At 39.7% G+C, this 271,443-nt stretch overlaps 16 protein-coding genes, 2 long non-coding RNA genes and 1 other non-coding gene across 41 annotated transcripts; 10 read left to right on the top strand and 9 right to left on the bottom strand.

The window, feature by feature from the left end:
- Positions 1 to 2,206: 2,206 nt before the first annotated feature.
- arhgef7b (Rho guanine nucleotide exchange factor (GEF) 7b) lies at positions 2,207 to 20,889 on the bottom strand. 4 transcript variants are annotated; one of them, XR_004896635.1, is made up of 22 exons: positions 20,551 to 20,889; positions 19,388 to 19,471; positions 15,557 to 15,641; positions 15,101 to 15,225; positions 14,785 to 14,989; positions 13,136 to 13,227; positions 11,605 to 11,699; positions 11,072 to 11,167; positions 9,673 to 9,795; positions 9,387 to 9,525; positions 9,103 to 9,162; positions 8,494 to 8,640; positions 8,256 to 8,342; positions 8,041 to 8,119; positions 7,495 to 7,631; positions 7,156 to 7,380; positions 5,882 to 5,975; positions 5,209 to 5,298; positions 4,635 to 4,793; positions 4,220 to 4,336; positions 3,714 to 3,768; positions 2,207 to 2,735 (listed from the first exon to the last, which is right to left on the bottom strand). XR_004896635.1 is itself a non-coding variant. In XM_031292134.2 (22 exons), exons 1-22 carry the CDS (start codon positions 20,713 to 20,715, stop codon positions 2,613 to 2,615), a joined length of 2,562 nt encoding a protein of 853 aa, XP_031147994.1. In that variant the 5' UTR covers positions 20,716 to 20,888; the 3' UTR covers positions 2,207 to 2,612. The 4 variants fall into 4 exon arrangements, 2 of the variants coding, with proteins under 2 accessions (XP_031147994.1, XP_035854617.1); XM_031292134.2 differs by having other exon boundaries at positions 4,240 to 4,336; positions 20,551 to 20,888; XR_004896636.1 differs by lacking the exon at positions 4,635 to 4,793.
- A 9,757-nt stretch (positions 20,890 to 30,646) lies between these two features.
- LOC116044716 (protein-tyrosine kinase 2-beta-like) lies at positions 30,647 to 43,588 on the top strand. 2 transcript variants are annotated; one of them, XM_035998747.1, is made up of 31 exons: positions 30,651 to 31,547; positions 31,664 to 31,791; positions 31,890 to 32,103; positions 33,362 to 33,540; positions 33,658 to 33,745; positions 33,936 to 34,015; positions 34,222 to 34,284; positions 34,493 to 34,547; positions 34,639 to 34,779; positions 34,882 to 34,953; positions 35,267 to 35,368; positions 35,709 to 35,826; positions 36,050 to 36,089; positions 36,276 to 36,307; positions 36,415 to 36,468; positions 36,640 to 36,734; positions 37,189 to 37,270; positions 37,885 to 37,985; positions 38,235 to 38,350; positions 38,958 to 39,058; positions 39,272 to 39,361; positions 39,635 to 39,839; positions 40,282 to 40,381; positions 40,597 to 40,644; positions 41,000 to 41,125; positions 41,282 to 41,314; positions 41,776 to 41,800; positions 42,229 to 42,269; positions 42,413 to 42,547; positions 42,717 to 42,797; positions 43,346 to 43,588. In XM_035998747.1, exons 3-31 carry the CDS (start codon positions 31,900 to 31,902, stop codon positions 43,586 to 43,588), a joined length of 2,850 nt encoding a protein of 949 aa, XP_035854640.1. In that variant the 5' UTR covers positions 30,651 to 31,547; positions 31,664 to 31,791; positions 31,890 to 31,899. The 2 variants fall into 2 exon arrangements, with proteins under 2 accessions (XP_035854641.1, XP_035854640.1); XM_035998748.1 differs by lacking the exons at positions 41,282 to 41,314; positions 41,776 to 41,800; positions 42,229 to 42,269; ... (1 more) ...; positions 42,717 to 42,797; positions 43,346 to 43,588 and having other exon boundaries at positions 30,647 to 31,547; positions 31,664 to 31,686; positions 31,717 to 32,103; positions 40,597 to 40,634; positions 40,996 to 41,126.
- Positions 42,582 to 43,448, bottom strand: LOC116044737. The gene is made up of 2 exons (XR_004103741.1): positions 43,315 to 43,448; positions 42,582 to 42,822 (listed from the first exon to the last, which is right to left on the bottom strand). It is a non-coding gene; the product is annotated as an uncharacterized LOC116044737 (long non-coding RNA).
- Positions 43,589 to 49,783: 6,195 nt separating the features above from the next.
- On the bottom strand, positions 49,784 to 53,972 carry unc50 (unc-50 homolog (C. elegans)). Of its 2 annotated transcripts, none has more exons than XM_031292161.2 (6): positions 53,840 to 53,972; positions 52,660 to 52,931; positions 52,453 to 52,573; positions 52,185 to 52,324; positions 51,454 to 51,561; positions 49,784 to 50,486 (listed from the first exon to the last, which is right to left on the bottom strand). In XM_031292161.2, the coding sequence occupies exons 2-6, from the start codon at positions 52,925 to 52,927 to the stop codon at positions 50,350 to 50,352; spliced, it is 774 nt and encodes a 257-aa protein (XP_031148021.1). In that variant the 5' UTR covers positions 52,928 to 52,931; positions 53,840 to 53,972; the 3' UTR covers positions 49,784 to 50,349. The 2 variants fall into 2 exon arrangements, with proteins under 2 accessions (XP_031148021.1, XP_035854639.1); XM_035998746.1 differs by having other exon boundaries at positions 52,660 to 52,934; positions 53,844 to 53,966.
- A 212-nt stretch (positions 53,973 to 54,184) lies between these two features.
- LOC116044722 (NADH-ubiquinone oxidoreductase 75 kDa subunit, mitochondrial-like) lies at positions 54,185 to 60,789 on the top strand. The gene is made up of 19 exons (XM_031292143.2): positions 54,185 to 54,318; positions 55,160 to 55,236; positions 55,680 to 55,771; positions 55,977 to 56,084; positions 56,306 to 56,382; positions 56,513 to 56,594; positions 56,740 to 56,870; positions 57,001 to 57,186; positions 57,378 to 57,512; positions 57,716 to 57,830; positions 58,004 to 58,149; positions 58,231 to 58,359; positions 58,578 to 58,707; positions 58,849 to 59,009; positions 59,568 to 59,722; positions 59,828 to 60,003; positions 60,089 to 60,223; positions 60,329 to 60,401; positions 60,500 to 60,789. The coding sequence occupies exons 2-19, from the start codon at positions 55,164 to 55,166 to the stop codon at positions 60,589 to 60,591; spliced, it is 2,196 nt and encodes a 731-aa protein (XP_031148003.1). The 5' UTR covers positions 54,185 to 54,318; positions 55,160 to 55,163; the 3' UTR covers positions 60,592 to 60,789.
- A 1,221-nt stretch (positions 60,790 to 62,010) lies between these two features.
- zgc:110699 (uncharacterized protein LOC325371 homolog) lies at positions 62,011 to 66,105 on the top strand. 3 transcript variants are annotated; one of them, XM_031292164.2, is made up of 8 exons: positions 62,011 to 62,095; positions 62,332 to 62,433; positions 63,732 to 63,788; positions 63,893 to 63,966; positions 64,096 to 64,234; positions 64,708 to 64,801; positions 65,055 to 65,126; positions 65,278 to 66,105. In XM_031292164.2, exons 2-8 carry the CDS (start codon positions 62,382 to 62,384, stop codon positions 65,384 to 65,386), a joined length of 597 nt encoding a protein of 198 aa, XP_031148024.1. In that variant the 5' UTR covers positions 62,011 to 62,095; positions 62,332 to 62,381; the 3' UTR covers positions 65,387 to 66,105. The 3 variants fall into 3 exon arrangements, with proteins under 3 accessions (XP_031148024.1, XP_031148022.1, XP_031148023.1); XM_031292162.2 differs by having other exon boundaries at positions 62,017 to 62,148; XM_031292163.1 differs by having other exon boundaries at positions 62,017 to 62,148; positions 65,297 to 65,385.
- A 4,622-nt stretch (positions 66,106 to 70,727) lies between these two features.
- On the top strand, positions 70,728 to 96,536 carry creb3l1 (cAMP responsive element binding protein 3-like 1). 2 transcript variants are annotated; one of them, XM_031292152.2, is made up of 13 exons: positions 70,728 to 71,151; positions 81,069 to 81,204; positions 82,176 to 82,262; positions 88,743 to 88,897; positions 89,025 to 89,106; positions 89,322 to 89,521; positions 90,009 to 90,155; positions 90,521 to 90,579; positions 92,359 to 92,427; positions 94,499 to 94,601; positions 94,777 to 94,939; positions 95,633 to 95,789; positions 95,879 to 96,536. In XM_031292152.2, exons 1-13 carry the CDS (start codon positions 71,041 to 71,043, stop codon positions 95,913 to 95,915), a joined length of 1,506 nt encoding a protein of 501 aa, XP_031148012.2. In that variant the 5' UTR covers positions 70,728 to 71,040; the 3' UTR covers positions 95,916 to 96,536. The 2 variants fall into 2 exon arrangements, with proteins under 2 accessions (XP_031148012.2, XP_035854679.1); XM_035998786.1 differs by lacking the exon at positions 82,176 to 82,262.
- A 1,963-nt stretch (positions 96,537 to 98,499) lies between these two features.
- Positions 98,500 to 101,870, bottom strand: harbi1 (harbinger transposase derived 1). The gene is made up of 7 exons (XM_031292157.2): positions 101,683 to 101,870; positions 100,863 to 101,028; positions 100,569 to 100,771; positions 100,308 to 100,395; positions 100,013 to 100,220; positions 99,754 to 99,929; positions 98,500 to 99,636 (listed from the first exon to the last, which is right to left on the bottom strand). Exons 2-7 carry the CDS (start codon positions 101,025 to 101,027, stop codon positions 99,436 to 99,438), a joined length of 1,041 nt encoding a protein of 346 aa, XP_031148017.1. The 5' UTR covers position 101,028; positions 101,683 to 101,870; the 3' UTR covers positions 98,500 to 99,435.
- atg13 (ATG13 autophagy related 13 homolog (S. cerevisiae)) lies at positions 101,833 to 110,745 on the top strand. Of its 3 annotated transcripts, none has more exons than XM_031292149.2 (18): positions 101,833 to 102,093; positions 102,906 to 102,986; positions 103,391 to 103,471; positions 103,637 to 103,756; positions 103,924 to 103,970; positions 104,608 to 104,748; positions 104,893 to 104,933; positions 105,452 to 105,548; positions 106,306 to 106,410; positions 106,810 to 106,897; positions 107,073 to 107,171; positions 108,432 to 108,509; positions 108,712 to 108,821; positions 108,983 to 109,121; positions 109,248 to 109,325; positions 109,430 to 109,537; positions 110,098 to 110,226; positions 110,343 to 110,745. In XM_031292149.2, the coding sequence occupies exons 2-18, from the start codon at positions 102,918 to 102,920 to the stop codon at positions 110,418 to 110,420; spliced, it is 1,608 nt and encodes a 535-aa protein (XP_031148009.1). In that variant the 5' UTR covers positions 101,833 to 102,093; positions 102,906 to 102,917; the 3' UTR covers positions 110,421 to 110,745. The 3 variants fall into 3 exon arrangements, with proteins under 3 accessions (XP_031148009.1, XP_031148011.1, XP_035854522.1); XM_035998629.1 differs by lacking the exon at positions 101,833 to 102,093 and adding an exon at positions 102,233 to 102,251; XM_031292151.2 differs by lacking the exon at positions 107,073 to 107,171 and having other exon boundaries at positions 101,834 to 102,093.
- A 1,762-nt stretch (positions 110,746 to 112,507) lies between these two features.
- On the bottom strand, positions 112,508 to 124,421 carry kpnb3 (karyopherin (importin) beta 3). The gene is made up of 26 exons (XM_031292130.2): positions 124,153 to 124,421; positions 121,419 to 121,499; positions 120,312 to 120,504; positions 120,055 to 120,157; positions 119,841 to 119,937; positions 119,646 to 119,750; positions 118,904 to 119,026; positions 118,567 to 118,687; positions 118,356 to 118,443; positions 118,112 to 118,218; positions 117,907 to 118,031; positions 117,584 to 117,673; positions 117,276 to 117,449; positions 116,924 to 117,142; positions 116,750 to 116,833; positions 116,514 to 116,646; positions 116,265 to 116,386; positions 115,605 to 115,701; positions 115,317 to 115,489; positions 115,094 to 115,205; positions 114,907 to 114,962; positions 114,685 to 114,807; positions 114,259 to 114,478; positions 113,939 to 114,167; positions 113,692 to 113,833; positions 112,508 to 113,546 (listed from the first exon to the last, which is right to left on the bottom strand). The coding sequence occupies exons 1-26, from the start codon at positions 124,231 to 124,233 to the stop codon at positions 113,460 to 113,462; spliced, it is 3,285 nt and encodes a 1,094-aa protein (XP_031147990.1). The 5' UTR covers positions 124,234 to 124,421; the 3' UTR covers positions 112,508 to 113,459.
- A 1,708-nt stretch (positions 124,422 to 126,129) lies between these two features.
- LOC116044715 (semaphorin-5B-like) lies at positions 126,130 to 159,701 on the top strand. Its single transcript, XM_031292131.2, has 23 exons — positions 126,130 to 126,382; positions 131,828 to 131,877; positions 140,139 to 140,327; positions 142,514 to 142,613; positions 142,788 to 142,833; positions 143,438 to 143,500; positions 143,616 to 143,714; positions 144,190 to 144,403; positions 144,501 to 144,786; positions 146,191 to 146,326; positions 147,089 to 147,296; positions 147,399 to 147,606; positions 148,445 to 148,562; positions 148,952 to 149,136; positions 149,512 to 149,655; positions 149,777 to 149,924; positions 151,892 to 152,117; positions 153,376 to 153,597; positions 153,683 to 153,853; positions 155,261 to 155,410; positions 155,773 to 155,808; positions 156,578 to 156,789; positions 156,966 to 159,701. Exons 3-23 carry the CDS (start codon positions 140,183 to 140,185, stop codon positions 157,125 to 157,127), a joined length of 3,279 nt encoding a protein of 1,092 aa, XP_031147991.1. The 5' UTR covers positions 126,130 to 126,382; positions 131,828 to 131,877; positions 140,139 to 140,182; the 3' UTR covers positions 157,128 to 159,701.
- A 3,820-nt stretch (positions 159,702 to 163,521) lies between these two features.
- On the top strand, positions 163,522 to 189,930 carry LOC116044723 (voltage-dependent L-type calcium channel subunit beta-4-like). 5 transcript variants are annotated; one of them, XM_031292145.2, is made up of 14 exons: positions 163,522 to 163,823; positions 165,744 to 165,827; positions 173,267 to 173,437; positions 174,360 to 174,482; positions 174,636 to 174,763; positions 177,538 to 177,614; positions 178,074 to 178,093; positions 180,007 to 180,087; positions 182,982 to 183,040; positions 183,745 to 183,854; positions 184,177 to 184,328; positions 185,526 to 185,621; positions 186,186 to 186,371; positions 186,876 to 189,930. In XM_031292145.2, exons 1-14 carry the CDS (start codon positions 163,761 to 163,763, stop codon positions 187,134 to 187,136), a joined length of 1,611 nt encoding a protein of 536 aa, XP_031148005.1. In that variant the 5' UTR covers positions 163,522 to 163,760; the 3' UTR covers positions 187,137 to 189,930. The 5 variants fall into 5 exon arrangements, with proteins under 5 accessions (XP_031148005.1, XP_031148004.1, XP_031148006.1 ...); XM_031292144.2 differs by having other exon boundaries at positions 163,524 to 163,823; positions 186,873 to 189,930; XM_031292146.2 differs by lacking the exon at positions 177,538 to 177,614 and having other exon boundaries at positions 163,524 to 163,823; positions 178,075 to 178,093; positions 186,873 to 189,930.
- A 4,095-nt stretch (positions 189,931 to 194,025) lies between these two features.
- Positions 194,026 to 196,762, top strand: LOC118494462. The gene is made up of 2 exons (XR_004896599.1): positions 194,026 to 194,630; positions 196,033 to 196,762. It is a non-coding gene; the product is annotated as an uncharacterized LOC118494462 (long non-coding RNA).
- Positions 196,763 to 203,435: 6,673 nt separating this feature from the next.
- Positions 203,436 to 206,848, bottom strand: LOC116044733 (small integral membrane protein 11A-like). 2 transcript variants are annotated; one of them, XM_031292171.2, is made up of 3 exons: positions 206,709 to 206,848; positions 204,855 to 205,070; positions 203,436 to 203,962 (listed from the first exon to the last, which is right to left on the bottom strand). In XM_031292171.2, exons 1-2 carry the CDS (start codon positions 206,721 to 206,723, stop codon positions 204,882 to 204,884), a joined length of 204 nt encoding a protein of 67 aa, XP_031148031.1. In that variant the 5' UTR covers positions 206,724 to 206,848; the 3' UTR covers positions 203,436 to 203,962; positions 204,855 to 204,881. The 2 variants fall into 2 exon arrangements, with proteins under 2 accessions (XP_031148031.1, XP_031148030.1); XM_031292170.2 differs by lacking the exon at positions 206,709 to 206,848 and adding an exon at positions 206,097 to 206,222.
- Positions 206,849 to 207,899: 1,051 nt separating this feature from the next.
- Positions 207,900 to 207,981, top strand: trnas-cga. Its single transcript has one exon. It is a non-coding gene; the product is annotated as a tRNA-Ser (tRNA).
- Positions 207,982 to 208,826: 845 nt separating this feature from the next.
- On the bottom strand, positions 208,827 to 217,696 carry gpr180 (G protein-coupled receptor 180). Its single transcript, XM_031292153.2, has 10 exons — positions 217,407 to 217,696; positions 216,185 to 216,328; positions 215,956 to 216,050; positions 215,525 to 215,630; positions 213,094 to 213,274; positions 212,797 to 212,846; positions 212,474 to 212,631; positions 211,697 to 211,894; positions 211,536 to 211,613; positions 208,827 to 211,063 (listed from the first exon to the last, which is right to left on the bottom strand). Exons 1-10 carry the CDS (start codon positions 217,543 to 217,545, stop codon positions 210,908 to 210,910), a joined length of 1,305 nt encoding a protein of 434 aa, XP_031148013.1. The 5' UTR covers positions 217,546 to 217,696; the 3' UTR covers positions 208,827 to 210,907.
- Positions 217,697 to 218,183: 487 nt separating this feature from the next.
- Positions 218,184 to 224,752, top strand: LOC116044729 (dTDP-D-glucose 4,6-dehydratase). Of its 2 annotated transcripts, none has more exons than XM_031292159.2 (12): positions 218,184 to 218,411; positions 219,452 to 219,518; positions 219,656 to 219,724; positions 219,871 to 219,961; positions 220,066 to 220,214; positions 220,308 to 220,406; positions 221,345 to 221,404; positions 221,694 to 221,737; positions 221,874 to 222,039; positions 222,127 to 222,182; positions 222,452 to 222,549; positions 223,331 to 224,752. In XM_031292159.2, the coding sequence occupies exons 1-12, from the start codon at positions 218,365 to 218,367 to the stop codon at positions 223,417 to 223,419; spliced, it is 1,035 nt and encodes a 344-aa protein (XP_031148019.1). In that variant the 5' UTR covers positions 218,184 to 218,364; the 3' UTR covers positions 223,420 to 224,752. The 2 variants fall into 2 exon arrangements, with proteins under 2 accessions (XP_031148019.1, XP_031148020.1); XM_031292160.2 differs by having other exon boundaries at positions 222,414 to 222,549.
- Positions 224,753 to 227,722: 2,970 nt separating this feature from the next.
- Positions 227,723 to 247,986, bottom strand: ddx3xb (DEAD-box helicase 3 X-linked b). 7 transcript variants are annotated; one of them, XM_031292135.2, is made up of 20 exons: positions 247,662 to 247,986; positions 245,842 to 245,893; positions 243,363 to 243,407; positions 242,804 to 242,863; positions 242,004 to 242,204; positions 241,251 to 241,353; positions 240,692 to 240,811; positions 239,909 to 240,008; positions 239,660 to 239,795; positions 239,413 to 239,510; positions 238,768 to 238,866; positions 238,461 to 238,621; positions 238,159 to 238,303; positions 237,352 to 237,496; positions 235,915 to 235,965; positions 234,276 to 234,457; positions 234,045 to 234,162; positions 233,764 to 233,917; positions 233,101 to 233,225; positions 227,723 to 232,514 (listed from the first exon to the last, which is right to left on the bottom strand). In XM_031292135.2, exons 1-20 carry the CDS (start codon positions 247,704 to 247,706, stop codon positions 232,435 to 232,437), a joined length of 2,220 nt encoding a protein of 739 aa, XP_031147995.1. In that variant the 5' UTR covers positions 247,707 to 247,986; the 3' UTR covers positions 227,723 to 232,434. The 7 variants fall into 7 exon arrangements, with proteins under 7 accessions (XP_031147995.1, XP_031147996.1, XP_035854645.1 ...); XM_031292136.2 differs by having other exon boundaries at positions 242,804 to 242,860; XM_035998752.1 differs by lacking the exon at positions 247,662 to 247,986 and adding an exon at positions 247,161 to 247,211.
- Positions 247,987 to 254,881: 6,895 nt separating this feature from the next.
- Positions 254,882 to 262,094, bottom strand: slc5a3a (solute carrier family 5 member 3a). Its single transcript, XM_031292142.2, has 5 exons — positions 261,994 to 262,094; positions 257,199 to 258,249; positions 256,884 to 257,079; positions 256,253 to 256,380; positions 254,882 to 256,160 (listed from the first exon to the last, which is right to left on the bottom strand). Exons 2-5 carry the CDS (start codon positions 257,830 to 257,832, stop codon positions 254,899 to 254,901), a joined length of 2,220 nt encoding a protein of 739 aa, XP_031148002.1. The 5' UTR covers positions 257,833 to 258,249; positions 261,994 to 262,094; the 3' UTR covers positions 254,882 to 254,898.
- Positions 262,095 to 271,443: the final 9,349 nt, after the last annotated feature.

Below are 271,443 nucleotides of genomic sequence, written 5' to 3'. Positions count from 1 at the left end.
TTTGCTACTTAACTATTCAGATTTCGGCAAGAGTGTAATATCCTATTTTGACCACTAACACAGGGGCGCTGTTTCACTCATTTGAGGGAACTCTGTAAAAGATGGGGACAGGTTAATAAGAGACAAAGAAAAGTAAAGAAAATACAGTTTTCCATATTGAGGGACACTAAAGTTGAATTGTATTCTATATTTAAATAACGCAATGTATTCTCTTAAATCCTCAACTGTTTCAGCACCTTTCATACATTTCACTGAACATTGGTGTAACTATATTGCTTTTTAGCTGCAGATAGATATAGAGACATGAGATTCAACTGTTTGATTCAACATTTTATTCACAGACAAATGGGTGAAATAAATAGAGGGGGGTTGATTGTTGTCATACTAACAACTACTGTAATCACCTTCATCACCATACCATTTGAATCTGCAATACATTTACATCAGTCACTCTCAGTTAAATTACATAAGTTAGAGTCAATAATTGGCATGTATTACATTAGTGTGGTTTCTAATTTCAACAATATTTCAGTTGTAGGTGAAGTTTTTATGCTTAATAACTTTAGCAAAGGAAATGTTCTTTCCAAGGCACGTCTCCTGACGTTCATGAGAAATATGCTGCTTTTCTGTACAAATCATCTTTAGTGTGATTAAAACAGGTCAAGTAGAAAATAAGTAGTGTTATAAATCAAAACCAGTTGATAAAAACACAATCACAAATATAAAAATAAGAAATCATTCTACAGCAAGTTGCATATTGACATCATAAAAATCATAATAAAAAAACATTTTCCAGTGTTGTATTGCTTGGACTTTGGTCTTGAAACAGAAAGAGCAGCAAGCCGACTCCCTGTGTATATTTTCCCTAACTTTTATGGTATCTGTGTTACACTGAACTATTTCCCCATGCAAATCAATGCCTCAGTATCATTTCAGTGCAGTATATGATTGTATCTCATTAAACAGTTATAGTTTATCCTTCTAACCATGTTACTATTGACAGCTGGAGCAAAAAAGTTTCGAAAAAGTTAAACATATACTATATAAAACTCAACGTCCCGACTTCTGTGTTTAAGTGTTTAACAATGCCAGGACTACTACAGGTGAAACATGTACATATAGCTGGCTTTTTCACAATTAAACCTCCTTATTCCAAGTGACAAAGAAAAAGGATATTTGTAGGCAGTGTGAAATTTAGCATTTTCAAATATAAAGTTCATGCCTCTGCTGCCTTTACGTATGCCATGTTTGCATATAGCCATAGTAGCCTGGATTTGTGGTGTGGGGCTTTGAGGTCATTTGCATTTATTTCCAGGTTTTTGTCTGGACTTCAAATGCTTTGCACAGTACATCACATACATAAACATTTGAAAACACAATTCTAAATCAAGTTTCCTAAACTGTCTATCTGCAAGAATATTCAATTTCAAAAATATGAGTGAATCTGGAGCTGAAAGCTAATACTCCCGGATGGACGAGTTCATTCTTGAGAAAATCTTCCTCCAGCTTCCCTTTGACAATTACAACATGGTTTTCCAGCAACAACACATTTTTAAGATGTGTTGTTTTTAATTTAATGAGCTCACATTCTTTAATATGCCCTTCAGTTAATTAAAGCAGATCATTGTCAAAAGTCAATTTATCTTTAGGCTTTAGCCTCCAAACAATCTTTTGTATGCAAAAGTAAAAGAACAGTTAGAGCAGAACCAAGTTTCTCTGTTTCTGTCCATGTCTCTGGTACAACTCACTTGTAGTTTATCCATCTGGGTTTAAAAACGTAGTCAAATACAAAAAAATATCATATTCTTAAAACTAATCAAAATAATCTTGGCAGAAATTTGCATATTCCATGAAGCAATGAAGTGGATCCATAAAATAATATGGTGGTCTGTTGCAAAATGTTAAACTAGATTAGTTCCTGCAGTAATCTTTACACCACACAAAGAAATGTAATCTCATCCTGTCACTTATACAGTAAGTGCTGGTAAAAGGTTTACTTTAAAATGTAATGACTGAGTGCCCTACTACACTTTGCATTTCATATTACAAATAAACCAGCTTTATTTTTTAGTTTGTTAGAATCAATAAAATTGCTGCCAATAAAATGAAGAGTGTGGTAAAAAAAAGTTTCAGTCTATCTGAAAGGTATAAACCCACGTAGCATGCTTATTCATGCACTAGGCTAGTCAATAAAATACTGTGCTGGCAATGGTTACATTTTAAATGTCATACTTAATGCAAAAAAAGCACAAAGAGGAATGAAAGATAATTACAAAAGTAGATGAGAAAAGTGATTTGTTTGTCAGTGTTTCAAAGAAGGCTGTTTGAAAAAGTAAAGGAGAGTGACAGGAAGTGATGTCATCATGCCTACCAGCAAATGTGGCTTCACAGCTTTACGGTCAGTTGGGATGGCTTTGCTGATGGCTGGCAGACATTTTCTCTTGGTCCACAGTTTGGTACACTGGTCAAAGCAAGTAAAAATGGTGACGACATGTTGAATGAAGTATTGGCAGCTTTTGTCCACACACAGGTTGAACAACAGTTCATAGTTCATTTGGTCACTTTAAAGTCAGAAATTGGTCTCGTCCATGATGATCACACATATATTGATCTCAGAGGTTGGTCTCATCCCAGGTTGGGTCGTTCATGTTCTTCAGAACTCTCCTGACAATCCTCTCCAGCTCTTTCCTCGCCCGCTGCTCCTCCTCCAGTGTCCTCTTCATCCTCTTGTTGTCCTGGAGATGTGAGACAAAAAAAGATGGGAGGAAAAGAGAGGAGAGAACAATGGAAGGAAGGAAGAAAAACAAGTGGAAAAGTGGAGGGGTGATTAAGATCATGTTTTGTTTGGACTAAATTAAACAAGTATCTAGCTTGTGCAGTGACAGTGATTGTGGCTAAAAAAAACTAAACTCTTTGTTGATAATCTTTTATTGTTTATATTTTGTTTTATTTGCACTCTTTCCACTTTGTACTGCAACTGCTGCACAACAATTTCCCTCGGGATAAATAAAGTTTGATCTTATTTATTGTATCCACTTAACCACATGAATCTAGGTATAAACAAACACAAGAAAAATAAACAAAAGAGATGCAACCATATGGAATTTTAGGGCTGATAACTAATATGAATCCCAATACCATTAGTCTTGCTAATGTTTAAGGGATTCAGGCTGACTTCTGCCTTTATGTCCTTAAGAATTCAACACATTTTAAGATATGTGGTTTAACATTTACATACAGCTAGCTTTCGTTTTTAGCATAAAAATCCACTTTTAGCCATATGAGCTTTGTAAGGCTGTGTAAAGTAGTTGACTGTGGGCATAGCAATTGATAGCATCATGTATCTGCAAATTTACGTTGTGTTTGTTTAACAGGCGTTTTGTTAAATTACTTGGCTGCGTCTCTTACTTGTGGGTTTTGTTGCACTTATGGCAATGAGCAATGTCATTGTCGACTATTTGCAGAAATGCCATTACTAGTACAACAATAACAACAATATCTATCAGAGAATAATATATCAGCCACCAATATATTTTGCATCCCTAACTGATAATGCAGATATGTATTTGATCACATTAATAGCAACTTCCTGGGGACCCTCTGGAAACCCCTTCAATACCTCTATGGGTTGTTGGACCTACGTTTTAACTCTATAAAGTGGGACATAGGACAGTCTGGGTTAGTAATAAAAAAAATTTAAACTGAAGACTTACCTGTTTGAGTCCCTGGACCTCATCTTTCAGACTGTACACAGTGTCCACCAGACTCCTGCAGGAACAGAACAGCTCTACTGTAACACACACTGACTGAGAGTGATATACCACTGACTGAATCATCCTCGCTTCTCATGTTCACATCGTGGTTTGGGTCTCTGTGACTTCTTTGAAATTTCGTATATAGTATGTTTTTATCTTGTTTAGCTCATGGTAAACTGATGTAATATGTTTATTTCACTGTGACACTCAGCCACCCCTGCATACATGCTGTGAATGCCTACAGGTTTTCATTTGATATTTGGTAAGTTTCCACTTACTGTGTGCTGTTTTATTGTGTGTTCAGTAGCCACCATTTTCTATATTTGTATTGTATCTTTTGATCCTTCTATTTACTGCTGCAGCAAGTCTTTGTCCCCAATATCACTATCACTATTTGGGACCACTATCAAAGCCTAACTTATCTGCCTTAGTGCACATTAAGTATGCTGTACATAAAGACACACCTTCATCTCTCCTCTCTCACCTCTCCTCCACTACTGTTTGTCCATTGCTCCTGGTCTCCTCCACTATAATCTTCTCCTCCTCTGGGAACAACATCTGTACGTCCTTCCTGCTGGAGCCTGATTGAACCGGGACAACAGTGTAAGTTATTAACCCTGCGTGATGCATAAACACATGACATGTGCACAAAAACATACATTTTAACATCAAAACAAACACACATCCAGCCATTAAATATACTGTACTATGGGGTATATGATTACTGAAGCTATACTCATGGGGACGCCCACAGGCTCATTCACAAAGACACACAGCAGGTGAAAGGTTTGGGAAGATATATAAATATATACGTCTATCCCTAGTTGAAAGCTAGCTGGTTCACTGGCATGCCAGTGGTTCGCAACACCGATATCTTACGAGAAAATGAGGCAGTCCTGTAACTATGGGCGGTCCAGAGACTGTCATAATCCGAGTCCTCTGACTGGTCAGAACAAGGCAGGTTGCTGGGGAAACCAGCGACGGTGAGGCTGGTGTCAGCGAGTACATGGTTGTGCATGAGGTCAGTTCCTTGCCAGGCTGTACAATAAAGTAACCAGCAATAGATGGGGTTTCAACAAACCAAATTGAATGTTGGGGGGGATGATATAAACCATAATGGATAAAGGATGAGGGTTTGGGAAAAAACATATTGTAGTTGTAAACAGTAATTTAAAAAATCAAAAACAAATATGAGATTTGAACCAAATGCAACCAGAAATAAAATGTTAGATTTAAGGAAACAAAGGTAAGACACCATTCAGAATAAAAGGAGGATGAATGAAGTAGTTAATGAACAGTGTTTGGAGGATGAGGAAAGCAGAGCAGTGGATGGAAGACATAAAAAGAGAAGAGAGAGAAAAATATTGTTAGATCTGATAGTAGAGTACAAACTGGTGGTTATCAGTAAGACAGCTAGCAGTGAATGAGTATACCAATTTGTGTGTGTACTCACTGGAGTTGAGCGTCTGTCGTGTCTTAGCGCTGGTACAGTAGGCCTCAATCACTTTCAGTATCTGAGCGTCCTCCTCTAGAGCTGCTGTACCTGAGACACAAGGTCAGGGCAGAAGGACAGGTGAGATGGTGGAGATACGAAAGTGTTCATTCTGTGCCTAGAATGGACCAGTTGCTGTGAAATTTAAAGCAAACTTTACAAGTTTAATTAAAGTTTATTATAACCGATAATGTTGAATAAATCAAATGCAGATAATTTGTGCTTGGCTTAGCTTTGCTAATGAACCAATGTAATTGCAGCATACATTGCAGTTATTTCAGAATCAGAATCAGCTCCAACACACCGTGTCGCCATTCTGCGGCGCCATCTTGTCATATTTGAGTTTGAGTAGCAGTGTTTGGTTCTTGACAGCAGACAGATTAACCGGCATATTATTAATATTATTTACCATTACCTAACATAATTGGTAAGTTGTAAATTGAGCCCTTATGTTTTTGATAATTTAAAGTAACAAAAGCCTGTGTAGAGCCAATAGAGATACCTGTTTATTATGTTGCACCAAGGCATTTAAAGAACATTTCCAACAGCGTTTTTAACAGTTTATGGGCACATTTTCCCTTCACCGTCGAAGTGGGGTGTCTCAGTTGCTGAGTTTGCTGAGTTGGATACTTACTTTTTCTGACAGTAAAGTCCTCTTCTGAAGGTTTCCTCTCTGGCTTCCTCTTAGGGAGCAGCTTCTTCATGTTCTTAGGACTCTTACTCATATCCTACAAACAAAGACACAGACATATGTAAAGTAGGAATGTAGCTCCAATTTCAATTTACCAGGAATAAGAAAACTATAAATGCTTGGGATAAGGTCAAGGGAAAGAATTTGGAGAAAAAAAATCTAACTGTTCCCTGTCTTCCTAAAAACATCCCTTAACACTAGAAAAGCCCACGGTTAAAAATGTACCCGTCTGGCATTTTTAAATGCATGTAACTCTGTTATTATAAAACCCCTTCATCTCTCAGTCCAAGCCTTTTCCTGAAATGGGTTTATTAATCATCTAGTGAGTTATGGGGGGTGTGGTATAAAAAGAAAATAAAAATATGATCATTTATTCTTAAAACCGCCAGCGGGTCATTTTTACCCACACTGTATATTGCTGCGCTCAGCATTCACAACATGGCCAGTCGCCTAGCAACGCGTATTGTTTACATGTCTTTTAACAAGGCGGCTGCCATATGACAAGCGAGAACAAGCTAGACTTGGACATGAGTGAAAGAGAATCAGATCGGACAGATCAATGACCCGTCATTTTCATCAGATGAGGAATCTTCGTTTGAGGACGAGGAGCGCCCAGCTTGCCGGTATCATCGCAGCACAGCAGCAGCCCTCAGACGCTGATGGGACCTCAGTTACAGTCAAGCAATAACGTTACACATCCTAGTTAGACGTAACTCGTGTAGCAGTTTCTAATGTTAGCTTACTGCACTAGCTAAAGTAATTATAAATATTCATATTCTTTAGTGTCAGCTCAACCAATACGAGACGGAAGTGTCTACAACCGGGAGCACAGGCAGTCACAGCCTGTGTGCGTGTGTGTCTGTGTCTGTGTGTGTGTGTGTGTGTGTGTGTGTGTGTGTGTGTGTGTGTGTGTGTGTGTGTGTGTGTGTGTGTGTTTGATCTGTGATGAAAGAGCCTAAAGGCCATAAACTGACTTTTAAATAGTTACTTTGTCAAGTCGTACTTATTGTTTAAAAAATAAAGATAAAAATGAACAACTTAACTGCTTCAAGAAATGCCATATTTTCGAGTGCTGATGCTGTTTTGGCAGCAGGTAAATATTACCCGCTCTGCAGTTTTAGGAGTAAATGGAATGCTGGCCTTTCTAGTGTTAAGAACCCTGTAGGTCCCCAGATCCCACTTTCAGCAACGCATTTTATAATGCCAGTGTGCAGCACCTCCTTGAAGCAGAGCGCAGCCGAGGGCCGGAGTGGAGGTGCAGGGCGAAGGCAGCTAAGGCTCCAGGGTTTAGGGGTACTCGGTGGCTCCAGGGGCCCCCACATCGGGCTGCTGCTGAGGGCCGTCCCATATGAAGAGGGATGAGGAAGGGTGTGGTAAGTGTTTCCAATGCTCCCTCCACGAGACTCTGAGTGTCTGGAGGGAGTGGCGGGTTGAGAGGGCAACTAGGAAAGCAGAGGAGACGTTATAGATAACAGAAAAGGAAAGAGAGACGGATACTGTACGAGGGCAGTGAAGTAGATGAAGATCAACTGACTAACTGATTAATTGTGACTTACTGTGTGACACACGGACTGAGGCTTGTGCAAGTGTGTGTGCGCAGCCGAAGTGTGTGTGTGTTTGGTGAGAAGGTCCAGCCAGTCCTGTAGATCTTGCTGACTATTACATGCCACCTGCATCCGATCACACTGGCCACCTGAAAAACACACACAAAAAAGGTTTAAATGTACAGATAAACAGGCAGAGGTCACACAGACACACAGTTGTTTCATATCTATATAACAGCAAGCTTTCACACAAACATTTTCTTCTTCTATTAAACTCCATTCTTGACTTTGGGTGAAATGTCTTGACGTAGTGTCATTTTTTAGTGTCTTTTTAACAGTATTCAGGAGTTTTCTTACTTGAGTGATACTGTTGCTTGTAAAATACGCTATAGACTCCATTATATAGGAGTGCAAATGTAAGCACAGTCGATAGGAACCAAATTCCACTTTTTACCCTTCAGGTATCCAGTGTAAAGATGCTCAAATCAGGCTGATGTGATCTTGTCATTAACAATTAAAATGGAAAGGTCCACTAGCTAAATTATAGAAAGGGCTGACCGGATATTTCAAAAGCATTCTTCAGGTTTTCTCCGTCTTCTATTCTGGAGATGAGCATTCCTGACAGTGGCATCCTTCCCTATAGAGACACACAGAATCACACAATGTGTAAATCAGTGGACAAAAGACCAAACCACATTTGTATGCTGCCGAGAATGATAGTATGAGTGCTTTTAAAAGTAATTTTAGTTAAATCTAATGTACTGTAAACATACCTGGAAGATGAATCCACTCATTCTCAGGCTGGCAGAGAGCATGAGCAGAGTGTGAGGGAAGAGGACGAGGTAGCGTTCATTTGACTCCTGAAAAATGAACAAAAAATACCTTTTACATACTCTTTTGTGGTCGCTTTAAATGAACAGTCTTGTGTCTTCATTTGGGTCTGAACGCAACCTCAGTGTACGATCACATGACACCTGTTTAGTTCAATTGTTTGGAGGTTCTGATGAGTACCTGACAGTTCTGCGTGTGGACTGTGGCCTGGGACATTTGGAGAACAGGGCCGAGAGTTCTGATGTCATCCCCCTCCCAGTTTCTGATTGGCTCTGTTAAAATCTGCAACTCCAGGTCCTTCTTCTTCCTCACCTCCTGGCACCGAGCCTGAACACACACAGACGCATTCAAAGGCACATAAACGCACAAACACTCTAATCAATACAGTTTCTCTGTTGTCTGTTAGTTGGTATGATTACACATAAATGTCAGGAAACTGATTAACTTAAACACAAACTACTGCAAGTAATCCTTCAGCAAAATAACAAATAAAGGCATGTCTGTCAAACTGTTTAAGAATGATTTTATTCAGGTTCACATCATATCCCTCATTTCTATACTACATTGGCAGTTACCAGCAAAAGTTCTTGATTTGGCTGTTTTAAGAATACATTCTGATGGTTTATAAATGTTAAATATGTGCTGCGATAGGTGCTAGTGACTGTGAAACTGAAAATACTTTCAAAGCAAAGCATGTTTAAGACAGCTTGAAGTGTGATCAGCCACAAGTAAGTACTTATACTTAATCAATCTAACTCATTTACATGTGTATGTCTATTTGTATCTTACTGCAAAGCTTTTAAAGTCCATCATTGAAGCAATGAGATCAGCTCTGTCAGGGTGTTGGTCCTAAGACAAAGACAAAGGGAAAACAAAAACAAACGTGAATCCAATATAATGCATTGAGATTAACATCCTGGCAAGTTCTTGTTTAGAAGACAAATGACCAATGACACAGTTCATTGCTATGTTATTTAATATCTATCTTTATCTGTACATTTGAAAAGCAGAAAGCAAATGTCAATTGGCTTATTGGGTTTATTTGGATAACAGACAGGTAGGTTCAAGCTAACCTCCATATGTCTGTCCAGTTCTTTCAGCAGCGTCGGGTATCTCTCCAGTCTGGTGAAGGGTTTACTCAGACTAGTGGTCAGAGTGAGGATCCCAGGAGCGGACGCCCCTTTTGACTCCATGTACTCCCCCAGTTCCTCGCTGTGATGCACACACACACACACACACACACACACACACACACACACACACACACACACACAAAATATATATTAACATACATTTGGAACAAACACACAAGAAAAATACACGCACACGCCTGCAAACACAACATATCGCAGACTGTACCTGTGTTGCGTGAGTACATTGACTGCAAACGGGTGGTTGGAGCAGTAGGCCACATAGATGACCTTCATCTGGGGCATCAGATTCAGGAAGAACCCCCCGATCCTCTGCTGGTTCTCTGGGAGTCTACACACACAAATGACATGTTAGACATAACACCTGCCAGTGCCACTGTTGGCATTTATGTAATCAAACATAAAGATAATAGATGATAATTATGGGGCATCAGCTAGTCTTCAGGGATTTAAAATGGTGGTGGTGGAGGTGGTGATTGCGCAGTGGATTTGGTGTGGGAGATCTGGGTTTAATTCCCACTACGATACATCAACCAATGTGTCCCTGAGCAATACACTTAACCCCTAGTTGCTCCAGAGGCTTGCAACCTCTGATATATAGCAATTGTAAGTCTCTTTGGATAAAAGCGTCAGCTAAATGACATGTAATGTAAAACGTGTATAATGAATGTAATACAGAGGAAAAATCTAATAAATCATATACATTTGGAATCTCTACATTTACATCAAGGCTGCTTTTAAGAACATAAAGGTTCCTCTTCAGCATAACTGATAATTTGGTGACAAACATCAAATAGTTAACCGTACCAACCAAATACGTAATAGTCGGTCAGTTTTGTCTGTTTGTTGATGTGATTTTAAGATTTCAATTACACATTTTATAAACTTTAAAAAGACACCTGCTGTATCTCACTACAGCTACACAGGGCTCAGAGAAACAGACTTTTACCTTAGTCTACCACTAGATGTCTCTGTGGCTTTAATAACTGCCTACATTACTGTAAGCTCCAATAACAGGTCTGAGCTTCAGTTTGACTGCACCCCTCCTTTTTAAAGCAAAGCCCGAGGATGTATTGTAAGTTAAACAGGATGTTAGCATGAGCAGTTCATTGGGGTTTTGTGCAGGTTTCAGAGAGCCAAGTTAAAGACTCTATAAGAGCTTTTATTCCTACCTGGAAGTGAAATAAAAAACAATAAAAGTATTATACTGTAGTAGGGGTCAAACATTGTTCAGAAAACCTAACAGGGTGTATACAGTTCTTTTTTTTTCTCAACTAATTGATTTATTGTTTGGTCTGTAACCTGTCAGAAGATAATGAGAAATCAGTGTAATCCAAGGAGTAATCTTCAAATGTCTTGTTTTGTCTGACTTGTCTGATATGCACACACTTCAAAGAATTGAACCACAGAATGTTTGGTCAATTTGATTGAAAATAGTTAATTACAGTACAGTACAGTAATTTTCTTTTGATTACTGTCGATGGATTAATCATTTGAACTCTCCTTTTAACCATGATCTGTACAGAAGCCATTTAGGTGTGCCACATAGTGCAATTAAACCTGCCGGTTAATGTATCATGGTGAAAATACTATATTAGGGCACTGACTTTGTATGCTCCTCCAAAGACTGAACCAACATCTGCTGAAAGGTTGAGATCTCCTCCAGATTTCCCTGAATGTGACTGATGTCAACACTGCTGAGTCTGCAAAACAGAGGAGAGGAGACGAGAGGAGACATTCATATTTTAATATATAACATATCAAAAATAGCTAAATTAGGCTAGTCAATCCAAGAAGTATATGAATTCATACTTGCATGAAATCCAATCAAAATAGATCACTGACATTTTGAAGAAAAGGCTGGTATAAATACATCACTATACTTGCCAAGCTCCAATATATAGGGATAGTAATTCATGCATTTTTATTATGCATATAATATACAGTATATGCATGTTCTTATACTCTGTAAAATTTGAAGGATTATATTGGTATTGCAATATATATGCTAGTGTGTGTGTGTGTGTGTGTGTGTGTGTGTGTGTGTGTGTGTGTGTGTGTGTGTGTGTGTGTGTGTACCGCTACTTCTAAAATCTGACTCTGTTGAATAAAACAATAAAAAGTGTAAAAATAACTCTACTTGTCTGTGGGATGAAGTGAGCGCAGGTAGGAGCCCAGGAGACTCTGTAGCTCCCTCGAATATTCACTCTCTGCTTCCAGGATGTTTTGTAGGACCTGACAGAGACATGAACCAAAAAAACACAGGGACTTTTATATTAATTAAAGTAAGCAATATAAAGAATAAGTAATAAAAAAGGATGCATTTGCCCATACAAAATCCCTATTCCCATAACATATATCTTATAGATGAAAATATTTCCTGTGCACCAGGTATGCAAGGCTCGAAGCTACTTATCGTTTGCATTATTATCACAGTGGAATATATTCAGATTTTAGAGTAGTAAGTCCAACTTGGAAAATATAATGGGTAAATAGACTCTTCTTTTGTTGCTTTCTATAAAAATTTGCTAAATTGAACCATCCACAATGACTCTATAAGCTGTTTGCTTATTAGCAGGAGATGTAATTTTTAATAATGAATTGTTGCATTTTAGACACGTTGCTGTGTCTCCTCTCAGGTCTGGAGGTAGTAAAATGTTGAAGCAGCTCCAATTATTTATCTATAATATGAATATAATGTATTTATTTTTTATTTAAACAAAGAATGATATGTAAGAGGCCACAGTGAGGATGCCAGTGCAGGCATTCGCAACAAGAATGTGGTGCAAACGTTGATATTTTTCAAACTTGAAATACAAGCGTGGCCTTTGACAAACTACGGACAAAGAAAAAAGCCTAAAGCCTGAATCTTCTACTTATACAAGCTTCTGTACCGTCCATTAGAAGAAAGACAAAAACTTTTTTATTTATATCGTTTTGTTTTGCCTTTCTGTCTGGGAACAGCTTAGACTTCAGGCAGGGACGGTGAGTGCGTGTGTCAGGTACCCCAACCGAAGATGGACTATCTAGAGAGACTGCAAAGCTGGCTGCATTATTAAAAGACACACACTCACACACTCACCGGCAGAAGCCAACCCTGGGGCAAGGCTGCCCCAGAAACCACTGAGATGGAAGAAATAACCTACATTACATCTGCTGCACTCTGACACACATGCACACACACACACACACACACACACACACACACACACACACACATTTACTCACTCACACAGGGTCCACACATGATCAAATACACACGCACAAACACAGCTACAAAATCATTAATTGGATGTGCGGATGAAAAATAATTGATTGTACAAAAGCAGGCTCACATGTGAGAACTATCTGTTAATTCAATTCACTCCATCAGTCTAACCAGGAGAGATAGCATACACAAAGGAGATATTTATTACATTTCTGGGTAATGATATCTTCAGTATTTATTACCAAGAAGTCTAACATGTACCCTGAACTAAACCTAGAATGACCTAATTCAAATTCAAAATTGTAATTACAGTCCTAACCTTAAGCTATTCTGTTAGAAGTGAGAGCCAGTAGATTTCCTTCCTCTTTCCATGATTGTGACATTTGGTCATCATAAAAAAGCAGGGCATTTTTTAGTCACACATGCATACAGACACAGAGTTTCTTAAGAGAATGATGCTCACCACATTGTAGTAAGTCTTACTGATGATGGTGGTGTCAAAACCTTTGGGGGGGCTTTTCAGTGTCCCAGACTTTGGCTTGTCTGATGTCTTGTCTAAAAAGAGACAGAAGGAGAGAACAATTCAAAGACCAGATGGACACTATAACAAGGTTTAAGCAAGTTACATTAAATTACAGTAAAAAACGGCTCCTTTACTGTATGAAGTTCTAACTGCAGGGCAATGCTGTGTACATATAGTCTACAAAATGTAGGACAACCAATGATTGAATGCTTTACTTTACTGACTCCACAATGTAATTTCACGGTGCTGTTTCTTTTTTTTTTTACAACATTGTTTAGCCCATAACAGCGCATGCTGTCATATCCTTCAGTTCACTATTGTCCTTTGACGACATTGCAATGTAAAGCCAGAAGACTAACAAGCATTTTTTTTTTTTTTGATAATGGGAAGCTAAATGCACTTTTTAGACTTATCTCATTGACTAGAGGAAGTAAACTACAATCATGATGCTGTGAAAGATACAAGGAGGTATTCTTTGCTTAGCTTTTCTTTTGATGATAAGACTAATCTTGGTCTTGGAGCAGAAATAAAAGAAGGTACAAAGACTACTGTATAACCTATAGTTCTTTGCTTTTCATGTGTCCGTCTCAATTACAATGATTTATGTCAGTAAACCAAGATGACATGCACGTGCAGCCTCCTATCTCAGAGATCATACTCCCACTCCCACTGGCTATATGCATTTACTGCCATTCCTCAGTGCACCAATATCATGGTCATTGTTTTCTGCTGTAAGCTTTAATTTAGGAAGTTCCTTCCTATACAACAGCTCAGGCACTTCCTGTCTTTGTGTGCATGTGGAGCTTCCTTCCTTAGTTCCTGCCTTCCCTCCTTCAGAAAGCAACACAACCAACCAACACAATCAAACCATGAGGATATGGCTCTTACAAGCACAGGAGACTGTACAGCCTGTACAGTGACAAACTCATCAATCCTAAAAATGTAACAAATAAGACAAACACCCTACAGATAGTGCTCTACTTTAAGTCTGTACACCAAGTACAAACACAGCATTATCAGCAACATTACCTGGTGAAAAAAAAAAATGAAATAAGCTTAAAAGGCCTTCATCTTCTCTCAAGGTATCCACACACTTCTCGATATGAACTCCATGAAAGTAATGCCTTCAAACCTTAAATTATTAAAAGCCTTAATCCCTCTCCTCTATGCAGGACTTCACTTCTGTATTTTAAGAGTCGCCTCGTCAGTTTGTTTGAGTCACAGTGAGTCACGGCAATGCCGGTAAAGCCGTTGCAAGTGTGGGTACACTTTTCAAAACTATTCTTTTTACTATTTCTTTTTTGGTATTACAGAGGGAAAGTACTGCAAAAAGGTACCGTTGGGTAGTAATGTGAACGGTACCCAACCCTTCTCGCCTGGGCCACATCTCTACGCGCTATAGCGACCTCTCCAGCAGGCTGAGTAGGCTCCCTCCTTCCCCTGCCCAGGCCACATCGCTACCTGGATGTGTGATAGCTAGACAGAAAAAAAGGGGACACGCCGGATCTCTACATGAGCCACAGCTGAGCCGCGACTGATTGAACCGCGCTTGTAGTTATAGTTACGAAGAAAAAAAGAGCTGCACCCACCGCTTCCTTTCAGCTCCCGTACATAGTTACTGGGGAACCACCCAGAATTGCCGTTGAATGAGCCTTCCCACCAGCCCCCATCCTCCTGCCGGCTCACACTGATGATGTCGCCCTTGGAGAAAGAGAGTTCGTCCTCATTGGTCTGCTGGAAAGGAAAGCGCGCCTTGAACAGCACGTGGCCACACCCACTGCCCTCTGACATGTCCTGAGGAAGAGAAGAATAAGAGCTGACTGAATCTGTGAGTTTTCATAACAGACTAATATCAGTTTTGTATATCTAACCCTAGTCAGTGTTTGTCTACTGTCAGTAACTCACCAGGCTGCGGTACTGAGGCTGCAGGACTTTTGAGGAGCGACTCTGAGTGTTCAGAGAGTCAAATGACTTGATCCTCAAGTGTGAGGAGAGCGGCACACACACACTGTCTTCAGAAACACCTAAATCTGCACACAGCGTTTCAATTAATAGTAACTAAAATTCATTATAAACCCTGGTAAGATAATGAGACTAATACTAACAATAAACCTAGAGCATTTATCAAAATAATATTATAAAGTACAAAGTTGCATATAATACTAATACTTACACAATTAGAACTGCTTTTAATAATAATGTGCACAAAAATATAAATTTTAAACTCTAAAAGCTTATATTAGAGCACTAGCAATAAAAACTAAGTAAAATAATGGAAAAATGAAAAGACTGCAAACTTAAAAAAGTGTGCCTTAAAAAAAGAAACAAATTATTACTAACACATAAACACAATAATCCTACCTTCAGTAGCTTTGTTGAGGGCAACCAAGGAGTTTAGGACCTTGGAGAAGTTCAGTCCCTGCAGGAGGTCATTGACCTCAAAAGGCTAAAGCGGAGGAAACCAAATAAAGAATATAAAATCATTTTTAAAACACTAATAAAACAATGAGGAGTTTGAGACAGAGGAGAAGAGGAAAAGAAAAAATAATCTTGCATCAGTTCTCATTACAAATTTACATAATGAAAACATATGTCAGCCAAAAAATGAAGAAATGCTGAGTTTAGTGGGGGTTTACATCCCTGCTCCTACTGCAGTCTGGAGCAGGATTACTCAAAGTCTGAGCTTCCCCTTGTAATCTCCCCATCACACACACACACACACACACACACACACACACACACACACACACACACACACACACACACACACAGTCATAATCGAAATACCTCTGAAGCCCCTAATCTTGTGTATACTGTACACTGACTGACTTCTACATTTTCAAGGCGTGAAGGTAAGCAATGTGGGGCATGACAGTCATAGCTGAAACATTGTGATTTAAAAAATTTTGAGAGCAGCCAGAAATAGTTGAACATAAGATTTACTAAATCCTAAATCTGTTATTCTTACCGATTGGGTCTCTTTAATCTAATGATAAAACTACACGGTTCTTTAATGTAGTCCTCCTTGAACGCACTTGGCCTGATTTATATACACAGGCTGATTAGTAGTCAGGGCAGTATGGGCCCAACAGTTAACACACACTTTCATCTCTCCCACTGGCATTGGGCCAAGATACCATATGAGGCTTTCTATGCACTGCTGCATTAGAAATGTACCAGTGCTAAGGTTGCATTTGTACACATTTTAGGTATTTAGCTGCCGCGCTTCCACTACAATAATGTATCAGTGAAAATGATCAATACAGAAATCTGACACTAAGAACCACATGCAGCGTGCCAGCGACAAAGAGAGGCACTTGCAGACGGATCTCGTACCTCACTAATGGAGAAAACGTGCAGTAGATACTGAACTATTAGATAGATTGGTCCCCGAAAGAATTTGGTAGATTTTACGTTTGTCTTTGTTAATTATCATGAAGTAAACAAGGATCGCAACTGGCTCAATAAGACACAGGACATCTCTGCTGCTAATGTCTAATCAGAGTCCAGTATTATGAAGTGTTACATTCCTCTAATTCCACATAATGCATTATTTGTCATGAAGATTATTTGTTCATCTTTAGGAACAATTTAGATTTACTGCACTTGAAAATTTAATTTTAAAGAGAATTGTCTTTACTTTCACATTGTACTTAATAAAGTAAAACCTGCTTTGAATGTATACATCTTGGAATTAAAATTAAAATTGTTTTCATGAAATGAGTGTCTTCTTAAAGTTAATATAAACCCAATTTGACATAAATTAACAGTAAAGCTGCTAAAATTAGAAACCACATAAATGCAGTTCCATCTTGCAGGTTATAGTGAAAATCCTCTCTCATGCAGCTGTTAGAAGCACATAATCACAGCATGCTTAAAAAAACGCCTGTTATTGGTCAAACAGCTTACCTGATAACAGGGAGCGCTTGATTTAATGCGGCAGAGACGATACTCTAAATGCACAGAATCAATATTCCACACGATTAACTTTAATCAACAGCAGAAGCCAAATTTATGACCTGATTAACTGTTTAGCTGAGAACTCAACCACACTCATACTGGCACTTGCTGTCCACTCTGTAATCCTGCTCTATTGGACCGACCGTCCTCTGCTTGTCCAAAGAGTGTCTGGGAGAATTACTCTGCTGATGTCAGTCAGGCAGCTGGTAATGGAGGCCTTGGCTTCCAGCAACATGGCTGACATGCCTCTAATCAACGTGATTGGAATATCCACTGACTGCCTGACGTGTTGCATTGTGTCAGCCCACCCTTCTCTCCTCTATTTCATCTTTTCATACTCTTTACATTTCTCCTTTACCACAGATTCATGATTCTGCTTAAAGCCATCCCTCTCACTACGTACTGACTTGGCTTTAAAGGGACATCAAAATCATTTTCAAGTCTGGAGCAAAACCATGTTATATGTCTACAGCCCAGGACTCGTGTGTTGCATAATCTGCTCTTTTCCATTATGATTATATGGCTTTTTCCCTGAATAAGATCAATAGTGTGTGTGTGTGTGTGTGTGTGTGTGTGTGTGTGTGTGTGTGTGCGTGTGCGTGAGTGTGCGCGTGCGGTGTCAGTTTGTACCACACTACTCACTACCCCTTTCTACACACCCACTGTGGGGCAGGATATAACCTGGCTTGACCCACTGTTGTGCAAACACAGACACATGCACACACCCTACTATGTGTTTTTGAGCTCTGATAACAATACAGATATTCTTTTAAATAAACATGCCAACAGCCAAAGAGCATTTAAATGTGTATACTAACAAATAAATAAGTCTGCCTTTTTGCCCAAAGGCCAGCTCTCCCCTACTTATCAGCTCAACCAAATCACATTTTGTATGAACACGTGGCCTAATGGACAAAGTGTCTGACTTTGGATCAGAAGATTGAGGGTACACATCCCTTTGTGGTTAAAACCTCCAATATCATTTGAGGAATCATGGTGGTGGCCAGCAAATAAACACAAGAATGCAAGCAATCCTTACTGCTACATGTAACTTGATACAAAGTTTGAGATAGCAGAGAGTATTTTGCTCTGCAGAAATACACATAAGAATGTGGGAATCAATTCCACAACTCTCACATGTAAACCGAGCCATCTAATTCCCCTCCACAGAAGTTAACTTGGAAGGTAGTCACACCTGACTAAACATCCAAAACTGATCCAATTTAGTTTTTTCAGTCCCTGTAAACACACTGTAAAGCTTTAAATCATTATATTTTTTAACAGTAGGCTATACAGTAAATGGTGGGTTTATAAGTAAACAGCCAGGGTTGGAAATAAGCACCAGCCACCAGCCAAATGCTGGTAAAATATGCCAATGGCTGCTAGATTTGCTTCACTCACTAGCCAAAAAAAACCCTCTAGTATGGGAGGTGGTCCTACCTGACTGAAGATCGAAAACTGGTCCAATTTTGTTTTTTCTGTCCCTGATTAATTATGTTGGCTAGTTGGCAGGCTAGTTCTCTCAGCTGGTTAGAGTGTGGTGCTAACCTGGAATCCAGACACAAGCACACCTTACTACTTCCAGGCACACGCACACACCCTACTACTTGTTTCTGAACTCTGATGACAATACAGATATTGTTTTAGATAAACATGCCAACAACCAAACATGAAGAATTTGTACGTGATTTACTAGCAATTAAAGCCATCAGTTCCAACTTATAAAACCTTTATAAAGGGTGACTTATAAGAAGGTAGTACCAGAACAACTCCAATTTTGTAACACTGGCTTACATTAGTGTCTATTATGAATCACTCATTGGCTGTCACCTTTGTATACCACTATATTAATGTGGTGAGATGTTTGAATGGCTAAGAAATAAACATTTAATTAGTTTTAAAAAAAAAAAAAAAAAAATTAACTAGACTATACAGAGGCACAGTATTTGTAATGGTATTACTCATTTTCATTGAAAATCTGAAAAAGAAATTCCCACCACATTAAGCTCTATCCAGGTTGCTAGTGGGTAGGCTAACGTTACACCTGTTGCTCGTGCCATTAACAGGAGTAACGGCTGAGCAGTATAAAAGACGTCTGATAAACAGCAGGATATACGTTTTAAAAGATGGTATAAATAATAAATAGGTTTATATGAGGTAATCTGTTTTCTAGACTTCATAACGTTACTGTGTAAGTGCACCATTAAATACATTATTAATATGTTAACTCACCTCCACACCGAAAGCCCCGCAGCCTTTAATAAACTCGGTAATGTTCCTCTGACACTCGTTGTCGCCCCTCGGTTCCTGAAAAAACTACACACAAAAAGAGACTAAATACGCTTCAAATATACACACGAAATATTAATAAACTGCTAATGAATGTGTTAAAGGGTTTTTTTTAGCATGAAAATAATCGTATTTCAGGCGTTGCTAGTGCACTTGCAGCTTACCAATATCAAGCTCGCTAAAACAAAATTGATAAACTTCCGGTTTCAACTTTCAAACTAAGGCATTAATTGAGAGACGTTTTCATACGTTTTGTGTTTAAAAATGGACTTTCGATAAAAGTTACATTTACCATTATGCTATTGCATTTAGTAAGTAGATACCTATGTGTTGTGATCTAGGGTATCTTTATTTTTTCAATTACTTTTGAGTGATCAATTGAGTTTTTAATCTTGTCCTCCAATTTACATCATTTGTCATATCTGGCAAAAGCCATTAGGAAAAAACTCAGCTACAAAATATATAACTTAGAATGAAGTCTGATGCCGTCACTAAAGTGAACCAGCTATGGCAAAGCTATTCCTAGAGGAGGTAAAATAAACAGTAAGGGGTGCCCTTATTTTGAAAGAAGCAGTGCCTCACTCTGTGTTGAGTTGTAGTTAACAGAGGTAGACTACTTTGATAAAGATCTACAATATCATAGGGAAGTTGGATAAGTCAAAGGAGGATATGACGTTGACAGGTTGGTCCAGAGAGAGAGAGAGAGAGAGAGAGAGAGAGAGAGAGAGAGAGAGAGAGAGAGAGAGAGAGAGAGAGAGAGAGAGAAAGAAATGATTATAAATCATATTATATTGTTTTGACAACAAACTCTAAATTCTTGTGAATAATTGCAATTGGGATGTTGTAGGCTATTGCTTATTTTAAGGCCGTGATTTGTAAACACTAGGCTACACTAGAACTTTTAAAACATTTTACTGTGAACACAATTAATAGGCTACATTGATGAATAAATAGCCTCATCATAATTGGGGTTATTTATTCATTAAGGAAGCTAGCTAGGGGCTAACGTTTCTATGTTATATTGTTTTTCATGTTTTTATAAAGCAATCAATTCAATAATGGGTTGTTTTATTCTTCCATCGTCCTCTATCCCTCCATCCACTTACTTTGTCCACCGTCCCGACTCGGAGTCGCTCCAGCAGCCTGCACAGCACCGCTCCATCCTGCAGAGACGCCTGGAGGAAAGCCTCTGGATCCGAGATGCTTTTCTTGGGAGACTCTAGGACCCCCAGTGTTATGAGCCACGTTACCGTCTGTTCGGCCGAATTCATGACTTGATCATAAAACAACAGCAGCAGCAACAACAGCAGCAGCAGCAGTGTCCGCGATATCCTACTTGTGGTCAGTCCAAAATAAGACAGGAGGGTCAGCCCCGCCTTGTTTGAACATTACAGTCAACGCGCACTGGTTGGATCAGACAGGCTGTTGTTCCAAGACAGAAAAAAGTAAATGTAACCTTTAACAGCTTTGTATTGTCTCGCACTGCTCTCTCTCTCTCTCTCTCTCTCTCTCTCTCTCTCTCTCTCTCTCTCTCTCTCTCTCTCTCTCTCTCTCTCTCTCTCTCTCTCTCTCTCTCTCTCTCATCACCTTTGCTTGTGTGCACAACTGTGTGAGCAGAACCAGAGTCAAAAGACTGTGACACGACTTCCTTTGACGGTTTTCAAATTAAAAGCATAAACTTGAGCTTGTGGGGAGTTTGTTTGCAGATGACAGTCTTTTGCTTTGTCCACTATTTTTATTTTATATGTTTTGGCAACGCAAGTGTATTTACATGCAATGATAGCCTACAGTTGTAAGCATTGAAATTGAAATAAGAAAAATCGAATTCAAATAAACTCAACTAGAATGATTGTTGGAATACAATATCGCCAAAGCATTAGTTGCAGTGTAGGTATGTAGCCTACAGGAGGCTACAATAAAGGTCTATAATTTAATTACAAGAGGCATAAGAAGGCGAAAAAAAAGCAAATTGAGTGTATAGCCTACTATTGTTATCATACCATCCACAAAATCTTTGTAAAATAAATCATGGATCGTTCATGGTGCCATAGTGTGTGTTTATATGTATTGTGTCAATCAATGAATGTGAAAGTGATCATCTGAGTTTTTCTAAATCCCAAAATAAAATCTAAAAAAAAAAAACGTATTCAAGGGCCCTGATTCAATATCAAACAAGTCATTAATAATAATTGCGCTTACACAAAGGCATTAAATGTAATTGTCAACAGAATGGGTTTTGCAAAACCACTTTTTGTTTAGAAATATATATTAAAAAAAAATAATATGCCATCTGTAAATGTAAATGTATCTATGTCCTTTTCATGTGGCTATCATATCTCAATATCCATAAGGATCACAGATCATGGTCTGTTACTCAGGGCTGCAATATTAGAATGATCCAAACCCAACTGCTTCATTCTCTTTTCAGAACTTTAACACATTTTTTGTCAGTAATTTAAACTTTTACTTTGAAGACAAACCCGTCTTTCTTCCGTTTAAACACTTATGATGTTGTGATTGGTGAGTTTGACGCAGCACATCCCAGGACCGTCCCGTTGATGAACAGGCGAATTAAACCACAGAGACGATAGACTACGGGCTTCGTCTGATAAAGTCAGAGATTGAAATACACGATAACATTTCCAAATGCCTGTAAATTAAATGTATTTCTATATTCAGCAAGCCTGTCTATTTCCAGCAATACGTTGGGCAGATACATGCGGTACGCCGTACTCTATTAAAAAATCTGCACATTTAAAATATGGCTGATTTATGAACACGGTAATTTATGTAACTCATGCTTTAGTTACAGTTAGTCTCAATTATGTTTACCATTAAGTCTTAGTTTCGCCACGAGAGTAGCTCATTATTGTTCAGAAAAAGTCAGCAGTGGGGCTAAATTGTGCTAATGTGTAACTTGCGTTTTAAGCATAGACTGTTAAGGTTTTAAGTCGACTTGTGTCTGTGACTGCAGGCCAGGGCCATGACCATGACCATAGGCCATGACATTAATAATTCATTTACTGAAAGCCTTTTATCAATTGTTTCAAACTGGGCTGTGTCGCCCTCTGTTGGACAGTTTAGGTAAAAGGTTTTGCTGACAACAAATATTCCACTTTCGCGGCCGGTGTGCCAGTTTAGCTGGTGATCATGTTAACTGGTGATATTTGCATGAAATCAGTGAATATTCAACAAGGCCCTGCCTACTTTTTAAGAGCGTTCTGCTCTGCTCTGATATCACAATTTAACATGGGCAAATGCAAGCCTCGAAACATTAAAGTAGGTTCATCTTTGCCTCACATACCAAAACCTAACTGATGTACAACAAACTGGCATGACCCCACTTAACACTTTATTCCGTTTTGGGGGTAAAAATGAAACACGTCAATCATGTGCAAACATGATCATTTATCATTGTTGTTGTGGGCCATCTCATACGAAGAATGTATAGGTCTATCTCAGCACAAACAGTCTCTTTCAACCTGTGCCACGAGTCAACTGATTATAGTTGTGTTTAATTTCATTAAACCCACATTAGGAATCTGAAACAGCAACATCTGAATGTTATCAAACTCTCTCAGTACATCAAAGTTTTGTAATCATATACCATAATGACCATTTTGTGTCGTCAAAGTAGGCCAACAAATGATGTGTGGGATAAATAAAAGTCAAACTCTGAGAAAATAAGCTTCATATGTTCTTCACTTCAAATCACTAGACTTTTGCTGCAACTCACTTCATAACTTAACCGAGACTAAGATAACACTAAGTCGCCCGAGAGAAAACGAGGAACAGCACTTTGCTGCAAAACATTCAATGGCGGATGGTCATAACAATAGTGTATAGGCTACCATAAGACAAAAATTGCCATTGCCAAGCGATTCTGGGTCGACACAGACATACCCTAATATGGATCTAATGAAATTAAACACAACTATAATCAGTTGACTCGTGGCACAGGTTGAAAGAGACTGTTTGTGTTGAGATAGATAGAAGATAGTGCTTCACATTCTTCGTATGAGATGGCCCACAATATAAACAATGATAAATGATTACGTTTGTGCATGACTGACGTGTTTAATTTTTACCCCCAAAACAGAATAAAGTGTTAAGTGGGGTCATGCCAGTTTGTTGTACAGACACAGATGAACCTACTTTATTGTTTCGAGGCTTGCATTTGCCCATGTTAAATTGTGATATCACCAGTTAACATGGGCATATATTTCTCTCATGTTAACTTAGACTAAAAGTCCAATATATAGATATAAATCACAAAACCATTTCGCTGGTGTGTAGTGTAGTGGTATAGATGATGTAGAAGCTTGTCTGTCAACTTTTTTTATCCATGACATCCAAGGTTCGAATCCCAGTTAGATCTCTAGTGCCTTTTTTTCATTTAATTTTTTTCCGTTCATACAGTATGTGTCGTATTTGTGTGGATAATGCTTAAATGGACATATATTACACATCAACTGGTGATGTTTTCAGCGATATCCATTATTTTGTCTCACTTGCAAACACTTTGTGAAGATGTGAACCTCTGGCACTCGAGGGGCGGAGGCAGAGCGGAACGCTCTTAAAAAGTAGGCAGGGCCTTGTTGAATATTCACTGATTTCATGCAAATATCTCCAGTTAACATGATCATCAGCTGAACTGGCACACCGGGTTGGCTCAGTTGGTAGAGCAGGTGCACATGTACATAGAGGTTTATTCCTTGACGCAGAAGTCCAGTGTTCGAGTCTGGCCTCTCTCACACCTAGCTGTCCTGTCCGTTAAAGGAGGAAATGCCCCCCAAAAAAAATCATCGTTAAAAAAAATATTCCACTTTAAACAAATAATATTTTGCAAGTAACATACTACAACCTTTTACTCAAGTTAGATTCCTTACAGGGACACTGAAGAGTAATAAAGGATAGGTCAAAGCAAGAATAATATGGAGGTATAAGGAAATATAGATAAAAAGAAAAATTTATTGTATTGTAACTTTTGGTAAGACTCATTATAAACCCCTTAAACTATTGGAATTATCTAGTGATATTTAAAAGTAGCCTATAAGCTACATGCAAAACTGAAAATACTGTTTCAATATCATCATTTTTGTGACCTATTGTAGTCCTGAAATATGTTTTTATTTTTTGATGTTTGAGTTGTTCGCTGTTGTGTACATACAGTATAGTTTCCAACACATACTGTATACCTTCATTTCCACTGACAAGAAACAAAGATACAGAGAAGAAAAATTGCCCTCAGTACTTTTAAATCTAACCCTAAAAACAGGGTTAGAAGGTACTATCAGACTAGTGATCTGCAACCAATATGCAATTCTGCAACAGAACCCTGTTTTTAATTGATTTCAGGGAATGTAACTAACACAGCTACTAATTTATTGGTTCTAAGCTGCGCTAACACACAAAATCAGTCATTAATGCCCATCACCCACCATGGTGTCTGGGCTTTCTGCAACCCGTTTCTAGTCACCACACCTGTCAAATTAGCACTTGATAAATACAAGTTTGTGCTGTTTTCCGAAGTAAACTGGGTTGGGTTGTGAGTGTGAAAGATGTATACACTCTTCATAACAGGATGTCACACTAAGTTTTGAAGTGAAGAGCAGTGTCTCTTTAATGTGTGAAGACTGTCAGTAACACAGGAATAAGGTCCATGCACATTATGATATATTATTTACACCAAAGGTTTGAGAAATGGCTGCACATGTCAGGAAAGTGTTCGATCAGGCCCGAAGATAGAATACATTTGCACTGATTAGACACACAGATGGGTGAGTTCCACCTGCCGATCTATGTTGTCTGCATAATTCTACAAATAGTAGTATTATAGTATCACCATGCAAGTTAGACAGTTAAATAGTATGAAACTAATACACATTTGGAAAATAGTAACAAACCTCTGCTTTCTGAAAATGACAGAGGCCACACTTTTCCTGGCAGTGCTTACTGTTGTCAACGACAACGACTGTTGTAAACGACAGTGGGCACAACTGGAGTCACATGTGTAAAACTCTAACCACAGTCTGCACAGCAGCAGTTCATGTGGACCAAACTCTAGTTCGTTTTTCATTGCTTGAACACAGTTATTTACAGTTTTTTGCGATTGCTAAACGACAGTGGGCACAACTGAAGCCACATGTGCAAAACTCAAACCACAGTCTGCATTACTAACAGTCACCTGAGCTAAACAGTTCACATCAGCTGCAAAACTCATTCAAAGCAACACAACTCTTAACACACGTCTCAAAACAGGCTCAGTGCAGCCAAACACTATTCACAAGCCTCACTGAGATAACACACACTGTCACTCAGAACACACTGAGAGTAAAAACACTAGCATCAAACACCAATACAGAAATTACAAACTTTCTCATCTTTACAGTTTGAACAATTTTAGTGACTTGACACTACTCAATAGTTTATTTAAGGAAAATATATAGATTGTATATTATACCAATTTTTACGTAAGGTAAACAAGAAGGAATGAAAATCAGCAGTTTGCTTCAATATAGTATTTTGTCTCTAGTAATTTATGGAATTACTGGGGGAAAAAACTAAAGGTACATAAGTAACAGTAACAAAGAATAGTGTGAATAATCCTGCCTCTCTCCAGCATCATGCAGCAAGTTTTCTTCATCACATTGGATGTCTGCATCATCTCTAAATGCAAATGAATGTGGTGTTTCCATTGCTTTCACCTCCATTACCTTCTGAAAAACAGTAAGAACGCAGTTTTACTATTGTAAAGATATAGTGTTTTTCACTTTTGTTTTTATAGCTGTGTATATAACCTCAGACATCTTACCTGGACATATTGGTATCTTTGCTCTTTTACCTGTTTCTTTCAAATGGTACAGTGTATAATTGTTTCATTCTTATTTGGTGTTTGTATACAAAAAAAGGCTTTCTGAGCTTTCTCTGTATAAATACCATATGTGTTCACTAACTGACACCTGCTTAGGCTTTCAGCTAAAATTCCAATCAGCAGTGTTTGATAGACACCAGACTGAAATCTAGTCTGTTTTGAATGTGTGGTTAACAGTTTTGACAGCAGCGTGTTAGCATTTGAACAAAGTGTTGTAAATCTACAGTGTTGTGCACGTTGTGGTTAAAGCCATGGGATAAGTGTGTAGAGTTTTGAAAACTGTGTTCAAGCAATGAAAACCGAACTAGAGTTTGGTTCACATGAACTGCTGCTGTGCAGACTGTAGTTAGAGTTTTGTGACATGTGACTCCAGTTGTGCCCACTGTCGTTTAGCAAAGCCTAGCAGGTGTCTTGTTTTAGACTAGTTAGTGAACATATACGGTATATGAGAAAGCTCAGAAAACCTTTTTTTGTACACAAACACCAAATAAGAATGAAACAATTATACACTGTACTGTTTGAGAGAAACAGGTAAAAGAGCAAAGATACCAATATGTTCAGGTAAGATGTCTGAGGTTATATACACAGCTATGATTTTTTTTTTTGAAAAACACTATATCTTCACAATAGTAAAACTGCGTTCTTACTGTTTTTCAGAAAGTAATGGAGGTGAAAGCAATGGAAACACCACAATTATTTGTATTTAGAGATGATGCAGACATCCAATGTGATGAAGAAAACTTGCCGCATGATCCTGGAGAGAGGCAGGATTAGTCACACTATTCTTTGTTACAGTTTAGTTTTTTTCCATCCATCCATCCATCTTCGTCCGCTTATCCAGTCTCGGGTCACGGGGGTAGCAGCTCCAGCAGGGGACCCCAAACTTCCCTTTCCCGAGCCACATTAACCAGCTCCGACTGGGGGATCTCGAGGCATTCCCAGGCCAGGTTGGAGATATAATCCCTCCACCTAGTCCTGGGTCTTCCCCGAGGCCTCCTCCCAGCTGGACGTGCCTGGAACACCTCCCTAGGGAGGCACCCAGGGGGCATCCTTACCAGATGCCCGAACTACCTCAACTGGCTCCTTTCGACGCGAAGGAGCAGCGGCTCTACTCTGAGCTCCTCACGGATGACTGAGCTTCTCACCCTATCTCTAAGGGAGACGCCAGCCACCCTCCTGAGGAAACCCATTTCGGCCGCTTGTACCCTGGATCTCGTTCTTTCGGTCATGACCCAGCCTTCATGACCATAGGTGAGGGTAGGAACGAAAACTGACCGGTAGATCGAGAGCTTTGCCTTCTGGCTCAGCTCTCTTTTCGTCACAACGGTGCGATAAATTGAATGTAATAACGCACCCGCTGCGCCGATTCTCCGACCAATCTCCCGCTCCATTGTTCCCTCACTCGCGAACAAGACTCCAAGGTACTTGAACTCCTTCACTTGGGGTAAGGACTCATTCCCTACCTGGAGAAGGCACTCCATCGGTTTCCTGCTGAGAACCATGGCCTCAGATTTAGAGGTGCTGATCCTCATCCCAGCCGCTTCACACTCGGCTGCAAACCGATCCAGTGAGTGCTGAAGGTCACAGGCCGATGATGCCATCAGGACAACATCATCTGCAAAAAGCAGCAATGAGATCCCCAGCCCACCGAACTGCAACCCCTCTCCACCCCAACTACGCCTCGATATCCTGTCCATAAATACTACAAACAGGATTGGTGACAAAGCGCAGCCCTGGCGGAGGCCAACTCTCCCCTGAAACGAGTCCGACTTACTGCCGAGAACCCGGACACAGCTCTCGCTTTGGTTGTACAGAGATTGGATGGCCCTGAGAAGGGACCCCCTCACCCCATACTCCCACAGCACCTCCCACAGTATCTCCCGGGGGACCCGGTCATAGGCCTTCTCCAGATCCACAAAGCACATGTAGACCGATTGGGCATACTCCCAGGCTCCCTCCAGGATCCTTGCGAGAGTAAAGATCTTGTCCGTTGTTCCACGACCAGGACGGAATCCGCATTGTTCCTCTTCAACCCGAGGTTCGACTATCGACCGAACCCTCCTTTCCAACACCTTGGAGAAGACTTTACCGGGGAGGCTGAGAAGTGTGATACCCCTATAATTGGCACACACCCTCTGGTCCCCCTTTTTGAAAAGGGGAACCACCACCCCGGTCTGCCACTCCTTAGGCACCGTTCCAGACTTCCACGCAATGTTGAAGAGGCGTGTCAACCAAGACAACCCCTCCACACCCAGAGCTTTAAGCATTTCTGGACGGATCTCATCAATCCCTGGGGCTTTGCCACTGTGGAGTTGTTTAACTACCTCAGAAATTGACGACAATCCCCCATCATCCTCCAGCTCTGCCTCTACCATAGAGGGCGTATTAGTCGGATTCAGGAGTTCCTCAAAGTACTCCTTCCACCGCCCTATTACCTCCTCAGTTGAGGTCAACAGCGTCCCATCCTTACTGTACACAGCTTGGATGGTTCCCCGCTTCCCCCTCCTGAGGTGGCGAACGGTTTTCCAGAAGCACCTTGGTGCCGACCGAAAGTCCTTCTCCATGTCTTCTCCGAACTACTCCCACACCCGCTGCTTTGCCTCTTTCACGGCAGAGGCTGCAGCCCTTCGGGCCCTTCGGTACCTTGCCACTGCCTCCGGAGTCCTCTGGGATAACATATCCCGGAAAGACTCCTTCTTCAGTCGGACGGCTTCCCTGCCCACCGGTGTCCACCACGGTGTTCGTGGGTTACCGCCCCTTGAGGCACCTAAGACCCTAAGACCACAGCTCCTCACCGCAGCTTCAGCAATGGAAACTTTGAACATTGTCCACTCGGGTTCAATGCCCCCAGCCTCCACAGGGATGCACGAAAAGCTCCGCCGGAGGTGTGAGTTGAAAGTCTGTCGGACAGGGGCCTCCTCCAGACGTTCCCAATTTACCCGCACTACCCGTTTGGGCTTACCAGGTCTGTCCAGAGTCTTCCCCCACCCTCTGACCCAACTCACCACCAGATGGTGATCGGTTGACAGCTCTGCCCCTCTCTTCACCCGAGTGTCCAAAACATACAGCCTCAGATCAGATGAAACTATTATAAAATCGATCATTGACCTTTGGCCTAAGGTGCTCTGGTACCAAGTACACTTATGAGCATCCCTATGTTCGAACATGGTGTTCGTTATAGACAATCCATGACTAGCACAGAAGTCCAACAACAAACAACCACTCTGGTTTAGATCAGGGAGGCCGTTCCTCCCAATCACGCCTCTCCATGTGTCTCCATCATTGCCCACGTGTGCGTTGAAGTCCCCCAGCAGAACTATGGAGTCCCCCACTGGAGCCCCATACAGGACTCCACTCAAGGTCTCCAAGAAGGCCGAATACTCCGAACTCTTGTTTGGTGCATATGCACAAACAACAGTCAGAGTTTTCCCCCCCACAACCCGCAGGCGTAGGGAGGCAACCCTCTCGTCCACCGGGGTAAACTCCAACGTAGCGGCGCTCAGCCGGGGGCTTGTGAGTATCCCCACACCCGCCCGGCGCCTCACACCCTGGGCAACTCCGGAGAAGAAAAGAGTCCAACCCCTATCCAGGAGTATGGTTCCAGAACCGAGACTGTGCGTAGAGGTAAGCCCCACCATATCTAACCGGTAGCGCTCCACCTCCCGCACCAGTTCCAGCTCCTTCCCCCACAGAGAGGTGACATTCCACGTCCCCAGAGCCAGCATCTGCTGCCCGGGTCTGGTCCGTCGAGGCCCCCTGACCTTCACTGCCACCCATGTGGAAGTTTTTTTCCAGTAATTCCATAAATTACTAGAGACAAAATATTATATTGAAGCAAACTGCTGATTTTCATTCCTTCTTGGTTACTTTACTTAAAAATTGGTATATTACATACAATCTATATCTTTTCTTTAAAGAAACTATTGAGTAGTGTGAAGTCACTTCAATTGTTCAAACTGTAAAGATGAGAAAGTTTGTATTTTCTGTATTGGTGTTTGATGCTAGTGTTTTTACTCTCAGTGTTCTGAGTGACAGTGTGTGTTATCTCAGTGAGGCTTGTGCATAGTGCTTGGCTGCACTGAGCCTGTTTTGAGACGTGTGTTAAGAGTGGTGTTGCTTTGAAAGACTTTTGCAGGAGATGTAAACTGTTTAGCTGAGGAGACTGTTGGTAATGCAGACTGTGGTTTGAGTTTTGCACATGTGACTCCAGTTGTGCCCACTGTCGTTTAGCAATCGAAAAAAACTGTAAGAGTTTAGGAAAGTTGTTAAAACTATTGAAATAATTGTCATAGCGATCGGAAAAAAACTGTAACATCCGTGACCCAAATCACCCACACATGCTCAAAGAGAATCGTCTGACTCTGCTTCAGAGTCAACTAAGGCAGAACAAAACCACTAAGGTTGAATCTGAAAGAACAGAAATTATTTTCCATCAACAACCTCATGTTCACCACAGTGTACTTTACCACAACATATGAACTGGTTTAGTTACTGTCATGCTGCAGCTTTGCATAAATGCTTTTCTTCTTAGAGAAAGCATCCTGATGGGGACTTAGATATCTGTACCAAATGTCATGGCACTCTATCCAATAATTGTGGAGACATTTTACTCAAAACCAAACCTCATGGTGACACTGGAGAAAGAGCAAGGGGATTGCCAAAGTCAGTGGGATTCACCCTCTGAGGACCATGAATATGTGTACCAAATTTCAAGGCATAGTGTAGGTAAAACCATGTAAATTATCAGCTCATGTTGTGCTTGTTGTACTTGAAGGAGTTCATTAAGAAAGTGTATTAATCATTTCTTCAGGCCAAAATCGCCCAGTTTTCACCTGTTCTGTGCTTTTGCTCATCAAAACTTTTGGAAGAGGAAGTGAGCACGCTGTAGGCCATGCCCATTTTGCACAGTTGGGGGTGGGTTATGGTTTGGTGCTGGACTGTGCCATTACATGTGAGACAGGGGGTGACACAGCGATTTCATCAGTCCTGTCAGTTTTTCTGTTAGCTGCTCTTCAACTTCCTTATTTGCAAGTACCGTTTCCTCTTCTGCTTACTGATGCAGTTCGATATCAGGGCACAGCTTACAAGTCTGCTCTGTTAAACTGCCAAAGAAGATCAAATCTACACTTTACAAAGTAACATGAATGCAGTCTGTTGATACCACTGACTTGTTTTCACTTTGAGAGACAATACTATTTTCGGCTGGGCCGTTGAGCTTGTGCAAGACTGGTAAGTACAGAGAGATCGCAGCAGAAGTTGAATCGTTTACTCAGATACAAATGTTCTTCAAATCCAACAGCATGATCATATGATTATTGTTGTGTCCAACTCCTGTCTTTCTCTAGCTTCAATGGATCCCTTCATGTATGTGTTTTACGTGACTGTACGTGTATGAGAGAGAAGGAAGAAAGTGAAATGGTGTATGTGGGCACGACAGCAATGTATGTCTGTATGCAGTAGCATACACTGTGTGTGTGTGCGTGTGTGTGTGTGTGTGTGTGTGTGTGCGTGTGTGTGTGTGTGTGTGTGTGTGTGTGTGTGTGTGTGTGTGTGTGTGTGTGTGTGTGTGTTTGTGTGTGTGATGTCAGGAGACACCAGCACCCTGTCCTGGAGGAGCATGTCTCCCACCAGCCAGTCAGATTCCTCGGATATCTCTCCCTCGGCAATTGTGGCCAGGGACAGCATCTTCCCAGTGAAAATCATCAAAGTCTGTTTCCTTAGCAACAGCTCCAACCTGGGCAAGAACTTCAAACTGGTCCGCTGTGAGAAGGGATGGACTGTCAAGGTATAAACTACTGTTCTCTACTAGTTATTCTACTCTAGTGTACTCTGCTGCATTCTACTCTAGTGTACTATCCTTTGCTGTCCTCTACTCAGCTGTTCTTTACTGAACTGTCCTCTATTCCAGGGGTCTTCAACGTTTTGTTAGGCCAAGGTCCCCTAACCTGAAAGAGAGACAAGCAGGGACCCCCTACTACATATATTGTATAAAATTGAGTTGCATATTGAACTGGGCCTACAATAACGAGTAGGGTGGCCTAAAGCCTATACACATACATTTTTAAGGTGCCCTACAATACTATATAATATAGAAAAGTAACGCACACCAAGGGTTGTAGTGAAGTGCTGATCACTAGAGGTAGTCTTGAAAATAAGAAAAAAGTGGCACACACTCTGGCTCCAAATGCATATCTCTATTTCAGGCTGTTGATTTGAACAAGGCCTAAGCAGCAATCATACTACTACTACTACTACTACTCCTCGGAGTGAAGCTCAATGTTTCAACCATTTATCCATTACTTTTAGTTAAACATCTGAATTGTTTAGTCATTACTTTTAGCTTTTTATCTCTACCATTTATTCATTACTTTTATTCACCTCTTTACACTTGGGTGCACGCTTGCTAACTAGTTTTTCAACTTGATGTTAATATGTGGATATATTCTTTTAATCGAATCCACGTAATCTTTCCACGTAACCCCTGGCTGTGAATCCCTGGTTGGGAATCACAGCTCTAATGTAGTTTACCATCATCTACCATACATACTATACTGTTCGCTGTTTACCCAACTACTGTATTCTACTACACTGTACTCTAATGTACTTTACTGTTCGCTACTTTACTCTACTGTAGTACTTTATTGTACTTGTATGTGCTCTACAAGTCTTTCCTTTACGGCATTTTTCTGTAATTCCTTTTATTTGTCTGTATTAAACTGTAGTCAGCTGTACTCAATGCAACCATACTCTTCCGTTCTCAACTTTACATTATTGGACTGTATTCTGCTATTACTTGCTTTGAACTAAAAACTAAGACAAGAAAACAAGGAAGTCCCCTTTAGATTTTAGATGTTTTGTTTTTTTAGATAATGTTATCTGCAGGTTGGAAAAAATAGGACTTACACCATCCTTGTTGAGAAAAGTATGTATTTGGTTGATGAGACTTGTTGTGAGTTGTTTCTCTTAATATGATTTTTGTTCACATTCGCATTCTGAAAAGCCAATGTCCCAGAGACATAACTGTATATTGACTTCTATCCCAGGCTATCGTTAACCTGGTACTGTCCAGTGGCTGTGTGGGACCGGACATAATGTACAGCCAGTGCTATTGCCTCCTCCTCAAACACCTCAAGTCCTCAGAGATGCATTGGCTGCACCCAGACCTGGCTGTGTCTGAACTCACCCAGCGCTATGAACAGCAGCACCTAGAGGCTGAGTGGAGGTCAGTACTTCAGTCTTTGTCTAAATGTACAGTTTTACTTCAAGAAAGAAAACTAAAACTTTACATATGAATAGTAAAGTGACTTAGCAAAGCTAACTGTGACGTTTGTTTGTACAGATATGACCTGAGAATCAGATACATCCCTTCAGACTTCATGGAGAAATTCAAAGATGACAGTACCACTATGCTCTACTTTTACCAGCAGGTCAGTAATATGTGTGTTTGGGATGCTAACTCTTGGTAGTGAGGTTATTTTACTGTCTCTTACTTCCCTAAGGATTTTTACAGGGTTTGGAATAGAATCAGAATAAGGTTTAGATTACGCTAAAGGTTAGTTAAGGGTCAGTTATAATGGCTCTAGTCAATGGAAGGTGTGTCTGTGTGCTTATCCACAGGTACGAAGTGACTACATGCAGCAGTATGCCTCAAAAGTCAGTGATGGGATGGCTCTACAGCTCGGTTGTCTGGAAATTAGGTACTGTACAACTACCACCTCATGCACGTTCTTAAAAAAAAGACAAAATAGGACAACAAGTGGAAATAGTTTGAAGGTCTCCATATAATGCTCATTTTCAGGTCCTGCTTTATAATCCAAACAGATATGGAAATCTGACTTTTCACTATATGGGACCTTTAATAATCTTAATAAAAGATCATTGTGTTCGTTCATCATGTTTGCAGGAGATTCTACAAAGACATGAATCCAAACGGACTGGAGAAAAAGTCAAACTTTGAGCTTTTAGAGTAAGTCACGTGTGATTGTTGAATGTGTGCATCAACCTCCTGGAGCAATGGCAATTTTACATCAGGCTTTTTATGCCTAAATGGTACAGTACATACATTAGTGGCAATGGCAGCAAGAATGTCCCTGGTTTGAATTCTTTGAGGAGTTTGCATATCTGACTGCTTTGAAAAAAAAAATTCTGATCACGGTCTGATTTTACTCCTTTAGGAAGGACGTGGGACTGGACCTGTTCTTTCCCAGAGAGCTGATCAACAGCATGAAGGTAATGAGCTGAAACAACTACTAAATAGTACATAATGCAATGATATTACAACATTTTCATTTTTAGTGTTTGTCTGTGTGCTATATATCAGCCCAAGCAGTTACGTCGGCTGATCCAGCAGACGTTCCAGGGCTACTCCACCCTGAAGCAGGACCAGTGCATGACCAGGTTCTTCACCACTCTGGCTCAGTGCTACAGCTACACACAGGAGAGCTTCGCCTGCCAGCTAGTGGTGAGCTTTTAAACTTGACAGTTTAAAGGTTATTTCCTGTCATATCTCAAGCTAAATGTTTTTTTAAATGTTTGTGTGTGTATATGCCCTTTGTCTATATAGCATGGTTGGAATCTAACAATAGACCTAGTCATCGGCCCTGAAGGCATCAGTCAGCAAACTGAAAACTCCACAGTGAGCTCACACTCTTTTTCTCTCTCTCAGCTTTTGTTAAATGCTTCTCGTTATACAGTTGTGTTATTTACTCATCAGCTATTTGTAATATTTATACAACGTGAAAGATATGACAAGATATGACGATATAATGAAGGATGTGCTGTGTGTTGAAAGACTCTACAAACACAAATACACTCTATGCAACACTTGGAACGTGAGGAAAACAAAGATGTAACAAGGAGCCTTATTTGCAGAAGCAGATCTATCATAATGTGTATTTAGGACATCATTTATATACAGTAGCAATAAACAACTTTGTCTCTTTTTGCAGCCCGTCTGTTTGGCCACATTCTCTCAGGTGCGCAGTATCTCCTGCTCTGCTGAGAGTGATGGTCGTGCTCTGCTCACTGTACACATTGAAGGAGCCAAACAGGTAACCCTAAACCTCTTAAAGAAATAGTTCAACATTTTGGGAAATATGCTAATTTGCAGCCGATTAGCACAGCATTTGTTAAATCCGAACAAAAACTAAAGTGCATAAATGACAAGTTGAGTGTTTCTTTAGGGTAGGTAGGTGCTGGAACTATCGTCTTTGACAGGTGCGGTGACTTTCTGGAGAATTGTGGGGGATTTTCTTTACCCTTGGACAGGGCCAGGATAGCTATGTTTCTGGCCTCTAAGTTGACTTTTATATGAGTCAGTTGAGTTTAAGGTGCAAAGCAAGTTGAAGCAGTTCAACACAGACTGAATATCTTGTATCTTCAACCCTCCAGCCACTGTCAGTGAAAACCTCCTCCCTGGCTGTGGCAGAAAACATGGCCGACCTGATCGACGGCTACTGCCGGCTAGAAGGCAGCTCTGAGAGCTCGCTCATTATCTGGCCCAGCAAAGGTACACTTCACCTATGTGAATGTATCAACCTTTCATAAAGATGCTCCTCTTGATTAGTCAAAATATAATTAAACGATGTGTGTTATCAATGTTATCATAACCAAAAGGTATCAAAGTATGACCAGGTATAACCCCTGAAATGTTCCTTTAATTTTCTAAACCTTCTGAGATAAATCATGTTGGATTCACAACTACAACTAAACCAAATATCTGATTCTTTCAGGGAGAGACACAAAACTGAAATTACCTGACATCCCAAAACAGTGAGTCTGATGAATCATATTTTATTAGTGGTGGAAGCATACATTGGGGGAGTTTCCATTTTCACACCTTCCTCCTCCTTTAGATTCTGATCTTTCTGTCTGCTGGACTAAAAGGTCACATATGTTTAAGCACTGCTGTTTAAACAGAAGACATTTAAAACTAAAATGTCTCCATCTCTCTTCCAGTGGTGTTCCCAGTGGTTCTTTTAGAAGTTTGAGTAAGTCTTATGACTGATTCACGATTTTTCGGAGGCTTCTTCTGTTTGGTTGTGGCTGTATACGGAAGAACAAATGCAAAACAAACACCTGTAATTTGTTTCTTAAACTTCAGGTTCGGACATTTATGCTGAGATTCCAGAGGGTACAGCAGCCTGTGGTGGTGAGTCCTGTTTCACTGAAAACTTACCTTGATATCCCCCAGGGCATCCAACCAGGCAATCAGCTAAGAAATGTCACTGTTTATGTTATTTACTGTACAAACATTTGTATCCAGGTCTCCAGCAGAGCCGATTTCTTATATTTCCCAGCTGTGTAATTTGTGTGTGTTCAGAGAAGCACAGGATCTCCAGAGACGACGTTGTTGTGGGTCGGATCCTGGGTGAGGGATTCTTTGGAGAGGTTCATGATGGCGTTTATAAAAGCCCAGTAAGTTTGTCTATTGCCTGAGTATTATCACAGTTTGCTCAACACACTCAAGGATTAAAATAAAAAACAGATACACATACTGTAGCTTTAATTATCCCTGAAGGGTAATTCATTTTCTAAAATCCACTGAGACATATACATATATACATACATTCATACTGCCAGTCATCAATGACAGAGGGAGCACAATAAAAAGGCATATGGGAAAGAGATCCAAAAATATGCAAGAAGAAAATATTTGAAATAAGAACTCAATAAAGGAGATAAAAAGGAACAAGATAAAATAATAAAATCGATTGTATTGCACATAACAAATTACAATCTACCACCAAATCTGTTGGTCACGTTAACTGTAAGTTAGTGAGTGTTGCACTGGTGGATCGCAAAGTTAATTAAATACACCTTTGAATTCACTGTCATTGTGAAAGTAATGTATGCATGTGTGTGTCTGCAGACAGGAGAGAGGATCTGTGTGGCCATCAAAACATGCAAGGATTGTTCAGCTGAAGTAAAGGAAAAGTTTCTCAGTGAAGCTGGTAAGTATGTCGCAGTGATAAACTCTAGGATTGTGCGGAGATCTGTGGTGCAACTTCAACCTGGCAGACGTTCATAACAGGAAGTGTAAAACTTTTCCTTTTGGTAGTGGAAAATATGACTCATTATTGTTTTAATCGCAGTAAATGTAAAATAGAAGTACGCAATTTCAGAGTAAAATGTAATGACAGAAGAGAGTAGTATCTGATATTGGAACACAGGGTTTTGCATGTTTCATCAGTTAGAAAATTGCTGTAGTCGACTTCCTGTTGCCTGGTTGTGGGTTACAAACATAAGTAAAGACAACACAACAACACAAACCGCACTTGGTTACTAAAAGAATGACTGAAAAATGTATAAACTATTTCTAATGTCACTTTCGCAAACTCCAACACAAACACAGTGGTTTTTGGTAATGGTTTTCCTGGAGTCCTAATGGTTAAGAGACATCTACAGTGATGGCTGTTTCTCTGGCTTAGGACCTTTGTTGCATTTTATTCCCCTCTCTGCCCCCCACTCATGTCTTTTCTGTTCTTCTTTCAATAAAGGTTAAAACACCATTTTCTTTCTCTATAATGTGATATGTTATTGATACCAACTGCTCTGTCCGTTAAAGGCTTGATGAAAAATCTGGATCATCCCCACATTGTGAGACTAATCGGAGTCATTGAAGTCGATCCTGTCTGGATCGTCATGGAGCTGCTTGAACATGGAGAGGTGTGTATTGTTGTTGTGCTTGTATGCATCTGTTTGAATGGCTGATTGTGAAAAGCCCGTACGTTAATAAGGACATTTTGAATCAAAATTTGCTGCTCATTATCTGAATGATCACATTTGAGCTCACTTTTATTTTGTAAATTGTGAACATGTGTCTGTATGAAGCAAAAATAAGTAATATGAGATGAATGTGTAAATGCAAACTATACTGTATCTTGTAAAAAGTAGGTGTTTTTCGTCTCATGACAGCTGGGGAACTATCTCGTCGAGGAACAGTACATCCTGACCTCTGCAACGTTAATCCTGTACTGTCTACAAATCTGCAAAGCCTTGGCTTACCTGGAAGGACTCAACATGGTGCACAGGTAACACACAAGGGGGTAAGCATCCGGAAAGTGTACCTCCTATGGGGAGATTCTAAGGCTAGCAAGCCATCACCTTCCACTAGCATTCCATTGAGTCCCATTCATTTTGGCGTCACTTTGACAGTGAATAACTTTACATCTGAAGCGTTTAAAGACTCTATTTCTCCATTGTTTATTTCTAAAGAAACACGACAATGTATAAAAGGCTCCATTACCTTGTATCTCACGTTATGGCCCCGTTATGGATTGGAAATACTTCGGTATCTCTGCAAGTTTCGGAAAGAATTAGATTTCTCTTGGCACAGCTACCGGAAGACTTACAACTTTCAGACAGGTTGCTCACGTCACATCTATGTCGTCAAGCTCAGTTTGAGGCTGCGCAGCAGCTGCGCAGTACGCTCAGTCATCACCTGGAAAAGTGCTTCTAATTGACTTTACTGTTCTCCATCGAAGTCTATGGCATCGCTGTGTCCATTTATTTCACTGTCTATGGTAACACAGGTTCATGCATCATTGGAGGAAACCTAAAAACAGGCACTCTGCTGTTTTTAACACTGGTGCATTTCAAGTAAAATAATTTGGTTTCTGTTCTGCCTGTGTGCTGCAGAGATATAGCGGTGAGAAATGTCTTGGTGGCGTCTCCTGAATGCGTCAAGCTCGGCGACTTTGGCCTGTCTCGCTACGTTGACGAACAAGAGTATTATAAAGGTACACACACGTGCACTTACACACAGATGTCTGTGGTCAACATTTCAGAGAATCGCAGTGAAGGGGAAACTCATTCAAGTGTGTTAAAGCTCATCTCTTCTTGCCTTTTCAAAGAGTTAATGTTGCATATTATTTACCTCCAGCATTCATTCACACCATTTCAATCCTATATTTTTGTCCATTTCTCTTTAAATATTTCCCTTCTGTGCGCAGCCTCAGTTAGTCGATTACCGATCAAATGGATGGCGCCTGAGTCCATCAACTTCAGACGCTTCACCACAGCCAGTGATGTCTGGATGTTTGGTGAGAAATACTGTACAACTCAGACATGCTCTACATTTAGTTCTACAATTGTGAAAGCTGTTTGGTTTTCATTGAGAGTAAGAGTTGACTCAGCTCTGTTATAAAGGAAGATTACATCCCAGCCACCCCAGCCTGACTCAAGCCTTTTCTCTCATAGAAGTAAAACAAAACACAACTCTGCTATAATGTTTAGGCTAACATATACAATGCAAGAACAAAGGTGCTCCTTTATTTCCATGTCTCTAATAATAATGATCATGTTTGTTTAACCAGGGGTGTGTATGTGGGAGATCTTCTCCATGGCCCAGCAGCCGTTCTTCTGGCTAGAGAACGGGCAGGTGATCAACCAGCTGGAGTTGGGAATTCGACTTCCCAAGCCGCAGCAATGCCCGCCCACCGTCTACTCCCTGCTCACCCGCTGCTGGGCCTACGAGCCGCCCGGCCGGCCCAGCTTCGGCCAGCTCGTCTGCTCCCTGAGGTACACACTCATGTATTTCTTCTCCTCTATTACTGCTGCACCCAACACTTGACTTAATTGCAGTTTTCCTCACTTTGGATGCTTTGTCTCATCTTTCTATCCTTGCAAGGACATTTGCAGGTGATGAACATCCCAGTTCTGAAAGTCTTGAAAATGTTTTGAACTAGTTTAAAGTTTCTGAGCAATCCTTTTGCAGATTCAAATATGTACTTTCAGCTTTGCATGCTAGGATTTCAGGTCTAACAACTGAACAAAATAAGTTCAATATGTATATTCAACTAACAATGTTTTTTTTTATTGTCATGTCAATTAATACAGAAGTTCACCTTTAAGACCCCATGAAATCAAGATATACTTTTATGAACTGTAAATGTTTTTCCTCCTTACACATTTGACACAAGGACACCATTACACGCACTGTCTGTGCTTGTGTGTTTGATAGTGACATCCACAGGCTAGAGTTGGAGCAGGAGGGGAGGCGAGACAGAACTCGCTCCGTCACATTATTTGACCCTAAACACATCACAGAGCCTCCACCCAAGGTACGACTAGATGGCCACTGGAACTGTATTGAAGCGAATGGGAGAATCCTCTACTTTTGTTTAAAAAGTCAAAATATTTTTGTCTGTCCACTTTACATTTACTAGACAGTGATGGTTTGATGACCTAATTAGCTAGCAAGCAAGTTAACTAACCAATTTTTTCACCTGACAGATCTTTAATAAACCTTATGTCGTCTCTTTCTTTCTCTCACCAGCCATCCAGAATACAAGGCAACACCCTTCCTCGAGTCACCCACACACAGGTGTCCACACACAACCCACACACACACACACACACACACACACACACACACACACACACACACACACACACACATCTACACACTCACAGAGTAACATGCTACAGAGAGAGGCATTGTATTTCATATCTGACCAAATTTAGGTTTCCTGTAATGAGCTATTTCATTCCTTGCTGTGACTTCCTGTTCCCTTATATAGAGAAAGAATGCTGAATAAACCTGCAACCAAAACCAAATGTAAATTATATAGGGAAAATACTGGCACACGATCACTTTATGCAATATTTTGTGTGTGTGTGTGTGTGTGTGTGTGTGTGTGTGTGTGTGTGTGTGTGTGTGTGTGTGTGTGTGTGTGTAGAGAACAGACAGGGATACCAGGCCGGTGTGGGAGAGAGAGAAAGAGCAAGTGGAGAACACTTTACAAAGACAAAGAAAAGAGATGCTGATGGATAAACAGTGGCTGGAGCAGGAGGAGAGACAACTGGTGAGGGATCACACACACACACACACACACACACACACACACACACATTATTGTCAGAGCATGGAGCATCATGAAGCACAGGAAGTAGTTTGTGGCCCTTTGTGTTTCCTACAGCCATTGCTGCATTCAATAATATCTGCTTCTGTTTCTCTGTAGGATCCTGTTGTGCGAGTGGATTCCTACAGCAAGGTACATTATTTAGTTTTTTCCTCTCATACAAATTTGCATTACTGTAAGTACATTTTGACAATTGGGGGTAAAGACACACCTGTTAATGTACTGTAGGTCATACACAAGCTTTTTAGATGTAGTTTGGTCCACCAGCTCTTGTTTACACTTGTTTTTAAAGTTTAATCTTGTCAGTATGAGTCAAAATTGTAAGCACTGAAAACATGATTTCTTTGCTACAAAAGTTGTCCTGTCTAACTGAGACTAGTGTAGTATTCTTGCAGTAAAGAATAAAAACTTCACAGTGAGCCAGATGTGTTTTCCCAAACAGTAGCACCAATGATAACTAAACCTCTTCGTCATCTTCAATTAATAAAAAGACAATTTACAGTAATAACTTGACCTCTAATCTGACTTGAAGTTTGAAACTCAAATCCTTTAAAATGATAACTTCATGTCCTCTTTTCTTGCTTTTCCTGCAGCCTCCTGAAAAAAGGCCAGGAAATGGTGAGTCCCGATAAAGAGTTTTTCTAAATTAGCTTTACTGTTTCTAACCTCTTGTCCTCACAATGTTAATAATGCAGCAGCATAATACAGGAAAGAACACAGGCTATGCATGAACATAAACCAAGCAGAACTATTTAACCACTTCTTCATTTAAATCTGTATTTGAGTCCAGTTTTAAAATATTAATAACAGCATGTACCGTAGGTTGCATGCAATCAAACCTTCCAAGACCAAAAACAAATAAAATAACAAATAAAATTTAAGATAATACAAATGCATTATTTTTTTTTACCATTTATTTTATATAGAATATGCGAAATGTTATTGTGTTCACAATAGAAGTCCACAGCATCTCATGCATACGTATGTGCAGGAAATGTGTGGGTCCAGAAAATGTGCAGATAAGCAGCTCTTTCTTTCTCCGTCAGGTCCCCCAGACAAGCCACCAATGCCTTCCACAGTCTCACAGGTAAAAATAAAACACGCCTCTATTATTAATTTTGTTGAAATATACTTTGATTTTTTACTTTCCTTTCTGTTTGCATTTGTAGTACTGAAATTGAGCTATATGTTAAATTTGGTCATTAAAAAGTAAGTATTGTGTTGTTGTAGCCTCGGCCCACAGCTGAGATGGACCGATCAGGTGATCAGGTTTACACCTGCGTCATGGCGATGGTGAAACAGGTGGTTCAGCTGAAGAATGATGTCAACACGCTGCCTGCCTCTGAGTATCCAAATGCTGTCAGAGTAGGTCATCTTTTCACAACTCATTTAACAAGACTGTTCTCTGAGAAGCTGGGAAGTGTTTTTTTTCTGGGGCTGTTCAAATCTTAAACAAATACCACCTTAAAAATGTAGAGATATCCATCCCTCTTCCATCCCCCTGTCTTTGCCTCCCTCCCTCGTCCACCTTCAGGTGGTGGGCATCGCTCTTCGTAGCCTGATCCAAAGTGTTGATGATATCCTGCCCTCCCTGCACAGCTCTGTCACAACAGAGGTAGGCCTCACTTCATCAGTCTGTCCTATTGTTGTGACAGTGTGACAATGCATGTAGTCAGTGGTGGAATGTAACTGAGTACATTTACTCAAGTACTGTACTTAAGTATTTATTTTATGTGTTTTATTATAGATGACACTACCCAACAATATATACTGTAGGCCTACAAGTGCAGCTGAAATGATTAGCCGATTAAACACTGACAGAACTGTTTTAATCATTTCCAGTTTCTAAAATGGAAGCATTTTTCTGCATGAGTACTTTTACTTTTAATACTTTAACTACATTTTCCTGATGATACTTACATACTTTTACTTGAGTAACATTGCAGGACTTTTACTTGCAACAGAGTATTTTTACAGTGTGGTTTTAGTACTTTTACTTAAGTAAAGGATCTGAATATTTCTTCCACCACTGCATGTAGTCAATAGACATAGCTTGGTTATTTGATTGGCGAAGGTACATGCAGTACATTAAATCAGGACACAAAGAAAAGCTGAAAGGTCAACACTCATACATTTTACCATCTTCTTTCCTCTTCGTCTCAGATCGATGGCACTAAGAAACTGCTGAACAAGGATTTAGGGGAGCTGATCAATAAGATGCGCCTGGCACAGCAGAACTCCATAACGTCGTTAAAAGAGGAATGTCAGCGGCAGATGTTGACAGCTGCTCACACTCTGGCACTGGACTCCAAAAACCTGCTGGATGCTGTGGACCAGGCTCGAGTCAGGGCCAACCTGGCCCAGCCCAGACCTGACTCATGTGATGCAGAGGATTCTGGGGACTGAAGTCCCCTATTGATCTAACAGACTTTGGTGTAAAAAAGGTAGTACTTCCTGTACTCATGCTAATAAAAGATGTCATAATATATCTGCATTTTCTCCTTGAACAATAAAAGCTTGTGAAGTTAAACTGAGCATTTCTTGACCCTGAAGAAATCAAACTAAACCACAATCTATAAAGGCAATAAAAGTTATAGGCTACTGTTTTTTCTTTTCTTCTTTTTTTACTATTAAAGACAATGACATTCTGCACTTTCTGTGTTGTTGTTTTCCTGTGCCATTAGACAAAAACATGCTTTAAACTGATTATGATAGCTTTTTGTGCAAGCTGAATACAGCAAAGACAGGAAAAACACTGAATTACAGTCTCTTGTCAAAATGTTCTCCTGCACGACTGTGTGCACAGTATAAATCGGGTGTCCTGGCTGAACAGATGACAAGCCCACATGGAGCTCTACAGAAGGACACTGTTCTCCATTTTATGTCAAGCACTCCTGAAGATTTGAGGTCACCCACAGTAAGTTTGATTGCACGTTAGATTTCTGTTCTTGCACCTGCAACGACAAGCTTGAACATAAGAGAAAATACTTGCAACTAGCTACAAGAACATATTGGGGGAATTATGTCTAAAATAAGGCCCTAAGGCCTGTCAAATCTGACTCCAATTTATTAATTCCCGTGCCTGCTTTCATCGGATTTAAGTTTACCAGAAAACAAGGATCAATCTGAGATCCTTGTGTGACTCAGAGTCACTATATTCTTGTTTGTAACTTGAATCTTGTATCATATTGTCTTGCTCTTCTTAAATACAAAATACATAGTTGTTTAAATAAAGTAGTGCTGGTTGTTTTGCCCAGTTTCAAAGTACTGCTTTGTATTTATATGCTCTGTTATACCTTACATTTAGCTGACGCTTTTATCCAAAGTGACTTACAATTGCTATATATATGTCAGAGGTTGTGTGTCTTGCTCAGGGACACATTGGTTGATGTATCGCAGTGTCTCCCATACCAAAGGCATTGACCCGGAAATTACAATTACAATTTACACTCTGTTTGTTAGAAATCACGACACACAGGCCTGAAATACACACACATGCTCATGCACAAATGGAGAGATGTCCTGAGCAGCACCCTGAGCGGTTGGGGGGGGGGGCACAGTGCCTTGCTCAAGAGCACCTGGCAGTGCCCAGGAGTTGAACTGGCATCTCTCCAGCTACCAATCCACACTCTGTACTTTGGTCCGTACTGGGACTTGAACCAGCGACCCTCCGGTTCCCAACCCAAGTCCCTACGGACTGAGCTACTGCCACCCCTATTGCTTTAGGACAGCCATGAAATCCCTTGCTTTCAACACTTTCCTGTTACAGTTAAGTCTTGATGCAGCATTTTGTAATTACAAACTACATGGTCCTTCCTCTGTTTTATTGTCTGTTTCGCAATGCCAATAATATGTCCAACAACATGGAAATCACAGCTGGTACATTTCCGAGTCTTAAATAAAATATACCACGTATGGTTAATTCATGCACTTTGAAAGGAAGCAAAAAGCAACCATTTTAAAGGGTGTGTGCCTAACTTGTTGCCTCTGGTTTTTAAAATGAGGCTCTTCACTTCAGTCCACCTCTCCACTTTCAACACAGACATCAGCAGACATCCATCAGGATCCACTCACCAGGTGAGGATTTTACATTTTACTGTCATTCAGACCATTTTCGAAGCTCAGACATTCAAAGGTGTGTGGATTAGCATGAGACGAGCACTGTGAGATTTACCTTAAAAATATCATTCATAAAAACAACAGTGTTCACCTGCTATTTCTGTCATCTTCAAGCATTATGTCGAGATGTATAAAATGTTTAATTGGAACTTTTTAAACTATTTTGAATAGCCTAAAGGGGTTTGCATGAATTCTTTTGAGTGAGTGTGAAATAACTTCTTTAAATTTCTCAACCCTGCCACACCTAATGACATGTTGCTCATATTACATATGCCTACTTATGTTGCACAGACAAACATTGTTCAACACTTAGTACAGTAATTTTATTCACATTCTACACTTTGAATGCCAAACTTCTTACATATATATAATTTGTGTCTTGCTGACTGAGGGGAACATTTGTATCCAAAGATTGCACAACACATAACTAAAAGTAATCTCATGTAGTGTTGCAGGTATGAAAAAGGCCTTGAGACAAATACTTTACTTCCTGAATCAGGATCATGATTCAAGCAGACAGAGTAGATGTGTGTGTATGTTGTGAGGAATGAATTTTAGATCAAAGAGTAATTTACATTAGTCTGAGGATTCTAGTGAGACAGCAAGAGCAAAGTGAAATCTTATCATGTTTTCTCTACATACAAATGGTCAGGAGACATCGCACCAGGAGACCGTCTGCTTCCTACACAGCAAAGGGATGTGTAAAGTACATTAACATGACTTGTGATTTCAGGAAGAATCTACACGTGATAAACGATCTGATTCATTACTCTGGCTACTCTGTGATTTCTTAAGAGAACAAGACAGTTCTTTTACGTTGAATTTCAACGACAATGTGATATTATCATACAGTGCAGAAGATAAGATGGAGATCCGTGCACTATACACAACACAGCAAAGTATGTCTGCCTGTAGTCTTCAGATATTCTACTTCACCTTTCTAACAAGTCGTAATAAATAGCTTTATTAATGTGTTTTATCTTGTTAAAAAGCATTAACAATGATGCACAACTTGTCTAAATCTGTCTATTTGCATGTGTTTTATTCAACTGCAGTATCTTAAGTTCTCTCAGCCATCCTAAATAAGCCAATAAGAACAACTTTGGGGTTGCCAGGTTGTGAAAAAAGCCGTTGGCTGGTGTTTATCCCTCAGCATGACACTTGCTCTGGTCTCTTTACCTGTTGTAGGATGAAGAAGAAGTTGATCCTCGACGACACAGGGGTGGATGATGCTCAGGCCATCATGGTGGCCCTTGTGGCCCCCGATGCGGAGATTTTGGGGATCACCTGCTGCCATGGCAACACACTGCTGGAGAACGTCCTCAAGAACACACTGCGTGTCCTGAAAGTCTGCAACAGGCTGGGTGTAAGTTTGTGGCTGACTAACTTCAGACAGCAAGGGAGCCCTCGTACATGGGTGTGTCAACAGAAATTGGTGCCATGGGAAGTTTGGTGTTCTGACTGATTAAGGGGGTTTTAAGGGGTTAATATCATGGTAATGTATGCTATTTTTCCAGGTTTAACAAAAGCATTGGAGATATGATGATTCAAGCACAACACATATTTACTCCACAGATCCCAGTGTACCGCGGACGTTCAGGGCCACTGCTGGGTTGAACACGCCACGCTGGAGATTTCCATGGGAAGGATGGGCTGGGCGACGTCCCAGATCCAGATGCTCCAGGCCTGGAGCTGCTGCTGAAGAAACGAGCTGCAGAGGCCATCATCAAGATTGTCAACATAACACATTATCATGAAACTGTTTATCATGTTAAAAACATAAAAAATGACTAATTCACTGTATCATTTATGCACTGACCCTTATTTGATGTTTAATACTCAATGATATATAGATTTTTGTTTAGCCTATTTAATACTACAAATATGGACTGTTTTGAAAATAATTACTCAATCTGTTCCTTTTTACCATATGAAAGATTGGCTTTTGTTGTAAAGGCTAATATTAAATGTTCTTTTTCATATAAGATCCATTAATTACATATTTAGGAAGCTAGAATCATGAATACTATTAATACCAACTTCTGCCTTCTTATTAGACGCAACAGGCTCAATAACTCTTTTATAGGCTACATCAGTCTATCCTGTTGCTAAACCCAAATCAGTGTGCCGCCAATTAAGATCTGGATCCGAGGATATCATCAAACATGACTGTTGATGTGTTTTCATCTTTTCTACTATATATGTAATTGTTGTCTAACTTCTTTTTTTCTTTGAGTGGAGCTGCTCAGGAACGCAAAATGAATTTCAGTGTAAACTGATAATAAAGTTGTATTGTATCATAATGTACCACCTACTACAGCACACGGTGCATGATGGATAAGTAAAAAAAAAAAAAAGCTCTACTGTAAGGCAAGGCAATTTTATTTATATAGCACATTTGTAGGCAACTTATTGTTTTTCTTACTTGCAGGTGAGTTTGGTTGCCACAGCGCCCCTCACTAACCTGGCCGTCGCAGTACAACTAAACCCTACCTTCCCAAAGAAGCTGAAGGCGCTCTACAACATGGGAGAAAACACTGAATGTAAGTTATCTGTGTGTTAACATCAACTGTAAGTGTTAAACTCAATGTATTATATTGTGAAACTAGAGAGAAATATATTTGGTGTGTGTGTGTGTGTGTGTGTGTGTGTAGCCAGGGGTAACACCACAGCGTGTGGAGAGTTTAACTTCGTGGCTGACCCTGAAGCTGTCTACATTGTGTTGGACCACTACAGCTGTCCCACCTACATCGCCACCTGGGAGTTCAGCTGCAGGAGCAGCCTGCCGTGGGTCAGTAATTATTTTGTTATGAGACTTTAAATTGCAAGAATTAACGTAACTTTAAACTGACCCACCACTTGACTTACTTCGTGTCTGCTTCTCCCTTAGTCTTTCTGCGACACTTGGCTGTGTACCTGATATTTCCTTAAAAACAATTTTCATTATTTTTCATTAGAAGCAGACTGCCTGATCACTTACATGCAATATTAGACTGTTGACTCATTCATTACATTGTTTTTGCATATGTGTCCTCATTAGTAGACGTGATCTTCTGTATGATTTGTTTTTCTTTAACATTAAGAAGCTTAATTCCAGATGTGATAGCAGACTTGGGAGTTGAGGTCGTCTCCCATATTTAAAATTTTGTTTTTCTCTTACTTTACATTTCACATTCAGTCATTTCTATTTCTGGATTTGTATCCTATTCTATAGACCTTGAGATGCATTGTCTTATTTGTTTATCCATTATTGATGGTGTATTAGCTCAGGTGTTTTTGAAGTTTGGTAGGTTGTTGAAGCCTATAAGTCTAGCATAAAGAAAGATTTGAGTTACTGGGAATTCTTCTGGAAATCAACTTATAAAACTACCATGTAATGTGTCTTTCTAGTGTCTTAACATCTAATCACATAATGTCATAAACCATGTTTTAATCCAGAATTGAAGTGAAAAGGCCCCTGGGCCATATATTTTATTTCTGACCGCTAGATAATTCCAAAGCTAAAGGTGGCTCCGGATGCCTGACTCCCAGGTGAGATCTGATAATGAGGCTACTCTGGTAGAGGCCACTAAGCAAAAGCAAACATGAGGGTTTTTCATATTCGTTTCTTTTTTTTTTTTAAAGTCAAGGTTTTTGGAGGATCCTACATGATGTTACTGTACCTAACACCTTACATAAGATTGGTATGTAGTTAGATAGATGTAGGTTTAAAGTAAATGTACTGGTGGAACATAGTCAGCATTTTGGGAGATGGGGCGGGACAGAGTTAACTCCCCCAAAACGTTTTTGACCAGCATAAAAGAAAAACTCAGAAACCGAGTGTATTCGTGGGCCTTTCCCTGGAAAAACAGCCCTCACTCTTGCTGTATTTGTGCCAACAGTACAGTAAACTTATTATTGCAATGAACTCTACCGAATCCAGGGTTTATTGCAGATAATGCTTAAATTGAGTTGATAAGTAGAGCAGCAGACAGTGCAGAGTTTATCCGGCCCAGCTGACGTTTTTCCACTACAGTAACCTACTGGTTCTTTCTTAAAAACTCAAATAAATTAGTTGATACTTACAGTGTGTACTTGTCTCGACAAAATGTACTAGCAAAATTACTGCTTACTGCTACAGTATATAGTAAATATAAAGACAAAGGATCACACTAATTAGATTTTTTTTTTTTTTTTTTTAAATATTATAATAATGGCTTATAAAAAGGCCTTTTTTATAGATATGATTTCCCCCATGGATCTGCACAGTAATATCAGCAAAAAGCATCAATGAAGGAAAAGTGATTAATGTGCAACAATTACAACATCAACAGCGCCACTGTGAGACTTTTTACTACATAATCCTGCCTACTATTGGAAATATTTCCCAGAACATCAAAAACTTGTAAGGTAGGGCACACCCTGCTGGGAGCTTTAAACATGTCAGAGTGACCCAGCTATAGCAAGGCATTTATTCCTCCAGAAAGTAAAACTGAGGCAACCTAAGTTAATAAAACCTTTTATTGAAAGTGCTTTGGAATGTACACTTTAGGATAAAAAAAGAAAAGGGGAAAAAAGTGTCCATTCCATGTTCCTCCACTTTCCTTTTTTCTCTTCAATAAGCAGGATTTTTTTTTTTTTTTTTTAAAGAAAACTCAAAGAAACAAAGCAAATGTTTACTCTTCAGAAACAATCGTCTGGGTATATATTACAACCTGCCAGAATATTTACAAATCATACAAAAAGAACAATAAAAGCTGTAGTACATCTGCCCCCGTTTCTGCAACTAGTCCAAACACATCACTGTTTACTGACTTCAGAGCTCCAGCTCAACATAAGAGCCAAACAGAAAATCAACCGAGTCACTTCAGAGTCGAGCAACAGTCAACTCGTCTCAGCGCCAATAAAGCTGGTGTCCCCGTTTGATGAGAGTCAACCAGAGTTCTTCCCAAACAGATGTTGACTGACAGAAGCTGGAAATGGATTTGTTGTCAGCTAGACGTGAGTTGAAAAGAGATTTTGAGACGGCCTGGAGCCAACTAGTGTCCAACCTCAGAGACAAACTGGTCCTACTGGACGCGGTACTTGTAAAACCAGCAGAGACCCTTAGTGAAGTTCCAGCCCAGAGAGACGGAGAGGACGTAGATGAGGCCGAGCAGAGCGAAGGGGTAGAGCAGCACCACTGTGTTCTTCAGGAAGGGTAGAGCTGTGTGGATAACACAAGACGAATACATCAACACACTGACAGGCAGCAGATACTTTGACCAACATTACACATCTATAAAGTCACACTGAAATGTACACTATATTACTACTCCTTTATAGGAAACAGGGTGTGCTTAATGGTGACTGCTTTAACCCGAGATGGAAATAAATACAACAACCAATAAAATTACTTTTAAACAGTCCATCACAGACAATACTACCTCTTAAAAAGTTACCGTAAGAATTAAAGTGCTATGTGCAAAAAGTGCTGAGGTCTTTATTGCACTTTGCTCGGTTGTGCTACCATTTACGATTGGAGTTCAGCAGCTTGATAGAGGTTGGGATAAACGATAACTTAAGTTTACTTGTTTTACATCTCGACACACGGAATCTTCTACCTGATGGCAGAAGTTCATATTCAGGAAAGCAGGGTGTTGAGAGAAACACCCTGGAAACGCGTGTTCGTTCCTCTGGAGAGTTTTAACCCAAACCACAATCCTTTTCCTAAACTGAACTGTTGTCACATCCACATAAATTACCCCTCTCTGTTTTGTGTCCAACTTACTTTTTTTCAGGAAATACACCACAACGCCTTAATCGGACATTTTACAGTTATTATGACGATCAGTTACTCTGCTAATACAGAGAAGCTGGAATTTGCAAATATTTAACCAAAATAGTTGACAATTAACTATCAACTAATTGATTGATCAACTAATCATTACAGCTGTAAATAGATGTGTTAACACATTTTGAAAATGGAAATGTCTCCTTCTGCAGAATCAGTTCTGATTAAGGACAGAACTAAATATAATCAGAAGTTATTAATCCAAGCCGATCTGAAGTCATATTACACTGAGAAGGTGACGTAAATCCAGAAACGGTCCATTTACTGACATATTGGTACTTTTTAGTGAACATTTTGAGAACAATCTAACTCGGTGTATTTAAATGTGAATAGGACTTACCGTTGTACCCTAAAAACGTGATGTAGACATAATAACCAATGGCTATTAGCCACATGGTGTTACCGACAAAGTATCCCACGAACCAATCGGAGTTTATTACCACAATATCTGAAACACACAAAACAAACTGTAATTATGGTGATAAAGGATGTGGGTGTAAGGGTTTATTTCAACACCTGATGTTGATTCAGTTTTTCTGAACAAAAAACACACTAGTAGAAGTCACATATGATTATTAGAAGTATTCATTTTTAGTTGATGAAGTGTACTAAAGAGGCTCTCTGTCTTTGGTGTGTACAGTCACTACGGTTACTGGGGTTGTTTTTATCGCCAGATGGAACGGACTCAAATCACCTGTGCATACAACTGACTGTCCAAATAAAAATAGTCACACATTGTGTCATGTCGTTTTCCTTACAGTGGTGCATTTTCATTATATCAGTTGTTGTTTCTATTTTGTAATAGAAAAAATGTCTTTCAATTCAAAACAAAACTATATGTACATTAGTGTCGTTTGCTTTTATTATCAATGATGTCTTAATAAATATAAATTGTGATAGTTGGAATTATATTTTATAATACATACATACACAAAATAGAATAGTGCCCCTGGGTATTGTTGATCTGCATTCTACACATAAAATGCACATTTAACTGTACTAAAAACCATTTAAATTGGATGACCTAATTTCAGACACACTGATAGATAACACAGAGTCACGTCTACTCACGGTTGATGAAGAAGAGCTGCAGGAAATGCAGGATGACTAGAAGAGGGTAGAAGGCATTGAGGTGAACATCAAATGCGTAGCCCCACTCCACATCAAAATTTTTGCTGGGATGTTTCAGCAGGTACTTGTTGCTGATAACCCTGGAAAAGACAAAATGAACAAGATTTATTAAAAAAATACGTATGTACAAAAACATGCCGCAATTACAGTAACTGGAGGAAATGCCATTCAATACTTCCATCTAAACGAGGCAAAACCCACTACTCACCACATGAGGGTTGATATGAGAAGGCCAACTCCTATACAGTCAACAAAGACCACCCACAGCAGCAGCTTCAGAGTCTCCACTGCTCCCATGTCCAGCACCAGACCAAAGCCTACTGTGGACACTGCAGAGGAACAGAGGGAGTGTTCAGTCATCATAGTACAGTGACAACATCAGGTTTCCACTGGCTACATGTGAGTACAGACTTACCACATAGCCAGATGCTGAGCAGGACAAGAAAACCAGGGTCGTCCCTGGCCCACTGGTCCTTGGTCTGTTTCCTGTAGTGGAAGTTGCGGTAGACTCTCTGTGGTGACGTAAACAAGTAAAGCATCTGCCACAGGGCAAATTCAAAGTCCATCTGTTTAAAACGGAGCAGCCGTCGCAGGTACTTGTAGCGCTTGGCGCCTGCTGTATGACGTGCAGCGTCCCTAGCACCGAGGGCACCATTGCTGTCCGGCAAGATGGTTGGCAACATGGTGCTGGATATCAGATAAAAAAAGAGGGAGGTAAGGACAAGCGAAGAAAGAATGGAAGATGAGAAGAAAGACAAGGTGAATTTGCTGCACACATCCTGAGGAAGTTTAGCACTCTAACCTTGATGTTTTGTTTATTCTGTAAGTTATCTTGTACTCTGCAGATAAAGAGCAATCTAATCATCACAGTGACACACATAAAACCACATAAGTCGGGACAGCAAGACAATATTACTTTGCAAAACGTACATGCTATTTTTAAACTTTAAAGCAACTGATATGTTATGCATGATGTATTTGGGCTACATAAATGTACTGGGACATTTAGGATTAAGGCTTTCTAGGATCAAGTACAGCTTCTGTTGTGTCACTATATGAGGTATGTTATAAAAATAAGAATAAACCCATAGCAGGAGAGACTATCATTTTGTTGACATTATGCTTTTAAACTGTTTGACTAGCTAGACACTAGGTCATTATGACAGTTTTAAGAAAATACACACAATCCTTTATTTCAAATCTCTATAATATGCCCTGTAAATGTATATGTTCTATATCACTGAACAGCCTAAACTGCCTAAAAACAAATGACAACACAGAAACAGAGGATGCTATTCCACACCTATGCTACACATGGGCTAAGTTACATTAAAACTTAACTTAAAATGCTGCACATATATTCCTGTATAAACCAATTACACAATTTACATACTGCGCAGTAGCAAATATACCCCCAACAAGCACTGACATATTTAATTCCCTTGTTAGTTGACGCTGTTTGCTAGCATGTCATGTTAGCTTGTTGCTAATTTGTCTAATAAGATGGGAAGGCCTGGTCAGTGTTATTTGTAATATACCAGGTAAACGCAGCGGTAACTATTTGGTATTAACTAAACTTTTTTAATGTTATTTACCTGTTTTTGCTGTACTCCTTCGCAGGAGAAAGCACCAACTCGTTTCTGAATCTGTAGCTAGCTGTTTCGGTAGATGCTTTCTGAACTGTCGCGAAAATGAACACGTAGCTACTTCCGGTATCATCCGGTTCATCATGGGAAATGTAGTCGGAGGTGAAACCCAGGATCTCAGAGTATAAAACAGCTTTATTTATATAAACACCAAGCAAGTGTGAATAAGTGTGGTTTTATAATACATCCATTGTGTGAACACATACAAGAAAGAAAGAAAGAAAGAAAGAAAGAAATATTGCATTAGGTTAAGATCGTCGAAATATTTATATTTCTATGGTGAAGATTGTTACTTTTATTGTGAAATTTGAGACCTAATTTCAAACGGAAGTAAGACACCATGCTATTTCCGCTAACCCCATAGCTATTTGACTGGTAGTACAACTCAGATCATCGCTGTTCTGGTCAAGAAGGCCAAATAGCGAAAGGTAAGAATCAGAAACATTATGCACGTATAGGCTTTTACATCTATTTGTTATTTATTGCAAGACCAGTAGACAATTATGTGTTTGACCGTATTACTCACTGTAACCCTTTTATAACATTGCAATGCCCGTGTCCTTGAGTACTCTTAGCTAGCTAACACTATTAGCCAGCAAGCAAGCAGTCCTTATTGAAAGGTCCATGTTACTTATAAGCTTCCTCCCCATGTCTACATTGGTACATAAACTGTATATAACCGTGCCCAACATTTTGTTATGTCTATGTTTCGACCTTTCTGCTTTTCGTCTCTGTGCATTATCTCCTTGAAACGTGAAATACGTGGTTGAGTGACAACATCACTTGTTGTTGACAGTGGCAGCTATTAAGCTAGCTAACGTTAACTAACTAACTATTGTGGCTCAAATTCTTTTTGTAGTAACTGGATAAGAGGCAGCATTATTTATTTTGTCTCGAAAATGAAAGGCCTAACGTTAAACCTAAAGCCTAAATATTATAGATTCAACATAATGTTAAAGCTTTCTAAGTCTGCTATGCCTTGCATGAAATCTGAGCAGTGCAAAAATAATGTTGATTGTATATTGTGACATAATCTTGAAAAAAAAACGTATTGATAAAAAACAATTTCATGTTGAAACAAAAAAAAACATTATGGATCCCAGACATTTAGTATTAAAATAATGTTGTAGCTAAACATATTGTGCAAAGACCTCAAGAGATGTAAAACACCTTTTTAGAGCACTGTAGATTATTTGCAGTACAGCTGGACTATGTTCTCTTACTTATCAACAAACAAACACCATGTTTCTTTCTGTTTTCCTCTCACAGAGTCATGTTGCGACTGCCAACTGTCGGTCGGGCTCTAGCCGGAGCTGCCAAGAGCAGCCTGGCTCCCTCCAACACTGGTAATGTGTGTGTGTGTGTGTGTGTGTGTGTGTGTTTGTGTTTGTGTGTGTGACAAGGTAACTGTTATTCTCCTTAATCTAAATAAGCTGTTTACTGTTTTGGAGCCAATTAAATTCATGATTTGATTGTACGTATTATTACCATTTGTGTTTTTAATTCTTATTTTGAACATGGTTGTGTTTCAGTATATCAGGCAATTTATCCTAGTTTATATAATTTTCAGAAGCTTCCCATCAATAGTTCCTTTCTTTTCAGTGTGTTGTTCAGTATGTTTCATTAATTTCTGGGTAGAAAGTTATGCATTTACATCATTTAAAGATACACCTGTCCTATGCTTAATTCCCCTCTGATATCCATTTTTGTTTCACTTTTTGAGAAACAGAAAATAATTACAGGTTTCATTTAATTTCAGTAAATTTGACCTTTGTGTATCCACTTACAGTACGTACTTCAGTGCGTGCTGCCAGCAACATGGTGGAAGTGTTTGTAGATGGGAAACCACTGGAGGTGGAGCCTGGAACTACTGTGCTGCAGGTAAGAAATTTGATTATTTTACTGAAAACCAATAAAGATGTTTCATGTGATCCCTTCATATTGTATACTGTATTTTATTGTATATACAGTATGTTATCAATAGGCACTATTTTGTGGTAATTGTGTTGTCCTGACAATAATCTAGTCCATTTTGGATTCATTCAGAATTTCCCACCTTATCATGACTGTTTCCTTTCTCCATCAGGCCTGTGAGAAGGCAGGAATCCAGATTCCCAGGTTCTGTTACCACGAGCGCCTCTCAGTGGCGGGAAACTGTCGTATGTGTTTGGTGGAGATTGAGAGAGCTCCAAAGGTAACCAAGTGCATCTGATTGGTCAGCAGGCAGATTACTTTAGTAGCCAATAGGCTGGACGTGCATTCCATTGAACAATTAAAAACATTGGACGAGATGCCTTTGCACAGAAATTGCTGTAAGAGTGTGTGTGTGTGTGTGTGTGTGTGTGTGTGTGTGTGTGTGTGTGTGTGTGTGTGTGTGTGTGTGTGTGTGTGTGTGTGTGTGTGTGCGCTCCTCAGCCGGTAGCAGCCTGTGCCATGCCCGTCATGAAGGGCTGGAACATCCTCACCAACTCAGAGAAGACACGCAAAGCCAGGTATTAAATATTCAAACATGATTCAAAACTTTACGCAAAATTTTAAGTCACCAAAGTTAATAAACTTACTATATCGTTATTAATAAATATAAATAATATAATATAAAATAAAGTATCTATCTCTCATCAGAGAGGGAGTTATGGAGTTCCTGTTGGCCAACCACCCACTGGACTGTCCCATTTGTGACCAGGGAGGAGAGTGCGACCTACAGGTAACCGTGGACGAGTATATAACACCTTGGTTTAGAGCTTAACCTTCATCACCTTTAGGTTAATGGGCTAGTTTGTGTCAGTTACATTTGAAAACCAGTTTCACTATTGTATCTTGTGTTAACACTCCACCTGCTGTGTTCTCAGGACCAGTCCATGCAGTTTGGTTCAGACCGCAGTCGTTTCACAGAAGGGAAGAGAGCAGTGGAGGACAAGAACATTGGGCCGCTCATCAAAACCATCATGACCCGCTGCATCCAGTGCACACGCTGCGTCCGGTAAGTGCATGATAAACATCACATTTACATCCATCAGCAAAATGTTATAATCATATTGACCGCTATTGTCACTTCAAATGGTAAAAATATAGGAGATCCTCTAACAGCACATTAATGCATTCCTGTGTAGTTTTGCCAGTGAGATCGCAGGTGTTGAAGACCTGGGAACAACAGGAAGAGGAAACAACCTGCAGATCGGGACGTACGTGGAGAAGATGTTCATGTCAGAGCTGTCTGGTAACGTTATCGATGTCTGTCCTGTCGGAGCCCTCACCTCAAAACCCTACGCTTTCACCGCACGACCATGGGAGACCAGGTAGGACAGAATTTGATACTATCAACCTTAGAAAACAAGAGCAGACAGTTACTGTCGCTTACATTTAAAATTATGAGCCTTTGAAGCAAATTTTTTTCAGCAGTTTAAGGCATTTTGGTTAGTTCAGTTTGTGTCTGATTCTGTCATTATTATTATTTTTTTTTTTACTTCATCTTCTGCTGTCTTTGCAGGAAAACAGAGTCAATTGATGTGCTGGATGCTGTGGGCAGTAACATCGTGGTGAGCACAAGAGGAGGGGAGGTGATGAGGGTGATGCCCAGGCTGAACGAAGACATCAACGAAGAATGGATCTCTGACAAGACCAGGTAAAATACGAATCCCAAGCCAGAAAACATTAACATGTTTCCGACTGAATTGAAGAAGCGCAATCAGTCTCGCTGGATAATTAGTCCTTAAAATAAATGCTCAATGTAGTCACAAACATCCGATTTCACTCAATGCACTTAAAAAGTTGTTGTTGCCATAAAGCTTGACTAAGGAGAACAAAAATCCCTAAATGTGTCCTCAGGTTTGCATATGATGGTCTGAAGAGGCAGAGGTTGGCCCAACCAATGGTGAAGGATGATTCAGGTCAGCTGACCCCAACCACCTGGGAGGATGCTCTCACTCGTGTTGCTGGAGCAGTAAGTGTGTGTTCGCTTCGGTATTGGATCTGCCTGTTTATTCCTTTTTTATATATAGTTATTATATGCCGATAGGAGACAGGTGATATTTATTATTCCTTGATATTCATGCATCCCATTTTAGGTTGTATTATGATATTTGAGTCTGTATGTATAAATATCTGTGTGTGTAGCTGCAGAGCGTGCAGGGCAGCGAGGTAGCAGTCATTGCAGGGGGGATGGCTGACGCTGAAACTCTGGTCTCCCTCAAAGACCTCCTCAACAGACTCAACTCGGAAAACCTCTGCACTGAGGAGCTCTTCCCTATGGCGGGGGCAGGGTAAGAATGCGTATATAATGTACAGGGTTCCCACAGTATCTTTAGTTGTGCAGCGGACAACTTCTCTCTCTCTCTCTGCAGCACTGACCTGCGCTCCAACTACCTGTTGAACTCTCGCATCGCTGGCATCGAGGACTGTGACCTGCTGCTGCTCGTAGGAACCAACCCGCGCTACGAAGCCCCACTGTTCAACGCCCGAATCCGCAAGAGGTAAACTCATACATAACTCTTTGCATTAATTGTTTGGATTCTCCTCCTGAAGACAGTATTGTTGCAGCAAAACTAGATTTTACACAGCACTTATTCTACTATTTCTTCTGTAGTTGGTCTTTGCTTCTACCAGATAAATAATAAGATAAATCAAAGTTATATAATCAATGTCCCTTGCCTCCCTCTGTCTTTCTCATTTCCCCCTCTTCCTCTGTCAGTTGGCTCCATAATGAGCTGCGTGTTGCCATGGTGGGTCACGGTGTTGATCTGAGCTTCTCATACGACCATCTGGGAGAGGAGACTTCAGTACTGAAGGAACTGGCCAACGGCACACACCCCTTCTGCCAGGTAATGGATTCGCAGGCAATCTGACTCGAGGGAGCTTTGGTGCTGATTTATGAGACTTTTTTTTTTTCTTTTTTGGCAGCTCTCAGATGAATATCTGGCAACTTTTACTTGACATTTTCATTTCCTTTCCCCTGGCTCCAGGTCCTGTCAGCTGCTAAGCGTCCAGTAGTGGTCGTGGGAAGCAGTGCTCTGCAGAGAGAAGACGGAGCCGCCATCATGAGCGCCGTCTCCACCATCGCTCAGAACGCCAGAACCAGCAGTGGAGTGGAAGAGGGGTGGAAAGTCCTCAACGTCCTGCACAGGTACAACTTGGCAATCCTCATAAGTGTGGACTCATTTGAAGCTTTCAAGACAAATCAAATAACATTTTCTGCAGATTTGAATAGCGCTTTCGTTTTTTTAATTTTACAAATGAAGGTGATGGTAAAATCAGCCTCTATTAGTGAGGTACAGTAGCGCTTCCTGCTCTTACTTTGAGGGCTGCTCAGTTATGGAAGAAATCATGATTATTTTGGTCAATGTTGAAATTGCGATTATTTAACACGATTACTCATTGTCTTTTGGAAAGATGTTGCATTTATTGAACTTTAAAAACAGTGAAACAAATCAACAGTGAAAACACCTTGAACTGTGACATTTCCCTTAATACTTTTGCCATTTGAACTTTTTTTTTTTCATTCAGAACACAAGACAAAATAAGAGTTTACTTGCAAAACATAATGTGCAAAATAATCTTTTTTTTTTTTCTCCTTCCAATTCATCTGTATTTGTGATCATTAGGAGCCAAAACCCTAAATGCGATTACAGTTTTCATTAATTGCACAGCCCTACTTACTTTGTGTGTCTGTGTGTGTGAGCAGAGTGGCCAGTCAGGTGGCTGCGTTGGACCTGGGCTACAAGGCTGGTGTGGACGCCATCAGGGCAACTCCCCCCAAAGTCCTGTTCCTGCTGGGAGCTGATGCTGGCTGCGTCACCAGAGCCGACCTGCCTGAAGACAGCCTCATCATCTACCAGGGTACACACAGACACATGCCACCAAGCATACACACATTCAGTTGTCACCATGACAGTAAAAGTAAAAAGCACAAATATATTAGAACATCATTTTCAACCCCTCCAGGTCACCATGGTGACATAGGAGCACCAATGGCAGACATCATCCTACCTGGTGCTGCATACACAGAGAAAAACGCCACCTATGTCAACACTGAAGGAAGGAGTCAACAGACCCGGGTGGCTGTCACTGCTCCTGGAATGGCCAGAGAGGACTGGAAGATCATCAGGGCTGTATCTGAAGTAAGCAGGGAGTCATTCACATGGAGCATACTTATGTTCATACTGTTCATACGGTCGTTAAAGTAATGTCTTTGTGTGTTTGCAGCTGGCCGGCGTGACGCTGCCCTACGACTCTGTGGAGGGGGTCCGATCCAGACTAGCCGAGGTCTCTCCTAATCTCGTCCGTTACGACGACGTAGAAGAGGCAAACTATTTCAAACAGGCTAATGAACTCGCCCAGGTACACACACAAACATCCGTAGAGTCAGAATGTGGCGTCCCACAGACTGTCATATAAAGGAAGAAGAAGAAAATGATCTCTGATTCCTCACTCTGTTGTACGCAGGCTGTGAACCAGGACCTACTAGCAGCTCCTCTGGTGCCACCTCAATTAACAGCAAAGGACTTCTACATGACAGGTAAATGTGTTTTATAAATAGCAGATACAAAGGCAAAAATAGAAATATAGAAATTTTAAATAAACTTCTTCTACTACCCCTTCCCTTTCTGTGTTCAGATTCTATCAGCAGGGCTTCCCAGACGATGGCCAAATGCGTCAAAGCCGTGACAGAAGGAGCCGCCGCTGTCGACGAGCCGTCAGTTTGCTGAACCCCCGCGTGCAGTAACTCCTCTTGCTGAAACAACACACACTTCTCAGAACAAACTCAGTGTTGCTCCTTAATTTAAAGTTGTCCTTGATGCTTGTACTATACAGTTAAATCGTTTTCACTCCTGTGAACAAGCTTTGTTGAATAAAGCGTATTAAAAAAAACATGAAATATGAATAAAATCTTACAAATATCTTTACTCCATTTTGAGTGTTTTTCATTTCCTGTATTTGTGGTAGAAGATCTGCTCGTCACTTACGTTATTTGTCATTCCTCCACCTATTTCACTAATGTATTTAGGCTTTAAGACTTGCAGCGTGGTATGACTTCTTTTTTTAAAGATTATTTTTTGGCCATTTTCGGCCTTTATTTTGACAGGACAGCTGAAGACGTGAAAGGGGAAAGAGAGGGGGAATGACATGTAGCAAAGGGCCGCAGGTCGGAGTCGAACCCTGGCCCGCTGCGTCGAGGAGTAAACCTCTATATATGGGCGCCCGCTCCACCGACCGAGCTATCTGGGCACCCATATGACTTATTTTTGATATCTGTAAGTTGAAAACAAAAATCAAACTGTTTTACCTCAAACATTAAAACGTCAAATTGTTTAACTTTCCAGGAGTCATTTGGCAAATACACTCCTATGAAATATGCTCAAATATGGCTTCTTGCACAGGCCTGCTGTCTTGCAGGAGGCATGAAAGACGTCAGTCTTCGTAAAATCCAGAGTCAGGTCAAGGCCACTGTAGTGTAGTGAAGGAAATAAGACCTTAATGACCTGATTGCCTTGGACTGTGTTTGTTGTAGAGCTCTTTCATCAATAAGTTGGCTGACAGGACGGATCCCCATCATGCACACAAAAGTTATAGTTAGACATTTTGGGAAATATGCTTATTTGATTTCCTGATGAGAGTTAGAAAAGAAGATTGACACCACTCGAGCGAGTAGATGTATTTTCAATAGTGTTGAATGAGTCCTTTTAAACTTAAAAGTACTTAAACTAGGACCCTGGTGTCTTCAACTCCATGAAAAATACTTTCAAAACAAAAGACCGGAGCCACAAATGTACTCCCTGACTTTGTTAGGGCAAACAACAGCTCACTTGACATTTTGAAAGTGAACTGTGTGAACATTCAGAGAGTCTCCAAACCATTATAGTGAAGTGGTAGGAACAGTTTGAATGTCAGCAAGTTTATCTTTAGCTCAGGATTTGCTGCCATTCAGGAATCATTGTAAGTCATTGAAAATCCCTAAAAAAGAGTAAATATTGAATAGATCCAGACTGGGATACTGATTCCTAGAGTTGGACACAGTTCCTCCAGACAAATGGCTTTTGTCATATACTTTTCCCAGAGAGAGAGAGAGAGAGAGAGAGAGACCTTATAACCAAACAGAAGCAGAGAGGCACACACACACACACACACACACACACACACACACACAGAAAAAGAGAGAAGACAGTCCCATCTCTTCATTCCCTGTCTGCTCAGTGTCTGAGACTGAGCACAGTGAGTCCATTATTTTACTCCTCTCCATATCTGGAATTTATTCCTACTTAAAGGTCAGTATTATTGCAACCTATAGTGTAGTCAGTCTACTTAGTGTGTTTTCGGTTATACATTTGTGTTTTTACATGTAGCTATTCTTAGATGAAGTTTGTTTTGTGAGGCTGCAGGTAGTTGTTCTACTTTTAGTTTTGTATTGCAACTTAAAGTTGACCTGCCTCGTCTTTTCTTCTCTGTAGGGTTTTCATGCAGGGACAGACAGCAGGCTACTATTGGACCTAACAGGAAAATGGTTCCAGTTAAACTCCTCATTCTGGGAGCTCAGAACACTGGAAAAACAGGTAGAATACATGCTAAAGACAGAAATATTAATGCACAGAAACTGTATCAATATATTGATATCGTGATACAAGATCAGATAACAGCTTAGATTTTGGTAACGTTATATGGTGATGAAAATGTTGTCTTTTCCTGGTTTAAAAAGCTGCATTACAGTAAAGTGGTGTACATTTCTGAACTTACTAGACTGTTCTAGCTGTTCTATTTTTTGCCTTTACCCACTTATCCATTATATACACATTACTGATGATTATTTATCAAAAATCTCATTGTGTAAATATTTTGTGAAAGCACTAATAGTCAACCCTACAATATTGTTGCAATGTCGATATTTGGTCTAAAATATTATGATATTTGATTTTTTTTCCCCCCCTCCATATCACCCAGCTCTGGTGGAGAGACAGAATGGAATTGTGTGTGCACATTTTGGATTACAGTAACTTAGGTCAGACACTGTCACATGTTTAAGTAAATAAAAGAGGTTACATTTAGGGTTGGATTTTGGTCATGGTTTAAGAGGTTTTGCTATATATGGAAACCCTACACAGGTCTAAAACTGACCCTCTTCCCAAGCACTGAAGTGTAAATGTATCCAGCCAACTACTGCCTTATGGCTTTGGTCAAATCTTCTCATGGTGGGAAAACAGTTCAGTGTGAGAAATGACTTTGTTTTCATGCGTTTTGGGTTTTTCTTTCTAAACTGTTGTGCTCATTTTGGATAATTTAATAAGAGCAGACTGACTTAATTGGTAGTTTTTCTACCATAACGTTCTACCATAAGAACGAGTAAACTGAAGGTAAGAACATGACCCCTAACATCATGACTCAAAAGTTATATACTGGAGATTATTATTTTATTGACACAAAAGTAAATCTAATTCAGCATTCAAAAATAAATGCATTACGAGACACAGATGTGACAGAGGGGGACAACAAGCTTTAATTCCTGAAAATACACAAAAACAAAAAAGAAATGTAGCTGTAAAGATTCAAATAACAGCTTGAACATGCCTTACAAACCCTTTTAATGTGTCCTGCCAAAAGGAAATACAGTGAGCCCTCAAACATCCAGACTCCTTCCACCTGAACACAGAAAAAGCACTTCTGCGTTTCATTAAACAATGCCGGTAACATTACCAAGAGGATAATTCTCAAAGCAAGGATCACATAACATGACACACAGTAGGCTACATACAGTAGCCTGCAGATCACTTGCAAATGTGTGTGAATGCACAGTATGTAAGCAAATCATTAGTGTGTGTTTCTGGCTTTTCACTCCCTGTCTGTTTTTTGTCCCCAGCACTGTGTGTACGTTTCATAACCAAGCGCTTCATTGGGGAATACGATCATAAAAAGGGTACATATTTATTACAATAAACATGCTTGACATGAAAGTAATAGTTGGACCATGCATTACTTATGACTGACAATAAAATAAGTAAAATGTGTCTTTTACTACAGAGGTGACCTACAGATGCAGTCGGGTGGTGGATCAGGAAGCTGTTGATCTGGAGATTTTGGATATAGCTTGTAAGGTAAATTGTGGCTTCTATTAAGTGAGTGAATAAGACTGTTTTCCAAAATGTCAAACTATTTCCTTGTTTGTACCATTAAATCTTATGAAGTTTGACATTTTTGGTTTAGCTTTGTAATATCTCCTCCAGGAGAGCTCTGTGGCTTCTCTGGAGTCGTCCATCCGCTGGGCCGACGGCTTCCTGCTGCTCTACTCCATCACACAGCGCCTCAGCTTCCTGGAGGTCCCGCGACTCAAGGAGCTCATCGACCAAACCAAACAGAGTCTAGGTAGGGATCCAACATTATCATTATCTACTGCATGTGTGAAAAGTTTTGGCAGGTGGTGACGTCAGTACATTTATTTGATGACTTAGAGACATATCAAACAGAGCTTAGACAACTAACCAACACACCAGCTGTTGAACTACTGAACCATGTAGTATGATGTCCACAGGAACAGTCTGTCCACTATGTTTGCTCTTAAAAGTCCAGTAAGTCTCTGGTCTAACTCCGTCGGTCTATTGTCACCTTTACACATACACGCACACACACACACACACACACACACACACACACACACACACACACACACACACTAAGATGAAGCAGACATGTATTCCATATTTGGTAGGCCATCCTGTGATCTATGTGATAGCATCATCCTGCTGGTTTATTTATTTTAGTGTGTGTGTGTGTGTGTGTGTGTGTGTGTGTGTGTGTGTGTGTGTGTGTGTGTGTGTGTGTGTGTGTGTGTGTGTCAGTTGTTCCTACAGTGCTGGTAGCCAATAAGGACGACTTGGAAATTGGCAGGGAGGTGACAACAGAGGAAGGACAGAGACTGGCCACGGATTTGAGGTTGCAATTTTTCTTAATTACTCTTGTATATTCAATTTAAAATTGTACTTCATAATCAATATTTCCCTCCTGTTTATTTTTGGTAATTTTAAATATGAAATGTAAGATAAGTGTCTGTTTTTATTGCTACCAAATAGTTACACGGTAGTGAATATTGAGATGAATTAAATAGTGTGTGTTGTTACCTCTATTTTTGATGATGGCTACGTGTGTGTGTGTGTGTGTGTGTGTGTGTGTGTGTGTGCATGTGTAGGTGCAGTTTCAGGGAGCTGTCAGTGGCAGAAGTGGGTTTAGGTGTGGAAGCAGCTGTGTTTCAGCTCATCAGGTTTGGTATAGCTGTATTATTACTTCACACAGTTTGCAGTATATATAGGAACAACATGCTATGTTATCTGCAGTCTTGAGAAGGCGTACAGCTGTTGCATGTGTTGTTTAATGGCGGTTGGTGGTGATGTTTTGTTTCTTGTGTCTGATAGGCTGGTGTTGGATCAGCAGCGCCCTCTGCCTGACCGCCGCTCCTACATGCTGACTGTTCGCCACGCTCTGACCAGGAAACTGACCAGATCTAAGACCATGCAGTGGTGACCACAGCAAACAGGCAATTCTCCATTTATTCCAGTGGGACATTTAAGAAAACTGCTACTCTCATAACACTGCAGTTTTATGATATCAGCACTGTAAGAGTATTCCCTGGCTTTTGAAACTTAAAGATCTGTTGAATCACTCAGCATGTATGGAGGAAACATTTTAAACTTCAGGTCTGACAGTGTTCAAGGCATCTACTTTGGAGTTTTTATGTAACACTGATGACTTGGCTGTTTTCTAGCATAAGCCTGCAGCATCAGGTTGTCTGGATTCATGGTTTCCCAAAGGATTTTACCAAAGTGTAGGCTATAACACTAGCTACAACATCACAAACATAACCAAATGTTTTGCCACTCAAAGAAAATCACTCCAAAGAAAAAGAAAAATTGAGTGTGAGTTTGCCTGTTGTAGAGAGTTTCTGCTAAACTTTTTGCTAATATTACTGCACAATCCCAGCTCAGCCTGAGGTCATCTGGAAAGGACGTTGGATCCGGATCAATACAATATTAGAAGGCAAAATACGTGTCAGCATCTAGAGAGAGTTTGGATGAGCTTCAATAGAGGAGAAAACGTGCTAGTAAATATTAAGTGGCCCAAAATACACATTCGAGGCCAGATGGAGTCCCTTTTTCAGTTAGATTTTAGATAAACACCAAGTTATTTTAAAAGACAATAATATCTGTGCAGAAATACAGTAATCAATTAAATATTTTTCTCTAGTTAGTCTATTGCCTATATTTTTATTTATTAACAGGATTAAACAGCTGCACTCAGTTACATGCATTTCAACATTCACAGCAACGTGCACAGCAATTTATCTGTTTAAGTGTTTAAGCCATATACAGGAGTGTGTATATATAATAGAGAAACACCCAGCTGCTATTTAAATGACAGAAAATGACTTGAGATTTTTGTCAGAAAGCATCCACATGAGTTTTTATCGTAGTTTGTTATGTGTTTCATTCTCCAGTAGGGGGTGGTACAGTCATCTCATCTCATGCAAACTCACCACAGTCAAACAGTATGTCAAATACACTATTTGGCCAAAGGTATATGAATACCCCTGTACAGTTTGGTATGAAAGTAACTGAACCAGAATCAGTGAGATCCAAAATCTTGTGGAAAGCCTTCCCATAGAGTAGGCTACAGGCTGTTATACCAGCAGATTATAGCCCTTGGTTTCGGAATAAGATGATTAAGAATCGCATATGGGTGTAATTTGTGGGTGTCCACATAGTTTTGGCAAGGCCATCAACTTCACAGTTCATTTTTTTTTGAATTTATACAAGAATCTAACCAGTCGATGAACCAGTCAGTGAAGTTCATCAGTCGGTGAGTAAAACGGTTAAACTTGCCCTTGGCTGTAGGAGTGCGTAGATGACATAACAGTATGTAAAGAATGAGGCTGGCTTTGATTACAGCCTTGGTGTTATTTGACTCTGTGTTCCTCTCCATGTATCTCTCTCTCTATATCCTCATCACTCACTCTGAACTTCTGAACCTTTACGATCAGCGAGAGACATCTAAAAAAAGAGACACAGAAAATAAGAGAGACTATAACAGGGAAGAAAAACATTGGGCTTCTTTGGCATCGTATTTGTCTGCATGTAAAAGAAAGAAGAACTGCCAGTCTGACTGTCCTGTTGGTTTATACACACTGCTCTAGCTCCTGCCGCTTGTAAAGGCATTATGGGAAAATTGACTGTGCTTATTCTCCATCCCACCACTCTGTCCACCCCCACGACCATTTATAATATATCAACTACTCCACCCAACTACCACCAACCAACCACAGAACCCCACCGGGCTCCATGTACAAACACAGAAGATGACAAATGTGCAGATAGTTACAGATTTTGGATTTAAGTTAAGTTACAACCCTCAAGATTTTCATTATATCAGACCCCATTTTTGATACTATTTACAACAGACACTTGTTAAGCATTTTTCCATTCTATGTATTTGGATTCTGTGATTGCATCGCTAAATAGTAGTTTTTATTGTTACTGGCAGGAGTCTGAGAGTATTATTTAAACATGCCTGCTGTTACCACCAGTCTCCACAGGTGTCGCTAAATCAAATATCACTTAGTCCTTAAAGACTATAAAGTAAAATAGTATATTTGCAACAGATATTTAAAAAAAGGGGTGAAGAAATATATTCCTTAAATGTTTGTTATTGTCCTCCAGAACAACACAAGCACAACAAATATAACAGTAAAACGGTGAATCAGTTTTGAGTGTGAAGGTTTATTTTGAATCATTAAGACAATAGTTTGACAAAATAAACTTGACCCAATGTCCCCTTAATTAGCTTTTTTGCATGAGGTCCTTGAAGACATTGAGATGTGGTTGAAAGCTTTGGCAAACGCGAGTAAGGGTCTGTTTGTTGAACTGTATCTGTTTACATGCTGATTTATTTAGCTTCTCTGTAATCCTAATTTCACTAGATTTATTTCTGCTTGCAGACCCCAAAAAGTATTGTGCTGGGCTGGCCCTGACCACTGGTTCAATTTTAACAGACTTCTTGGAAACAGAAGTCATAAATATCAAAGTGTGAATTTATATTCACCAACATGAGTGGGTGCTACAGTGAATATGCTCAACCCTGTTAACAGGGTCAGCATAGGGAGTGAGAAGAAGAGATGATGTGAGGACTAATGTATTGTGTGATGAAGCGTGAACCTATCATGTGTATGCTGTGATGGTTGTTTGTGATGCCAACAAACCTGATTGGATTTGAGAGACGGACAGACAGACAGAAGAGGATGATGACGATAATGAATTTGTGTTTATGACATCACAGCAGTCACCGAGGAGACGGAACGTCAGAACCCAGAGTCACTTCACTGGCTCAGAATAGAAGATGAGTCATGCCTGCATCCTCACACCAGGAGCCAATCAGAGAGCTCTCGTCCACAAACTGCATCAACAGATTACCAACCAATCAGAGAGTTTAAGCTTTTGGATTCCTAAGTATGTACAAATAAATACATAAATCAAATGTATTGCTCTAATCTTAAATTAGCAGTTTATTTGCAAAGTAAGAACAGTTTTTTACCTTGTAACAATATATGAATGTTAAGTATGTAAAAATGTCCTGCTCTTATTTTGCATCCTGGACTGTGTGTTATGTCCAGGTGGAGTTGGACACACAAGCTGACTGCTGCTTAGATATTTTTCTATTGAACTTGTACAAAGACTTTTTGGAGAGTTTTGAAATGTGCTTTGTTTAAATTGGCTTATAGTCGCACATTACTACCCTCTGCACATGGCAGAATTGTGTATCGCATCATAAGTTATTCATACAAAATAGGGGTTGTCTCGTGAAAACATTGCTCCGCAGTGCCAACAGTGGTCAAAAACTCCACAGGGGACCTTTAAATTCAAATTAGGATTAGTTAGGTTTATTGTATGCAATATAAGGTCACCACAGTTATACAACACCAATGTGTGTGAGAGAAAAACAGAGACACTCTGTCCTTTGAGGTGGGACACCTCCGTAAACTGATATCTGGAAGGAGAAAGGAGACAGAGAAAAGAGGAGGGGTGGAGGCACTGATAGGATGAATGAGCGAAAGGGAAAAGCCAGCAAGGGAATAAGAAAAAAACTATGTGAAAAGAGGATGTAGAGTAACAGGAGATCATTACATAACAGGTAGTAATTATTGTTTGAATAGGAACATAAAACACACACAAATACCTGATGATAATCACTGTAGTCCAGTATGACAAAGGGATTCTGTCTCTTAACCTCTAACACACCTTGTCCAATGTTAAGGGATCACCAACGTCATTAGAATTCATCCTCTGGGTGCCGTGAATGACCAAATTACATGGCAATCAACAGTTCATTCAATTTCATTCTGTAAATAAATAACAATTTCTTAAGCCTCTTTCACTGAAATCTACCCAGATCATGTAACAGGTCAGAGCTGCAGCACACACACATATACACCCCTGATACCTACGCAACAATGGACAGGGTTCTAATCTCTCTGTCTCTGTATCTTATAGGAGAAGCAATCTGGGGTAGAAGGAGAGGTGAGGAATGAGATGAGCGAGCCTGCAATCATGGAAGAGAAAGAAATATCTATTCCATTCCCACTTTACAGAGTGTGTGTGTGTGTGTGTAGCTGCAGGCAGTATCTGGGCATGTCAAAACAGTCTTTACCTGTCTTTTCTTTCGCACACATTCTTCAACTCTTTTTGTGGTATTTCGATTGTCTTATTTCCATACTAATAGTATATAAATATATATTAAAATAACTTAAATCGCAAAGACTCCCTCTGACCTAAAGGGGGTAATATTACATCCCCTGCACTCTGGTAAAATCTCCAGTTCCTGCTGGAAGACCTTTCCATTAACAGGGGACTTCCATGGTTCCATTAAGTGTCCCGGGAAGTCATAGTGAGCAACTATGCATAAAACAAATGGACCAAACATGGCCTCTTAAACTTAGCCTGGTTGATTAGACCTCTGCTCAGGTCACCAAAGTCGCTGTACTAATAAGAATGATAAAGCTGTCATTTGTCTACCCAAGCTAACTGGAGAGTGAGGGAGATGTCAGTAAACCAATCTGTATACGTATATGTTAATGCAAAAATCATTCTCAAAATCCATACCTTAAAAACTCCTACAATGAAAATAAGACATATACAGAAAAACTGTTACTGTGAGAATGATGAAATGTTTCATAATAATAGGTTTTCATATTTTATTACTTGTTGATGTCATTCTGTATTTTTTCTTATATATATATATACATACTTTTTGCATGATCATATACAGTGGTGGAAGAAGTACTCAAATCCTTTAAGTAAAAGTACAACAATGAAAATGTATTCTCTTACATTGTATTCACACCTTTACGCAGTAAAAGTACAGAAATGTTATCCATAAAGTGGACATTTAGAAAGGTGAAAGTACTCAGTATGCAAAAACGTCACACTATTATTAATATTACATATTTGGATCGGTCGAGGTGCTGGATTTTAGTCATCATCATGATCAAAATCGTAATCTGTAAATTGATTAGTAACTATAGCTTTCAAATAAATGTAGTGGAGTATAAAGTACATATTTCTCTCTGAAGTGTATAGTAGAAGTATAAAGTTAAGGCCTACATAAAATGGAAATGATCAAGCAGAAGTACCTCGAAATTGTACTTAGTGACATACTACTACTTTTCACAACTGATTATACATTTGATGTTGTTGCAAAGATAGGATTTGACATGAAGTGAATATAATTATTATTTTTGTGTTTGGGGCGTGTTCGTTATTTGACGCCACGGGGCGGGGCTTCACTGAATATTCATTGGCGCGTGTGGGAGAGGCAGCGCACGCTAGGAGAGAAGCTGAGCCGCACGCACACAGCTGGATGGATAGCAACGTCTCCGCCACAGCAGTAGAAGGATGTGAATTTTCGATATTTATATTAACTTTGTCACTAAAAGAGAGCAGCAGCTGGATTCAGCTCGACTTACCTGGTTAACATACAGGTGGTGTAAATAACAGCTGGATAGCCTACCAACACAGCACGCGACAAAAAACAAACTGCTTCATTTTAATGAGTTGATTTTTAAGATTTGCGACCAGTCCAGATAGCTACTGAGCATCCGTCCAGTGAGCTGTAGACAGACACACACAGACATGATGGAGTCTATCTTAGACAGTTTAACAGCAGAGAAACTCTATCCGTCCGGCGGAACCAACCTGTTGGACCTGGAGGAACTCAGCGATGGAGATTTCCTCACTAATGTGGTGAGTTCTGCATTAGCCCGACTTTCTTTAGTGTGCACAGTTTATATATTCATGAGTATAAACTATCCAGACGTGCTATTTCTTCTTCTGGTGGAAGTCAGCTGTCAGTATTTAAAGTCTCTTAAATCAAACGCACCTCTGCTGCCTGTTCCGCCCGGAGCCGGACCTTAGGAGGGCGGTGTAGTTGTTGTATTTACTGAGATCCTGACCGATATCCGGGGCTCGTACCTTGTTATAGGCCCGTGTGTTTACTGTAATTGTGCAAACCAATCTGTGAGACTGGAAACACAGACACAGGCTGGCGAATTACTGGTTAACTTGTGTGTGTGTGTGTGTGTGTGTGTGTGTGTGTGTGTGTGTGTGTGTGTGTGTGTGTGTGTGTGTGTGTGTGTGTGTGAGAGAGAGAGACTTTTCATTGACTAGTGCACAGAAGAAACCTTAATTATTAAAATGAAGGCAGGTTTATAAATTCATAAAATTATAAATGCACTCATAGTTTAGACTAAAAATCAAAGGACAAGTATCTCTCCCCTCTCTAAATCACTGAGGCCTCTTTGAAACCAGCTGTTGTCACCCATGCTCTCTCCATATCTTCATCCAAAAACATCTGGCACCTGAGACATTCCACATGAAAAGGCAGAATCATGCTTGCTCATTAATGTAATAATCACTATGTTGGTTGAAGGAGCAAAAGCGGTGCAACACGAAATTTGAAATTAAGCTATTCTTACATGCATACAGTTTTGGCAGTTGTGCAGTACTGTTGCATGCCCAGTTGTAATGAGTATATTGGCACCAGCCCCTAATATATGACAATATATTCCTCCTTATCCCAACCTGTTTCCAAGTGTCCTGCATGTGTGCGGTGCAACTCCGGCCACAAAATGCCAAAAGTACACTGCCATGCCCTCTGTGCATGCCATGCTTGACCGAGCATTGCACTCTTAATTCGTGGAAAGAGACTGGGAGCCGTTTCACTGCTGCACACAGAGTTTAATGATAAATATCACACTATCAGCAGGAAGTGCTCTTTCTTATATTTCTGTTCTATCGCCAGTGTCTCTTTTTCCACTCTGTGTCATTCCGTCTTTTCTTTTTTTAAATGGCACAGTATTTTTTTAAGCAGAACTTTATTCTAGTCAGTGAGTCAGCCGAGCAGTCTGCTTGTGGTTTAAACCCCCCCGTCCCTGTTCTAAATAAAGTAGTCACTAGGCTGGGCTTTACCACTGAGGACATGGGAAAGGATGTCTAATTAGCTGTACTGCAGGATGGCATGTTTATACATCTCTTCTTAATCTATAATCTGCAGTTGTCCTGTATGGACAGGTGCTGATGATGAATCACAGCATCAGGGACCTGGTTCTGTCGCTGATGCCTGCGTACTGCAGCTAGAAGTGAAGGTGATGAGAGCAAAAGACTAACCCAAAACAGTCAAGTTCTGTGTCATAAAATCGAAACAAGGAGCAGAAAGACACTATACAACTCCAAAGAGCTAAGAGAAACTGCAGATTTTTTTTTAGCTATAATGTCTTTGTACTAAAAAAAACTGGAGGACTTCATAAATGGAGATACAGAGAGCTCAGCTCATTGGATTTTATTAAGGTGTGCTCCGTGGTGCGGTGCTGCAGGGATTCACACACTTCCTGCTCTGTATTTTGTTAACCTTTTCCAGTACACTGTGTGCCCTGTTGATAACCAGGAGGAAAGACCGATGTAGATAAGAAATAGGAGTGGGCATTACAGAGCTAACGGAGATTGCTTAAATAAAAAATAAAGTGAGTTGATCGTTATTAGTGGGGCTGTGGCTGCACATTACTCTATTTTCATAGAATTATCCTGGTATTAACAAAATGTAATCAAGCATCAGGGCAAACATGTGCTTTCATTGATTTATCATTTTTATTGTGAAGATATTCTAGTAAGCATCACTTTTCACGTATCACCAGGAAATTCACCTTTCAAAAGCTCCAAACACAAGCCCTATCTAAGCATTAACTAAGTTTTTCTGTAACTTCCAGTTCTGTGTAACGATGAAGAGGCGGGGGAAAGCCCGCCTAAGTTATCGTGGCACTGATCTACCTCTCCACCTGATGAAAAGGCATGATAGGATTCCATATTTATCATTCCTTGGCTACAGTTAGAATTGTGCATCATGTGCACTGAACCGTTTTACCACAACATCAAGAATCATGCATGGATATCATTTACCGCCTGCTGAGAACTGGTTAGAACAGCTCTGCATGCAGCTCTCTTAAATCCGGGAGGAGAAATGAGTAGGGCTGCAACAAATGATTATTCTCATTATGCACTAATCATGTATTTGGACTGGGATTCTTTAAATGTAAAGTCAGGCCAGACAAATGCAGGGGCGAATGCCATGGTAACCGCAACACACTGCATTGACCTTTTCCATTAACCGTCTGCCAGAGTTACTTTAGATCACATCTGAAGGCCAGTTTCAAAATATGTTGATAAAATTGTATGAATGGACCAAAAATCATACATATGAATATTGTACAGCCTACAAACTAGGTGTACTAAAGTACTGAAGCTGTTCTGGTTCCAGCTTCTCAAATGTGATGATTTCCTGCTTTTCTTGGGGGGGTTTTAAAATTGCTAATTGAATATATTTTGGTTTTGGACTGTTGGACAGACAAAACATGCAATTTGGGCTCTGTGAAATTGCAATTTTGCAAAAAGAACTTTTATATTTTGTATAGCTTATGATCAGCGGACATTTCTTTTGGGCATTTTTAGGCCTTTATTATAAAGGACAACTTAGACATGAAAAGGGAGAGAGAAGGGAATGACATGCAGCAAAGGGCCGCAGGTCAGAGTCAAACATGCGGCCACTGCGTCGAGGACTGATCCTCAGTACACAGGTGCAGTGCACGCTCTACCAGGTGAGCTACCCAGGTGCCCGGACAAACATACTTTTATACACATGTGCACAGTGAGGTCAAGCAAGGACAGTGCAGTGTATTCCAATTGATGGTTTTCTACTCTGTTCTAGTCTATGTTTGTAGAAAAACCTAAATGAGAGAAAATAAAATCTCTAGATCTAATAATAGATATTTGGACTTTCTGTTTTCTATCCATGTAATGTTTTTTCCCTACATTTATACTCTTTTCCCTTTGTTATTCTATTCTATTCTACTCTCCGTTCAGACCCTGTACTCCAGCTTTAAAAAGACACGCCCATCTCATTTGCATGCTTGTTGCCGATTGGCCGCTGAGCTGCCAGATGGAATGTGAGCAGGCATGCAGATGTGTGTGTGTGTGTGTGTGTGTGTATGTGTGAGAGAGAGAGAGAGAAAAATACTATTCTACTGTTATACTGAGAACTATAGTTGAGTTTACTTCTGTTTCAACACACAGTCACACACACACATACAGACACACACACACACACACACACACACACACACACACACACACACACACACACACACACACACACACACACACACACACACACACACACAGTAACCTCGGTCTCTCAGTTAAAGTGAAGCCAAACACTAGCCAACCCACTGCAGCCACACACACCACCACATGAAGCCAAATACAGTAGAGAACACTGCCATTTTCTTATCTGTGGCAGCCAGTGTTATAGGATAATGACATGATGTATTCAGGTCTCTCACAATTTCATTTTTACACTGCAAAAAATCTGTCTCAACCAGCCATGTAGTCTTCAATTGACTTTTAGTGTCTTATTCAAAACCTGTTATGTCTGCCAATGGCTTTTCCAGAAGAAAAAAGTTTATACCAGTGTTTTTGCATGTTTTAGCCTACTTTACTATGAAATCCTGAATACTTTACATTACCTTTGATCACTTTCCAATTATGCTGTAACATTTCAGATGATTGAATGTTAGGTCTGCAGGTAACACTTTTTTTTCGAATAATCGGTGTTGTCTATAAAATGTCAAATGAATCTGAAACATAATTTCCCACTGTCCGACCATCAGTCACATATAATCAAAATATTTGCCAATTCATTTTTCATTGATTGGTTACTGACTAATCGGTGCAGCTATTCTCTGATAATTTCCCAATTCATACTGTAACATTTTTGATGATTGAATTTATGGTGATCTTTTAGGAAGCAGAGTGAGTTCAAGTCTGCATTGATTGATTGCAATAGTGTGAAATTGATGCAAAGCTAAACATAGGCTAAGACCTGCAAAACACTTGTGTTATTTTATAAGTGTAACTAATATTGATATTCATGTATAGAACCCATTCCAAAGAAATTTGCCTTTTGGTCTGTTCCCTGCTAGTCCATATCTTTCACGTTCCACTTCTAGGATTGCTCCTTTTCCGTTTCCTTCCGCTTTCTTTGTATAGGAATTTTAAATTCGGTGGATTTATGAGGACTTTTGTTGACTGCTCCTCACATGGTAAATGCAGACAGCTAGCTAGACTATCTGTCCAATCTGAGTTTTCTCTCGCACGACTGTTATGCAGCGACTCTGTGCAGAGTTTAGCACCGCCCATGACGATTCTGATTGGTGTAAATTAAATGCTGTTAAACCAGAGCATGTTTTCCTCCCATCCCCAAATGCTGTGTGGACTAGCAAGACTAGTTCCCTGCAAACTTTGGACCTACAGTCTACATTGCGAAAAATGAAGCTATTGCTAGAAATTGTGGCTAAGAAGTAGTGATGAAGCAAAATGTATTCACATTGTGAGACTAAATACATGCAGAGAGGAAGTCTGTCTAACATGATGGAGCGTTTCCTGCAGCCTGGCATAAGATGCCTCAGGGTGTAGTCATAGTACCTACCTGCTAGTACATCTCCACTTACTGTCATTTATGACAATCACTGATTGTTTATGGCAGCATAAATCTGATGAAAAGTTTTTGCTCTCAACATGATTCTTAGTTGAGTAATGATTCAATTAGGAAAGACAAGTTAACATTAATGCAGAAGCTTTACCTTGACCCTGTTGATTAGATAGATGTATAGAGCCCTATAAATGGCAGCCAAACAAAAAGCTTCTTGATGCCAAGCATTGGAAGCCGAGATATATTAACAACTGGAATCAGAGCCACTACTGTTGGCTCTTGAAATCTGAATTTGAGACTACATGTTTTTTTTTTTCAGTGTATTTCCCTTTGGCTTTTACATGATGTTCTGAAGAGTTTACGATGGTTTCCACTGCGTGATTCATGCCATAATGACAATGTTTCTGGCCTGGCTCTCAGTCCAGTTTATCTCAGTGCTTTCCTTCATCACTGTATCAGGGAAAGTAAATATTCTTCACATGCAGACAACATGGATGATTTGGGCTTTTTCTGCACCTGAACCGATAAGGCATTCAGATGAAAGAGATATGTTGATACTCAACACTGTTAATTACAGGCATAACAAAGTCGCTCTCTGCTTTTATAATTACTTCTTGCGTCTGTCTTTCCCAGCTCTCTCCCTGTGTGGTTTACACATCAGCCCCATCCCCCCTAATGACACACCACCACGGACATAAGCTATACAAACTGTCAACTGCTTTTTAACACGGTTTTCCTGTGATTCTTTTCCCAGCAGAGAGGGTTCAGGTAATGAAAGGTCCAGACCTCTGTTGCTCTGTTCACACTGACTGCAGCTGTTCCTTTACAAGCCATCTAACACTGAACCACTCTGGACTCATTAAGCTTCCTGTCCTAATAACAACAATAACAGCTTCCATATATACAGTATATATATCGCCATTTATCTCTGCGTTTCAAAGCTGCGCTTTAGAATGCTTCACAAGACAAATAATGAAGCAAAAAGTAAAATACCGATTAGAAAATAAAATGAACTGTCACATTTGCCACTGCTGATTGTCAGGTGGTGCAGGTGTGATGCAGGTTAGCATCAGCGCTGAATTCAACAAAGGACAATGGTCCACTGAGGTTTGACCTTTTCATCAACCAATTCATTGTAAGGAGATAATAATATCTTATTATCTCGGTATTAGTATTAAGCTCAAATTCTCAGTCTGCCCTGATAAACACAGCAGCTGCCACAGTAACAATTTGATGTTGTAAATGCATGCAGTTCTATTTCAGTCCTTTTCTGTTTCCTGATTTTTCTTATTATATTATGCTATTTTGAATAGCTCCCCCTGTGGCTTAAATAAACAATTCACCCCAAAATCAAAAATACATATTCTTCCTCTTGCAATTTATCAATCTAGATTGTTTTGGTGTGAGTTGCCCGGTGTTGGAGATATTGGCTGTAGAGATGTCTGCCTTCCCTTTAATATAATGGAACTAGATGGCACTCGGCTTGTGGTGTGTAAAGCGCCATAAAAATACATTTGAAAAACTTAACAGCAGTGTCTTTTTCCAGAAATCATGACCCAGTTATTAAAGATAATCTACCAAAATACACCCGCCAACTGACGGAAGGGTTTTCATGAACAAGAGGCTCGTCCTTCTCGGCTAAGCTGTAACTGTAGCTAATGATACCACTTGAGGCCACTTTATTGCACAGGTTGTCCATAGTGGTGTCATAGACGAATGACTGCAGAGGAGGACTTTGCTGTTGTATTCATTTATAAGTTATGATGAATGTTGAGAGCTTATTCCTTCATCATTTTAATGATTTATTTTGGCTGCAGCATGACAGCACATGGTTTGATTCATGAAAAAGGAGTTAAGAGAAATCCCAAAACACAAACTGTAACGCTAATAACATAAAAAAAAACATGTATCAGTGTTTGAATGGGAGACACACTCCATCAACCATCCATTTCCCTGCAGCTTATTCAGAGCCTCCTATCTGAAATCCACCTCCAGCTTTTGTGCCTTCAGGATTTAGCCAAATGGATCAGTCTAAAAATTAGCAGAATGTCTAATTGCGTATTTGTCTTTGGCTTATTAAACTGAAACATAAGAGGGAGGGAGAGATCAATGAAACAGCCTGTACATGCCCAGTCCTGAGAGCAGGAGCCAGAACAGTTGAACATGTCTGGTGTGAGAAAAAGATCTACACTGCAATTGGTACATCATGGCCATGCCAGGTGATAGATAAGAAAAAGATTAGCCTCAAACAGGGCTGTGCTAGCCGTAGGTGAGAGCTGTATCACAGGCTCCAGGGGTGTTGGAAGTGAGAAAGTGGATAGCGATAACCTGACTAAGAGTCACTACTGTAATGTGGAGCTAAATACAAAACTGTAGTCAATTACTGCAAATGTAGCTGAATGTAAATTAAAGGGCCACTGACGGAACTACAAGGGTTAAATTCTATATAGTAAAATATCATCACTGATAGCAGAGAGCAACATAAAGCCTAACACATGTTGGTCTAATGCAGCTACTAAAGCTAATTTTAGCTCATACTCATACATGTTTTAATTGTGGACCTTGCTCTGCTTCTTCTCCCAGCATCATACCAGTTTCACCCACATTTCTTCATATAGGAAACTTGTCCCTGTTTATTTTTGAGTGGCGCAGTTTAAATGTGACCTATATTCCCTAATGGAGCAGAGTTTAAAGGGACAGTGTGAGGGTTATTTAAAGGGATATTGTTCCAGCATTTAGTGCAGCAGGAGAACAAGGGTGCTCTGTGAGTATTTTCTTTTTGTGGGTGTGTTTGTTCATGAATGAGTGAGTGTTCACTTGTGTGTGACAGAGCAAGTGACTGCAGGATTACCGAGTGTATGCACACACCTTGTTGAGCAGTGGCTGTCAGTTACTTTATCCTGCAGGGAGCTCTGTTGAGCCTCACGATTTTGTTCAAATACAAATATTGATAAATATTGATATGGTTCGTTGACTTCGTCAACGCTAATTTCTGTGACAAATGCTTTCTGTTTCCTGTGACTGCTTTAAAAATGAAAGCCACCCTGTGTTTAACACAGGTCACAGTTGAGTTACCTTGATCATCATCAGTTTTTCATGTCCCACGTGCTTCTGTTATTTTACCCACCATCTGTATCCCTACCCTATGTGTGTGTATGTGTGCTTACTCCACATAGTTTCATTAGACAGCTGCATGTGTCCCAGAGTTTCACCACAGACACACTTGACCTCCTAAACACACGGGCGCGTGCACACACACACACACACACACACACACACACACACACACACACACACACACACACACACACGCATGCACACACACGCACGCACACACTGAGACACACACCACACTGAGATGTATGTGTGACTTAAAGTTGACTTGTTTGAACAGTATTTAAAGAATATTGCACATTAACAGTGATTGTCATGACTCATACCTACAGTATAGTCCTGCACAAACCTTGGCCTGTTTACTTTCTACACCTCTCCTTCTCACCCTCACTCTCTACTCTGTGCATTTCAACTGCAGTGACGGACAATGCTACAAGCATTGAAGCTTTGTTGTATGTATATAATTAATTTAGGGAAAGAAAATCTCTCAAAAATGTTCAACTTCTTCGCTAGCTATCTACAGACAACTGGCTTCTGACTTCAGCACACATTGCTGACTTTTACCTATCAAAATTTGAACTACGCACTAAAATCAGCCACTTCTCCATTGTTGATGTTAAAAAAAAAAAGTCAGCTTTATATTTATTATGCCAGTCGTGTCTTTATTGTTGCTACTGGGCTGATTTTTGTGTGACACTTCTGGCAGTTTTGGGAGAATTTCTAGGAATAAAACTTCTATTTTTGTATTTGTTGGTAATTAAATCAAGTTATTTCTGTAGCTGTGTCTCGTCTGAGAAGCCTCCAAGCAGAGTATTCAATGTGTTCCCACCAATCCATCTATTTATGTGTGTGTTGCTTTTGTACTGCTTTGTGCATGTTTGCTCAAGACCAAGGTGACTCATATTGTGTGTGTATGTGTTTGTGTGTATAAAAAACAGTGAAATCAGAGCACCATGCTGTCCTAGGCTTCCAGAACATCATCTCTCAGCTCAGTGACTCATCTCATGCAGACTGAGGATGAATCTATCAATGCTGTTTCCCATTGACTGACTCTTCAACACAGTCACACAGGATGTCTGGTTTCTGACTCTGACAGATAGACTGTAGTACTGTAGAACTGAAAGAGAGAATGAGTTGAGTATTTGATTAATTGATCGACAGAAAATTAAACTTAAACTATTTTGATAGTCGAGTCATTTTTTTAAAAAAAAATTTTCAAAACTCTGTTTATTAGCATTAAGAACAACAATTTTAATTGCAATTGTGATTTGTGTATAGGACAAAAATAAAAATAAAAAATAAAAGTAATAATTGAAATAAAATAAAAAAGGGGACAATGAAGCATGTATAAGAGTAAGACGAGTCTAAGTATGTGCATGGCTACATATATACGCATACATACATCCACACACACACAGACCTAAATACACGCATATAGTCACTGCACTTATACAAAAATATTATTGTATAAAACAGATGGATATAACGAACATAACATGGTCTTCATCGTTTCTTATATAACAGGGATGACTACATTAGTGCCACAGTCCAGCTTGAGTCATTTTTAAGCAAAAAAGGCAAAGGAGAGATACAGAGTATCTATTTCCAGTTTTGAAGAAAGAATATAAACAGTCATCAATCTTGCAAAAACCTCAACGTTCCACTAACATTGACATATTATTATACCCACCAATGCTAATTGCATCACGTATTTCCAAAACAAAAGCTTTTCATTGGCTACGAGCCCTGTTGTCAGCTTTGTGACAATGCATTATTTTAGATAATCAAATGGTTTATTTAGCGTAAGAAGTAGGAGAATTGTCTCACACACAAAGGCAAAACTTACATTAATCCTTCAGTTTTTCTTTAAAAAGTCCAAATTACCAAACATGAAGACACTTGAAAAACACAGTATATGACTTTATTTGGAGTGGTAACTGTCCCATGGAAAAACTATTTTACTAAATAAAATACTGTCTTTCTCCATATTTCTCTCCATGTTTTCCAGCCTTTCTCAGGTGACCAGATGGATGACTTTAGCAGTGAATTGTTCAGCAGTTTCTTTGACGACCATCTATTAGAACGGCCCCTTCTGGCAGACAGACCTTCACCTTTACATATGGACATGGAGGACAGCAACCCAGGTCAGCTCCTCTTTTATTTTGAAAAGTGATCAGTTAAAGAATACACATGCCACTTTCCTCACAGCTCCTCGCAGTATTAAAATAAAAGAACACATTGTAAGAATTGTACCAGGGTTTGGATCACGGTGGTCGTTGCTTCCAATAACATTTCTCCAGCGTTCCTAGTTATTGCCAATGGAACGATAAAAATCTCACAGCAGGTAAATGGTGGTTGGTGGAACCCTTTCCAATGGCCAACCACTGTCTTGGAGATGTTTGCCTTGAAATGATTTTAGTTTAATAGTCACATTAGGATGACCTTGTTCCCCGGATAACCTCCAGAAGTGCAGCAGCCAGTTGTGAGTACAAAAGACCCCGCTCTCATTATTTGGTTGGATTCTCTGGCTTGGTCTTTCTGATCATCAAATTCCACCATATGAGAGCCAGTTTCTGTTGCCAAAGTGTAGGACTTCCAGAACTCCTGCTTTTTAGCCAGACGGAAACACACAAGACTTGTACCCCTCACCTAGCTGATTGTGAAGAGTGAGGCACCAAGTTGTTGGTTCAGGCTACAACTGACTGAGCTACTACTAGGCACTCACTTGCAAAATAAGCTGCACAAATATGCCTTGGTATCCCTGCTCAGAGTTATTGCACTGTAGGTTCTTTCAGTCTATGGAAGCTGTCAGATGGATCAGCTTGCAGCACTATGTCACACGCATCCCTTGAGACAAATCAGTGTCCCTGTCAGGCGTTGCCATGGGCACTAAGACTTCAACAAAATGATTGGATAAAGGGATGAAAAAACATTATCATTTTTATGTTTTCCGAGATAATAAATGTCATTTTCTAGCATCATTTCTAGGAGCCGTCAGGAACATTTACATAACATACACCTATGTCTGAATGACAAACAGCCATCACTTTAACAGATCGACGAAGACAGCAATGTTACGTTTTCCATGTCTGAAAAGGGCTTTTGAATCTCACAGATATTCAAGCAGAGCACAGCTACTCTTTAAGTGAAGACTCCGCCCCCCAGAGCCCAGCCCTGTCAATCAAAATGGACCATGAGTCTGGTAGGTCATCCTATTCATTAAAACTAACATTAGTTTGTGCTAAATGGAAACATGCACAGCCAACCAAAACTCTGCTGCTGATGTTTAGTCTGGTTCTTTATCATCCTGGCTCTCCCCCCCCCCTCCCCCCGGTTAAGTGTCTGTATGATGTAATACATAACATGCAGTTTGACCCTGTCTGCTGTCTGTCAAATAGTATACACTCTGATTGGCTGAAACCACTGTCTGTCATATAATATGTGTGATAATGGGCTTAATCTGTTATCTTTTATATTTTATGTAAGGGGTGTCTGTAGGAACAAGTGTCTGCTGCAGCGCAATATAAAAATACTGCATATTTCTGTCTTTCTTTCTGACTCATCTTCGTCATTATCTCGTCCTGTCTTTGCCCGTCTTCCTCTATCTCTGTCTGTACCTATCTTTCTCACTCTGTCTGTCTGTCTGTCTGTCTGTCTGTTCTCCGTTTGTCCTGGGGATCCTGCTGTCTGAGCAGCAGGATCCCAGTCTGAGCAGTTCTCCTCCAACTAAGCCCTGCCCACCTAACACACACACACACACACACACACACACACACACACACACACACACACACATGGACTCACACAACGCTATGACAAGCATATGGTTTTGAGTCTGCAGCTTTTTCCGAAGCCAGCGGAAACTCTCTTTCTCTCTTCTGTCAGGTTATCTCTCTCTCTCTTCTTCCTGTCTATATCTCTCCCTTCGCTCCCTTACTGTTCTGTTTTCTGTTTTTTTCTCCTCTTTCTCCCTTAATCCAATTAAATCCACTTTATTGGTATGAATATCAGATTACCTGCATTGCCAAAATACCACATTGAGCAGCAAAAAAAGGTCTAGCTCACATCTAAAAACAACTGTCTATGTTTTCAGTTCAATGCTGTGAACTAGAATATTAATTTTAGAAGTTACAATCACTCCAATCAAACCCAATGTATGCTGTAGTTAGAATGTAAATTTACACTCATGCCAAAGCAAACAGGATGTTATAAAAACTAAAATGACATATTAAACCACTAGCCATCAACATAATATATTACTTCATAAAACACAATATTTAGACAGCTTTGATTTCAAGATAGTTTATATATTTTTCTTGTTTATTGCTGCCTCCACACACACACACACACACACACACACACACACACACACACACACACACACACAATCTATTCCAGCCTATTTGATATTGAACTTAATCCAAAATGCATTTTACAACCTGCATCTGCTCCATAAAGCCTAACTAAAAACGATACTTACTTTCCACCAATGTTAGATCTCTACTTTAGTGCATCCACAGCACAAAAGGTCTCCTGTTGGCTTGAATTTTCCTGTGTATTAATTATTATTACTTCCTGGGAAGATATCACTATTTTCCCAAGATCTCTCGCCATCAATAACGTTTTTTAGATTAAGCTTTTAAACAAAGAACAGCAGATAATTAAAATTCAATCCAAAAATTGGGTTTATTCTCGTTTTTTAATGTTATTTCTTTCATATTTGTGTCAATATTTTTTTGTATCTTCTGCTCTTGATGCACCACCTGTTGAATGCTGATCTGCTCTCTAATTTGGGGATGTAGAACTCCACTTGTTGAACACCAAGTTTTAGATTTTGCACTCTGCTTTGTTCCCATTTCTTCTGAAACAGCTGGACTGTTAGCTGCCACTTTGGCATGGCAAGTATTTTGACAAGACTGCTACAGCTGAGAGGTTGATCCAGTCACACAGTAGCCCTATTGCTCTAACAATGGCATTTCAAGGATGGACTTGGAAGTATTTGAAGTATTTAGCTACAATAGTTGTGTTGCACTGTGAATGAGGTTTGCAGAAGGCTACTTTGTTTCAGTATACTATACAACATATGCTAAAACCCAGGCACACATGTGGAAAAGGCAGTAGGTTCTGGCAAGAATTGCTCATAAATACTGGGATCACAGCTCCAGGTATTCAACCGTAGTATCGTGCAGGTTTGAGGAGAACACCCTGGCAGAGCACCCTTTTCACAGACCTTCTCAGCATCCAGTGACACAATAGGAGCAGCTGCTTGTTTGTCTTGATGAGTCAGGTTAATTAGCCACCTGGGGATGTCAGAGGTTTTTGACCTTTCACAAAGCCAGTTTGGTCCGAATGGAGGAATTTGTGGATCATGCTTTGTTCACTTGGACAATAGAGAGCAATTAAAGGTCCTCCCCAAGTAGAATTATGATGGTTGATGTTAGGCAGTGGATTGTCTGATCTTATGCCAGTTACAGATCAAATTTGGTTGATTTGATGAGTCACTACATGTTTTTACAGATTCCCTTATTATTAATAACTTGACATTGAACTTTCCTGTCCTGTTTTTCCGCCTGTGGTCTTAGTTCTTGTTGCTCTTATTCATCCGTCAAAAAAGACGCTGAGTGTTTTACTGCAGCTCCCACTGCGCTGCTCCATCTATGGTTTTAATACTCCTGCTGTCCTACGGAGATCAAACACAGTCGCCACCTCTCCCCTGTTAACCCCCTGTGACGACTGCCAGGAGCCTTTGGTCATTAGACGTTACTCTATGATAGGATTTCTTACCTGGGTTTACTAGCAGACTGTCTTTTACTAACAGCATCCCATAAATCCCATAAAGAAGTAAGGGGAGAGGGTCAGGTTTTACTTTATTACTTTCATCCACAGCATCTTTTACATTTACCTAGCACAGGACAAAAATACAAGACACTATACAACCAAACGTTGTTGCCTTTCTGCTGAGCTCGTGTTTAAAACAGATTAAATCATTAAATTGCTCCAAATATACACTTGTGGCATATATGGACTGGCTCTCACTTCACTTCATTGTCCCTACAATTTTTTTTAAAAATGTCCTCTGACTGGCCAAGGCAAAGGTTAAAAACATTTTTTATGTAAATGTACACTATGTTTCCACTTTTTCCTTTTAAGTAGAAAATTATTCTTGTTGCACTTATGTTAGCCTATGCAAAAGTACTCTGTCAGCTACAGTCCATACAATGAAATTATACACCTTATATTATTATATTTATGAAGAGCCACTCAGGTAATATGAAGGAAAAGCAGAAGGAAAACCATCCACAATCATGTACTGTTTAAGAATGCAGAAAACAATCAAACATGTATTCTCCTTAAAACTGTCAAAAGAGTGTAATACTACCAGTGTAGCCATAAATGTACAGGACAACCTTCCTATGCACTGGCTAACAACGTCTGGTATTCATTAAACAATGGTGGTGGAGGGCTTCCAATCAAGCCCTGGCTTAACAAGGGCAGCAGGCTTAACGAGGCTCAGACTAGCAGCAGGACCGCTCTCATTAGGAGAGGCTTCTGAGGCTCTTAAGAGGATGTGGCAATAGGTAAATGGTGGATCCACCCCAAAACCGAATTCACATTTTTACTCCTAAACTCTAAACTAAACTAAAACCTTTAATATGTAATCAGTGATTTTCCTGAAATATTTCCGAGTCACCATCCAGATCAGTGACAAACGTCATATAGGAGGTAGCAGTGAGTGGAAGGCTGTAATTAGTGTAACTTAAATCATTCAGCGGTGAGGGCTAAAACTTTGGGAAGATTTGCACCAAAGTACCAAAATTGGGCCATTACAGAACTGATACTGATGAGCTGGTTGGAGTTAAGGCCACACTATTCACTGTATTTTAATTACGGTTAGTTTTGTAGTCAGTTGATTTTGAAACAAGACTAGATTAAAAAGGTGTATAGCCTGTCATGCTGTTAACCTGCTAATCAGTAAGTTGATTGACAGAAAATTAATTGTCAACTTTTTTGATAATCGATTAATCGCTCAAGTCAATTATCAAGCAAAAATGCTAAATTTTACTTAGTTGCAGCTTTTGAAATGTGAGGGTTTGCTGCTTCTCTCTGTTTTGTAAAGGTAATATATTTGAGTTGTGGACTGTTGACATTTTCCACTATTTTCTGACATTTCACAGACCAAACAAATCACCATACACTCATGTACTATCTACTGATCTAGGAACTGAGCTGAAACAAACACTACAAATAGTGATGATTTCCACATCTCTAAAAGTCCTGATCTAATGGGCTAATGGGCCGATTGCAATGAAGTTTACTGACACTGTGATATTGTGCTCTAGCTATTGGGTTAAAATAATGCAAAAATCTTATGGCCAGTGTTCATTCCTGTTATTGACAGAACATTGGCATTAGGTTTGTCTAAGACAGCAGAAAGAAGCCACATTTAGGTTTGTTTTTTAGGATGGACTCTCTGACTCGTGCTGTTTTCTGCTCCAGTGATGGACACAGGATAAAGCTCTCTGACGGGCACACACCTCCATCCCCCTCTGCTTCTACCTAGCACACTCAGCTTGTAAACTTCAGAGCATTTTACCAGCAGACATGTTGCTAGGAAACCAGGAGGTGATTAAAATGACATTTACTCTCAACACACACACACACACACACACACACACACACTAGCTGACATTAGTGTTGTCTTGCCGTTGTGTCTCTGAACCGACTCGGTTGTGTGTGTGTTGTGACAAACATCAAAGTGTCTGTCCTGGTGCTCATGTCTTATTCTAAACTGAAAAAAATGCTGACTCAAGACACTCCTCTGGCTACTTTTTTGTTACTATTTGTTACTATTTGCCTAGTTATGGTTTCTTTTCAATTTAAAATTGGATGTAAAGTTAGAAAACTTTAGAAGAAAGAAAGACTGTTGGTGGACTTTTGCCTAATGAGGTTCCCTTGGAGCAGTTCCTCATCAGCTCACCTTTGAAAAAGCTTTAATTGAAAGCATACATAGTTAACCTTCAACTCTGGTAGACCCACCAGTCGGTCTATCAGTAAACTCTTTCTGTGTGGACAAGCAATGTCAAAGTAAACAGATTTTTATTTTGAACAAAAGATCTTTGAGACAAAAGAGATTATAGAGTATTGCACTTCCATAAAGTTGGGGGACTTGCAAGAGACGGATTACTGTAAGAAAAAGAGTCGTTGAAACTGATTCAGTAGAGGCTGAGATATCTCATATTTAGTCTATGAGTCAAGCTAAAAAAAAAATAAAAAAATCATACAATTCCCATAATGCAACTCAATTGCATCTTTCCTTAGACCCAAACTCTCAAACGCTTGTGCAGGCTGTATTTTATGAACTAAAAGTCTCAAAACCAATCACCAGAGATTTTGTCAGCTTTAACAAAGTCTTCACAGGCGAAGTTGTACTTCTCACCACGAATAAACTGATCTGCATGTGTAAAATTGGTGGAATGTTGGCAGGACATTGATGTATACATATTTAGTTGGGCCAATTATATAGAGTTTGTTCCTTAAAATGTGATGATTTGATGGTGTTCATGTGATGTTCATCTATTGGTTGGCTGGTAGGAAAGGTTAATGAGTTTTAAGTTTTTAGCGACTCTTCTCGTTGATTGTCACTGATGAATTGTGATGATGTTTGCCCCACGAATCCCAGTGAGCTTTGGTTTGCCAGAGGTCATATGGCTGGTGCTGGCAGGGAGGACGAGACTCTTCATCATCCTGCCCACTACCACACCAAATATAGCAGGAGTGCTTGGGACTTGTTTTCCTGCAGCAGCACTTTTGTCCCTTAAAATACTTTCTGCAGCTCACAGTAGACTAAACAATGTAGTACCTGTGAGATGCTTTTAAATATCCTCATTGTGTTTTGGGGAACTTCCTTTAAAAATTGCACTCTGTCCTCATTGTTGGCTCACTTAATTATGCATATTTCCTGCAGTGTTTAAGGGCAGCAACCCTTTCTGTTCTCAGGAAGGACACTAAAGACGAGTTCTTGGTTCAGCCCATCTTTTATTTCAGGGTAGATACACACTTACTGAAGACAAATTATGCACCATGGTCGCCAGAGCGACGTCGTCCAGCAGTCTGTAATAACCAGTTTAACCAGGAAGTGCACAAATGTTTTGGGAAAGCTCTTTGAAAGTGTGATTTATAAGCTACCAGTCACTTCCACCATCCCTTCCTACCATTGGAAGACCTCCCTGAAGGTCCCTGAGGAGAAATATAGTTTACTTTTTTAAGTTGCTCCGAAAATTGAAGTTCATTCTGCTTTTTGAAAAGGGCAGGGAGCTTTCTAGGCTGGAATTAAGGTGTTTGATTGTTACCATTAACATGTGATATTTCATATATTTTATATCATCATGATTTTATTCCTGACATGGAAATAGTAGTTTGACAAAAAAGAACAAACATGGTCCGCTTTTCAACCATATCACACACATCCTACTTTCTACCATCAAACCTTCTGTCCACTGACAAAAAAGTGGACAAACTAGTAGGTTTAAGAGGTATTTTAAATAAAGTTATTCAGCGAGGACCTACAAAATACTACAGTTGCTGCCTAATAGACGCATTTAGGTTTGGTGTAGAACAAAAAAAAATTCTTTGTAAATGTTAATTTGATGTTGATTTTTATGGTATCTTGTTTTTCTCTTAGAATTTGAATGGAGCTTCAGTCAGGACCTTTCGGCCATCTTGGTGAAACAGGAGGAGCCTGATGGGGGCCAAAGGTTAGATCCTCAGCCTCTGGAAGGCCCACCTCTCATATTAAGCCCTGCCCCCCCACACAGAGGGTCGCCATGGAAACACACGGTTAGCATCCATCAGACAACGAGACGCTACAAATGATGTTGTTGTTGTTGTTGGTGTCAACATGTTAGTTCAAATTAGTTGTAGTAGTTAGTTCATTGACATTATTGTTGTTTATGTGTTTCTGTAGGAGCCCAGTCAAGACAGTGGGAAGCCAGTAGCCATAAAAGATGAACCCCGAGAGATTGGACAGTACCTCAGCCTGCCCAGCGGTACACAAACATATTTCTTTATCTGTACAATGTTTGAGATTTTAAAATGATTTAAAACATTTGGACCTATTAATGGACTTATTTTTAGCTAATACAGAACAACACCAACAAACATCTAAAGTGCAGCAAGTTGTTTCAGTTTCAGTTTCACAAGAAAAGGAGAATGTCTCAGTTAAAAGCAGTAGCACTCAATCATCACCCTCCTCTCCTTTCAGACGATGCTCTGCAGCTCCCGCCTACCCCTCCCAGCAGTAACCACGGCGACAGTGACGGCTCCCTCCCTCCCTCCTCTCCGCACCTCCCTCTACCACCGTCTTCCCCTCAACCACAACAGAGGCCAGGAGGTCGGGCCTCCTCCTCTTCCTCCTCCTCTTCCTCAGCCATCTCTTCTTCACCTCTCCTCACTGCGCCACATGTGAGTAAAAGAACACATCTTTCTGCTCCCCGTCTGAACTCTATTTTTCATTAATTTCCCATACTGATTCGACAATACAAATAGCTGAATGAACTAAGTGCAAATAATGTATAGTGGAGTATTTTTGGCGTGGAAACCAGCTGTCATCATTGGGTTAAATCAGTCCGATAATCTGCTGACAAAATGCCTATTCAATGAAATTCAATCAATTCAGTGTCTGGCCATTGTTTGTCTGATTCAGCATCTTTTCTCTGAACAAATGATTCACATTTGTACTAATGCCATAATGTAATGCCTTATGACCAAATGTTTATACAGAATTTGTTCAATGTCAGCAAAAATGTTTGATTTGGTAATGACACATCTGAACTGCAGTGCTGTAGTGGTATTGTTCAAAGGATAAGCTGCTGAGTCAGTTGCCTGCAGGCTTCATTTTAACATAAATGGTTGTTAATGTATTGATGAAGTGCTTTGTTTCATTGTGCAGAAGCTGCAGGGTTCAGGACCCCTCTTGCTGACAGAAGAAGAGAAGAGGACCCTGGTTGCTGAGGGTTACCCAGTACCTAACAAACTTCCTCTCACTAAGACTGAAGAGAAGGCACTGAAGAGGGTCCGACGGAAGATTAAAAATAAGGTGAACACCGCACCTTTCATTTTGTTTGTGCTCACAGCTGGACGGATCATCTGATTTATCAAAAAAACTCAGTTATTTACAGAGTCAGTGCCTCTGACTGACTTCTATTCTGAGAGTTAAGCAGAGCTTTTTCTGACATCAGTAAGCTCAGACAAGAAATCAAAATGATGCTAAAACAAAAGTATAATTGATGGACAAACAGGATTCAAAACTTTTACAAAGTCTGCAAATCCGCTCCATCTGAGCACATTTATTTAATTGCCTAACACAAAGAAAGGTTTGTAAAATAGAAATCTTTACTCAAACTTTGTAACTTAGAAAAACATCTTTGCATCTTGCTGATATTTTTTCTGTTTTCTACCCAGATCTCAGCTCAGGAGAGTCGGAGGAAGAAGAAAGAATATGTGGAATGTCTGGAGAAAAAGTAAGGCTTGGAAAAAAATCGTTGTCCCAATGTTTCTATTCGTTTTCCACTTGTCTTGGTTTACCTTTGTATCTGGCTGTCTTTTTGCGATTTCCAAACCCTTTTTTTCCCATTATCGTCCCCTCAAATAGTATTAAAGAAAATGTATTACAGTATATCAGTAGCCATTACTATTTAGAATAGTCCAGCCAATACTCTACAATGCTCTGACTTTACCCTGCTGTTATTGGCATAGTGACAAAAATATTAAAGGATAAGTTGGTGTTATTACACATTTTTCTTACAGTCAATTAATCCTATGAAAAGACAAAATGGATGTTTCTTATCAACATGCTCAGCAACCTCCAAAATCTGTTACGTACTCATAATTTACCTTCGACATTTTTCAGTGAAGCAGTATTTTTTTAAATGCAATTTCTCATTGAGTGAGAAATGAATCATGCAGTAACTGTTGTCCTGCTGAATTATTACTGTTATTTCAACCATGCCAGTCCAACTCTTGGAAATGCTTGAATAGACAGTTTCATAGCAATGTCTATGTAATGAGTGAATAACTTTTTTCTTCCACTTCTCTGAGCTGTCTAACAATGTATTTAAGAGTGTTGCATTTGGTTCAGAGAAGCAGCCATGTTGGCCAGTGAGGTTTCCCCTGAGTTGAATCTTACCGCAGGCCTTTTTATACATAATTGTGTGCTTTTTATGTGCATTGCTGGCACCGAAAAAAAGAAGAAAAAAAACATTAAAAATGCAACTGACAAAAGGGAGAAAAGATAGATTTGTGTAATGCATAGTGAACCTGGCAGTTGGAATGTATTTGAGAGGCAGTTTTTGTATGTAGAGGTTTTGTATTTAGAGCTAAGTGTGCTGAACAGACACACAAGCTCTGCAGTGGATTAAACTGGAGGCTCACAGCCCCGTATGGGCTCAGGTAAAAATGTCCAGATGAACACATAGTACTTACAGGATGTATTTCATCAACAAATGAGAACAGAAACTTCTTCCTTTCTACTTTCCTTTGATGTTCTGGCCATTCCTTGCTGTGTCAGGACTCCAGTAACCTGCTGAACACATGGGTCAGATTCCCTGACAGGCAGAGTGAAAGAGAGGTGAAAATGTGGGCTTGCTTTTACGACACTTTCATAGCAAAAAGTATCCAAAGTTCATACAGGTGGTAACAAAATGTCCTATTACTGTAATCCCATTAGAGTAGGGAGAGAGTTAAGTTCCTTTGACTGAATCAACACTTTCACAACAGAGAAGTAAGAGGAGGTGTGTAAAAACTGAAATCCATCTCTTTCTTTGTGTTTATGTGTCTTTTTTGGACATGAGGGCAGGATTAGTGGAGGATCGATGCACAAAGAGAACAGCAGGACGACTTGCTGAAAGGAATGTGTTTGAATGAGCCATATACCAACCATACATAAGAGGAGATCTAGAGGATTATGAGTAACACAGCACAAGATTAACAGCATGTTTAGTTGATAATAGATATCATCTACAGGATTAGCAGGAGATGACAGAGGGAGAGAAAAGGAAGAGGGATGAGGGGACAGTTAGGAAGAGGACATCTCTTATCCTGCAAATCCATTTGTGTGTTTTGTGCAAAAGGTATATATGGGAGAATTGTCAAATGTCAAACATGAATTTAGCCTTGATGAGTGATCTTATTCCTGATCAGAGTAAAATATCATTAAATCAATGTCATATGCTGTGCGTGTGATCTCAAAGTAAGACGTTGACAGAAATCAGTGTCCGTCTGTGTTTGTGTGTTTGTATTAGGGTGGAGAGCTACACGTCAGAAAACAGCGACCTGTGGAGAAAAGTAGAAAATCTGGAGACTGCCAACAGGTGAGACTCACAGACACACGCACACACACACACTAGCTGACATTAGTGTTGTCTTGCTGTTGTGTCTCTAAACAGACTAAAGCAGTTGTGAGCTGGCTCCGACACTAATAACCCAGACCAGACATTCTTTGACATTCGTAATGATGTTTGGATTATCGTCACTGAAAATAGCAACATGTTCGCAAAGAATGCAGCTTGATAAACTGAGAGTTGGATGATCTGTGCTACAGCAGGGCTCATTTTTTTTTAATCTTTCTTGAAAAGAAATAATGTTATATAAATATTATACCCGCAAGCAGGAAAGGTTTGACTGTGCTGCAGCCATGTAGTCTTCAAAGGACAGACACATTCTACTGTAGGTTAAACATACAGTACTAGTATTTAAGCTCTATATGTAAAAATCTTCTACAGTTTATATGCATGGAGAGAAGTATAGTAGGGGCTAAATAGAAATTTGTCTGCACCATAAGCAAAGTGTAGACTCACCCAGCTCCGTTTGTCTCCTCTGTTATTATAACAATATGAAACCAATCTGCTATTATCCTAGAGTGGGTGGGTGGGTGGGTGGGTGTGGTGGGGTAGAGGGTTGAGGGGGGGTCTGTCTCTGTCTGTCTGTGGCAGCCTAAGCCTGTCATTAAAGCTGCGAGTTAACAGTAGCTTTCATCATGGAAGGCAACCCCCTCCCTTCCCACCACACACACACACACACACACACACACACACACACACACACACACACACACACTGGTGAATATGTTAAACCACCACACAGAGGAACAATGAGTTGGCACAAACTGGGGAACATGAGTCAGCAAGCTCACACTCACATAAAGTCCAGAATATGTGCAGGTCTTAAAAAAAGGTTTTTAAAAGTATGAACTACATTTAAGCTCCTTTTTCCTAAAAATCTAAAAATGCCCCAAATGCAGTTATTAGTGGTTGTTTAGTTCACCATGCAATGGTTTCTCTTTCCTGCATGTCCACTTTGATTCATACAGAACTGGGTTAGTGGTGCTACTGGTTTATTAGTTGTACAAGAATAAACTTAACTCCTCCTTCATGAAGTAAAAAGTCTTGAATTAGCTTGACCAGACACTCAAACATGGACTTTTCAGAGATGTTTTTTGTTGCCTTAGCCAGAGTCAGACAATAATTGAATATGTGTGTCCAGTGCAGATAGAGGTTCACAATATATGTTTAGCCTAGCTTAGCACAAACACTGGAAGCAGGGGGAAGCTAGCTCCCCTAAAAGTACAAAAAAAACATTAATTTCATACATAAATTTAAATGTTCCATTTGTGTTCTGAATATTGTCACACACAATCATTCACCAAGTCATCAAATGGCATCTGGGAGTACTGTGTATTTAAAGTAGCAGTAACTTAAACAGTAAATCACTGTGGTTTTACATCAAAGTCCTGTGTGAGTGATGCTGCTCAGTATCAGCCCCTATACGTTTATTACAGCTGGCAACTCACAGCGTAATGCTACAGTCTGGTGCATGTGATAGACATCAGCATGGACATTTGAAACATTAGCTGTACCAACTGACTTACATGGTTCGCCACCAGAATATCTGATTGACCAGTGTATTGTCTGGTTTAGTTTCTAACTTATTAAACGATTAACTGACTTGCTGACGGCCGCTTGACACTGTGTTCAGCAGTAACTGGATCTCTGTCTCCACTTAGTGGTGAGAGTGGGTCTTCACAGCTCATACCATCAGAACCCTGCTCTCCAGATCACACTGATATACTATATTCCTCTGGTATTACTGGGATTCTCTGTCCAACTACTACTGTACTGTTTTACTCACTCTGGCTAATTGACAGTAAATCAGGTGGATAAAGCTGGATAAAGCCAATATTGAAATATTGAAATATGAGAATTGAACTGGTGTTAAGCACAGTCTGTGAGAGGCTGAGGCTTAATTCAAGGAAAGAAAAATCCTCAACCAAACAAGGTTCTTCCTTGAATCTTTTCTCTACCTGTGAAGTTATGTCCTCTTTTTCTTGCTCTTAAATTAGATTTTTAATTTTTTTTTTTATTTTATCTGTTTCTCTCTCTCTAGGTCTCTCCTGCAGCAGCTCCAGAAGCTTCAATCGTTGGTTTCAGGGAAAGTTGTCCCCCGTTCTTGTAAAATGGCCTCAACTCAAACAGGGACATGCCTCATGGTAAATATAGGTGTCGTTATTTTTAAAGCTCTTCACGTATGCATTTGGATATTATTGTTATTTAAGTGGCTTTACTTACCTCTGGAGAGTGTAGAATCAAACAATACATTTGAACTTTAACCGCTTGTTCATGATTCCTTACTAACGTGAGTGTTTTGCTCCTCTCTCTATGCAGATGGTGGCCGTGTGTTTTGTCCTGGTGTTGGGCTCCTTCTCTCCCTGCCTCTCTCCCCTCTCCTTCCTCACTCACACCTCCTCTATGTCCTCATCCTCCTCTTCCTCTAATCCCTCCTCCTCTCCTCCTCTTCCGCCAGCGGACCTCTACACCACTAGTCAGGGTAGGTCTTCTTATATACTCCTTTAGTTAACAGTGTAATACATTTCCCAGAGTGACTTTCAACAACCCTAATGAATGAATGAATGAGAATGAACTTGTGGAATGTAGTGCTTGTAGCTAGAGAGCAGGAGCAAAAACAAACTGAGAGACATCACATTTTAGAAAAGAAAGTTGAACTGAAAATACAACTGTGTGTTCGCGTATATTTGTAATATCGAATGGCAAAATGACCCCCCAAAAAAAGAAGTGAAGATGAAAAGTATGATCCCAAAATAAAAGCACATGAAGAAGGAAGATTGATAAAGATCCCAGAAGTGTAGTCTCGTAAAGAGGACACGAGTATCAACTTTCACTCTTCGCTGTATTCAACTTCCCTATAAATGAACTTCCTTTAACCACTTACCCTTGGGAAACCCCTTTTGAAACCAGAGGTTAGGCTGTCATCACGTTAAGTACCATTCTTTTCTGCCAGCAACCATCCTCTGAGTGGTAAGGGATAAAGTCTGCTAGACTGTACCATGGATGTATAATAAAACCAGACTGTACCCAACAGAGGCGGAAATGCTGCCCTGCTAGTGGCCCCTAGAGGCTACCATGTTTATTACAACCTAAAATACAACCGATAAAATACAATTGTTGGAAAATGACATAACTGACATGTGAATGAAAACCAGTGTGTGTTTGTGTGTTGCAGTCCGTTCCCGCAGCCTGCTCTTCTTTAATGAAGGGGCTCCATTGGAGGAGAGTTTAGTGACATCAGAAGGTCAGTCAGAAGGCCACATCCAGACGAGCCGATACACGGCTGACGCACACAGCAGCAACCAGACAACTGGGCCCGAGTTAGACCGGAGGTAGAAAAAAAACATACATTGTGATCTTTTTATGGCAAAGAACTTTTAATGTCCTCTCAATATTAACCAAGTGCCTTTCTTCTCTTTAGAGAAACGAAACCAGACGGAGTCTCCGAGTTTTTCTGACACAGCCTGACCCCTCCTCTCATGACTTCTAACCTCTGACCCCTAAAAAGCCCGAAACCTCCAGATTCCTGAACTCAACGGGCTTCATATCAACATCCAACTGGACCAAAATCTACAGTCAGTCAGTCCACCATCATCCCTTTTAGTGAACTTCAAGACAAGACTTCCTCCAATCCTTCACAGCCAGTTCACTGCCTTCACATGGTGCTTCACTTCTCTGCTTAAACAGACTCTGCTACACCTGAATATACTTGATTTTAAAGGGACCATCTTATCGAAATTTCTACTTTTATGCACTAAAATATAGTAGAACTTAAAAAAATCCAACTAATCTAATAATTAATATGTATACTTTAAACAATCATGACAAGTATTTTAGAGATAGTAAAAAAACATAGGGCCTTAATTAAAAAAAAACACTAGACAACAAAAAAAATGTATCACTACAAACTAGTCAGACCATTGCCAAGACAATATGAGCCACTTAAGCTGTGATCACGTGTGTTATCTTATCATGTCATGACAGACCTAAAACAGTTGTTAGTTTTTGCTTTCTTACTTTCTTTCCAAAACAAATGCAGTGTAGCGTTAGCATTTAGAGGAAAAGCAACCTCCTTTTTGCAAGAATAAGCAAAGAGCTTCATGTGAAATGTGGTCTTAATGTTGCAGGAAACATAGAATGATACACCTTTGCACCTTTAAGAACTCATAAATATATATATATATATTATATAATATATTATATATTATATATTATATATATTATATATATATATATATATATATATATATATGGTCTTAATGTTGCAGGAAACATAGAATGATACACCTTTATATAAGGTTATATATATATATATATATATATATATATATATATAATATGGATACTTGCTAGACCTCCACTGTGGGAGTTTATGTTAGCACATGGTATTTTACCTCCAAGCCACTCTAGATGCCCTACATCGGGTTAGTGCTTTCATTTTTAACCAATCACATACCGTATGTCGATAAAGGGCTGCAACTAACAATTTGTTTGATTATTTGTTAAATTGGTTATTTTTTTGATAAAACAATGAATCATCACATTAGAGAAGCTGGAACCAGAGTACTTTTTTTGTTAACTGACTTTTGTCATTAATCCATTATCAAAAATATAAAATTGTTGCTGATTAACTCTCTGTCAATCAACTAATCGTTTCAGCTCTATGTTAGTAACAGTACATAATGAATGCAACATGTACTGCTACTAACAACCCTTTAAAAGAAAGCTGTGTCATTTTAAAAGTGCCTTCCACTTACTTTAGTCAAATATGACCAACTTGGCCTTACACCTAAAGCCCACACACGCAGCTATAAACCTGGAAACGTAAATCTAACTAGATTACACACTGTTTGTTTAAATCAGGGCTGGCGTCTTGATGCTCATTTTGGCATATCTCTAGTTTTTTTTCTTTTAAGTAATCATAAACTGGATCAATGTTCAGGATTTATCTGGGGAAATATTTTATTTCACATGCCTGTGGATGTAAAGGCTTTTCAAATTCACCTTTGCCACCAGCCAGCCTTGGTTTGAATTGCTTACCAAACAGTTGTGTGATGTGTTTGCAGTCAAGAGTTACAACAAGTTTAGTTTTTCCGCTTTTTAACCGATCACTGCAGTTAAATTCCATTTTTCACGTCCAAATTCTGCATAATTTTGTGGGGGGGGGGACCATATTTTGATACCAACGGACCATTAAAGGGGTCCTGACAGAGGTTGGGAAACATGACATAAAAGTATTTTTATGGAATTTAAAATTGTATATGTAATATATTTGCAGCATCAAAAAAAGAGCATATTTAATTTATGCAACAAAAAAGAAATAATGAACATGATTTTAAGGTTAGTTTATGTTATGTAATTGTCTTGTTTTTGTGTTTTTTTTAAAAATAATGTTTACCAAAAAAAAATAACCAAAATACAACTTATAATATATTCTGAGCATCAAAAAATAGCATATTTATTTTATGCAAGAAAAAAAAAAAGAAATTGTATGTTGTGTTTTGGCATTTAGAATGATGACGTTTTACATGATGGTGTGTAGTTAACATGCCGTTACATGGAGAGTAAAACTTTGACGTGATCTGTTTGTGTTTGTTTAACTGTAATACAGTGTTTATGTTCACTGCTGTCGCATGAAAACCTACAAGGGTCTGATTAGTTCCCCCTCCTGATTTAAAAATGCCATTAGCTCATACAATTAAACCTTTAAAGGTCATTTTTACCCTCAAGTTTCTTGACCAAAGAGCCAAAGAAATTCATCACAAATCAACTGCAGAATTTTAAATAATTAAAACATTGACACTACTGCTTATGTTGATATGTTTCTGTCATAAATGTATCTCCAAAGATTCTCATAACCTCAAACCAAGCAAAATCTAAACATTGATGCAAAATGGGCTCATGCGACAGCAGCGTATATTGTATTTATTCCTGTTTGTAGAAAGTGTGTATATATTGATGAAGCTAATCAGGGGACTAATACATTCCAGGAAGTAAAACACCACTAGCTTTGTTTTCTCCATAATTTGAAGGAACATCCGAACATGTACAAAAACTCTTTTATTTCTTCACCACTATTCTGACAATGTGAGAATTTATTTTTTAAACAATTATTGTCTTGGTATTCCTTCAAATTAAAAGCTCTGAAAACAGACATTTCCCAGCCCAAATCCCTGAGGAAACTATTCAGAGTTATGAAATACTCACCAAAACATTACAATTTACACCGTTTTTTCTGATTCATTTCTGTATCTGTTTCATTTTGTGTCCCTCATACCGTGTGTGTACACAAAAATCTTCAAGTGACTGCAGCCCATTGCACAAACATCCTGTCATTCTCACCCATAACAGTCTTAATACATCAGTGTACATAAATAATGACAACCTAATGTGCAGTTGTTGTAAATAGGGGCCTTGTTTTTGTATTGTGACATAGTCCAGGATTTTGACCTGTGGAATCACGTGGGAAAGAAGAAAAAAATGGAGAAGATCATTGGATTCTTTCGGGAAGGAAGATGGTATGTGGGGAGGGATTAAAAACTAAAGGGAGGGTGACTTTTTCCACTTGTAAAGAAACCTTGATAACGCAGCAGCTGCACACAGTCCGAGTAGTTGTAAAACACCAGGGAGTGTTTGATTATTCTAACCTCTTCATGAATATGTTAAAGAGAGAATAATCAAGCACTTTTCAGAGACTCCAGCTATTTGAAATGTGTTTGGGTATAATGTTGTCTTGGTTTGTTGTATAGCGTCTTGCATGTTCCTCCATATACAAGTATATTATCTTAGTGTAGTCAGTAGAGTAGATACCAGCAAAATATAAAAAAACTGCATCAGCAACACTGTGTCTGTGGACTTTCTTGCTTTAAATGTGACTTTTATGTAATTTGTTAAAAAAAAAAAAAAAAAGAAGAGATAGCTTTGCTGTGGTCCCAGTCTTAATTTAGTCTTGATCTCTTTTTGACCTCGACCAGCAGTTTAGCTGAAGTGTTTGACTATGAGCTGTTTTCGGAGGTCCTCTGCCTGGCTGTCGCGGTCCTCGGGTCTCTGTTCGAGGCTCTCGGGCTGCTCCAGAGGGTCGGTTCTCTCCAGAGTCCAGGCGTCTAATCCAGACTGCAGGGAGGCATTATGGAGAACACAGCAGGCCAGCAGGATGGACGAACTCCTCTCTGGAGAATACTGTAGGAGAGGAGAGGAGAGGGGACAAGATAGTTGGATGACACTTCTGTCAGTACGATGCTGCTCTGTACTTCTTTTTTTCACAGGGAGAGGTTAACATAGCATAGAAAAAAATACCTGCAGGTATCCTTTGGTGCCGTCCAAACATTTGAATCTGGTCTGAATGGCTCTGAAGGTTCTGTCCACTATCTCATGTGTGGCAGTGTGGGCCAGATTATACTGAAACTCCGCAGGGGACTCTGGGCAGTCGACCGGGGTCATCAACCACTTCCTGAGAGGGTAACGACGGTCACCTGGAAAATCAGAAAAGGTCTTTAATCCCGGATCTTTTCAGACTATACGGAATGATGTAAGAAGTCTAAAATCCACGTCTCACCCAGCAGCCAGCCCTCCTCTGTGCCCTGCAGCTGTTTGTGGAGGGCAGATCTTTCTAGAACATCATTGTCTCGGAGTCCTCCTGGCCAGTTTGTTTCTGCGCTGAGTAACAATCCTCTGACATCACAAACCAGCTGACAGCCCACAGAGTGAAACCCCTTCTTGTTCACGTATGACGAGTCTTCGCTGTTTGGAGCTTTGATGGTGACCTGGAGATGAAGGGAAAAGAATATCAGTTAGGCTGTCACCTTCGTACAAAGTGTTCAAAAGTGTTAATACGGTATAATATAGTGAACCTGAACACAGTCCAGCACACCCAGAACTCCTGGGAATCCTGCCACCCTCTGAAACGCCTGGAAGGACTGCTCTATGCAGGAGGGATCTCTGTTTGGGAACATCAATATTGCTGTTATTGTAATTTTTTCCTCCTATTCTTAATGTTGTTAATATTTTGTTTGTGTTATCAAAAGGGCAGTACAGCTGCATGGTGATACTATTAGCATGATATAATAACAAAAGCCACATATGTAATCCAGCAGAATAGCATGGTATCATACCTGTTGAACGTGATGAACTGGGGAGCTTTCTCCACCAGGGCTCTGGTCACGTTAGACACACATCTTGACATTGACGCCTGGCTGATCCCTATGGTATCTCCCATAGATGTCTGGAATGAGCCAGATGTGTAGAAGCCTAAAGCAGCCAACACCTGGACTTCAGGACTGATGGCTCTGGACCGCTGGGTACGTCTACAGAGAGCCTGACACACACAAATACATCCACATAAACACATTTAAAGGACTAGTTGATTGGATGGGATGATTCAAAACTGAGGATCAGCACATACTCACCTCTCTGAGTATTTCCACCAGATACAGAATAAACTCTCTGGGGAAGCCAAATTGCGTGAGGAGGAAATCGTCTGAGACAGAGTCCAGGTCAAAGCGGTCCAGGGTCTTTTGGCCTCGACCGTGTAAGAGTAGATCACAGTCCAAGATGGCTATAGGGATCGCCATGCTGTGGGAATAATACATTAACATCAATAAATAGTTTTCACTCATTACAAGTTTTTTGTTATATTCTTATTTGACGTTTATAGTGTAATATTCTTCCACACTGTAAACATGCACAGAACGCAATAATTAATTTCCACAAACACTATGTTCTTTGCCTCAATAGGATATGCTTGTATGATTTTACCACCATATTAAGGCTGGAATCAACACACTTTGTACACACTACTTTAGAAAGTATTCTATTTTGTCATGTATGTTATAATATAATATAGAGATTATCACAGTTTTATTTTATTTATTTATTTTATCTTATCACAGTGTCAATATCAATATAGCCCTTGCTAGCTGAAAATTGTGGACGGTTATGGCTTTCCAGCATGGAAAAACTATGATCATGTTTTATAGCTAACATTGATTATAGTTAGTTATTATACTGAATCAAGTCAAACCAACGTGCTAACCATAGACTGTTAATATTTACAGTATATGGTGCTAACTACTAGCTACATCTAGCTAACTACCTAGCATTTGAGCTTTCCTAATTTCAGCTATACGTGCTAGTGGAGACAACTGTCCAAACACACAGCTGAATAGCTGTAAATGAAAATTAAAGCATAAATGATTTCCTTTGCATTGTCAAGGAAAGAGCTCTTACCTTTTGAGAAGTCATGCAGCATTTGTCAACCAAAACAAGGAACAGGAACACCCAATTTGCGACGCACATTAACAGATTCGACACAGGAAGAGGCATTTTATTATCGTTTTATTAAAAAACTAGAATGTTAACAAGACTGTGTTTTCTTGTTAATATTCTCACAATGTATGTGTGTGTTGTCTCGTGTTTTATTGACTGTACATTTTACAGACATTTGAAAAAATAAACGAAAGTGCCGTTGGGAAAGTACTGCTATCCAAACACGTCGACATGGAGAAGATAAACAGTCGCTGTTGACGTGTGTACATCTGAATTGGGCGTGTAAATGTCTGAGGAACACAGCTTTGCGTGCCATCTTTATTAAATTAATTTGTATTTTATTGAAGCTACATTCCTAAGGGAAAAGCTAATGTAAGTTTTGCTGTTTTGTGATGAAGTTAAGTGCGTGGTTTTCAGCTAACGTTAGCTAACATTAGCCACAGGCTAACGCTAGCTAGTTGGTCAGAGTCACCAATCCAGCGACTGTGCCTCCTCTTTGCGAACCTTATGTTATTGTCGATGTAATTAAGGTATTGCGGTTTATTTAATTTGCCAGGTGATGTAGTGAACCGTGTGAGGTGGTTATCGGTATTCTGTAATTTAACATCCAAATATTTGGCCAATTTCATGTCAACGTGGAGGCCTCACTTGCTAACTTGAAACATAAACAGATGCTATATGAGGGTTAGAAACAATTGTGATATACATTATTTTTCCTGTAAATACCGAAGGCAGCATTCTCATTGTATTATACATTGCTTTCAGTTAGTAATCGTTAAATTGCTAGTTAGCAAAGCACTGTATATGTGGTCAAAATGGCTTGTTTTGGTCCGAAATTGGCTTGGTTTTAACCTCTTTATATACAGTCTATGGTTTTAACTGAGCTGTATTATTGTTTAAGAAGCGTAAGGAATGTATTCTGTGGTTATTGTAGTTGACATGTATTCACATTTTCTCAGCAGTTATTTGTATTTTACAATTTAAATTAATAATTAAATATAATTTTGGATGCAGTGGCAAAATTAGTTGTTCGCAATGTTCAGGAATGGGATGATTGCTGAACTGGCCAGGAAACGTATTTCCTCTAATTACTTTAACTTAACTTACTTTTTTTTTTACAGCTTAAAGTGGATAACAATCACTGTGAGTGTTCATCTCTAATTGGTTGTCTTGTTTGATTGCAGGGTCCTGACAACATGGACAGTGGCCTGAGTCCCCAGGATAAAAAAGACTTGGACAAATTCATTAAGTTCTTTGCCTTGAAGGTAAGAAGCCAGTTTGATGCTCTTGTTTCCAACATAGGATGCATGTAGAATCTGTGATTGTAGGTCTCTAAAGGCCTGGGGTGTAGGAGTAGTAGTTTTGTTTCTCACACTTCTTTAAAGGGTTGGTTCTTAAAAAAAAAACATTTTCTCACTTATCTCCATTGGTTCTAGCCATGTGGGCAGTTTTGGTTTTATTTGTTTATAAGTTTTGAGAAACTTGCCACTGATATTTCTGCCTTCCCACCAAAACAAATGAGATGTATTTTATTTGTGGTGCTCACTGCTTTGAAAAAGGACATTTAAACATATTCAACAACAACACGTTCTTCCATAAACAATGTTGCTGTTACTCTGGATAGTCCTTCACTGCTGACTAGTAAAGTTTTCTTATGTCCTGTTTGTAGACCGTCCAGGTGATTGTCCAAGCTCGTCTCGGAGAGAAGATATGCACTCGCTCGTCCTCATCGCCTACTGGCTCTGATTGGGTAAAAATAATTTTGTTATTCTTTTACCTTTTTTCTATTGAAATTATTGATCGGATTTACAGTTCACTGTAGATCTTCAACTAGCTGGCTTGAACTGTTGGTCTTCTTCTGTAAAGATGTTTAAGTGTAAATTAAATTAATGTTGGTTGTTACTTTTTCTTCTAGTTTAATTTGGCCATCAAAGACATCCCAGAGGTGACTCATGAAGCCAAGAAGGCACTGGCTGGCCAACTTCCAGGCATCGGACGCTCCATGTGTGTCGAGATCTCCCTGAAGACATCAGAGGTAAAACGGGGCTCCAGTCTTATACATTTAGAACAGTAAACGGACTGCTCATTTACTCCTGTGTGTTTCAATTAAAATATATGTATATATGTGTATGTATGTATTTATTTTTAAGTCTACTTTAATGTTTCCATGTTAATCTTTCTGTGTCTCTCTGTCTCACTCAGGGTGACTCAATGGAGTTAGAGACCTGGTGCCTGGAGATGAATGAAAAGTGAGTAGATATTTTCCCACCTGTTTTTAGTGGCCAAATGTTTGTGTATATAAAAGTAAGACGTTTGTCAGTGCTGGCATATTTTCTGTGGCTCTATAAAGTTGTATAGTATGCACATGATTACCCGGGAGGACCACAGATCTGTATCTGATGTAATGGACCCCAGTACTGTGCTGTAATGGTCGCTTCATCATGTGCAGCACTCATGATGACTTCTCTCTGCCAAAATGTTGCTGTCTGACACATGTAATCAACAATCTATAGCTTTGTGAGTAAGAGAACAGTGGAGCAGTCCAAAAATAAAAACACAGCCAGCAGTTTCAGTAATGAAACTGACAGCGAGTGTCAGATGATTTAATTTATTTCATGGCAGAGACAAAGTAGTCTCTGTGTCCAGGACATTTTTTATTTAAATCACATCTCTGACGTGCTGCTGTTGTTTGAAAACTGCTCCCTGCTAGACTGTCACCAACAGATCCACACAACAACCCATGGGATTATACAAAACACTTTAGGAAAGCTGCGATTCTGGCTTTATTTTGAGCTGTTAGACATATTTATGTTGGACTCTACCCTATTATTAGGTTGACATTTATTTCAAATGCTGAAATCAATGTGTTGTCTGTCTCTACTGTAGGTGTGATAAGGACATCAAGGTTTCATATACAGTCTACAATCGTCTGTCTGTCCTTCTGAAGTCTCTGCTGGCCATCACCAGAGTAACACCTGCTTATAAACTGTCTAGAAAGCAAGGACACGACTATGTCATATTATACAGGTGAGTGGACTATTATACCTGTCTTGTTAAACAGCTGGTTTAAGGGCCTTACTGCCAAGCTACACCAGCTTTGATCTGTATCCTGTTACATTTAATTGATGTATGACATATATCACCATCTGTTTCTGCCTCTCTCATGTCTAGGATTTACTTCGGGGAAGTACAGCTGAGTGGATTAGGAGAAGGTAACCGTATACTCTGCTTCTTGACTGACATGTCGTAAATCACTGACAACAAGACTCTGGACTAACAGCCCCAAACCTACGTATTTAACAGTAGACCTTAAACAAAGAAGGTTTTACACTGTGGTGCACGTATATGTGTAAAACCTTACAGACTAAGAAGTTATAGGTATTTCAGTAAATCATTTTTTTGTCTTCTGGTGCTTACCACATAAAAAAAAATCCTGAACTGCCCAGGAACCAAATGAAATATTAATTATACACTGTTAATAGTCCTGAAAGTCATATAAAAGGACAGAGAATAAAACGCCAAATACCATGCCTGACCTTTAGAGTAGTTTTGTTATTAAAGGCATAATTTACTGTAATATGTGAGACCAACAACTTCATATTTAGGATAAATGAACTAGAAGTTACACTGAAAATGTCTCTAACGTGTAATACATTTATTTTTAAATATGGAATCAAATTCACTGCATTCCATTAGCTGATATGCTTGTTCACTGAAGTTTGATTTTAAGGTTTTCAGACGGTGCGTGTTGGTGTCGTTGGCACCCCTGTTGGCACAATCACACTTTCATGTGCTTATCGCATCAACCTGGCATTCATGTCCAACAGGTAACATATGTGAAACATCAGTGAGTATGTTTACATGCACACCAATATTCCACTATTATTCCGAATATGACAATATTCCGAATTCGAAACAGGTCATGTATACAGCATATTCCGTTGGGATATTCCGAATAAGGCCTTTTTTTTTTTTTTTTTTTAAGAATGTACCATTTTCTGATTAAGACGTGGGATATGCCGGTATTATTTGGGTTTTAGAGGCATTCTTTGGACATGTATTATACAGCGCATTCGGAATATGTGTCTTTACGGCCAAATTACAGCCTCTTGCCTTTTTATGTCTTATGGTCAGCCCTGTGCGTTGCTATAGTTGTTGTACACAAACGCACTAGCCAACCGTTTGTAGGGCTGTGGTAGAGGTGCATGCCCAAAAGAAAAGGAGGAGAAACACACCTACTTTTAAACATTATGAAAGACTTGGATATCAACAGGTTTACCTTTTCAAGAAGGTGGTCAAAGAAATTCAAGAGGGAGCCTGTGTTTGCACAGTCAAACAAGTCCGCCACTGGTGGAAAACTTTGACAAAAATCCTATTTTCCACCGCTGCATGTAAACAGGAATATTAGTGAAACATTCACTTTAGCCATGTAAACAGCTTAGTCGGACTATCGTCTTTTTTTCGGAATAAGGGCAAAACCCGGAATTATGTGCACGTAAACGTAGTCCGTCTTCTTACAAAGGATTTTTTTCAGAGACCAAAATGAGCATAACTAGTCAACTGTTGAAATGTCGTCTTCTGCAGACAGTTTGAGCGGTCAGCTCCAATCATGGGGATCATCGTGGATCACTTTGTGGATCCTCCCTGCAGCAGCCAGCGTGCAAACATGGGACATCCCTGCAACTACAGGTAGCTACAGAAAGCTGTGGAAATGAAAGCAACCATTCATTTAAAAATGAAAATCTGGACACAACTCCACTCAAAGTTTAATGACCACCAAACACACATAGATGCAGCTGCTGCAGTGGAGTCTCAGCAAACAATCAGGAAATTTTAGGTGACGTAATTCATCCTTTGGAGGTGACTAATGTGTGCGAGACTCTGATTTCATTTATGAGTCATCTGCATCAACAGAATATAACATTTTAGGTTGCCTGAAAAGTCTGAAAGTGTATGTATGCTTTAATGACGAAATAAGGTCAATTATCCATTGGTTTTATAACTATGCTTCCTTGTTGCTGGAGTTTTCAGCACCTAATAGGCTGTCAAAAACTTGAATCATCTAAATTATAATGTGTGTGTTTTCAGAGCTCCAGATGAGGAGGATGGATATGCAGGGGTTCAGGATTCACAGGAGGTCTGCACCACCTCCTTCTCCACCTCCCCCCCCTCACAGGTAAGAGGACACACTCCCTTGCTCCTCTTTACAGTCTCTTTATTTATCCTGTGACTTCTTCTCTCCATTTTCATACCTGCTTTTTTATTTCACTTTCTCTTTTCTCTCTTTGTCTGTTTCCTTTCCTGTTGTCTTTTTATTGTATGTTTATCTATGCGTGTCTGCACTATCTCAGTGTGTGTGTACACTGAGTCCTTCGCCCTCTAAACTGTCTAAGCCCCTCCCTCTGGACAGTCTGCCGCTTCCATTGGCTCCTGGACTTGTCACTCACACTGTGAGTCTATACTGGCCACTATGAGAGTGTAACTGTGTGTGATGTACCTTGAAACTGCACTGAAAAAAACACTGCTGATCACTCAGATTTCTCATCTGTCTTGGGGTGTGTGTTGCATCATTTTTTACCATCGTCCTTTTTGACTGTGTGACTAGTTCCGTCACTTCAGCGCAGAGCTTCAGCACTGTAGCTCCTGATTCATCATGATGCTTTATCATCTCTACAACATGTACCACTGTAGTAAATAGGGCTGGGTATCTCTAATCATTCCCAATTCGATTACATTTCCGATTCGATATCCGTTAGGTTAGGGAAATTTCAGTTTAATACCAATTTAGCTTGAATATAAGAGATTCTCAGAGTATGTATGCTGTAAATTGTACAAGCAAGAAGCAACCCTCAAATATTTTTTTATAATGCACCAGATTATTGTTTACATTAAAGGTCCAATGTGTAGGAATTTCTCCCATCTAGCGCTGAGATCATACATCGCAATCAACTCTCTCACGCCACGCAGTTCAAAGTACGTATTACAGCTACGGTAGCCTTCACGCTTCAAAAAGCCGGTCTCTTGCTCTTTTCAATATCCTTTTTCTGGGCGAAGAAGAAAGACTCCTGTTGCTGAAATTTGGATTTTGAATATGTGTGGTGCTCCATGTTTCCTTCTTCAAACTTTCCGGGGCCGGGGAAGCTACGATACCCATTAGCAGCATTAGCAGCACCTGTGAGTTTATCATGTGACAGCGAAAACCGTATTTCAAGATGGCACATGAATATGGAGCGTCTACCCCAGTTCAACGCAATGTGAACGCAAGTGTGAACGCAAATGTAAAATTTCAAGCCAAAAGGAATACTTGGAATTGATGGTAGTGGTGGTAAATATTCATGAAAAAGGACAAGTTTGTGAACGGGCAACACAGATTTTGATAATGGAACAACTAAACACGTTACACACTGGACCTTTTAAGAATTGACCCCCAAAACGTTTGTTTATAGTACTTTTTACTTATACATACATGGTGAAAAGGCATATATTAAAAGATTGGTTTCTGGATTTTATTAATCGATATATCACTCAAACAAAAATCAATTTTAATTGGTGAATTGATTATTTTAACCCAGCCCTAGTAGTAAACCCCGTTTATCTTTGACCCATCTCAAGAGCCTAACTCCGATGTTCTGACAACACCGTGTGTCTCCAACATTACACTGCCGTGTTTTGTGATTAATTTCCCCTCTTCTTTCTGTCTGTCTCTGTAGCTGTATGCTTCCAGGTTATCATATCATCATCCAGCTCAAGCAGGAGCTGCTGAGCTTTGTCACCCTGCTGCAAACCAGGTGATACACCAGTCCGTTGCCAAGCAATTCACTTTCAGATCCATATACACTGATATCAGATATACTGTATCTGTGACATGTCACCTGATAAGTTTGTGGTAATTTTAGTGTTTCTTATACATAGGAGTGGGCAATACGTCTAATTATAAATCACAGTTTTCTACTGAGTCTGCTATAACTCTGCTCTGTTCTTCCTCCTCAGGGTTTGCATGCTGGGAAGGAGCATGGTGGGGTTGTGTTGGTTCCCCAGCCTCCTCATGGAGCTGATGCCCATCTGACAGTAGAGCACGCCGCCAACACACCTGGCAGCAGGTAATGCTCTCCTGACATCACTTCACCTCAGCATCTGCATCGTGGTAAATCTGAACTGCCATTATGGAAATCCTGTAGTAATAAATATGTGGCTGCACAGTTGTCAGATATTGGATGGTTAATCAATATCTTAACAATAACTTGATCATTTCCCTTCCCAGTGGCGGCGATGACGGCCTGACGCACAGCGGAGAAAGGAGGAGGGACGAAGGGAGGAGCGTTTCTCCCTCTGACCCCGTGGAGTCTCTCAACGCGTTCACGCGGAAAATCGGAGCTTTTGTCAATAAATCCAACACACCGGTAAATCAAATATGATTTGAAACATATCAACTTTGTACTTCCTCCAGTAACTCTCCTACAATTGTTTTGTAGTGACAAAAATGTAATCGCCAAAGAGTGCACTCAATTTACCGTGCGTGTGTGTAGATAACAGCAGCCAGTCTGGACCTGCCATTCGCTGCATTTGCTCCTCGAGGCCTGGACTCAGAGGAGAATGATCCCATGGTAAATATTATGATAAAGATACACAAAAATGTCTGTCTCATACAGCAGGGTACTTTGGTTTGTCTTTACAGCCAAAGAACGTGTGTGTGTGTGTGTTTTCTCAGGTGCAGCCTCCAGACTCTCCTCCTTGCCCGTCCCCCCTGCAGGCCAGCCTCCATTCTCAGGGCTCAGACGGATCAGGGCAGCAGGATGACTTTGTCATGGTTGACTTTGTACGTAAATATTGCTCTATTCTGTTCTGCCTGCTCCCTACTGTAGTTACACCCCTTCTTAGTCTCGCATTGCCAGACCCTCCTCCGAGGAGTCCACACAGCATTCCAGGGTCGGAGAAAAACGTCCTCTGGTTTATTGGCATTTCTTTAAACCAGTCCCAATCGTCTTGGGTGGTGCTAAGCGCCGGATGGAGCAACGGTGCCTCTGCAAATAATTTGTTTTGGTAGCAGAAATTTCTTGCGGCACCTGAGCAATCCTCGATGTACAGTATCCCTTCTTTAAAGAATTATTTTTTGGGGCTTTTCCCTTTATTAAGTGACGGTGGATAGACATGAAAGGGGGAGAGAGATGGGGGAAGACACGCAGCAAAGGGCCGCAGGACTCAGCCAACATGGGGTGAACGCTCTAACTGGGTGAGCTAGAGGCCACCCCTAGAGTATCCCTTCTTTAATCTGTTATTTTTGCTGCAGGTTTTTTTTTTTTTTTTTTACATTAAAATAAATCTGACAATTTGTAAATGTTTGATTGTGAAATTTAAACTCTTTATCTTTGTGTGTAGCGTCCAGCCTTCTCTAAAGACGACTTGTTGCCGATGGATCTGGGCACTTTCTACAGAGAGTTTCAAAACCCTCCTCAACTAGCCAGCCTCTCACTACACATCAGCTCCCAGTCCATGGCCGATGACTTGGTAACGCGCTTCTTGTTTTTTACTCTGATTAGACATAAAAAATGTCACAAAGTTCGGAGCAAAACTTAATGTATGTTAGTCCTAACTGATTTGTATTTGTACTTTCTTGTTTGCAGGACTCACTGCCAGAGAAGCTGGCCGTTTATGAGAAAAACATTGATGAGTTTGATGCTTTTGTGGACATGCTCCAATAGAACAGTGAAGAAAGGAGGACTATATGTGAGAAAAGACTAAATGTATGGTGACAAATGAAACAGAAAAAGAATGAAAGGGAGGGAGAAGCAGACTGGAGGTTCTGTAGCTGTTTGTCCTGTGAGAATCACTGACTAAATCACCATATTTTAATGTGAAGCTCCTCATTTGACATTTTTCTCTTACCTTCCCGTCAGGCACGTTCACCTCGCTTACCAGCTTGTACAGATCACTGTAAATACTGTATTATCTCCTCTGACACTGGCATAAGCCCTGCTCTGATAATGTTAATTTAACTAAAAATCTTTATTTTCTATGTAGCACAAATCTGCTCTGTCATCGTGTTTAATCAGGATTTCAATCAATTGTCACTAAAGTGCTCATATTATGCTTTTCCCAATAGTGTTATCTTTTAGTGCACGTTATAGGTTTACAAAGTGAAAAAGGCCAAAGTCCACCCCAAAGGGACTTACCATCTCCAACAGAAAAACACTGTTCACAAACTGCTCCAAACAGCTCTATTGTAGTCCAGCCTTTACTTCCGTGACGACCGTGCGTCACTTTGTAACACACGTTATAATGCTCGCCTAGCTGCTAGCGTGGCACGCCCTCATACTCTGCTTCTGACTGGCTAGTAGTCCTTACCTAGCTACTGTGCATGTGCAACTCCCAACAAAGATGGAACAGAAGTGTGATGCCTCACTCTGTAGCTAAAACAGAGAGCTCAACACACAGGGTGAAAAGAGGAGCTGCAGCAATGTGCAGTACAACAAAAACATGGTGTTTTTTGAAAATCAAACCACAAAGCTATTCTGGTACAACCTCTAAATACAATTATGAGCCTGAAAATGAGCATAATATGAGCACTTAAAGGCAGCCATGCAATTCATGGGTAGACTACCGGCACTGAGTTTTTGTTAAACTAGCTCACTATTGTTGATTGACCCTCCCTCCCTGTTGAACACTACTAGCCTGTGAAGGTTTCCACTACATCATGGCCTTTCTGATCATATCTGAAGTAAAAAGGTGAAAGCTCAGTGATGTGACTCTAGAAATCAAACAGATACTGTGTGAAAGGCTTTTTCCTTCAAATAAATCACACTTACAGATACTAGGCCTTTGCAGAAGTCTTAGGAAGTGAATTAAGAAATGTTCTGCTTTACATTCTCACAATTGACTTCTTGTATCAGAAGCAGTTGAGGGTTGCTCAAAGGGAACTTTAAAAGCCTGTCATTTACCCTAGCCAGGTGTTCCCAGCTGGTCTGGGGATTTAAACTGCCAACTTCAATGTTACAAAAGCCCCAATGAAAGTTAATTAAATACTATCCTTACATGTACAGGTAAACACATTTTACCATGCCGAAGCTACTTGTTGTGGAACTACCCTCTTGCCAGTTTATAGTATTATACTGCATTAGTTTTAGCTACTTAATAGACTGGCAACTGAATGCATTTACTATAGGCTGTACAACATGCATATGTATATTTTGGGGGTTTTCTAAAAGTGCGATACACATTTCCAGCGGTCTACAGAAGGGGCCAGGGGTCACCATCCATGACTGAGTTTTGTTGAAAGCTTTAATTTAAACTTTTCTTTGGTCTAGATGTCCTAATAAAGCATGGCTGCTCTGTTGAAACAACCAATGTCTGTTAAATGCCTGGGTCCACATCAATTATGTGTATGCACAAAGAAAACATGCATACAAACTGGTATAAAATAGTGTGCACCTCACTCAATTTTTAGAGATCGCTGTGGGTGAATGATAGGTGGACAATGTAAAGGCACATTTATAAAACTTAATTTTAAAACACGTTAGCCATTAGCTGAGCTTAACAGACTGGAAACGGCTTAAAATTCCAGTGACTTCCAGGAGTCTGGTCATCGCCAGGCAACCAGCCCAGAATCCAGGAATCACTGCTGCACAAAAAAAATAGCCCGGCACATAACCCAATAAAATCAGTCTTACATTCTTGTTTTTGAACAGACAATATTAACATTTGAGCTTGCTATCCCCCCCTTACTAATCTTTAGTAAACTAACGGTCACTTGGTGGCTCTAGCTTCACACTTAGACAGAAATTACAAAAAATTTAATTTTCAGAATTCTCAAATGGAATTTTATTGTTGGTAGTTTCTGGAATTCCATCACATACCTGCAGGGCTGCAAAGGGTCAAAACCATAAAGAGTATGGTAGCACGTATTTAACAGATACTCTACAATTCATGCCATGTAGCTGTGACCAACTACAGATTATTGCTCTTTTCTGAGAGCCCCTTACTCTTACACTGCTACCTAAAGGGCTGAGAACCGTTAAGCAAACATTTCATCTTCCTGTGAACAGCTATGGAGGAAAGCTGCTTAAATCAACTCAGACAACGATGATGTGAATTTCCTAACTATGTCTTCTAAAGTTAGCCACTTAACATGCCATTACTTATAAACATACCCTCTGAGCAATGGCAGACAGAGGCCGTTTCCCCCCCAGGTAACAACACTGGGAACGCAAAAAAAAGAAAAATACAAAAAAGAAAGATTTCACAGGAGACAGGCAGTGATCGCCCAGTGTGCATTTCCAACTCATTCAATTGCTCAGTCCACGAGAATGTCCTGTCCCCATTTCCCCCACTGTGGCCCCCTCCGAGTCTGACTGTCCAATGATGTATGTGTTGGGCGACGTGGAGAATGAGTCCTTCTGGGTTGGAAACAAAAACGGCCAGAAAATAGAAGACTGATAAGATGGGGACTTACACTTTACTCTGGTTCCCACTTCCTTGGATTCAGGGTGAAAGTCTTTGAGGTGGATGGCCAATGTCCTCCATTGTCAAATATACCAACCTGCTCCCCCAGTCAGCTAAATGTAGGTGGAGTTGTGAAATAGCGGGGTCAGGGTGGTGATTGGGCGGGGGGGGGGGGGGGAAGGCAGCATCCATACACACTACAGATCAGAGCAGGAGCAAGAAGAGGGAGTTGTATGGAGGAGAACCAGGAGCTCAATTTTTCTTCATGGGCTTTTTAAAGAGCGGGGAGGTGACGGAGGGGCTCAGGCAGTATTCAGTAGGTCCTGTATGGCTTTCTGCTGCGTCTCGTTCAGTGTCGATACACACTGTGTCCATAACCCTGCCGACACCTGGACGACACAAGATAAAAAAGGGTCAACCTATAAACTGCTTCATACACCAAGATATTGATTTATGTCTGGTTTCTTAGCAGTCAACAGTTTTTGATCCTATGCACCTGTCAGTAAAACCTTATGGTGTGCGATAAAGGCTCACCTGTACTTGGCGGATGACGTTTGCCAGCCGTTTGCTGCATGCGTCTTCACTCTTGACCGACTCGTTTGCAACTCCGTCTGCGATGATGAGGAAGATTTTAGGAAGGTTGGCGTTGTCTGGTCCGAGGACAATGGGGTTGTTGCTTTGGAGAGAAGATGGGAGGGAAAAACATTTCAGAGAGTTTGTACATCCCCTGGTTTAAAAAACTAAACAATTTCAGAAGGTATTTCCACAGATGCTGCCCTACCTTTCAATGAGGTCGCACAGAAAGTCAAATGTGTGGACGGCCTCCTCTTTGTCCTCGTTGAGCGGTAGCCAGCTGAGCCAATGGGGAAGGATCTCGTTGACGTTTACACACTCCGGCCGAAACCTCATGACCTTTCCTACAGCAGAGATGCAGTTCTCTGTAGCGTTGACGTTCTCCTTGGAGCGCGAGTCGGCTGCCTGGATGACTCTGACCAGCAGGGGAATGGCCTCTGGATCACAGAAAATAGACAAAGACATCTAGTCAACTAAAAGCAGTAAGCTGCCAACAAACCACAAGTGAAGACCAGCGCTAGGCCATACCTGTACAGAACGGGCGGTAGTTCTCTCCTCCGTACTGAGCCATGACACCGACACCATAGGCGGCTGCCTGCCGAACCTCGGGGCTCGTGTCACACAGAGACTGCAACATCGGCCGCAGGAAATACTCTGCGTATTTGAAGGAGGCAGGGCTGCAGTGCTCCACCACGTCGTCAAAGATGCACAGACCCCACTGTCTGTCCGCCCACGGCCTGCTGGGACACTAAAGACAAGTTCAGTTAGTTACTGTTGAACTCAGTATGTGATAACCCTAACCCAACAGACTGACACCATCTGGTGGTAGTTTACACTTTCTTTTCCTCATGGAACTTTAAGTAAAGATAAGAGAACAAATACTAATGTGCATAATAGGACTGCAGACAGTGCTCACCGTTTGTACATGATGATCTGAAAACAGGAAGTACTTACTATTAGCTGGACGATGAGCTGCAGCAGCTGTTCAAACCAAGGCAGCACCTTCTCTTTGTAACTACTGAACACCGAGTGCAGGATGTCCGACACTTTGGTCAGGATGTACACGTCGTTCTCATCCTGTCACAGATGAAAAAGTAGGGCTCTTTCAATATATTTTTATCACGAGATTGTTTGACAATCTATTGGACAAAAATGTTTCAAGGTGAAAATAATTACCTCGTCTTGTAATGATTCCTCCACCTGCTCATCATAGTCTTCATCCTGTCTCTTAGCTGTAAAGGACAAATGTTCTGTGAGGATTATGCATAAACACAGTTTCTTGTATTGACTGAGATAAGGAGTTTTTGGGAAAAATGTTAAAAAAAAAAAAAAAGTGCCTCTATGGTTGTAATAAAAGTCTCACCCTGTCTGAGCTCCTGGTTCTTAAAATGCTCCTCCAGTTTTCCTTTCAAGATGCCGCCCAGCTCCTCAAAATGCTCGTTGTTCAGACAGCCATCTCCCATTAACTCAATGCACTTTAGAAAGAAAACAAACACTCCAATCAGTCAGGTCAGAAATCCTATCATAATAGAAATGGTACCAGGGAACATTTCAGAAGAACAAAAACAAAAAAAAACTAAAGTTACCTTGGCAAAAGAGTGCATTATCTCTGACAGGACGTCAGAGTCTGGCTCCGTCCCAATGGCCTTGATGAGAGCATCGCACATGAAGTGCCACATCTGGGTGAGGTAATCTGGTCCTCGAACCCGTGCACACTCCAGCAGCAGGGGCATGGACTCAGCTGCTGCCACCCGCACACGTGAGACAGTTAAGGAAACGCCCATCATCAAGCCCCTTACTCTTATAAACATATGCCACCATTTATAGTTCAAAAAAAAAAAAAAAAGGTCAGAAGTCCGTAATAAAAAGGATATCATCATGGAAGTAAAACTTGAGCAGAGGAACCATCAGCTTCACCACCTGCTCAGTGTACTCCACAAAGCCCTCCTTCAGCTCTTTGGCGTAACACACCTGGAAAAAAAACAACACCACAGAGGGTCTCACTAACAGGACTGAGCCATGGCCTTAGTATCTACAGAGAGATAAACAATGGCTTCACATCAATCTGCCTCAGACCCCCTTAGGATCCTGACAGGACATACATGAATCTTAGTGCTCCTGCTGTAGCGAACTGGACTACTCACTAGGGCCGAGTAGCCAAATCAATACTTTTAGGCACTGACCAAATTGCCTCTAAAGTATCGAGTATCAAAAAATGCCTCGTCATTCAATACCCAATTTAGATACCTATGGAGTAAATCTCATCAGTGAGCCAATAAGCATGCAGCAGGCTTCTACCAAGATCTAATAATGCTGGTGAATGGCTGTCTAACGTTACACGTCGTAAGGGCAGGCAGAAAAAAAAAAAAAAAAAAAAAAATCTACGTTACGCAGCTGAAAAATAAATGAAAGGATTTGTGCCATAATGTTGTAATTTCATTGGTTTTTTGAAATTTGTATCGTTTAGGAAGCGGTATCAAAGTCACAATATGGGTACCGAACATTTTTGAACGATACCCAGCCCTACTACTTACAAGCATCTGGCAGGCAGTGGCCTTCTCCTCCAGGCCGGCCGTCTTGATGCCGAAACTCTGCTGGTCTCCCAGGTTGACAAACTCCCAGCCGTCATCCTCCGATATGTTCTCCATGTCCTGGGCTACAAGACAGAGGCGGACATATTCAAATACTGCAACTTTCATTTGGTTTTGTTCGCAATGCCCACTGCTTTTTCATTGTAAAAGGGAAGTCCGTATACAGTTGAAAACCACTGTTGTGTTACTTACTGTCAAGCAGGGCCACCTCAGGCTTGATGGAGGCCGTCTTCATCAGGGGGCCCATCACTACAGGCAGGTACTGCTGAAACTCCTTCCCCAGGATCTTACACATCCTGGCCCAGGCTGAGATCATGTACGAGATCTAAACCCCGAGCAACAAACGCATGACGACAGGTTGACTATATTGCAACGGTAATAATCAAGAAAACTGGGAGGGTTCAAAGTAATGTTCCAAGTCTACCAACCTGAGGATCGTCATCCTCCAGGTCATTGAAGTCTGTCTGGGTTTTGAGGAGCAGCTGCATGACGGCCGAGGCATCTGGCATGAACTGGTGACAGAGCAGTAGGAGAAGGACAGATGTGAAGAAGGCAGCCGAAGATGTCAGTGGACAGTTTGATCGCACTCTGTGCAGACGTACCTTCTCCTTGCCGACAGCCAGGCCGATGAGGCTGATGCACTCTATGGTCTTGCCACGAAGCAGCCGCAGCTCCTTCTGCACGGCGTTTTCCACGATGTGTTTGAGCGAGGGCATGAACAGGTCGTAGTACGGCACAAACTTCTCCTCGGCCGTGTCAGCCACCGAGGCGATGGACGTCACCACTTGCTCCAGGACTAGTTTGGTGCCCTTCTGGATCAACTGGGAGGAGAGAAGAGGACACAGTTAAGACTCCCGACAGCCTGGCTGGATATAAACAGGAAATAACACTGAGTATAGTGTGTTAACAGGGGCTATGATCCTGACAGATTTATCAAAAAGTGTAAATTTGTACCTCTTGCAACTTGGCTACCATGATGACGTGAAGGTGCTGCACCAAGCTGTCCAGATATGGGATCAGCAGCGATTTAGGACAGTCCTCTGTGAAGTTGATGAGGGCGGCGGCAGCGTGCGCCTGCACCCGAGGGTTACTCTGATCCTCCATGGTCTGAAGCAGGGCTGAGATCACCTGGGAGGGAGGAGGATGCAGGGTCAGGGTCCTCTTAGTCCACAGTGGTAAACCTTTACTTTGTGAAACGTGAACCTGTATCCTATTTTTCTAATTGAATTTATTGCATTAGATTGAACGGATCGATTAGTTACCTTGTCATGGAATTTCTTTTGGAAGGTCGGGGCGAAGTCTGTGGCCATTTGTCCGATAGCGTTGCAGGCAGCATAGCGTACCCTTGGGTGCTGACGATTGAACAAGTAAGCAGAGATCATTAACACCATACAAGATGTACACAAGTCCTGAAACATTAGTAACCACAAAAAAGGTAAAAGATTTTGGTGAAGATCCATCCATCAGTGTGCTCTCTAACGTCACTACGAACCACAGAAAGCAAAGCCAAGTACCCTGAGCTGAAGTAACTACCATGTGCTGTATCGTCGTATTAAACAATCAAGTCCGTAGTTGTGTTTCTTACAGGATCGGAGCAGAAGAGGAGGACAAAGCTGACGATCTCTTGGAGGATGGCCTCCATCTGCTGGTGGCAGCCCTCACCGATGGCTGACAGCGCCATCAGCCCCGCATGTCGGTACTTCCAGTCGGCTAGCGACAAACACACTGGGTTGAATACATGTTCACGCTTAGCGATTTAATATTTTTAAGTCATCAGCAGGTTTACTTACGGTTCTGCAGCATCTGCATGATGTGCTGTTTGATCATGGGCAGAATTATCTTTCCTCCCAGACCACAGGCGATTCGGTCGAGAGCGCTCTCCCCAGCCACAGCATTACTGGTGGTGGGGACAAGAACCAAAATTACTCGACACACAAACAAGTGTATGGACACATTTCCAAACCTCTTTGAAGATACTTTATATATATATAAAGTGTGGATTTGTGTCTTGATGGCGATGGCACCAGGCCTTACCTGTCAAAGTCATCGTCCTCCAGCTCATCAGCCATGGCCCAGTCGTCATCGTCCTCGAGGTCCACCATCATCGCCAGCATCTGCGGCACTGAAGACACAACACGCAGGTATTGCAACCGTCTAGACTCTTCTGCCCAACTTTTTTGGGTGGCCAAAATGTATTAGGGAAATACTCAAGTGTTAGTTAATCAACGGTGAACCAAATCCTCACCGCTCTGAGCCACAATGGCCGTGTGTTTCCTCAGCATGGCTGCTGCGGTCTCCGATAAGGTGACGATGACCTCGAGTGCCAACTGCCTTTGCATGTTGGTCAGGTTGGTGTCGGCACACAGCTGAAGAGACAACGAAACATGTTGGTCACATAGAGCTTACAGTCAAACTATTAAATGTAAAAAAAAAAAAATTGTTGTGTTAAATGTTCTGTGTCAAATGCAAATTTGATGCGTTTCTTTGATGTTTCCATGCATAAATGAGCATGCATGAGTCATTCGGAAAAACAATATTTTTTTAAACGGACATATTTAGCATTGGTGTGCTCTCTGACTCACCTTTAGACAGAGCTGCAGAGTGGCCTCCAGGTTGGGTCTCAGGTATTTGGGTGCCGTGTCTGCAATTTCAACTAAGGACTTGAGCACAGAGTCGTCTGCCTGGTAGCACGACTCGTTCACTGCCTGATTAAGAACATCATGAGCGGGAGTTAGTGTTGCATAAACAGTTGTTCGGCAGTGGCATGCTGCTGTTGCTGAATTTACACTGTCACCACAATCTAAAGGCCTTAACCTGCCCCTACTATCATGAGACAGACATGAAAATTCTCACTAAACACTGTTGAAATAGAGCTTCTGTTTGCCAACAGAACTTCTTTCCTCAACTGAAACCGTGTCATCTCTACATAGCATGACAAGGAATAATAAGACTTGATACGCCTTTCAGAAAAAGCAAAAACACTGCAATAGTGTGTGCATAGTTACAGTAACATGACGCCTTTTCCTGTATGATCCAAGCTAGCATTAGCTAAAGTGTACATAGACTTCAGGACATGTAACAATTTAACTTAATGGGTCTCAAGAGGCTCATGTAGAAACTTTCACTGACTGCTTAAAAGCCATTACTGGTGCAAGGATTGCATACAGGCATCACACAAAATACTGCTCTGGATGACAAGTTGTCATCCTTGTAGGAAACAGATAGCATCCGTAATGAATGGGGAGTAAGCTGGGTCACATGATCAAAGTAATAAAGCAATTCAAACCGACTCAGGACCAAGACAGAGGGCCCCTGGTATCTTACCTGCAGGATGCCTGGCAGCAGGTCAGCGAAGTGCTTCAGCAATGCCGTGTTGCTTTCGTTTGACAGAACGAAGGACGCCGCTGCCCGAGCCGCCAGGGTGCGAATCTGCAGGGAAAAAAAATTTAAAAATAAAATGTACAGTTCCTATAAATCAGGGAGAGAAATGCCCAAAAATCACGCCTTGTAATATCTTACCTGTGGGTTTGCCTGGTCCTGCATGCACTGAACGAGCATGCGCTTGATAACCTCCATGTAGTGCTGCTGCTGGTTGCCGAAGATTCCTGGGAAGTTCCTGAGGAGGCCAAGACACACAGCTGTCAGCCACCAGTACGTCGGTCTCAACATATGAGCAGTACGACGTCATCGTGGCCTAAATAAAAGATTTGGGATGAAGCGAACTGGGTCTCACCAGAATATGTGCAGGGCAGATTCTCGAAGGTTGACACTGTCAGAGTTGACAGAGTCAAAGAGGAACTTGAGCACTTCTGGCCACTGGTTATTCCCATCATCATCTGGATGAAAGACATCACAACAGTTTTATAATGAATACCCCATATTTGACAATTTTGTCACAATAAAATCATATAGTGAGAGGATGGGAAATATTGGGTAAAAAACTTCCACATTTGACCAAAAAAAAAAAAAAAAGTTAAAGAGGAGCATTACCAATGAGGTTGCGGGTGAGCTCAGCTGCGATGTCGCACACCTTCTTGCGGATGTTTGGCGAGGTCTCGTGCTGGATGCTGGTGAGCAGCTCGGTCTTGATGACCGTCTGCATCTCCAGGGTCAGGCCTGGGTAGATCTCCTCGAAGGACGACGACAGCAGGCGCCGCAGCAGCACGGCTGCCATCTGTTTGACCTGAGCGGGCAAAATATTTGGTTTCAACATTATGTCATGCGTCTCGCAACGGTCCCAACATGAAACACCATTATTTTTAACAAACCAGTTCTGGTTTGGTCAGGCAGAGCGGCTATTCTTGTATTTGTTTGATCCCAATATGATTATAAACCAGTTTATACTACAGCTTTCATTTGGATCTATTTTAGGCAGTTTACCATCCAAACAGTGATTTAAAAACAGTACGACTACAGCTACCAAACATGTGCAGGAACATTTAGTGGAATACATTTTTAGATCAATGGTCACTCTAAAAAAAAAAAAATAAAACTTAATTTTTTTTTAAACCCACAACAACCACATTGACAAAACCGGCAGCATCTCAGAAAGGCAAAGTCACTCTCCCTGGGCCAAGCACCTCTCTAGCTGCTCCCATTTCAAGACTCTAAAAATACCAGCCTTGAGGTAAAGAAAAGGAGAGGAAGCATGAGGGACCAAGCAGCTGGTGGACTCAAGTAAACATAACCGTTCAAATGCCAAAACCGTGACTCATGGAGAGCCCTAGTGTCAGGTCATGGTGAGGGCACGTGTGACGGCCGGACTACATTCTTAACATGCCGTCAATGTGGCACCTTTTCAAAAGCAGAGATATTACTGTTATGCGGACAGGATTCTCATTGTGGACTTTCCAACACTGACAGTATAAATGCTTTCAAACTCAAATGTTCCTTCCTGATATGACAAGGCTTTATACAAAGGCCAGTGATAATATGCATTTCTAATTGGCTGGCAGGGGTCCGTTTTCAGTACTATGCATCCATGTAAAACGGAAGACAACCAAGCTGTGATTTCAAAACCCTTATGTTGTTTTGCTGCTTCTCCGAATCAGGCTGAAATAGCTTAGTAAACATAAGTAAGTGTTTCAGAGTACAAACCTCTTCTGCAGCAGATGCATCTCTGATTGCCTGCAGCAAGAATGTGATCTTGGTCTGGCCCAGGATAGTGTCATAGGTCTCCTGCATAGAAAATGAATGGACAGTGGTTAGAGTGAGACATCCATCTATAAATCGGGAACTCCCTGTGCGTCTGTCCCCACACATGTGCAGTACGAGCGAGCATATATGTCCCTCACTGCATGTTGACAGAGTGTGGTTACACTTATCAAAACTCCAAACGGACAGCGTTTGCTGCAATATGATGGCGAGCCAAAAGCGGCCACGGCGCAGTTACAGACAGGCAGGCATGACAGGGTTCTTAATGCCCTGGTGACTGACTGACAAGCTGGAGGTTGTAGGGCAAGGCAACTTTTTTTTTTTCTATAGCACATTTAAGCAACATGCAATTCAAAGTAGTTTACATACCATAAAAGAGCAGTTAGAAAGAAATAGATAAAAACAGGCTAAAAAAAGAATAAGATACAAATACAAGTGTAAGAAATGAATAATTATCTGATCTGATATGTTGTTGGGATGGGTTTGGGAGGGGAGGGGTTTTATTTTGTGTGGAGTGTTAAATGTTCTAAATGAATAAAATGTTGATAAAAACTTTATTGCATCTAGATTTGAAAACTTCTCCATTAGTGTTTAAATATAGCAAACAAGAATAGAAGCAGCCACAAAGTTCTACTGCAGTTTGGACACTTCAAATCTCCAACATCATGAGATATGAATCTCACTGGAGGCCAAGATTTAACATGGCTGGTTGTTCTGATGCACATCGCCTGCTGCACAACTGGTTTGGTCAACAGTGTTCTTAAGCTGCTTGATTAAATATGCAAAAGAAACGCAAATGTAAATGATGCTCTGAGGATACAGTGGAACCTTGGGTGTGTGCTCCAAGGAAAATATCAGATGATCATGTGCATGTGGTGCTAATGGTAAACAAAGAACTGCTTCCTTTATTACGTGAAAGGATATGAACCCAGTTTACGCAGGAAAAACATGATTATGTGACCATAAAACCCCTTAAATGGAATTTGAGTGTTTTTTTTGTTTGTTTTTTTATTATTAAGAGTACACATTCACATGATAAAGACAAAAGAGGGAGGAGCATTATTGTGGTAACAGTATGGTGGGAGAGAAACCTGATTACTGAACAAACATGTTTAAATAGAAACCTCATTTCCTCGCAATATACTGATTTCTTGGGCTCTTGGCTCCCAGTGGCTCGATATCATGATCAATCATTTTCTATTTGTCACATAAAATCGTACAAGGTACAATTCCAGTCAAATGTTACTTATGCATGATTCATCATAAAGCAGTTTGTGGCTGTCAGATTGTGCACACAAAAAGAGTAAGATGAATGTCACCGGCACTTCAGGATCCAGCCAGGTCTCTGCAAAAGGACACAGTCATCATATGTGGACAAAGTGCCATCTCCCATAAATAAGCTGAGCAGTAAAACGTGCCCACTAGCTATAGCAACCCCCCCCTCCCACTACTAAAGAGAGGAAACCCCCCCACAACATGAAGACAATGGCAACGCTTTCACTTTGGTCACTACTTTTAAAGACAATATTATACTTCATGACTTGCCATCCCTCTCATCATGTATTGCAGGGGGGGGGGGGGACTAGGGATGTGGACACCTACAACTGTTTAGTAGCTGTAGTCTTTAGCTGTTCATAGATGGGTTTAAAGTCCGCTACAGATGGATGAATTTCTATTGTGTGTGTAACACAGAAAGGGACTTTCTATAAAAGGATGAATTCCAATGAGCTTAGTAACGTGGCAGACAGTCAGTGGTTTATAAAGAAAAACGCTGACTGCCAGTGAGGGGAGAGTGATAAGATTCAACCACCTCATCCAAACGTCGGATGCTGAAGAGGTAAAGTGTGGTAACAATGCTTTGCCGCGACTAATCGTGGTGGGGAAAAGTGAATAGGCCAGCCAGACTCAGCCCAAACAAATCCTCCAGATAACTAATCCAGTGAGAGGGGATGAACGGAGACGAGCCTTGGCGTGACTGAAACTGAGATAATTCGCTTCACGAGTAACATTTGACTAAACGACGAAAACACGTTTTAAAACAGTTGTGTTGTTAAACCGACTTTCAGATAAAATGACTGAAGGCCATTGCATAAGCACTGCTAACACAGTTACCTCGCCCTCTAAAAGAACTGGCTCCCCAACGTTACCTCCTCCTACATCTGTAACGTAAACCACTGTTGTTATGGTGATCATTACACCTATAACGTGACATGTGTGTCGGTATTTCATTTCTGAATTCCCTTTCACTAATATTTTAGCAACCCATTCTGTTTAACGCCAGCTTGCTAGCTAATGAAACTAGCAACACTGTAGCAGATCTTTAGCTTCATGCTACTTCCTGTTACTCTACTAGCTAGAGGACTAACTTAGCTTCACTGTCAGCTGGAGAATGTGGGATTGGTCCCCAACAAACGGAACATTTCACTTTGAATCCAAACGACTGACACAAACACACACAAGAGTCACGGGTGGGTTAGTGTCAGCATGATCTGCATTGTGTCCACTTAGCTTCGCAACATGGTGGAGGTAGTTAGCGTTAGTTTCGGCTTCCCATTGCACGTGGGCTAACGAGCTTGACGTGAAAGCTAGGCGGTTAGCAAAAGCTAACCTGATCGCACTGATTTCCACAATCGCCAAACTTGTCACTCGTGAAATCAGCTACGTTTTGTTATCTCACCTCTGATTGCTTCCTGACGTTGTTGTCAGGGCTCATCAGGTTGCCCAGCAAGAGGTAGAACTGCTGCTGCTGTTCCGCCATTGCAGTGAGATCCAAAAAGACCAGCCGGGTGGAGAAGCGGCGAAATGAGCCCGGCAGAACCTGCTTCGGTCACACAATGCTGCTAACGTTCTATTGGCTTGCTTTAGCAACTCTACTTGCCATTCATTGGACCAAATACTTGTATCAAACGCACGCCATTGGCTTACACGGGTTCTCAGCGTCTATTGGATGGAATCGACACAGAAAAGCGAATGCGTTGTTCCTGTTAGCTAATAATGAATGACTAAAGCGCGGGAAATTAGTACATCACTGCATTGTTATTGTACATGTATATTAGCCGTGATGGAAAGTAACGTGAAATGTACTCAACGTTACTGTACTTACAAGTACATTAGTGCAATGTTGCTGTACTTGTACTTAAATTGAGTATTAAAATGTTATGCTTATGTTACTTTAGACGTCTATTCTACTTCGTTTCAGAGGGAAGTAACGTTTTTGTACTTTTTGTTCGTCTAACATTAGCTAGCGTTATATTATGACAGCTAACGTTATTGCTAGCTTGCTTGGTTACTTTTCAGATAAAGTCCCTCACAGTGGGGCTCTAACATTACAGAACAAGTATTCTGTTGCCACGAATACTTCTTCCACCACTGTAACGATCTATTGTTTATGACTTCATAAAAAAAAAACTATGGTTAGCTAAAATTACCTTTGAAGTGTAATTGTTGCCAGGATTTAAAACATACTAAATAGGCTATATACTCAATTATTTGGATTTTTCATATTTTATATTTTATATAAATCACTAAATGCTGTTTTAAAACCCTCTCAACACTGCCACAACATTTGGGTGGATAAATACAGAATTAAAAACAGCCTCACAAAAATGTAAAATATATGTTTGTGTTATTTCACATGTAAAATGTGATATGATAAAGTGTCAAAAAGGGTAAATATACTGTATTAACCATAGACTGTATAAAATAGGTAACGTTATTCACTCTAAAGTAAGCCACGCCTAGTAAAGATGTTCTCTGAAGAAATAGGCTATAAAAATGGTAGCTTTAAAATGAAAATGCCAAAATAGTAGTTCTGGATTTAACTCAAGATTCCTTATGACTGTTTTTTACATTAGGCCTATATTTTGAACTTACTTCTGATTGAGTTTTGAATGAGAAATGTGTGTTTCTTTTTGTTACTATCCCTAAAATAAAAGCTTAAGTAAAATGGGAGACATTTGTTAGAAATAATCCTATATATTATATCTGCTTGTTCAACACTATAGGCCTAATTGAATCTGCATCATGCTTACCTCACATATAATAATTACATATTACATAGTTGATTGGAAACTTTAGGATAGCATTCAAAACAAGAGCATTTATATATAAATATTATGAAATTGCCCGCATGATTTATATGATTAAAAAGTTGTTTACAGCTCAACCATACCAATAGAATGTGCAGGGTAATGTCCCAGTAGATGGCAGCCAAGCTTTTTTTTTGTGATTTTTGCAATGCATCTTTTGCCCCAATGAAGCCAGCAAACCTCTGCCAATGAAATCTGTATGTTTGCAGGTGAGATAGGCTATGTTAACAAGCTGCAACAGATTTGGAAGACATTTGGTGAACAGACAAGAAGACATTTGTCCTCCAGAGATAAAGTAAGTTGAGTAGATGATTTTTCTTCTTTTGTCTTATTTTCTTTGTTCTAATGTCATTGTTCTGTCTCAACATATAAAAAGAAAGTTAAACTAGGTTGTTTAGGAAATGTCTTGCTATGCATCAAAGGGTCTTTTATTTATTTTTTTAACATTGGCTAACGTAGATTTGTGTCAGAGGTATCAATAATTTTTTTGCACACTGATTGGTTTACATCACACACACAGACTCATGTGAACTCTTCGACTGTTAATGCTATCATTCTGCTTACTTTCCAGACATATGAGACTCAGTCCTGTTCGACAGATATTCCCGCAGAGTTTATCACACATTTGGTCCACTCTGGCTCTTGACAGCACCCCTACTGGTCTGAATTAAACCTGTGACTTGCTACTGTTCTCAGAGCCTCAGCAGAGTCTAGACCTCTGGATAGCGGGCTGCTGTGAGCCTGCACCATCTCTCTCTGAAACCTGACAACTTAAACCAGCAGCAGGAATCCCATGTCATGATGAATCGAACGTGAAAGGTAAGCTCTCGATTAATTTACATGCATTAACTTTATTTCATGTGTAAGCTTTTGGAAATAGCCCACTTATGATCGTTTTTTTTGTTTCAATTAGCCCCCGGCGTTGAAATAATTAACACCGAACTCCATTCAAAAATGAAGTCATTTGTGCCGCTATCCAAATCGGCGCAATTCATTTAGTAACATGTATTTATATATATGAATATACAAATCGTAACACGTGCTCTGCACTATAAAAACATACTTCCAATATTAAATGTCAAGCTCTTGTGGTAAATTCGGCATAGCATAGAAGTTGTAATCAACCATACAGTGCTTGAAATATCTACTTTTTTACCTGATATAGTTGCATTATGGTGGAGGAAGTGTGTGAGAACTACGTGTAAAGTGATTCTGCTGCTTTGTATATTGAGATGAAGAACATAGTTTATCATTATTCATTATTCATTCATAAACAAAAAGAACTTTTTATGGTTTATGCTGATAAACAAACATTAAACTGCCACATTTTAGTAGAGATTGACATATCTCTTCTAGTTTGGGTTTGCAGAGCTGCAGTATTAACAGTTTACAGTCAATTATTCATGACACGCTCAAGATTCATCATTTTTTGTACTATAATGTGAGAAGAGCGGATCCTGCTAAAGCTAATACAAAGATTTGCTCCAGTATTTTGCCTTCACATTTCAAATAGCTTAATGTGTTCATTCTCATACCCTGTCAATGTTGTGTGTAGTGATAGGACCCTTTTAAGTTGTCTGCTTAAACAGCATAACAGGCTGAGCAACAAAACTAGTGGAGCCTAAACCATCTTAGTTACTGTTTAGACAAACATAGTTTCACTAACACATTTGAAATTCTTACTGGTTTGGTTTATGTACTATTTACTTTGTTGGGTCATATTAACTTATTACATCTATTCTAAAGACCCCTACTGTGTCTTTGAAAATACATAATATACCATACTCAAATATGACAATTACTCTCTAATAGCTGGGGTCATGACAACTTTTGAGCTTAAAATGCAGATTACTCTGAGCTTTGATCAAATTGAATCCATCATGTTTCCTTTTTTTGTCAGCTATGCTTTTGTTCATAAATGAATGGAAGTCAAAGGCTGAAGGTGAAAAACATTCAGCTATGTAAAACTCTACAATAACCATTGAAAAGCAGTTAGCAAGCAGTCATAAGAAGACAAGGACCAACCATGTAGGAAATATCAGATGTATTTATTTATAGTTTATGGTTAAGGACATTAGTAGATTCATTCATTATTTTATTTTCCGCCACTTTTTAAACATCAGTTTACAACCTGAATGGAAACAGAGCTGCTAAGCCCTCACTACATACAAGGACTTACTGCAGCTAATATATAACCCCCTACATGGAAGTGGCATTAAATCGTTAAGCTGGACGCCTGAGTTACCCACAGACCTCCACAGTTTCACATGAGGTCAGGTTGAAGTGGAAAAGGAGAGAAAGATGGATTAGGAGAGAAATTGCGAGTTTAGTGCTGAGAGGCTGATGGACAGGCGGCTGGGTGTTAAGGTTTTCTCCACCCAGAATTCAGACTCTGAGACGGTGTGTGTGAGATTGCTTAAACTTTATTTATTCAGGGAAAGTTGTTATGTGTTTTTCTCGGAAAACTCTGTAGAAAGCCACAGTCTTCCAGCGTCAGTGTATGAGATTTTGCCGTTTAGCACTTTGCTTACAGGACCATGATAGTAGTTGCTGGGGAAAGGAGAGCACCCATTAAGGGATTTAAACCAACAACCTTTCAATCATAAGTGACAGTCTTGGTAAAGTTTTGAGATGCTACGTGAGATGCTGCTAACCCTAACCCTTGGTCAAGAAATAACTCAAAGGCTAACTGCTCCTAAAACCACCATTTTTCATTTTTACATTTCTATTTCTACACAAGTAAATAAACAAGATATGAATAGTAAATAAGACAGGTTTGGACGTTTTTTTTCACATAGGACGGCGCTAGGCTAGCAGCTTACCCCTGCCCCTATTTTATGTTACTGCAAGTAAGGCTGAGCACATCCTGGACCTACACTAAGCTAGGTGAATTTGATATCTCATATTTAGCACATTTCTCATGACTTTTTACATTAGCATATTTCCGCAGATGCATATCATCAAGTGTCCCGCCTGCGCTGCTTGTCTAACCTATAAACTGCACTTCTACGTGTGTGTGTGTGTGTGTGTGTGTAAACACAGTTTTGTTGCTCCAGTAGAAAGGTAAACCTCAGTGACTGCTGGGTTTTAAAAAAATCAACACAGCCAGGTTTGTTTAAAACGGAGCAAGCTGAATGTTTGAAGCATTAAAAGTCAATATTTCTTTGTGACACACAGACTTGTTTCACAGTGGAGCGCTATGTGCTGGACAAGGCATCCATTGAGCGCTGTGACGTGGGGTGGTGGGGGTCGAGTGCTGGTTTTGGGGGTTAAGAGTTGTTGGGTAACCACTGTAGGCCTCCTTCGCAGCTGGTCATGGATTAATGGAAATCATTGGAGATGACCTAATATAAACTTTTTTACATTCAGCTCTACAGATGGTGTTAGCGGTTTTCGGCGACCACTTTTTGCCTCAGTCTCACTGCTCTTATCAGTGTTTGCTCTAAAAGCCCACAGAGAAAAAAGCCTCATAGAAAAAAACAGTGGCCTCTTAGCAGAATTGTCTTGCCTTTAGCCCAAATGTTGGACTAGTTAAAGCTGTACAAATCAATATTTTCTTATGAATCAAAGGTGTAATGGGAAATTTGTTGCTGCCCCCAAGTGGCAGAAAAATCAGTGCAGGTTTAAAGTTGAAAAACCTAATTTAAAAGTATATTTCATATATTAATATTAATATTGAGCAAATCTCACTACATGTACTAACTTTTAACTAATTAAAAGTAGTTAAAGGGCAGATTTGCAGATACACTGATGTTTTTATACTGTTCTGAGACTAAACTGATTGCTACAAATGACAGGAAATCAAAAACGTACAATGCAGACGCTACTAAAATGTTCAAAGGTGCTCATAACAGCCACTTGATTTTAACCTAATGTGCTCGGAGGTGGACACAAAACAAATGATTTAGGCTTTTAAAAAGACGCTGGCAGTTAGAGGCAATCACAGGTGGCTGAATGTGCTCTAAACCAGCACTAATACATTTTCAGAATCATACAAGGTGATATAGAAGTCATATTCACTCGTTAAGTTGACAGCTTGGAGGCCATCTTTCAGCTCCCCTGAAGTTCGCTGTTCTCTATAATGTTCAAACCTGGCCAGCTTTCACTAATCCTGGTTTGGTTTTACTCAGCACCCCCCTGCTTCTCACTGTGCCTGTAATCATTCAGCCCCAGCAGTGACAGGAGGGCTGTAAAAACAGAGGTGGAGGAGGTCATCCTGAAGTTTGCACAGGAACGAGCCATTCATCCTCTCAGGGGGGTTTGGTACTCGGCTGTGGTGAGGCTGAGGCTGAGAGAGATGAATGTCCTGCTCTGTAAAGGTTGGGGATGAGGCCGGGAAATGTTATTTGTCTCATATGCTCTGCTGGGAACGCGGGAAGCTAAACCATCCTGTCATTTTTCAGTGGATATGATTTATTGGTGCCATTAATTTTTGAATGGGAGGTCATCCCTTCGCCTTCTCAGATTGGCACTTCTGTAGCCATGCCTGATTGGTGCTGCTGTCAACAGTAAAAAAAAAAAAAAACAAGTCATATTTCCTGCTTGTTGACACAGAGTATGTCCACACTAAGACAGTACATTTGTTGAAAATGACAGGTTTTTACGTTGTTCGCGTAAAGATCTTCGTCCCCGACCAGGCTCACCTCATCGATTTCCAAAAGCTCTCTTTTCCCCGTCCATGCTAAAAAGCCCAAGGCCTTATAATCAGATGCATCCACTCTGGGGGCCATTTTTGAAAAAAATTAATTTCATTTCATTTCATCCTCAACCTTGGGTACACGTACTGATTCTATGATAAAGTAGTCCAAAGTAAAGGTTCGCTTACTACTTGAGTTTAGACTATTTTACCACAGAGTTGAAAGTAATTGATGCTTTGAAGTGGGATTTGAATGAACCTCAAGGACCCAAGATTATGAAACTCAGTCAACAGATACAGGAAGTGGACGCTTTTTGTCACTGATGGCTCACATTAAATTAAACCCTGTTTGCCAGTAAACAAAATCGGACTTTCTGCCGGCCATCAGGTGACTCTGGAGGCCAGACTGGGTTCCTTTGTTTAGGCAAACAAAATGTTTGTCTGAGCTAATGGCATTTGCTATTGACTCTGCCTCCTCATTCATTTGCACATTGATGATACTGCAGCTGTGCTCGACCAACAGCAAGACTCATTTTGTATCCAAACGATTTAAGATTGACCTCAGATCACTTTATGTACATTGATTTAGATGCAAATAGTTAGAAGAAGTAAGCCAACAGCAGCGTAACTCAATGCATTTTACTTGTTATAAGAACACAATTAGCACTAGATTTTCAGGTTTTGCTTTTACTAAAAGAAACTGGGTTGGGCACCCAGATAGCTCAGTTGGTCGAGCGGGCACCCATATCTACAGGTTTACTCCTTGACGCAGCGGCCGCGTGTTCGACTCCAACCTGCGGCCCTTTGCTGCATGTCATTCCCCCCCTCTCTCTCCCCTTTCATGTCTTCAGCTGTCCTGTCAATAAAGGCCTGAAATGCCCAAAAAATTATCTTAAGAAAAAATAAACTGTGTACTTTATACTGCAGAGAAGTTGCATGCAAAACTTATTTCTGTATGAAAAAACACATAAATCCACCAGGAGAATATGTGCAAGTGCACATTTTGTGCAATGCAGTACATTTCCATCATAGTTAAAGGATACAAGTTGTCTGTGTGTCCAGTGCCAATAGGCTTCAATGAAACCGAATGAAAATGTCATTAATTAGCCTGAAGAGCAATTACAAAGAGTAAGACTGCCACTAAAGGCAAGGCCAGAATGTTTGGGACTTGTTTCTAATAGCAAAGTCCTATTAGTATGTTTGAAATCTTGAAATAGTGTCAGCAACTTGGAAGGTGCATCAGGAGTTGAATTCAGTGAAGATCTTTCATCAGTTGGTGGGGTTTCGTCGGATTCTTGAATGTTTCTTTTTTCTTTTGTCATTCTGAATCCAATTTAACAAGGATTGTTTTTGGCAGTTGTTTACAGTTTGGCTGATTACAACCTTAAACGGACCTAATTTCTTAGAAAAAAATCAAAGGATAACAATAAAGACACACACACTCACACAGGGCAGACATCCCTCTCTATTCAGAGAGTTAAGTTTGCTCTGCACAAACAGGAATGCTTTGCTCTCCCCCATCCCACACACCCCTTTACTCCCCCCCTGCACACACTCTGGTCAGCGTGCCACTGTGTGTCGATGTGTAACAAGTTCTCTCTCTCTTGTTTCTCTCTCACCATGTGAAGGATCTGTGCCACCCGTTTGTCCTCCAGAGCAGTTTGGTGATGGTGAACAAGTAAGTTTATTTTCCTGTATATCCCGGTGTGCAGTGTGTGTATTCATGCACGTATATATCCCATGTGGAGGTTGGCTGTTTCAGTGCAATTACTTATTCTTTTGTGTTGTTCTTTCCATCTTTGTGTCTAAGTCGCACACTTTTTGTGGCTATTTTTTCTGCCTGCCTGTCAGATAGTCTTTTTCCTCTCTGCAGGCTAATTTCTCCTATAATGATCTTTAACATGACCCACGACCTCTCCCTCCCCCCTTCTCATTCTCAGCCTCAGCTTATATCAATCAATCAGTCTCCCCTTGCGGAGACTACGTGTTGCATGGATAGACGTGTTAACATTGGAGGGGTTCAGGTAATGTGTAGTGGATAGTTCCTTTGTTCTGGCTAAAGCATGAGTGCTGAAATTGGCATGGGGATGGTTTAGGAGAGAAAAGCGCAGGGAGAAAGCCTGGAACAATAGCCTCAGTCTGGATTCTAAAATATTGTCTGAATGAGAATTTTTTTTTGAGCGTGATCATTCAATAGATGAACAATTGGCCTTTTGTCAAGCAAGAGCCACATATTGCACTGATTGTACCCTCTGGCAGTGTTCTCGGGATACTGATGAATATTTTTTGACTAAAAGCAGCACGTACCTGGCAATTTCTATGTAAAAATTACAATTATTATGTCCCTTTCTCCCCAAATAATTGCTGGGAACAGTGCTGGCACCCCTCATAGTTAGATGACTAATAGGATCAAGGCACATATCTTTAATTGGCCATTCTTTTTATGGTATTTTGATGGAGAGTGAGGTTTGAGCCGTTACTGTAAAATACTAGTCATACCTGGCATCACCGAGATAATAAACCCAAACGTATAATTTAACTTCCATTTACAAGACCTCCTCAAGGGGTGGACAATATTTTAGAAACACTGTTAAAATCATATTGAATCCAAAACAATGGCTTTGCATCATACTACCTTTGTGAAGGTTATTATGGTACATTGTTTAAAGATTGTCAGATGTTAAACTCATTAGCCTTGGTAACTATCTTGCACTTTCTTGCCTTTACTGGAGCTTTGAACCTCATCTCACGGTCTTCCTTAGTGGATGGAGTTTGCTCAGTTGTCATCACATGACCTAAACATGGAGCATCAGTCATGTGATAGGTGGTTGTACTGGACTGTATATGGTTTGGAAAAAGATGGCAAAGAGTATCTGTAATAATACTATTAATAAAACTGTTGGTGTGGATTGAATTGTATGATACATTTTTGAGGCTGCAGTTCTTAGTGTGATTGTGCTGTAAGTAATGTTTTTTTCTGTGTGCCTCTCAGTCCAATCATATGCATGAACTTATCTTGTTGACCTGCACTGGAGATAATGAGATGGTGGATGCACTTTTGCAAAAACTTGGCGTAGTTCCTGAGGATTTATTGCCTCTGCATAGCGCCTTATTGATTTATTACAACTATTGTCCATTTTAGGCAAATACATCCTTTCACTCTGAATTTGTCTTTGCACATTATGTCTTGTGATTAGTTAAAACTGCATTCATCTATTTTGACCACTTGGGGGCATCGCTTAAGCTAAACAAGCTAACTCTAACAAGCTAAGCTAATTGCAGGTCAATATTATTTATGTAGCCCAGATGTGCTTCCCCAACTGTGTCTTTCTGCTGTTTGGTGCTGAGCAGGTAGATGTAAGGAATGGTTGGACATACCTGTCATTTTTAGTCTAATGACTTTTCTTCAAAGTGGGAAAAGTCTTGATAGTGGAGCATTTTCAGAGAATGCATAAGGTATGCGTTTTATACGTGCTAGTTGTGTCTTTTTTCCAGAAATCAAAAGAAATGGAGTTCATGATAAGAGCGCAGAGGGAGACAGAGATGAGAGAGGGGAGATAGGAAGAGAGGGATCAGTGCAGCTGTGTGCCTCTTTAGGATTCCTGCTTTCTACCTCCTCTAGCCGGGGCCAAACCGGCATCATTAGGTTTGGCAAATTACCCGAGTAGCCATTGTGGCGCAGCCATGGCACGTTAGTGTGTCTTTTAACTGTGGCTAAACTCAGTCTATTCACTTGTAAAAGAGAGCAGCCATTGGCAGATAGTTGGCAGGTTGCACAGAGAGGCCATTCACCCCAGTAGGAAGGAGCTGAGAACACTGCCTCGGAAATGGTCCTCTCTGAATATTTTGATAAAGAGACTTTGGATGCCTTCTCAGTGTCTGTTTGCTCCAACTAAACTGACTTCATTGATAATTAATATTACTACTTTTATAGGTGGTCCTACTGTCGAGTAGGAGCTGCTACTCTAACAGTCAGAGAGATTTTTCCAGATTTGCTTTTGGTAGCAGCTGTTGTTTTGTGAGCCCTCCTTATTTAAGGAGGAATTTGGGGTTTGGAATCCCAGATTCTTTGGTGTAGGGAGGTGTGTGTGTGTGTGTGTCTGTTTCTTTTGATGATATTTGGATGAAGTCCAAATACAAGAGAGTTTAACAAGAGGCTGATATAAAAAGGTCAAATGCTGGACACCCTCCTTTTATTGTTTATGCCATGGAGGAACAAATGACGGGGATTTTGAATAAGGAAATAATTACTTGTAATTAATTTCCCTGTCATATATCACCTCAGTAAAGAGGATTTGTCAGTATTTTATTGAAACTCATTTAACGTTTACACCCAGCATGCTCATTTTTTAGCCTGTGTAATCCTGGTGGAAGTGTTATTAAGCATTTCAAGGTTTTTTTGTAGATCTTTTGTTGTCAGATCACAATATGATTCCCTATAATAGCTCTTTTGTTTTTTGAGGTTTTACTCATCCTTACAGAATAAGAAACAGCACCTTCACAGTGTCAGTATGGCGCATTCAAACTTAGTAAGCTTAGTGGTCACATTGCCACAGAAGAGTTTCATCCATGCTTTACTCCCCACTCCTTCGAATCAACTCATTCATATACAAGCATTGGGTCGAAGGTATCCAAGTGACACACACCGTGGGAGGGCCTCCTGAAAAGAAGACTGAAATGTTCTACTGCTTCAGTTTGTCTGAAGACAAAGCCAAGAGTGCTTGAATAGAAAGTTCTTTAAAAAAGAAGAGAGGCTCACAAAAAAATACTCAAGTTCCATGTTACTTTAATTTCGTAAGCACGCTTGAAAATCTTAAGCTCAGTCTCAAGCTTGCAGACAACCAGGAGATTAAAAAAAAATCTTTCTTCTAAGGTCCAATAACTGGCTACACATCAACTTCTAAAAGAAAAATGGAGAGTTTGCCAAAAACCTCTGCAGTGTTGTACAACTGTTATGAAGTGCTACAGGATCACTACTACGCTGTCCAAACACATGTGTCACAGCATTTTCACCGGAGACTCTGGAGGCTGCAGCTAGTTCTGCTAACCGTTGTAGCATTAGTGTATGGGTCGTGTGAGATGCATCGTGTGACAAGAGGTCACAAATAAACATGGTTTCTTTTTAAGGTGTTACAAGTCAAGATCAGTATCAGTTAGGTTATAGTCTGAATTGTGAGAAATGGCAATTTAATAAACCCTATATTGGTGGAGAGAGTGCTGATTAATAGATATGCATAGGTGAAATAGTTGAACCTTTTTACCATACAGGGCTTGCATATGTTTATAACTGAAGACACTGCAACAAATCAAGTGCTGGTAATAAATGTCAAAGTGAAATAAGAGGGCAGGTAAACTATCTATCTATGGGCATAGGTTTTTGAGAAGAAGTTAGCAGTGAGCTGTTTTTGTTGCAGTGTCTCCAGAAGTGATGGATAATAATAGACCCTTCTGCAGAGTAGGGACACATTTAATGACTTTAAGGCCAATTATAATCATTGCTTTGGTCAACACATCTCATGTTCAGTATCAGAGTGAGTTGGTTGGTTCTACAGTTTCTGGAAGACATTCAGAAGATCTGTAATCTGACGATTGTAACCACTGCTGCGGTTGTGTCGGTTCCCAAATTGTACCTGAGGCGGATGCATATTCCAGTATGGTGTGTGGTGCAATGTGGCATTTATATTTCATTTGCAATTAATTATACTATTAGTGTTGTGACTGCTGTGAAAGGCAGAGAAGCATGGTGTTAGCATCCTCTTTTAAATCCCCTTTTAAATAGGCCACTGTCTATTACCAATAACAATTACAAATAAATATATACCTTAAAAATAAAGAGCAAAGAGTACACATTTCAGGACCATATTGGAGATCATTGTGAAATTAATTTTATTCTCAGAGAGGAATAACAGGCAGATATAGAGCTGCAATAGATGCTAATAGATGTACACCAGTCATATGTTTTTTTTATTATATGTTTACGTTTATTCATGATTGATACAGTGAAGCCACATCTTAAACGTTATGCACGGTGGCTGTAAAAGGGTTAAATTCTTGGCAGTGTTCCTCTCTGTGTGGATCACATGTTCGCTCTGTGTTCCTGTGGTTTTCCTCCCACAGTCCAAACACACAGGTCACATGAATCGGAGACTGTATTTCTAATCTTCTCAAAGGTTGTTTAGGCTTTATGGTGTTTTTCCAACACCAATGCTCTGACACGCTCATGGCTTCAGAAAAAACAGGCATGAATGTTTGCCCGCCTTTACTTCCTTTTTGTCCAACACTGGCCCCTTGTGGTCATTGTAGTAATGGCTCTCCTCTCTCGTCATAAACAAAGGCAGACGCACCATAGCGCAGAACAAACTTCCAGGAAGACGATCGGGGTGGATGGTCGGGCGTACACCGCGTCCTCAGTGTCTGACTTTAACACAGTAGACTGCTGTTTGCATGCTGTCTCCTACAACAGTCAATGTTGGTTTCTTTTAACTAGGGATCGACCAATACTGGTTTTTCAAGGCTGATACCGATTATTAGTAGTTAGTGAAACCGATAACCGATATTTGGAACCAATATGCATTTACAGTGGAAATGAAAATCTTTTAGTCAAAATTAAGATTTTGGAATGTTACAAACTCCAACACAAAACCTTGTTTAAATGCTTTAAGCAATTATTTAATAAATTAGAAACTTTCAACATAATCCACAGTAAAAGATAGTCAGATCGTGTTGTGGGCGGGACATTAAGTCGGACTCAGTGGTGAGTGAAACCGAAGCAGAGGGACAGACACAGAGCTGTAGCGGAGCCAGTGTAGTGTAGCACACTTTTTAATACATTTTATTAATCGGTTACAGATAATCTGCAAATTGCCAAAAAACAGCCCGTTAATCGGACAGGGCTGATAATCGGTCTATCCCTACTTTTAATCGTGACTACGATCTTTCTCTAAGCTTAACAAAGTACTTTTAATTGAGCAAACCTTAACAGAGGTGGTGGATCTGAAGTTGCTGATATGGGTCGTTTGGAGAGCACTGACAAACAACCTTTTCTGTTATTTAGGTGTGAGGACTTATGAAAAATTAATAAGCATGCAGTCTTTTGCTAAGGCTGGTCAGAGTGTGAGAATCTGAATCCGAACATTTCCTACTGCCCCTGAAGAATCTGACTGACGTCTGCTGCTGCTCCCCCTCGTTGCACTGAATAGACAAGTCCCAGAACACTAGGCTTCTACTGGCCAGCCTTTGCACGGTGGAGGAGCATGGCCACATGCTTCATTAAGCAACAATGTCAGACCCAGCAGGTTAAAAAACCTCTGCCTCCACACACGTTCAGTCCCCCTGGTGAGCAGTAGACAGGCAGACATTCACTGCCTCCATTCTCCCGAGCACATAGCAGCTGCAATGAAGCTGGTCTAAGGGTTAAAGGAGAGTGGGAGAAGCTTAACAAATCTGATGAACTGTAGCTTAGAAGAACTTTAGTCTTTTTTGCAATAAATGTGAGTAAATGGTTGGAAGATTATGCCATTTTGAACTAGTTTATCCTTCAATTTGACAGACATCAGCTGACAGTTCAACTGCTTTCATGGCTTCGACTGATATGACCACTTTATTTATTAGTTCATTTGTCAGGGACAATGCAAAAAACAAAAAAACAAGTTTACTACCGCGGTACAGATGGTTGCATATAGGATTTTAGCCATGGACAATTTAAAATAGGATCAATATCGATGCAGCAGAATCAGATATCGTCTTTTTTATGCCGCGTATTCTTCTTCCTTGTCAAAACCTGGTGCCTAAATTACCCACAATGCAACTCGAGCGGCAACAGTTCGGTCAAAGATTCAGGTATGTTAACAGGGGCGTAGCACAAAATTCTGGGCCCTGTAGAAAGGCATTTTCTATGGGCCCCTCCCCGCATCCACAGCTATTCATTCTAGCATCTTTTTGGGCCCTCCTCACATGAGGGCCCTAGGTACTCAGTAGAGCTTAGATCGGGCCCAAAAAATCAAGCCCGACCCTACCCGAGCCCATGCACGTTGCGTCCAAGCCCGGCCCGGCCCAGCCCGGCCTGACACATTAACTGTAATTATGAGCCCGAGCCCGATTTAAACCCGATAATTTTTTAATACGTGTGCCGTTATAACTGACGTGCTCAACTACAATTCCGAGTTGTTTGAACTACAGAAATCTGTTTAGAATTATCTTAATGAATACAGGTAATGCAACAAGGACGAAGCATGTAAACTACGCTGTTTGTTTATTCAGAACGGAACGGATCGCAAATGGATCTGAATGAAGAAACGTAAAAAAAACTTGACCCTAGCTCCCTCAGCCGAATAGTGTGGGTAACAGATCAAAGCAGCAACATAATCAAAGCCCTGGAACCATATAGGAGACTTTCTTGCCTCGATCACCTAATTAATACTGTCCTTCGCCACGGTCTGCATGCTGACACACTGGCCGTGAACAGTGCTGCAGACGGGGGAGACACGATGTAGCACAGTTTACCTCACACTCAAGTCAGTGCAGGACATACACCCAGAGCGGGAGAAGCTGGAGAGGCATAGCTTTCTCCCCACTGAATAAGGCTAATAAAGTAATGATTAAAAAAACACAAATGCTTGATCAAGGACCCGGCCCGGCCCGGCCCGAGGATAGCGGCGGAAAATATCGGTCTGGTTTGGGCTCGGGCTTGGGCAGACGCCCCTGTGTGTTAAGATAGTAGCAACTAATGTAGCCACGACCCGCTAATCTCAATAAGAGTGCTACATAAGTCTGGTAAACTCACTTTCTAACTCTACACCCTCCCCCCATTTTCAAACTTGTAGTCTTCATCTCCAACACTGACTCAAGTGACATCACTTGAGTCTTTTTTTTACATATGCAGTACTCCCCAACACCTAAAAGTAAACAGACTTTAATCTTTGCAAAAGTTCCCCTTTAAACTTAAAACAGGAAATTTAATCTGCTTTAATATTTTGATGTCTGATTTGGTTTTAAAATGTAAAAATGTGTTTCTTTACACTTTCCACAAATCCAGCTGTGTGCATCTCATACTTAAAATAACTGTGAAGTTGGCATTGTCCTTTTGACCTGGATGTCCGTATGTTCACACAGTGCTGAGAAAAAAAAGCTCCATTTGCTGTATTTTACCTGTTGTCCTTATTTTTGGAGTTATTTGGCACCCCCGAGGGAAGTTTTCAGACTGCTTTCTTCACTGCAGGTTGTTTGACATCATGGCCAAATGTTGAGAAGTAAGTCGTACAAGTCCACAAAGGTCCACAGGTGCTGGCATTTGTGCACACATAGCATACAGCCTAAATGATCAGCTAATTCTTTTAGCATTTCTGTGCCATTTTGTGACACTCTATGTAAAAGGGCCTTTGCTATGACCCCTGGGCATCTGGTCAACATCATCAGATCATCATCTTTGAGCAGACTTGATGTACATAAATGGATTTTGATGTTGACACAAAGACCCTTCATGTGGCTCACAGTTAAAAGTTCACACCCCCTGTTTGGCGCTGGGCCCAGGCTCGTCTTTGAAAAGGTCTCCTCAGTCATAAAGATCTCTGTTGATGGCACCCTTGGTTTGAGAGTCGGCATTAGAGAGTTTGGCGGCTCTGGCCTTTTGAGATGAATTAGCCATGACCAAGTCCTGCCGACACTGAGGGGCTGGACACCCAGAGCAGACAGACAGAGCCAGCAGAAGGGCCGCTGGGCTGGGGGGGACTGGCAAAACTAATTTAGATGGATGGACAGGCACACACAGAGCAAGTCAGGGTGTGCAGAAGTGTCAAGTACTGTTTAATGTTTATGGATTTTCAAAATCTAATACAGAGAGAAAGTTTAGATTGTAAATATCGTTCACTAGACCGATTTGTTTTCGTCCTTGGTGTTTGATTCTTGCAGGTCATGTGCTTACATTTTCCTCCATTCCAACAGGTGTTTCCTGAGGACCTGATAGAAGACTGGATGTGGTTGTAACTATGGTTACGTCAGGGTTGGGGGCGTGGGCCCTCTCCGCCTGTGGCCTCATGCTGGTCATCTGTTCGTCTGTGTGTCTGTCCCAGCAGCCTCACATCAAACCAGCAGAGTGTCTTAGAAAGGAACATCCTGTTGTCTCTTACCAAGGTGAGCGCATCAGTACAAGCTTTACTTTCAGTTATTAGAGACATGTCCACATCTGTCTCTCAACTTCTGGTCACTAAGTCAAAAGTCTCATTCCTGATTGGTTCACACAGCCTACTATGGATTTATGAAAGGTGGGAACTCATGTCTACGTTTATAAGGCGTTAATGTGGCTTGACATCCACTGCAGTTATCGGATTAAAAGACAATCTTTGGTTATACCGTAATCTTCAACTAGCTTTGTGTTGGAGCAACAGATGCTGAAACTAGCTGATTCTTGCTTTGTTGGTCTGGAAGCTGATTTATCCTAACCCAACTGTACAATATGTATATATTTTAGTTGCAGCATCATTTGAAATAATCAGCTCGTTAAACAATGTCATGGAAAACAGGAGAGATCTTGTTTCTATCTGATTTATTGAACCTCATGCAGACATTTGTGATTTGAAGATAAAAATGAGCTCATGAAAGGTTTGATTGGATCATAAAAACTTTATGACAACTTCATATATATTGTATTGTTACGTATAGTATATACACATTAAAAACACCAGTCAACATAACCGGGAAAAGAACCAATTTAATTAGCGCTGCTACAAGTGCTGATAGCGTTTGATGTATGGAAGACTCCTGTAGATGAAAGTCTCTCATTATCTTCCAGCTCTCGCAGTCCTTAATGCTCTACGTTATGTTGTAAAACTGTTCAATATTTGCCAAAATGCAGGAACAATGTGGTTACAGGTAGATTTCCAATGAAGTGATGGTTTGTGTTCATGTTGTATTGTTACTCTCTGAACGCTGTTCAAAGTGGAACAGAGACCAGGCAAGAATTTTGGTTCACTTTTGTTTGAAATAACCATCTTGATAAAGTAGTTGCTTTCAAGATGTTGCTTCATGTTTTACATGAAATGAATAAAGAAGTATTGCAAAGCATGAGGCTGGAGTTTATTTGAGATATAATAAGAGTGTGGCAGTGTTAAAAGCTCTCAGGTGGTGTTTTAATCTGCATTAAAGAGTTAGTTGGGTTTATCTTGTGCTTTAAGGCTCAATATTGAAAGTTATAGTTGTTAATATTATGAAACTATTCTTGGACATTTTAACACAAAGGTTTATATGAAATGAATAAGTGTTTGAAATGTCTACAGTATGGCCTCATTAAATGTTCTTCTTCAGCTGTCTTAACAACCGTGAATGGCCTTTGATGATATTATTTTGACAGGATGTCAGCTTCCATTCAGCTCAAAGTGTCCGACTGGCAAACCAGGATGTTATTGTTTTGGATACATTTGTCCCAGAAGCTAGGCCATTCAATAAAAGGAACCAGCATTAATTTAGACACCAGCAATTTGCTCTGAAACACTGTGAGAAGGATTCATTTGTTGCACTCTATGTGGTTTGTTCACACTACTCACAGATGATGTAAAACAGCCAGTAGCTTGTTTATTGTTCAGGTTTGGTTAGCTGTCATCCTGCCTGGCTAGAGGTTTTAAATCAAGACCCATTTCATTCAATCTATTATAATAAGAAACCTTTTTTTTTTACTACGTGCTTCACAAGGTAAAAAGATTTCATTTCAACAGTGCAATTAAATAAAGCCAGGAAAATAAAAGTACAGATAATGAAACCAAATAAAATGTACCACAATAAAATAAGAGACTCAAACTAAGGGCATTGCTTTTACTAATATTACAATTAAAATTTTGAATTTGATTAAAATCAAATAAAAAAAAGTCATTCCAGCCTTCATTTTGTTTTTAGAACAAAGGGCTCATTAGGTAAGAGGAACTGCGACTGAACAAATATCAATATGTCTATTTACCCAGAAATTGTTGTAAATTGGGTTTGCCCGTCAGATGTTTTCAATTTTAATTATGTTCTGCCCCCCCCCCCTAATTTTTTTAATTCAAATCTGCATCCTTGGTTTGTAAAGTTTTGAAGCCTTGGCCTGAGCCTCCATTCTGGCGTCAGGTTGAAAGGCTCATGGGAGGTTGTGGAGCTGTCAGACTGCGGGATCAGTTGATTCACTGGAGAGAAATGTGACACATCAGTAAGAACACTGAGGGCTTATCTGAGGCTGGGAGCTAGGTACCATTTGGTGGAGAACGGTTCCCACGCACTTCATATAATGGCTCTGTGCTACTTTTTCCCTCTTACATGTCGCTTCATCCTGTTGTTCTTTCTCTCTCCAGCGTTGAGGCCAGGGATGTCAGAGTTCTCTCATCCAGGAGTGAAGGATTTCTCCCAGCTGGCACTAGACCTGAGCAGAAACCAGCTCATTGTGGGAGCAAGGTGACAAATAACTAACTCTCAAAGCAGACAACATTCAAACAGCATTAAGTCAACATACTGTATGTTGCCAATATACAATGTTGTAGGAATTAAATCATTACTAGCGTATTAAACCCTCTGCAGTGTGTGTGCTTCTGCTACTCTTCCTCTTAACATGAAAAATCTCTTTTATAGAAACTTTCTCTTCAGACTGACGTTAAGCAACGCCTCGCTCATACAGGTAATGACATTTTTAAAGTGAATGTACGATTGAAAAAGAAATCTGCTTTTACTTGTTTTTGTCTCCCATATAAATACATTAACATATTTTTAGCCTAAAGGAATAGGTCGGCATTTTGGGAAGTTTGCATATTTGCTGACTTGCTGAGAGTTAGATGGGAAGATCAATGTCTACATTAAATATGTAGCTGGAGCCAGCAGCTGGTTAGCTTAGCTTTGCATAAAGACTGGAAGCAGGGAGCCAAAGCTGCCTCATAATGAATGTTACATCCAAAGTGTAAGTGTGGTTTTGTGATGGGTTGTGTGCTAGACTGTTTTTTCGCTGGAAGCAGTGACTTCTTGCAGTTAACACTTTGTTTTTTACAGATTAAACACACTATTGGATGTTAATTAGTGTATTCTCATCTTACTCTCAGCAACAAAGCAAATAAGCTTTTTTTTCTCTATTTAACTATTCCTTTAAATTTTGCACAAATGTTCTATGTGTGTTTTCTGATTTACTGTTGCATGAAATGCAGCTACCTAAACTCCTGTCGGTGCTGAGATGCTGTTAATGTTAATTTAGTTGTAAAGAAACCAAAATATTTCTTTTTTGTGTTCGCCAGGCGACAGAATGGGCACCCGATGAAGACACAAAGCGCTCATGTCAGAGCAAGGGGAAGTCTGAGGTAGTGTGTCGCATCATAATACAGAAGTCTTTGTTCACTTTATGCATAATGTGATCAACTAAAATGACTGTTTACGTTTTATTAATGACCAACCAAACTGAGTGTTTGTCTGCAGGAGGAGTGTCAAAACTACATCCGGGTTTTGTTGATAAGTGGAACGACGCTCTTCACGTGCGGGACCAATGCTTTCACCCCAGTCTGCATAACCAGGCAGGTTGGTATATCATGAGATGTGATGAAGCAAGTTACCAGCTAGATCCGGTTTGAGCCATGGGGATTATCCACCATCAAAATGAATCAAAAGGAATACTACTTATAACCCAATCACCACAGAATCTCAAGAAAATTTGAAGCCTCTGCAAGTTAATTTGTGCAGCATTTGTGCTCGATAAATATCTTTATGTATTAATAACTTTCTGAAATAATTGATTAGTCGTCTCATCGTTTCAGCCCTAAAAAGGATGCTCATAAATAATTGGCTTTGTTGTCTTCATGATCCTGAAAAGTAGTAATATAAATAATCCACCCTTCACCATCACAAAAGTTAAGTTAATGAATGTCATTATTTGTTAAAAATGTAGTTTGCAACCCGCAGTGCAAACTGAATACTAAAACAGAAGCAGCAGATTCTCTGTTCATTATTTGTTGTGAATTCACTTGTGTTTACACCTGTTTACACTTCCTGTCAGATTGGTAACATCAGTCAGGTGTTGGACACAGTGAACGGTGTTGCCAGATGTCCCTATGACCCGCGCCACAACTCCACCGCCATGGTAACAGAGAGGGGCGAGTTGTATGCTGCTACGGTGATTGACTTCTCAGGACGTGACCCCGTCATCTACAGGAGCCTGGGCAACATGCTGCCACTGCGCACTGCCCAGTACAACTCCAAATGGCTCAACGGTGAGCAAAGCACCACACTGACTTGTCCTGTCGCATGTCTCTGTTTGTGGGTATCATATCTTCCATATCTTTTCTCTCCTCCTCATGTGTCTTTCAGAGCCTAATTTTGTGTCTGTTTATGAGATTGGTCGGTTTGCCTACTTCTTCCTGAGAGAAACCGCAGTTGAAAACGACTGTGGGAAGATAGTTTTCTCACGCGTGGCCCGGGTCTGTAAGAACGATATGGGTGGACGTTTCCTTTTGGAGGACACCTGGACCACCTTCATGAAGGCCCGACTCAACTGCTCACGCTCAGGAGAAATCCCCTTTTACTACAACGAGCTGCAGAGCACCTTTTACTTACCAGAGCAGGACCTGATCTATGGTATCTTTACCACTAATGTGTGAGTAATGTTCATTAATTACACTCTCTATGTAGACTGGAGTTTAAAGGCCCTGAACATCCACACAGGTGTTTTCAGTTAATGTGGCTGATTGGACCTCTTCCCAGGACTGTGTGGGTGTGTCTAGACTGATTGATTGACATCTCCCTGAGCCTCTTGTTAGCTTCGTTACACCTGTTAGGGCAGGACAAATGACAGCTTTATCATTGTTATTGGTAGAAAAGATTTGTGACCTAAAAAATCCCATCTAAGCACCACATTGGCTCATTCAACCCACATTCAGACCCACATTCAACCTGAGCAGAGATGTAATCAGCCAGAATAACTGAAATCACCTGTGTGGGTGTTACAGGTGTTTAAAGCTTATGCTGCTGATACGCTTTACTGAAGATACCGACAACCAGTATTATAACTGTGTTTCAAAAAAGTACTTTATTCATGCAAGGGGTGGCATCCTTGAAAAAATAATGGAAACTCTCCAGGCCCAGTGTAATAATACTACACTAATACATACATATCTGATCATTTTAGTGCTAGAACTTGCTTCTAGGACCAGTTCAGACTCCAAGTATCAATCTCATACAAGACTATATCAAACCATAAAAGAACTCTGGTCACTCCAAGTGGCGTGTGTCTAAATTTTCATTAGCTACAATAAATTAAAAGACAGTTATTGGAAATTCCTGAAGGTCTGCATGTAAATCTGTCTTTGTAAAGTAATTCTTTCATTTTGTTATCATTTCACAATTTCCCTTGGTTCTTGTTTTTTTTTTTAACCTGTAAGTCTGTTAACTTTCCATCAGTGTTCATTTATGTAAAAGCAGTAATACCATGTAAAAATCCTGGAGAAAGACCCACTTTCACAATATTACTTCAACATAATTATATAAGTAATTTGAACAAATACTTTGTATACAGAGTGGCCCATTTCAAAATGTTTAGTTATTATATGTTATTTAACTGGACTAGAATGCATGATGCATTCATGTGTAAGCAGCATTTTAATGTTTTAGCTGATTGAGACTGAGCTAATTCTAACTGCTTTATACAGCCTACTGTTGTGTAGTTTATTCTTTAACAAGGCGTCATATATCATCATATATTTATAAGTTGATCATGTGTTTTTTTATGTAGAACGTACAGTAATTAGTACAGTGTTTCCCTCTGAGATATTGTGGAGTGGAAGTATGGAGCAAAAGATAAAATACTCAAGTAAAGTACAAGTAAGTCGCAATCGCACTCAGGTTGTTTTTTATGTTTTGTATGTCAACGTGTATTTTATCTCCATCTTTGTTATACCCTATTGATAACTGAGATTATAAGCCATTCTCTTTCTTTCAATCTTGCTTTCTTTCTCACTGACTTCCTGAGTTCTGATAGTGATCACATCCTCCCCTTTTTTAGGAACAGTATATCAGCTTCTGCTGTCTGTGCCTACAATCTGAGCTCCATCACCCAGGCCTTCAATGGACCCTTTCGCTACCAGGAGAACCCCCGCACTGCCTGGCTTTCCACCCCAAACCCCATACCCAATTTTCAGGTAACTCACATATTTAAACAAACTGGATGGACATAGATGTTCTTTTTATGTGACAACATAGTGTTAAAAAATGTGAAAAACAGAAAGTTTTGTCCTTTCATAATTTTCCAGCCTTCCCTTCAAGGCATTTTTTAAAAGACTGGTACTCATTTCATCTTGGTGTGCTGAGGATAAAGATAGCTTATTGCAGTATAGCACAAAGAAAATTCTCGCTCAGCTCCCTCAAATATAATTCCAACAATAAGTGCTTGGCAAGTTTCCCAACACATACAAAATGCGAACCAAATTGAGCTGCAGGGACCTTGTAGTGACATTTCAGTTTATGTAATCTCTGCATTTCATATGTAATTGTTTTGTTATTTTTAAATTTCAAAATTTGCATTTATTTAACGTATATTTGTGCTGTCAGTAATGGCCTTCTGCAGCTCTTACTGATATTTCTCTTGGAAAAAACTTTGTCTTTCAGTAAAAAACAGAAAAGGACCTGAAACTATAAACATTCATGAAGGCTCTGTTGCAAAACAAAGGACCTCATACTGACACACCTTATTCGAATGTAACCATTAATGTTCTCAGTTACACCAGCGTTTGACAATTCAAATAACCACCATTACACAGGTCTGTTTCTAGCTCGTGCCCTCAGGTTGAAGACATACTAAAATTAGCAGCCGAGTGTTTTGTTGATAAGAAAAGACATCTGCTGCAGACTCAGAAACATCAGCCACCAACCTACGTTCTTAACACGCAACACTAATCCCTCAGTGTGGCACACTGGAGGAGGGAGGCCCCGGTGGGAACCTGACAGAGCGCAGCCTCCAGGATGCCCAGCGACTCGTCCTCATGAATGATGTGGTCCAGCCGATCACCATCAACCCTCTGCTCACCCAGGACAACCTGCGCTTCTCCAAGCTGGTGGTGGACATCGTGCAGGGCCGAGACACCCTCTACCATGTCATGTACATCGGCACCGGTGAGCGAGAGGGCAGAGAGCTGGGGCAACAACAAAAAAATTGTAGTGCTGTAGATCATTTTCATCCCAGAACCTCTCTCCTTGTTCATCTTGTCCAATCAGAATACGGCACCATCCTAAAGGCTCTCTCCACAACCAATAAAAGCCTTCAAGGCTGCTACCTGGAGGAGCTCAGGCTCCTCCCTCAAGGGCATATCGGACCAATCAAGAGCCTCCAAATCCTCCACAGTGACAGATCTTTGATTGTTGGGCTTGATGACAGGCTGGTGAAGATCCCATTGGAGCGCTGCTTCAGCCATCCAACTGAACGGTATGATCCAATAGACCATCAAAACTGCAGCATCAAATATGATGTCAGCTTCCAGAGCGTTTTTCTGAAAAATAAGTTGCTTTCAGATAATGAGAAGCTGATTTATAGACTTTTAGTCTCATTTGATAATTGATCAGAATAGAAGGAAACTAGTGACATAGGATTAACAAAAAATGGCAGATATAACAACATAGATATGATTTAATCAAAATATTTAAAGTATAAAACAAATGCAAATCCAGTGTCTGCAGTGGATCATTTAGTAAAAGTTGCAGTTGTTTAAATCTGGGAGCCGGCTCACTTTGTGGGTTCGTTGCTGCTACTGGTAGTGGCGAGTGTGTAAATGTACTAACTCAAGTTGAAAATACTTCAAAAGATTGATGAACTTCGTGCCATTAAAGAGACAAACGCGTGTGGGTGGCCAAGTCTGAAAGGCCTGCGATAAACGCTGACAAAGATGATTATGTTAAGAGCCCAGTTTACTTTCCTTGTAAAAAAAAACTGTCAGTCCATAATTTTGGCAGGATTTAGAGCAGACATTACATAAGCAGGTATTTAAGGACTTTGTTGACGCAACCAGAATATGTTGACAACCTTACAAAATATTGTATGATGTCTCAGTATCAGTCCCTCCAGCAGCTCTTGAAACACAATACAAGTCCTTTAATACAGAGAAAACAATTATTATCTTAAAACATCCTGCTGACTGTACACTGTGGAAATGTGCAGACTACTAGAGTTTTTTTTTTTTCATTTAGCAAACAAGACTGTATTGCAGAGAAACTTGATAATTCTGCAACTGAAACAATTACTGACTAGTTGTCTGCACTCATATTAGTCATTGCATGGAAGCTCGGGACCCTTACTGCGGCTGGGATCACAAACAGAAGCGCTGCACCACCATCGAGGAGAGCTCCAACATGAACCAGTGGACTCAAAACATTACTGAGTGCCCAGTAAGCCACACACACACACACACACACACACAGAGTTAGTCTGGTGTATTTATTTACTGTATATATTTATATATATATATATATATATATATATGTATATATAAGTTAATGAGAAATGTCTAAAAAGCATTTCTTCCTCTTTGATTTCCATGAGGTTATAGACAATGGTAAAACACTTTATTGTCAGCAGTCTTAGAATCTATAATGGATTTCACATTAAATTCATTATCATTTGTACACAGCTGTATATTAGGTAAATATATTATGGTAATATTTAACAATTACAGCACATTAAGCTGTAGGTTTAGACCAATTTGGTGCATTTTGCAAATGTGACTTATTCACGTGCATATGACGTGGACTTTAATCCCCTTAAATCCTCTCTGAAGGTGAGGAACCTGACACAGGATGGCGGTTTTGGTCCTTGGGCTCCATGGCAACCTTGTAACCACGATGACGGCGAGGGCTCCATCAGCAGCTGTGTGTGTAGGTCCCGCTCTTGTGACGGACCTTTAGCCCAATGTGGTGGGGTTGAATGTAAAGGCGCAACTATCCAGGTGGCAAACTGTTCCAGGTACAGTCTCTTTATGCAGATATTCTAACAACGAGTAATCTTCATTACTTTACAGATCAGTTCCACTCAACTGCTGTCTTCATAACAGGGCAAAGCTATCCTAATGCATCTGATAGTTAAATAGTTAAATCAATACAACTTTACTCCTCATCAGTTCATAATGGACTTATTAAGTGTTTAAAAGTGGACAAGTTGGAAAGACAGTGAAGCTCGTTGCGTTGCCTGTGATGTGAATGAGTTAATTGTTAAATAACGTGGCTCTTAATCTTGAGTTGTTGTTGCTAACAACTGCTGTTGGAACTGGAAACAAGATTTATGAGAGTGGAGCTTTTGTGTGGCATGAATCACAAATTAATTCCTGATTCTGTTCCTCAGGAATGGCGGCTGGACTCCCTGGTCTTCATGGGGCCAGTGCAGCAGCAGTTGTGGTATTGGATTTGAAGTGAGGCAGCGATCCTGCAACAACCCCTCGCCTCGCCACGGTGGTCGAATCTGTGTTGGCCAGGGTCGAGAGGAGAGGTGAGAAAGAATACGTTTGCTTCAGTTTCTGCACCAGGAGGTAGAAATGTTGTCATCTATGATAGGAACATACATATTATCACTTTGGATAGGAATGACTTTAGCGTCTCTGTGTTTCCAGGCTGTGCAATGAGAAAAAGCCCTGTCCCCTGCCTGTGTTGTGGACAGGGTGGGGCCCCTGGGCACACTGCAGTGCTGAATGTGGAGGGGGGGTCCACTCCAGGACCAGATCCTGTGAGAATGGCAATAGCTGTCCTGGATGTTCCATGGTATGTAGTGCTTGATTATTCAAGAAATTAGGTTAAGGTGTTTAGAACCACACTAAAAAGTAATTTACAAAAGTAGACGTTCTGGTGTTGGATTCTATATTAATTAAATGTTTCACCCCAAAATGTTTGGTATTTGCTTGTCTGGCCAAGAACATCAAACTGTGCTACATGCATCTCTTCTTTTTGGCTTAATCTCATTCTACTAAACCTGCACTGATATGGTTTACGGTTTACAGTGTATATACAGTAAATATTTCAGTATATTCTGTAAGATGACTATGGTTAAATATTCCCTGTTGTTTCTGATTGACCACAAAATCATACAGACTCCAAAAAGTCATAACAGGATAAAATAGTTTAGTCACTTTTATTTCACGCACACAGTTATGTTTTTCTGCAGATAATAAATTATTTAAGTTATATTTGGAATAATAGATGCTTAAGGCTTTACTTGCTAGAGCACGGATTATTGGGTTATTAAAATCAAAGATTAATCCCCTTGAGAGCATGACTGTGCTCAGTAATTTGTAACCAGCTAGATGTTAGAAGCTTATGTTTTTTTTCTTTCTGACTGTTTTCTCTTCCTAATTTTTATGACCAAGTCTTTTGTGCCATTTGTTGGCCTGTGGGGCAGCTGCTTCTTTTTACCTGCTGGTAAGAAGCTTCACAGAGAGGGGCTAACACACATAGAGGTTTGCATTGTCCCTTTCAATAATCCACCTCCTTCCTCACAGGAGGCCTGATCAACAAGTAGTAGTTTCTAGTGCTGCAAAAAGAACAGGATCCCTCACTGGCTTTCCGCCCATGAACAATGCCAAATGTGTTTCTTGGAACCCAATCCAGAAGAAGTCATTGTGTGTCTGCACCGAGGTGAAGCCTTTCATGCCTCTTCACAGCCACCAGAAGAGTTTAAGTAGTCCCATCAAACACGTTAATTAGCAGCATAGTAAAGTCCCTCCAAAAATAACTGAAATATTTGTGTTTTTAGCAGTATGTATTAAAGCAGCAGTGTGTCTCTGAAAGTTGTTTATAATGAATTACTGAAACAGTGGGATCCTCCTATATATATATATATATATATATATATATATATATATATATATATATATATATATATATATATATATAAAACCTGTAGTAGAACAGACAGAAGTAGCTAGATTTTATCTACTCAGTGAAATTAAATCATGGATGCAAACCAACTTCCTCAAACTTAACTGTGACAAATCAGACATCATCATCGGTCCCAAATCCCTCACCAAAACCACTCACAACATCTGCCCCACCATCGGTTACTCCACACATCCACCTAAAGAACATAGCTCGTCTCCACCCATCACTCTTCTTCTCTGCTGCCTAAACCTTGATCATTGCCTTCATCACATCCACAATTGACTACTGCAATAGCAGTCTTTGCGGTACATCATCTAAAGTACAATCAGAACTCTGCTGCTCTTCTGCTCACCGATTCACACTCCTGTGACAACATCACTCCTCTCCTCCAGAACCTCAACTGGCCTCCTATCCCACAACGGATACAGTTTAAAGTCCTTCTGCTCACTCAAAAAGCCCTACATAACCAGGCCCCCTCCTGTCTCACCGACCTGCTCCAGCACCACACTCCTTTCCGCAGCCTTCGCTCCTGGGATGCTAACCTCATGTCTCCACCACTCAGGACTAAGTGCCGGACCTGGGGTGACAGCGCCTTCTCCATAGATGCCCCCTCCCTCTGGAACTGTCTCCCCAAACACCCCGCGACTGCACCAGTCTGTCCATGTTCAAATCACAAGTCATAACTCACCATTTCAGAGCTGCTTTTAATGTTCGATTAATGTGTGTGGATTTTTAATGTATGATTTTTTTTCTTCTTTTTTTTCGTGTCTTTAAGTGTTGTAAAAAGCGCTATATAAATAAAATGAATTATTATTACATTAATGGTGATAAGCTTCCTCCATCCTGTTTTCCAGGAGTATAAGGCCTGTAATCTGGAGGCCTGCCCTGAAGTGCGGCGCAACACCCCCTGGACCCCCTGGATGCCAGTCAACGTCAGTCAAGATGGGTCAAGGCAAGAGCAGAGATTCAGGTACACCTGCCGGGCGCTTCTCCCCGACCCCCAGCAGCTCCAGCTGGGCAAGAAGAAGATGGAGACCCGGTTCTGTCCCAATGATGGGTCTGGAGCCTGCCAGACTGACTGTGAGTACTGGGAATGGACAGGGGACATGTAATGGAAACATCATCTCAACAATATTCACCCTCTCACTTCTTGCTCTGCAGTTTTATTCACAAATCACAAATGTGGCCATGTTTCCCTCTTTTTGTCAGTTGCCAGCAGGTGTTCTTGGAACATTCATGGAAACACAGCTGGTGTGGTCATTACCTGCTAGACTGCATAGCCAGATGCCACCTTAACCTGGGGATAAAATGGCACATTTTACGTTTAAATTAGTCTTTATATTTGGAATATACCAATCTAAAAAAAATGAAGCCTGGTCTAACTCTACAGATCATTCTAATACAGTATACTGTATCTGTAAAACCTGCTGAATAGAACTGCATCTGATTGGGCTTTAAAGAGTACTGCTGGTGGCGGAGCTCCCAGTTTGCCCCAGTAAACACAGCTGGTCTCATCAAAAGCAGGATGTGGCCAAACTGTATGCAGACACCAATCAGCAGATTGACAACATCACTGAACCATCATGGGGAAGCACGTCCATGGCTCTTCCTTTCTTTCCTTTCATGCAATCCTACAAAAGATATAAAATTGTGTCAGTTTAGTTATTTACTCCAAAATAGCTAAAGCTGACAAGGTGGAAATTTATCTCAGGTTTTGTCGCTGCTCTTGTCCTAAAATATTTCTGCTGTCCCCTATGAAAGCCTCAGGAAGTACTCCCCATTCATATGTAAATCATTTGATTGATTGTGATTGTGGATGCCTATGTGTGTGTGGCGGGTGTAACGGAAAAGTAGTTCATGTTTCATCATGGCCCAGATTACACCACACTAATTAATGTTTCATAACAGGCTGTCTGTCTGCTGAGTTTGGCAATAAAAAGATAAAATGTTTCGGTTCATGTTTGAACTCATTGAAAATTTAAAAGTTTAGATTTTCTGAACAATTCACTCATTCAGCAGGGTGGCTCAAAAGATGTTGGGATCAACTTCCACTCAATTGTTTGAGTGAAAGTTTTTTTTTATTTTTTTAATGAATGTTGTTTTAGTCTTTCTTTTCTCCTTCTTACTGCTCCAGTGCATTGCTTATCATGTCAAAAGGATTTAAAAAAATCACTATTTATGGTGCATTTAAAAAGCATTTGGATTCTATTATTTGCTGCGTGTCATCCATTCGCTTTCTTCCCTTTCCTTTTTATACTATCACTATCTAACAAAATAAAAAGCCCAAAATAATTATATATTAATATATAGATAAAAAAAGTGTTCTGTGTATTTCCAGCTCTGGTTGAAGACTTGGTGAAGACTAGTGGGCGAACTCTGTCCCAGCCCCAAGGTGTGCGCTGGGATTCGTGGGAAACATGGTCCAGCTGTTCTCAGCAGTGTTCCAGAGGCTTCCGAACCCGGAAACGTAGCTGCTCAACAGCAGAGGGTAGGACGAACCCCAACGCCTGCGTAGGATCCCCGGTGGAGTATCAGGATTGCAACACTCGACCGTGCCCAGGTAAAAGGGAGCTTCTGGCTGTCAGTGTAGTCACAATAGCAGAATACATTGCATAAATAAAGTTTATTATGTGTGCGTCTTTCAGTGAGTGGAGCCTGGTCTTGCTGGTCCTCCTGGTCCCAGTGCTCGGCCAGCTGTGGGGGCGGACACTACCAGCGGACTCGGACGTGCAGCAACCCACCCCCTGCCAGTGGAGGAGACATCTGTATAGGCCTGCACACTGAAGAGGCGCTCTGTAATACACATGCCTGTGAAGGTAAATCTGCGTATGGCTGTTAAAGGTGCCCTGCCACACGTATTTCATTACTTTGTGGTAATGTCTGAAGTTCTACCATGGACTTTTTTTGTTGAAAAAATGCCTTGGTTACCTTGTTTCAAGCCATTCTAGCGTGGTATAGAAACCCTGCAGGAAGACTCAGCTCGATTTGTGCCAGTTCTCATTAATATTCAACGAGCTAAGCTGCTTGACTCTGATTGGCTAACAGCTAGCCAATGAGAGCCTGGCTATCAGCATCCTTTACCCAGCGCAACTGGGCGAGCTCATGAATAGTAATGAGCTCAGACAACATGATGTCAGACCTTCTTCTTCTTCTTCTTCTTCTTCTTCTTCTTCTTCTATTACTATTGATAGTTGTGTGGACAACATGAATCATGATTTTGTATACTGGTTATTTTAATTGCCATTTCTTTTTTCATTTTCTGCTGTTTTGATTTGTACTTTGTTTCCAAAAGTGCTATGCAAGTTAATTGTCATTTATCATAATTGTTACACCGTAAATACACTCCCTAGATTCACCCTGTCTCCCTCGATTAAATAATGCTGTTTGTCTGGACACTGATATGTAATCTCTCCCACACAGCAAGTGGCGAATCAATATTTGAGTTGAGGTTGTTGGAGCCTATCCCAGCATGCATTGGATGAAAGTCAGAAAAAAAAACCTGTAGCCTCAAATTCTACCATTGGCATGTGCCTTTTATTCATTTCATCTTTCAAAAAAACAAAGTAGAGACATGGAAAGCAAATTGGTGTTACCAACTTCTCATCTATTTTAAGCTTTTGTTCAATAAACAAAGGAACCCCAGTAGGCGCACACGCACACTGAACTGTGACTGGCTCTTGATGATGATGACCATTGCAACATTGACTGCAACATTTCTCAACCTGCACACTTGGTGAATTTCCGTACAGTTTCTGTGGTCACTCAGTTCCACAGGAGATACAGTATATGGACTTCTAGTGACTACTAAATCTCAGTGTTCATTTCAAGATATTTCATGAACCACTTTTATGGAAGTTTGAAAAACCACCTACTGCAGTTCCTGAGTGCTTTCATAGACAGCAGACATGGTTACATTAAAAATGACATTCTAGTTAAATGCCTTTTTTTATTTGGGGGCTTTCTTTTGAATATATAATATATGCTGCATCTATATCACAGGAAATTAAACGAGAACATAAGGACGCAGAAGCAGATCCCAAAACATCAGCGTTTACTGCATGTTACATTTAACAACATGAAAACTTTTCTAACTCAGCCAAAAGCAATGGCAGATAACACAATATAATCAATATTTTTTTTTTCACAAGTGTAAACTAATTGTTCTTGTGCCCTTGTATTGTTTCAATCTCAAACTTGTATTATTTCTGTCCACTCTTCATCAGATTGGGGTGAATGGACAGATTGGGGGGACTGTGATGACGAGGGTCTGCAGCATCGCACTCGTCGCTGTGTTGAAGACCGGGAGGCTGAAGCCAGTCTCTGCCAGGGTAACGTCACCCAGTCCAGGCCTTGCCAGCCCCACGAGGTTCCAGGTAAGCACATGCTTTTGTTAATAAATTGCTGGAACAAATTTGATGCATACAGTATGCATACATTTGCTGTTGATTGTTGCTGATATAAGCTGGAAAAATCCAGTTTGTGTTATTCAAAAGTTTAATCAGACACAGTAAATGCTGACTTGTTCACTCTGTGTAGAAATTAAAAAGATGAATTAATGTAGATGTCAGCATTCTGCCTACCTCGAGAACAGTGAAGCCTTTGAGAGAAATTAACTACTCCTTGTCATTTTTGTTGTTTGATCTTCTGGAGCCGTCGTGATTTCACTTCACTACATTGATGTTCTTTTTTCCTTCTGTCTCTCCATTTTCATTTCTGTCTGTCCGACTCCCTCCAGTTATTTTACCCGGACAGGAGGACCAGAGCTGTGGAAGTGAGTGAAACAAGAGATGTCTCTCTATTCTGTCTCCCAAAATGACTATCCTTTGTTCCCAGCTCACACAAACCTCCTCCTCAATTTCCCACATAGGTTCTGCCGGGTTTTATGCCTTCACTCTCCTGTCGCATCCACAGTAAATCAATATCACTTTGGTTAAATTGCAGTCTTTGAATATGTAGCAGTTATTGTTGCAAAATTACATAGTTATTGGCTCTCTTCTTTTACTGATGTGTATCACACAGTTAGTAACACAATTACTTTTGTTTGTGGCTTTTTCCCAATGTGACATGGGATTTGGCAAAAGTTTGGGGTTGGTATTTGTCTTTTGATGAAGTTAGATAGAAGCCAGATAGTGACATCAAGTCCCAGTATGATGGATGTTCCTCCGTTCCTGCCCCACTGGCATTAGGGCCAATGACAGTATGTCCTTCATAGACTATAGTCCAAGGCAAGAAATCATCAATCAATCAAGAAATCAACTAATGTCCTAGGTTCCTAATAAAAGTCAGGAAACATTTTCCCTCGATTTGACACCTCTGAAAACTACAAGCCAGCCTACAAAGAAATTTGCTCTGGATATTCATGGTCCCCAGAGGATGAATTGCAATGTTTACCCACTTCTTGAAAGTACCATCGGTGCACAACTTCCACCTCCACTGTACACAAGTACAAGTATAAAGAAGTATACAAATCTTAAGGGAGGATTGGCATTTGTCTCATCCTCTCTCTTTGCCTTTTCCCCCTCCAACCCCTCTGTTCTCAGCCTTTACTTTGTTCCAGTTAGTAGCCGTGGGCTCAGCCAGTTTCTTTGCAGCAGCGTTACTGTCAGCACTGGCCTACACCTACTGCCATCAACTTAACCGACCGTCAGCGGAGTCAGCAGTTATCCACCCCAGCACACCCAACCACCTCACCTACAACAAGCAGGACAACGCCACGCCAAAGAATGAGAAGTACATCCCCATGGAGTTTAAGGTGGGCTGGTTCAATTGTGTCATTATATATACCTATACCTAAGTACTGCCACCTTTATTAGACAGTTAAAGAAGAGAATTTCAGAGAGTCCGTTTTAGAAAAGTGATTTGTTTTTTGTGCCTTTACAAATACTGTGCCTTTAGGACAAATTCTTTCTTTATGTCTCCACACTACAGACGCTAAACAAGAACAATCTCCATGTGAACGACGAGACGTGCAACCACTTCCCCTCCCCGCTGCCATCCAGCAATATGTTCACCACCACCTACTACCCTCCCAGCCTGAGCAAGTACGACTTCCATCCGGACTCCCCCTGCAGGACCTACATGCACAGCTGAGAGGCCAGGCCAGGCTCTTAAAACAAATCCGACCCTCTTTACTCACCCATACACCACCATGAAGTTTTGCCTAGTTCAAAAAATACAATAAGATTTGATCAACATTCTCATGTTCCAGTCAAATTTGTAGATCTGTCAATGAGATCTTACAGGCTGGCTTCACCCAAATTACACTTATCTTTTGTGATATCTTGGCAGATGTAGACAGTTTTTTTTTTTTTTTTTTTTTTTGCCCAGGTGTTGAGATATCTGAATTTAGTTTATGGTGCCAAAAGAGACTCGAAATTACACTTCAGTTCAGCAGCTCTTTCCAGAAACAGTGTTTCCTTTACATCATGCACAGTTATTACATTATGTGCAGATTTTCATGTATGAGTTGCTACTGCATGCATAGAAATTTAAGGTTAATAGCATACACCATGTGCACCGTATATAACGGTTATACTGTGTTCTTGCCCTTGCAGGATTTGTCATTGCATTTTATCAGTTACACAGGCTTAAATATTCATAAACTTTAGTGCTGATATGGCTGCACCTTGAGTGTCCTTTTTTGTTTTCCACATAGGAGTTTTTCAAATACCTGTATTTTCACAGCTGGCAGGCTTGTTGTTCTCCCAAATTGTGGGATGCATCTGTGTGCAAGCCACAATGACACAACTGCAGAGGCACATGCTTCGTTCTCTAAATCAAACCAGCACCTACAGTACAGCTGCTCCCTTCCTCTTACTTCACCCACCCTGAGGTGCTGTGTTTGTGCTCAGGGCAGTGTGAGAGCAGGGTAGGACCCAGAGCTCCAGGCATTGAGGTAGACTTCCTGGACAATGTATGTACCTGGATTTCTACCAGACTGAGAAGAGACTCATCTACTGGTTTTTATTTTGGGGGGATTTTCCCTTTCCTCATTTTCAGCAGGTGGGTTTAAAGGACTCAGTAATACTGTATAATATTTTTTGCTTGGACATATAAGTGTGGGTTGCCATCGGTAAAGACAAATGATGGGTTGTAAGAAACATCCCCACACGCCATCCTTCACTTTGTTTGAATGAAGCGAAGAAATTAAGAGACTTAAAGATTTCGAGCTTATTTGCTTTAATGTTAATGTTCAGCCGAATCCACAACTGAAAACAACACTGACGAGGACATTTCTGACACACCTCACTATGTACTGTACATTGTTAAAATTCTTGATTGACTTTTCTGTCAGCAGATTGTATGAATTATTTGAAGTGTATTCACAGGTGTTACTGTTTGTATTTTTATCTCCTGAAACAAAATGATTTGATTTTGTAAACATAGGGCATTTTTTTGTCAGTCACACTCATATTTTCCGGATGTTATTGCATTAAGGTTATTGTTCAAAAATCACCAGATATAAACCTGTATTTTTCAGAGCCTCTCACCAGAGCATGAACACACCATAAATGAGCCGCAAACTTCAGCTGCAGTGCCATGCAACAAAAAGGTAACTCAACAATGTGTATAACTGTGATGGATTAACTTGCTCAAGCATGTTTCAAGTCTCTACATTTTGTTTTTATAGTGTACTGAAATGAATAGGAAACAATGGCTGCCCAAAGGCAGGAAAAACATCTATAAGACTTTTGTATGTAGAAAATGTCCGGCAGCAATGTAATAAGTTAAAACTTTGAGATTTTCTTTTGATAAAATGCACTGTTTTTGTCAGTTAAGGAAAGCATGGTGGACTATAACTATTTGTATTCTTAAATTTCTAAATACAAATAATAATGTGCAAATTTGGAGAAAACATAATTTGGCTCTCACAGTCCAAAAACATGAAGGTTATTGTGAGTGTGGATGACTGCCTGGCTATATGTGTTGTGTATAAGGTAACATTACTGGTGCTTGTATAAATATGTTTTTTTTCCACATTTCTGTGGATTATGAAGGCATTATGCTTGCAAGTGTTTTTACATGCTCCCCTGATACAAATTCAGTAATGCCTTCTTTTAGGGGTCAGTCATTTCAGAAGAATTTCCAAGAAGTATCCTGGAAAAGAGCATTGTTATTTGGAACAAATTATAGGGAAATGTATTTGATTGACACGCTTCATTTAAAGCATGCGATGCCTTCTTTACAGGAAACTTCTTGGAAATGATTCTTAAGTTACTGACGTAAAATGAAACCGTTACGCAAGCTCTACTGCTGAAATAGTAGTAGGCTATACAGTATTTAAGTTAGTTCATGCTGTAAAATGTGTATTGCATATCTTATGTTTCTAAATTGTAAATACCAAGAAATGGATTCAGGTGTTTCTCACCAATAGCAGTGTGATGTAGCATGAAACAAACAGCCCTGATAATATGTGTTCACGTTTGGGTGCTTGCGTACATGTGGCTGCATGCACTGACACTCTTACATGAATATACATACTGTATAATGTACATGTTTGTGTAAATTGTACAAATATATGTATTTGGCCTAGACAATGGAAATATTCATTTTTAATGGAGCATCCTCATCTGTGCTGTGACAGAAAAGGTTTTGGATTTAACAACCATTGTCAACGGATACCTAAATGGATTTGACTTGCTCCCAAAATACACTTCTCCTGTTTTAATATGATTGATGTGTATTTGACTCAACACTGCCTTTTGGACACTGTGATCTTTTGGTACTCTATATTTTTGTATAATGTACACTGTAAAAAAAAAGAAAAGAAAAAAAAGATGAATAAATCAATTTTGGTGCCAATATTGTGGTTATCCATGCTAAAAGCTTAACCGCAATCTTTAAAAAATATTACAGTCCTTTTTTTTACATCCCAACCAGTCACTACCTTATCAATATAATATATGTTTGCATCATAGATTTTTGGATCTAGACTACTTATAGTGTATGAAAACATTATAATTATACTAAATTAGTTAAGCTTACCATACCTGTGATAGCACTTTCCAACAGCTATCAAAGATGTGGGGAAAAAACTGAAAATATTCCCAATTGAGAACCAACAAAGTGGGCACAAAGATGTAGAGTACATCACCAATAGCTTTTTTTGTCCAGTCAGACGTTTGAGGTGGACTTTTTTTGTTGTCTTTTAAGTGGTTTGACTGATGCACGAGAAGGAAGACAAGTGTTACAAGGTGCTCTTTTTAGTGACTTTACTCCCTCCGCCTCCATCATGTCTTTAATAATTGAAGTTGCTTGAGAGAACACATGCAGGTAAGTCATCAGGTTCACCATTTTGTCCTCTATCATGGTGATTATGTTTCTATTTTTCATGTAGGCAGGTCATGTAGGCAGGATGAATAATAGAAGCAATAGAAGGTGGAGGGAACGGCAGTTTGAACAGTCCTTAAATATAACCAGAAAAACAAAGTAACTTGTGCAGTTATTTATTTATTCATTTAGTTGTTGGGGCTTGGATTGGAGAGAATACTATCAAAAGCAATAACAATGAAGCTCATTTATCATTAAAATTTGCACACAAGCTCACAGCTATCCCATGTGGGGCCCTACCTTCAGCACGTCGCTATGACACAAGGGGCCTTAGGATGAGTGCCCACATGGACTCCACTTAGCTCTTATTGGCTTATAACCCGCCTTGGAGCCCACATAGACATACAAATTATGTGTTATAGATGTCTCCATATAGATGATTTCTGCGGGAGGTGATACAGATGTTGTATTAATGGTCCCAAACTAAGTGGGATTTCAGAGCTTTAAATTGTTGCTTATTCACTGTTAATTGACTGCAGTATTTTACTGCCAGTGAGATTAATTCTTCTGTGAGATAAAAGGCACCGCAAGGCTCAGTTCTTGGAAATCCTGCTTTCCGTGGTCGACTCGAGGCTGTAATCCTGTTTGTGTTTCTGTTTGACACTGGGCAGGTGGTTCAGCAGTGCAGCCTAATCACGACAAAAACAGTCACATTTTAATTTAAAAGAAACAGTGTCTACCTATCTACTGCCAAATATTTCAAACCAGTTAGTCCTCACAGCATTGCTCTGAACAGACTGCACTCCAGTGTTTATTGTTCATAGTCCAGTGAGCAGCACTGCTCTGGTATCTGAAAGTTTAATCTGCTGGTAAAACCACTGGGTCATTCGTGCACTATTTATTTATTCATCTGAATGGCTTATTTCCCTCCCATTTAGCAACTATAAAAAAATGGAGAAAAAGTCCATAAATATTAAACATAACATAGAAGATGCACTCAAGAAAATCCCTCAAAAGTTTGTTCCCCTTCACACTTGACTTGGGGGGGGGGCTGTACCATGCAGTACCAATATACATACACAGCTAAAAAGAGAGAAAAACGTAATCCTTCCACAGTCCTGCTTTAAACTTTGTTAATCCACCACGTCCACTCTTAGAAGATTTGTCTGATCAAAGTGTCTGTGAATATGTGAAGACATAAGTCTATGAAACAAAGTGGTTTAATTTGTTTGATGAACAATATATAAAAGTGCTCAGACACATATAGAGCTGTTACCATGACATTTGGAGCTTCTGGGACTCCGTATATCACATGCCCCTTTTGTACAAGCCACAAATAAAATTTCTGCTTATTTTTGTTATCGGTGCCTCTGGACCATGAGGTTAAAGGGATTCATCCACAGTCACAACAAAGTGGTTTATAGGTTAAAGAGGAGGAGATGGCTATTTAAAGCATAGTGACAAAGATATTTTGAGGCTTTCCATCTACCTGTAACTGCTTTGTCGGCCAGGTTAGTGCAGAGACACTCAGGTAACGTGCAGAAAAAGCAACCTGCGGATGTGGAGCACTCAACGTCCCACATGTCTGAATGAGTAGTGGAGATGGATGGAGGAACTCGCCTCAGTAAAGTGTTCTTGGTTATTCTTGTCCGCCGGAAGGGTAAAAAAAAAAAAAAAAAAAGCCAGGGCTACATTTGGCAGATGTAAAATGTGTCTGTAGCTGAATTCATGCAAGGTTGATGTCTTACACTTGTGTACAACATCTTTTGAAATATAACAACTGAAAGTAGAGAAACACACAATGGATTATGGACTTCCAAGTGTTGAAAGCAGTGAGCTCCAATTCAGTAACTGGCCTTCAATGCAGCCCATGAAGGAACAACATCCCCTTCTAGACTTGCAGCAGTGAACACACACACACACACACACACACACACACACACACACACACACACACACACACACACACACACACACACACACACACACACACACACACACACACACACACACACAGGCTCTCAAAACATCCTCAGTTGCTTTTATTTTGATACTGCTGCCATCTGCTGGGCAAAGGGAAAGAAACATGGAGTTTTCTGAGAGGAAAAACATGCTGCATTACTGTACTCTAACATTAACATTAGCTATTAAAATAAAGACATCTTTAAGTGCTTCTAAGATATAAAGGAGGGTTTTGCACAGTCCACTGTCCACAGCATACTCTGCATGAAAAGTGATAAAGTGCTGGGGACTTAACTATTTGGCAACTCTCAACAACAGTTTTACAAAGCTTTTAAATATAAAACGTATTGGCAACCATTAAGCATGGAGATGGATCTATTATGATTTGTGTGTCTGCCAGTGGTACAGGAAGAACTGCATAAAGGGGACGAACATATTGTGATATATACCCTGGGGAGGGGAAAGCACCAGTGAAATGTTTGGTAGGCTATACCAGGAAGAACAAGAACAAGATTCAAAACGTAGGCCTACCTAAAAATAAATTATGGACAACATTAGAGTAAGATTTTGCAGAGTTGTATAGATAACCTGTGTCAAGAGCTCAAAACATGTATGACCTAATTGCCTATGCCTACTAGACTACTTCTACTTCTACTACTCAGAGTAAAAGAGAGGGGGCAAGCATAATGCAAATTCAAACTGGCTTAAGGAAACTGATTTCTGCAGAAATGACTGGTGGTGCCCCATGGGTTTGCAATAAGGGGATGCAGGACAATGCAGCACAACAGCACACATGAGGAAAGCAAAAATAAGCATGGATACTATTGCTTTCTTGTGAATTAGCGACTAGATAATAAAACTCAGATAAATACTTCACTTTTTGGTTGACTTCTACAAAAAAATATGTAACCTCTTTTCCCCCTTCCATTTTAAGGGGTCATAACCATAGACTGTTAATATTAACAGTCTATGTTCATAACCATAATCAAGACACACCAACTGCAAAACATGCGCCTGACTTGTACCATTGTACCACATTAAATGGTAACGTTTTTATTGTTACACTAAACTGTAGCTAAAGTGTGTATCATTAATCACTCCATGTTGCTGGTTTCAGTCTAAAAAAAATCCCAAATCCTCACTGTGTCTAAATTAGTTACATTGTACCTCTTTAGGGCAGTTAACCCAATCCCAAGGCTAATTTGAGCCCCCCCCCCCAAGTTTACTAAAATAGTTCCGTCCATCACTCAGGCGCATCTGGTTGTGAGTGGCTCGAGCGGTAGCAGTAGTGTGCATGACCAACCTCCCAGCGCGCGCCAGCAAGAACAAGTGTTACACCTGTCTCGAGGTAGACAGGTGAGCTAACAGCGGCTCTCGAGCGCTCATGTTCTGCTGTGTAGCTTGAAGCTGGAGCACGCAGCCCGGAACCCGCCACCCCTCCGCTGGACTGGACCGGAGCAGCCAGCCCTCTGGACCGATGTCCTGGCCGAAATGTCCCGACACATTTACATACGGAACAAGATTGGCGAGGGCATCCAAGCGCCCATCTTTCAGGTAGGTTGTTCTAGCTACATAACCTAACCTTCTAGGCTAATTAGCCTACTTTAAAAATATATCAGTTTCCCTGCTTGTCGGCAGAAAATTACAAGAAAATACTTAAAGCCCCTTAAATGAACACTGTTTATCCGTGTATTTGACATATAGAGAAGTATTGGGTAGAATCTTTTACATTTGAACACAGGTCTTTTACTAAAAAGTTACTTGCCAGAAAAGACGCCATGTCTCACTGTGACAACTTCTCCTGACTGTTAGCTCGGGCTGGAGTTGGTTCATAAACCTTTTCACATTAAAAACAGAAATAAAGTCATAACTTCTATTGATAAATTGGTGTAAACCGTGCATTGTTGAGCAGAGAGGCAAATAGTCACTTTAACTAACTGAGAGGTCTACCTAATGATATAACAATACATAAATATTTTTAAAAACACCAAAAATGTAAAACAATTATTAAAGTGCACCGTTGAGGGAGTCTCCTCAGTTTTGTTAAAGTGCATGTATTTGCCTTATAGATACATATGTATTTAATGTTTTCATGTAGTTGTTGAAATGTGTAGGGTACAGTATTACATATCACTGGGATAGTGATACAAATTCTTTCTAAACTGTTTTATTGTCTCTGGTATTCTAGAGGAGCAAGATGATAAAAAGGAGGCATCAGATTTTCATTGTTTTTCCTTTTTAACATTCAGAAGGCCTCTTTAAATGTTCTGCATCTTGTTATTGTTTTGTCTTTCTATTTTTGAATGATGGAGCTTATTATGATTACTTTCAAGTGGTGTCATGTTATTAATTGAATAAATGACTAAAACGTACCCCGAAGTTTGATTTAGTCTACATTACACTTTCAGTTAGAACATATTTCTTATGTTCTAACTTTATCTTTAATCATACATTCATCTAGCTGAAATACGTTTACTTTAATTGTGTAGGTCTATATGAAAGCTCTTCAACCCCTGTAGCCAGCCCTGGGCTCCCCTTCCATGCAGCATTTATTTTAATAGGCAATAAACTGTTACAGTCACAGTCTCCTGCCTCTGATAAAGCACTATGGTGGGCTTCAGTGGCCAATAGTTTTACATTTTATTGAAATGAAATGCTGCTAGATGGACTACAGTTTATACCAATTATTATAGCAGATTAAATGAACATTTTCTTTAAAGATTTAAATGTTGTTTTAGGTGTATAAAGTGTTAAACTGTAAGAATGTGTGTCTTTTTACGTTTGATAACTGTTAACTCAGTTTTCTTCAGCTTAGTTGATCATTGGAGGCTACAGTCTGATATTAATAATAACAGAGTATTTTATAGTTCTAGCCAACTTTATCCTTCATATCTCTTCTTGGCTGTTGGCTTGAATTGAGAGAGACAGAAAAAAGATGGTGACCCAGATTAATGGCCCTGTTTTATAAATTCAGTGAAGTAGGTTTTCTTTTTAACAGTGACATTGTCATTGACCCTGGAGATTTAACCAGAAATGGGGCAAATCACTGGCAGATAATTAATTTAGCTCCCTGGAGATTAACTCTGCTGGTTATATTTGGACTTTTTGGAAGAGAAAAAGAAAGAAAGAGAGGTAGTCAGGAGGTAAGGAGAAAAGCAAGTAGGCAAGGCAAATATATAATGCAAAAACATCCAGTAAAGCCACATTTGGTCGTGTTACTGGGGCATTCAAACTTACATATTTTTTTGTAAAGTTGACCTTATTGGACTGTTGCATCAGCCAGATGTCTAAAGTGGATGTGCATGAATGTCACCTTGCGTCACGTATTAGCTTGATGAGGCTTTATTGAATGTTTCACTGACATAATAGCAAACATACAGATGTAACCGATGCCCATGAAGAAAACTTCAGAGACACATTTAGATAAAAAAAGTGTTAGGGTTAGTTGAGATCTTGTTTTTCTTTCCCATACAGGTAAATCGAGGGACTTATTCCAGGAGGAGCCGACTCAAGAGGTCTGATGGCAGCACCACCTCTACCAGTTTCATCCTCAGACAGGTACTGAAAAACAAAGAGAGACCTGGGATGTAAAATAGAAAACAGGGACTGTCACTGATTGTGAAATGTAAGGATTGTCATTGAAATGTGTGTATATTCCAGTTAAGGTAAGACAGATTCTGATACATTCATAGCTTAAATTTCAAGATGAATACATATTGTATATTGCATCACATGGTTTTTACTGGTAACAAGGTTTTTAAATATGTAAAAACAAATATATGACTTGTATTGATCACCACAGTAATGCTGGGAGACCTGAAAGTGTTTCCACAGTTTGGCTGGTAACTTCATTGAGGAGAGTGTATAACCTACCTAAAAACACAAGTGATAATCATGAGAGTATAATGATAAGGCCATGTTACCATAGTAAGTTTATCGACTCAGTCACTTACAGTATAGTTAACCACATGGTTAAAAGGCACTCTGTGGAATTTGTGGCAACTTGTAGCGCTGTGCAGCCATGTTTAGATCAGCATGTTTCAGAGCTGTATGCATTTTCCACCAGGACATGCATCAGAGTGCACATGCATGACACGATCACAGGGGTGACATGATGCGCATCGTTGTCGACTGCAGAGGGCGGTAATTTGCTGTCAGTAGAAGGTAGCAATGTGCAAGTTAAAGGAAACAAAGAAGACTGCAAGCCAAAAGATTTATCTTACACTAAGCATGGTTTTTCTTGATAAATAGGTAGGGCTGGGTATCTTTCAAAATGTCTTGATGCCAATACCAATACCATTACTACGATATAGATTCCTAAACAATACTTTTTTTTCGATACCAATTTTATAAAACAAAAAGAAATTACAACAATACACATTACGGCACAAATCTTTTTATTTATTTTTCACCTCCTACTATGTGATGCCCTGTGCATAACGTGGAGTTTTTCCTGTCTGTCTCTACGACATGTAACGTAAGACAGCCAATCACAAGCATTATTAGATCTTAGTAGAAGCATGCTGCATTTTGATTGGCTCACTGACGCTGATGAGATTGACTCCTTAGGTATTGAAATTGGGTATTGAATGATACTCGATACTTTAGAGGCAATTCGGTCGGTGCCTAAAAAGTATTGAATTTGGTACCCAGCCCAAGAACAAGAATTTCAAGAACAACACAACAAATTTAGTTAGAATTTCAACGTCTCACTAGAAAGTTCATATAGAGCTTTACATTATATCTTTTCATCATCAATTATGAAATATACCCTAAGTGTCAGCATAGATAGGTGTCAGTAAAAAATAAATAAGATTTTTAACTTATTTATATCATAAATTGTAATATTTTAATCCTCACTTGTCTTAGTATTTTTAGTGTGTTTTATTTCAAATGCCCAGCTCATATGCAGACTCTGTTTCCACCCCTCGCTCTGCAAGTGGCCACTGATGTGGCGTACAGTGCTTCATATCAAGTGATATATATTTACAGGTTTTAATGGCCATTTCTGACAGGTTTTGATAAGAATGTGTTAACAGAAGGTGAGTGCTGTTTTTTTTTTTTTTTTTAGTAGTGTGGTGTTAATGTTCATACTCTTGGCAGTTTTAGAGGGTTCCATTCTGTTTTAGTTCTTTTAACGAGTTTTACCGGGTACTAATGGACATTAGTGAGTTTTAGGATGGTCTTGAGCAGATATAAGTTGGTGCTGTGGTTGCCTGTTTGATGGTGCTGTATATTTGCCTAATATTTGCAATTGTGGTTAAATGCACAGAGGTTTGTCATTTAGTCAGACTCCAAACTTGGTCTCACTGTTGATTACGCTACATCTTGTGTATTGTTTTCTGCTGTGACATTATGGCTTGTGCTGCTGGGGTCAAGCAAACATGTTTTTCCCCTGGCTGCTAATAATGGCTTGAGTCGTACCATTATTTAAGCAATCATCCCTTAAATTGACACAAATGATTTATTAATCCCCAATGAAGAAATCTTCCCCCCACAATGACTGTATTCTGTTTTAGTCCTCCGATACCATACATAACAACAAAAACAACTGGCTATTTGAGATCTTATGCTGTGACAAATTATGATAACGTTTAACTTCTCATTCATTTGGATATAAGAAGCATAAAGATGAAATGTATTAGTCAATTGTCACAAAATAATCTTCAACAATTTTGAGGATATATTAAATATTTAAGTCCCTTACCAAGCAAAAATGCCAAACATTCGCTGATTCCTTTTCAAATGTGAGAATTTGATGATTTTCTATATTTATTATTATTGTAAATTGAATGTCTTCGAGTTCTGGACTGAAAAGAAGAAGCAATTTGAACATCACCTTGGTGGTCACGTGTTTGTTATTTTACAGGCTGATCCCACTATGTTTAGATATACTTAACTTGAATTGCCTTTAAGCCAACAAAATTTAAATTAATGAAGAACTAGCACTGATTAACAATATTTGTGCCTCTACAATACCTTATTTTTGGGTATTTCAACTTTTTTTTTTTTTTTTTAACCTTTTTTTCATTAAACAAAATCAAGTCAGTGTTAAAAGCAAAAAGGTTTGCCTAAATAAAATCTAGCCTAAAATTAGAAAGGTTTTGTGATTCAGATTAGCTTTTGATAGTTGATAATGTATCAAGGTTTGATACCCAGCACTATAAAGGATTCAGTATTTCTCTACCAGAATAGTTAACTGTATAAATGAAATATGATAAATCCAAATAATAAAACATTTAGGTGGGGTGCACTGGCGGTTAGGTCTTAGTATTTCTAAAGTTCTGGCTACGGCCCTGGACCAAAGTGTCCCATTTACTTATACAAACAAGTAAAAGTCCCTAAAACATAAATGCATGTGTACATATATTGGGACCAATGCATGTGATGCCAGTTCTTTTTAATTTTTTACTTTGGTAGTGTAGAAAGGTCACTCATGATTTGATTCTCAAATGGAAATTAACTGCAATTTAAAAAAAAAAAAAAAAAAAAAAATGTATATGGATCCAATGTAACAATTCTATAGACCTCCTTTTATGATCAGAACCAGATTGAATGTTTTTTTTGTGCTTGTTCTAGAGAATAACTAAGCAGAGTGAGGATGAGCTTTAACAGGGAAATGGAGGATGCTGCTCCCCTCTTTTACTCCTCTATCCCCCTCCCCCGATCCCTGCTACCTCCCCGCACTAAAAAAAAAAAAAGAATCAAGGAGAGCGCTCATCCAAGCTGAGTGGACAGCCAGCCAGCCAATCAGCTCCTTGCACATTGGCTCTGTCATCAGGCTTAGATATTGAGGAAGGATCCACTGCTCTGCTGCTGCCGCCTCTGCTGCTCGTTGTGTATATGTATATGTGTGTGTCTGTGTGTGTGCGTGTGCGTGGAAGCCTGATGAAATGAAATGCCAGGATTGGGCTACCTTCAGGGAGAGCCTCTCCATCCTATAATGTGAGCCGGCTAGCAGTACTGTAAGATCAGGGAGAAGCTGCATCCATCAAGCGACGGGCCTCCAGAGGACCAGGCGAGATCCAACTGGAGGGGAGATTTTTTTTATTTATTTATTATTATTCTTTGCTGTGGAGAAAAGGGATTGTCGTCATCCCCCCATCCATCCTTTTTTTTTTCTTTCTCTGTGGTGCCCCCTCCTTTCTCCTTCGCCTCCACTCTCATTTTTCCCCCTCATTCTTCTAGAGGCGCTCGTTGGAATATCAAACCTCCATGTATGACAATTTGTACCTGCATGGATTTGAAGACTCGGAGGCGGTGAGTGTTTGGATGTGTGTGTGAATCTGCTTTTGTGCTCTCTTGCTGTGTATTTATTGATTTAAGTAGCTCAGCTGTGTGTGTGCACACACACACACACACACACACACACACACACACACACATATATATATATAAGAGGCCTTTGATGGGTTAGCCAACGGTACAGCATAGCGTGATTGTGGGCTATGCTTGGTTGGAAGGGGGTTGGGTGGGTGGGTGTTGGTGATGTGTGTGAAGGGGGGTGAACATTAGGCAGATGGCTTCTGACGTGTGACATTCACACAATTATGTATATATGCCTCTGTATGTGCGTGTGATGTGTGGTTCTATATGTGCTGTATATGTGGCTGATATATGCCTATAAGCCTGTAAGAATGGACGTCAGGAGACCACCAGAGCCAGGAGGAGCCATTTAGTGTTCATCACACTCTGTACCTCTCAGAGATGGACCAAGCCGTGACTCAAAGAGAAAGATGGAATAATGTTAATTACCCATTTCTCCCCTAAGGCCCATTACATTTCCACATTACATGATAAAATCTATTGTGTCACATTTCTGAATTTATCACTTATAAAAAATGCAGCCGAGTATTTTTTATCTGACCCTGCGACTGCGTGATGTATAGACTCGGCCGAGGCTCGGCGAAACATGCATCGTGATGTCATTAAGTGGATTCTGATGTTGATGAGTCACATGCTGATGCTTCTCCATTGGATAAGAGCTCAGATGCTACAGTGTAACCTAAAAGCTTCCACACACATGCATGAAATTATGTTTATGACTTGTTAGTGTTGGATTGAAGGATTTAAAAGATTTCAAGTCAAAATGTTCTTGGGGAAAAATACATTTAACTATTGTAGGGTAATTGGAGGACAACACTTTTTATACTTGCATGTGTGTATATTATCACAAACAGGAATCTGTTGTATTTCGAAATATATGTGTGACTGTAAAGGTAGTAATCCAGAAATGTAGTGTTCCATTTCTATAAAGTTGATAGACCTGCGAGAGACGGATTTAAAAAAGACAGGGCATATTGAAAGCAGCAGAGGCCGAGATGTTTCACTTTAGTCTCTAATATGGGTTAAAACAAAGACATTGGATCCTACAATTCACATCATGCAACTCAGTATCATATTACATTATACCCTCCCTGCCTGGTAAATACCCACATCTTTGGAACTCCATATCCCCAGTTTGTTACGAAGGCTTTTTATTAAAAAAATCATCTCAAGCTTAGACAACCCTGATGACATCACTATGACATTATCAGGGGTTATGTTCTTGGACTTCAAAAAGCTCCTCCAGAGCCACAGAAGACATAATTCAACGATTTCCATAGCCTCTAGCAGTTACTTGTCATGACTGATCTTGATAGAGTAGTGTAGAATTGGTTAATAAAAATATCATAAATACTCCAGCAGAAACATTTGACTGTTTACCTATTAGAGTGATGAATATGTCACTCTGTTATCTGGTCATTCTTGGAAATCGATCCAGTAAGCTTAATATTTCCTAAAATTAAGTAACCATTTAAGTTCCCCAAATGTGCCTCTTTGTGATTGGATTCACACGATCCAGACGAGGAGTGTGCTGAAGTCAGACCTTACTGCTGCCAGCTTGTAAAAAACGAAAAGTGCTTAGCTGTGATGACTAGATTGATTGATCTTCTTGAGACGAATGGTCTTCCTTAATTGAATCATTACTGGCTGATTGTTTAGACTGACACAGCGGAGGGAAGCACTCGGCCCAGTCATGTCCCAGGAAAAAAAAATAAAAAGTTGCATTACTGGAATTCGCACTGTGTGGCAGGATGAACTACTGCAAGTCTAGCATGTCTCAAGGCACTAAAGTGATGAAAAAACCCTGAAAGTGTGCAAGAAAATGGACAGCAAGGAAACAAAACAAAAATTCAGACACAAAATACCATTTTTCATACTGTAAGGTGGCTCTCACCTCCATTGTTGGCCAAAAGGGTATAGGTTAATGCAGAGATCTGTAAGTGAATGATAAAAGTATCAAATATTTTACAGTTTTTGTCCTGCTATAAGGCTCCTATTATGTTGCTCATGCTAGAAGTCATTGACTTTTTTTGTGCCCTTTACTTTTATATGAATGTTTTTTTTAAGTTAATTAGATTACAGATTGCCATTATTTGCACTAATTTAGTTTTAAAACGCTTTCAAAGTCACTTGAAAGTAGTTAAACTTATGCCTTATGCCGATAAAGCCTATTTGCTTTTTTTGGTGTTGAATCTTACTGCTAATGATTCATAATAATGCTCTTGAAATAGGATGGCCATTTTCAGTTCTCCATGTTATTTGGTGTCATCAAACTCAAATGGCAGAGGACACATTTCAAATCCAACTTTCTGGCATCTAAAGCTGTTTCTGTGGTTTTACATGTCAGTGTACCTGAACATGGCAATAAGAGATTTCACCACAGTTTACATTTATTTACAGTATGTTTGATATGAACACTATCTTAACATACTGCCTACTCTCCTGCACCTACTCGTCAGCAGCCCAGGAATTACTGTCGGCTTTGGTTAGCAAAGGGTATCTAAAACTGACCAATTTTTGCTTAGGCATGCAATCAAATAAAAAAATTACTCAATTTAGACTCACGTCAGACAGTGAGATACCGGGTAAAATGTTTGACTTATTATGGCATGATTTTGCTTTACTATTTCCCAATTTTAAACTAAAGTAGTATATCTAAATTATGACGTGGTTCTTTATATGATACCTTTTGACTTACTATCTCACAATTTTGACTTGCATCTCATAATTTTGACTTGCCACACATAGTTTTATTTTTTATCATCCGTTTTTTTTTCCTTTTCCTGACGGAAATGGTCCTCCATATATAAATGGACTTACCAGGACGTTGATGTTGACATACACTTTAGTCTCAGTGGTTAGGTACAAGGGAATGTGTGGAAATGATGCACAAGGCGTGAATATAGTGCACTGTGTGTGTCAGTGTCACGTTTCATGTGCATATGGAATGATTGCTATGAAAAGTTCAAAATTAAAAATCTTGGATTGAAAGATGCAGAAATCAGTCTGGCTCTTTCTGGGAGCAGTGACCAGAGTCATCACTATCCAGAAATGTCTGGAAGTGTGAGATTGCCTGTGTTTGGTCATACAAACTGCTGACAGCACAGGAATAGAAATTCCACTTTGTGTGAGATGCTCCTGGCAGTCAGCTCTTTTCTGCATCATCCATTTCACCTTTTCTGCATTCAGAGAGCCAAGCCACCAGTCTGGACTTGGCACGTTAATGAACCCCAAAACTTAGTACAGTCAATGGTCCCATAAAGACATTTTTTCTTAAGTGGACCTCTTTGTGCTTTGCAGTTCTCTGGCTCTTCAGCTGTCACTGGGGTGAAGCTACAGTACATCCTTCTTTTATAATGTTAGAGCTTATGCGCTTTTGTCTTTTCAGACCTGTCCACACCTTTTTTGACTTTGAGTCTTTGATATTGGAACAGTGTCTCACTGAATCGACTCTATTAGGAGCAGAGTACTGCTTTTAGCAGGGATATAGTACTTGAGTCTGGTGGTTAGACATCCTGAGACAGACTTCGTTGGTGACCAAATGCTCCGAATACCACCCACAAGGTTTTAACATAATCAAGTCTATAGATTAACAGTTGCCAAAGATTGCAGCATGTATCCCAGCGACTGTATACAGTTCCAGTAACCTACTGTGTGATATTTGTTTGCAGGGCTCAGCTGATTCATATACTAGCAGACCATCAGACTCAGATGTCTCTCTGGAGGAGGAGCGGGAGGTGCAGGCCCAGGTCCAGAGCCAGAGCCCAAGCCAGAGCCAAGGACCGGGACAGAGCCGCCAAGAGAGGGAGCAGCAGGCCACCACTCAACTGGAGAGAGCCAAGGTGGCCCACCTGTGACAATACTTAGCCAAATGAATCTGCCGCTATGTCTATATACACATACACAGACTAGTTTTTCTGTTGACCATACTGGAGTTTTTTTGCAGTCCTTAAATTCTGGAAATATTAAAGTGCCCATATTATGAAAAAATCACTTTTTCTGGGATTTGGGGTGTTATGTTGTGTCTCTGGTGCTTCCACACACATACAAACTTTGAAAAAAATCCATCCATGCTGTTTAGAGTGAGATACGGTTTCTGAATGTGTCCTGCCTTCAGTCTCTGGGTGAGCTGTTCAAAATCAGCACGGCTTGTGACGTCACAAGCCGAAACGAGCAGGCTAACCGCAACCATTAGCTCGTAGCGTTAGCATGCTAACGCTATGGCTAACGCTAGCATGCTAACGCTAGCATGCTACCTCGTTCTCAATAGCAAAGCACTGCTACAACACACACAAGTTCACCATAATCTACAAAAGAACTACTTCCATGTGCGCCCTCATTTAGAAGTCTCCCAGCTAATCCTGCCTTGTAACTGACCAAAGTTGTAGAAACAGCCTTTCTTTTACTGTCTATGGAGCTAGCTAGCTGACATGATCTACATCTGAGCTACTGGGCATGTGCAGTGCAATCAAAGATAGTACAGAAGAAGAAGAAGAAGAAAAGAGGTCTCACTCTGTAGCTAAAACAGAGACCAGCTGAAAAGAGGATCTGCAGCAGTGAGAGAGAGCACTGCAGTACAACACAAATATGGTGTTTTTTGAAAATTAAACCATGTAAACCTATTCTGGTACAACCTTAAAATACAATTATGAACCTGAAAATGAGCATAATATGGCTGCTTTAAAGAGAGCTGGCTGATAGATATTCTAAGTAGGTGCATGTGTATTCTTTATCACTCACTGAGTGTGTGTTTCCGTCCTCCAGACTAAACCTGTGGCCTTTGCTGTAAGGACCAACGTCAGCTATTGTGGCGCACTGGATGAGGATGTTCCAGTACCAGCCACAGCCATCTCCTTTGACGCTAAGGATTTCCTCCATATAAAAGAGGTACATGTGTACTTCTTAATTAATCATGACACCTGCTGTATATACTACTATGTGAATGTTTCTTGATGCAGAAATCTGTGAACCGTGACCTTAGGGATTTAAAGGATTTCCCTTGTGTGTTTGTTCCTCCTTTATTTATTTGATGGTGTTCAGAAGTTCAACAATGACTGGTGGATCGGTCGGTTAGTGAAAGAGGGCTGTGAGATCGGCTTCATCCCCAGCCCTCTGAAGCTCGAGAACATCCGGCTCCAGCAGGAGCAAAAGAGAGGACGAGTCCAAGGGTAAGTAGCAGAAAAACACACGTCTCCTTGTTTGTCCCACATATGGTCACACAACCGTTAATGTTCACACACAAATATGAGTATTAGAGGTAATTGCTGCACGTTATTATTTAAAGTAATTGGGAATGTGATATACTGACAACTGTACAACAAACTATAAAAGGTACTTAAGCTATTTATGAGCTTTGATATTTCCCATGAAAAGGAATTGGTTAACAGTTTATTTTATATGTGAAAAACATCAATCATAGTTCAAATCACAGAAAGGAAGGAAATAAATTACCATAACAAAATTAGTTTTCTTTTCTATGAAAAAGACACATTTTTAGTTTGCTTGCTTGTAGGCAGCCCTTAAATAACAGCTCGCTGGCTGAACTAAAATATCCTCCAACCATTCCTTTCACTGCCTTTATTTTCATCTCCATGCTGAAGCTTAATGTATGTTCAAACAACTTCTGAATGCCAGCTTTGCTCGTTAATGCAGCTATTGGTAATACCACCACTTGATCTCATTATCAAAATCTATGATTCTGTTATTCAATCATCATGCGACTCCATGGGTGTTGGAGGTGTTTTGACTGTCTGATATTGGAAATAGTCAAACGTGCCACTTATTGGTTGATTTTGTTCAGGGCCTTAGCTACCATTGGGTGCACCGAGGTCATGCCCCCAGTATTGTTTTCTGAAAATTTGGGGGTTTACATTCTAAAGTTACACAGAAATAGCTGAAAAGCTGATTATTTGATATTCTGATATTTGTCAGACTCAATTTCTTTTTTTAATTTTGACCATTTTAAGCAACTTTTGAAAAAAGTTTTTAGACTATTATGGGAGGGATTCAGTTGACAAAAAATAACTTTAAACTAGATGTCAAACAATTAGTCGATCAACAGAAAATTAAAATAACTATTTTTTTTTAAATCAAATATTTTTTTCTGCCATTTTTCACCATTTTCTGCCATTTTATAGAACGATTGATCGATTAACCGAGTAAATAATCGAAAAGGAAAATCATTGAGTGTTGAAGCAGTGGTTTGAACAGGATTTGTACTGAGGGAATTTGGATTCATGACTTCAGTCATTTCTAAAAATCCTGGCTATGGCCCTGATTTTGTGTACGACTTGTTGCGTTTAAGAAATGATATGCCACTATGGTTCAAAGACAGAATGGCAGTTTTTGCCCTACATCCAAATTGTATTAATTTCTCAATTTTTATACATTTTGAAGCAGAACAAACACTATGGAGGCTGTTGATGTCTGTCAATACAGCTCCTGAGCAGACTTGGGTTGGACTACAGACAATAAAATTGATTTAATCCGATGCACTAGCATAGATTCTGTCCAGTACTGTATGTCCTTGGTAAAAGGGATTAGATTCAGATTCTGTAAATCTCTTTAAATTATTTTGAATTCTACTTTGACCCAGGTCTGCTCTTGACTCATGACTATTTACTCCATCACTTCTACTCATGCCGACCAGTGAAACCGTTATAATAGCTGTAATTAGCGGTCCTATCAGCCTCCTAGTTTCAATGTGTGTGTAATGTGTCTGGAAGGTTCTGTCATCCAGAGTTCATACTGTAACTCACATGCACTTCCTCAAGCCTTGTTGTTGAGTTTAATACTAATCTTACCAGACTGGAGGGCTTCAGCGTTTCCCTTACTAGCTTGACTTCTGTGACTTTGTGTCACCAAGCCTCGCAGACAAGAAGAGGCATTTGAGCCCCATTATCCAGGACTACATTTTCGCTGTAACTGAAAAACAGAAGCCCTACGTGAGGTATGCTGCTTCCAAAGATGATGGAAAATCTGAAATAAAAAATTAAATAAATGGAAAAGCCCCTTAAGATAAAATGTGGAGTTGCTGTTGAAAAAGTAAAATGGCAAATGGAAACGAGTAAATGCAAAAGGGAGTGGGGAAAACAAGACTATTATATTATTTGTCAGATTTTTTTTTTTTCCTTTTTGACATTTATTTATACCCTGGTTATCCACACTGTTGCATTATAATTATTATAACATTATAATGTTTTTGTGATGTTACATTTTTTTTAATAACTTGAAAAGCGCTCTATAAATAAAAATGTTTTCTTTTTTAATTTTCTTCTCCAGTTTTCTTTGTGTGAAATTTTTATGTTACCTGTCATAAAAGAACAATTCATCCAAATATAGTCAGACTCAGTATGGTTTGAGGAAACCACGTTTTCAGCTCATAGTTGAGCCCTAAACAGATTCACCCATTATCATATGTACCTACCTGTTACTGACTGCAAATGCAACTGTTTTCAAAGATGCAGGCCCCACCTCTGGTCTACTAGACTGATGTTTTAGCTTGAATTAGCATGCATAACCTGTGTGTTCAGCCTTACATACATTTGGCCTATTCACTGCATGCTGCTCACATTTTCTCATCCTGTTTTAAAGCCAGCCCGTCATAAATACACATGGACCATGCAAGATACTCCTTAATCACAAGCCGAAGGCCTTCATATGTTGTCCGTATTACTGTGAATATAACTTTACTTTTATGGCCATGGACTGCTGACAGTTGATTTGCTGCCTGTGTTGACAACCTTACAATTTGTGATGCCAAGTGGAAGATGTAATCATCCAAAAAATACTAATTACAATGAATTAGATGGGAACATTCCCATGTTTTGCACCTTAACTCTGCAGTAAATGATTAAGCCTTTATTTATTTTTATTTTTACGTTTTCCACATTAATGCCATGGTGTGTTTCTGTCTTTCTTTATCCCCTCTTGTCTTTTCCAGTAAGTCTGGAGGGAACTCTTCTTCCAGTGTAGAGGATGAGGTTTCTGCCTCTATCCGACCTCTCATATCCTCGGCAGGTGAGGACATCGGTCAGGGGGAGAGGGCTGTTAATAGCCAGCTGCCAGCTTAGATCCAAGCTTCCTGAACCACAACTACATAGAGAGAATAAGACTCTAAACCCTTCCCATGTCGCTGCATAGAGCATAAGTTCACTGCGTAGAGTTGTTGGTACATTTTCCCATGATCCTCCTCTTCCTCCAGTTGAGGACTGCAGGCGTTCTCAGACTGGGGCTTACCACAGTGTGAACCCAACGACAAGCCTATGAACCCCCCCTGAACTGCACTCATGTGACTTTGTGAATATGACCTTAGGACAATAGAAATACTTTTTTATATTTTATCATGCCGGTTGTCCTTGTTAGGTTTCATTTGCTAAGAATTATGATGAATTATGTGAAGCATGTTTGAACAAGATATTATGGTGACGCCTCCTCTAGCAGCAGCTACTGATGACAGTCTTCTCTCCCCTCCTACAGGAAAGCAGAAACAGAAAGTGGTAAGTTGGTGACGGTAAAACCCACTCATTTACCATCCACTAGACTCTTGTTGCTGCCATCCTAAAATGACAGGAACCAGTAGCGCTGGCAGGAAGTTACAACCTCATGTCACGTCCAAGGGAACATAATACCTCAGCCCTACTGAAGTATACAGTGTCATCACCATTCCTTTGATGCCAAAGAACTGTAGTGCCAAGGGTTATAACTGCAACTTCCTTTCCAAGTTCTGGGGAAAGCAGTAGATAGTTTACAATTTGTTTCACACATTCATTATATTAGAGGGTGTTTTTGGGGGTTTTCAGCCCAAATGTAGAGGATACCAGACTAAAATGCAATATTAAAGGAATAGTTTGACACTTTGGGATATTCACTTTCTTGCCAAGAGTGAGAGGAAAAGACCAATACCACTCTCTATACTGAGATGTTGGCTATTCTTTGAGCCTTGCCAGCAGTGAGAAAAAAATGTGTCCCGAGGATGGTGCTAGAAGAAAGGCCATAGAGTCAGAAGTTTTTCATGACAATGAAGATACCTTCAGCCACTATGGAAGCAAAGAAAGCAACTTGATAGCTAATTGTGAAATGCAGCCACTACTAAATACTTAATCTTGAACCTGAAATACCAGTAAATTTACAGAATAGAAATGTTTTACTTTGAAAAACATCTGAATTTATGTGGTTATAATTCACAGATTCAGATTGAAAATTCAGGTGTCCAATAATAATTATAATGATGATGATGATAAATATAAATAAATAAAATTGCTCATTCAGTTTGTCGTTTTTGGATCTAAACATTTAAGTCAAGACAAACAAAATCAAGTCAAACTTAATTGGTAAAATTCAAACCTGCACATGTTCTACCTAATTAGTTATTACCCTATACCTTAATTGATAGATGCAAAATTACTTTGAATCAAGCAACTTAGGCAAACCTATATTTGTCATGAAGATGGTTCAGAATATATTGTACACTGCACTGAGCTATCTCCATGACAACTGAGCACTGTGACCTAAAGCTAGTAAGTGGATCTTGAGTTAAGATGTTTGGGTTTTTGTTTTTTGGTTGGATTCCAAGGTCAAGAATTAAATTGTTCTCTCAAACTGAATATTTTCTATCTGAATATTGTGAACGCTAGAAAAGATGCGTAAAATCTAATGTTTTAAATTACATAACTAACCCACTCAAAGAGGAAAATTCAGATAAAGTAAAATGTTCCAGTGTTATAAGTTTAGTGGCATTCAACATTATTAGTTGTTAGTATTTCTACATTAAATATCCAGTAGTGATTGCATTTCACAATTAGGTATTCAGTTACTTATAAGTATACATAGTCTCCAGGGTGTAACTACATACCAGTAATATCTAGTATTACTACTTTGGCATGGTACAGTGTCGTTGTGCTACTTCTTATCGTGATACTTGGTCTGGTATTGTGTTAACTGGTTAGAGTGTAGTTTTGTGACTGTTTTACAACAGAGTAGCCATCATATCCTCCATCCATGTAGTAAATGAAAACAAAATGTATTCGTCTGTCAAAATGTAATAACATGTTCCTTTAAATATAACAATGTACTGTATGTTAATGAAGTCAATTATATTGTACGTATATAACAATGTGCTACATTATCAGGAAAAGCGTAACGATATCAGTCAAAATAGTCTGACATTTTGCAGGAACGAATAACATCAATATATATACATTTTTGCCATTTTGTTTTTATTACATTTTGACAATTTACATTTTAATTTGCTACATGCCTTAATGTGGCAATACACCATCTGATTGTAGTTCAAGGTCAGCTGACTCAGCAGTCCATTACAGCTGTCTGCTCTGAATATTTTGGTTTAATGTTATCTTGGTTGTTTGTGATGAATGCACTGCTGCTGGTTAACATATGTTTGCATTAACAGACGGAACACATCCCCCCATATGATGTGGTTCCCTCCATGAGACCTGTAGTGCTGGTGGGGCCCTCGCTCAAGGGTTATGAGGTAAGCTGCCGATCCTTATGGTTGGACAGAAAATCAAAAATATCCTTTTACTTTTGTCACTGATTTATGGGCCTTTGTTCAAGCACTATAAATAACACTGATTCAGCACCACTGAATGACACCCAACAGAGATGATTACGTGTGATTATGTGATGTTTACTAGTGCAAAAAGAACTTACTGAAAGGAGATGAGTCCTGGACATCTCTCCCCGAGTCCCCCAAAATAGCTTGCTGTTGGCGCTGTTAAATGTGAGTGTGTCAGCACCGACGTAACATCCAGATTGCAGCCAGCCTAACAAGGACTCTAAGAGGTCAGATGAAAATATGTTGTGTAATTGGCAGATTTGGTCTCATTGCTTCCACTACTGTTTATACATGTGTTGTGTACAAGGAATGCATAAGTATGAGGACCAATATCCAGTGGTATAATTGTCATGGTGTACACAGATGATGAGGGCATAAAACTGTTAGATTTAGGATTTCTAAACTTGGGAGACAATTAAGATGTGGAAGAGGGGCTTCAACTCAAGTTGTGGCCTGTAAAACCAAAACAATGATCTTAACGCTACAATGCTCCAGAGAGCTGAGGAGAACTGCACATTGGATTGATATTCACTGTTGGTTGCTTTATCATAAAATAAAAATATGATTAGCGGGGCACCCGGATAGCTGAGTTGGTAGAGTAGGCGCCCATATGTAGAGGTTTACTCCTCGACGCAGCAGGCCCGGGTTTGACTCCGACCTGCAGCCCTTTGCTGCATGTCAATCCCCCTCTCTCTCCCCTTTCATTTCATTCACAGCTGTCCTGTCAATTATATATATATATATATATATATATATATATATATATATATATATATATATATATATATATATATATAATTAGTGCAGCTTTAAAACATTTCTCTCATATTTCTAAATTGTAGTTTTAGAGAGAAGATGCTGCTGCTGCTGTTATGGATAAATTGGAGCTTTTACATTTGTAGTAGTGCCTAGTTAATTGAATGTGTCCTACTTGTACAGATTGAGATAAATAAAGTTGGTACATATATTACAACAGTAAATTTACTGGTCACATCCTATGTCAACTATTAAGTTGATGACCTCACATCCATCCTGTTTACTCATAAGACATCATACTGTATGTCATTATGTTTTTAGCAGCAGAAGAAATTCTATCTGTCTTGTTCTCCTGGATTGGCCTGATTGATGGGTGCTTATTATATTTAAGGCTGGAGCCTCTCTCAGCATGCATTAGGCAGGAGACTGGGATCTGTGGACCGATTATCAGTCTATCACATTCCTAATATAGACAAACACATTTATATTTCCACACCTGCCTATTGCACGACAGTATAAGTGTTCAATCCAACAATTCAATTTGGCTGCTACAAATGGCAAACGTTTTTCATGCTTCCGTGCCGGCGACAGCTGTAGCCAGAGGCATTGTGTTTTCAGGTTGTTCATCCGTCCCATTCTTGTGAACACATTATCTCAGGACCCCCTGAAGGGAATTTCTCATAATTTGGCAAAAATATCCACTTGGACTCAAGGATGAACTGAACTCACAAAATGCGTTTTTGGTCATAACTCAAGAATTCCTACGCTGATTATGACAACATTTCACACACATTTCTAATAGGATAAAATAATGAAGTGATTTTATATCCCAAAGGTTAACTTCAATGTGACATCATAATGTTTTGCAAAAACACTTTTCTGCCCATTATTCAACGCTATAACTCAGGAACAGAAGGGGAGACATTTAGTCGGATACTGAATTGGTGACACTACTCTTGAAACGGTGGTGATAGTTTAGATTTTCTGTGGTGTCGGGTTGAAGATGTGTGTGAATCATCCACGTTTTGCCAAATCACTTAATACCTTTTTATTAAATTGCTTCAAAGTCTTCACTACATATATCATATTATATTATATTATATTAGATGAGTCTGGACAGACATGGCCGTAAAATGCAACTTGACTGGTTTGCAGAGGCATACAGGCGGTAATTCTAGTTTTTAGCAATAACAATGATATGACAAACAACAATAAGACAGAATATGCCACAAAATCAGAATTAAACAGAAATGTGTAATAAAATCTTGAATAATATTTCTAATACAGTCATGTTAAAGATTTCATCCTTAAAGGGATACTTTGCCGATATTCAACCAACTTTGTATCATTATAATGTTGGTAGTATGTGTAAATGAACTTCGGTAATCTTCCGTCCATCTTACCAGTGCCCGGATCTCCCTACTCACAGGCCAGCAGAAAAAAACGCCAAGTGACTCATTTGACGCCAAACGCCTGTTTGAACTACAGTTTGTACTTCCGCATACAGACACAAAGAGTATAGAAGCATATTGAGAGAGAAAGAGAGCCGCCCCTCTCTCTCTTTCTCAAACTCCTAACAAACACAGGTTAAACTGTAAAACTAGACAGTGCTGAGCAAATATAAACCAAGATTCTAATACTGTATTGCCCAGTTAAGAAAGAAACATATTTCACCTTACCGTTTAACTGTTATACAAGATTGTTTGTTTGTTACCAGCCGGCCGCCATTCTGTGTCAATACGGACAAGCTGGATGCGCTTGCATTAAGTCACCCACCAGTAGGAGCGTTCTTTGGCCCCGGTGCAGCACAGTGTATTCTGGTAGTTGTAGGTTTTCTACGAAAGGGAATATCACAGCTTCTTTTCTCTGTTTTCTCTGGTCATGTAGAACCAATTTAAAAAATATTATCGCCATTCTACTGTATAGACAGCCCGGATGTAAAATATTTCTTTAAAACAACCCATAATCACATAAATAACAGCAAAAAAGACATTTAAAACAATACCTGCCTTTTTTACGTCATTTGCCAAACTCTCCTCTTTTTTTCTACGCAGGTAACAGACATGATGCAGAAAGCACTGTTTGACTTCCTCAAGCACAGATTTGATGGCAGGTAAGACAAATGTGTTAATTATGCCCTGTAATGATTGTGTGTGTGATAGTTTGGCAAATATATTGGTCATATTTGGAACACCAAAGTTGGCACAATCATGCGTCTCACCACTGCATTTCAGCAAGTTTAAATTACATTCACTGTTTTTCAGGAAGCGGAAAAAAAATGTTCAGGTCAAAATATCTTCTTTTGAATACAGCCAAAAGTGTCAATCAGTGAGGTTTCGAGAATTGTTGCTGTTGCAACTGTGCTGCATACACTGCATTTGTCATCTAAGCGCACATATCCTGCCGTATTTAAGTAAGATAAGCTTAGCGGCCTTAGAGGATTGTCCAGACAAATATTAAATAGCAGATATTTAGAAAAGAGCGAGTGACTACAATGTATTAATTTAACATGAAGATGAACGTTATGGTGGAAAAAAACATTTTATTATACGGCAATACTTCAAGAAATGTTAGACAAGATATTGGACAACTGCAAGGAAATCTTCAAGGCTAGGCTACTTGACAGCATGCATCACTGAATTAATCACTAATTTTAATAATAATTTTAATAATATTAATATATATTATATAATAATAATTTTGTTCATATCGTGGACAAAATACATTTTCTTTGCACACCACCGAGAATCGACTAATTCATGTTAGTTAATCTGTTTTTAGGTTTAAAAGCGTTTACTCTTTCTAACCATTTTACAGGATATCTATCACACGAGTCACAGCAGATATATCATTAGCCAAGAGGTCTGTTCTCAACAATCCCAGTAAGAGGGCCATCATTGAAAGATCCAACACTCGCTCCAGCTTAGGTAAGAAATCTCTGTGTTCAATTTAGTCTGTTTTTAAATGGAAAACTACTACTTTTTCATATAAATGGCACATGTGTAGAGACATAACAATGGCGCTAATTCAACCAACTTACCTCCTTTTGAAAAAACAATGACAATGATAATAGAAACAAAGAAACAAAAGAAAAAAGTATAGTCTTGAACAGTGAAGTTGAAAGAACTTTTAGAAAGCTTTAAGTATTTCAGAGGTGAGTACTGAATTAGTAGGTGAGTTATTTTCCATTCCAGAACTGTGCACATCTAAATGTGTATTGTGTATTTGAATTGTATCTTGTCTCATCAGCTGAGGTGCAAAGTGAGATTGAGAGGATCTTTGAGTTGGCCCGCTCCCTGCAGCTGGTGGTGCTGGACGCTGACACCATCAACCACCCAGCCCAGCTCCTCAAGACCTCCCTGGCCCCCATAATTGTTCATGTTAAAGTCTCCTCGCCAAAGGTACTGAGTGTTGGGAGGACATAGCCAAACACATAGAAAACACATCTCAGATCAGTTCAACTCTCGATGACGAGCTCAGGAGCACGTTTACCTGAAATGTATTTTTGATGGCAAATGCTGAAGGAACAGCTGGTTTTATTTACATAGACCAATCAGCCTAATCATTATGCCAAGACTGGACAAAACCAAACTCGGCATAAGAAATTAAAGCATGTGATATAATCTCCACAGCTACTGTCCCACAGAGTCATTCAGTTGGTGGAGACAAACAACAAGAACACCTAGACATGTTAAAGGTAATGGTCCTCATGTTAGGTTCATTTTTACCCTCCACTGGTGTAGCAGCTTAGCACAAGCACAATGTTCCTTACAACCAGCATGAAATACTGTACTTTAAAGCCACAGACTAAGATGCAAGGCTATTTCTAATTTAGCGTGTGGAGTCAGTGGTAATCTGCACCTTTGCATGAAAGAGTACGTCTGCTGCACTTCTTCCCTCTACACTGGGACTACAGCAATGACCAGACTACACAACAGAACCTCCCAAATAGTACCATCGATCAGTAAAGATGTGTCTTCAAAGTTTGATTGAAATGGTGCACTGGTTTAAATGCAGTCACATCCTGGTCAGGTGACTTACACACTTGTTTCACCACACCTCTCCTAGCATGCACATTTTTTTACTTTTAATATACAAATCTATTAAAAAAAATTAAAGAAAAGATACAACTGAAACTACTAGCTTTTTTTTCTCTCAAAAGCCATGTGGACATTTACCAATAATGGTGCTGAAACATTAGCATGCATAATGTCTGAACAGGCATAAATTATGTCAGCCTATTCAAACAAAAATGCAATATAGTAGGGAGTAAATGATTAAATGCATAATTCGGCAGTTCACTTTATTTCGGACCTATACCCATACAAATTAAAGAGACGATAAAAGATAATAGACATGAAAAAAAGGTTACTTATTTCTGCTGACAAACATTTGACTAGCACCATTAAATCTCTGCACACACAATGACATCCTCAGTTGTTTTATGTGTCACTTAGAAAAAATGTCTCTCATTGCTCATTATGAGCTAGAAATGATGAGGAGAGTACTCAGTGACCTGAAACAAGTGGACCCAAAGCTGCGATGCTTTTGGTTCAGTGTAACTGCAGCGTCTTGTACTTTCCTACCTCGTCATCCAGGTTCTGCAGAGGCTAGTCAAGTCCAGAGGGAAGTCCCAGAGCAAACACCTGAATGTCCAGCTTGTGGCAGCTGACAAATTGGCGCAGTGTCCTCCAGTAAGTGGCCATCCTTATATACTGGCTTGTAATGGCTTTTTGACCTCCTACTTTCTGTTTTTTTATGTTAAAAAAATCAAGTTACTGGTTCACAAACTAAGTTTCTGCTCTCAGAGACAAGGGCCCAAATGAGATTCAGACATATTTTACAAACCGGTTTGAATTGGTTGTTCCTTTCAGCAAGCTAGCCGAATCTATTCACAGTTTTTCGCTCACGAAATCTACTCCAGCCAATCATACTGTAAAACATAATTTGACTAAAGTTCACATTGTTTCAAACAATCACAGCAGGTGTCTGGTCATTCAGTCCAACCAATCAGCCCTTAATCCTTAATCTTACAGGACAGTATATAGTATGTTGTATTTTATTTTCTCTGTATTCGCATTATATGTTCACACTAACTCATTCATGTACAATAAAATACTGATGATATACTAGTCTTCACACAGTAACACAACAGGAACTCTCATTCAATGTCAGTGTGGAGATCATTGACGTTACATTTCATTTCCATCAGTAGCTTCATACCTGCCTTCCTCCCTCTGACCATCTGCTGCTAACAGGAAATGTTTGACATCATCCTGGACGAGAACCAGCTGGAGGACGCCTGTGAGCATCTCGCTGAATACCTCGAGGCCTACTGGAAAGCAACCCATACCTCGATGGCGACGCCTCTGAACCCCCTGCTGGGACGCAACCTGGGCCCCACCACCCTCACCCCCTACCCCACCAGCATCTCTGGACTGCAGGTACACATCCACTAGTATGGCAATGTTTTAGTTTGTTTTCGTTATCGCTGTCTCCACTGTCTGAGGAGATGATAAAGGTAAGAGAGAAACCCAGGATAACAGGAATCATTTTCCAATGCAATACATAAGTGTTTCTGCTTTGTTGCTAGGAATGTCATCAAATGTAAGGAACACAGTGGTTAGATTGACTGTGTTCAATTTCATGGGAATTTTATGAACTTTACTTTTTAAGGACACATTTGCTTTTGCTATAATTTCTGTCTCTGGTTACCGCTGTAATTTTATCTTGATAGAAAAGGTAACTGTGTTGCCTGTCTGCCTCAAGATGAGCAACACTACATTATATATAATTTAATCTGGGCAAATAAAATTAATTTACTTTGCCTGATAAGGGGGCAATGATATTAGGAGACATTAAAAAATGCATTGATTACAATGCATTGATGTCCAGTCCTTTGTCTCCCAGCCTCACCTGTGTCCTTGGTATGTTCATGTGATTAGCAGACCCAAAGAATACGACAGAGCAACCACACGGGAGACCACTCTACCCCGAACGAACGACGCAACCTGATGACATCAGACGAAAATTACCACAACGAGCGGGCGCACAAGGGACGAAACCGCATTTCTTCTGGCTCACAGCATAGCCGAGAGCAGCAGGACCCCTACCAGGACTACCAGGACCCCTATCAGGATGCATACAAGCCACATCGCAATCGCAGTTCGCCGGGCAGCTACAGCCATGACTCCCGGCACCGGCTCTGAGCCCACTTCTATCATCACCAGGGCCCAAATGGCCCAGATTCCAAAATAAACGCTGCAACGGAGCCAAGACGGTCCCAAATTGTACCTTTTTTTTTTGTTTCGGTTTGTGTTCATTTGTTTTGTCTACCTGGCTATTTTTCTCTTTAAAAGTCCAACAAAATCACATTCAGGTGTTTGTTTTTAATCAACAGCGTGAGAAGTCAAGAGGTTCATGATGCCAATGTTAACTAATGCTTTAAAATGAATTCCTTTTAACGTTTTATGTTTTATGGGACCTTTTGGGATTGTACTAACACAACGCTCAACAGACGTGCAGTGCAGATTGTGCTTGTTGCCTGTGTCAGCAAGCTAATTATGGATAGTGGTCAGATGGTGATGGTGTATGGGCTTCTAAGTGCCTGGGACATCGCACCAGGTCGGAGGGGAGTCCACTGCACACAGACTGCTGAAGGCTGCTGACCCATACCCTGGGCCATGTATAAATCCTCTCACCATTTAGCTTATTGCATGCTGATAGTTGATCAACCTCCGCATCCACTTCATTGATATTTTGTACTTAGCATTCTGGATTCTCTTATAATGAGGTGTAGATACGGAGGTCCAATTTTCTAAATCACCTGATTGTGTGGAAAGGCGTAAGGTGGTAGGTTTGTGTGTGTGTGTGGGGGGGGTGCAGATGATATCTGGCTGCTAGTTTTGAAAACTGGTGCTTCATATTCCCAAACTATTTTGCTATTTGAAAGTCACTTTGAGCAAGGCCAGCTTTTCTGTAGCACAGATATAGGATTTCATTTGGGTGATGACCCTCACCGTCATAAGCGGAGCAGATTCTGATGGTACTGGGATCAGATCTCAGTTACACTGTAGGAGAAGGCAATACTGCTTCTGTTGTTAACAGCTAGCACTTAGAGAGTTAGAGCAGGCAATAGCTATGACAGTCTGTCAGATAGTATAGTGAAATACAATAGCAAAATACTACTTGAGATGCCGTTTGATGTTGTTGAGATGTGGACCAGCATAAAAACCAATGCAGTGAGAACCTTTTGAGCCATTTGGAATGTTCTCTTTGATATTTTGGGCCCTGCCAGCATGAAGAATAAGACTGGGAACAGTTTTTTAGTTTGATAGACCACCATTGAAGAGCATCTGCTGTTGAAACTGCAGGTTGTTTTGCATTTATTAGCATTGAAATCAAAGTCGTATAGCGTTAAAACAGGTACAGATGGTGGTTAAGTCATGCAATTGGTACATGGCCATTGAAGTTCCTTCCTGTGATTTTAGGGGATTAAAGCATTCAATGTGTGACATGGCAGGATCGGTTGCATCATGTTCATTCTCTGTGTAGCTGGCATGTTGTCCTGACTGCAGAGCATGTTCCCTCCAAACGTAAAATAGAACCCTACTGTAATCAAGTTGATGTTTGTAGAAGTATAGGGCACATCTCTCCCAAAAAAAATAAAACAAAAAAGATGGCCCAGATTACAGATAAATAATATCTCCGGATCCCTGCGGTTTGTAACTCAATACACTGAAACGGCTAAACAGAAAACTTTAAATATTATGTCATTCTGAAAGTATTAAATAGTTAAAGTGGATTGCATGACTCAAACGTGGAGTCGCCATAATAACAGTTTTCTATTAATTCAGAATTATGTTCGAAGGTAGAAAGTGAACTGTCTAACAGCCCTCACAAAAAGGTTAATTAAAGCTAACATGGACAAGAGTTTACCGAACCCACGTGGTACTTTGTATGAAAGCAGAGAGCTGCTGTGGTTGCTAATGTTTTTAAGGCTTGTTATCGTTATCATAATATACTGTACATATCTTTTTCCTTTAAGATATTAAATTATCTTGTGATTAGGACTTAATTATCTCATCTCCAGATAACAAACAGTTCTAGCTAGCCAATTATTGAAATTATTTAAATTAATAATACATTCGGCTAAATAGAACATTAAATAGTTTTTTTGTCGTTGATTATCACAGGGCAAAGGTCTTCCACAAAGTCATTCCTCCTGACCTTTCTGCGAGAAAGAGGCACCAGGAGAGAGTAAGCAACATTTGTTATCTTACGAGAGCCACAAGAACATAAGTTGTTGTTTGAACAGTTTGTCATGTGGAGATAATACAATAATGGGACTTTTTGGATGCTGGTGGTTTCCATAGATTTTTCAAAGGGAGATGAAAAACTGAGTAAAGTGTGTCATCTGATTTTAAGTGTTGTCCTGGCAGTGTGTCTTACTTATGTACTGTATAATGATGAACAAGCTTATTTTCAGTTCTGACAGCGTGTTAGTTTGCCTTCACTAGATGATCCTTTCTAATTCCACAAACAAATCAAATTGTTATTTCCTTTACTCATATGGAGGACGAAACCTGACATAAATAAATGATAGAAGACTTCAAATCAAATACATTTTGAATTTATTTGACAAATGTCCTTCAATCAATCAATCAATCAATCAATCAATAAATCGATCCATGTGTTTCTAGTGGTAAAGTTTTTCCCAGGTTTCTTTTCTTCCTTCATATTGTGCCTCAACCAAGAAAGACGCAACAAAAAAAACACACTGCCAGGGAATATTTTTTAAAGGAAAAAAAAAATCACAGTTAAACAAGCGATTCATTTCCTGATTTGCTTTGATATCAGAATTGTACAGTATAACAGACCATATCTGTCAGAAGAGTTTTATTCTTTGCCATGTTTAGACATTCCCTTCTAACAAACATCATGTACAGTATAGTGACCGCTGCAGCACCAGATTAGCTCGGCGTCTTGCAAACAGTGAATGAACCTCTAACAAAATACTCGGAAAATAAATACTGGCTCAATGGAGGATCCAGTTCCCTAAATATAATGAGCTATAATGATTTCTTTTTGTCTTGAGATCTATACAGATTGCACTCTAAATGGCTAAGATTTGAATATCTAGGACTGGTAGCAGATTTAGACTTCTAGTCTTAAAAATATGTTCTTCTTTAAGGAAACTGGTCAGGAGGAACTTCTTGAAAGTGCACCATCTTTTTTCTGTGTATGAATCTTAAGAGATGTAAATTCCGTCATATATAAGAGATAGTTGACTGTCCCCAAACATTTTCCAGCCTGACACAGTTTCAAGGGACCTAATTTGCGAGGCCTAATTAGAACACATGACCTGAGATTAAATACAGAGCAAATGTTTTCCCGTGGAGCAAAGCAGCTCTTAATTTATTGATTTAAATATAAAATAAGGTGTAAGGTTTATCTCTTAATCGATCACTTTGTATAGATCTGGATTAAATGGGAAAAATTTGTATAGCACAAAAGAATAAGCAAAAAAAACTAGGATGTTTTTTGAGCAACTGTTCCCACTATGTGAAACTAGTGTTTGGGCACAGATTATTATATATAAACCTACATAAGAATCCGTTGATTTCTTTTCCCACATTCCCTGTTAGTCTCCTTGTTATGCACTGTTAGTGGACCGAAACACCAAGACTGCAAATGAAAAAGAAAGTTAAAGTGTGTAATGCGACTGTTTACAAGCATGCTTATCTGTCTCATTCTGCCCCGTAGCATAAATCCCATTGGTTGATTGAACAGGGAGTCATTTTCCATTCACAATCAAACAACCAATGTTGAGCTGGGCTGCTTGAGACCATCAGAAGAGATTTCTAGACCAGTGTCCCACCATCCCTCTCTTAGTGAATGCCCGAAAATCATGAGAGCTGTTGTCCCCTTTGAGTTGTGGAATTAGATCTGAACAAAAACAATGCCACACTGTCTGTCCTGTCTTTCTTTTACTTTTGTTTCATCTTTACGTATGGCCAAACTTTTGTCTTAAATTGAAACTCCTTACTAATTTTATTTTTCACAGATTAAATCTAAAGGTGACCACAAAATACAGAACTTATAGGGAGAATTTTATTTGGTAAAGTGTAAAACAAAAGAGGAAAAGAAAACACAATAAGCAAAAGAACAAATATTTATTCCAGTAGAAAAGTAATAGATGAATATTTGCTGGTGATTATTTTTATAACAAATAAATGTACATAATGTCTTTGAGAGATGCTATTTGCTGTATAATGTGCTGAAATGAGACGATGACGACCCATGTGGGACACTTGGAACAACAGCAAGGTCCAGTATACAAAGTTTCAGTAATGTGCAATACAAAGCGGCATGCTGTTTTAAAATGAGGAACTTCATGTACTGTACTATGCAACCGCAAACTGTGTACATCGCTTCATGCTGGGGCTTCTCCAACCACCCTTTTCCAAGCAGCTTCATCTGGACTTTTAAGGGATTTTTGTGTTGAATCTTTTTTTTTTCTGTGGAAGATGAGAACCTAAGCGGCTAATGCGGTATTGCATGCATAATATACCATTCTAATTTATAAAAAGGAATTTAAGAAAACTACATGAAATTGGAGGTGATTGTGTTTAAGGCAAAGCTACAAGTGACTTAAAACATTTTTTTTTTTCAAAATAAAAGTCGTTCTAAAGTTGTCTACAGTATATATATCTATATGTATAGATATATATATTTACCATAATCAATGTTGTAGTGTGGTGTATTTTGTTGATTTTTTATTTTTTTTATTTTCTTGAGTTTCTAATCATTAACCAGGAAATATACATACATTTGGGGACTTGGGAGCATCACTATAAAATCAGAGTAGTTTTAGCCAGTTAAAAGGACCTGTGTGAAGCCTGACATCTAGTGTTGAAAAGCAGGTAGCCTACTTCTAACTGCTGTTGGCTGCTCACTGATGGTCAACAGGTTTTTTTGTTTTGTTTTTTTTTAAGTCAAAGCAACTTCAACGTCAACACATATATTGTTGCTATCTAATCAGTGAATTAGCTGGGGACTACAATTTGAGCCTGCTTTGTTTACATTTTGGCAAATTCTGCCAAAGAGTGAAAAACAGAACAAAGTCCCATCCACTCCTCTCCAATAAGACATTCTACCACCGGTGGGACAGCATATTTCGTGAGTGATCATTTATAGATTAATGGCTGATTGATTGAATTATCCCACCACTGTATCTGACAGGAACATAGTTGGAAACAAGTTGTGTGTGCGTCTACAACTGTTGTCCTCACGACCTGTCTTAAAAATCCTCTGGTATGTTTGTCTGCAGGCGCTGATAGAGAAGACTCCAACAGACCTGGAGCTCAGGGCCAGAAGAGAGCATCGCTCGCCGGCATCCAGACACTGGTAAATATTATTAATAATAATAATGAGTTTATTTGTAACACTTATCAACACCATTGTCACAAAGTGCTTCACACAAAACAAAACAGCCATGTGCCAGACTAGTTGCTGTCCTTTTCACAGATTGGTAAGATCTGAAAATCAGTCTGATGAATCTGAAAACTCGTTAACTGTATGGTCTTTTCCCTTGGTGTTCATTCTAAAGGTTGTAGTTGGAACCAGTTGAGTCCTTTTTGGGTTACACTTGTTGGAAGAACTTGCAGTAGTCGAGCTGCATGACAACTTCTGCATCTTGAAGAATCAAGAATAATACATTTACTGAAACTCAACAGAAGCCTAAATTCTGTTGATGCAGTTGTGTTTGTGTGTCTGATCCTAACCCAACTCAGGTTGTGGACCGCAAACGGTACGGGATCTGAGCAGAGTTTGATGGCACCGTCGTTCACATGCTGGAAGAATTTGGTGTAAAGCTGGTGTGTCTGGCTCATGAGGAGCCCCTCTTGAGGATACTTAAAACTGGTTTTATAATGCTAAAGAGACACTAACTAGGTAACTTTTTACTGTTCCAATACCCCAAACTTTAATATTTCTTTTTTAGATTGTCATGTCCATAATTGGACTTGTGTATAGCATCATACTTGGAACAAAATTACATTACAATTGTAGCTTTAAAGAAAATGGAGTTGCACATCTAAATAAATAAAACAAAAGGTCATGGCAGTCCAATTTGTAATGTTATCTGGAGAAAGTATGTTGATGTAATTAAGAATTTTTGAATGTGTAGCTGAATCTATTATTTCATTATTAAAGCTGCTTGGGTGAATGCAGGGAGTTGTTTTGTGTGGCATTTGTTTCTCATGCTCTGAGCTTTCACACCAGTTGTCTGATGTATCCTTTAAAGCTTTCCTCTGCAGTTAACATTTGTCCTTGCAGACAATACTGTGTCCTGTTTTCCAGTCACTTCAAAGTTCTAATCTGTTTAGAGGATTTATTTGTGACCATTCCATGTTTGTTTAGCTCCTATGGAAGCACCGGATGGACAGACTTTGCCACGTAAGCGATGCAGGTGAAACCCCCTAAAAAGGAAGGAAAGGAAACCCATCTTTAAAGTTAAAACCTTGCACTTAAAGCATGTAAATACCTGAAATGAGAATGTAAAGGGCTCATGTGATGAAGTGATGACAGGCTGCAGTGAATCATTGTTGCGTCTTTCAAAGTGTGTGTGTGTGTGTGTGTGTGGGGAATGTACACTTGGACTCGAGGATGCACTGATGACCTGTGTGACCACTGTGATCTCACAAAATGCATTTTTGGCCATAACTCAAGAAATCCTACGCTAATTATGACATTTCACACACATTTCTGATGGTATAACATTATGAAGTGAGTCCAGGTTTGCGTTGTCCTCCACGGACATGGAGCAGAGGGACTACGACTCCAGGACGGCCCTGCATCCATCTATAAAAACAAAAGCTTGACTGATACGTCGGTCAGGCCGATAAATGGGCTGTTGTCTCGGCACAGAAAAATCATTATCGGCAGTGACGTCTGTTAATGAGGCGGACCAATATATCTGTCAGGCCGATAAATCCAAGTGTGAGTCTGTACCACCTCTTCTGAAGGTGTGACCACATAGGGAGGGTTGAAGGGAAAGACGTCCACTTTTCCACTTAAGCGGGGCAGGAGACACTCTGCCTAAAGAATAAAAAGGAAGGAAAGGAAAACCACCTATACAATTCAGAAACTTGCACATTTAAAGCATGAATACCTGACGTGAATATAAAAGTCTCCCCAGTGATGTGTTGACAGGCTGCAGTGAAACATTGTTACAGGGAGCTGTCTTTGCTGTGCACTGTGCTGCTGCAGGACTCACATCAGTGCAACTGAGAGAGAAATGCATGGTTCTATTTAAGATTTTTCTTCCTATGCATTTACAATAAGTAAGCTGTATTGGCTGGGCATGGAAATTGTCTTTTCTTTAAACTCAGTTATAGAGCTGAAGGTCCAACCACTGATGCCAGAAAAGCTGACAGCACTCCTGAGCCACTGCCCTTCTCCAGACAAAAACAAACGTAATCACGGGGGCGGTCCCTGATATTCCCAGGTGGGATGAACGCACCATTTCTCCAGGGCGTCAACCAATAGGAAAGAGTCCTCCGCCGGCTCGTAAACTTGTCGTTAGTCTCCTCTTCCTTTAACTGTCTATACAGTAAACTGGTGTGGGATAACTTGCAGACATGTTCTCTTCAGTTACCAGACTCGCTATCCACCTGCGCGTGCTCCTGGCTCACCATTTAGTAAGTGACCTAACGAGTTGTGTGTTGTTGGTAACGTTAGACTTTTACACGGTGTTGCTGTTTAAACGCTTGAGTCAGATTTACCGCTAGAAGTGCCGCTAACACGCTGCGTAAAAGCTGTAAATTAAAGCTATGTAGCTAGCCAGAATGTGTTAGCCAGCACACTCACATCCACTTCCTTGTATAAAACCTACGTCACGATGACGTACCTTCACCCCTTCATGTATGTTGATTACACATCAGTCTCCTCAAACAAAACAAAATACTTTTATAAAGGCAGCCTGTACAAATGAATAGTTTGAATATACTAACTTTTATTGAAGACCATTTATATTAATTTATATTGTTAATATGTATTATTTTCTTATATTTGTTATAGTTTAATTTTAGATATGTAATGTTTAACTATCAGACACAGAGGGATTTTAATAGTGTTCAACCTGCCTTGTTGGTGTAAAACAAAACAAACACATCAGTTTCCTCTGCTGTTGAAAAAAAGATGGCTTCATTAATATAAGTTACACGTATTTGGCTACATGGTGAAATAAAGACTAAAACCAGCAGTGGAGGAAATATTCAGATCCTTTACTTAGCAGAACTATAATACCATACTGTAGAAATACTCTGTTACAGATAAAGGTCCTGCATTGGAAATGTTACCTGAATAAAAGTATGTACAATCAGGAAAATGTATTTGACGTATTCAAAGTACTAAATGCAAAAAAATGTGAATTCATTGAATCAGTCAAACTGATAAAAGAAGCAGGAACCATAAAAAAAAAATTCACTCAAACCATTTACTCTATGACTTTATATAATTATTCAGATTGTGGAGTAAAAGAAACGAAACCAGCGTAAAGAAACTCAAATACAAGAGCCATGCATTGAAATATGTTAGTTAGTTGAAAGTACACAAATATTTTCAGCAACGTGTACTTAAAGTATCAAAACTAAAAGTACTGATTATGCAGAAGAATGGCCCACATCAGTTATTTTATAATATATTATTAGATTACAATAACTAATAGTAACTATAATAGTCTATGCATAATCTAAACATGTTATTTGACTGCTTTTTAAGATGTTTTATATACTGCTAAATGTACAGGAAGTATCTAAAGTAAAAGTAGTCATGCAGGCAGAAAGAATGTGTATGTTTATTGCACCATATTATATTTATAAGAGCTTTATGTGTAAAGTACTTTTCTAAGCAGAGTAACCAATCCACAGTATCGCAGCACACCAGCCTTCTTTCACTCCTGGTTGCAGCCCTAATATTAATATGTATCACACATGTCATTTGTTAGGCACTTTGTCTTTGTGTCAGCTGGATTTATTCCTCCTTAAGAAAAATAAATTTACTGAACCAGAATAATCCAATAAACTCTCTTTTTCTCCCTAGATGAGTGCAGAGTATTGTATGTCATGAGTTTTTTAAATAAAAAAGTAAGTAATAGTGGTAGTATATATTATGTACTCCACACTGTGCATGCCATAAAAGTGGACTTAAAACATATTTTTCGTCAACCCTAGTTTCTACTTTTCTCTAAGTTCCTTTTTCTCCTTCCAGACTTTGAAAATGACAGCACCACAGAAGGATGGAACCCTCAACCTCCAGTCTTCATGAGAGTTTAACCGTCACCTTAGCTTGTTTCAATCCTTCAATCTCAGATTATTGAGTCAGTAATTTATCTCAGTGAGCTATTCCTAATTAATCAATTAAGTAATCAAGAAATTAACCAATCAATTAATACATTAATCAATCAATTAACAGATCAATTAGCAGATACATCAATCAACCAATTAATCAATCAGTTTTATTTGTCACATGAAATCAATTAGTCTACAAGGACAAAGTGTGAACAACCAATAATAGAATGGAAACTTGAAATGTCAGCTTCAGGAGTAGCTCACTGAGATCAGCTCCTGACTCAACAATCTGAGGTTGAAGGATCAAATCCCACATTTGTCTTGACAGTTTTTCAACCTCGCTCCTCTGAAATGTGAACGATAAATACAACTTCCAACCAGTGCAGAGTATCAGATCAGATAGCTCAGTGTGATGGAACACTGTTTAGAGGACACACAGGTCATGGGTTCAATCACCCTGACTGACCAGGGTTTGTATCCTGCATTTCACAGAAAATTTCTTTCTTTCCTAAACCCAAAAGTTCGTCTTAACTGCGTACTGTAATTGCTGGAGGTGGCGGCTGAGGTGGTGGCAGAGTCGAATAAGCATCAGCCCTTCACCCAGGAGACCCGGGTTCACGTCCAGCGTGCCCCAGCAGGACGTGTGCAAGGTAATAGGGGGTGGTGCCCACCAGCAACCCCAATGCCGCCCCTTCGGGGCGGCATTGGGGTTTAGACAGCTGGAGAAATCCTGGTAGCAGTCAGGGAGTAGCAAAGTACTCCGACTGCCACCAGGGTTTCCCCAACTGTCTTAAAAGGTGCGCACAACCCCGACGGGGTTGTGCGCACCTAACCTTTTGCCGACTGCAACAATGAATTTTTCTCTAAGTGTCATAAAGACAACACAGGAATTTCACCCAGGAGACCGGGGTTCATGTCCCACCTGTCACAGTTAAGTACTTTCCTAATCCCAACTGTCCTCGTCATCTTTATGGAGACTCAGACAGTTGAGTTTTGGAAAGTACTTTTCCATGACACGTGGGACAAGAACCCCAGACTCCTGTGTGAAGGACCTTGTATTCCTGGGTGTTGAACCTCATCATAAGGTGTGCTCCTCACAAGTATTGAACTCACAACTATTGTGTTCTTTTAACCAGCATTCCATCACACTGAGCTATCTGATCTGATATTCTATACTGGTTGGAAGTTGTATTTATAGTTCACATATCAGGAGAGAAGTTGAAAAACTGTCAAGCCAAACATGGGATTTGATCCTTGAACTTGAGATTGTTGAGTCAGTAGATTATCACAGCGAGCTATTCCTGAAGTTGATAGTTCAGGTTTTCGTTCTATTATTTGTTGTTCACACTTTATATTATAAACCTTTAAATAAATTGTTTGTCAGGAGAATTGAACCCATGACCTGCATGTCCTCAAACCAGCATTCCATCACACTGAGCTATCTGATCTATTGAACTATACTACTGTTTCTACTAAAGTATTTGACTTTTCCCCTCCAGTTTTAGATTTTGAAAATAGACAACACCTTGGAGGGATTGAATTCTCAACCTCCAATCTTCTTGAGACTTTACCTTCACCTTATCTTGCTGAGCTATACTACGGCCTTTTTAATCATTTTTTTTCGACATACAAAACTATGGCTTTTTTTTTGACATACTATGGCTTTTTATCACTCAGTTTCCTCATTAGGGCAACATACGACACCCATGGCGAAAGAACGTTTCTAAAAAAAAAAACGTCAAAAACTATTACTTTGACAGTCCTTCCAGAAAAATGCAGAGTTTTTTTGTGATTGTTGCGGGCAAAAATCCTTGATTATGCGGCACGTTTTCTTAAAAAATGTGATGGACTATGCGGGATATTTATGCAATTTTATGCGATGACATTGCGGGAACTTGTAAAAACTGCGGTTTCATCATGGCTTCATCGCGGGGTTTGCAGCTTTTCGATGATGTTCACGTCGCGTAATTACATCACTTCATAACGATCCCATGGCAACGGGAAAATGGCTGCTCTTGTAAACGCAACATTTTTCAACTTTCTGCTAAGATAGATGTGACTTTTTTGCAACCAAAATGCGGGGATTATGAAATCATGCAAGCCCCGCATATTTAGTGCGGAAATCGGCAATTTATGGTTATGGTTCAATTTGTGCGGTGAAAGTGCGGCGTATTTGAAAAAATGCGGCCCCCACATAAATATGCAGACTTTGGCTGATTATGCATTGAATTATGCGATCGCATAATCGCGTTTTTCTGGAGGGACTGCTTTGACTTTCTATGACTTTTTTGACATGGCATTTATTCTTTAATTTACTCCACATGAAAACCTGCATTTATTTATTTAACCAAGTAGGCCATCCTGTATTATAAATAGGCCTACATGTCTGGCATTAGTAGCAAACTGCTTGAAATCAGTTGGAAATTCAGCAAGAAATTAGTGTGGATAAACCTCCCCAGATCTATGTGGGCAGTAGGCTCCGGTGCAGTGTCAGCTCTGTATTTGTAAGTTTAAAAAAACTTTCCCATTTCTAGCCAATAAAAATGGGCTTACTTGTTTAAAATGTATGGGAGAAAAAAATCTATCCATGCGTTTCTCCTTCACTTGCCCTGATGTGAATCCTGTAACAATAATTCACTGCAGCCTATCATCACATGAGACCTTTACGTTCTCATTTCAGGTATTCACATGCTTTAAGTGCAAGGATTTTAATTTTAGAGATGGGTTTCCTTTCCTTCCTTTTTAGGTGGAGTTTCTCCTGCACTGCTTAAGTGGAAAAGTCTGTCCATCCGGGTCTTCCATAGAGGCTAAACAAACATCGAACTGTCAAAAATAAATCTTCTGAAGGGATAACAGAAACACAAAATGGCTCCTTGCATTCACCCAGGCAGGTTTAATAATGAGATAACAGTTTCAGCTACACAGATTCAAAGATGTATAATCATACCAACAAGGCCTACTCCATCCATAATGTCACCGTGGTAAAGTTGATTTTGTAGTGGACATTGGATATTCCACATTAGAAAAATCTATTGTGCAGCTTGACCTTATGACCTACCCATGTCAAAACACTTCTGAGGCCTGTACTACGAATCAAGATCAACATGTCCTGGATTTCTTTCAGTTACCCGGCTTCACTAACCCTAACAACAGCGGCCCCGCTTAACCTCACGACGCTGGTTAACAACTAGTTCAATCAACCCAGGGTTTCCCAATCCATCGGAGCGCGTGTTCACATAAAAGAGGCGCTGTTTGCACAGCACGACCAATCGCAAACATCTACCAGAGACACAATTAGGGAATAAGAAATCTGTAAAAAGAAAAACATTTTTTTTTTAATTTTTTTTTTTATAACTAATCTGTGTCATTGACTGGAAAGCATATTTTACATAAGAGCAAATTATAATTCTACATAAATATGAAGAACACAGACACGGTTTTACACCAGTTGATGTCTAATCTCCAACATAACCTACTCCCGACCAGGTTAGGTGTTCAGCATAAGTTACCGCGGCGATTGAACCCGGTAACAAGTGATCCACTGTCGTGATACAGAAAACCCTGGGTTGAACCTGAAGTTATAGTCTTGCTTCGTAGTAGGCTACAGGCCTCTGGTGAACTCAGCTAACTGCCCTACACATAACACAAAGCTTCTTTTTTCAAAAAAATCCACCGTTTGATTTTATAAACCATTTATATTACCACTGTTACTTGAGATTTAATGTTATTAAAATGAACATATTCTGACAACAAGCTGCCTCTTTGTGTAACAGACTCAGAAAAATAAATCATTTTGATTCATTCAGTCAACTAAATGTATGTAACAAAACGTAGGTTCTCTGTCAGAAGAGGCCTTGTGCCATATGAAGGATATCTTTTTGTGTTAATCATAGTTTGTTTTTTTATTTAAAGGTCTATATATATAAATAATTAAGCTATATTATATATTTAAAACATTTATTAACATGATAATAATTCTATAAAATCAAAAGGTGGGTTGTTGTTTTTTTTAAAGCAGCTTTGTGTTATGTGTAGGACAGTTAGCTAAGTTCACCAGAAGTGTATTGACATCGATAGGTCATAAGGTCAAGCTGCAAAATAGATTTTTCTAACATGTCAAATATCCAACGTCCAATATAAAACCAACTTTACCACGGTCGTAATGTCCCATTTTTTAGCCTATTCCTAAAGCTGCTATTCCCCTCTCTATTTATTTCCACTTGTTATATTCAAATCAAGGGGCGTGGCTATCTAACAGGTGGCGTTGATTACCTCCGGCAGTAGGAAAAGTAGAACAAAATCAAAACAAAACGCCATGACCCTTCTCACAATAATCTGTCATTTTCGCATCATTCGGGTAAATGTGACCGCTGGGTCGTTTGTTTGTGTATTTGCCCCAAACAACCAAAGCAGCAGGCTGTACAACGTTATTAAATAACGTGGACGCGACGACACGTGTTTGTTTGTTTGTTTGTGTGGCCGTTCAGCCTCACCTTACAACTCACAAGAAACTACACTTTCGTTCTGTTGTTTTCATCCAGTCTCTTTCCTTCTTCCTCACGCCATCCATCCATACGTCTTCATGGAGCGGGTTCCTAAAGAGCCGCGATCAGCGACAATATCCGCTCAAGTTGTTGACAGACGGGCGTCGCGGCTGCGCCTTCGAGATGATCAGGACAGGAAGGGGTCTCTGGGCTTCTTAGTAGCAAGACAACTGTAAAAAAAAAATACTTCACTGTAGCCTAAACAAGGCATCATATTTTATATAGGCTACTGATCATATGTAAAAGCTAAATCTGTAAAGTAGCCTACTCATGTAGGCCTACAAAATGTCCCTCTGAAATGTAGTGGATAAGTAGGCTATCCATAAAAAGTAGCATAAATACTTAACCCCCGTATTGTCTTCACGTCAACCATGCACTTGTTTTCCTCCGGTTCGGTTTATAAAGCATAAAGTAGCCTCTGAATGATTACCCAATTGTATGCTATATCTTTTTAGCCAACTTCATAAGTTGTTACCACTAGTTTTACACTTCTTTACGGAATTGATGGTGAATAAACATCATTTACATGAAATTATCGGTAAAAAAAAAAAAAGTGAACAGAAATTAGAGAGAGAGAGAGAGAGAGGCCTACATGTCTGGCATTAGTAGCAAAGCAAACTGCTTGAAATTAGTGTGGATAAACCTCCCCAGATCTATGTGGGCAGTAGGCTCCGGTGCAGTGTTAGCTCTGTATTTGTAAGTTTAAAAATCTTTCCCATATATATAATAGATGAACACAGATTTTCACCCAGGTAGACCATAAAAGTAGTGAGCAAAAAAAAAAAAAAAAAAAAAAAAAAGTAGTGTGCATCAAATTAGTGGATGGAACCATCCATGTTATTTTTGGGAAATTTGGTTGAAAAGAAAGCCATATTTCTGATGTAGAAACTTTGATAACGGGTCAAATTTGACCCGTGGACAACATGAGGGTTAATTAAAGCGCATAGCTCAAGTAGCCTACTTAAAAGTAGCTACAGAAAAGGCCGTTGAGTGTAAAAAAATAAGGTTGAAACATGTAGGCTAGGCTATGAATGGTAATCCTGTTGAAAACTAAAAACAAGGAGAGTGTTGAATCCTAATGGCATATTTAAATTTTACATCATGGACGAGTTGTTACTATACTATTTTATTTTTCTTTATTTAGCCTATTGGCGACTAAATCGTCTCCCAGTTTTTTCTCTCCATTGAAGAAGCAGCAACATTCTCTGCTGTTTTTAAAGGAGTAAAGGATCTTACGGCACCCGGTATTCCCAGGTAGTCTCTCATCCAAGTAGACCTATACTGACCAGACCCGACCCTGGTCTGAGATCCAGCGTGTTAGGGTGCTATGGCCTTAAGCTGAAATAAAATAGACTAATTAGCACTTTAAAGATGTCCATCATGAATCTGTGTGCATTTATAGAAACATTCTGCTACCACATGAACATGCTGCTCACTAAGTAGGCCTAATGCATCGGTGCTAATACATTCTATAATATAGCATAGTGTAACTGGGACAGAGAGGCCGAACTGTGCGTTATTTTGGACTCAACTAATGTTCTGAAAGACTCTGTCCTTGAATGGGAGACCGCCTGGGAAGACAGTGTGCTGCAAGCTTAGTCACTTCTCTTTACAAACTGCAGAGGACGCTGCTGCTTCTTCACTGGAGACAGAGCTCTGAAAACCAAAGCAAAAACTGTCAAAGTGTCAAAGCAGAAGAGTATAGAGGATGGAAATTTACTTGATACATAAAATAGACCAGTTGTCTTGCCAGGAATAGAAACTGCCATTGACACCCAGGTGGGGGACTATGATAAATCATGTAGTTAAAAAAAAAAAAAAAACATAAAAGGAAAATGCATAAGAACTATTTGGACAGTAATCAAATGGCTGGAACACTCCATTATGGCAGAGTTTAAGACTGATAAAAGCAGACACAAGGTGACACTCACGAATCATATTCGTATCGCGATTCAAGCTCTATCGATTCACAGAATTCCAAAAATCGATTCATTTTTTTTTTGTAATGGCGTGTATACTATTGTCCTGAAATTAGGGGGTTAGAGCTTAATGTTTAGCTCACCATTCCCATGAATGGCGCTGCATCAAATTCACACTGACGCAGTGTAGAAGTATTTTGGAAACACCACAAACTTGAGAACTCACATGGTCCGCCATCACCCAGAGATTAACATTAAAGACGTGGACGAACAAAAACCTAAAGTACAGGATAGGAACAGAACGGGCCAGTCAACCAATCAATGCTCTAAACTCTGAACGAAAAGCTCTTTTTATTTAACAGTTTTATTTTATACTTGAATTAAATGTATTTGAAAGCTGGCCAAAGCTAGCCACTTTGCAGTTTTTAGTTGCAAAAGTTTTTATTTTTGTATGAAGACATATAAAGTAATATCAAACTACATTTAATTTGCTGTTTCTTTTCTTTTAAATTGTATGTCTACTGCAATCACATGGGAAAAGTAACTACATTTACATACTGTGAATTGTTTTTTTTGTTTGTTTTTTTAAAATCAAGAATCGTTTTTGAATCGAATCGTGACATTTTCTGAATCGTGCACCCCTCGTTTTTTTCCCCCTAGAAAGTCTGGGGAATTGAGGCAGAACAATATTGTACCATGTGGAACAAACTATTTAATGTAATTACACAAGTTTGGCACAAAGCTGGCTCACAAATTACAAAGAATATTACAGAATAAATACCATGCTGTATTCTTAATAATATGTAGATTTGACAAGCTTTGATTGTACCACTATCCCGGTGTACACAGTGAAGCTTATTGAAGTGTTGAGATCTACGAGTATAAACAAGACAAAAGATGAGGCTCAAAAAGGAGTGGATGTTTTGTAAATGATTCTGCTGTGGTTCTTATACTGAGTCCATCTCTGTTTAACAGTCCCTCGTCTGAGTCTCACTTTAGTGAGACCACATGGTTACTGCTATAACTTCATTTCGTAAAAAACTGGTTCAGTCAAACATTTACACAATATATATATATATATATATATATATAAAAAAACTGGTACTGGAACCACAAACAATTCCCTAAAGCACAGGAAGGTCCTCCTGTCGCTGACAGTCAGACATCTGGCTCATATGTGGAGTAAGTGGCTTGTTCCTCAGGTCGGTAACGCGTCTCCCTGGAGAGGAGGGAAAGGGAAGTTAGTGGGATGGATCCCAATCAATAACCTGCCAATGACCGAAAAATGAGTCTAATCTTTAATTACATGTTCATATCCATGCAAGTAGCAGTGCAGTTCATGAATATTCTACAAAGTGTTAGTTTCCCCTGGGTGCAACAGTGGGTGATAAATTGTTAATTGGTGTAGTTAATAATGACCCCTATATACTGTAAATATCACATTCAGAGGAAACTATAGAAAAGACATTTTTGGAGGATTGTTACTGTTGGATGTGTTTTGACTCAGACTAGCTTTATTAATTGATGGGATGTGATGCAAAAACTAACTATGGTCTGAGTGTGTGGCTATGTGACCAAAAAGACAGATATACAGTCACTAAGTTGCTGTGTGTGATAAAAAGTAAAATAATTCAAAATATCTCCAATATTACAGATGGTTTTAGCAGCTCTGTGACCAGAGACCTGTTCACAGATTTGAAGACATGTTAGCTGATTGTAAGAATCAGAATAAGCTTTATTGCCAAGTACGTTTACACACACAAGGAATTTGTCCTGGTGCTGTAGGTGCTTGTCACATTAAAGCAACACGCACAGACACACCGAGTCGCCATAGACGGCGCCAAAACAACACTCTCTTAACTCTCGCAGGGACAATACAGCATGACATGAGGAGAGGAGAGGGAAAAAAAAGCAACTCTCAGACTATCCTCATAAAGATAAGAACAGTGTGGGAACAGGAAAAAAAAACACCTCAGCACATAAGCACACAAGGGAGTATATTAAATGAATCACTACTGCCTGTAAATCAGCCGATTACCAGTTTTAAGCATCCCCTGTAGGCATGACTGTTTAACATATATGTTATGGCTAGGTACAGTGCAGTAGCCTACCTGTGTAGAGCAGCTTCTCCTCTCTGCTCAGTCCTCCTTCTTGTTGTCTATGAGCTCCTGCGTCTGCTGGGCCAGCCTCCTCCTCTCATCCTGCTGCTTCTTCAGGGCCTGCTCTGCTTTCTTACTCTGGTAGATCTTCGCCCCGGCAAACGCCATACACAGCAGCAGTGTCTTCAGGGCCAGGATGTACAGAAGCATGGGGACATTGTCCAAAGCCTGAGGATAGACAGTTTATGTTTGAAGAGGGCTTTGCATGTTTTCTGCCTCCAGCCAACTACAGACCAATGTACATTTCTTCAGACTGAAGCTGCTCTGATTTCATAACCATCTTCCTTTTAATTATTGTTTTTCTTCCAGACATAACTTTACCACTGACTACAGGGCACAACTTTTTCTCCAAGCTAGAATAGACAAAGTTGACTTTTTGTGACTACTCAATAGGAAATTAAAGAAGGGAAAATCCAATTAAATTTTATTTATAGTATCAAATCATAACAAGAGTTATCTCAAGACACTTTACAGATAGAGTAGGTCTACACCACACTCTATAATTTACAAAGACCCAACAATTCCAGTAATCCCCCCCAAGAGCAAGCATTTAGTGTAAAAGAAAAGCTCTGGAACATTCAGGGATCCTGAAGATGATTCTCCCCCTTCCCCTCTTATCCAACATAGGCCTCAGCTGTTCAAGTGGGAGGTGGGAGTTAATTTAGTCACATAGAGGGGAGGCGGTGTGTGAAACAGAGAAGCAGCTGCAAACCATGTGCATTCTGGGCTTAATTGTAGTTCCAACAAGACAGCCTACACAGTTTTCGTTGCTCAGACTTTTAAACACTGCATGCTAAGTTTCAAGACAACTTCCAAATCCCTAGAACACTCCACCATACATAGCCTACAATCCATCAAGTGGCATTTAGGCCTATTTCACCTGTTATTCTCAACTTTCATAGGTCGCATGTGTCGTTTAGCCACAAAGAAAATAACGGCTACTCACACTTCAGAGACAAATGTAGGAACAAAGAGGCAGCATGCCAGGCATACACACCTTTTAACCTCAACTTGTATTTATTAGCTAGCTAAATGTGAAGTTTGTGACAGTTGTGACGCATAACGCAAGACGAGACATGTAAAGTCACTCAGCTGTAGCAACGTTACCTCATACCCTCATAGTTTAAAAAACAACAACACTTTCTTAATGGCAGCGATAGAGACAGTGCTGTTTACTATACGTGACATTCACGCCGCCTCAAAACGGACTGACATGATCGCCAGTTACATTATTAGCCACCGCAGGTTGACATCGGGTTGCCCTTCTTCAAAAGTTAAATATGTCTCAACACCGTCGCAGCCTAAGCGCACTAGCTAAAGATCACTCGGTCCGGCGAATGGCCACAGGGTTGTGCGGTGGTGGGAGTACCACTTAAATGGCCCATTTGTGTGATATCCTGCTGGGTTCTGTAACCCTCAATGTTATGTAGCACAAGCATACTTGATATTTCACAATGATTGTTTTCCGTCAGATCGTTTCGACATTTCCGACCGCATTTGAAGGCAGCTTCATTTTACGGAGAAAAAGAGATGGAGCGGCGTTGCTATGTGCTGCTGGAGCATGTAGCAGAAAAAGTCAGCTGTTACACAAACTCCTGGGCAGTAACCGCTGTAGTCTATGGCACAGCACCCAATTCAAACTGAATGGAAAGACTTGCGTTTTCGCCGGACCGCCTGAGGACTACTTAACGTGACAGAGACAACCTAACATTTAGCCCGTCATAAAATAACCTACGAAACAGCTACTACAATAATAACAAAACATTCATAAAATATCTATAAACGAATAAATTGGAGTCTATTTACCTTCCAATTGATCATTTTGGTGTCTGTGGTGTTGAAGTTTCTTGTTCACTGCGACAGCCAGAGAAGTATGTATGCTCCTCTGAAGAAGGCGGGGCTTGTAGAGTGACGTGCACAGGCCAATCGAAATGCAGTCTACGTTAGACGTAGGCTGCGCTGCATTCAAGAAACGCGTGGACTCAATTATTTCCTGTGGTGTTGATCAACAATTGTGGCGTTATTATAAAAACACTTGGAGTAAAAAAATATGAATGATGAGGTGAACATTTAAAAAAAAAAAAAAAAAAAAAATTGTAGTATGCTTTTCGACTATTCCATTGAACTTGAATGCATTAGGCCGTGCGTTACGTTCATAGACTGGTAATATTAATATTACGTTTGAGACAGAAGGTTCTAGTGTGAGCTAGGGTAGTCTATGAGACAGTCTCACTACGTTGTGTATGTATGCATCTGCACATGGGGAAAACAGAATCAGGATAGGCATGTCGACATCACGGACAGAGACATAAACAGCCCACAGCAGTTATCAGAAGTTCTGCTCTTTATTAAACTATTTTTAATCGTATAATAGAAATTGTTATTTTTAACAAAAGTATGACAATACATTGTCTCTTTCACTAAGATGTTAAATAAAATAAAATAAAACCCCTCAGCTTCTAAGGCATTTCTCCTGTATAAAAGTACAAGTGTGTTTGACACCGGAATGTAGCTTACAGTATTTTTCACATAATAAAAGTCAACATCATTTAACAAAAAAGCCTTTTTGGAGAGCTTGGAGCTATGGGTCCCTGGCCAAAATGTGTTGTATTCGCATATTCAGATCCAGTTATAGTATTATTATTATTAGTCATTATACACAGCTAAGGAAAACAAATCTTAGAAACAAAGACCTCTGCACAAAACATTCACAATTCACACATGGCCGAATAGACGCGACCAACGTTTTATGCACCGCGCATTATGAAGTCGTTTTGTGCGGCTGTTTTCATCAAATCCAATAAATTGTTAACGTTACTCGCTAAATCGTTTTTACAAACAATATAAAACATGCTAACTCTTGACGTTGCGAAATTGCTGTTTTTATTTGTGTTTTATCCAATGGCATTAGACTGCATCAGACACAAAATAGTCTCAATGAAATATCTATCCCGCTTATTTATTATATACTAATTTCAACACTTATAAACATTCGTAGTCACGGTGGCCGAGAGGTTAAGGCGTTGGACTCGAAATCCAATGGGGTTTCCCCGCACAGGTTCGAATCCTGTTCGTGACGATGTTTTTTTTCATTTTACAAAAAAAAAATACTATTTCTTTGGCTGACAGCATAGCAACAATATATGTTTTGTAATGTAATGTAGGTTTCAAAACCCGAATGTGGTTTTACAGACACGGATTTAGAATTGCTATAAGAACAGTAAATGGACTGCCAAACACATCCTAACGATCTCCTAACGCTTCCTAACAAGTCCTAACATATTCGAACGAGGTCCCAACACAGATCCGAACATTGCTAACACATGGCCAATCAGTTCCTAAGAAACGATGTTGCGACGCATCCAATCAATAATTGCTGCCTCGATGCACGGTTGTCTGATTGGTGAGTGGCCCTAGCTGAAGAGTTAGCCTATGCTTTGCGTGACCTATGGATTAACTTTCTGACTAAAATAAATTGTGAAATGAATTACCGTTACCAATCAACATATTTGATAGGGTAGGCTATACTGTTCATTTGGTAGCTGCCTGGCAAATACATGTACAAACAAAGAGATAGGACATAGTGCAACCAATCCAAACCTAACTGAAATAATTCCCTCTATATATTTGTATATATATAGAGGGAAAGTCATTTGTATTTTTCACATAATGAAACAGACCTGAACATATGACATTCCATCACAACACTCTGATGCGTGCCAGCTGTGAGCGAATAATATGAACTGGGTTACTTTGAGCAGGCAGTGTAAATAAGGGCCAAGGCTACAGTGAACTGCTTTGCCTCAAGAGCCCACCAAACCTCAAAAGGAAAACAGCAGTTTTAGTAAATGACCGATAACTATGGGTTATGAACATCATGAAGGACATTAGTCATAACAACATAAGCATTTAGGATTAGCTAGGTTACCTTAAAATGTATTTTATTACAGTTACTTTATTACAGTTGTAATGATCACAGATCCCACATTTCCACAGTTTAGGTTGTATCAGAAAATAAATACACGTAATAAATGGAAACTGGAGAGTGCATAACGCTAAAAAGGGAATGACTGAACACTTGTTTTTCTGTTTTCAAATTAAATTACATTTTAACCATATCTAACAATTTGAGGTGTAAAAGTTTAGTACACACATTACAGAGGCCTTAAATGTTGTTGTTTAATAAAAATAAGATTGTCATTGTGGCCTGTGGGACAAAATAAAATATAGATGTATTCTCTTCCACCCACACACCGTGTGCATACTGCCCAGATAACATTCACTTTCCAAATATTGACTTACAAAAATAAATACACAATGAAAAAATATGTCAACGCTCAATGTCAGCTGTCACTTTAAGTGGAATTTCATTTTTCACAATATGAAATGTGTCAAGTCCAAAATGAACCCTGTTCCCACTGGGCTTTCATGCAACGCTAATGCTTTAATGAGCCTCACTCACATGAAGTCATAGTGGGCTTAGACCAGGGCTTAATCATTTGTGGCAGAAAAGGTAAGTGTTAGTTTGGAATTGGGAAAATCATTGGCCCAGGTAGTGTGCTCCAGCTCAAGGTTCAGTGAATGAAAAATAAAAGATCATGCAGTGTGTCTCCAGCTACATACGGTTTATACAATGTCAAAGGTTCACATGCTGTCAGCTCAAAAATGCATGTTGAGAGTGAAGAAATAAAGTACAGCTTGATCCGTCATATACAGGGAGCACACACTAATCTGTTGGCTCACTAATCCTTTTAATTTAAGTACCTGAAAATCTATTTCTTTACCTATCCACATATTGTAACCATCTTTCCAAACTGTATTCATCCTTCCACCGGTCTGTTCTTCAGTATATCCATTTTTGAGTCCACCCAACTGTCTCTCCACCTCAATCTGTTTATCCGGAGTCACATATCAATCTTACCACATACTGATCCATTAATCTATACTAATCTACAGTGTTCTTTTATTGTAAATAAAACCTATGAAAATACCTACAATGTATTGTCTGTGGAGCCAAAGCCTGATATATTGCATTTCTCTTTACCATAGAACTCCATTGTTGTCCAACAACTATTAAAAACACATTAACTAGCCACATTGTTGCATGGGTGACATGTTCCTTCATTACCATGAACACACACACACCGTAGTTTGTTTTGATTTAATCATGGACCTGCTGCCAGAAATACTCACAAGAGCACCAAATGTGGATTCATCCACAGCTAAAAAAAAAAAAAAAAAAAATAGTACCCATATATGCACAATCTTCTCCTGTTTGAGTAACATCTGCTTCACAACTGCGGCGTCCAGCTGTTTTACGAAATCACTAAGCCATTTTTTGAAAATGAAACTATATATTTTTGACAAGTTTTGAAAAATGAACATCTTCATAGGAACCAATGGCCACAGACTGGGCTGAAAAGTAAAAAAAAAAAAAAAATACAGACATACTAATTGTTGGTTTTGGCTTTTCATGGGATTTGTTGACAATAAGAAAAATATACCAGCCTTATCCTTTAAGACACAAAAGTGGGATAATCAAAGCCAAGAGCACAAAGATTGCATTTGTGCCATCACGAGAACAATCTTCTTTTTTTACCATTTGCAGACGCATCCTAAAATCTTGAATCTTGGCAATCCATCTTTAACATGCTTGCGTAAGTCTGTTTTCAAATTGTACTTTGGCTGTTAGTTATTATGACATCCAGGACTCAGTAATGTAGATGTTGGCCAGTAACTAGAGGTAGGGTGTTGCTGTAAAAATCTTCCTCTGGTCATTTTATGACCCTGTGCTACAGTTCCCTGCTAACTTGCTTACCAGTAACCAATAGTATTCTCCCAGGAAACAGTAACAGTGAAGGAGAGCGGTCCCTGCAGCGTTACATCACTCTCTGTCTTCATGCTCAGGTTGTGTCCCTCCTCTGACACACTGGAACGTTAAGGGAGGTGAAGCCTCTGTGTTGTAGCATGTCCTCCTTCGCTCATAAGCGTGAGAGTGGATGTGCTCAGTAGCGCCCCCTGTGGTTCGTTCTGGACATGGTGAGCGGCAGAGACACAGAGGAGAGAGAAGAGACCTCCCAGTAGAGAGAACGAGACAGGAAGAGCTGGTAGAGGATCACCATGGCGATGGACTGGCAGAGGATAACACCGATAGTCACTACCTACAGAGAGGGAAGACAAGGTAGAGAGTGAGCGACAGCATGGGGACTTTTTGGCCCATTGGGGGCAGAGAAACAAGTTGAAAATACAATATCCTAAACTACTTATTTACAGCCCCAGAAATACATTAACTTAACCCTAAAATGTCTCCAACTGGTGCTATAATGCAAGAATTATTTAGCTAAAGTCAGACAAAAAGACCAAAACTGCAGCCATTTAACTAGAAAACAACTGGCTAATATTGCATCAACCTGTTAGAAAAATTTGATGGATGTTAACTTCAGTAACTTCTGTGTTTTTTTTCTGCACTAAAAGATTATACAATAATAACATATTTCAGTTTTGGGTATGAGGTCACTGTCCTCACCAAAAGATTTAGACTTCCAATATGGTACCTGAAAACTCCAGCTCAGGCTAACTGATCAGTCTCACACATTTGCCTTGCTAAAATGTGGTTTGTTTGCATGTTCAAACCTTCTCCCTCTGGTGCTTGTTGAAGACAGCTGACATGACGAAGAGGACGGGATGACAGAGGAACCACAGGAAGCATCCCTGCAGAGAACACGAGGAAGACCACCTGAAGGACTGTCGGTTATTATTTGTGTGTCTGGAGGATACATTAGTGTGTATTCTACCTTGGCGAAGCAGAGGTAGAAGTCCCTCTTCAGGGTGCTCCGCTCGGTGGAGATGATCTGGTAGAGGACAGAGGCCAGCAGGAGGGCCAGGCCCACTCTCAGAGCCATGAGGAGGAGACCTGCCAGACTCAGCGGGGTGTGGTAGCTGTGGTGTTGACTCTCGGATTCTGAATACTGCTCCCACAGCAGCAACGCCCCCTGGAAATGACACAATTTCACTTTGAACTAGGGATGCACCGAATCCAGATTTAAGATTCTGCTGAAACCGAATACCGAAACCTACTCCCATCCTCAGTCCATTAACACAGTAAACACATTAATGAAGTAAACAACGTTACACAACTCGTATTCTTTCGGATGTTTCATATGCAAATGTTTTAACAGCGGTGATGTTGTGTATTGTTTAGGGTCCTCGCAACCACGAGACAAATCAGCATTGCAAATTGAACATGTAGCTGGACTCGAATCGCCTTCTTTTGACTGAAAGTACTGCCAAACTACACTTTTTCTGCTCACGAGTTCCATTTTCACTTCCTCACAGCCTACTGCATTGAACGGTCCACCTACGTAAACACCATCCCGTAATCAACGGCGGCGTCATTACGTAGCTTAACCAGCATAGCGCTCGTAGTGCAAGCGTAGGGTTCGGTGGAAAAAAAATCCCTTCAAAAAGTCAAATTTGATTCGGCCGAATCAAATTGCCGAATCTTGGATTCGGTGCATTCCTGCTTTAAACTAAAACTCAACCTGAAATACTTCCAGTGTAACCCTACGTACCTGTATAACGACTCCGCCAACAGCAACAGCCGTGGACGCCGGAGACTGTTCCCACTGCAGAGGTCTGGACTGAGGCTTCCTGCCTCGGCTCAGAGTCCAGCCCGCACACAGACTCAGTAACATGTACAGCATGGACACCTGGGACACCATATCCCAGACTGCACAGGGAATAGGAAATAAGAAAGAAGAGGGCAAACAACATAATTCATTTCTTGTCTGTTTACAAATGAATCTGAAATAATCAGAGAGTCTTATTCTTATAAGTAAATCAAGCTTCATAAGCATTGATCAATGTAGGACATATTTAAGAACGAGGAACATACACTCTGCCAGGTTGCCCATCAGAGGAATACCAGTACCATCTCTGGAATACCTGCAGAACACAAGGAGAGGGAACAGGAAACACCAGATCAAAGCACAGGATGATTCACAAGATAGATAAAACAATGTGTTTTGCTTCACAAAAGTCAGACTTTCTCAATGTGTTGCTTTTTCTTGTGAAATGCTGGAGAGTTTTTCCTCTTTGGAACTAAAAACTATTACATTGAAAAAAAATCTGAGAAGGAAACACTACTCGTTGGTTCAACTTCTCAAAGGATATGTCATCTGCCAGATTCTACCTGGCGAAGTGGATGTAGTTGCAGAGAGCGGAGAAGCCCTGTAAGGCCAGCACGGTGGTCAGCACTTTGAGGACAGTGTGCATGGGACCTCCTTTCCTCAGAGCCTGGTGCAGAGGCTGGATGTAGATACAGCAGGCTATGAAGTAGGCCAGCAGGAGGAGGAAGTAAAAACTGTGGAGACCTGGGAGAGCGAGGGAGAGAACAAAAACGAGTCAAGAGGAAACATTTTGTCCCACATGAATTATGCAGATTTCTCAGAACCAATTCCTACATCTTTTAAAGACTGAGTATCAACGATTTGACATAGCATGTGGCAAACCATTATGCACTTTCTACCCTTTAAATATTGAACACAAACATCTTTTTAATAGCACCACTCGAGCATAAAGCAGTGGATATGGATAAAACTATTAAGACAGAAAATAAGTTGATAAAACCCTAAATTCAAGCATATTTGTCAAAGAAAAGGTAAGGACTTGGGATTCCCTACTTTCCTATCTATTAATATTTGAATACAAAACACAAAATGTCCTGATATCTGACAGCCTATATCCGCTGTAGTGATGGCCACTGTTATGTAGCGATTTGTATTTTGTCGTGTGTGTTGTGTGTGTGTGTGCCTCCCCTCTCTTCTCCAGGTTGATTGCTGGTGATTGCTGAGTGAGCACACCTGTGTTCACAGGCAGCAGGTTGTGCTTACCAGAACATGTGTTGGTAGGTTTAACTCCTTTTTCCTAAAAAGGAGGGTGTTTATCTTGTGCTTTGTTTGTCATTTACTAACACTGTTGTTCTTGTCTCATTGTAGATCGGCCTCTGCCTGACCGTGACGAGCTCGCTTTTCTTTCGGTTTTCAACGGCTGTAGAGCATTGCTACACATTTTCTGTTTGTATTAATAATAGGGCTGTCAAACGATTAATTTTTTTTGATCGTGATTAATCGCTGAAGTTCTATACTTAATCGCGATTAATCGCATGTTTTATCACATGATTAAAATTCTATTATTTTGCATTTCAGAACTGTTTTTAAGTACATATTAACAATGGAAAGCAATTCTTACCAGTGTATCTTGACTGGGAATCAAATGAATGCAAAGAAAGTGACTTTATGAACTTCATTTTAAGATTTGTATTTATTATTTATTTACTTCAAACAAAAGAAAAATGTGTGAATCTAGTCACACATTTGAATCTAGAGTCAATATAGCGTGCAGTAACTCCTAAATAATTTTGATTACTCACTGACGTCCAGTGATCACCTTGCATCACTTTGCAGCAGTTCCAGTTGGGCTGCTTTCTCCGTGTCGTACAGGCTGTGTATGCGTGAAACTACTGTCCCCCTCGACGGCAATGTATAAGACGGGTCAGAACGTGCCAACCTTAGTACTTCTTTAAGACCCGAGTCTTACACGATGCTGACAGGTCTGTAGTTAGTTGCCACCCATTTTGCAAGAGCGGTAGTGATTTCTTTTAGAAATTTTTTGCATCAACAGGTCGGCGAGTAGCATTCTCCAAAATAGTGCTTTGCCTGAGCCTGCTAGCATCGACCTGAGTCATAGTAGGAAAAGCACAGGTGTATTCAAAACCATTAATGATGGCTGCATTCCACTAATACCCCGTTTACACGAAGGGAAGACGCAGATATTTTCCTGTGGTTTGGCCTCTCATTTACACGAAAACCGTGTAAAAAAAAAAAAAAGATTATTTCTAAAAACTCCGGCCAAAGTGGAGATTTTGGAAAACTTTGTTTGCATGTAAACTGAGACAAACAGAAAGAGGAAGTGATTCGTTGCTGTTGTTGCTATTTTCGGGATTGTGATTGGCTAACATGGGCTTGAGCTTCTCGTTACAATGCCACCTACAGGTGTGACATGCTCTTAACGACATTGATAGCATATATACACGGGTACATGTAAACGAATACTTTTCTGAAAACATAGAGGTTCTAAATGTCCGTTTATGAAAATAGCCAGCCACGTGTAAATGTAGTCTTAGGAGAGGTCCTGGTATTGTGCATGCTGACTCACTGAAACAGCTTACTGGGACACTTGATGGAAATGAGCCATCGTTAAGGTTATCAATTTCAGCTGTGCTTTTCCTACTATGACAAGTCAAAATGTCAAGGTCAATAGCAATCTTGTCCTGTTTTCCTGTCAAGGCAGTGGACTTCATTATGGATAATGATATTGCTGGGGGAAAAGTGTATCCTACAACTGAGATTGTAGATATTCCCATATCCGAGTTCAACTCCTGACCGTGACAAGCTCGCTTTTCAACGGCTGTAGAGCGTTGCTGCACATTTTCTGTTTATTATTAATAAATTGTACTGATACTTTTGTAACAAGCGCCTCCCATCCTTCCTTCAGTTATTTTTTTACATCAACGGTTACACTCTGTTTATAGGGTCGTAACAGGACCATTCAGGATGTCTTACCTGCCTCCTCTGCGCTGAAGTGCTCCAGAGGATTTCCAGCCGAGTCGGCGTTAAACAACAAGATGGTAAAACGGAGATCAGCGTGGGAAGGAATCACTGCATTTTCCTGGAGAGACAGACAGGAAACGGAGGGAAGAAAAAACTTAGAATGACAAATTACTGCTCTGAGTACTAATAGAACCACTGAAATAGGATACAAATTGTTTGTTTGTTCTAAATGCTAATATCAATTCATGCTTCACCATCAGGGGCTTTCATCAGCTGCTTGGCTACCAGCTGACTAAAAACATCCACTCACATTCATACAGGTGTAAACAGCAGCCAATTATAACCTGAAACACCTCCTCCCTTCATACTAAGCTTTGCTATTGGTCAGATTTAATGTCCGTGTATGTTTAAGAAGGGGTTAGTTTCATAGCAATCTATGTTACCTGACATGTGTATCTGTCAGCATATAGGGCCTGCCAGGTCGTAGGAGAGGACTGACGAGGGATCGTCTGGTTGTGTTCTTGGTCACTGAGAGAAACTGAAGCAGGAGGGCAAAGAAGACAATGAGGTCACGTGACAATGTGGAAGAATAAACAGGAGAAAATCAATACAGCTACAGCTGCATCACATCCATCATATCAGAGATCAGCTCTCTGTATTAGTAAACGCTACCGGGGATGTGAGCTTTAGCGAGCCTCTCGGAGCAGTTTAGGTTGTCAAGGCTTGAGTCCATATCCTTATACAGCAGCAATCTGGACTCCTTCTCTGTAGCCAGAGCAGAATTGTCCAGCCTGATCACCAACATACCATTATCACCTACAGAAACAGGACAAGGTTCAGAGAAATGTATTCATTCATTCATTAGATTTCATAAAAATGACTGTTTAATCTCTCACATCCACTATGCATTTTACAGCAGACAGTTATTCAATTTACAGATGACGTAACACAGCACTCTGACTCTTCTGGCCATTTTACAAACCATGACATAGTGTTTTAGATTTTAAATCATTGCAAATACAATATTTTGGGGTTTTAGTCTGAAAAACAAGTCATTTGAAGACGAAATTATGCATTTTTCATTTTGTTTTTCTGTTCAAGTTTCTATTCAAAACAATGTATTGCCAAACATATTTTCAATTAAATGAGCACAAACCAGAGGAATAGGAGAGCATGTAGCTTTCAGGAGGCCCTGGACACACTTGTTTTTCAGAATCATCTTCTGATGCTAGTGGGATTATGTCACAGGTCTGGCTTCAAGCATATTAGTGCAGTTAGTTCAGGACAAGTTGAGACGAGAGAAGCAAAATCAGCCAGAGGCTCCACACGTTTTTTTTTTTTTACCAGACAATCCTGCAGTAAGTATCCACCGTGCTGAAAGGGAGCCAGAACCAGCTCAATAAGGTCTGTAGCTGACCTCTGATCTCACTCTTAGTGGGTGTGGGGGGCAGGAGAAAGTTTCTTAGAAGACATTTGGAGCATTTTGTAGTGGTTAAGAAGGCTGGTTTGTAACTTGTAGGTCTATAGGTTCAATCTCAAAAAGTGTCCTGCACCAAGTTACTAAAACACTCACTAATAAAGTCACATTAAATTATAAAATGCTTCTTTTTTTAAAATCAGAAATTCTGATATACTGCAGAAAAAAAGGATCTCTGATATTAACCGCCACAAAGAAAGAAACAGGATTGGCACAGTGAGGTTATTAAGTGATGATGACACTCCCCATCGGTGAGCCAGTGGCAAATAAAGAAAAGCAAAAAAAAAAAAAAAAAAACATAAGTAATATGAATCAACACATCGTCATCACGCCATGTTAAAAATGATTACTGAACCGTGTTACAGCTGAAACTGAAATGACACGGTGGCATCATTACATCAGTATCGTTAACGTTACCTTGGTACATAAATTTAGTGATGAACTGGCCATTCTGCTGTCTCGCTGCTTCGCTGTTAAAAAGTCCCGTTACGCTTTTCCCAGAGGCCTCCGAACTGAGCAGCACTATAGCCACAAACGTGGCTAATGAATACGACATTTTCACTTATGCAGTTCAACGTTATCGACAAATAAACGTTAGCTAACGAATTCAATGAGCCACGAAGCCAGAAGTGAACGAGCTTAGCTGCGTCAAGTTATTCAAAGTTAGCCAGGATGAGACCAGAAGTTAGCTGCTTCTGCACTCAAATAAAAGCTCTAACGTTATACGTCTCACTTTGGGGACTCACCAAGATGTATGGCGTAGTTACGTAAAACATCGACTGACTAAAGATATGATGGACTGTAATAGTACATCGAATTGCATAACATCAGTGAATTTCCTGAAAGTATGCTTTATGGTTCAGTATGAGGTTTAAAGCAGTAATACATGACTTGACCAAATAAAAACTATAAACCTTCAAAAAACACCTGCCTTTTTAGATAGCCTGGTAATAAGATTTTAACCATATGTGTATCAAACACTTTTACTTTGAAAATATTTTTTCGGACGTTACATATTCATTGTAACTCACTTGACACTGTTGCCTTGTCAAATCGGCACTGTTGACAGTTTGATTGATTTGGGATTCACACAATCAAAAAGCGCGTATTTCTTTTCGTCATGTACCAAAACCAATCAGAGAGTAGAAACCACTCTACAATAGATAAATATCCCGCCCCTTTTCAACGTGTCAACACTGCCGTAAAACGGCCAGTGACTGTCGCAAATCACACATAAGGCAAATAGAGACGTGCTACCTGTTAGCTAGCAGGCTCGATAATGGAGTAAAAGCGATTAATATGTCGTTATTATAGCTGAAGGAGACCTTAAGGTGAATAGAAAGCTGCCGGTGTTCAGTGTTGTGATGACTAGAAGATGGACTTCAACAGGACTGTTCTGGTGACTGGAGGCTCTGGATTCATGTGAGTTCATGTAATGGATTCAAACTGATGATGATAAATATATGACTTAAAGTTATCCATAACAAGTAATCGTTATAAGGAACTGTCTCGCTCTTCAGTTAACGTTACTAACGTTATACCACAACCCCTAAAGCCAAACTATCCCAGTTTTTCCCTCAATCTCAATTTCTGTTTTTGTTGATGATTTCTCCAACACTACTGTACATTACAGTGGGCTACATTGATCAGTTCAGTTCCGTTCCTAAATACGGCATGTATTATAATATTGGATTAATTAGTGATTAGTGGTCAATATGCAGTAGTTTACTGTGTTGGACATGATTCTGCCTTTTTCATATACTGCTGGGTGATTGTATTTACTGTATAACAGGACACTGTATTTAATATGCTTATTATACTATTATTACTTTTTTGTGATCAGCAGTGTCAATAAGGCTTTCTGGTGTGCAATAACTTTGTAGCTGTAACTATGTTTTTTTGAATCTTCAAAAGCTGTCAAATAGTACATTTCCCTCTGTAATGCAGTAAAGTAGAAATATAAAGAAGTAGGATATTAAAATACTCAAGTACCTCCAAATTGAACTTCAGTACAGTACTTGAGTAAGTGTTTTGCAGTGGTGGAATGCAACTAAGTACATTTACTGAAGTACAAATTTGAGGTACTTGTACTTTACTTGAGTCTTTTCTTTCCATGCTACATTCTACTTCTACTCCGCTACATTTCAGAGAGAAATATTGTACTTTTTACATCACTACATTCATCTGACAGCTTTTGTTAGTAGTTACTTTAAAAATTGAGATTTTTGCACACAAAACACACAGTTTTTAAAATATGATGTTTTATTGTAAATGAAACTACCCAAAATGTGAGGATTTGCGAGTACTTTTACTTGTAATACTTTTAAGTAGATTTTTCTGATAATACTTTCATACTTTTACTTAAGTAACATTTTCAATGCAGGACTTTTACTTGTAACTGTGTGGTATTAGTACTTTTACTCAAGGAAAAGTCTTATTACCACCTCCCCATCTCTCTCCAGTGGCTCCCATCTTGTATGTTCGCTGGTGGACAGGCACCCTGACTGGAGAATTATCAACCTAGATAATGTAAGTCTTCTCTGGTGTGTGGTAGCGCTGACACTGTCCTTGTCTGCTAATTGATGAATGAATAAATAAATAGATGTACAACATATCTCAGTATGCTGTATGTACTGTTGCATTTATCATTGTCTGATCTCTTCTAGTTGGATTACTGCTGCAGCCCCAGGAGTCTGGAGAGTGTTGAAGACAGAGCGAACTACACCTTTATCAGGGTGAGAATCTATCAGTCTATAGAAGAACACGTAGCTGCAGGCAGAAACAAAATGTTTAGTTTAGGCCCATCAAGGGGAACAGTGACATTTGTACTATTACAATAACTAGTAGTATAACTATTTAAATGTACGCCTTTCTTTAACAGGGAGATGTGTGTAACTCCCGGCTGGTTAATCACATTTTCAACACAGAAAACATCGATGTGATCTTTCACCTGGCAGCCAAAACACACGTCGGTGAGCAGCAGTCGTTCAAACTGAGGTTACACTGAGGTAACCTGCTGCTCTATTAATAATCAGCCTCTGATACTATAGTCCTTTTTATTTCTTCCCCCGCTCAGAGAGGTCGTTTGAAACTCCGTCTAGTTTCCAGCGTGTTAACATTGATGGGACCAGAGTTTTACTGGGAGCCGCCCATCAGGCCCGACACCAGCCACAGCGCTTTATCTACGTCAGCACTGATGAAGTCTACGGAGCCAGTCTGGACCAGGTCAGCGAATAGTGATTTAGTTGATAGATTGTTGGGGGGGTATGTGGAGTTTATGGTTAGTGATTTGGATATTGGGTTGTTTGTTTTCTGCAGGTGTTTGATGAGAGCAGTCCAGTGAGGCCCTCTAACCCATATTCTGCCACTAAAGCAGCTGCTGAGTACCTGGTCCAATCCTACTGGGACAAATATAAGGTACACACACAGGCAGGGTTAGTAGCTTCTAAATGACACGAGGTTTTTAAGACATTTATCGTAAAGTTTTAGCACTGGATTTCCCCCCCCCCATGTTATAGCATGTTTCCACATGATAATCGAAGCAAAAAATGACAAAACTTCCCTAATTTTAGCTTCTAAATTGTGAGAATTTGCTGCCTATCTTTGCCTTGCGCAATATTAAAGCTATAGTGCGTAGTTTCTGTCGCCCCCCCCCATGAGGAATTGTAAGTAATGACAACAAAACTGTTGGCGTGTCCACATGACATAAGCCTTCCGTGATCACGGTACTTTTAATTGAGTATTTTCATTTTCTCCTACTTGCCTATTGTATGTTTTACTTCTCTATTTTTATAGCTTTAGTTATTTGCATATTCATATTAATTATACAAAATATTATGAATAATCTATGATGTATTAAAGTGGATACAGAGGAGACTTTATTGATCCTGTGGTGAAATTCACAAGCTACCTGCCAAGTCAAACTTCCGCTGTTATTTTGGTGAAAGTATCTCAAAAGTAATGCAAAAGTAGTGTAAAGCATTACAATTCAGAGACTGTAATATAACGAATTACTCTCAAATGACTAGTAACTAGTAATCTATAATGTATTACATTTTGGAAGTAACTTGCCCAACACTGTTTGCTAATGGCTTCAATGTAACGGACGCTCATTAATATCAAAAAGTTGCGCACTTGAGCTTTAATTTAATTGTCTTTTGGTTTTTGACTGTTGGTCAGACAAGCAATTTCCTAACATCACCTTGGGCTTGTGGAAATTGTGATGAGCATTTTTATACAACTACACTGTGTTTGCCAGTTATGCTAATTTGGATCTTTAAACAGATACAGTTATCCAGGTTTTGTTCCTCACAGTTCTTTGTATGTGAAATACTGCTCTGTGTATCTGTTACCAGTTTCCTATCATCATTACCAGGAGCAACAACATCTACGGGCCCAGGCAGTACACTGAGAAGGTACAGCACCCAAACTTCCTTTAAGATCTTGATCACCGATTGGTCCGTTTTTACAATTTAACATTTTGGATCCACAATTCAAGATCTTTGCAGTGTAATAAAAGGTATTTTTTTACTAAGTGTGAACCACTTAATCTTTAGTTGAAAATGCAGATTTTGTTGGTTTCACTGGTTAAACAGGAGAAGTAGCGCAGTGATCCGTCACTTCATTTTAGCTCTTCTTACAGTGATAAAGATATTCCCTGCTTCCAACTGACTTTTAAAACCAACTATCTTCTTGATCTTTCAGGTCATTCCGAGGTTTCTCACCCTCTTGCAAAGGAACAAGAAATGGTTGGTTTCTTTGAACTTTACTTTGAAAAGGTTTTACTGAGAGACCAGCTTCAGTATTTGTTTGACATTAATAGAAAAACAAGACTGACTAAATCTAGCTTCACATTTCGGTTCCTCTTTCTCCGCTCTGCCGCAGCACCATCCAGGGAACCCTGCCTAAATCCCGCCATTTCCTGTTTGTTGATGATGCTATCAACGCCTTTCTGTTGGTTCTGGAGAAAGGGATTGTGGGAGAAATCTACAATATGGGAACAAGCTGTGAGATTCCTATCATGCAACTGGCCAGGGAACTTGTTACGATGGTGGGTTTAGGGAACTGTGCTCCTAATTTAAACATATAGCGGGAAGTAGCAGATGTTCAGAAAACTCAGTGTGTTTGTGTCTTTTAGGTCAAGAAGGTGCCAGACTCTGAGGTACAAGATTGGCTCGAGTTTGTGCCTGACAGGTGAGTAAACTAGTGCCGTTTCAAAAATGAATGATATATTTAGAGGTTCTGATTTCGGTGACTCATTACTACATCAGCAAACAAATATTTCCAAAGAAAATATATCAAATCTTCTAGAATATATATATATATATATATATATATATATATAAAATTAGTCCTCACCTAAAATATCACGCCTGTGATAGGCCAGTTCGACAAGTCATACATCTGTTTTTATGAATCTATCAGGACAGTGAGCAAAGTGACCTTTGACCTCTGCTCTATAGGCCGCATGTCGACCTGCGCTACCCCATCACATGTGAGAAGCTGCAGCAGCTAGGCTGGAGAGCAGAGGTGTCCTGGGCTGAAGGCATCAGACAGACGGGTACAGTAACACACACACACGCCTCTGGAGCTATAAAGCGCGCAGATAAGGCCAGTACATTAAAGGGGAACTATGGCGTTTTTTTAGCTTAATTTACCTTAACTACACAGCTTCGGAGTCATTGGAATGGTTATATGACTTTTTTCGGGTTGATAGGTGGTCGTCTCGCTCCCCTCCATTCAGGAACCGGCTAACAAGGTAGGGATGGAGTTTTTCACACTATCGTCATGGCTGAGCCGGCAAAAAAGAAGCAGAAAGCTAGGAAAGCATTGTCGGAGGAACAGAGAAAGAAGAAACGGCAGACTGACCGAGCGAGGAGTCATATACAAGTAAACATAGGAGCTGCCAAATATCTATTCCGAAGCTGTAGGGGGGAGGTCTATAGAGGAACCTGCGAGCAAAAAGCAAGAAAACAGCGAAGAAATGGCCAAAACTGCAACGTGCCCCTTTAACATGAAGGGATAACTAAGTACATAAATACATGTATAATTATATAATTAAATGTCTAAATGTGTATATATTTATTTATACTTTTATTTATCCATAGCGTAACAGCAAGGAACAAAATAAATCTGTCAACTTCATAAATAAAAGTATAAATATATACACATTTAGACATTTCATTAAATCAAAATTGTACATTTATTTATTTAGTTATGGCCATTAAATCCCTCCATACATTAAAGCGCTGATCCACAAAAGGTGCAAGTTTTAGCCAAAATTGATTCCCTCTTTATAATGTGTGCTATTAATTCCTGTGTTTTGCATTTGTGTGTTTTAGTCAAATGGTACCAAGTCCACCCAGACTTCTGGTCAGACGCAAGCGAGGACCAAGAACAAATCCAAAGCCAGCTTGAAAAGGCAGAGTGAAAAGAGACACAAAGCAGTGACTTATTTTCTACATATGATTTCACGACACAGCCGATTTACCTCTCAACTTACAGATACTGAAGATGATGTAAACCAGTCTCCATAGTTTACCTGAAGTGCTAGACAATAGGAAGGCAGAGCCTCCCTTCAACCAAAGCAAAGTTACACCTGGAAATGAGTGCACTTTATTTTGATATTAATTACAGATTCAGCTTATGTTGACAAGCATCACACAGACCCGCATTTTTGAATGACTGGAGAATTTGCACATTCATGTACATCCACAGGGTATGGTTCAAATTAAGCAGGTTTTTGCAGGTAAATCCAACAACCAAATATTCTAGTGTTGATCGGCTCAAAACAGATAAGACATAAGTATTGCATTTACGTGCACTCAAGTAACAGTTACTGTAAATCAGTTGCTTACTGCATGTAAACACACTAGCTCCTGCTAACATTCAGCAAGGTTGGGTAGCAAGTTTTAGCAACTATGTGCAACTTTACATTCCAAATGTATGTTTAGTCTTTTACAGCACAAGCGTTATTTTATCAATTAAAGATACTTTGGTTTTGTTATAGCAGTAGCCTTATAATGAAAGGATGAGAAGGGAACTCAAAGTCAATTCATCTGTCATTTGTTTTATACACGTTGTAGAGATGTTTTTCACGTTGTCCGGTAATTTAACTGCTAATAAACTTGATTATTTAATAACTTCAAGGTGTTTGACATGCGTTTCTCAAATATTTAAAATCTAAAAACACACATTAGAAGAAGAAATGGATCAAAACACTTTACATTTGCAAATCAAAACCTTTATTCGTGGTAAAATCAGAATAGATGCACTGGTTGTTTTGTTTTCTTCGTGCAGTGCTCCTCTTCGTGCACAACTGCTAAACTAATACATAAAGCAAATACTAACTACCAGGCTGGAGGTGCAGTGTGTTCACATTGAGGGGTCTGGCCAGTAAGCAATGGCGACAACACTGGGCTTTATCATATTTCAATTCAGTCACTAAACAGCAATCATTCCTGAATATGACAACACTTTTTTTGTAATAAGCCTCTAAGCTTATAAAATTGAAAGTAAAATAAAGCTGCAGTGTTGCATTTTATTTGGTGTCCCCATTTTGTTTCCATGAATGAAGTTCATGAAGTGAAGTGTGATCATTCACCTACATGTACTAATACTACCATATCTTTGAAATGTCACCGATAGTGGCTTTGCTGGGGCCGCATTGCATTCTGGTCCAATTTGTTTCTGTATAACTGCAGAATGTCTGCAGCTAAAAGATGGTAGAAGACTCATATGGATCAGCTGCAAGTTAAGCAAAACAAAAAAGTCATGTAAAAGACACCTGGATGTATGTCATCAGGGCATCTTTTTCCCGCCATTTCTGATTAGCCAGACGCTCCCCTATATGTATGAGCATTATCGCTCAACACACAGGCGCCTGCAAAGATGCAAATCACAACAACATAGCAATAGAACCACAGTTAATTCTGTGTTATGAAGACTTTAAAGATCACCACTTGCCAGACATTCACAACAAGGGTATTAACGGGAAGGAAAAGTGTAAAGACTCAAATGAAAAAAAAAACAAAAAAAAAAAAAAAAAAAACGAAAAAACAACATCTGACTTGGAGAGAATCTGGACACTTGTTTTTTGTACTGCGTGTTTCTTTTTCTTTTTTTTTTTTTTTTTACAAAATGTCTTTGATTGTAACGTCTGTTAATTCTTTTTTTTAATCCAAACCTTGGCATATATGGTGGTATTGTCTCAAATTTTGTTTGCCAATTAAAATGGCTGTTTATGGTTGATTATCAGTATTGGCAATGGAACCTGTCGCACAAACGGGTTTATGGATCTGATACTGAGTCCAATGTGACTTTAAAGGTAACCTATGTAGGATGTTTCTTTTAATATGTCACAGTTGCATTAACTGTAATAAAACTGCCAAGTGCGTCACTCTGTGGCCTCGTGTGACTCCACGTGCACATCTTTACACATTATTCTATTTGACCAAAAATGGAAGAGCCCTGTTATGGCAAGTGGGGAGTACAAATTAGTGTTTTAAACAAACTATTTCTTCTAATAAGAACAAGGGACTGCCACCTCGTAAGATAACTCCTGTCTTTCAGAGAGGTATTCAAGGTCCAATTTTGCTTAGACAAAAGCCAGTTTAAACTTCACAACGCACTGCAAAAATAGTCCGGTTAAACAGGAAAAGATGTGCAAAGCAGCAGGGGCTGCTTTGTATTGGCCTTAGACAGAGAATTGGTGTATTGGGATTTCTGAGAGATGATTTGAATCAGTTTTGGCACCAGTGACATTTTGCACATAATCACAAGTTGTTACGGTGACATATTTAAAGAAATCCCTACACGTTGTATCTTTAACATTAAAAAGCTCACACTACCCCAGAAAAATAGAAATTTTCACTCATACCAATGACATTCAACATTCAAGTGCCAGTGTTTTTGTTTACTGTCTTTTGGTCAAGTCACTTTGTAAAATATCAACTTTTGTATTAGGCTTATAAAAATAAATATTTCTCAAAAATGCTTGATAAATTACACAAACTAGCAGCGAAAGTAGACTCGAGAACTCTGTGTGCAAACAGCCGATTCCTACGGTTGCTGTTCACTACAACTCCACCTGGTCCCAAAAAAAAAAAAAACTGTTTCATGTCTGGAAGAACCTTTCTATACAACACACACACACACACACACACACACACACTCACACACACACACACACACACACACACTAAACCATGGAGAAACCTCTTCTTTTTGACACCTGGCTGTGCTACACTTCAAACACTCTCACTCACTCCTTCGTACCTCTCTGAGGTTTTGAAGGACATGTACTACAGAAGACTTTAGTTGAAAATTAAACTAAGTAACTGAAGTATTTTCTGTAAAACTCAATGGGATTTCTACAACAGAGGGGCCTGCAGGCCGCAGCAATGGGAGCATAGCACCATAAATTGTTCACGGACAATCAAAGCACTCCTGCTGGGAAGTTAAGTTACCTTAGTGACGCAACATCATTTGCCATGGTGACACCGTCAGTGTCAGTGCGTCTGTTGCCATGGTAATGCTATGTACAGTGTAACGAACTTCAATATCTTCTCCATTAGGGCTGGGTATCACCCTTAAATGTAAGGCATCAAAGAGGTCTTTAAAATATTCAAAAACAAAAAACTAAAGTGCTGGATTTCTAAATGAGAACTTTTCTTTCAGAGGATTTAAATGGAGTATAGTCTACTTTTGATTAGAAAAGCTGGGAATCAAAACAAATGTTACATTTAAGCTCACTTATTATAGAGGGTTTGGATTTATTTACATGATTCCCACACTACTGAGTGGTAAAAACCGACCCGCTATGGCAAACAATTAACTTGAAGACTAACAGCAAGAGACACCAAAGCCATGCTACCTGCTCTGTGAGGCTATATGTAGGTACAGCTAAACGCTAAGAAAGCATGCTAACTTCTGAATGAATTGTTTCTGAATATGTTTATGCCATCAATTGCACAACAGCTCTTAAACGTTGACACGTTTGCAGCAATGCTTTAACGCACCCCGCTACGCTCAACACTTGTGCGTTTGCCATTATGGGGGGGGGGTGGTACAGAGACGCCACATGCATACCCACTCCTACTGCATGCATTCATTTCTATATTTCTACTATTAAAGGAATCGTTTATGAAAAGGTTTGGATTTTTCATCTGTATTGAAAAAAATACCCAGCCCTAACCAACACATTTCAGTCTTAAGTGATTCAGTCACCTCAAGGCACCGTGCACACGTCAGACTTTGGGCTGATTTCACTTGTGCCAGTTTCTGCTCTCACCCTAAACGGTGCACAGACAGAAAACGGCCCTAACAAAACTCATGCAGAGAATTTCAGTGACAGCAAAGGGAAAGCAAGCCACAAGTAGTTGAGCTCTATTGCACTTACTGCAGAAGTTCAGTGCCCAGGGGGCATTTTGACAGGGTGGGATGGGGGGGGGGTTGGGGCACAGTGGTAGTAATGTGTTGCTCCAACACAGTTCAATGGTAATTACAGCTGACAGATAGGATCTGTCTGCCCTAGAAAAACACCTAAGTAAATTGCATATATATGTGCGTATTCTGAACAACACTACTGGACAAGATTGCTCTACAAACAAGATGAAAAGGTAAACTGAAAGTTTACCTTCCATGACTCCCTGCTGTAAAACTCACATTCCTATCTGCACTATCAGCAGTCAACAATTAGCTCATATTTTGTATTATATCAGCAATTCCAAGCATTTTTATCACAGCATGTGAAATGCGCAGGTGTTCCTTCCTTTATTCATAGTTATTCTATCTGCCCCCTAGTGGCTGTTAGAAGGCACAGCAATGTCTACACACTGAACCAGATTCATTCTAGTGGCTTTGCCTCTCACTGTATGTCCTTCTGAAAAAGGTATGCCTTTGAATTTAGGCAGCAAGAACAGCATTTAAGCATACTTCGCATTATTACTAAAACACAAGAGACTGCACAAGTTTCTGGTTGGCAACAGCCATATCCTCTCACAGGGAATAGGACTGTCAGTTGACAATTCAGTCAGACATTAAAACTGTGCTATTCAGTCAATATTTAAAAAGGTGGACTGTAACAAAATCCAAAAGTGTATGTTCAACTGGAAGGTAACAAGCTTCAGTCGTCTACCTGTGCAGATCTGTCTCCTCATTGTTTAAAATTGTACAGTTATGAAACAACTGCCAACAAGACAGCTGTTTTAGAAAACTTCTACATGTAAAGGTGTCCCCAAGACTATTAACAAGAGTTGTGTTGCTGTGTAAAGTGTGTTTTGACCTAAGCAAATCCTTCATAATTGATTGTCATTTGCAATGTTATCTTCAACTTAACTTATTGTCCTGTTACTGAATTTTATCTTCCTGCTGGTTATTCCTTCATACTGAGAAGCAACAGCTCTCTCTAAGATGGAGGCTATCCACCATTGCTGCCGGAGAAATTAAAATGTGGTATTTTAATATCATGGCCTCAGAAAATGGTGCTAAAATCATCTATTGGGACACCTCAAACACAGTTCTGGTCAACAATTAAAATCGCTGTTTTAACTGGTGTTTATTGTAGTTTAGCCTGAATTTGACTGCAAGTTGAACAATGGCGACAAGACAACGCTCTGTGCTACAAAGACAGTTAATCTGACACAGCTGAAAGATAATGCAAACTTACTCATTTTCTGTTTTTGGTTTGTTTTGAAGTGGTCATGGGGAGCAGTTGGACATGGTGGAGTTTCATTTTTGTTTCCAACATTGCATCCTATATCAACTGTCCTTGTACGTAGCCCCTCTTTAAACCGGCCCCTCATTTTAACCACTAGAAGGTAAAATGGGTTTAGTGAGATATAGTATAGCACTGTCTGCTTGAATCCTGAGTCCTCCAGCATTACTCAGCCTGAAACTCTTCAAAATGATGTCAAAGCCAACTAGTTTCCCGAAACTCCCCTACTAACTGTACTCGAGGGAAATTGATCCGACACAAACACGACCTCTGATTAAAAAAAGTGGTCTAAAAATCATAGATGACGGGTTCTAACATAACTAAAGCCTGCTGTAGAATTGTATCTATTTGCTGGGCATTTTTAACTCCTTGACCAAAAAACAACAACACTTGCATATGTTTTATTGCCTTGGTCCCGCCTTGTCATTTGTCAAAGCCAGTGGGCAATTTGAGGGAATCTGCCTCGTGAGCATTCATTTGTAAATCAATTCCCGTTATAGGTTTTGGCATGTGTAAACAGGTATTTTTCTGTAAATGATATCGCTAAAGAATAAATCTGCCGACCATGTTCAAATTGCCCACTAAGCTAGGCTTACCAGACACTGCCTGGTCCGACGTCGAGTGATCAAACGTGATTTTCTACACAAGTGTTTTTTCACTTGTAGTTCACATTCTTTTTCAGTGGAGATTCTTCTCTTTTGTGTGAAGAAGAGTTGCACTATTTACATTTAATCTATATTTAACTTCACTAAAGATGTTCATGTAAACAAAAACTATTAAGACCCTGATGTAAATTAACAATGTTCCCACCAGGTAGCAACAGAGGATTTTTCATCTTATTCTGCTGCTAATTAACACAGTGGGGGGATTGGACTTTTACCACTGAACCATCCAAATGTACAGTGGAGTTCCTTTTAGAAGTTCAATCAGGGATGAAACATGGATGTCTGGTTTCACAGCAGGGCTAACCAGGGATCAGGCATTGATTACATCACAAAAAAAATAAAAAAATCATGTGATCTTCTTACATGTTGTAGCCAAAGATTTTCAGTTCTGTTGTGCCACTTTTCCACTAGCACACTTTATCGGCCCTGTATCTTACTGTGCTATGTGCTAGGTGTCTTTTTAACATTCGTAGCAGAGCTAAAGTGCTAGCCAAAGTGCAGCACACACCAGCCTGACATACAGACAGAAGTAGCATAGAGCAATAGAACATAATAGGCTTGTATGTGTTCAATGAATAGTAAAAACGGGAGTGTATGCAAATCTTAAGCACAAGCTACATAGTTATATTTGGTGTGTAAGAGAGAAGTGCTCAAATCTGAATAAAGAAGATGGCGTCACAGTTTGGGGAAAATCTCAAACCTCCAACACATGATCCAAGTAAGCAATGCCAGTCCTATGGACACGGCTGGAATTGTGCTGTCCCTGCTGTGAAATGGGTTAGGCTAGATTATCCAAGTTTTTACTTTTGTCCCCGACCCCAACAGATCTTAACCTAACGAATAAACTGGAATGATTTATTTTAGAGAAGACTCTTCATGCAACTCTCCAGGATAGAGTGAGCGAGAAATTTTTGAACTCTTAAGCCTTTAAGTTGTGTATCCCCCTGAAAGAAGCTTTTGGCAAACAAGGGTTTCAATGTTTGTGGTGGAAGCGAAGCCTGTTTCCCAAAGCATGGTGGCACTAAGAGTCAGCTGAACAGCCACCGATAACATTTGGTTAACTGTTGTTTTCAGCAGCAGCCATGTAGTGGTTTTAAGGTCTACACTGTAAAAATGTTGTAGCATTGCTCACATCGCTGTTGGATATGGTCACAATATCCTTTCCTAGTTCATAGCATAGATAATTGTCGTACTGTGAAAAGATCTTATTTTGGCTAATATTATCCGGGAGCACTGACCTCGAAATTATTGCTATGCTTGGAAACATTTATGCAATGCTCACTGGGAGATACCAAAGACTTCTGCCACATGCCAACTACATGTCTGAATGGTAAGAGAATTAACATAAAATGACCGCTGCTGCCCGCCAAGGCCAAACTCTCTCTCAGTGGCTCTGTAACTGACGTAACGTGACCCAACAATTAGTGACAAGATGCCTTTGAGAAACTCAAACTCACTCAAACTAGAGCTGTAGATATATGTGACATATAGGTCAATTAGTAGGACTTGGTTTGCCAAAAGCATAAAACCACTGTTGTCATCTCTGCTCACTGGCTAGTAAAGCTTCTCTTTTGAATAAGACAAACGTAATGTCTTTTTTTTTTTTTTAACCCTATTTAAAGTCACGCAGGGTGAGGGTATATCAAAATAATCTATAAATATGGTTGCAGTGGTATTATGCTTTTGGGAATCAGCTCATCAGAGACCTTCTGACGAATTTGAACTCCAATAAACAGATAAGGACTTGCTTTGAGTTTTCTCAATCGCAGTTTTTGATTAGTTTTTATTTTTTTTTTGCCAAGGTTTGATTTAGTTCAAGCCTAGTTTGTTTCCTTCCAAATATAAATAAAGAAAACACGTTTAAACCCATACATGACATTAAATACAGTTTTTCTGTCACAGTTGGCCAATACTTGTAGCCACGTATGTACGTATTATGGCAATTAAAACAACGGAAATAAGAGACAAAGTTCAAATTCTTAAAGGCACAGTACAGAAACAAATGATCCTCTATTGTGTTTTTTTTCAAACAAAGAAAAATGCTGTTTGCAGTCCTAAGACTGTTTGCTAGCATCATTGCTAATGGGCGACAACATCTGGCGTCCCATTGGCTGGGTGTTTCGGTTCGTCCAGCCTTGTCCCTTCAGTCTCTGTTAGACATCTTTCTCAGATCTCTTTAAATCAAGACTTCAATATGTTTTAAAAAAGTGAAAAGAAAAACAAAACTAAAATGTTCTGTTTCTGTGGCCGCTTTTAAGTATCTATCGTGTAAATAAAAGAGAATTCAGCCAGTTCCTATTTTTGAATTTATATGCAGACATATTTTGCTCAGATTCGACATCTTGCCAATCTCTGCGCTATATTTTAGAAAAGGTTTTGGCCGGTGATTTACAACACGGCCATGCGTTACATACAAAGATGACATGTGAAGGTACACAGGACGCCTGGCTGGCTTTGGGTGAATGCAGACAAAAACTAAATGAAGCCAAAACTCAAGTGAAAAAAAAACTGGATTTCCCCCCCAGGTCTTCTACAGGTGTTTTGTAGAACTAACTCACTGTAAATCTTAAATGTCCATCTAATATTAGGGGGGTTAAAAAAAAAAACACCTAGAACTTTAATTCAATTGGTTATTTTTTCTCCAAGCACTTGCCACAGAGGGAAAACAGTTCAAAATGTCCTTACTGAAACTCAAGGATGGTGCTAGCTGGTAGCTAGCTAGTGTAAACTACTATTTTACACCAACTGAAATTGAAGAAATCCCTTTATACTGTGGCCTATTGTAAGAGGTGAGATTTAACAAAAATGAAGAAAGAAGAAAAGATGGGGGACATCAAAGACAAAGGTGGGGATGGAAAGGACAGGTAACGGAAAAGAATTAAAATATCTGAGCGCATAGGGATGGAAGGAGGGCTATATAAATGAGTATAAATAGTTTAATAACATGCACGTGGGTTCTTTGGGTTAATGAAGGGAAGGAGATGGATAAGGTCCAGACAAGTGTGGGGAAGGAGAAATCTGTGAGAAGAAGAAAGAGGGATGAGTAAAGGGGGAGAGGAGGAACCTAGTTGCCCCACCAGTCTACTTGAGAGTGTGAGTAGTTCCCTCCGTAGCCGTCGCTGGTGTAGAAGTTACCAAAACCACCTGAAAGGGAGAAAACAGAGCAGAAAATGCAACGTTAAAGTAAAAGTGTTCCCAATTAGCCAAAAGTAACAAGAAACTTCCAAGTCAGGTTGCAGTTCATTTAGTCTATATCCACGACATTCCGCTTCCGGGATTGCTCCAGTGCCACCGGAAATTCCGCCGGAAGTCCCTCTTTTCGGCTGGATGTCAGTTACCTTCCACTTTCTTTGTGTTGTAATTTTAAACTCAGGTCGATTAATGAGGACTATGGTTAACTGCTCCTCAGATCTCTGCAGGGTAAATCCAGACAGCTAGCTAGACTATCTGTCCAATCCGAGTTTTCTGTTGCACGACTAAAACTACTTTTGAACGTACACGTTACACCAAAACAAGTTCCTTCCCGAGGCTATTTTGCAGTGGCGACGTGGCTCCGCCCGGCGCTTAGCACCGCCCAAGATGATTGTGATTGGTTTAAAGATATACTAATAAACCAGAGCACGTTTTTTTCCCCCATCCCAGAATGCTGTGCAGACTAGCCAGACCCTCTGGCAATGCGAGACTACAGTTCATTATAACACACTAGCAGTTATATCTACAAGATCCTCACCTCCTCCAAACCCGCGGGTTCCTCCGTGTCCTGCCTGGTTGCGACCTCCACGTCCTCCAAACCCTCCAGCGGTGCCTCCGGCAGCCGTCTGGCGATAATCACGCGCTCCAAAACCACCAGCGAACCTGGTGGCATAATCAAATCCATTGTTTAAATAAAATATGAAGTGAACTTCACTGCATTTGGACAACATCATTGATGGGCTTGGACCCTTAAATTCAAGATTCAAAAAGCTTTACTGTCTAATATGTTGCCATGTTAGAAAATGTTCTTTTGATTGAAGGCAGAGTGTGTGTGATGTGTCAGTGGCATGCGTTTTGTATATGTATTGCATTGGGAATGAAGGATTTGTTGTATAATGAATTTTTAGCCAGAGGCACTCTGAACCTTCTTCCTGATGGTAATAGCTCAAAGCCATGGTGGAGGGGGTGGGAGGCATCCTGCATGATGAAATTGGATTTTCTTTCCACTGCTTGTATATAAAAGATCAGATGGCTGTTTTTGTGGAAGGCCTATGATCTTAACGGCTTGCCTGGCTATCCTAGCCAGCTTTCTCTTGCATTTGTTTGGTAGGAAGCTGTACCAAGACTCCATAAATGGCGTTAACATGCATAGTAAAACACACACATTTACCATTTAAGAGGAGATAGTGTGTATGTATACCTCTTAGAGCGTCCTCTGTTGCTGCTCTTATGCTGGTGCTCATAGGCCAGGCTCTCAAGCCATGAGGGGACTTCTTGTTTGGCCTCTACCAGAATGTCCAGCAGGTCCTTAGTTATGTTCCCATTTTTATCATTAAAGAATGATGTGGCAAGCCCTGCAGGTCACAAAGTAGAAATTAATATTAGCAGTAAATCACAAGTAAAAATAGCTTTGAGTCTATCCCCATTTTAGATGATGTAACATGGCTTAATACCATTGACTGACGTTAGTTGTAGTCTTACCCAGGTTTCCGACACGTCCTGTACGTCCAATACGGTGGACATACTCCTCTATGTCGCTGGGCAGGTCAAAGTTAATAACATGTTTCACGTTGGAGATGTCCAGACCCCGAGCTGCTACCTGAGTATGTATAAAAGAGAAAAAAAAGTCAGTCACACTGAGACACACGTTTACATACAGTGATACCATTCACTTGGGCTGTAACCGATAGGAGTTGTTTTATTTTTACTGACCGCTGTGGCCACCAGAATGGGGCATTTTCCTGATCTGAACTGGCTCAGGGCTTCCTCTCGGTCTCTCTGGGAGCGGTCGCCATGGATACTGGTGCAGGCGTAGCCCTCCCGATACAGGAAGTCCTCCAAGGCGTCCGCGCCTTTCTTGGTCTCCACAAAAACCAGAGTCAACGAGTCCTTACCTGATGAACCGAGAGAAAAGACACCTGAGGTTATTCATTAAGGCGAGCGTATAATCAGGGTGGTCGCTAAATATATAACACAGAAAGCCGATTTTAACTTGCAGCAGGGTTTTTCTGTTTCCAAACCTCAGATTTGTAATACTGCAGAAGAAAGGTCGGGGAGGGGAGGGGTGGGGGGGGGATTCACCAAAAATCATGAGGAATAATCTTTGAGTGAAGATTAGAATCTATGCAAAAGTGAACGCATATGAAACTTCACACTGGTCTTTTGTTGATGAGGTTTCTTGCTCTGAAGAGATAAACACATCAGATGACCTTCCAATTCTTAGGGATTGCTGATGACATGACAAAAAAAAATAAGTTTCAGACTTCCCATTTCACTTAATGAAAGAACAACCAATCAAATTGTATATTTGTACTCAACAAAACATTGATGTCAGCTTGCAAGTAGCTTTGTGACATTTTGATACAATTTGATCTGACACAATCTGATGTTTTTGACAAAGTCACAATCTTTTTCAGGAAGCTTAAGCTTGTGTAATTGCCAGGGAAAACAACATCTGGATTCCTACAGCTGGCAAAAAAAAAAAAAAAATCATTTTAGTCAAAATGTAACACTTGAGTGAAAATTCACCATCTTTCTGTATCTTATTCCTTCATATGCCATTTTCAAAAAAAAGAAGAAAAAAAAGAGCTGTAGATACAAAATATATTGCATCACACTGACAATCTAGAGATGCAAATCCTTCAGTGTATAATTGAATCATCAGTTACTCTTTCAGCCCTACTGGCAGGTTATACGTCTACTGGTACGGCTGTTTATGTCCCTGGTGTGATACATGAATCCTAATAATATGCACCTTAATTTGTTTAAATTTTTTCACATCACAGTACATTTTTCTATGAACAGAATAGTGCAACAGGCAATATGGAGTGCAGTGTGGGAAAAAAAAATAATAATAATTACAAAAAAACAATAGCTAACAGTATCAGCAGCACTGTGTTGTTGTGCAGGCACTGTGACTAGAGCCACTGATGGAAAGAGTTCAGTCATAGTTCTTCCTCAATGCTCCATTAACATTACTAGCGGATTATGGATTATTAAGTGGAGGACATTGGCCCACATTTGCATCCACTCGTTAGCTGTTGAGACGACAACATAACCAGACTCTCTCCATCAAGGCTTTGGGTCTGACATGAAGACACCACAGCAACATAATGTACATAAAAGATGCCACAAAAAAAAAAAAAAAAACTTTGAAAAACTAAGAAAAGAAAATACAACAGGCATGTTTGATATAAGCTTAGCAAACCGGACCGATGAAATGGTACACAGAACCAAAAATTACTGAATAAACAAAGGAGTCTCCGTCCACAGAGAAGAACATCAAAGGGCAAGCAAAATTATTTAAAATATATGAAATGACGTATACAAATGTCCCCATTGAGGATCTTACCAGGTTTCTCTATGTTGTCTCCAGTATTGTCCTGTACCTCGCTGGGGATGACTTTGGATAAAACCACATCAAACCACCAACATGTCAACTGCACTCAATCAGCAGTATTAAACCAACTCTGTATGCTTGGTGTTCCTGATGTACCCAAAGTTTGCCTCAGTTCACAAAATTTGTTTTACTAAAAGCAGAAAATGGCTTATTTTCCCAAAAACAAAAAGTGTCAATTTAAATGGATTTCTACTATAAATGGAAGGAATATTAAATATTTGTTGAAAGTAGGGTTGGGTATCGTTTGGGTTTTTTCCGATACCGGTGCTACTTTTAAAACGGTGCCAGTGCCTGAACCAAAATATATATAATATATTTATAATGTATATAAAATATAAAAAAGGAGCACAAAACGACAGTTGGCGACATTAGAGAACGGCTTGTTTATTGCTAAAGGCCATATGGTCAAAATTAAATGATTGATTAATAATGTAATGACAATAACTTATAACATTGACTTATGTTACCAGTAAATTGCTGGTAAACGACAAAAACAACCACTAGATGGGAGAAGGGTATTTTACAATAACTTTGAATGCACCACAAGGCTGGCGAGTTTCAAGTAAACGCACCATCTATGTTGTTTTCCGACAACAGCAGCTGCAGTCAGACTGTTACGTCCCGGTGTTGGAATCCTCTACAGGGAAATACAGTCACACTTTACACCGCTTAACGTAAGCTGTCAGCATTTTAACCATTGTGTTTAATCCAGCTACTAGCTAACAGTAACGTAGCGTCCCATGCAGCGATGCTTCTGAAAAAAAGAAAAGTCAGGCACCAAAATTTTCGTTCTTATTTCGGTCTCGTTACTACCGTTTATGTCGGAACCGGTGCCCTATTGGCACCGCGTTTCGGTACCCAACCTTAGTTGAAAGTTACGGAGTGGAAATGACATTTCTTTTTATGGAACATCCTGACTATCGCCTTACTGAGAAAATAATGTGTAGTTTGATGAAACCTGCTTGAGGTTTTCTGCTCATGGAACATGCAGACAGACTTTATCTGGGTTCTGAGCATGTTTCAGAAAGCAAAAAGCGGATTTTCTAAACCCTTCACCTGGAATATCAATTTTAGACTTTTTTTTCCACTAAGTACCAAATTTAATTTTGTGAAAGTTCTGAACATTATTAAACAAAGTGAAATAACACTGTGCTTAACATGAGACACAAGAATGTATTGGCTGAGATGGGAAGACGACAATATGATAATGGCAAAAGGATTGGGGAAATAAAACACCACATTGTGTGTGTGTATAAGTGTTGGCAGCAGTAGCTCTAAACAGATGTAGAAAAATCTATTCAGGTTGAAGTTAATGTGTCATAGCCTGCAGTGTTGGGACACATCTGAAGGTAATCTTAAAAAGCTGTTATTGTTATGTGACTGTCTCACCTGTAGCACTGAGCAGGTCCAGGAGGAAAGACCGCTTATCGCTCTCCTCCACCCACACAACCTTCTGAGTGATGTTCTCTGAGGTGGAACCCACTCTGCCCACTGCCAGGAAGATGTAGTCCTCCAGGAAATCCCTGGCCAGGATCTGGAAATGGAGCAGAAAATGTGTATGAATAGATTTTTAGCACTGGCTAGGCAAACAAAATTGGAATTTTACTGTTTTCAATTCAGGTGTCTTTTACTGACATTAATACTTATAACCCCTGCTTAGCTCTTTTTTCAGTAAGGCCGCATGCACATAGCCTCAGGGCGACACGGCACATCCTGTTGTGCACTTTAACCCCCCAATGTAGCACAAGTAGACTTTATAATTACAACAACAACAACAACAACTGTTTTCCGTCTTCTGATTCTTTTTACAATGAGGTTACATGATTGGCCACCACAGCGTGGTGTCGAGTGGCATTACTCCAAAAATTAAATCTGTTTTGACTTTTCGCCGTTGTGTTTTTTTCCGGCACCCCCCTGCGGCCCCACCGCTGCAGCCTAAACCCACCACCGCTGCAGCCTAAACCCACCACCCCATACAAATTAATGAGAGGACTGGTGCTTTCACCGGAGCACCTGAGGCTATGTGAATGCAGCAAAGACTTCACTCTTGCAAGTGACCCTAATAGTCTGGCTACAGCAACAAAAAAAAAAAAAAAAAAACTACAATAGTGCAAAACAAAGGCCTATCAAAAGCATATTTAAGGGGAACGCACACGCCAGATTTTTCCTTCTTTTGTTGGAGTATTGCAATTGTACCTGGATCTCTTTAGGAAAGGTTGCGCTGAACATCATGGTTTGTCGGATGCCTTTGTGCGGCATGGTGTCCTGTTCAACGATGCGCCTTATCTGTGGTTCAAATCCCATGTCCAACATACGATCTGCCTCATCCAGGACCAGGTAGCTGAAGTGGAGAAGAAACGGAGGAAGATGTAGAGTGAAATGCAATTATATCATACCCATCTCATTCTAAAAGACCAGTAATATCATTAAATTGAACCAGTCCATGAAAGAAAAACCCTAATTTTATCCATTGCTGCCTCCTCCTGTCCATGTCTTACTTGCAGTAGTCTAGTCCAATCTTGCCCCGCTCCATCATGTCCACCAGTCTTCCAGGTGTGGCCACCAGCAGGTGGCAGCCTCTTTCCAGATCTCTTATCTGCTGGCCAATGTCTGCTCCTCCATACACAACACAGGGACGCACTCTGGAGCGGTAGGAAAACTACAGACAAAAACAAAAAGGTAGAACAAATACATGGGTAAATGTTTGTCCATTTCTTAGAATTTCATGCTTTTTTGTGTGTGTGTGTGTGTGTGTGTGTGTGTGTGTGTGTGTGTGTGTGTGTGTGTGTGTGTGTGTGTGTGTACCTTCCTGGCTTCATCATATATCTGCAGTGCCAGTTCTCTGGTTGGAGCCAATACCAGTGAGATGGGGAAGTGCTTACGACGCCCGTACTTTCCATTCTCCTGTAATACAATCACAACACAGGAACCATGTTTAACTAAAATGTGAGCACTAACATTCACAGTACAGGTCACCACTTATCAGGACTTACTAGGCCAGTGGATCCCTACCTGGGAGAGGTCACAATATAAATCTAAGACAAAAAACAACTTTTTATGACTTTTCTTTAATTGTTGTTTGTTCCTGTGAAATACTTTTGGCCTATTACTATTTAGACGTAGGGATGTCCTGATAAAGTATCTTTGCCTGATTCATTAACAGGGGAAGCTACGTACCATCTTGTGTAACTGTGGTCTTGTCTACTATTATCTACCATTAGTCAATTACTTGTCAAGTGCGTTCATCTAAACTAAATGTAATGTTTTTGTTGTTTATCTAGTGAATGCACTAAATACAATTTAGCTAATCTAAAAGACAAATACTTTCTTTATAAAACATTATAGTTCAATACTGTTTGTTTTGTTTTAAATGCCCCTAGCAATTGATCCATGCCTTTTTAGTCCATTTTAGAACTTTGAGCAAATAAAATGCCCTTATTTTTTTCTTACCTGTCCAGATGCTTTAGCTGCATTAAGAGCTTCTCCTGGTCCATCGGTGTAGATCTGGCTGAGAATCGGCAGCAGGAACGCTGCAGTCTTCCCAGAACCTACAGACACAAAGCCAACCTCATCCATCTCCACGTGCATTCAACAGAGTCATCCTTTCACAGTATTACGACTCTAACGCCAATATATCACTTGGGTTTGTCTCTACAGATATGTACTGTATGTATGTGTGTGTGTGTCTGTGTTCTACCTGTCTGTGCGCAGGCCATGAGGTCTCGCTTTGACTTGACAATAGGAATGGCATATTTCTGGACAGGGGTCGGTCTGGTATAGCGACTCAGACCAATGTTACCCATGACAATCTCACCCATGTCCACATCTTGGAACTACACAGTACACACACACAGTCAAACACATTTACAAAAACAGCAGTTAAAAGTAATCATGCCGTTGATATATAATGTAATCTTGTTGGATCCCGAGTTAACAGTTAACTTACACTTTCGATGTGGTGAGGGCAGTTCTGTCCAGTGGCCTCAACAGGAATGTCATCGTATTTCTCAAAGTTAATTCCGGTGTTACTGGCCGCGAACAACTCACTACATAGCAGGAGAAAAGACACTCAATTTAACAATGATTGACAATAAATACACTTATGTTAAAAAACAAAAACAATCTATGTCTTTGAATACTAGGGCTGTGCAATTAATCGAATTTTGATTTCAGCTCCTAACGATCACAAAAACAATGTAATCGAGAAAAACGATTATTTTGCATTAACATTTTGCAAGTCAACTCTTATTATGTCTTGTGTTCTGAAGGGGCATTCAAAAAGTCCAAAGGGAAAAGTATCAAGGGAAATTTACTATTTTACTGTTGATTTGTTTAACTAGTAATAGCTTTTTACGTTCAATAAATGCAATTCCAATCTTTCCAAAAGTCAATGAGTAATTGTGTTAAATAATCGTGATTTCAATATTGACCAAAATAATTGTAATTTGATTTTTTCCCCATAATCGAGGAGCCCTATTGAATACATCTTTCTTTGATATAATTATTGTAATCTTAAATGAATGTCACTCACTGCTGTTTAATTATTTGGCAGATTTATATGGGTTATTATAGGACACGAGACACAATGAAACCCCAACAATAAGTCAGAAATTGTCTAATGCTGATTTTACAATCTATTCGTTGAATCACGATGCATGCTTCCAGAATAAACCAGACGTGAACAGTTTCCCTGATATTTCCTGCAGTAAAAGTAAAGGCACAGACTTACTGTTCAAGGCGTTCGTTACGTGGCGTTTGTTTGGACCAGTCTCCCTCTTCCCTGGACTCCTCCACCCAACGGTTGTTTCCTCCTCCTCCTCCACCACCACCAAATCCTCCATGGTCAAACCTGAGCACAAAAAAACAACGATACAAGATGTGTGATTCCGCTTCGATGTTTTCCCAATTCTCCAAATTACACTACTCTAGACTACAGTTTTTAATTTCATACTATGAATTTTGCATTTGCAGAAGGGCCACTTCGCCTCACACTGCAGTCCTTGTTGCTTCTAGCTCACCAACAGGCCAGGAGCAGGCAGCAGCCATTGATCAACTATGATATAAAGTCACGCCACACGCTTCTTTTTATCGAACAGCAAAGATTTTTTACCAGGACAGCGTAAAAAACACACAAAGCATCACAAGAGGTTAACTTTTTGCTTTCATAGTGAACATGGCACCTTAACCTGAAGTTGTTTCAGTAGAAAAGTGACAAGAATAAAAAAAGAAAAACAAATAAGTCCTGTGAACGCAGTTATTTAGTCGGTCTCTGTGTCTCATCTCCTTACCGCCCTCTGTTAGCATTGCCTCTGTCATTGAAGAACGCAGATTTCCCTCGGCTGTTGCCAAAACTGCCATAGGCGTCTTTAGCAGTGTTCCAGCCGCCCGCGTCTGACAGGAGAATGAACACAAAACTATTAGAAGAGACTTTCACACATGTATTTAATTAGTAGGGTTGGGCATCGTTTGGATTTTAACAATTCTGATTCCAATTCCGATGCTTCCTTTCGATTCCGGTTCTTATCGATTGAAACGGATCACGTGCCTATTTTCACAAATAAGAGTTAGTAAGAATACGTTTTATTTTGATTCAACGGTGGTTTGCAGTTTTACCGGGCTTTTTCAATGTAAAATAAAGCCACACTAGAGCGCTGCTTACTGTGCTCCAAGGCTGCAACACAACAAGCGCCTGGCCGCTATGCAAACCAAAACTTGCGCATGTTAAATTGGGAAGCGATGATCGGATTTGAAACCAAATCCTAAAACGATTCCAATAAAGACACGATTCTACTGGAATCGTCATATTTGAAATGATTCCAAGTAGGAATCGGTTCTCGATGCCCAATCCTATTAATTAGAACAGTCTTTAGACTGTACGCAAAGTATGTCTGCATAGATAAACTGCATGATGAATGATAGACAAATAAGAGTAGTTTTTTTTTTTTCCTTAAAAAGAAACACAGTCATGTTATCTGCAGAACAGATCATAAACTATGGAAGAAAAAAGTTTTGAAGTTTGGTTTGGCAAAATAAAATCGCACCTTTATTTTCATAGCCACCGAAGGCCATTGGCTGTGCTGGGTTGATGGGGTTGAAGGCTCCGCCCCTGTTGCCACGGTAACCTCCTCCGACGCCACCTCGGCCCCGCTCCATACGAGGCGGGCCACGGTTAAACGTGTTGCCAGCCATGCGGTTGTCATGGTAGCCATTGACAAAGTTGTTGCGCCCCCCATCCCAACCATCTGCAGAGGGAGAAAAGGAAAATAATTAAACAAGACAACGGTCAATGTGGCCTAATATACATTTCTTAAAAAGATGACATTTTTCAAATGTATTTATAATTTTAAATATAAATGCTGAATTTTAATATTAATATTCATATAAAATAGAAGAAGCACTAAAATCCCTTTGTCCAATGTAGTAATACAATTACTATTCGGGTATTTGGAGTAACTGTCACATGACATGGAAGCTATTTAAAAACTGCAATTATTTTCTATTAAAATTTTAATGTAAAATAAATGAATTTCGCATTAGCAATCAAAATAGGTTTGCAATATGAGATTAATTTAGTATATATATATATATATATTTAAATAGTACATTTCAATAATATGCTTATATCATCACTGCTGTGAATACGGACATTGTTTTAATTCTTATTCATAACACATAAGTGATCATGATCACAGACTACTTAATACCCCTTTCTTCACTTCACTGAGAGGAGGAAACCAGAGAACATACTGACGAGTGATGCTAAATTAAGGAATGTTCTGGAATAATATGTAATAAGAACAAAATGAACATCAGTGCAATGTAACAAAATGGAGGAACTTACAGTTGGCTGCGGGCGCTATGGTGTAGCCACCAGGTCGACCAGCAGCAAAGGCATTTCCTGCTGGACAGAAGGACAGTGTTTCAGTTGTGGTTTTTATCATTAACAAATGCACTTAATAAAAAAGGTACTCTGTGGAGTTTTTGACCCCTAGTATCATTATGCAGCAATGATTTTTTTTCAAGCGGGTCCCCTTTTCGTTTGTATTGTGCATGCATACTTCGACACAAGCATGCGGGTGACGCGATTCACATCCTGCCACCGGTTTCACACTATTCCACTGACCAACAGCTGACTGCAGTAATGTATTTGTGCAAAGAAACGTAGTGATGCACCAGCAAAGGCACGGAAGAATGCGACTGCTAGCTAGCTAACATGGACGGAAACAATGCTAGTCAGAAAAAAAAATCTGCTTTGCAATTATTTTATGAGGAAGGAAATACACTCTAGGATTCACACAATGTATTTTGGTGAGTAACACTAAATGTAAACATAACTTAAAGTTTTTGTTTGTTTACAAGAAAACTCCACAGGACAGCTTTAACTTGATGATGCTACACACCATTTTTGGAAGCGTCGTTCCGTAAATGTGGAGGAATATATCGCCCTGCAGACAGAGAGAGACAGTGTCCAACATCATTTAATGTATTATTAGACTTTAAGGACTTGATTTTAAGTTATTAAAATCTTTTGAAGCACCCCCAAAATTCATTGATTTATGGTGCACATCTGAAGCTAGAAACCATGGAAATCCAATATATATTTCCAAACTCATCACCTAGTTTTTCTTGTGTCAATGAAACATTTAACCCTCTGAGACCTGTGGGAGCATAGAAGCACCCGGCCCATATTACTGTCAGTAGGCTGGGTTCTTCAGCTAGAGAGTGGAGATACTGGTATCATATGAAAGTAGAAGGTCTAAGGCATCCATTGGTACCAACCATAACGCTCCAAAGTAGGGGTGCAACGAATCACAAAACTCACGGATTGGATCAATTTTTGGACCAGCACAAAAAAGGGGGGAATTTAAATGATTTATTAAAAATGTAATGACAATAACTTTTAACAACAACAACTTATTTCACCAGTAAATCGCTGCTAAACGACAAAAACAGATAAGGGTATTTCACAATAACTTTGAATGCACTACGAGGTTTACCAGTTTCAAGTAAATGCACCATTTGTTGCCTCCAACGTCTGTTTCTGAGCCTCAGAGAGCACCGAAATGAGGCACCGAAATCCGCGTTGCTATTCCGTCTGGTAGATACCAGTCCTTTAGGCACCAGTGCCATATTAGAAGGGGATTTTAACATGCGGCGTTCACGTGAACAGAAAATTGCGTTGCCTGAATATTTTCACGGCAACCCTCCATAGAGATTTATCAGCCTACTTTAAGTAACAGCGATGGTAAAAATGTATTTCAAACTATTATAACAGTTAAACTTTGCAATTGACCGCGGTTCACATGCTTTCCGAATCCTGAGTGTTGATCCGTACGGGCCAAGGATCAAATATGGTCCGTTACACCACTACTCCGAAGTTAAGCTAGATTTTGGTAAGGGAAAACTGGCATGACCATTTCAAAAGGGGTCCCTTGACCTCTCACCTCAAGATACCTGAATGAAAAAGGGTTCTGTGGGGACCCACTAGTTTCCTCTTTGCTGACTTTATGCTAATCCCATGCAGTTTTTGTCATACAGTATAAATATGTTATTTTCGTCTATTCTAAAAATAGTGTATTTAATTATGTCTGCACACTGGGGTCCCTAAACAGTATTGCAATTGCATAAATTGGGTATGACTGGAAAGCTGAGACTCCTGTGGATTAAATGAGCCCAATTGTATTCATATGTGATGATGTCAGTCCCCATAGTAGCTATTCCATAGTAGTGAGACCATTTTCTGAAACTTGACCTCACTGTATAAAATGACCTGTTGTGACCTCTAGGATAATCACAGCATCATGAAACATTACACTCACAAACTAGAGACATATGGCATTCAGAGATGTATGGCTTCTCACAGAAATCTCCTAATGTCACAAGTTTTTGATATCAAATCACAGCATGGATTTTTCTATGGTGTTTTCTTAAGGCCTTGGTGTCTTAATGTGATATTTTAGAGGGATTTTTCCCTTCATTTTCATTAATTCTCAAGTGGTCAAAATGGTTATATTTTGCACCAAATCTCTAACAAATTGTATCAACCCAAAAATGTCTGCAACAGTTTATTAGACATACTTAAGGATGCAGTAGAAAAGCCTTATAAAACTAACTTTATCATATTTACTGAAATTGACCCTATGTTCGAGTAAAACTACATGAAGCAGGTAATTAAAAAATGGCACCACCTACAGCCTGTAGTGCGATTTGCAAAAATCCACGCTCCCTGTTCAGATGCACCACTCAGGGCCGGGGGGGTGGGGGGGGGGGGGTGGCTGGCTAACTGCTTGTCCATCACTGCATGCATTCATGTCTTCACAATACTACCTACAGCACCTTTAAGCATGAGAATGGCTATCATATACTTCCATTATAATGTTCTAAGTCCCTTATACACTCTAAACTTTCAAAATTGAATAGGCGTCTAACCAGAAGACAATGTTTCTTACACATGTACTACTAGAAACATCAGCTACATCACATATTAATCAGGTTCCCAGCTTTCAGATTATGTACACCACTTCTATGTGGCATATACTGTTGACCCTCTGTCTCCACCTAAAGATTCCCCTATCCCTCCCACAAAGACAAAAGTGTGTCTATGTAGGTCTTAGAGGGTTAAACTGTACTAAATTGCTACAGTGGACAGATTAGTTTTATTAGTTTTTCATTGTAGTACTTCTGTCAATAAAGAAAAAAATGAAAATATTCCCTTGGTTGCTTTCCTGTCCTTCCCAATTTATTCCATTAAGAGTACTTACTTGTTTGTGGGCTCATTATCATAGTTTATTAGGTGTGGACTGAGGTAAAATGTTCAGGTTTGTGGGTGTCAATGCACATTGTGTCAAAAGAAGATGAGAAGTTCTAAAGGCTGCTTACGGTTAGGTAGTCCACCTTGTCCGTCTGCCGCACTTAAGTCTAGGACAGCGAGCTGAAGAAACAGATGCATATAGTCAGAAAAACAACACCACTTAGTAATTTTCAGCAGAACAAACTATCTTGGCTTGTTCTAAGTGTTTGAGTTTAGAGAATGCTTCTTCTTGCAGCAGGTGACACCAAAACCTGCTGCCTACTAAGAAACTAAAGCAAACAATGTATTTTTTTGTTTATCCATCAGAGTAAGCAATGTACAGTGTCTAAAGTTGACTTAAAAAAAAGGAATAAAAAAAATAATCTTTTGGAAATTGATCTTAATGCCTTAATTAGAAAAATCCTACCTTTAAGGACACCAATTTTCTTTGAGAATTAATAATGTATCGTAAATAAATAAATGTTACAGGGGGCATAAGTAAGTACACCCCTATGTTAAATTCCCATTGAGGCAGGGTGATTTTTATTTGTAAAGGTCAGTTATTTCATGGATCCAGGATACTATGCATCCTGATAAAGTTCCCTTGGCCTTTGGAATTAAAATAGCCCCACATCATCACATACCCTTCACCATACCTAGAGACTCTCTCAATGCAAATCAAACCAGCTATTAGGCTAACTGAAATAAAACCATGCCAATCTCTAGGTATGGTGAAGGGTATGTGATGATGTGGGGCTATTTTTAAAGGTTCGATTTTTCCTTTTTTTGATTTTTTTTTTTTTAATTAAGGCATTAAGATCAATTTCCAAAAGCTGATTTTTTTATTCCTCTTTTAAGTCAACTTTAGCATGGGTTCATCAACTTATGAGTGCCACTGTAAAAGCTTTGCTTACACACGTGCTTCAGCTTGTGCGTCTAGCTTTGTCTGAGCAGAGAAACAAACTGCTGTTCAGGAAATTTTTGGATTTTATGCTTTTATTTCCATAAACTGAATTTCGGTCTTGGGGTTGGATGCTCTACTTCTACTAAACTGCAGCAACATTAAGTTAACTTAGCTAATAACAGGGATTGAATTCTCCATAAATAAAAACCTTTCCAGTGCACTGCAGCTTCTTTTTGCATCCTAACTGAAACAAATAATATACAGTCATGTTGTGCATCCAATGCTCTTGTAGACATTTTGCTAAGTAGACCTTTCCAAAACATCAATTGAGAACATACAGTACTTTTCTGTTGCCATCCAACTGTCTAACCAGTCAGACACAGCTAGACTAACATTACGTTGCTAGTGACGCAGAAGAAATGAACCTTCTTTTTTTTAAGCGGGTCGCAGTCAATATAAACTATGCATGTATGATCTGAAAGCCAGCGGACTAAACTGTCAAACCCCGCATTGTTTGTGTGCCCGACCCGCTAGCTCCATCTCTGCATAGCTCCATTTTATTATTGTATCAAGCTGCAAGAGAAACGCAGCGAAGATAATAGTTAATGAGTGCGTTTCATATGTTCACACGGGTAAGCCGACGGAACCACTCGGGCGTAATTGGTAATTTGTCTCTCTGTCCACATTCTAAAGCATTTACCAGTAGACCACGGCCTTCTTAAATCCTTGTGGACAACTCTGATGTAGCACACATAGCCAACTATAATCCAAGGGTTGAAAAGGCGGAAGAACAAATAACATTTTCCACATTTTATGGTTCGTTCCCCGCCCCGCAGCGACTCTTGGCCACGCGAGTATGGAATTGAAGTGCACCCAACGCTAGCTAGCACGATAGCATCTCGTTAGCAGTGTTTTAGGCTAGCCGGTGAGCTAACATTTATTCCTGCTGTTATACCACTTTTCATCAACTGACGCTGCAAGACACATTTAACTGACACAGCTTACCTGCTGCTCTAGACCGTGGACATTTTCGACGGCCACATGACTCATAACTATTGAATATGGAGGAAAAATGTTGTCGTTGAAAAAAGGACCTCTTTGTTTGCCGGGTTTGTTATTTCTCCTTTGCCTCTGCCTTCTTTCTGTGGTTACGATAGATGGCAGCTATTTCATTAGTTTAACAGCTAATATGTAACTTTGTAAAATGCTATTCTTGAATTTTACGTGATGATAAATTCCTTTGCTACAAGGCAAACTCAGCTGATGTCGGTTTGCTCTTTAGCTGAAGCTGAGATGAAGCCGTCATGCACTAGTTAAGCAAGCCTGAATAAAACAGAAAAAAACATCCGGTTGTGTCAAAATAAATGTCAACACACACGAGTCTAACATTTTTGCTATACTGTGATTTTGCATGTCTACATTTTACCTTTGGTATGTCCTTTGGGTGTGTAAGCCATAACAGGTTTCTACCACACCTTCCCATGTATTTTATATTTCTTCAACATGATTTGTATTTATGTGTGAAACAAATAAACAAGTTGTCGTTGGCACATATAGGCCTACTGTAAGAATCAGAATCAGAATCAGAATGAGATGTATTGTCAAGGTAAGTTTATAATTGTTTATTTCATTCTCATAAACATATGAAAATAAAACAATGATAAAACCATGGAGCAAAGTAAGCTACTGCAACAGTAGCTTATTTCATCATAACAAATGAAAAGGCACAAAAAAGAAATATGTAGCCTACTATAAAACTGTTTTCAGGGCTGTACAATTTTGTGCAGGGTTCATAGTATATATAATATAGTATTAGTGTTCAAAGGTTTCATAAATAAGTGTAAAGTTAGATTTTTTCCATATTTCGTTTTAAATAGCCTACAAAAGTTTGGGTTTGAAGAATGTTGATGTCAAAAATAGTCAATTGCAAATGAAGTACATTCCACATAAGGTAATGGTTAGCTATAACCAGGTAACAGGTCCTTTAGATAAAATATTTCAATATTTAATTTATGGTGCAACTTAATTTATTTACTTCCGGTCCGCCGCTGGCTAACACTCCCTAACTTGACCGATGCATCTAATCCAGGCACCGCGAGACTTTAATCATAGTCTGTCGCGATATTGCCACGACAGTGAAAAAAAAAAAAATATGTGTCCCCAGTGGAGCGCAGTGTAGATTGTCAGTTGTCTTCTTTTTCAATCTTTACTTGCCTCTAAAAAGTTTTCAAAATAGGTTTTACTACTTTTTATATACTGATTGTTTATGGAAATTCCTATAGCCTATCAGTCAGCACTCTGCACGTTACAAACCCCATTAAAACATACTTTATATTCAACTATATAAAATATAGTAAGCCATATAAGAGATCTTGTGGAAATTGACAGGGCAGATAATTTGAAAGTACTTGAGCCACTGCTATAAAACCGTTAAAGCTTTCAATATGACAATAATGAACATTCAAAACATCCACTGTACATCTGTGAGCATATACAAGTAATTCTATTTTCCCCTGACTGGCTGTAATATTATTTGAGGACTTTGCCAATGATGCTTTGCCTGAAATTTTGCTTTACCAGCATCATTGTAATGTTTGTTTAGCCTTTGATTTGTACCTTACGTTGCTGTTATTCGTTGCTTTCTCTTCTATTGTGGTTTTGGTTGGTGTGCATGCTGGCAGCCTCAGTCATTTCTAATAACTGCATGCAATCTTATTCGAAACAAAAACAAATTCTCTAAAGCAGTTTTAAGAATATGTGTCACAAGTTGTTTTTGCAATCATACTTGTTTTTAAAGACTGCTCTAAGGGCCAGTGGTGTGAACAGACTCTCTAAGGGGCATGGGCAAATAGAGTGGCACTTCTCTAAGTTGCCTATTGGACCACAATTGGCATCCAAACTTTAAGTCAGACTCAAAATCAAATCACCCTTGTTCGTACATGTCTTCACGTGGAAATAATACACAGAATCAAATTGATATTGCTTTATGTAACAGTTCTTCCATTTCTTTATTTGCTTTCCAACCTCTTCACTGCTGAAGAGTCAGAAGAATATGAAGGATATGCACAGCAGATGGAAGCTGCAATTGTCTTTCAGTGATATCTTTTACCATAAAATGAGTCTCTCTTATTTTCAAGTTTAAGATTGTTCTAAAGCACCTTGGCTTGCAACAGTGATATTATGGACCAGTAAAATAAAGTATTACCTTTTTGCATGAACTAAAGAAAAGAAAAATAAAGAAAAACACACCTCAGTGTAAAGAAAATCAACAGCAAGTAATACCGTAGCATCTTCTGTATCTAGGTAAATCCCATTTCTCTCCCTCTTATTCTGTTCTAATGTGGTCCACGTTCATACAGTATGTGTCCCAAAGAACCCATTTCCACCTGGCATTACCATGCAACCTCAATCTGTATGTCAATACAAGATATGCATGCAAAACACACCGCAAACTGATTACGATCAGATCAGCGAGACCACATCTGGAGTTGGTCACTGTCTACGATTTCTATATTAAGATTTAATACCAGGTGTAAATGCAAAGAGCCATGATCAGATATTGGCATATCCAAAAACAGATGGCATGTTAACTGTTTCTGTGTAGTCTACATGACCTTGGTGGCACCGGTAAGAAAAGACCAGCCTGGTCTCACAGAATTCCGTGAAATGATCACGAACTGTTAACACCACATTACGTGGTGGTGTCACAGAATATGTGAAAATTTCCATGTGGCCACCATGGAAAACAATGCCACTGTAAAGTCAATGAGAAGATGACGTAGCATTAAAAGCGACTACGGTTGCGAGTAGTATGAAAGGCCGAAAATCTGCGTAGGGAGGTTGGTTGGGGTGGGGAACTCTTAAATGTCAGTTTACTTCAGAAGGAGAACTTTTAATGTCCTCTGAGAAAACCCTGGTGATGTCATAATGACGTCATCAGGGTCATCTCGGTTAAGGCATGGACACTACAAATTTATACTAGAAAGCCTGTGTTACAAACTGGGGGTGTGAAGTTAACCTTGGCGTTGAGCAGGTGGTGCTAATAATGCTACTAGTTACATTATGGGAATTGCAGTATCAAGCATTTTTGGAGCTTTACCCATATTACAGTATATAGGGACTAAAAGTCTGGGTATCTCAGCCTCTGCTGCTTCAATTTTGGCCATTCTTCTTTAACGTGTCAAGCAGGTTAACTGCACTCAAATGGAAGTTGTGTTTTTTTTCCGTTCTGTGCATATGCGGTGGTTTTTCTGACACACTACAACTCACACTCTGACTCACACTTTTCCTGGATGTTTTTTGATGTCAACAACTGGCTTACCATATTAGTTGGGGGGTGGTGGTCTACCAAAATTAAACACTATATGAATTCCAAGCATGTTGTAGGTTTTAAACTGTGACCCACACACATATATACACACACACACACACACACACACACACACACACACACACACACAAACACGCACACACACAGGAAATGTATTCAGTAAGTCAAATTGAACATAAGCTCAACAGCAGGTTACTCTTTATACAGTTACTCTGCTCACTATTCTCTATTGATATGAACATATCGACTGGTTTTGGAAACATCTGAAGTCTGATTGCAACAACCAACAAAACAAAAAAAGCTGTTACAATCCTTCCATAAACCATTTGTGCCTACATTCTGTATATGTATTAGCCTGGATGCCAGCCGAACTTAGCCCCGCCCACAACATTCGAGGTCTGGAAGTTCACATTCTGACTAGAATCTGAGTATGACCACGTCAGGCTATATTTGTATAGTTTGAGAGACAAAAATGTCTGTATTTAATAGCTGTTAAAGGTTAAGAGCTTCATATAAACAACCAACATAATATTGATTATTGTATAATCAAATTGGTCACACCACAAAATGGATACAAAAAGAACTCTATAGGCATTGATTCAGCAGGGTTATAAAAATTGGATGGTGCAACACAGCTATAGCATCCTCCATTTTGCACTCTCTCGTTCTCAGTTTTATCAATATTGCAAATGTGCTTGTCAGATCACCAAAGTTGAACTTTTAATAAACATGTTCATGCAGCTCTGTGAAGCGAGGTGACTCATTGAGGCACGCTTTTGTTCGCCTGACTCTGCTGGTTCAATGTTTTTGGCACAATACAGTTCCCTTTAGGAGTTTTTGAGGTCTATGGAAATCATTTCACACAGTTCTGTAAAAAAAATTCAAACTTCTTTAAGTAATTAATTCCCTCGGGATTGTCTTTTCACTGATATCTAAAAGCACCATGTCAGTTTCAGGGTCAGGATATTGTGCATGCTGGCTCACTCTCACACTATGAGTTACTGGGAAACTTTAATAGAACAGAGCCATCATTAATGCTATTTCTAACAAAATGCTGGCTGTGAAAAGGCACACTGGTTGCGCCTGTACTTTGTTCATACCTGCAACATTTCCAGCAACGTACTTTTGCACGTCATGTTTTCCAAGTATTTGAACTTACTTTGTCATTACTTATTTCAGGTAAAGCTGTCCCTTTCTTTTGCATTTACTTTTGTTTCCTGCCTTGTTTCATAATTATAAATGTATCAAGAAAAAGATTTCCACGAAGACAGCTCAACTTTGCAGCAGCATGTTTTGTATGATTATGAACTTGAAGACACCAAAAGAAAGAAAGAAAAAACAGTGTGGTATGTGTCTACCCAGTAACTTTCCACTTCCAGTCTGTAACTTTCCACTGCAGCACAGGCTGTTGGTAATGTCATCTGAATGGACCGAGTGGTGGCATGTTTCCTTGTTGTGGTGCTGGATGTGAAGTCTGCTTTACATACCATGACCTGCTGGGTCATTATGTCCTTAGCTCTTCTGCTTTGAGGCAGACATTTATTTCACATTTAGTTGTTTTCCTGGAAAACTTCTTGTGCCAAATGTTATTATAGCTTACATATAGATTTTCATTCAACAATTAAATATTGAGGTGAGAGCGATTATCCCATCGTATTTCAGACGACAATAGCAATACTTGCAGCTGGTAATGAGTGCAATTTCCAAAATAGGCCTATGTCTTACAAATTGCAACAAAATGTTAAGAGAACCAGTACTGAACATACGAGGGAGTGCGTTATTTATAGTAATCTCACAGATTAGATTGTGTTTATAACATGGCCACTAATATATAGGGATACACCAAGCATTCTCTATGGTAATAAATACTTGATTCTGAAGAATACCTGACTGACTTTTTTATGTGTTCAGCTGTGTGCCCTATTAAACTGAAAAATGCAAGCGCTCAGTCGTTCCTCCCTGTTGTTGCCTCTGCCTTTTGTGCATGATGCTTAATGGAGAGAGACAGACAGCATAGAGAAGCAGCCATTTTTTAAGTTTGATAAAAGAAAGCCAGCATTACAAACAGGGGGCATGGAGTTTGACAGACGGTTTGTCAGGCAGGTAGAGACTTATGAAAAGAAGTTACTGAGTTGCATTATAGGAAATGTGGGATCCAGTGTTTAAGGAGTTTCCCACCACTTCCTTTGCCTCTGCATTTTCTTTTAAATCTGTCTTTTGTGAGTTCCCGAACCTGATGGAAGTACAACACTGGAGTTCCCCTTTAACAAGATACAGCCATGCTAGCAGCTATGTGCCATAAGGTTAGTATGTCATCAATGGGTATAATGATAATGCTAACATGCTGATCTTTAGAATAAAATTTATCTTTTTCCCCATCTTAGTTTAGCATTTTAGCATGCTATAATTTGCTAATTAGCACTTAACAAAAAGTACCCCTGAGGCTGATGAGAATGATATCAGTTTTTTTTTATTTTATACATCCAATAGTTGAGTTACTTAACTGAATAAACAAAAATGTCAACCTCATGGCGGTGCTATACAAATAGTCAGAGGGTCCCCAAAATCAATAGGGTTTACATCTCTGGGAACCATGGGATATCTGCACCAAAATTTGTTCCAATCTATTTTGTAGATGTTGAGAGATTTCAGTCTGAACCAATCGACCGGACAGAGATTGTGTTGGGTGTTTTTTTTAGTGTCAACTCAAATGAGCAAAAACTCACAGTGTGTTTATTTTTTTAAGTCTCTGTCAAGCAGATCAGTTCAGAGAAAGCCTATAAGTCAAATCATGTAGTTTCTGAACACTGTTAACATTCAATAGCACTCAAGTACATATTCTGCTGGAGGCCTTTTAATGGAACAGAATGACCAGTTTGGTTAGATCTATGGGTTAGATCCATGGACTGTTTAAAACTGTTAGATCACCTGAGAGTAAAGAATGGTGTGGAGTACAGCAGTTCTTTCTTTGGTGCTATGAAGTTAGGGGAATAAATATTACATCATACAAGAATCAGTTAGCAAGAGCATTTTTTTTAATGTCATGACGTCTTTATAAACAACTGTAGCAAAGTAATCCCACAATGCACCTGTACAAGCACTTTACAGCCAAGGAAACTTTAATGAAAATCCTCACAAATAGCCACATTGACAAATACCACTCAAGTTACTTGGACTCAGTTTATCTTGCATAGATTATGTTCTAAACTTCATGCAGTGAAGTAAAAGAATTGCATGAACACAATTATATTCACTGGATCAATCCAGAAGACGAGGAAAGAGCGAACCCCCTTCTTCACATCTGAAATCAGGCGTCAGTTGTTGCAAATTAATACAATAACACCATAATATCACAATTTACGTTAATAAGAAATTTAAGCCATTTGAGTGGAAGACACCCTCTGAGTTCTAGAACAGGTGTAAAATAGATATAAAAAACTTTTCAACACTTTCTTGAGCAGTACATATATGTATGATGTGCATCTTACACAATAACAAGGCGTTACTCTGACACTCTTATGTGTTGAGAATGACCAACCCTTGAAAGTATATATAATAATATATTTCTGTATGGGTGGGAAATTTCAGAGATGATGTGAATATTTATGTTGATGAAGTGCATGCAGATGATGGACACTGGGGTTCTCTGGCTGGGCTGCAGGTCGGAACCGAACCCACGGCCGCTGAGCCTCTGTACATGGGGGGTACACTCTACCAGGTGAGCTACCCAGGCGCCCCTAACAAGTTTGTTTATGGCATATTGAACCTATGACAGCACAGTACAGTGTAGCAAATACATTTAATAATATACAACAAAATACTTATTTGTTCTAATAAAAAAAAAAAAAAAAAAAAAAAAAAAAACACTTTTCAAGAGCTGGTTGCTCAGCCTAATCCTGGAATTAAATGAGCCTATACGGAGAAATAGATAAAGAGAAAGATCCCGACAGAGCAAATCACCACCAGTCCTGTGTTCAGAATGATTCTGGTTAGTGGAGGTTCATGGAGAAGTTCATCCACGATTTTCTCCTGTTCCTGGACTGTAATGACCGGAGCTTCGGACTGCTTCTCCTGGAAGCCACAGAAACACTCTAAAGCCTTCATACACCTCCCACCCTCTACTCCTCCTCCTCCTCCTCCTCCTCCTCCTCGGCAGCCTTCCTCTTCCTCCTCTCCAACCCTCCCTCCTCTCCCTCCTCCCTCTTCTAGCATTTTAAGGTCAGGAATCTGTAAGTGGCAACCATTCTGGATTGGAAGGTGTGTTTCTTTTTCACTGGCTGTGATAGCATGAACATTGCTTGGTTGAGCATTTTCATGACTGGCCTCAATGCCACTGAGCTCGTCTGGCTGGTCTTGACACTTTTCTTTACTGAGCAAACTGTTTCCATTTAGGGTTGCATGGTTTAGAGGCTTCAAAGCAGTGATATCTTCTCCAGCTTTCTCTTTTTCTTGCGGTTTTAGTCTCCTTCTCTTGTTTAACCCCCACAGGGTAGTGGTTTTGATTTGTTCGTTTCTGGGCGGAGGAGTGCAGAGACTCACAACTACAACCACAGAGGCTGACACCCAAAACAAGATGGCTGCCACATACATGAAATGAACATCTTTGATGAAAGATGGCCGCTCATCAGGCTGATCGCAGTGAGGCTCGCGGTAAACCAATGCCAAAATCAGACGCAATACTCCAAGGGCAAACCCTACCATCCCACCCCAGAAGGCACCTGTCTCATTGCAGCGACGCCACAGTATGGCAAGCAAGAAGAGGGCCGCTATTGGTGGAGTCAGGTAATCTGTTACTTCTTGGATGTAATAGAACATCTGGCCTCCCTGCATCTCGATGATGACTGGCACCCAGGCAATGCTGATGACCACCATGAAAACCACAAAAAACCTGCCGACTATCACCAGCTCCCTGGATGACACCTGCTTTCGTAGCATCTTGTAAATATCCAATGTGAATATGGTGCTTGCGGAGTTGAAGATGGAGTCCAAGTCGCTCATTAGAGCTGCAATCATGACGGCCATCATAAGGCCGCGGAGACCAACGGGCATCACAAACATGACGAGCCGTGGGTAAGCCACGTTGCTACAGCCACTCGCAGAACGGCACACTTCCATGCAGTGCTCTGGGCTGATACACGCCAACTGATCAGCAAAAAAGATCCTGGAAATCATCCCTGGAATTGTGATAATAAATAAAGCAGTTATTTAGTGAGCCCACAGTCAGGATTAAGGGGTACCTTACTCAAAAAGCAATGAATGGCTCTACCTGGGATGACAATGATGAACATGGGGAGGATTTTCAGAAAGCCAGCCATGATAGTAGAGCCTTTGGCATGGGCAATGTTCTTCGCTGCCAGAACCCGCTGTACGATTACTTGATCTGCACACCAGTACCTTGAACACAGAGGGAGGATGCTTAGAGTTAACAATTAGTCTTCTACAAAGAATCAAGCAGCATTATAGCAAGGACACTGGTTCACTCCCCATTACCTGTGCTGTTTGTACTGACTCCAAAGGCTAACTTTGTGGGCAAATTGCTAGGCCATGGACACTTTTAAACACAGGGCTCCAGCAGGGTTATTATAGTGAACTAAAATGAAAACAAAAATAAGCAGTGAAAATATTTTTTATAAAACAAACTAAAGTAAAAATATATTGCGTGGTTAAAAAACTAATACAACTTAATGTAAATCATTTCAGTTTTTGGAACTCTTCTGGGGAGCATCCAGGTGCTCAGAAAATTTCATGGCAATCTGCTCAATATATTTTCACTGTTGATTTGTACAAGCTTGACACTAGCTCAAGAGGAAAGACCTGGGTACACACACATATAAGCACTACATGAAACTGAACCAGTTTGTCCAAGTCTGTCTATGTGGAAAGACTTAAACAAGTACCAAATAGAGGCAGGAGTCTGGCCCAGTAAGAAACCAGGCCAAGGCAGGTCTGGATCCCTTGGGCCTCGAAGTATCTTCAGAGCATCTGGCTTTGGGTTTAGGTGGAGGTGGCAGGATTCAGAATATGTCAGGTTGGATGAAGACAGCAAGATGGCAGTGATATTTGGAGCAGCCTGCATGTACTTGGTCCTCACCCCTTAAAATGACAGGGCAGGACATGGTTTAGCATATGGTATAGTATGCAGATGGAATTGCAGTTTACCTGATTATACGGTATTAATGGTTTAACGATGCATAAAGGAGATCAAAAAAGACCTTCAAGTCCTCCCACTTTGAAGAGGCTGATGCCTGTGAGGCAGAGTGCTCCAGCGATCATGAGGAATGCCTGGACCGTATCCGTGTAGATGACAGCAGCCAGACCTCCAGTTACTGTCAGCAAAGCTGTCATGGTGATGAGGACGATGATTGACAGATAGAGGTTCCACCCTAAGGATTCCTGAATGAACAAGGCACCGGCATAGAGATCCACGGACAATTTGGTGAAGATGTAGAGGATGAGAGATAACGCTGCAAAATACACTTTCAGTCGGTTCCCGCCAAACCGTTTGGACAGGTACTCCGGCATGGTGTAGACTCCGGACTGAATATACACAGGGATAAATATCCAGCCTAATAACTGGAGCAATAATAGAGCATTTAATTCCCATGCAGCCACGCTCAACCCGCTAGCAGCACCTGATCCAGCTAGTCCAATGAAATGCTCGCTTCCTATGTTGCTGACGAATAGAGATGCTCCTACAGCCGCCCAATTCATGGAGCGTCCAGCGAGGAAGTAGCCACTCACTGTGCTCTTATTGGCTTTCCACATGGCAAAGAAACCGATCGCTAGCACCAGGATGAAGTAGATAACTACAACGATGATGTCTGCCGCTGCCATGGTAGCAGCCATGTTTGAGCACTTTTGTAGATCTTTAACCGAACAAAATTAACTGTTGTTCTAGCACTGCGTAGCACTGTTTTATCCAGGTGCAATATATTTTCCTTTTATGTCTAGTTATGACCCTACATGAACAATTTACGTGCAGATACACTGAAATATCCACTAATTTAAGTCCACAGATTTCTGTTTTAATCTGATTTTAGGGTGTCAAAATGTTGTATTCAGCTGGGCAACAAAATCATCATATACAGTCATCTGCACATTGTCTAATATAAATCAGTTAGCAAGCAGAAGTCGGAGATAAATGTTCCTTGTTCCTTTGTAGTTAAACTCAGTTTTTGGAATCAATGCAGGAATCAATGCAGGTTGCGGCTTGTCGCTGGGTTTTGATTGAGGGAGCCTCAAAAGAATATGATCATCTGGATCCTGCAACAAACACAAATGTACAAACAAAAAAGTAAAAAAAAAGCTTCCATAACGTACATGTAGCCCCCAGTACCTTTACGGTCACTGTTTGGTAGGCAGTCAGCCGAAGCATTTTCCATGAGAGGACGTCAATACGCTGCCTAATCATTCAATTCAATTTCAATTCAATTTTATTTATAGTATCAAATCATAACAAAAGTTATCTCAAGACACTTTACAGATAGAGTAGGTCTAGATCACACTCTATAATTTACAAAGACCCAACAATTCCAGTAATTCCCCCAAGAGCAAGCATTTAGTGCGACAGTGGCGAGGAAAAACTCCCTTTTAGGGAGAAACCTGGGACAGACCCAGGCTCTTGGTAGGCGGTGTCTGACGGTGCCGGTTGGGGGTGTGATGAACAGCAGCAATAATAGTCACAATAAAGATAATGGAACTATGACTACTATTAGTTACTCATTACTCATTAGTTAGGAGTCTCATGAGAAAAAAAATGTTCAAAATCAAAGCTACAAAGGTTGGGATATCCTGATTTTTTATTCCTAGTATGAGTCAAATGCCAAAACACTGGATAATACATTTCCCATAATGCAGCTTAGTAGTGTCTTTCATTAGACCCTACCTATCCATTACACATCTCCACATCTCCTTGATTTGTCAATTTGTCTGTTTCTAGATCAAGAAAGAACTGTTAAGCTCACATCTACACCTCCAATCACAAACCAAGCTAACCCTAATGACATCACCGGAGCTGTTTGGCTAATTTCCTCTAGGAGACAAAAAAAAGGACATCATACAACTGTTTTTACAGGATGAGTGGATGAGTAAACTGATCATCAGCTGGGTGACCTGACCTAAGTCTGCTCATTTCTTTAACCTTCTGTTTGAACTATTATGTCACTTGCATATAAGTTATTATTTTTCAAATGTCAACAAATATCCAGGAAGGCTTGTAGAATTTGGTACATAAAGGAAAAGCCTTGATTAATGCAACCCCCTGGTTATATCAATACCAGTGCAAGCTGTGTAAACACGGAACATGTTTCTTTTCTTTTCTGTCCTGTCTTTCCGATGCACCTGCACAGCAGAGCCTTTTATAAAGCCTATTTCCTCATCTGGCCTTTTTAAAAGGGTGGAGGATCTTGGGACTGATAAACAGCTGTCTGTGCCAGAAGTGGAGTAGTCAGCACTTAACCCATTCTGCCAGGCTGTCATTTAAGAGTGACAGAGCAACTCACCATGAACAGTTCCGGTAAATAAATTATATAAGATAGCAGCACCGCAGCTCAGAACAAAAGACTCACTCCTCCAGTTTGCAGACTGGACTTCTGATTAGTCTCGAATGAAGTCACAAGTCTTCTTAAGCAAATTGCAAGGGAAGTCTTGCAAATCTTTCAAGTCTCTGAATGCCAAACATCGTATATTCTATTTCTATAGTGGGGTGTTTGAAAGATGTGGCCGTTTAGGCAGGGAGGGTATCAAGTTGCATTACAGGGAAGTGGCATATTCTAGATCCTAAAAGTCAGGATATCTCGACCTCTCCATAATTAAAGCATGATTATTACTGAGAACCTTTGCAAGTTTGTGCTGCTGTTTGCATTTTTCAAGAAGAAGGTTGGGAGGGTTAGGGCTGCAGGTAACTATTATATATTTTTTTGCGATTATTCTGCCAGTTATCATCTCAATCGATGCAATTGTTTGGTCTAAAACATGTAAGAAATATCATGAAAAAAAAAAAAATCAGTTTCTCATAACCCAAGGTAACATCTTCAAATGTCTTGTTTTGTCTGACCAAAAAAACTAATTGTTTATTATTGAAGAAGACTAACGATTTAATAGTTGCTACTTAATTTTCTGGCACCAAATGCCTTTGTAGACCTTGTAACATGGAAACTATGAGAAAATGAAATGCTACAAGGCTCTGGGGGGGAATTTGCTAAACATAAAGTGGTGTATTAATATTTTGTCGAAGTCACAACTCAGCTGCTCTCTAGTAATAACTAGCTGTATTTTCTGTAAGCAACGCTATCACTAGCCTTGTTACGGGACTGTAGTACGAGGGTCTTGCATCAGGGCTGGTTGTTTGTTGCTTAGCAGTTGCTTCATTCACTTTATTTTAGCTCTGTGCAGGCAGCAAGAGAATATTTCACTTGCGTAAACGGCTGGAAACAATAGCATCAGTGACATTTCCTCAACAGAGTTGGACCTATACTGTATTTCCACGTGCAGGGTGTACTCCTAGTGCTATTTGAGTAAGTCAATATTGAATTAAAATCATTAGTACAAATATAACTGACTTCTTGAGATGGATTTTGGGTAAACCGGTTTAGTCATGTACAGCTTGAAGGCATCTATAGTTATTTCCTCCTCTTAGAGAGTTTTGTTAGGAGACTATTCCAGTCGTTTTTTTATGTCTTAAATTATTCTTGTTTTTAGATATTTATTGTGTATCTTGTTATATCTTTAATGCACCTACAGTTGTGGCACTCACAATTTCATTGTAGGGGTCTCTGTGCAAAGACAACAAAGGTTTATCTTATGTTATCTTATCTTATTGTCAAACAAGCTAGACCTGCAGGGAGGTTTTTACAAGTCTTCTATTTTATTCTTCTCCATTGAGCGAAGGGAGTCATACTGCTATGCTCTCTACAATATGGTTTCAATTCAAAATATGGAATTTGAATTGATTTTAATCTCATTTATGTACACCTTTTCTGGAGGACGCTAAAAGCTCAAATGCACTTAATGTCCTGCACCCACAGGTGTTTCCACTTATTCTAGCTAATTAAACCTCTGCTCAGGTTCAAGTTCGGTTACGTTAGAATTGCACCAGATCACAAAAAAAAATAAATGACAAAGATTAATTTCTGATGAGGATAAATATAGTTATATAGATATAATTAGGCAAATAAATGAGAACGCATGTGTGGTTGGACCATGGGTGTGTGGCAGCGTGTTTGAACTCACTTCCTTAAGACTTCATAAAATAACATTCTTAATATGCCTATGATATTCTGCAGGAGAGACTGTAGCAGCAATTTATAGGATGCTTTTTTTCCCATCATATTCCTAAAACATTCTTATAGTTTGGTTGCTGGTTTAATTAATTGTGGTTGTTACAAGTATTTTTAAATCAATTCTGATTTAATTGGTAGTCACTCTTATACTTCAATTGGACTTTTTGTTACTGAAAGTATAATGATAAGTTTGATATTTAAAATTCCTGTAGTTTCATACAAAATATGGTTTATGCAAAAAAAAAAAAAAAAATATGGCTGTGTTTTATTACCGTTTTATTTTTATGATTTATCTAATATTACTGTAATACAAAGGGACTTTCTGTGTAACTGCGAGTATTATAATGAACCGTTTCCTACAATATTAATGTATAGGCTATTATTGAACAATTAAAGTATGTGGCTGCTGGCTGTATTTCCCTTAAGAGACCTAGCACATAAGTGACCAGTTTGCCATTGTATATGTTTCAACCTCTAATGAAATTCTTAGAATTTTTCTTCAAATTCTTGCAGTGACTTTTTTTTACTGTAGGCCTATTACTACAATATTCAAATAGAAGTTAAACGTGTCTGTGGTCATAAGCAGTGCAAAGAGTTACACAAACATTCGAGACTCAACTACTATTAATTAAATACAACAGCTTATGTGAAAAAACTCGCCCGTTTAAATGTCTATCGCGATATTTTAGCTCTAAACACTTCAAACAGTAAAAAACTATGTACTCACCTGCTAGATAGCTTATTTCCTGTACCTCCTTTGCTGTGGAAAGTTTCCTGTCAAACTGGTCCTCAGTATGTAAGGAACGCGAGCCTCCGCCCACCGCAACATCATCATCATCATCATCATCACCACCTGTGTGGAGGCGGGAACAACAGGCTGTTCGCTCACTGATGAAGATGATGATGATGATGATGATGATGATGATGATGATGATGTGCAAGTTAACGTGGATACAGCCATCTAACCTCACTTGATACACTGATACAACTAAAAACTGCATTCATTTACTTGGGTCTAGGCTATTTAAACTCGATTGGTGCCAAAAACATAATAAATAGCATGTTACATATTTTAGCATAATCTCACTTTATGGATATTGTGTAGGCTGAATGAATATAATCACATTGGAAACTGATATTGATATGATATTATGTATTTTTTGACTTTTAAACTTAACTATAATATTTAAAAACTAATCTTAACCTACAAAATAAATTGTGAATTGCATGTCAAAAATAGATGGACATTTTGGGAAATATTCACTTTCTTGCATATAGTTAGGTGATTGATACCACTCTTATGTCTGTGTTATGAAGCTACAGCCTGCTTGTCTTACCTTATCTTACCACAGCCTGGTCTCACAGAATCTCCCGTGAAAAGATCACGAACTGTTAACACCGCATTACGTGGTGGTGGCACGGAATGTGTGAAAATTCCGTGTGGCCACCACGGAAAACAATGCCAAAGTAAAGTGTTATGGAAACGTAAGCCCACCCACCCATCCTTAACTTAAGGGGCCGTGTTCATTTGACGGAATTCTTCCGTGGGCCCATCACGGAATCTTTTGCAATTCCGTGAAACTGCCACAGATTTTGAGTTAAGGGGCCGTGTTCATTTCACAGAATTCTGTGAGATCAGAGGCCTGTACTACGAATCAAGATCAACATGCCCTGGATTTATTTCAGTTATCACGGCGTCGTTTCCACCTGGAAACAACAGGTGGAAACGGCAAGCCTGGCTCTGTCAAAAATTTTTTATTTTATTTGTACCATGAGATGTTCGAGGTCTCACTCTCTAATTTTAAAGGGTGTTATGTTTTAGGGTGTAATTGACAGCTATCACATTCAGCCTTGGTGGTTGGATCTGCTGAGTCTACCTCAGCTCCACCCAGATTCATATCAACACATCCCTTTATAAAGTTATCATAAAGACATCACAGACACAATGCCAACATCAAGCCAGCTGTAGCTACCTGAGGCTGCTTCTGTTGGAGCCTCTAAACCAGCCGCTCTAGCAGAAAAGCTAAACTTTGTGCAGGGCTTGGAGCTTTGTTAGCCAATCAGAGAACGGCTGACTGCTTTTGTGTGCCCCAACTTGGACTTTTGTGTTATTGTGCATTCTTCCTGTAAAGTTAACCAGATTACTTAGTAATCCCGTGCCGTGAAACAGGTTTCTCTATTTCTGACGGGCAGTTGCTTAAAATATCGGACTGTTTATTGAAAAATGACCTTCCTCATTGAAGGGCAGGACACCTTGTATCCTATTCGGATTTTAACCCATACAAAATAACAGTAACAACTAAAACAAAAAATATTGGCCTCATGGACAATTTGATTCAACACTTCTTTGAAAGGTTAGATATTTGAGCTTTAAAGTACATAGTACTGTTTTCACTTCAGGAGTAACAATACTTATAAGACACCTATATTAAACAAAGATATCTAAAAGGAATTTACCATCACCAGTTTTCTTTATTTCTTCAATGCATTTTCGTTGTGTTTCACTCTATTAGTTTGAGTACATAAATTAATGAGTAAACCAAATATCACTGACATTTTCCCAACTAGGACAAGCGTACTGTGCAGTATGTTGGAACTCACATGCATCTGGTCTCCACAAACACATACAGTATGTAAAATGCACACGCACGCACGCACGCACGCACGCATACACACACACACACACACACACACACACACACACACACACACACACACACACACACACACACACACACACACACACACTTTTCACCTTGCAATCAAAAAAATATTCAGCACACATTGCAATCCAGAGGGGAACTGTTCACTGACATTAGAAGAAAAAACAAACCAAACAAACAAAAAAGGAACTAATATTCACACACATTCATACCCATAAAACAGGTAGTGAAGAAGCTCATCTAAAGGCATTTCTGATCAGATGATAAGTAATTGACTTTATATTCAATTGTCAAGTTTGGTTGTCTCCACCTCACAGTACACTCAACTTAAACACCACTGATTTACATGCTTCACGGTATATTTGTATGTCGTTTAATATGGGGTAAATCAATTTGTTTTACTTAAATCCTGTGTGGTCTCCCTTGTTTTGTCTGGACTTTGAGCTGGTTCATGACAAGAGATGCATTATATGTTTTATAAGTCCATACAAGAACTCACTGAGCAGAGTAGAAATGTATTTTTATTGTTCTCTTGTTGAATATTTTAATTGCATTTCTTTTTTTAATTATTTCACTTTTATCATTTCTGTTTTTCATGTACATCAGTCTCCAGTTACTTAATTGTTTATATTTGAACTTATTCGTAACTTGTCACCCCTAAAGCACTTTAATTTGCAATAACTCATATGAAAGATGCTGTACAAATAAAGTTTGATTTATTGAAAGGGCCCCATCTTAGTTAATATTGTACTTTGAACAAGGTCAAGTAATCATTGTACCATAAAACAATGGACACACAGTGAACCGTTGAAGCTGATTTGATCACTTTACATTGCTTCTAACTTCCATTGTCATCCAGTTGTACATGTACAGTAAACTCAGATTATTATTCTGTGGAACAATGTGCTGTTCAAAGTCTCAGACTGTGGATGGCGCCACTCTACCACTGAACAAACAGCAGAAGCAAGAGCATCTCTCTGCTCTGAATTCTCCTGTTATATTCATCTAGTGTCCATGCCCTCTGAAATGTCTGTTCCATCAAATAACTTCCATGTACTAAACTGACAGCATCACATTACCTACTGTTACAACAGAACAGTCCTATAGATTATTAGGTTTTTGAACATAGGATGAAAACTATGACCGTATTTAATGTCAATTCTTCCTCTCTGGTCCCAGCATCATAGCTCTAAAATGTTTTTCTGCTCTCTCACTTCCCTTCAAAATTCAAATCCCTCTTCACAAAGACTAAGAAAGAGAAGCAGGGCTCCTTTCTTCACCCATCAAATATTAAAAGACCATTTTTTTGGTGAAATACTGACTTGAAATTTCAAGAACCCACACTGTCAATCAAATATACACAAACGGGTATCCCTATAAGGGAAACCAAAGCATCAGATAAAAGGCAGTTTTTACAGACTATATTTAATCTCATCCCACAGCACCCCCCCAGCTGATTGACAGACAGGGACAAACAGAAAAACATGACTTTTGGGCTTCAAAACAGTATTTTGAGGATGAAGAGTTTATGTTGACTCTAAAGACATGTAATGAAATAATAATAACCAAAACCACTAAATATGATTACTAATATTCCTCTTTGCTACCCACGGCTGGAATACAAAGCACCAATTGGTTTGAAATGGTTTGTTCATAACTTTTTGGGAATGAGTTCCATCCGATGCTCAGATGATGAAGGTACCACTTTAATATTTCAGTATCTTGTTTTAATAACTTTGTTGTTACAGCGACATAATGAACTTCCGTAAATACATGTATGTTTAATACAACAGGGTATATGTACAATGCATAGAGATAGGAGGAGGTCAATCACAATCCCTGGTGCCACTATGCCAGATTTGGAAAAAGGGATTTCTCTGCAACATAGAGAGGAAAGAGAAAGAGGAGGGCGCTATTCTTCTAACACAGAGCTGAAGCTCTCAGAGTTGCTGGCGATGGCAGATGGTGGAAGGAAGGAAAGGCAGATGGAAAAATCACTTCCAACATGTTTATCATCATCAAGAAGCGTGTATCGTGTGTGTGTGTGTGTGTGTGTGTGTGTGTGTGTGTGTGTGTGTGTGTGTGTGTGTGTGTGTCTGAGGGGGGATGATTCCCCGGGGTTAATGAAAAATATGATTGAATTTTGAGAAACACTATGGCTATGTTTTTGTCTCAGTGTAAAGAAAGTTGACGTGAATCTTTGCAGAGACCTGCAAAACTTATGAGATCAGTAAAAGTTGTTTTACTGGATATGAGATGTTTTCTGCTTTCCACATCCTGTTTTGTTGTTTTTATGCATTTTTTGTACATAGACATTTTAGGGGAGATGTAACGCTGTCCAAATTATGTTTTTTTTTTTTAAATCAACATATTGACTCAATCAAAAATGTTAATTTTAGGCATATCTGCAAAATAACGATACAATATTCTCAATATCTGCAAAATGCACATTAAATGTTGAGTGTGACACGTTCGTTCTTAGAAATAGTAGTTTGACAAAAAAAAATTGGAAAATAAAACAACCAATTTCAATATATTTCTCCATAAAATCAAGTTATGGCAACTAAAATATGATGAAGTGACTTATGTTTTGTTTAGGATGGATAGTTATGTTTAGGCAACTTTAAGAATTTGGTTTAAGTTAGAGAAAAATTGTGGTCAACACTGACTTGAAGCAGGACACAAGATGTGAATTCTGAACTGCTGAATATTTATTGCATATATACAGTCAGATGTTGCCAGGGCAGTAAATATATGTTCCCAGCTGTTATGGTGATATACGTATGTGAGTGGAGAGAGGCGGCTGAGAAACCTGAGAAGCACACATGACTTTGTGACCTCTGCAAACACACCCCTTACAGCAAGAAGCACAGTCTGATGACTTCTGTGTGTGTGTGTGTGTGTGTGTGTGTGTGTGTGTGTGTGTGTGTGTGTGAGTGTATGTGTGTGTGTGAGTGTGTGTGTGTGCGTGTGCATGTGCATGTGCATGTTCGCGTGCACATGTGTGTGTGGCAAGAGTGACAGAGGGAATTAAAGACCGAGAGGCTTAGATTGCTATAGGAAGTATTTTTTTTGTCAAAATTCGTACTCCTTCTCGAAGTCATAACTCAGTCAAATCTGCACCCACAAACATGATACACATATTTAAGCACCAGTGTGACTTACACTTCCTAAGGATATCATAGTCACGGCTAAATCTCCATAAATCCGCTTAGAAATAATAAAAAAAGACCCTCCTTATACAGTAACTTTAGAACTTGACTGTTTTCTTCAGTCTAAAAGTAGGCTAGGTGATAGATGTCTATACATTCATGGGCAAATTGCGAACAGGAACTGCTAATAGCTAATTTGGCATACTTTTAATGGTGCTATTTTGTCAAAATGTAAACAAATAGACTATAAGCTAAAAACAAATGGGGCTCAAGTTGTAGCCCATAGGTAACTCATTGACTCCATAGCAACATTATACTTCCCATTTACATCGCCTAAAGCCCCAAATTTTAAAAACTCTCCAAAACTTAGAGCATGATTATCCCTCAAATTAAAATAAAACAAACAATAATTATAAACAAACAAAATACATTAATAGCAATTTTTTTTTAAATGTATTGTCACTATACTACTGCCCTGTTTTTTATTGCTGTTGTGAGGTACAGTGTCTTTAAAACCCCTGCTCTAAGTAATCCTTTCATACCTGGAATGCTCCAAATAAGGACTATTCTGGAACCAGCTGTTAGTGTTTAGGTCTATACAACAAAGCAGAAAGAACAGTATTCAAATCAAGGTTCAAGGAAACTGCTAATCTTCAGCTGTCTGGGCTCAAACAGAAACACTCAGAAGTCATCGCGTGTTATGGTCGTAGCAGCCCTGACTCAGAATAAATATTTAGCTGAGCACGGCTGAAGCTCATCTAAGAGCTGTGAATAAAGATGATAGGGAGGGTCAAGGATATCTTCAGTTTATAACTTTTTGGAGTTTTGCCCATCATTTGCGTCAGTTATAGGATTGTGCAGATATCTGTGAGCACAGATCACTACTCAGATTTTCTAAAGCACTTCATTTTGAGGCAAAGTCAGTTAGCTCGGAAAGGTGTTTTCCCTGTTTCGTTAAACTCTTAATTGAATAAAATGATGTACATTCCTTTGAATAAACATGTGGCTGGGCCTCAAGACTGATGGGACGTAGAGTAAAATATAATAATAGAAGGACAGTATTTTGGAAATACTTTTGCTTTGGTATGTTAAACTAATGTCTCCAACTCAAATTATTTATAATTTCTGTAGGATTAGGTTTGTCCAGAATTCTGTCCAATGTAAAGTCACAGAGAGAAAAAAAGATTTGTTACAACTTCCCTTGCCCTTCTCTCTGTCTCTCTGTCTCTCTGTCTCTCTCTCTCTCTCTCTCTCTCTCTCTCTCTCTCTCTCTCTCTCTCTCTCAGCTGTTATAAATAAGGGTGTCTTATTGTCTGGGGGACATCTGATCCTCACACACACACACACACACACACACACACACACACACACACACACCCCTAAATATGTTGACACCAAACGCTAGCTCAGCTTTTTTAAAAGAGAGAGAGAACTTTACAGATGAATGAAGAGAAATAAACCCAATCCTCTCTTTCTTTGTTTTTCTCTTTCTTTGAAGGATCAACTGATGCAATGAACCAGCACTCAGAGCTCTTATGTCACTCGTGAGTGTGTGTGTGTGTGTGTGTGTGTGTGCTTACTTGTATTTGACTTGGTAACTTGTTTCTTGAAGAGCATTGTGGTTCATTAAAAGCATATTACAGTATAAAACCATTTGAATGAGAAAGAAAAGCTTCCACTGTTGGCCATACGCCTATTTGAAGTGAAGATAAGATGTTGTACAAATTTGCACTCCGAGCTGCAAATGTATACAATACAAATTACACATTAAATCATACAAATGCAAGATTTCCAATGATAAATGTGCCCATTGGGGCTGACTCAAGCAGAATTCGGCAGCCACCCACCCTCCACAGTGGTGTATGAAATCACAACGCAGATTGAGACTGTCCTCACCTAAAAAAAACACCTATGTTTACATTACATGACATTCATTTGGCTGATGTTTTTGTCAAAAAACAACTGTCAACACCCTCTACAGGAACAACTAGATATCATCAAAACTTGGAAGTTCAGGGCGCCTGGTTAGCTCACCTGGTAGAGCGGGCGCCCATATATAGAGGTTTACTCTATAGTATATAATCTACAGGTTTGACTCCGACCTATGGCCCTTTGCTGCGTGTCATCCCCCATCTCTCTCCCCCTTCCATGTCTATCCACTGTCAATAAAGGGAAAAGCCCCAAAAAATAATCTTTAGAAAAACTTGGAAGTTCATCCTCCCACAGAAACAGCTCAAATCATGGAAATCTTACATTTGTATGATTTAATGTGTAATTTGTATTGTATACATTTGCAGCTCGGAGTGCAAATTTGTACAACATCTCATCTTCACTTCAAATAGGCGTATGGCCAACAGTGGAAGCTTTTCTTTCTCATTCAAATGGTTTTATACTGTAATCTGCTTTTAATGAACCACAATGCTCTTCAAGAAACAAGTTACCAAGTCATATACAAGTAAGCATGTGTTAAGTGCAACAGTACAAGATAATTTCTGTCATAAATGAGAGCTAAGTAAGTGCTACACAGTAGCATTGGGGGTGTCTAAGTCCTGTCTTTCTATAATATCTGAGCATGGCAACTGCATGTGGTTCAGGTTGGGAAAAATTGTGCTCATAGCAAATAAACTATTTGGGAAAGATTATTGTTATGGTTAATACAATTGTGCTGTGGTTCACATCCAGTCTGTAACCAACAGTCAACATCGATGTCTCTGACCATGATATTTTCCTAAACTTCAGCTTCAAACTACAAATAGGTAGTTATGTATTTATGTGAAGTTCAACACACACTGTGTCAATTTAATGATAAATGAAAACCTTAGTGAGCAAATAAAATAAAACGCTTATTCCTATCCTAAAATTAATAACATTTTTACACTGCAGGGCTCCATCCTCCTGTGCCACCGCGGGAAACAAATTCTGTTGTAGTAGGAGGTTTTTTAATGGGCCAATAGCTCAAATATACGGATGATCATTTCACCTAGGAGGAAAATTAATACAGAGAATGGAACATTAAAATAAAATAGTTAATGAATTTTTCGATTCTGCAAAGATATAAAGAGCATAATTGAATGTTTCAAATAAATAAGAAAAGGAATTTTGATATTGAAATTACACATTTATATCATAGGATGGCAATTTAATAGAAATAGAAAGGGGAATTAAAAACATTAAAATGAAACAAATAAGGTTAAATCTGCACAAATTAACACTTTAATATCAACAATTAGTAATGTGAAGGTATTATAATATTAATCATGTGGACACAAACAGGACAGGTAATTGTTTTAGACAGTCACATTACTTATTACTTACTGACAAGGTGATAATAGTGTGTTTTTTAGCTAACTCTGCTGCCCTCAAGTGGCCAGGAAACGACAAACGCCTCAAGAAAACGGACCTACGAAATAAAGCTGTACTCGTGTTCCCTCCCTTTTGCATATTTGCTCTGGCTTTTTTGAGCTAAATGTAAAGGAGGAGTCAGACTGCTAAAGATCACTGTGCATTATGTGGTCCACTAACAGTAAAGGCAGAAAGCCACAGAACCATGCATGGTGGTTTGGCAACAGCCTCCCACCCTACCCCACCCCACCTCACCTTCTGTGTGTGTGTGTGTGTGTGTGTGTGTGTGTGTATGTGTGTGTAAGGGTTAATCCAGTGAGTCCTGCTTCAGACAGTGATTTAGACCATCTGAGTGATGAAGGGCAGTCAGCTGCTGTATGCAGAGCGCCCAACCTCAGTCACCCCGAATGTGTTTGGACTTTAGTAACCTCATGGCTTCAGTGTGAGCGGTTACATTCATGGGTTAATGGTTGCTGACACAAAACACAACGTTAAATGTAAACATCAAACATGATGAGCTCTCGTTCCTGCTGCAAACTCAAGTTATTAGTCATGAACAGAATGGATTCTTCCGCGTCTTCAACCGAAGCTTCTTCTCGGTAATACACATATTGACTTTACTATAAATAGAAAGGCCCTAATGTGGAACATTTAATATCAATGCATCATTCATCAGTATGAGAGACGTTAGTGGCAAACATAGATTGAGGCACACTGTGAACTGAAATGTCAACTTTAAACAAATGAAACTGTCATTGGAAAGTTTGACTACCTCTGCCAGATGTCAGGAATAATATTTATTATTAATTAGTGTTACTAACTTAAAATAAGTTTGCCTACTAAGGCTGAATTACCTACCAGGCAAAGATGGCAACTGCCCGGGGCCGAGACCCACAGGAGCCCAAAATAATTGCACGATATTATCTGAAATAGTAAAGGCCCTAAGGTGGCACCTCGATGCTGTGTGTCAACTCTATTTTTAATGCCATCAATTTTTTTATTGACCTTTTCATGGTGCCT

Source organism: Sander lucioperca, chromosome 24, assembly GCF_008315115.2.
Source record: "Sander lucioperca isolate FBNREF2018 chromosome 24, SLUC_FBN_1.2, whole genome shotgun sequence".
NCBI classification, from domain to species: Eukaryota; Metazoa; Chordata; class Actinopteri; order Perciformes; family Percidae; genus Sander; species Sander lucioperca.
The sequence above is the reverse complement of the archived record's forward strand: the minus strand, read 5'-3'. Positions and strand labels throughout refer to the sequence as shown.

Bases quoted from the DNA above. Each gene is read 5' to 3' on its own strand.
- arhgef7b (XM_031292134.2), bottom strand. From the start codon at position 20,715: ATGAATTCGGCCGAACAGACGGTAACGTGGCTCATAACACTGGGGGTC. The intron at 8,120-8,255 runs GTATGTTTACAG...GTGTCTCTATAG, and splicing joins TGAGTGGATTCATCTTCCAG to GGAAGGATGCCACTGTCAGG. The intron at 5,976-7,155 runs GTGCTGCACACT...CTTTGTTTGTAG, and splicing joins CTGCGCTCTGCTTCAAGGAG to GATATGAGTAAGAGTCCTAA.
- LOC116044716 (XM_035998747.1), top strand. From the start codon at position 31,900: ATGTCAGGAGACACCAGCACCCTGTCCTGGAGGAGCATGTCTCCCACC. The intron at 36,469-36,639 runs GTGAGTCCTGTT...GTGTGTGTTCAG, and splicing joins GGGTACAGCAGCCTGTGGTG to AGAAGCACAGGATCTCCAGA. The intron at 41,801-42,228 runs GTGAGTCCCGAT...TTTCTCCGTCAG, and splicing joins TGAAAAAAGGCCAGGAAATG to GTCCCCCAGACAAGCCACCA.
- unc50 (XM_031292161.2), bottom strand. From the start codon at position 52,927: ATGTTGCCAACCATCTTGCCGGACAGCAATGGTGCCCTCGGTGCTAGG. The intron at 51,562-52,184 runs GTGAGTAGACGT...TGTGTGTTTCAG, and splicing joins GCAGCTCTTCTTCATCAACC to ATATTGTGGTAATAAACTCC. The intron at 50,487-51,453 runs GTAAGTCCTATT...TTATCCACACAG, and splicing joins CACGTTTTTAGGGTACAACG to CTCTACCCTTCCTGAAGAAC.
- LOC116044722 (XM_031292143.2), top strand. From the start codon at position 55,164: ATGTTGCGACTGCCAACTGTCGGTCGGGCTCTAGCCGGAGCTGCCAAG. The intron at 57,831-58,003 runs GTAAGTGTGTGT...CTGTGTGTGTAG, and splicing joins TCACTCGTGTTGCTGGAGCA to CTGCAGAGCGTGCAGGGCAG. The intron at 60,004-60,088 runs GTAAGCAGGGAG...GTGTGTTTGCAG, and splicing joins TCATCAGGGCTGTATCTGAA to CTGGCCGGCGTGACGCTGCC.
- zgc:110699 (XM_031292164.2), top strand. From the start codon at position 62,382: ATGGTTCCAGTTAAACTCCTCATTCTGGGAGCTCAGAACACTGGAAAA. The intron at 63,789-63,892 runs GTACATATTTAT...CTTTTACTACAG, and splicing joins GGAATACGATCATAAAAAGG to AGGTGACCTACAGATGCAGT. The intron at 65,127-65,277 runs GTTTGGTATAGC...TGTGTCTGATAG, and splicing joins GCTGTGTTTCAGCTCATCAG to GCTGGTGTTGGATCAGCAGC.
- creb3l1 (XM_031292152.2), top strand. From the start codon at position 71,041: ATGATGGAGTCTATCTTAGACAGTTTAACAGCAGAGAAACTCTATCCG. The intron at 89,107-89,321 runs GTACACAAACAT...CTCTCCTTTCAG, and splicing joins GTACCTCAGCCTGCCCAGCG to ACGATGCTCTGCAGCTCCCG. The intron at 89,522-90,008 runs GTGAGTAAAAGA...TTCATTGTGCAG, and splicing joins CTCTCCTCACTGCGCCACAT to AAGCTGCAGGGTTCAGGACC.
- harbi1 (XM_031292157.2), bottom strand. From the start codon at position 101,027: ATGGCGATCCCTATAGCCATCTTGGACTGTGATCTACTCTTACACGGT. The intron at 100,396-100,568 runs GTATGATACCAT...GTTCCCAAACAG, and splicing joins CAGTTCATCACGTTCAACAG to AGATCCCTCCTGCATAGAGC. The intron at 99,930-100,012 runs GTGAGACGTGGA...CTGATTTTCCAG, and splicing joins AGAGGAGGGCTGGCTGCTGG to GTGACCGTCGTTACCCTCTC.
- atg13 (XM_031292149.2), top strand. From the start codon at position 102,918: ATGGACAGTGGCCTGAGTCCCCAGGATAAAAAAGACTTGGACAAATTC. The intron at 106,898-107,072 runs GTAAGAGGACAC...GCACTATCTCAG, and splicing joins CCACCTCCCCCCCCTCACAG to TGTGTGTGTACACTGAGTCC. The intron at 110,227-110,342 runs GTAACGCGCTTC...TCTTGTTTGCAG, and splicing joins AGTCCATGGCCGATGACTTG to GACTCACTGCCAGAGAAGCT.
- kpnb3 (XM_031292130.2), bottom strand. From the start codon at position 124,233: ATGGCGGAACAGCAGCAGCAGTTCTACCTCTTGCTGGGCAACCTGATG. The intron at 115,702-116,264 runs GTAAGTAGTAGG...TTTTTTTTCCAG, and splicing joins CCACTGCCTGCCAGATGCTT to GTGTGTTACGCCAAAGAGCT. The intron at 113,834-113,938 runs GTAGGGCAGCAT...TTCTCTCCAAAG, and splicing joins CTGTGCGACCTCATTGAAAG to CAACAACCCCATTGTCCTCG.
- LOC116044715 (XM_031292131.2), top strand. From the start codon at position 140,183: ATGGTTACGTCAGGGTTGGGGGCGTGGGCCCTCTCCGCCTGTGGCCTC. The intron at 147,607-148,444 runs GTATGATCCAAT...CACTCATATTAG, and splicing joins TTCAGCCATCCAACTGAACG to TCATTGCATGGAAGCTCGGG. The intron at 156,790-156,965 runs GTGGGCTGGTTC...TCCACACTACAG, and splicing joins ACATCCCCATGGAGTTTAAG to ACGCTAAACAAGAACAATCT.
- LOC116044723 (XM_031292144.2), top strand. From the start codon at position 163,761: ATGTCCCGACACATTTACATACGGAACAAGATTGGCGAGGGCATCCAA. The intron at 177,615-178,073 runs GTGAGGACATCG...CCCCTCCTACAG, and splicing joins ACCTCTCATATCCTCGGCAG to GAAAGCAGAAACAGAAAGTG. The intron at 186,372-186,872 runs GTACACATCCAC...TCATGTGATTAG, and splicing joins CCAGCATCTCTGGACTGCAG to CAGACCCAAAGAATACGACA.
- LOC116044733 (XM_031292170.2), bottom strand. From the start codon at position 206,117: ATGTCAGTCCGTTTTGAGGCG. The intron at 205,071-206,096 runs GCGTGAATGTCA...GTCTATCCTCAG, and splicing joins TGTCAGTCCGTTTTGAGGCG to GCTTTGGACAATGTCCCCAT.
- gpr180 (XM_031292153.2), bottom strand. From the start codon at position 217,545: ATGTCGTATTCATTAGCCACGTTTGTGGCTATAGTGCTGCTCAGTTCG. The intron at 215,631-215,955 runs GTAACATAGATT...CTGTCTCTCCAG, and splicing joins CTGACAGATACACATGTCAG to GAAAATGCAGTGATTCCTTC. The intron at 213,275-215,524 runs GTAAGACATCCT...TCGCTCTCCCAG, and splicing joins CTTCAGCGCAGAGGAGGCAG to GTCTCCACAGTTTTTACTTC.
- LOC116044729 (XM_031292159.2), top strand. From the start codon at position 218,365: ATGGACTTCAACAGGACTGTTCTGGTGACTGGAGGCTCTGGATTCAT. The intron at 219,519-219,655 runs GTAAGTCTTCTC...GATCTCTTCTAG, and splicing joins GAATTATCAACCTAGATAAT to TTGGATTACTGCTGCAGCCC. The intron at 219,962-220,065 runs GTGAGCAGCAGT...TCCCCCGCTCAG, and splicing joins GGCAGCCAAAACACACGTCG to AGAGGTCGTTTGAAACTCCG.
- ddx3xb (XM_031292135.2), bottom strand. From the start codon at position 247,706: ATGAGTCATGTGGCCGTCGAAAATGTCCACGGTCTAGAGCAGCAG. The intron at 240,009-240,691 runs GTAAGTCTGTGC...CCTGCTATGTAG, and splicing joins CGTAACGAACGCCTTGAACA to TGAGTTGTTCGCGGCCAGTA. The intron at 234,163-234,275 runs GTCAGTAAAAAT...ATACATACTCAG, and splicing joins CCATTCTGGTGGCCACAGCG to GTAGCAGCTCGGGGTCTGGA.
- slc5a3a (XM_031292142.2), bottom strand. From the start codon at position 257,832: ATGGCTGCTACCATGGCAGCGGCAGACATCATCGTTGTAGTTATCTAC. The intron at 257,080-257,198 runs GTCTTTTTTGAT...TGTCATTTTAAG, and splicing joins CAAAGTGGGAGGACTTGAAG to GGGTGAGGACCAAGTACATG. The intron at 256,161-256,252 runs GTAGAGCCATTC...TCACAATTCCAG, and splicing joins GTTCATCATTGTCATCCCAG to GGATGATTTCCAGGATCTTT.